Genomic DNA, 243,793 nt, shown 5'->3' on the forward strand with positions numbered 1-243,793 from the left:
GGAAAAATTACCTTAGTACGTGTTCGAAGGTAGTATCTGAAAGATTTATTACAGTTTTATGCACCGTGCCATAAAAAGTCACCCAAAGTAATGAAGTCTGTAGATAGGAGAAAAATTATTGCAATGTTATCTTTATGACTGTGTAGTGTTTGCACTGCAAGGCATTTTGTCATGCGCTTGTAGCCCTAATCAAATGTGTATTTGTGGATCCAAATAAAGGATAATGTGATTTTGAAACCACATTGGTACTGCTTAATGAGCTGCCATTTAATTCAGTTTACTACCACCAGCAGAAAGTCCTGGGCTGATTCTCAGGCTGTGTGTGCATGTCCCTCAGAATCAGTTGGCAGGTAGAGGATGCGCTGGTGAAGGGAAGTCGTTCTTCTTTTCCTGCTCTTGATAACATTTGTGGAAAATCATGCAAAAGAATAAGCCCTAGGAGGTTTTTTTTGTATGCCAAGACTTTCAAATTTGCATACCCATCCTCGGGATCTGAATCCAGATTTAGATGGTTTCTAAATAATTAATGACAGCAAAATGTAGTCAGAGTATCAGGTTTGACCAAATTATTTCTCATCTGAAACAGATAGAATAACTAACCTCTTTCTGACAGGTACTACGAGTTTATAGATCATGCCCAAATTCAAAATAGTATTATCTTTACCCAAGCTTCAGCTGTCAGACAGACTAGGCACCTACAATCTCCCCAGAAATGAGCTAGCAACAAAATATGCAGGTGTCTGGGTTTATCTGTGTAGACTGTATTCTACGTTTATGTCTTCTTCCACGTGATCTTATCAGAGCCTTGAGTCTTGCCTCCAGCTGCCCTAGCAAATGCTCCAAGTTTAGACACTGTTCTTTGTGTGTAGTTAAGCCTCAGTTTCTAGGCTTTGTTTGGTGGCTCCTGTTACTAGTTAGCATGATTTATGTTTTACTATCACTCCTGTGAGAGCTGGCATCATCATATGGAGTGTATTTACAATGGAAAGAGATTCCTGTGGCTTCACCGAGGTCGTGGTGGATTCTATTCCTTGTGTATCTTAGCTATTTTTATCAGACGATCTGGGGTGGGTTTCTGTCTCTGCAGCTATTGTGACATGATGCGTTTTAACAATGATTATGATCCATGAGCTTCTTTGAGCCTCCAGTGCCCCCAAAAAGAAACTCAGATCCCACCCCCATACAAATCTTCCTTGTATGCAAGGGCACCAATTTCCAAACCAATCTTTTCTCCCCGGACAAGTATGAATGGGAATTTTTCTCTGACGATAACTGCAGTCTAACAGAAATGGTGTCTCCACTGGATGCTGGAGGTAGGCAGGGGTAGGAACTGTTCCTGCTGGAAATCCTGCTGCACTGTGCCTTGTGTAAAGCTGCTGGCAGTTTCCCTCCTATCTCCATCTCCAATTTCTGTCTGTAGCTCTTGTGCCTGTCTGCACACAGCACAGTAGGCTGTGCTGCTTCTAATTAAGAAGATGATTTTGCAATATCTCTTGAACCCTTGACCTTCAGGATTCCCTCAGACAACATCCCTCTGATCTCAGGAGAGCTTGCTCATGAGTTGCCACTCTTCATGTGAAAATAGGTAGAGTGTAATTTGCAATTATTTATAAAGTTCTGTTCTGGGTAATTGAAACTGCTGTTAATTGCTCATGATTTCAATCCAGACAGCTGGCTTGTTTTTTCTGCACCGCTCCCACAGGAGAACTTGCGTTATTCCGTGCCTCAAACCCCCAGAGGCCTGCTGGTTTGCATAGCATATTGTCTATCTACCGCATTTTCAGTAACACTTGACTGAGTAATAAAGGTGACCGTGGCTTGTTCGAGGCATTGAGGTGGAAAATAGACAGTATGTAAAGACTTTTGGCTTTGAAAATTTGGAATGGTTGTAGTGGGAGCTGAGTGAGCACGAAAAGGAGAGGAAGCAAAGCTGTCTGCTGGGGCTCTGAGTAGCATGGCAGACCTCGTTAGGAGGGCAGATGTTGTAAAACCTTATAAACCGTAATCTGAGGTTAGTTAGATTTCAACTTTGACTCAGACTGACTCTCCAAAGGCCAGGATGCATATACTTCAGTGCTGAAGAGCACATTTCACCAGAAAACTGTGCATGGGTGGGTAAATCCCATCAGATAGTTAGCAAGCAGGAATGGCACAAGAAAGGGAATGACAGGAAAGCTGGTTAATTCTCTTCCTGAGAGACATCTATGAGAAGAGAGGATGATAAGAGCAACCAGGATGATACAAGCAGCTGCAACAGAAGAGGAGAGATCATACAGGGACCAATAAATCAATAAGGTAATCATAAGACATGTAATTACAAGAATGTCACAAACAACCTAAGCACAGCAAAGAACAAAAAGACAGACAAACGGAAAGGAATCTTCTGTACACACACACACATGTGTGTAGCTTCATATAAAATAAAAGAATAGAGGATCAATACAAGCACCAGTGCTGTTGAAGGGAAAAGATTGATGAGTTGGATGTTGCTGTGGAACTGAATGTCTCATTAAAGACGCTGAATGAAAAATGGACTCTGAAAATGGGGGAAAAAAATAGAAGGAGCTGAAGTGAAATCCAGGCAGCAGGAATTTCAAAGCGCTTGCATCTAAGTAAGGGCTCTACTCCAGCTGCGTCTATGGGACTGTCCCATACCCCAAAGAGATGTGTGCTGTTGCCTTCAGCTCATAGCACCAGGCAGTGGCTTCCTTCAGCTCCACGACTCTCCCTACAAGAGCAGCCTCATCCACACAGCTGACGCTTGGGCCCAGGAGGGACATCTGGATCAGTCTGCAGCACAGCCCAAACATGTGCCAAGGCATTCGACAGGCAGGGCCTAGAAACCTCAGAGCTGCTGACTCCATTGATTTCCAGGGGTTTCACTCCCAGACCCTTGTTGCCATCTTAAGATCAGGCAGAAGAGAGCTGGAGACAGAGCCTGATGGAGTCTTGTGGATGGTGCTCAGTCATGCCTGGTTGATGAGCCAGTCACCTTTGGGCTTCACAGCAGGGCTTTGTTTTCCAGGCAGGATGGGGCTCAGTCTGCCCCCTTCACACCAGAGCTTTACCAGCTCTGTCTGGCCAGCAAGCCTGGCAGCTCCCAGCCCTCTACCAGCTGGGCCTGGGAACTGGGGCATGAGGAATAATTAGCTCAGACCAAGCAAAACCTAAGTAGCCTACAACAGGAGCTAGCAGTGTGGTATCTCTCCATTGCTTCATGAGCGAAGGAATGAGTCCAGGGAAGAGCAACGGAGCTGGGGAAGGGGCTGGAGAACAAGTCTGAGGGCCCTGGGGGTGTTTAGCCTGGAGAAGAGGAGGCTGAGGGGAGACCTCATTGCTCTCTCCAACTCCCTGAGAGGAGGTTGTGGAGTGGAGGGAGCTGGGCTCTTCTCCCAAGTGACAGGGGACAGGACAAGAGGGAATGGCCTCAAGCTCCACTGGGGGGGGGCGGGTCAGGCTGGACATCAGGATGAAATCTTTCCCGGAAAGGGTGATTGGTCCCTGGCAGAGGCTGCCCAGGGAGGGAGTTGAGTCCCCTTCCCTGGAGGTGTTTAAGGGACGGGTGGACAAGGTGCTAAGGGACATGGGTTAGTGATTGATGGGAATGGTTGGACTCGATGATCCGGTGGGTCTCTTCCAACCTAGTTATTCTATGATTCTATGATTCTATGAGTATGGGTCAGACCCTAAGCTCCAATGGCAAGAGAAGATGCCCAGTGATTTGGGCTTTTGGCTATACTATGCAGTCCTTGTGGCTGCACAAACATCAACACATGTGCATGTGTCTTAAGCACATAAGAAACATGACATGTGTGATTTAAGCTACTTTTTGTTTCCCCTGGGACTACTAGTTTTAAGGTGCTTTTAGGAGAAACTCAGTAGATTAAACTGAGAAAAAGAATAGCCTATCTCAGAAGAAGGTCTATATCTGAAAGGAGCTGGGAGAATGAGACAGATCAACATAAATATTGATAAATTTTAATTGTACCACATAGAAGAACAGCGGAATAAAAATTCTTTAGATAGAAAAAGGGTTTATTTGGATCATTCGTATCAATATCCACCCTATGCCTGTTTGTATTTGATATATTATACAGGCTGAAATGTCCTCATTTCATTCTTTAAAAAATGGGTTCATGCACATGAATTGTACCATCCACTCTTTTTATTTATTAAAAGTAATACTCTTGTAGCTAGCAGTTGTATCAATTTGGGAAAGATCGGGGGAATCAGAGGAAGAGGTAAATATGTACATCTGCTCTGTATGAAAATCTTTGTATTGTCCATTCCTTAATTATTTGCATCTAACACTTTCTTTAATGGTAAATGCTAATGTCTGCACAGCTCCAGAAAATACTGAGGAGACAGAGTACACCCAGTAAAGACCCTTCAGCCAAACTGAAACTTTTCGTAAGATCTTCATTAATTAAGATCTCTACAGATGGGTTCCCTTAATTGTAGGAAACGGAATGCAATCCCTATAATTAACTACTCACTCAAAGGCTTTTTTTGCCCCCTCTCAGCATCTGGAAAGAGCAGCAGTGATTGTTTTGCACCTCATTGCTGGAGGCTGTGACTGACTCTCCAAAGCTACCTGCTCCCTAAGGCCCCACACCAAAGCCAGTCTCATCTCTTCACTCAGACTCCTCCAGCAACCCTACTGCACTACGCTGAGAGGGTTTTGCTTTCATGTGGGTCACAACGTCAGTATCTACTAGCACGATGCCCATTTTTTTTCACTGTGGAGGCAAGTGTTGGTTCTTCTCTAGGATCATCTCTGTTTTGGCTGGAGGGGGAGCATCTCTTTTTTGCTGGAGTGGACAGAGAGATGCCAAGCTGTGGAGCAAGTGGTATGAAGGAGCAAAGAAAGAAAACTTGGTGTCTCCTTTGGAGCAGTAGGTTGTCTTTGGGGCAGACCTTGCCTTATGACGAGTTTGTGAAACATTTAGCAGTGCAGCACCAGTAGTTCGTGAGTACTGCCAGCCACTCCTGCAGGAATTTTTGCCTCTGTTTCCAGAGCTTACTGTTTCTTTCAGCACAGCTCTGACATGTCACCTTTTCTCTCTGTTCCTATAACTAAAAGCCTCTGTCCAATCTCACAGCATTTTGTGTCCTGGTTATTGCCTTTCTCCTCTTCCACCCCACTATCCTCCTCGTTACCACCTTCCTTTGCACACTCCAAGTCCTGTAATTGTCTCAGCCTTTCTCTTGCAGAAAGTTGCTTTCCCTTCCTTAGCCATATCTGCTGTGCAGCACTGAATCCCATCTGCTGTCCTGCCTTTTCTTCTTCCACTTCTTCAAGTCAATGTGCCAGAGCAGGGCACAGAGGAGGAGAAAAAAACAGCCTCCTTCCTGTGGCTGCTTTAAAACCACAGATCTTTCTTTCCCTTTTTTCCCTTTCTGCTGCAGTGTGAGGCTCCAGTGCACAGCAGAGTAAATTTCCCCAAAAAATGTAAGGCAGTGCTGGGCAAACTGAAAATCATTTTCTCTTGTCCTAAGGCAGAGCAGCTGGGGAAAGGTGCTTGCTCTATGCTGCCCTGCTTCTCTCGTCTCCAGGGACAGCTTGTCTGTGCTGCTGATGGTGACACAAACCACCAAAGCATTGGGTATGGATAGGCTCTGATCCCTAAGGGTACAGTAACTATTACCAGGAACAAACAGCTGCTGCAGGGAGCGCTTACACACACTCCTTAGCTAGGGGTTACGTTGTCACCACTGGTGTTAAATACCCTTGGGCTCTGTCACAGGTGAAACACACAGATGGAAGAAGTGGTGGCACCATGTGCATGGCAAATTTCAGCACTGAAGCCTGAAGCAATGTGTTTCTGACTGCTTACTGACTCACCCAAGGAGCCTTGCTGCTTTTTGGGAAAGCCAGAGGACACCGCCTGGAGAGAAGCTGCATGGTAGGAGGGTTTGGGGGGAACCCATGGGCCTGGAAGTAAAGCTGGTACTGGGAGTCACTCTACAAATTGTGGTCCTTCCTAATATTGGTGTGGACCTTGGAGGAGCCACAGCTCTTGGAGTCTTCCAAACACGGGGCCGCTCTCCAGAAAGCATGTTCCTCTTACAACTCCTTCCCGTTTGCTAGGACCAACAAGGGTCCCAGTATCTTGTCTTGGAGGAGCTTCTGTGGAGATCCTTGTTCTCGGAACTCACAGGCATGTTGAAGTCATTCTCTGGGGAGCTGTGGGAGCATGGGAGCAGCTGCAAGGCTGACGCACACGTTGGCTGCAAAGGCTCCCCCAGAGAGTTGCAGGAGAGGAGTGTGGGATGCAGAGGACGGCCTTCTCCCTACCAAAACTACAAAGGTGAAGCTCTCTGATGAAAGTTCAGAGCACATCTAGCTCACAACTGCATGTATTGTAGAAAAACAGACTCAAAAGAAGACACACTCACACATGAACCTGGAGTAGGGGTGGCAAAGCCACATAGCATCTTGCTCATGGACTTGAGTAAGAAAATTTGCTTTGTGCAAGATGGGGTCTCTGAGCCAGCCCTGGGTAGGAACAGCATTGTCAAAATGATACAATAGGTATGGAGCGGGGGGTTAATAAAAAGAAAATCATCAGCTTTCCCTTTCTGCCACTCAGTTTTTATTTTATTGCAGTATGTGAGTACCCACTCAGTATAAATCTCTGCATACTTCTGCTGAAGGCATTTCCATGTTGTGCAGCACAGCACTGTACGAGGCAGATGTTTTACTACTGCTTCCCACGCTTATCGGGAAGGAAAGCCAGTCACTGAAATAATAATAATTTAATTGCTCACATGCTCTCACTTTGTTCTGCAACGGCATTGTCAGAGTTTTCCATCTATGGCAGGGTTTTTTTTTTCCCTGATCTTTAGGGTGAGTTAATTTTAGGAAAGCAAATCTGTTTTTAATCAGTGTTTAAAAAAAATAGTTTTCCCTAGAAATAACTCAAGCATTGGTATCAGTGGAGTCTCTTGCTTCCTGAGATGAACTCTCAGCTGCTATGAAATGCTAGGATCCACTAACTACTCCGCAAACAGTTTCAGACAGTAAAGAATTGCACATTCTGCTTCTTGTAGACAAGCCGGACACCCTTCAAACTGCGAATGTTCACCAGGGTAGGCAGCGCCTTTCTGAGTGCGGGGCGGGATCCCTGCGCTTGTGCCCATGTAGGACGTGTAACCTGCATCTCAGGGGAGCTATATCCAGTTTCCCACATTCACATTCTTGTAGCAAGTAATTTCACAAAAAAAATGTCAGAAATGATGAAGGAAGCCTCAGACTACACCCTCAAAAATTTCACAGCTACTGAAGAAGCCTTTCACTGCAAGTCAATTTTGAAAATGGAATATGCCTTAGAAAATAAGAAAAGGCAAGTATATTTGTGCCTTGCAAGACTATTGAATGCCACAGAGCAGTGTCACACAGGGCCCCAAGATACCCCTTTGTCACACTGCTTGAAGAAGGTGCCCCATCCCTCTTGCATATAGCATTTACTTTCTGCTACACTCTCAGCTGTTCTGAGATGACTCCTCCTCATCCTTCTCTCTGAGACCTCACAGGAGCAGCAGCCCAGTCTGAATCACTGCTTTTGAATCCAGTGCTTTTAACAGAAAGGGCTTCATTCACCTGGCAGAGGGACCTGTAGAGAAATGAAAAGCGGTAAGTAGGGTTCAGCAGCACACTCAAGCATAGGATTTACTAGAGAGAAATCTCAGCGTGTGCTAAAGTGTACTACTGAGTCCCTGCTGTAGCCTTTCAGTCACCAACAGACATGCAGCTAGACAGGCACCAGTCTTAGTTGTATAGAATATAGGATAAACAAGATGAAACCTCTCCATTTTCAGTCTTGCTAGTAATGGGCTGGCTGTAAGCTCAGAGTCCCGCACTGCTTCTTGCAGTTCACAACAGTTCAAGTGTGCCATAGCCTGCTGTCCTCCACATTGAGCCAGAGAGGGTGTGGATACTCAGTTTATCTCCCTCCAGAGGGTAAACTCTGGTGTAACTGGAAGCCTTGTTTTCTGAAGGGCTTGATCCACTCTAAGAGCAGGACTCGAGTCAAACTTGCTTCTCAGCAACCTAAACAGGGCTTCTGCCCATGCTTAAACTTGGGGCTGTGGCTAGGGAGGATTTTTCCTTGTTCACTGCTTGCAAGAAGACTGATTCATACTTCAGAAATGTTTCTCCTTCTAACAAGGCTATTTAATCTGCAGGGATACACCCAGCAAGTGATTTTTTTTCTTTATAAAGTTTTGCTAGGTAATTCAAGAGACTGCTCTGTTCAAATTGCTACCTCAATGAACGTACCTTGCAAACCTTTATGATGACCTAATTAATTTTTCTAAAGTCACTTCAGTAGAAGCATTTCCTACCTAAAGGCAAGGTAGTCCCTGTTACCCAATGAATTTTTAAATGTCTCTTTTTTTCTTTTTTTTCCCAATGGTCTTTGTTGTTGAACCATCAGATATGATCACCAAAAAAGAACCTTTTTCCCCAATGCGTTTATAAGAGTGTAAAATTGTAAGTGTAGATTCAATTGTACCTTCAGCTTGCAAGGGGCCACAGTATAGCCACAGTAGTAGCCACAGTGGAATCCTGCTTTTTACTGATTGCTGAGTGAAAAGCAATTCAGCTTAGCTCTTCCTAGCCAGAATGCATCCCTCTAGCTTTTCACACCACAGGCCTTTCCCCCATGCTTCCAGAGTCAATAGGAGTCTCAATACTGACTTTTTTTTTAAATCTTTATCTTGTAAGGTACATTATGGGCAGTAAGATGATTTAGAGTCTGATCCTGTCTGTAATAAAGTCAATACACAATGTTCATGGATAGTGGTGGCAGTGGATTAACTAATTTGTTGTGACCACATTTGCAGGGAGGTGAGGACTGTGAAACACACCTAGCTTATACTTGCCTTGGTATAGAGGTAGAGGTAGAATCTAGCTTGACATCCTTAGCCATAATCACATGGGAAATCATGAGATACTGACTTACCATGAAACCAAAGTACAGCTTGGCAGCTCTCATGATATTGGTCTTTCTAGGAGTGACCCGTGCACGCCCAGGCATCTCTGCCCACAATAATTTCTTAGGTGTAAAACTGCAGGCTAATCCCATCCAACATAGAAGAAAACATAGTGTGTCAAAACATGACAATATCTGGGCATCTAACTTATCAGTTACTGGGGTGGATACCTGCCCTTTCCACTGATCTCTCAAGGGAAAGGAAATTACTGGAGTTTTTTTCCCAGCGCTGGCTCATGCAGCGCTGTAGTCAAAGGTAAATGTAAGTTATATGGATGTATTCACTTTTCATTTGAGCGATGCCAACTTTAACTGTTTTTCATATACTGAACTCATTTTGTATATTTGAAACTTCCTGCTATTTTGCTTTCTCCCTGGGATGTGTTGTTGTAGCTATGAGCACGACATAGAAATGTTAAAAACAAAAGCCTCAAAGAGACTGGTGATTCTGGCTAGTTTGATTTGTTGTCATTCTTCATCTCGATGGTATTGACTTTCCCACTCCCTGGCAGTACCCAAGATCTGTCACATGCGACATATTCCTTTTTGTATTCCTGTTAGGAAGAATTGTGTGCAATGGCATTTCTTTAGGAGGGTACATTCATAAATGTTCATGTAGACTAAACCAGCCATTCTCAAACTTAGGTTATTTGGTCTGAAAGGGGAATTTGAGGTTAGGGAGTGGCCAAAGAACTGGAGAACAGCTATACTTGCCACTAGCTAAATGTAGCTGTGAAGGGAAAATGATCTCTCAGAAATAATTCCACTCTTCTTACCTTTTTTTCAAAACTTCTGAGGCCAAATTAGATCCAGTAATGTTTTTTAATTTTGTGAGCTTCCAATAGAAATATTGATGCACTGGGAAGGCATAGACTGACATTAAATGACTCATATCAGCCTTATTTTATGGCCTGCTTCTGCCTCTCAGCTCTTCTAATTAAATATTCGTTGCTTGGAAGCACCCTCCTAGTGCATTCTTGCTGGTTAATTATAATCTCCTCACCTTAAGTCTGAAACCTTTCCTGCAGATCAAATGCAGCAGACTGCTGCTCCTTACCCTGGCAAATCTCCCACCAGCTCCCTGATTTTGTAGAGGATGGTTTTGTGCCCCTGTGATGCCAGCCACCAGGTTGTGCTTAGGTCCACTGAGTCTGCTGTCAACTGCAGGGAAGCCGTGGCAGCTTCTACTCAGACAAGACCCTCTGTCTTCATCAGCATCCAGACTCACAACCTGCAAACTCAGTGAGAGCTGTTGGTATTAGACACCAGTGGGGAATTCACTTGTGGGAATTGTGCTCAGGTGGAGGAAATCCTCCACTTGGTGACAGAACTCAGGGAGGCGATGAGCAGAATGAGGACCATCAGGGTGTATAAGAGGGAGATTGACCACTGGAATAACATTGAGGTCCTGGAGCATGTCCAGAGAGGAGCAACGAAGAGGGTCAAGGGGCTGGAGAATAAGTCTTAGGAGGAGTGGCTGAGGGAACTGGAGTTGTTTAGCCTTGAGGATGAGGGGTGACCTGGAGGTGTTTAAAAAATGGGTAGGTGAAGTGCTTAGGGGTATGATATAGTAGTGGACAGGCATGGTTGTGCTTGATGATCTCAAAGGTCTTTTCCAACCTAGTGATTCTATGATTATATGAAACTGGAAGAGGACTATTCTTCTGGTGGTGCGAATTGGAGGAAGGGCATTTAACTAAAACCAAACCAAAACAAAAAAAACACAACCCACATGGCTTCTCCAGATCCACTGATACAGCATTTCATGTGGCCTTGCTCCAATGTAAGCAAAGTCCACGCAGATTAGATCTACCATTTTTCCTGATCAAGACAAGTAGATATCCAAATGAATTTAGTCTGATGCAGTCTCTCTTTCCTAAAATCATGAGCATTTTGCCTCCATTTGTTTCTACATCTTGATTATTATTTCTTTCAATATCTGTTTTAAAAAGTTGCACATGAGGTCAGACTAATGAAATGTACTTTCTAAATGACTTTTTCCCCCAGCTCAAGTTCTACTACTGAGTCCTTAAAACAATTCCAGTCATTTAAGTGCCTGCACAATCTCCACTGCTTCTCATATGCTAACAATATTGCAATACTTGGGTAATAAATGCATAACCTTGAACTGCCAGTATAGGCAAGTTCTCTGTTCAACATCAAATTAAGTTTTTAAGAAAATTGAACATGATGGAGTTTAAGAATTTCTCTGTTTCTGGCCTTAAATTTGTAAATATTGTGAAATAGCCTCCGCTCAGTATTGCTGTCATATCAATAGTTACCAAATGTAAGCAAAAATGTTCATCTGTTTCATTTACTGGAGTCTCCCAGATCAATAGAAAGAGCGTATCTTTTTTTTTTTTTACTTTCCTATGCAAAAAGGTCATCAATTATTAATCAAAGCAGACCACATTTCATTGAAGATCTGACTTCCTGCAGCAAGATACAGCATCCTTAAATGTTAAAGGTGCACTTTTCTTAAAATGCTGCATGCAATATGAAATTGCAATATTAAATGGATCCAATGGTAAAGCCTAATTGAGTAGAAGTGTGACGTGTGGGCTGCAATGCTGTCCCATGCGAAGAGTTTTAGTATGAGTACCGAAAGGGTGCAGAACAGCATGCTACAAAATTGGCCCTGCAGGACTTCATCGGAAAACCATCCACACTGGGTCATTTTCCCATCCCTAAGGATTGCTCTGGACCTCTGATGGACACAGTGGGGATGTTCACTCCTGTGCAAAGGGCAAATAAGACCCAAATCCAGATCATCTTTAGAAGAAGAAGTGGGGGATGCCAAAAACTGAATTTCAAAGCTGGGGGGTTTCTTTCCTATGGTGGTCTCTGATGATCCCCACCCTGGCTAACAAAGAGGTCTTGGGAATCCTCAGCCTGCCACGGCCAAGCCGTATACTGAGCTGCTGAGGGAAACAGGGATGTTTGCTGAATTGAGACTTAAGACCTCGAATCAACTTTCAGCAAGCAGCTTCCAGTACTTATTTTAAAGCTCTGTTGGCTCAGTTTAAGCCATGCCTGTCACGAGCATTATGTTCAATCTCAAGCTAAAATGACTCAAAGATACATTTAGAAGGAGCGTGAACCCTGTCAGAATTGATAACAAAGGCCTCAGTTTATATATTATTTTCACATGCTCGGTTTATTGAATATGTGCAGAGAATGATTTAAAAACAAAGTGCTGTATTTGTGTGACATATTTAAATTATGTATTGGTAGCCCAAGACACTGTGGTTAGCCATTAAATTAATCACGGCAAACAGACCAGTTCAGAATGATCTATTTCTATATTTACACTTGTGGCCTAAGAGAGGAAATAGAAGCTTTTCTCAGAAGAAAAATCCATCCATCATGGGGTCCTCCAAGTAAGGTATCCAATGATAGTAAAAATGGAACAGTTCATTGGCTGTGGTTTTTGTTGTTGTTTTTTGGGTTTTTTTAAAAAGAATATTAGGTTTTTGTTTATTAAATTGAAATTCATTCCTTTGAAACTCACCATCCGCGGAGCTCAGCAGGCAGGAAAAGGCAGTCCTGCTGGCCCTGGAAACAGTAGTGATGCTTCAATTAGTCACTGTTGGACCAGAAAAAATAGCACTTCTCACAATAGCCTCACAGATTCAATGTGTGCGTTCAGGTGATTCTGCTTTTCTTTGTAGGGCTGCGGCTCCTGGTGTCACAGAATTCCTGTCATATTTCAGTTGTCCTTTCCAGAAAAAGTTTCTACCTCTGATTGTGAATGAGATGGAAGAGAGGGGACAGTTAAGATTCACACAAGACAAAGTAAAAGCATGCCAGGTTGGCATAGTAAACTCATCTCCTGCGTGCTTTTTTTGAGTCCTTGCTTCATGACTTTGAGACACCAGAGGCTGGTTATGCTGCAGAAGGATCAGGCCCTGTTGTCAGAGCCAGAGGGTCAATTATGCAGGTGGCAGGTGAGTTAACTGCACACCTGAAATAGATCATCGCCAACACGTGGCTGAGGTGGGACCTGACTTCCTTGGGATATTCTACCCCAGGGTCTGTTTGAGCCAAACATGGAGTCTGCCAGGTTATCTCAATGTAAGTGAGACCTAGGTTAGCAAACCTGAGGCAATTTTGGGGATCCTGCTATGATTTAAGGTAATTGCATTTTGTGTTTAATTTACGTCTTGGTTGAGCTGAGAAAGGTCAGGCTCAAGATTTGCTTTATTCTGTAGCATTTCTGATTAATTTAAAGTTCCCATCTTCATGCTTTAATATCACACTGTAACAATTTGCAGCAGCAAGTACTCTGAGGGAGTCCTTGGCTTTGGGCTTTACTTTTTCAAGGGAATATATACACAGAAGAAACATTTGGGTCTCTTCCAACCTGGTTATTCTATGATTCTATGATTCTATTTTTATTACTGAAAGAACAGGATCTTAACCTGCTGACTTCCCTCCAGTTTTACGTGCTGACATTACTGTGTTTAATTTATACGAGTGCCTAATCTCAAGTAGTGAACCTCCTGGCTTTAAGGAGCCGAGCAGTCTCTTGGCGTTCTTGATAAACCCATTGATAACCGGGTATGCTATATAAAAAATGGGTATTCAGAGATACTATCTTTCTGTGACTGTGCACCTTAAACCAAAGAACAGGAAAAGCTTCCTGCATTTACATTTTGCTACCACAAAATAGCCCAACCACGAAGGCACAAAAATCAATGCTGAAAAAACACCACAAGCTTGCTTTTCCCTTTCTGTAAATGTGCTGACTTACACCAGCTGAGATCTGAACCCATATGGGAAACCTGAGAAGCTGTATCCGAGTGTCAGGAATAGGTTCTCCTATATTAGTACCTTGTAACAAGAGGAACAAACTCTTCTTTAGAAAAAATTGCACAGTTCTGTATGTGAATGATGAATCTGTTATGCTTGCACAATTTCCCTTGGCAAGAAAAATGCTCTGGGAAAGTATCCCTAAAAGATCCAATGCTGCCAGTAGTGTCAGCCACGCAAACACCACCTCTTTGTATGTCACTGCATGTAAACCTGGTGAGCTAAATATTTAACTGAGTGTTTCTGCCATTCCCGTCTCGCACTAAGAGCTGTTTGCATTAGCAAAGAAAGTCTAATGTTTATGTACACACACTCTGTCCCCCTTCATCATTTAGCTTTTATTCCAGAGAATTATTCTCTCCGGTGATGCGAGACTGGTGTAATCGTTTCACTGAGGAGCCCTGCCTCTCAAAAGGGAGCTGTACCAGCGGGGCCAGAAGATAAAAGCTGTGTCTGTGCACTTTAATTGACACTAAAAGTTCTTTTAATCAAAAGCAATGGCTCTGTCATAGTCTTTCCGTGACTGGAAGAGACATTGATGAGGATAGAAAGCAGGTCTCTCACTCCTTCTGAAGTTAACTAGGGTAGAACCAGAATTGTCTTTACAGGAGAGGAGGGAAAAAAAGTACTGCAATTAAGCACTTAGCATACACACAGTGCTGGTGACCGAAATCCACGGTGGCTCAAACAGGTGGGTAAATGTATTTGCTCCTGGGGGTAATGCCATGGCAAGTAGGTGAGAGATTTCATCAAGACTGGAGAGATTTTGGAGTAGAAACAAGAAGAGAAAGGACGTTTTGTGATGCCCCATTTGTGGCCTTGGCCTCTGGAGCCCCACACACAAGGGCTTCCCCAAGGAAGCTGTGAGAGACAGATTGAAGCTCCAAGAATTTTCTCTCTTCTCTGACTGGTAAATGAGTACTATTGTTAAAATAGACTCTTTCTAGTCATCCTCCTCATTGCTTCTGCAAACCGCAGTAGTAAAAGTGACAGGAAATGCCTTCCTCTGTCTTTGAGTTAGGAGAAAACTTTGTCTGTTCCCTTGAATTACTGTACAATCTTTTGTTGCCTCTAAATTATTTTCCCTAACTCCAAACAGGGCCATTTCACTGGGGCTGCAGCGTGTACCACATAACAGTCTCGTGCTTAAATGTTGTAGTAATGGGCCATATTTAAAGACTTCTGGTGGACAAAAGGAACAGGCTATGCATATAGGTAAGAACACCTGCAGAATATGTCTGCTGTTCACAGCTGAGTTAAAGCTGCTTGTGTGGGAGCACTTCCCTGCTGTGGGACGATGCACTTTGTGCTGAAGGACATGGGGCATGGCACAGGGAGGTCATTCATTAGATTTTGCTCGGAAACACTCACCTTGGTGTGGCTGGCCATGAATGGATGACAAACCTGCCACAGGGACATTCATGCAGCTATCAACAGGCAAGGCACCAAGGGGAAAAAGCAGTCATTTGAGGATGGGACCCAACGCAGGGGTTGATGTCCACACAGCCTTTGGTTCTGCCTCCCTCCTGTCTGGGTTTGGTGATGTTGCAGTCGCTGGGGACCTGCCTGACGGCAGCTCAGGCTGTAGCAAGAATAGTCTGGTCCCTAGATGAGAAATACAACAAGGCAAAGTCCCTGTAGGCACAAGTCCCTGTGGGCTTGTGGGGTGACAGGGTGCTGGGGGAGGCAGCAAGGCGACCGTGCGTGCCTGGCAGTAGAAAGCTAGCTCTGTTTTGGAGCTGGGGAGTTTTGCCACCCATTTCAGCAGAGCTGGGATTTTAGTGCTGCCAGTACTACACAAAGGAATATGCTCTCATCGTACACGAGCTCAGTTGCTTTCGGAGATGGGTGTCCTACCCCTGTCTGGAGTAAAAATTTGGAAACTGGAAATAGGAGACAAAGTACAGAGCTGTGGTGAAACAGAGCTCTGTTCTTCCATCTTGACACAAACAAAAGTCCCATTGAAAGCAGTAAGACATTGAGTCCTCTGATTGAAATATATATATAAATACATAAAAATATTAGATGTATTACAGTTTCAGCTCTACGCTTTCCCTTGATTTTAATTTTCTCTGTGGAGTTCAAATACAGAGTGTTCCTTCACAGCTTATTTTCAAAGCCTTTTTTTTGACTTTCATATTGAAACTTATTTAAGGCCCTTAGATTTTTCTCCCAGCTGTGAAAAGCAAAGAGAGAGACAGACAGAGAGAGATAGAAAAGTCAAAGTCTCTTTTACAATACTGGAACCTTTAAAGAATATCCTTGAAATATAGGGAAAAAAACTCCACGATAAATAATGCTTCAGGTTTTTAATGGGAGTTATCTGTTTTGAGTGAAGCATTTTCCTATTTTAAAGAGTATGAAATAATTAAACTGTGTGCATAGTTATGCTTTGTCTCTACACCTGCAAGGATTGTGGCTTTTTCTCCTCACTGTTGCTTCTATTTTATCTCCCTTACGTTACCAGTTAGATGCTTCTTCCTAAGCAGGTGCCCTTGGAAAGGAGAAATGCCTGAGCTTATGCCAGAGTCACTGTCCTGGTTCTTCGGCAAAACCAGGTTTCTGGTATGTACCATGTGCAGCACGTGCCCTGTCCAGGCAGGTGACTATCTCCGGGCTCTCATCCAGCAAGGGTGGATGTTGGTTTCTGGGGTTTTATTTCCATCCTTCCCTGTAGCTGATGTGCCTGCTTCTAATTTTGCTTGCTTGTTGTGGGGACAAAACAACCAAATTTGTACATTCAAGTAGATTTATGGAGAAACAAGTATTGTGCGTTCGAGTGCCTCTCAAATATCCAAGCACCCCTGGATGACTGATACTCTTGTTGGAGCTGTAGTCCTGGTCTCAGACCATCCCTTTGTGGGTCTGAGGAGCCTTGTGGTTCCTGAAGCTTTAGGGCATTGCCAGGAAAGCTGTGTTTGTAAAACACCCTGGTAACAGGGCCGAGGAGGGTGATGAGTTAATTTCTTCCTCACTTATTTTCTCTAGATGAAGCATTTATTGGTGCAGCATAATTAGTAGGGGTGTGTGCAGGTGTCTGCCATCTGGAGCACACCCAATTATGTCAGGAGACTAAAAAATTAGCTGGGAGGTCCACACAGAGCGTGAGAGGGAGGGATGCACTGGCTGGGAATGCTGCATCAAAAAAGGATTCTTGCTGCTGCCCTCTTCACAAGCAGCCATCCCTTTGAAGGGATGTAACTCTCAGCCTTGCCCAGAGTCTTCTGTGCCTCACAGCAACATGCCATTGCAGCAGCTTTTTAATCTACTCCATGGGGAGAGGTAGTGGAAAGGAACAAAAGGTCGTGGCCATCATGGAAGAATGGAGGATTTTGCCTTCGCTCATGGAATGAACACATTTTTCAGCCCCCGTGTTAGGGCAGTGGAACTTGGCTGCTTGTTACCACCATGAAGTTTTGATCCCACTGTCCATACCCAGCAGAATCTGAGAGAAACTTAAGAATTTCTAGGTTAATTATATATTCTCAGTGGATTTATGAAGAGGTGCATTAAATCAAGGAGGCGAGCCCAGACAGCGGTCCACCAAGGGAACCATGCCCATAGCTTAGTCAAGCTGATGTTGGTCCAGCATCTTGTCCAGGTGCATGTCACCAGTAGAAGAGGGTAGGAGCTAGTTATTGCTGGGATGCTGAGATCTGCTGGGGGATGCTGGGTAGAAACACAGGCTCCCTTAATTTCACTGCTTTGTAAACGAGGGTAGGGAACAAGGGGAAAGAGTAGTCATTACTAGGATGGTTGTGATTATTAGGACAAATCCACTAGAGCTATGAAATTAATATGCTTAAGTGTGCTAAGTCTCTGGATGTTCTTATTCAGAAGTCACTTTTTTTTTCTTCTCTATCAGATCTTTTGTTAGATTGTTTAAAAATAATTAGAAGGGCCCAGCTAGAGCTCAGAGTAGCCAACCATGTGAATTGGACTGTACGTGAGCAGGAGGTCATTAGGTAGAAGCTGAAGAAGCAGAAGAAGAACCTCAGACAGATCAAAAGAAAGCATTTCCAGAGTCCAGGGAGGAAGAGAAGCTGCATGTTTTGCCTGCATATGAAATACATCTCTCTAGCTAGATTTTTCAGAGGGATTACTCTGAAGGGGCTGTTGTGACTTTATTTCTTGAGCATGTCAGAGAGGCTCTTCTAAGATGGTACTTACATTTCCACTCCTTTTTGTGTGAGTTGCAGATTCTCAGCAATTCTTGATATGAAGTCTTGTTCTCAAGTGCATTAAAAAAAAAATGTAGAGCCACACTTAGCCATCTTTTCTATGAGGATTTGATAGATTTTCTGCATATGTTATACAACTCACGGCATCTCATGAGCAACTCAAGTACTTTCTATTTAAAAATTAGTCAAACCCTGTTCCTACATCAGAGTTTAAGGCGTGTCATTGAAGGGGTCATTAAAATGTTTGTTCTTTAAAGAAAGTTAATAAATATGTTCTGCTTCTGCAAATGCAGCCTGTTGAACTATGCCTAGACTGCGGTCTGCAGGGCAGGGAACCTGCTTGGCTCATTGAGATAGGTACTAAGGTGCCTGGTCACGAGAGAGTGATGGTCCCAGCAGGATGAATGAGTGGTTGCTGGGCTGTTACTGGCACTCCAGCTGGTTCATATACAGCTGTGAGCTGCAATGTGGACTATTAGACAAGCTGTAATTTTCCACCAGGGATGCAGATCTTTTCCCAAATCACTTTAGGTCGAGATCATTCGTAATAATTGGTGTAGCAGCACACAGGGGCTCTATTTGAAATTGGGCTCCCTTGAGTGCACTGTTGCACAGTCTCGCATTAAAGGTACTCACTGCCTTGAGAAACTTCTCCCTTAAATATACAACAAGACCAAGTGCAGAGTCCTGCACTTGGGACACAACAACCCTGTGCAACGTTACAGGCTTGGGGAAGAGTGGCTTGAAAGCTGCCTGGCAGAGGAGGACCTGGGAGTGTTGGTCAACAGCTGACTGAACATGAGCCAGCAGTGTGCTGGGGCAGCCGAGAAGGCCAACAGTACCTTGGCTTGTATCAGAAACAGTGTGGCCAGCAGGACCAGGGAAGTGGCTCTCCTTGCGTTTAGTTTCGAGTCCCTCACTATAAGAAAGATATTAAGGTCTTGGAGCGTGTCCAGAGAAGAGCAACAAAGCTGGTGAAGGGGCTGGAGAACTAGTCTTAGGTGGAGCAGCTGAGGGAACTGGGGTTGTTTAGCCTGGAAAAGAGGAGGCTGAGGGGAGACCTTATTGCTCTCTACAACTATCTAAAAGGAGGTTGCAGAGAGGTGGGTGTTGGTCTCTTCTCCCAAGTGACAGGGGACAGGACAAGAGGGAATGGCCTCAAGATGCATCAGGGGAGGTTTAGATTGGACATCAGGAAAAAATTCTTCACAGAAAAGGTTAACAAGCACTGGTACAGGGTGCCCAGGGAGATGGTTGAGTCACCATCCCCGGAGGTGTTTAAAAGACGGGTAGATGAAGTGCTTAGGGGTATGATTTAGTAGTGGATGAGCATGGTTGGAGTTGATGATCTCAAAGCTTTTTTCCAGCCTAATGATTCTATGGTTCAAAAATCAAAGGATGAGCGGGTGAAGGAAGGGCCCATCACATAGCTGGTGAGCTGGGCTACCAGAGGCAGGGATAGCAGCAGGGATCTTCTGAGTCCTAACCTGGTGTCTCCCATAGTGTTGCCCTCCTACAGAGCTCCCTGCCTCTCTATTGTTCAGCCAGCAACGGCAGAGGCAGGAGCACTTGCTGAACCCATTGCTTAGTGGAAAGTTGTTCTTTCTGCAGTACTTCAATGCTTATGCATAAGGGGCCCGCTTGCTAATTTGAGAGCTTCACTTTTGCTGATGAATGTGCCTCAGTAGCTGCTCAGCTGATGGCACTCACTTCCCTCTGTCAATCCAAAGCAACATAAAATACTGTGCCAAGCTCTGCCAAAACATTGCACGTTTGCCAGGCATAATTAGAAATAATAAGGCCCTGGAGGGGTTTTGCTGCCTGCAGCACAATGAGCTGCAGAAGAAAGCGGTATCCAGGTGAGACCCACATTCAGGACACTGCTACGAGGCCAGTACAGCTAAAATTAGCTCTGAAGTGTAATGTTGTCTGGACAATGCCACCGCTGCACAGGCTGGGCGAGCAGCTAGTGAATCCAGTCAGTTGTGTAGGTGCTGCACTGGATTTGATACCTTGCTGCAATGCCTGATGTGAGACTCTGCAGGCACATTTTGATGGGTGAAAGTAAAGTGTGTAGGAAGCACCACAGTTAATCCCAAAAGACTGAAAGCAGCAACCCATGTGAGGCAGAGCAAACCTGTCCTGTTAGGTAAAGCTGGTTTAGTGTAAGGGACCCTTTGGTGCTTCTGGATCCGTATGCAGCAAGCCTGCGGTTCCTCTGGTCTCTTATTTGCTGAATGAACATGTGCTGGCCTTGTTGCGTGGCACCATTGAGACTGCTGGCAGAGCTCCTGTTGACTTCGATAAACGTTGTGCTGAAACCTGACTGGCATTCTTCCATGCCCTTTCAAGGTAAAAATGTGTGATTTTTCCATTCTTAGGCATCTTTCTGTATCCACACAGGAAGAAAATAATCCGGGCGCTGATTGCCCACAACTCCTGCAACAAATCAGGAGTCTTCATCCTGTACAAGGTATAGGAAACATGCATGGTAAAAATGCTGTAAAATGGAATACAGTCAGGGTCCCTTGTGCCTTACTTGGTGAGTGGTGGGCTGTAGAAACCCCTCTGAGCCACCTGCTGTCTCTCAAAACCGGGGTGTGTGTGTGTAGGATTTAAACAGGGCTTACAAAAGTCTCCTTTGCACATTCAGTTCCAATCTGGTGCTCTTTGTAATGCCAGCTCCAACTCCTTACCTATTAGCTTCTTATTTCCTTCATAACCACATCTCTGAAACTGTTTGGGTAATAAACTATTTGTTGTCACCTTAGGTCCTTTTTCTTAAAACTGGAATGTTAGATACATTCAAGTACTCATGTATTGTTCCTTCTCATAATTTCCTTGCTTTGATGGCATTTCTTAGATTTGTCTCAGACCCATCTTCTTTGTTATACCAGAATACAGCTAATAATCATTATGATTTTTATCCAAACTATTGTAAGCCGTTGCCATTTATTTTTACCACTCCTACTATATTTTTTGAGCTAGTAGTCATGATGCTATAGTTATAATTGAGTTCTAGTTTGTACATAAGGCTGGGGTTCATAATCTATTTGTATGAAAAACACAATTTGTCCTCTACAAACTTTGCAATACTCAGTCACTGAGTAGAAACAGGACTGGTTTTGAGAATTGGCAAGTATGTCCTTCAGTTAGCTTGGAGTTAATATTAGTTACATGCTTACCCTTTTAAGAAAGTTAGTACCTGTGCCAAATCTTTCACTATGAGTACTCTTGATACCTCACAGATACCTCACAGCTTCTATATAATAAAAATGGTTTGCATTTGTGAGCCCATGCATGTTGTTGTCATGGCTGCCAAGTGAGGTACTGTTTGTATAAAACCATAATAATATTAACAACAGTAGCTGAAATATTATTTTAGATGATGAAGGGTGCATAACCTATGGATCCTTGTGTAGGTCATCATCTGCTCCAACCATAGATCTCACTGTGTAAATTAATCTATAAGTGTCAGAACTTCAGGTGCTGCATGCTAAGATTTATTCTTGACAAACATCCTAATCCTGTGGTGTGAGGTGCTGCCTGGCATGGGTGTGTGCAGAGGTGGCCTTGACTTGAGAGGAGAAGGGATGCTGACCTTGCTGTGGCCAGTACCTCTGCTGTAGGCAGCACTGGAAACAAAGCACAGTGAGTTCTCTTCCCTGTCTTGCTTTTTGGTGGCTATGTGGAGTCATTCAAATTGTTTTCCCAGTTAAACAGAAAACAAAGAATTAATATAAATAATAATAATGATAATAATATAGAAGCATCATTATAACTTCCCCTGCTCTTCCTGGAAGTTAGGAGTCTAGCCAGCAATGTTCACCTCAAAGCCTTCATTTTTATTTTTTGATCCCCAGTAAAAGTGCACAGACAACCATCTCTCTTGTCCTGTCCTGGTGTGACAATGCAATGAGAAAATTGTGTCTTTAAATACCAACCTAATCTAATCTGGGACAGAAACAATAAAAGGCTTTAATCGTAATTGCATGGTGCCTGTAGGCTGTCACCAGAGGGCAAAGACAAGGTTGTTCATTGCCACGTGTGGATAGTTTAGAAATTAAATCCCCCTCTCACAAAGGCAATAGATTCTGCTCTCTCTTGTGTCCTTTCCAAATATTTCAGCTCTGTAACCAGATAGCTCATTTCATCAGTGTCTGTCAGAGCCTTTCTCTTGCTTCTGTCAAGCTATATACAAAGGGGCAAGGAAAAATGTCTTTATAATACTACACAAGCATGACTTTGTAACACCAGAGCTTACATGAAAATACTATCTCTAAATACAAATAGGAAACTAACTTTTCCTTCACAGGAATTTCCCACTATTTTGTACTTGTAGCACGCACACTCTGGGATGCATCCCACCCTTGGTATGCACAGCAAGAATAGGTGGGGTCTAGTGGGAATGCATCTTTGATCAGGACATGCTCTCAGATGATACATGTGGAAAACTGCTGTGGTTTCAACTTAGAAAAATGAAGGTTTTAGAGACCAAAGCAGTAAGGTACAATTTGTATGATGCCTACCCTATATAGGGAAGGCAGATTCTGAGAACTCCTGTCTTTTCCATTTCCTAAGTTGGAAAGACAGTAAGGGTTTTGAGATCCTTAGTGGCAGCCTATGAATTCATTTTTGTTCTGGTGAATATCATGAGGTTTTTTGGCAGCAGGAAACCAGTTTGGTCTTAGACACTGAAGCAAGGCTCATCAACCTTGAGAAACCCCACCCTGGCAAAGCCTTGGCAGCAATGGGTAGTCATTGACTCAAAATAGCTCTGTCAGCATTTCCTTTGAGGACAAGGGCATGGAAAATCCTGCTACAAGGGGAATGGGCAGAAGTGCCGCAGGTTGATTGCTTTAAAGAGAAATGTCCTGACAATGAACAGGAACTCTCTGCAGCAAGAGGCAGAAGTTGGGGACCTGGAGTCCCTGAGATTCCTGCAAATACCAGAGACCTGTCGGCAGCAGAGGTACTTGCCGGGGGGAAAGATATGTTCAGCTCTCTGATTTTTCATGGCTGCATACCTCCTTGCTATAATCTATAAGTGGCTTGGGTTTGGTTAGGAAGAGGTTTTTAAAACCCTTTGCAATCCTCCCTGTTGTTTTTGTTTGTTTGTTTGTTTGTTTCCTGAATAGTTAAACTGCATACAAACATCTAAGGCCTTTGCACCTCTGGGAGGCTGAAAGTCCTGTATCAGATGATGCCAGGCAGGAAATGTGCACGAGAGAACAGGATTACGTACAGGATCTGAACGATGCTTATAGCCTTGGAAGGAATAAGGCAGGCTGACTTCTATGGACACCATGTGAGTAAAGAGAAATGCAGGAATCCTTGAGCAGCAATTAAGTAAATATAATTTATTGACTTTGTGTCTTAGCATATACTGAAACACTCAGCTCTATGTGTTTCCCTGTCTGAAGAGAGAAAAATTATTGTAGAAATCCATAAGTTGGGTAGGATTTGTTCTGTCTGAACTCCAGAGCACGGTGATGCAGAAAGATGCTGTTTGCAGCATAGTAGGCTTGCAGTATTCCCAGGTCTTAAATTCCACTGCTCTTCATAATGAAACAAAGAAGTTAAGCTGAAATTAGACAATGTCCTAAATGTGACACAGAGGCCTCACAGGAGGCTAAGCGTGTATGCAGCAAGCGGATTCAGCATCACTGATGTGAGTCATGCTGTTACAGATATGTGATCAGCATTTTTTTGCCGTTGAGTTTCTTCTTGCTCCCAGCTCCAGCACTTTGGCTAAAAGGCACTGCAGCAAAAAGAATCATAGAATCACCAGGTTGGAAAACACCCACCAGATCACTGAGTCCAACCATTCCTATCAATCACTAAACCATGCCCCTCAGCACCTCATCCTCCCGTTCCTTGAACACCTCCAGGGAAGGTGCTCAACCACCTCCCTGGGCAGCCTGTTCCAGTGCCCAATGACCGTTTGAATGAAAAAATCTTTCCTAATGTCCAGCCTAAACCTCCCCTGGCAGAGCTTGATGCCATTCCCTCTTGTGATCAAGGCGACTGTGGCTCTTTCAGCAGGTCTAGTTTTAAGGAGCTGAGGACTTAAGAAGAGTCAGCATCTCATGCACTCTTGTAGTTCAGGTACCGATGTTTCCCTTTCCTTCCTCTGCCCATGGCGCTAATGCTGTCACCAGGAAATGTGTTTTCCCATTGTCACCTCTTTATTATTAGCTTCCAGGCAACTCCATGGGGGGGAATTGCTCCTAAAGTAAGATGCAGAGTCTGGGTCTTGCTCTCTGCTTTCCACCTATCATGTTTAGGTAGCTCACGTGATGAGGGATAGGATGCTTATACAAAGTTTCTGATCTTAAATTTGTGATCAAGAATAGAATAAAAGATGCAGGGAAGCAGACTTGTTCTTCCACCCATCCTTTTTTGTTCCCTGAGGACTTAATCGGAATCCAGTCTTTCCCTGCCATACACCAGGGTACTTTATTCTTTAATCAGAAAAATATTTATACATTAGCTCAGGCAGTAGAAGAGGAGAAGGGGAGGAGGCTTTTCAAAGCTTGTTGCAGATATACGGTAAGGTTGTGTTATTTTGCCCCTACTGGCTAATGTTAGGACTCTGCTTTTATAATTTTTACACTTTAAACCTTAATGTTTAAGGTTAATTTTTAAGATAACAAGACTATAACACTCTGATTGTACTTACATGCTTGTGGTTTTAGTTTCATTTTGTGGTCATAATACTGAATCACCTTAAAGCAGAGGCAAGATATTTTGATTTCAGTAACTATTTATTTATTTCCACGCTTAACTGGGTTTGTGTTATTTCTCAGTTCATCTTTCATTCTGACTATCTAATGCTTAGGTTTTGGACTATTGCAATGTCTGTAGCATTTTACCTCAAAATGTTGGTTTGGACTGTCTCCTTTCAAAAATGTGTTGGCACAGCTTTTGTTTGGGAAAAGCTGTGTTACACGGAACAGAGCTGCCAGGCTGTGTAATGAACTGCAAGATGACTGAAAAAATGCTGCGTGTTCTTCTCTGGGGTTGACGCTTTGTTGCTTAATTTAGTAGAACAGAGCTCGGTTTTTCACCTCATGATTACGGAGGCTGAATCTCTGGCCCGAGTCACTGATCCCACACTTCTGGGATACCCTGTGCTTCCAGAAAGTCTTTCTTCATTTGTCTTCAAAGGTGAGTCCAGAGAGGTGCAGACAGCAGAATGCTGCTGCCAGTCAAGTTGGTTTGTGCTGTGTGCCCCTCAATGACCAGGTTTGGTATCTATATATGATTCACTGGGTCTGCTGTTCACTGCTCCAGTGTGATGGCTTAAGTGGAGAGGAGGGTTCAGCAAGTGAAGAAGAAACCACTTTTAATCAGAAGCAGAAATTGTTGGGCCAGCTTGCCAAATCAGATTAGGAGCAGCTTATGTGACCATTGTACGGATTTCTCATGAAATGCCTGGACAGGGAAGACATCAGCACATAAACAGGATATCCCCATAATTTTTAAGTTATTCTGGCCTGCAACAGTAAAAAGCATTTGAAAGGCCAGATCTTTTGTAGTGCTTAATATCCTCAACTCCAGTTGCACCCCTTGAAACCCACATAATCAACTCTTTCCCAGGAGGAGCATCTGGTAACAGCCCGTGCTGCCCTCCCTCCCACTGAGCAGCCACTACCACCCCAAGGATGGAAATTAAAAGAGCAACTTGACTCCATCAAAGCCACAAGATGTTCCTTGTATGTGAAATTACTTCATATTCAAGATTTCTACATAACTGTACTGCTGCTTACAGAAACATGTTTCTACAGCTTAAATGTATTAACCTCTAGTAGACCTCAGGTCTCTGTGTAGGATTTAATATGTCTTCAGGAGATCTTCAGGACCTGCCCAGGAATCTATGTGAATTAGGCATCGACAGGAAGAAAAAAACCACTCCTGGAAATTAAAAAATAACTGAATTTAGATCAAACACTTGGAAAATCTGGCTTCTGCCCTAAAAGGTTAATCATTATTTGGAATTGTTTTGCCATGGGAGATTCCTTGTGTAATATTGAAAGGCAAGATCAAAACCCAACATCTTCTTTTAAGTGCCAGTGTCACCACTGGATAAAACCAAGCTAGATCAGCCCTAATGATATTTGCTCCCAGACATGCTACTGAATCTCTGGCTATGTTTGGGATAGGAAGGAATTTCCTCATGTGGTGAATTGGCAAAGCCTTGGGATTTGTCTTGTTCTTGTGTCTTGCTCAATGACCATTTTTTAAGTCTTATTTCACATTCTTTGACTTTCTTTAGCTTTGTGGTCAGAGCTGAATATTTCCTTTTTCCCATCACTGGGCCCCGTTTTGTTTCTTAAGATTTCGTCTGCTTTAATGAACAGGTATGGTTGCATTTTATTTTTTTTAATTACAAATATACGCTAGCAATTGCAAAAATAATCCAGATTACCTGCCTGGAAATAAGATGCAGGGAAAGGAAGAGTGTTAAGGGAATAATTAGCTGCTCAGCCAGCTACAGCCTTCAACTACACTCTAGAAAACAAATGGATTGTAGGATGCTCCAGTGTGTAGAAGTATAGTCAAAGCACACGCTGTGTTGGGGCAGCACTATATGTAAGGAGTAACCTCTCTGCTTTCATGTGTGAATAGATCGTTGCCCACCCTAGCATGAACCAAAGAAAGTAATTGCTAAACTTCACAGTTAATGACAAAATTCTTTTATCGTTCCCTTGCTCTTACATTTAGGAAAATAGTCTGTAGGTTTGATAGATACTTACAGCATACTCAATTAGTTTTGTTACTTCAGGTGTGTTACTTCCAGGTCCTTATGAATAGCCCAATGCTTCCTTTTGGAGTTCTTTATCACCTATGTATACTTCAGCCTCACTTGAAACCAATGGGAGACTTTGCACTGGACTCACAGAGAGTGGGTTTCTATTTAGGTCAAGTATAGCCACCAACTAGATCCACCAACAACTAGATCCACTGTTTTTTTGGATGTTTTCTCTTTTCTGCAAAAGGTAAGCTTATTTTATATAATAGTCCCTAGCTTGGCATACCCCTTTCTCATGTTCAACACCCTTTTCATGCTCAACCCCCATAATTAGAAACCCACCAAGACTAGACAGCTACGTGAAGCATGTGAGCAAAATGAAAATTTGAGCTTGAAGAGAAAAGCAAATTGAATCATTCCTCCAAAAGGGATATTTAGTTCCGCACATTGTGACTGTAAGCAGTTTGGGCAGTTCAATTACATCAGTAATAACTAACCTGGTCCACTCAAGGGTGTCAGGGGAGTTTTCCCAGATAGGGAGGGCACCACTGTCATCCCTTCCCTTTAATGCCTTGACAAGTGTACATCTGGTTTAATAGCTTCCTTACTGTTCATGTGCCAACCTGTGGATCAGAAGCTGCCTAAGATGCCCCTGTGAGGCAATAGCCCCTGCGCACGTCCAGCAGGTGAGATCCCAACTATGTGACCGACAAAACTCATTGCTGCTGTCAGCTCCACCAGCACCTGACATGCAAGGCTTAAAGGGCTCTTTGACAGGCCTTCCTAGCTCATCATACTGAAATCCTTTTCTTTGAGTTCCCCTTTGCCCCTGTCCTGCTGCTGCTAAAATCAATAGTAAAACTTCTTTGCCTTTGGCCGTGCTGGAGTATGTGTCCTGCCTGGCCAAAAAAAAAAAAGGAGTTGGCTGTGATGGTGCACAAAGGCAGGTGGAGAGGCCTATTCCTTCCACTGTTGTTTTATTACTGTTCATCATTTATCGTAACTGTTGCTTCACTGTTTGTTGCTGCTCATCTGAGGATTGTGCATGAAGCATGCTTCCTATTTGGAACTGAGAGTGAGCATCTCAGAAAACCTCTGAGGATTTTTGAGCTCACAAGCCTCAGAAAGATAACAAAATTAGGACTCATCATTCCCCTTGATTTTCTTTATGCCTGCTGACAAGGTTAACAACAACCCTTATTTCTGAGAGCTTATTTTGTCTCCTTTACCAAAGAATACAGATTGGCAAGTGTCAGGTCAGATTTGTTATTCTCTATCTCGATTTTTCTTATGGAATGGGTGGTGAAATTAGAAATTAATTACATGAAAACACCATAAATTATAAAGGTGGGTGCTGAGGAAAATTAATACAACCCAACCTTTTTTTTTCTTCATCGTTAACATGAAGTGTAAAACGAAGTCTATCCCTAACTGACTCTGATTTTAAACATCCCGCCTCTAACTCAGATTGTGGGATGGTTTAAGCAGCTTCATTGCAAAGTGAACAATGAAGCTCAAGCCTGGTGAAACTGTGCTATGATTAGGCTGAGTGTGGTCTCTAATATGGCTGTTGGTGACTCTCTGACCTCAGACGAGTTCCTCTTGAGTTATGGTAACTCAAGAAATTCTGTCTCCTAGGTGCCAGCTCTCAGCTATTCCTGGAATTAAATTCTAGGCTAGAAGGATGCATTTTAATAGGAAAACACCTATGTGATCTCCATTATTTTTAATTTTCATAAAGAAATGTTAATTTCTCTAATTTCTGTTGATTTTTCCCATCCTCTGCTTCTCCCACGCATTCTGGCTTGCAACAGAGACACTTTTGTGATGAAAGAAAGTAGGACCTAGTCATGAGAAGAGGCAGGCACAGCCTGGATGTTTTAGAGGATCATCTTGTAAGCAGCTTGTCTTTATTGTCTCATGGTACGAACATGAGTCCCTGTCCTTGTTAATGTGGTTGATTCAGAAGTTAGGAATGGTGTGCAATGATATCAATGAACTATCCCTAGGGCTGAAGAATGGGAATACCCATTACCTGTATTTGAAAATCTCAGTTAGTTATGTTCTCAGCAAAAGCTCCTAATTTTCTCAGCTGTTTCTGTATGTTCAGCATTAAAGGATTGCATAATGGGCCCAGTCACTCCTGCAACTATTGTTTACAATCTGTCAGCTAATCCTTTCTGTGAGTCAGGCAGTGCCTACTGGGTTGGGCATTTGATTGGGATTAGAAACTCATTATTATGATGATGCATATTGCAGTGCTGCCCGGAGGCCTCAACAGGATTACGGCTACATTGTGCTAGATGCTGTACAAACCTATAGCTTGTAGCCTATTGTTAGAGCACCTTCGTTCCGATTCTGGATTTGACCCCATTTCTCCTTGTGGCCCTTGGGTAAAACACCTAATCCTGTTCTGTTTCCATATTTTTTCAGGGGAGATCATAATTTGTTTCCTACCATCAGCCAATGCCTGGAACGACCTGCTTTTGGAGGAGAATGCCAAGGTGATGTCACCCAAAGGCCACAGAGAAATACTGCAGCGCAAATGGGAAATAGCATTTCCTCTGCTTGAATGCCTCTGCTGTTCAGTGAGGTAGGTGTTGCACTGGGAATTTGTGCCTTTTCCAGCAGTACTGCTGCACCCAAAATATATGCAAGCTGAAAAACACAGCAAGTCCTCAGTTGTGCCAATGTCATTTGCAGCCATAGGGCTGTGTGCTGAGCCAGGGGCACTCTAAGTGGTTTTTGAGGCTTCCTTCTCCCTGCCTCTGTGCTACACATGGCTCGTCTCCTAGTGTGGGATCCATGTGGGGTAGCAGGCAGATTCCTGCTGCTGTTACTCTAGTGTCACGTGGAAAGAAAACTTACCGGGTCCAGGTGGGTCTCTTCCATCCTGGCCGTTCTATGATTCTATGATTCTCTTTGTACTCTATCTCTGTGCTGCTGTGGCCATGCATCTGTGTCTACAGTTAACCCTGAGCCTTGTCTATGCTTGCTGTTCACTCACTGGCAGCTACTGCTCTATGATCAATTGTGAACCTCGACAGGGATAAGCTGTCTTTCCGTATAGTTTCAAATTAGTGAGCTTGACTGGATTTTTTTTTCCCCATAGAAATGGTACCTCTTCTTGTCTATCTCTGTGCTGCTGTGACCACACCAGTACCTTGGAAAAATAGAGTTGATCCACATACATCTGAGCCCTTTGTGGATTGCCTGCTGTCCTGTTTCCCTTGTTGGGAAAAATGCTGCTCACAGGGGCCACAAAAAGATGTTTGAGATAAAAAGGTGACACATAGGAAAAAAACATGCTCATCATGGCCATAAGTCCATTGAGATGCCTGTGTGCTTGCTTTTATGCTGAAGGCAAATGGAGCAGAGCTTGAACTCAGCTTTAAATATCTAGTCATTCTGATACTGCATCCTGTATCCCTCAAAGACAGGAGCAAACGCGGTGCTTGCTGCAGACTTCCTGAACAGCTTCAGCTTGGTTTCTTTCATTTCTAAGTCCAGGTCCCTTCTCTATAAGTTAATAAAAATATGCTGATGTTGTTGCAGCCATCACAGGCTGGAGCTGGCACGTACCACGCTCTCCTGTTTTGTGAACTTTTTTGTCTCATGGGAGATTTGAGACTTAAACACTCCCTTCGACTGTACCTTGTTATTTAAGACTCACCAGTCTGAATCACTTTTGATAAACTATCAGTAGGAGTCTCAAATATAGTTAAGTTCCTATCAATTTAATTAAAGTAGATCACTGGATAGAGAAACCCTGTGAAATGCTTCCATAGAGGAGCAAGTTACACTGTGAGTGCTCCCCTGAGTAATCACCAGAGGCTGCTATCAGCAGTGTAATAGCCGATGGCTTGTATCACAGGACGCCAAAGAGCTTAACTTGAAACTCAGACCTCAACACATGCCAAAGAACAGCTGAGAGGAGTGACTAAGGAGTAATCATGTCCACTATATCATGAGAGTAACTGACAAGTAAATAGAGTAGTCACCACAAGATGATCTGAGACACAGATCTGTAGGAAACCGGGCTTCATTAATTTTCTTGTATGAGGGACAGCCTGTTTGATATAGCCACTTTTATACTATTATATAAGTATACTACTTTTATACTATTATAGACACAAGGTCAGTCAGTAAATACTTAGTTAACCAAACACAACAGTTTAGCCTCAGCCCAACTTGATTGGCAGCTAAATGTGAGCAGTTATAGTCCCAGTTCTCTCCCTCATACCCTCCAGGGAAAGGAGGAAGAGAAATGGAGGAAAAAGACTTGTGGGTTGGAAGCTGAAACTAAAACAGCTTTAATGAAACAATCATAATAAGGAAAATACTAAGAAAATAATAAAATATATACAAATATATGAAATTCCCTCCCTCCCTTCTTTGATGATTACCACAGATGCTGCAGAGCTGCCATGGGGAAAAGGTCCCTGGCTGGACTGGATCCAGGATCAGGGGCAAAAAGACAGGTGTCGGTGGATGTCAGCCATTGAAGAAGAGAGATTGACCCTTGTGATCCTTCAGTTTTATACTGAATATGATGCATACAGGATAGAATACTCTATTGGTCAGTTTGGAGTCACCTGTCCTGTCCACCTCTCCCTGCAGGTGCAACCCTTTTTCACCACTTTGACTTATAGCATTCCACCAGCTTGAGTATGACCTCAGTTTCTATAGGAAGAAGCATAAGCAGTGGATTTTCTGCATACTGGTGCCCCATGTTATCACTTCTAGAGAAAAACACTGTCTGAAAAACATGCAGTTAACTTTCAGAAAATGCAGTTACTTAGATGAGGCTTAGCTGAAAAGTTAGAAAAGTGGTTCTACTTCAGCTCAAACCAGACCACCAAAGCAAAGTTATATTTAAAGTCTTTCTATACCTATTCCATTCTAGTTCTGTCCTGCAGTAGCTTTCTGCGGTGCAGTACCATGTGAATGAGGCTGGATATGAGAAGATGGAAAGAGACAGTGCAGAGAAGAAAGCGTTTAGGGTCGGCATGTCATTTACTTCATGCTTCTCCCTTGCCCTGGTGAGTTACTGGTGCTGGCCACAGTGGTATAGACCACATTATAGACCACTCAAATGCATATGATACACACTTTCTATAGTTTTCATTGTTTTCACAAATCAGTGTTTGTAGAAACTAACCAGAGATTAGGTTAGTGCAGTGCTCCCATGGGATACAGACTTTAGGCTTTAGGCAATGATCTGTGGCTAACAAGAGCGAACAGGTTATACTTGAGTCATTCCCCTGGGTGAAACATGCCCTGCTCTTATGACGACAGGAGTGAGCTGAGAATCCTCCTAGGAGATGCCAAGTGTCGACACAAGAGCTGTTGTCTCCCAGGGTGACTGACCAAGCAGAACTTGCTGCAGAAGAGCCACTGAGGTGATCGATCTTACATTTATCCTAGCAGTGATACCAGGCTGCCAATGAGATTAGAAGGACAACACTTAATGTAGTCTTTTGGTATTGGGGGAAGATTTATATTCTTAGCATAAGCAGCTTAGGAAAAGCTTCTTTTACTTAGCATTTATCACTTCCTACTGATGTTTTATTACATTGATAGCCATCCCAAGAAAACGTTTTAAAGTCCCTACCTGTTTCATACGTAGGCATGTTTGCTTTGATACCGAACGTATTTTAAGAGCGCAGGACTGGAGACAGGCTGCGACAGACCTGCTTAGTTACACTGATGTAAACTTACTGTAGCCCCATTTTGACGCATGAAACAGGGCCTAATGTGTTTTTCGAGTTGTTGTGTTTCTTCCTGCTGGCACTGATGGAAGGTGGATCCAGCGTATGGTCACTGCAGATCGGTGGGCCTTACTCAAGACAAACTTACAGTGAGCTTAGCAGGATCTCAGGTTTGAGCAAGAAATACAAAATTTGATCCTGTAGGGTAAAACCTGCTGCATTTCCTCAAATGTGCCTTTGACCCACTTCCCCTCCTCCCTGCCTTCAATAAGCCAAGCTAGACACACTCCTTCTAGGTGAAAGAAGGGGTTTTTTTGTTGTTTTTTTTCTCAAGCTCCTTAGGTATACAGAAGGATAATGCAGCGTACAGCATCATCACCTAACGGTGCCTGTAATGTGCACTATGCTGAAGAGTCCCAGGGTGTTGTACAATGAAATTCTACAATAATCTTAGTAACGAAGAGCAATTAAGAGCAGCAGTTAACCTATATTTCTCTACCCTACTTTTAGTGTCAACATACACCCAGAATTGCAAATACTAGTTGGAACTGCATCACGCTGTCCAGAGGCATAATTACAGAAAGATGTAGTTGTCTTTATCACAAAGTTTTAATTAGCAGGACATATTAAATAACTAGCTGATACAGATCTTAATGAATCATTTATAGGCCTATATCCAAGATAATTATACATAGCTGGTCACACATAACTGCTCACATGCTCCTGGATTTATGAGAAATGGAATGTTCATCTTCCTCACGTGAAGTAAAGGAGGAAGATAGGGACAGGACAAAACTGGGACAACAGTCCACCTTATCCAAACAGCTTGTGTGTGGATCATTGCTGGCATGATTAGGGGGAAATAAGGATAGATGGCTTCAGAATAAATCCATGCTGAGGGAAGGCAGGAGCTCTGGGCTCCTACGTTGTTGGCTGGTTTGGGTTTTTTTGGTTTTTAAATCCAGGTGGTTGTCTCGAGTGGGTTCTTTGTGTGGTGCTGCTCTGGAATGAGGAGAGCGCAGCTGCTCACTAGGGACAAGGATGCAGCTTCTAGGGTGAGCTGAGACTCTGGTGTCTATAAGCCACATTGCACTCTCCTTGCTCTGGCTTCTTGGCAGCCTAGCATGCCGTAGATCTGTCCTCCTTTTCTCTAGCCACACTGCCTGTGCTGGAGCATGGAGAGACCACTCCAGAGCAACCTTGACAGCTGGATCTCTGCTCCACCAGGGCAGTTCCCAGCTTTCTGGTTTCACCAGCTTTCTTGTTGGTTAGTACGTCTGGGTGAAAAAGTGGGAAACGTGCCCAAACCTCTCATTGCTCCAGGGGTGATTTTCATTCTGCATACTGTTTCAGGATCAGATTTTCCTGTTTGCTCCTTGATAGTAAAAAAGATGTATACCTTGTCTGTTTGTCTGGCCAAGTGAAGGAAGCATGGGAGCAACTGGCTGTGAAAGCAGATTTATTGTCACTGCTGATTTCTGTAGAGATCTGTAAGCATATGTACACAGCATGGCTGAAACCACATAAACAAATAAGTCGCAGTGTAAGAGGCATAATGCATGCCTCTTCCTCCTCTTTCCCTAGAAGATGTGGCCAGCCATAGGCAGGCTACTATTATAAAGCAGCTGCAGTAGCAGGATGGTCTGACTGATGGATCTTCACCTATGAAACTGCTTCTTAGGGGATGTCTGCCAGGCTCTGGGACAGGTATGTTAGGTGCACTGCCAGTCCTGTTTCTTTCAGCAGGTTTATCCCTCCCACGCCACCGTGCTGACCTCCCTCACATACTCACATCCCCACTTTTGCTCCTCCCTGCCCTGTGGGCTACCTTGGTATCCATCTCAGGTCCCGTAGTTTAGTTTATATGTAAGTTTGAGCTGTTGGTTTCTTCTCCTGCTTTTTATCAAGTAATACTTCAATGCCTCTGGACATTATGTCCAAAAAAGAAAAAAAAAGACCAAAACCAACAAAAGAAGCTTCCTGCGTGAGATAGACGTATTTGTTTGGGATCTTTCTTGCAATGTCTGACTTGGCTTACCCTGCTTAGCTGGAGTCCAGGAGGAGCAAAGCCTGTGTTTGTCTGATTGCAAAGCAGAAACCTAGTGATAAACAAACCATTGCAAATGTATACTTGAAAAGATTAGGAGCGAAGTATTACCAACCCGTGCAGTATTTTAATCCAAGGTCCTTTAAAAGCAGAGTTGAATAATTTTCTCAATTATTCACAGTCTGCTGTTAACAGGTTTCCCTGGTTCCCTAGCATCAGACAAACTGCTGATCTCTGCAAAACCTCTTTCAGTTTAAGTATAGAGTTCTCCTTAAAATTAGTGGGCTTTTCAGAGTTAATATGTTAATCTCCTGATGCACCACAGCAGGAGTCTGGAATAGATCTTGCTAGACTGTTTACACTGTGTTTCCTTTTAGGGTGGTGGAGGCAAGGGAGCACTTGTGGCAAGAACTGATGTGGTGTAGGGTTTGACAGAATCTTTCCACACCTAGTTGTTGCTTTTGTGAAGGAGGGAGGAGCGGAGACTCGCAGTACGGCTGTGACTTCTCAGCTTCTTCCCATCAGAGGGCTCTTGCATAGCAGGGCACAGGGCCCTGCTCTGTTTCCCCCAGCGTACCCACAGCAACAGAAGTTTCCTTTGCCCCCTTCTCCTGGAGGAAAAAAAAGAAACCTGATGAAAGAGGTTTGCTTTCTCTCTCCAAGGCAGAAAATACTTTGTTCAACCCTCTGAGCCCAGAGACACCTGCACCATAGGAGCACACCACATGCTCTAACCAAAGCCGCTGGGAATGCTCCCAGCACTGTGTCTGACAGTAGCCTGTGTGCTAAAGCTGACAGTCTCTCTGGACGGATGGTTGTAATAACCCTGCACTTTGTGGCTGTTGCTGTTTTTATGTTCTCACCCCTCCTCAGGAGGTAAGGAAGTGCTGCTAGTCATTTTATGGGGAGAAACTGAGCGACAGCGTGATGGGGCCACACAGGGAGCCTGTGGCACAGCCACTTGGCTATCAGACCCTCCTGTCCTTCCTTATCAGCTCTGCCCAATACATGTGTGCATAAGTAGGATATGGAGAAATGGTTCCTTAGTGACTGTGGGAAGTGGGAAGGAGACAGGGAAATGGGAAGACACCAAAACCAGGCTGCCCGAAACCCTCAGTACGCTGAATGATGACAGATTTGCCTCAGCACCATGCTTTCATTGGAGCAGATTTTTCCCAGTTCTCTTGTTGGTTTTCCAGCTGCTGCCAACACTGTCTGGGCACGAGTCCACGTTACTCTAGCTCCACAGCCAGAAAAATGGTGATCTCTGGCTCATGCTAGTATGTGGTTGTGCTGAATGCATCAAAATGCGTCATCAAGAGTCACCAGCTACACAAAGCTCTGAGCCGTGGCAGGGAAATCAGAGAATACACAGCACAACTTTGAGGAGAGTGACAGTGCTGGGAACCAGAAACTGGCCCAGGAGATTCTGAGGTTTAAAATCACTTTATCAGAATGCCACTTCCTAAAGTAAAAAGTTTCTTTCAAAGTGCCGTGTTTTGATTTCTAAGCTGTATCGGGAGTACAGTTTATTTTACAAGGGCCAGTGGTACCAATTACAGCCCAAGACTTTCAGAGCAGCACAGGGGACTCAACCACACATCTTCCATTAATTGTGTCTTAGCCAAGTTAAGTATGCAATGATAGCACAAGCAGTATGTCACAAGTTTATTTTTATCATTAAAATCAGCAGCTATGACCCTGATATTTGCAGGGAGCACATCTTCTCAGTAAGAAGATGCTATTTTATTGTAGACACTTTTCTATGAGTGCCATTTTAATGCCAGGTTGTGCAGAAACAAGAGCCCAGCTCCCGTTTTCTTAGACCTCCTGAAGCAGGGAAGAACTAAGAGCCTGCACTAGTCCTCTTATCAGTGCAGAGCCTAGACAAAGCATGTTTTTGATCACTTTCTCCTCCTCTTAATGCAGCAAATAAATGATCTTTGTTTCAAAAAGCTGACAAGTAGGTACAGCTGGTAGGTTTTAGCTCTTCAACTGTTTATTGCCTGAATGCAAATAATTTGGCAGCTGTTGTTTTACTTGCTTGACTCCTTGGTGTATATATGTAAAAAGTCTCACGAGTAAGTGCCCTGAATTCCAAATCCAACATTTTGGGCCCCATAGTGAGGCAGCTTGGCCTTGGGAAGAGGGTGTCCTCTGCCTCTGCAGACAAGAGTATTGAACCAGGGGCTGCTGCTGTTGTCTGCCTTTGGAATTTGTTTCGACCTTTGATGCTCCCACTCCCTCTTCCTTCCTGCCATATAGCCTTTGGGGGCCAAAAAGCATCTATTTCTAGATAATGACCAGTGCCCACTTCTACACATTAAAACCCAGCAACGCACTCACCGCTAACACTGACAGCTTATGCAGCAACTTGCTCTGCCAGCTTAGTAATTTTGTATCAGAGAAGGAAAAAATCAAAAAATGTTCAGTTTGGAATAACCCCCTAACACGTGTAAGAAGGGCATTTTAAAAAGAAATGGTGGAAAAAACAGTCACTGTTATAGACCATATCCTTCTCTTACCCTTCACAAAAAGCCATGCTGATGAATAGATGTGTGTGTCCCTCAGTCCATCTGGCTGCCCAGTGCCTCTGGAGGTGGCAGCTGGGCTGAGAGGAGGAAGGAGGTAACCTGCTGAGTGAAGGTGTCCAGATAATAAATTACCCCCAAAACCTAAAAACAACACAAAAGAAATTGCAAAATCAGAAGTTGAAAGGGACAAGATGATACCATGTTAAGCAGCCTCTTCAGTTTGCAATTAGCGTTGGGCATCAGTAGCCACAAAGCAAGTTTTCTAGCAGCTCCTGGGAGGTGCTTGAGCAAGATGGACATGGAGACTGCACAGCAGTCAGGAGCAGCTGAGCCTCAGCATTTTAGAGGGGATTGTACCTTTGCTGGTTTGTCCTGGCAGACACCAGCTGGAGAAGGTGCCACATGGCTCAGGTGGACTCTGGGATCCTGTTAGGATGCTGTGCTAATTCACCAAGGTTTAACAGAAGGATTCAATTTGAATTTCTTTCTGTGGATACTAATGCAGTGTTGGGGGTGGGGAGAGGTTATTGTTAGTAAAGTTGTCACAGAGCATGTCTGCTCTTTCCTTAACAGCAGCTACTCTAAGACTGCCAGAAAGTTGACTCGGAAGACGCAGTCCTCCAGGTGTGCAGGCACTGATGAGGACCTTACCCGAGAGCTTCACACAGACAGAGCCCAGCTGAAGTTGGTTGAGTGGCTGTGTGAAAGCATGGAGTTTCTGCTTCTCCAGGTGTCAAAGTACGATCAGAGATGGGACTGTGTGCCAGTGCATGCAACCTGATTTCAATTGCAAGGTTATAAATGAGTCTGGCCCCTTTACATGTATCTGTGTGGCCTTGGGGCTCTGAAGCACCCTTCTGAATTGCTGTCACAGCTTGGAGGGCCTCTATCCCCACATTCATCCATAGGTACCAGAGCATCAAGCAGTCTCTCGAACTGACAAGACTGCAGAAGCTTTTATGAAACCTCCTGTCTGAAGGCTGCCAAGGGAAAACGTTGCACTTTCCTTTCTCAGTGTGCTACGGAGCATTTCCTAGAAGGGCTGTCTGACGTGCTGCAACAGGATCCTGGAGCCGATTTCCCACTGGATGTCACAGGTGTGAATGTGCGTGCAGGTGAGCAAAGGCTGGTACTTAACCAAACCAGCACGGATGAAGAAATAGCTATTTGGCAGGAACACCTTAAAGCAGAAACACACTATAGATTGTGATGAGATCAAATAACTGTAGCAGAGGGAACGGAGTAAGTTTGTCACAGGCTGTATCCAGTGAATGTTACAAGAAAGCCAAGGTTTCAGGAATGAGAGAAAACTGTTTTACAGCTGATTTCTAAAAAACAAGGCTTACACAGTCCTGTTACCTGTTTCTCTCTGCCTGACTGTACCTCCCACCTCACCTTGATAACTTTTGCCTCCGTTAGGGTCACTGTCCACTATCAATGAAAGTGGTGGTTCTACCCGGTCTGTAAATACCTCCAATGCGGCTGGGGAGAGTCCTGTGGAAACGCTGCCTGTGGACAATCAGCATTCACACAACTCCAGGCTCTGCTAGGGCCAGTGGCCAGTATCCCTCAGGCTGCCCTGGCTGATGTAAGCTTTCAGTGATGGTTTTCACCCTTTTCCCAGAGGAATAACCTCTGATTTTCTCAACTTCCCTGTGATGCAGAGACTAATCTTCAAAGTCTATGACATAGGTTGGTTTCACAGATGACTTCCAGGATTATTTTAGCATCTGTTTTAAGACAAGAGAAATAATGGTAGAATCTATGGCTGGTATGGTCTCGCCTGGCTCTCATGTTCTCTGGAAGTCAGTTATCAGAGAGAATTTTAATGGTTCTCACAGGCTATATGAAAGACTAGTGATATCAGAGGGAATTCTTAAACATACTTATTCTGAGATTTACACTTTTTTGTTGTTGTTATTTTGGGTTGGTTTTTTTCCCTGCTGCAGAAAGGTAAGCCCTAGTTGCATGCTGCAAACCATTATGACTGATGGGTGCTCTGGGGAGATGGTGCTTGGGAGAAGTGACCTCCGTTGCTGGTTCTGCACAAGGGATGGGTTTGCTTTTGCTGCCTGTGATGATAACTTGGCTTATGGGCTGCACTCCTTTCCTGTGAAAGGGCCACACACCACACTACCCCTAGTTCTCCTGGATGGAGCCATCTCTGGATTTGTGACTTAAAAGCTGAGTGCTGGCAAGGGGAGAAACAAAAATCAATAATCTTCAATAAGAGGATAAGTTAGACGGTGGCTTAAGGGAAAGCTCCAGAGAGCTCATAGTTATCATTAGGAGGGACAAGCAGTGATGTCTTATTGGCATACCTCATTAGAAATTGCTGGGAGCTACTGAACTGGACAGTCGCTTCAAATACCAACAGCCCCAGGGGAGCTGAATGTAAATGTTGTAATTGATACAAGGATGGAAACTGCTCCACTACAAAGTGACATTTCAAATATTGTGGGAACAGATGATGTGAAACATCCTCAGTGAGATCTATTTCCCTCAACTCTTTTGACTCCTGTCAGAGGTGGATGTTCAAGCTTTTCTCTGGGCAGATGGCTTCTGCAAATAGAACTGGCTTTGAAATACAAAGTTTTGCTGAATTCATTACATGCCTCCTGACTTCAAAGCTTTGCACTTTCCTCTTTAGTTTTAAATAGAGCCACTTGGCTCCTTTCAGTCCTGTTACATTTGAGATGGGTGCTGCAGTGGATGTCACTGGTGAAGCACAGCAGCAGCAGAAGAGTTATTTAAGGGGCACTGAGCAGCAGTGTGCCCGCTTAGTCCTGCATCTTGCTTCTTCCCACATCTGGCCAGGAGAAACATGGTCCCTGCAGTTAATGAGCACCTCAAGTGGCTCTTCCCATCAGGGAATTTTCCGATTTTTCCATTCCTCAGTGAGGGCCATGGCTGCACTAGCCTGTCCCTGCACTCCCAGCTCCCCCAGGGTGCAGGGCACTGTGCAAGGAGGACGGGGACAGGTTGGAGATAGTATTTGCAACAGAAGTTGTTCTGCCCAGCTTGGCAAAAGTCCTCTTCACTGAAAACTTCACGACAGGAAGCTTCTTACCTGAGAGGGAGGATCTGTATGAATTAATCTTTAAAGAGCTTTATATTGAATTTACCTTCTGGAGCATGGTGGGTTTCTACTTCAGCTTAGCAAGTGGATGCCAGTAGTCAGAAGTTACTACAAGCATAAAGCTGTCTTCATACTTTACTTTGGATAGATGTACTTCACTTTGATGGGTTTTGGGATTCACATGTCGTTTTTACTTTTGAGGATGTTTCGGAGCCACTCAAAGGGATGCACACTGGAGAGCTTTCTCTTAGTATCTGCTTGCTACAGAGAGAGGACATTTTGTTGGCCAAAAGTTTTCTTGGAGAGAAAATGTCACTTTGGAGACTAAAATATCAGTTTAGTCAAATTGTTCTTGTGCACTAGAGGAGGAAGAAACAAGTCCAAACTTCAAAGCAGTTGAACTATTCCTTTCAACATCTTCTGATTCGCCACAACTTCACTTCAAAATTCTTCACGTTCAGTTTGGAAGTTTTAAAAGCTCAAAGCCAAAATGCTCAGACTGAACAAAATGCTTGCTTCACCCAGAAACTATTTTTTCCTCTCTCTCTTCTTTTTTTATGGAACTCATATGAAACTGAAAATCTGTTATCACCCTGTTCTGGTTGCCTACTGCATCTGGGTAAGTTTGAGGCAGAACTTGCTACACTGGAAAGCATTTAGGCAGAAGTAGTTCTTTATTTGTACCTCATCTTTCAGCAGCTGGGTTCTTTATGGCTGCTCTAAAAACTCAGTGTGTTACAACTTCCAGCATTACCCCATATACTCTTGAACAAAGAAGCTTTTATGGGATTTTTGTCATATCGGTAGCATGTCACAAAAATGTCAACTCTTTCCAAGCCTTTATCATTTAATTGGAAGGACTACTCTTAATTTCAGCCTTAGACTTGGTTTATATGTGATTTAATAATTTGTTCCTCCTTTCATACAGACGCTATCAACATGGGCAGCAGAACAACCCTCTCACACATGATTAATGGACACAGTGTGGTGTCACTTGTGGAAGCAAAGTAAGTAAAGGTGGACAGCGATATTGTACCGTATGAATAAACACCAAAATCGGAATAATTTTTCTAAATTTTTCAGCATCCTAAGTACAAAGTAACAACTCTATTAGAAACAGTATTCACTGCTCTCTCCTCTGGCTGTCATGGAATTAACAGCAGCCTCCTGGGAAGAATGTACGTATGTCGCTGATTGAAACTCAGTGAGCAGCTGTGTTAAAGCAAAAAGCAAACAAATCCCTTGTGCTCAGTATGGGAGGATAAACCAAATACATCTTGGAAAATCAGCACTGCTTTGAATATGGCACTTATTTTAGTTTCCTCACGGGAAGGATAATGCAAAAATAGGAGACACACATATATGTGTGTGTGTGTATTTTTATATCAGCCAAAACATGTTCTGGAACTTGGTCAAAGATGAAAATAAGAGTCTGTGAAATCTAAAATTAAGGCAGGAAGATATCAAACAGTGGACAATGAGGAAATACTTACTGAGTACTTTCTGCCTTAATGCAAAACCAAAGAGGGGCAAAGACTTAGTGAAGGATGAGACTTAAAAATATTCTGGTTGACCTCACAAAAATGAAAATAATTCTGTGGCATTACCAGGGTAAGGGGAGGTTACTCAGCCATTTTTCAGATTCTTAAAACCATTTGCCTCTAGATTTCCACGCACGTTCATTTTTAGAGGTGCCAGCCAAAAGATGTTTGATGTTGAGAAAACCATAAAAAATCTAGCTCTGCCTAGCTACCCCAAGGTCATCGCAGAGAGCATTTACATGTCAGGTCAAAGCTCTCACATAGAAAAAGCAGGTGCACAATTACACTGCTTATCCTAGCTACTCACGAACATTTTGAGACCTAGTTGTATCTGAAATAAAATATTCCTCCACAACACAGTGCTGCCCAGCGGCATGTGTCACAGAACATACTTAAGATTTCTTCAGAAGAACCCAAGATCACCCACTGCCAGAAATCAGATATTCAATCAAATGCTCTCACGTTTCAAGCAAGTATGGCAAGGGTACCTCTTCATGAAAAACGCTGCTGCTGTGGGAACAGCTGGGATTTAAATGTTTACAGAGGAGGATTTTTTACATCAACAAGATGGTCCCTTGCATGTATGTAACTGTAGGATCTAAAGAAGATGGCCACGAAGCTCAGTGCGTCTCTGATATTGCCCATGAGTGTTTCTTTTCCAGTCTCCAGCTGTGATCTAGCCTGATCCTGGAAAATCTCAGGAGACCAAAAAGCGTCTGCACTGAGATGATGGCTTTGCAAGAAGCAGTTGCACTCCGGCTACGGCTTGGCAAGAAGTGGCTGTGCTGTGGCTATAGCTTGGAACATTTTTTCTGACTAAGTAGGTTTCTGTCTTTACTGCTTCTCTACCCTTCTCCTGGCTGTGTCCATGCATAGGGTTGTCCCAGCACTGAACTCTGTCACAGAGTGGAGCTCGCACCCTCCCCCTTTCTCTTTTGCTTTCTTCACATTATTTTCCCCAGCTCAGCTCCCTGGTGCCATTTGCGGTTCAACCAGTGCCCCAGCGTGGCTGGGGATTACCAGGCTGGGGCAAGGACTCTCTCAAGGGAACAGAAGATTTTCTGTGCCTGCGGGTGGATGTCTGAAACACAGGCTATTTTATTTGCCTTCGAATCTAACATTCTTGGGTTAGGTATTGTCAAACAACTGAAAGGACTGAAGTTAGCTGCCTGGTTTCCATTAGCAAAGCCACTTTAAAATCTTCTTGCATGACTTTGTTTTCTAACATGTAACTGAAGGCCTTTTTTTACCGCTCCTTTACATGACGGCTGCTTTCTACAGTCCGAGCAATGTAAACAGAAATCAGCCCTATGAATCTTGCTGATACAAGTATTTTAAAACACCTTCCAAATACTTTTGCCAGTGACTACAGAAAAGCTTCTATATCAGTAAGAATGTGTATATTTCTTCCAGAAGCTGTGAGAGGGGCACAATATGTGCTGCTGGATTATTTTACCAACTGAATAAATGTCATCTCCTTTTCAAATAAGAAACTCAGGCCATGGCAGTATTATTTCACTGTATAAATGAGTTCTACACATCCTGAGCAGGGACTCAGCATCTCCACTGGGCAGAGATGCTCAGATATATGCAGACAAAGCACCCCAATATTTTTGGCAGATTTTTAACTGTCCAATACTATATGTTTCCAGCCACCTGGCCCTGCCTTGGAAGAACTGGCTTTTAAAAGCAGCATCTGAGACCAAGGGGACTATGTGAGGCCTGAGGGGAAAATTAAATCTTTAACAAAATCTCAGCCTAAGCTTCTAATTTTGGGCTACATGATTGAAAAATGTGAATCCTGGACTTCTACCCACCCCCACACCCTGTTGTTCCAGAGATGATTGGGCTATATGCTGTTTTGTATAAGGCTTATTGCAGTCAAAAGTCTCGCTGAGATACATAATCTTTTTGTCTTCTGGTACATTGTTGGGGTATTTTTTCCTTCTCAGAATGAGAATTTATTAGAAAGCCACAGGTCTCCTAAAGACGTGCATCATGAGGTTTAAAATGCAATGTGCAACAAAGGAAGGCATCACTTTGAAATGAAGTCTTCTGTTTCTAATTAAGAGGATAGTTAGGTGCTGCGTTCTCCATCTCTGCAAAAATCATACACAGCAGCTTTAAAAGCCCTGGAAAGGACTGCAATAGCCACCTTGGTACTGAAGAACCAGGCAGTGGCAAACTGTATTATCTGAAGTGAAATATCTCATGGACTCTGTAAAGCTCGTCCTTGAAGACAGCTATCATGCTGACCTTGCTGTGCTTGGTGAAGCTACCAATTTACACAGTTTACAGATTTACTGTACAGATGGTGACCCTAGGGAACCCATCTCCTAAATGTTCATGTGGATGCCTGAGCCAGCAGTGCTGTGCTGTGAACACTGCATCCTGTGACCATACGGACTGTGGAGCCAGCGTCTCCACTGGTCTCTTGCTGGAAGAAAACATCCATATAAACCTATTTCTCTCCTTCCTTACTGTGGGACTTTGGAAAAGGCAGAGTAGCGCCTATTATCCTGCAACTCTGTGTCTGCTGGGGTTGGAGCAGGGCGGTGCGAGGCCACTGCAGATGCTGGTACCCACAGTAGATACTGGTACCCATCATCCAGAGCAAGCCTGCAGCACACAACTACTTTCTGCTCCCCAGCAGGTAAAGCACCTCTGTCATGCACCCTTCTTAAAAATGCATGGATTCTGTCAATGTAAGAAAAGAAATCAATGCATTTCCGTTTGGGTACAGTAAGTGTCTTTTACTTTTGTGGGTAGCTCTTCTAATGTTTAATTGGCATTGACTGGTGATGACTGGAGTGCAGAGAGAGACGGAAGCAGATGGTTTCTCAACCACAAAGTAGCAAGTGGTTTTGCACTGGCTTTTAGTGCAGCATAGAATTAGGCTGGTTTCTTCTGAAACTTTCCTAGAAAAACTTTGATATCATTCTCCAGTTTGCCTCTTTGCTAGATGGAGTACGGGAGATATTCGTTTGAGGTTGCGTGGAGGTTAGCTTGGAATTTTTCTTAGCAAATGGAACAGTGCTTTTGTTCCCAGACAGTTTTTCATTTTTAAAGGTGATGAGTGCCTCACTTTGACATAGTGCCTTCTTCGTATCAAACTCAGATGTTTCATCTGCAAAAATAACCCCCCAAAACAAACTCAAAAGAATTCTCCTCATATGCAGAAAACTCAGCCAAAAAAAGGCTTTCTTCCTCCTGTGATCAAAGAAAGAACTATGTATTTTGGTTTGTGCAATGAGGTTAGATTTTTCTTCCTCCCTGTAACATAGCTTCAGTCAGTTGTCAGCCAAGAGATATGTTTGGATTTTTCATCTCCATGTGGATTTATGGGAACACGCACTAGGAAACCAGATCAACATTGTAATAGCGCCTGCATTGATCTAACACAGTGTTTATGTGGACTCCAGCCATCATTCATTTCTTCTCCAGCATCCAGAGGCTATAATGGATTTTTTTTTTTTTTAATACAATAATCATGATAGTACTTAGCTGCTGTCTAGCATTTGCAAGGCATTTTATGAAGAAGGTCAATATAATTATCTCCATTTTACAGCTGGAAAATAAAGGCACAGAGACACGAAGTGATTTATCCAAGTCCATGAGTACCACAGCAGTGATGGGACAAGATCTGGGCCCCTGGAAGCCCACGGTGGGGTTCTGGCTGGTGTGTCCTGGCTGTGCAGCTAAAATGAGCCCTCTCTTTTCCACTCAGGTAAGACTGTGCAGATTCAGTCCCCTGCAGCTCCAGAATCAGTGCTCACACCAGAGATCCATGCCACGGAAGAGGGTATCTCCCCAAGAGCACATGGCTCCTGAAGCATACAGACCATATGGTTTTCCAAAAAAACAATTGCTCTGTCCTTCAGTCACTACAATGACTACACAGAGGTGGAAACCAAAGGGAAGCATCTGCACCTTCCTTCCCCAGGTTGTCTTTTCTCTTTGTGAAATCCTGTCATTGAAATTTGACTGGAGCCTTACTGGTGCCCGGGATACCTGCCCTGGCAGCTCCTTTCTCCACTGATTCCCTCCATCTTCACCTCTCCTGCAGCTTCCTCTGGCGGCCCAAGGAAATGAGCCCTGTCTTTCTTAACCCCCTCTCTTATCAAGTCCTTGAGGGGTTTAGGAGCACAGTCACTATTGACAACTCAACCCCCTCCCCAAGCCCTTCTGCAGCTCCCTCGTGAAGTGTAAGAATACAGCCATTTCCTATCATTAAGCTGAAATGAAGATCTGAGCCCAGATGAAGGCAGGGGGCTGTCACCATCATCACAGTGTTTCTGTGTTTGAGGGTAACAGGCTTTGCACTTTCAGTGTATGTGGAGAGCATATCTTACTGCCTTAAACTCACTTAAAACAAAATAAAAATCAGAAAACTGGCCTTTAATAGGGTCTAAACCACCTGTGCTTACAAACTGGGCCTCACCTAGCTAGTGCTGTGTTTGCAGCATATGCTTGACAGCTACTTATGGGCACAGGCTAAGCATATTATTAGGTTTTCCCTTCCACGGTTGTTGTAACTACAGGATAAAACTGTGTGTCTGCTTAACCCACACCTCCTCCCAAGCCTGGGGTGGACTCCTGTCATGTATTTAAAGTCTTCTTCAGCGTCTGGCAGCTGTCAAGTGTGAGCCTTTCCCAGCCCCTGCTTCAGGTACTGGAAACTTTATTTTCCCTTTGCAGCTGACATCAGAGTATGCCCGACATCAAGGTATTTCAAGATATCCAACAGGGGACTTTGAAAGGAGAAAAAGTTGTTTGTTTGGAAAGGTATTTTGGCAGATTTCGAAATGAGATACAGGTCATTTGAGAGCTTGTGATGTGAAGCAGAAATGGCTCCCAGCCCTTCGCCTGCTTCCATGGTGCCTGCTTCCTGAGCCTTTAGGCATCTGCAAATGCAAGAAATACTTGAAATTAGAAAAATTGGAAGAGGCAGTTTGGTGGCTCATATTTCTTAAAGTATATGAAACTCCAGTAGGTCGCTGGCTGGATAAAGTGGATAAAACATAATCCCTGTGCAGACCATAAATAGTTTTTCTACTCCTAGCAGTGGTAAGGAAAGAGGGAGAGAATAGAGAAAGCAGGCATTATGGCTCAATTAGGGAAAGAGATTTCCCACAAATACTTTATGATTTGCTCACACCTTCACCAAGTGTGAAATCAGGGGTCTATAATAGCTTCCCAATTCCTAAAAACACAGTTACTCTATTCAGAAGCTGCAGTGTGTTCGCAGAAGGTGTCTGCTCCCACGGGGAGCCTACAACCCTTCGGGATGAGTCTTGTATTTTATCAACTGATCACAACCTCATGCACCCACATTCCCTGAAGTGGATAGCTGGCCTTTCCCTTCCCGTCTCACTATACCCTCCATTTCTGAAACACCAGGGTACTTGTGCTGGATGCTGCTGCACCACGATGGGGCCCCACAGGATGACGAAACGGGTGATGAAATGCACCTTGTGATGGAGTTAGGAAATGTCAGTTCTCATTGCCAGGTGCTCTCTACTGTTAATCTTTAAAAAATTACTATTTATCTTCCTTAAAGAAGAGGTTTGTATTATATATTGCTATATTTAACTTTTTTTTTTTTAATGCAAACTTCTAGCAATACTGCTCCCTTGTCTCTCGTATGTGTCCAGATACAGTTTGTAGTTGAACCTGGTAGACTGCAGTGATGTAATATCTCTCTGCAAGGAAAAGCGCTGACGGGAATATGAGGTTTTCTGGAGTCGGTTCTTATTAAGTTTGAGTTGAGTTGGTGTTCTTTTGCTAATTTATTTATGGGCACTTCAGCAATAGTTTTGGTCAGTCAAGGAATGAACAGAATGCTGCAATGTTAAAAAAGAAATGGAGCTTTGATCAGTTTTTGAAGGGAACTGCAAGGAAAACATGCAAAAGAAGTTGTAAGTGCTGGGATAAAGGAAAAGCAATGGCACAATACTGCTCAGTTCCTTAAATGTTATCTTATGCCAGAATGCCTAGGTTTTATTTTATTATTTTTAAGGGAAGAAAAATAACTTCTCCATATTAAAATTACTTCTGTGTGCTTTTATTGGGATTTGCCTACAAATAGAAAGTTCTCACTATCAGGGAATTGTAGTAGTGTCCTATCTTAATTATACTTTGTAATTGTGTGGATCTGCATCTCACTAATGCCTGCCACGATTATTGAAGGGGAGAGGGGGGAAAAAAAGCTTTGACTACTTGAATAAGAAAAGAGTGAGGCTGGGAACCTTTATGCAAAGCACTTTTTCCTGGAGCTGGGCTGGAAGGTGGTGGTGGAAGAGCTGCTCACTGCTGAGACGCTGCCAGCTGACCCACAGCCTGGGGCTTCTCATTTCGCTGCCCACCCACCCGTGAGTCCACATGGGACCGAGTGAGCTCTACAAAGCGAGGGAGGCCATGAGCAATACAAGGAGCGGGATCTCAGCCATAGCAGCATGAGCATGCATGGTGGTGATGGAAGCTTGTGGTACAGATCTCCTAAATGGATGGCAAGGTTGTTTGTGTATCTGCAAATGACCCCTTAAAAATTAAACAAACCAGCATTAGATACAGATTGAGAAAGTCTTTACTGAGGACTTTCTGTCGTCAGATAGCACTGTCTGGGGTCAGGATTAACTGACATTATGCTTTTTTAATAGCAGAAATTTAGGTCAGTCCTAAGTACCAGAAAGAGGCAGAGGTGTGAAGGGATTTTAATATAACCTTCTGCAGTTTGTGTCCCCTTGCTCCTCTTTTAAAAGAAAACCCCATGAATAAGAAAAGTGGAGAGCGTGGCTCATGTCCTTCTCTCATCCTTCCCTTCATGTGTTCACCATAGGGAAAGGCCATATTGTAGAAACTACCTCCTAAAATTGAACTTAAGATTACGTGTTGACTACAGTGCCATGAAGAATTGTGTTTAAACCACAAGACTTCTTTTCTTTTTAAATCAGGACTGACTCTTGAATTGCAAACAAGGACTAACAAATACAACTCCCCAGGAGAGAACAGAGACACTGCATGGCACACTAGGGGGTGAGTGGGCACTAGACCCAGCTTGTCGACTTCTTGCACATCAGGATGCAGCAAGCATGGTTGACTAGCTGTGGGGCTGAGTCCTTGAGCACTCTGCCCCTTGAGGAGACAAAACTGTCACTCTTGAACTACCAAGCATGAAGAAGATTTTGGTGGTGACAGACAGGGAGTAACGGTAGAGTAGGTTAAACTATCTCTTTGTTAGATGTTCTCTAAAGCAAGGAGTAAGGGGCTGGCTAACTCGACAATCACTGTGAATCCTAAGCACGTTCGTCACTTCAGATTTCACGTTTAAATTGTTTTCGCATCTAGCCGTGCATATATCCCTTCCACAGGTTTGCCGTGCCTTGTGTGGGAATGGAACAGAGTCTCTCCTTGTCTCCATCCTCCAGGAAGCCTGCTATTCCTGTTTCTTCTAGTTCTGATCAAAACGTTGTATAATCTTATTGCACATAAATCATGCGAACACTGTTATGCTTTCTGGAGTGGCATAGTGAATTGTGAGGAGCACCTACATCTGCTGGCTGGGGGATAATGACACCTGTACTCTGCTCGGCTCCATAAGCTTTTAGTACTGCCTAAGGTAAAATGAGACAGAGACGCCAGTCCAGTCCATCAAAAGAAGTTTGGGAGCATCTTTTTATTCTTTACATATGTAGCAAAGAAAAGGATAGGTTACATGTTAGGAAGGCTGTTTCAAAATTATTTGGACTTGGAAACAGACCATCCAGGGAAGCTGCAGAGTCTTCATCGTGGATGGTTTAAGAAGAGAAGAGATGAGAAGCTGTTAGGATTCATGTAGAGGTTGCAGTCAATCCTACCTTAGAACAAAGAACAAGATCCAATATCTTGTAAAGACAGTAACTGCTGCTGCCTTGGCTGTGCAGAGCTCTGAACCAAGCTGCACTTGCGAAATGGTAATGCCCTTGGCTGCTGTGGGAGTAAGGGCTTAAAACCAAGGTCCTGTCTTTGCAGCACAGTCTTTCGTCTCTTACTGATGCCATGAGGAACCAAGTGATTATGAAGCGCTTCTTCCTCTGACACAACCTCCCCATTTCTGGCAAAGAACTGTTGAGAAATTTTCTGAGATGAAGATTGCGTGTGCATTGTTGCATTTAATAGTTATGTTTGACAGTGATCTTAGCCTCCAGGAATGACAGATCACTTTCTGAATTCATTTATGCTTTTATTTTCAAAGAAAATGTACCGTGTCTATGGGCTCCACAGCTTCATTATCGGCAGTGAGATTTGGGGTTGGCTGATGGTTTGTCTTCCTGTCCCCAGTTTGTGGCTTCTGAGAAATCCAGAGTAACTGCGCCTCTATGCCAGGCACGGGTCTACACCTCTCTAACTGACTTCCACTCTCAGCACATGGGGGCATGGGGACTGCCGGAAGAAAGACTGGAAGGGTTTTGAGCCCAGTGAGAAGTAGGAGCTGCTGCTTCTGTACAGTAGATGAGAACAACTGGGTGGATGCCCTGGCTAATCAATAGCCAGTGGAAATTCAGGGGCAGCTCTCTTTCTTGGTGCCTGCAAGAGGAGCAGCTGATCAGCTGAACCTTTCCTCTCCACGGGGCAACATGTCCTGCTGAGCCCTTGACAGGGGTCCTAATGCATCTAGTTGCTGAAATCAGCAGGATGGGACTGATGGGGAGAAAAGCGGGTAGTGTGACATCCAGCTGCCGCATCCTTCCCTCCCACTCACACTGGAGGCACCACCAGCGCCTCTCTTCCAGCCAGCAAGCTGGTGGCCTCATTGTGCCACTCATCCCCACTCCTTTGGTGTTGTAACCATTTGAGGAGCAACACCAGAGTCATGTCCCCGAGCCTGCTTGTCGAAGCAGTTGGCAGCGGTCACCCCATTGCCCTGGAGGGACGATGCTACCTGGTGCCAGCGCTCGGTGCCTTCTTTAATGGGCAGCATCTTTGCAGCAGACTGTACAATCTGCTGCGGCCCCAGAGGCTCCTCTGCCTGGGATGTGCTTTTCACACCTGCTTTACAGACGCAGGATAACAGCCTTGCTTTGTAAATTAACCCCCTGTGATTAGAAACATTAGTACTCCAACTTCCCCAGCTAAATAAGCAAGGCCCTCATAATCCTCATTGCTTTCTCCAAGCAGTCAGAGATAGCACTGGGAGATCCTGCGAGTGCCACTTTTGATGTGAGCTGTTACTGCAGTGCAGTATACTGGATTTTGAATACAGAAATTGCATGGAGCGCCCTGATCCTGGGAATATTCCTGCTCTGTCCGACAGCCTGTTTGCTGTCAGGTTTTTCCCTGCAGCTCTGAAGAAGTGGGTGGTTGACTAGGTGGGAAAAGAAAGAACTGTGTACTTACCACTCTCCCCATACAAACTCCATCTTGCCATTCACTTAAATTTGCCCCAAGCACTTTTTAAAATGTGGATCAATTTCCCCCTTTCAGAGGTTTTGCTGGCACTTATCATCCTGGAATGGTACTTAATCAGTCCCTGTCTGAATTCTCTGTAAGGATAATTGATGTCCATGCCTCCAACAAGCTGAAAATTGTTCCTCCCCCCCTGCCTTTGACATATAAAGAGACTTTGTTTTCCTCAGTGGATGTTTTTGTCTAATAGGCAAATGACCCTGGCTGTCAGGCTTGTGGAGTGGAGTACAGCTGCAGACACCTGCCTTTCTGCCCAGGGCAGAAGAGGTGTGGTGCCCTTTCTGGATTAAAGCTGAGGACTGTCGCCAGAGCTCACCCCATGCAGGCACTGGACTTATTTGCAGGGGCACTTTTCCCTCCAAACAGTTTGATCCCATTTTTTCCCAGGGCGATTTAAAGAATGAAGTCACCATGTCTGAGGAGCCCTTTCAGATGTCCTTCCAAATTACACTGAAGCTCATTCCGGGATGCAGCAGACGGGGCATCTGCACCTGGGCAGGCGAGATCCTTCAGGTGCTGAAGATCACCAGAGATCCAGGATGGCCACTCTTCATTGATCTGAACCTCCAGCCCTTTCAGTGAGAAGGTAATTAGTCTTACAAAGAAATGAGTCAGAAGCTCTGGCTGCTCCTTTGAAAGTTTAAACCAGGCTGGTGCTGCTGACATGCCTTTGCTGGGTCCAAGTGTCGCAACATTTCCTGAACTGGCAGTGTGGCTGGGAATCAAACCTCCATGTGTGAGGTGATGCACATCTCGCTACCACTACTAGCCATGAGTCAATAATAAGAATGCTGGAGTCTGCATGCAGCCTGAGACAACTGTCCTCATTTCTCCTGTTCATCTCAATATGTGTTTAATGTTGTAGCCTGAAAACAGTGCCATTTTTTTGAAAAGGCTGATGAACAATCCGCCCAGCTCCTTAGTTCCATAGTCCCTGAACATCCACCTAGTGTTTTGAGAAGCCGAATAAACTGTTTTCTATAAAACTTCCTCAACTTGGATTTCCCCTGACTTTGACCTGCTGTCACGTGTGCTCAGCACAAGCAGCTGTGGCATTTTGTGAAAGCGTTGGAACAGAGTCAAGTGGATGGAGTTTGTCAGAAAAACAAGTATCCTGAGGGATTCGGTCCTGGTGGTGCCTTCCTTCTCCTACCAAATGGAAATGTGAATTTTCAACAGCCACTGCACCGAAGTGCTGAAAACACCAGAGGGCTCTACTGTGAGGCATACAGCTGGATCGCCACAAAATCCACAGGATTTTGCTCTCAAAGCGTGCTCAGTTTTTATGATCGTCCCCCCCAAAGGGTAGCTGCTGCCGGCACTGTGGGCCTGAACTTCTTACCTGCAGCATGACCACAGCTTAAGCTCCGGTTGCTCCTCTCCTCAGCTCTGCTATTTTTTATCGGGATAGGGTGCCATTTAAGACTTCAGTGGAAAAATTCTGTGCACAGCGTGTCTTGCAGAAGGGCCGAGGCGATATTGAAAAACCAGTTTCTGACAGCACTTGACTTAATCTGGAAGTCACCGCTTTCTCAGTGTTTTCCGTGATGTCATGGTTTTCCCCAACCTGTTTAACAAATGAGCCAACCTCTAGTTGCGTTCGTGCCTTCCCTGTAGGAAGTTTATGTTGAAGGATCGCCAGGCTTCGCTCGCTTGGACGGGGAAATCTCTTACATGACTCGCCTTGCCTACTCAAGAATTTTGGCTGCCTTTGTTGGCATGATAGAGAAATGTGTTTGCTAGGCATTTATCCTTAAAGGGATAGAATTTCACTGGTATTTTACACTTAAAAGGATATAACATTTCTTCAAAACCAGAACTCACAAGCGTATACATTCTCAGTCTGTTGCCTGGGATATTAGCCAGCCGACTCCTAATAACGCTAAAGCCCAGCAATGTAAGATTAAAGTGCATCAGTTAGGGATAAACCGCCCATATCTCGCACAAGACAAACTGTGTGTAGGAAACGCGCCCCAAGCCCGATACAAATCTTACTTGCCCAACTCTTTGTGATATTGAGAGGGTTAATTACAGGAATGTCTAAGGGCTTTATTGTACCTGTTTTCCCCAAGTGACAGGGGACAGGACAAGAGGGAATGGCCTCAAGCTCCACCAGGGGAGGTTTAGGCTGAACATTAGGAAAAAAAAATTCACAGAAAGGGTCATTGGGCACTGGAACAGGCTGCCCAGGGAGGGGGTTGAGTCACCTTCCCCGGAGGTGTTTAAGGGACGGTGGACAAGACGCTGAGGGGCATGGTTTAGTGTTTGATAGGAATAGTTGGACTCGATGATCCGGTGGGTCTCTTCCACCCTGATTATTCTATGATTCTATGATTATTTGGAAATTGCTTTTCCAGGCAGGATGGGGACGCAGTGGGTGTCGGAGCAGCCCCGAGGGGCAGCGGGGACAGTGTCAGAGCATCCCCGGGGGGGACAGTGTGGGAGCATCCTTGGGGGGGGCAGCGGGGACGGTGTTGGAGCAGCCCCGGTGTGGCGGCGCCGGTTTTGGAGCTTCCCCGAGGGGGCCGGTGCGGGAGCATCCCCGGGGGCAGCGGGGACGGAGCATCCCTGGGGAGGCCGGTGCGGGAGCGGGGCTCTGCCGGCGGCTCGGGGCGGGCCGGGGCGGGTCTCGGGGCGCCCCCATTGGCCGCGGCTCGGCTGGGCCCGGCCCCGCCCCGCCCGGCCGGCGCGGCGCTGCGGTGAGGGGCCGGCGGCGCAGTGCAGGAGCCCGAGCGGGCAGCGCCGCCGCTTCGCTGGCGTCTGGCGGAGCGGGAGCCGAGGCCGGCGGGGCAGAACGGCAGCGGGGCTGAACGGCAGCGGGGCTCGTCGCGTCCCACCCCCCCCGCCTCTTCTCTCCCTCCCTCCCTCCCACGCTGCTTCCCCGCGAGCCGTCCCCCCCCCCCGCCCGGGTCCCGCGGGTGCAGCATGAAGTGCGGCGATGGCCCGGAGAGGTAAGACGGCGGTGAGGACGCTGGAAGACCTGACGCTGGACTCCGGGTATGGTGGCGCGGCGGACTCGGTGCGCTCCTCCAACTTGTCGCTGTGCTGCTCGGATTCGCACCCCGCGTACCCCTATGGAGGAAGCTGCTGGCCGCACCTAACTGACTCCATGCACAGTCGGCACGACAGCTTCGACACCGTCAACACCGTCCTAGCGGAAGACTCCGAGGTGCTGGACTGCGCGGGGCAGCAGTGCGCCCGGCTCCTGCCCGACCTCGAGGAGGTCCCCTGGAGCCTGGAGGAGGTGGAGGCGCTGCTGCTGCCGCCGCCGCCGCGCCGGGAGCCGCGGGCGCCGGGCGGCCCCGGGAGCCGGGATGCGGCGGCGCGGCTCTCGACGCTGGTGAGCCGGGCGCTGGTGCGCATCGCCCGGGAGGCGCAGCGGCTCAGCCTCCGCTTCGCCAAGTGCACCAAGCACGAGGTGCGCAGCGCCATGGAGATCGTCCTGGGCTGGACGCTGTCGGCTCGCTGCACGGCGGCCGCGCTCGGCGCCCTCTCCCTCTACAACATGAGCGGCAGCGGCGGCGACCGCTTCAGCCGCGGCAAGTCGGCCCGCTGCGGGCTCGCCTTCTCGGTGGGCAAGTTCTACCGCTGGATGGTGGACAGCCGCGTGGCCCTGCGCATCCACGAGCACGCCGCCATCTACCTCACGGCCGGCACCGAGAGCCTCTTCCGAGACATCCACGCCCGGGTGCTGGCCGGCCGCCCCCCGCCCGCCGCCGCCGCCGCCGCCCCCGGCGACAAGGACAAGGAGGGCGGCGAGGCGCCGCGCTTCACCCTGGAGGCGCTGGAGCAGACGGTCAACAACGACCCCGAGCTCTGGGGCTTGCTGCAGCCCTACCAGCACCTCATCTGCGGCAAGAACGCCAGCGGTGAGTGCCGCCGGACACCTGTTGCTTCCCCCCCCCGCCTCTGTCTGTCCGTCCGTCCGTCTGTCCGGCCCCCGGGGAGCGGGCGGCGCGGTGGGTTTGGCCCCGTCGGGGCAGCGCCCGGCACGGGGACCATCCCCGAGCGTCCCCCGGCGCGGCTCCCGGCGCTTGGCGTCCCGCGGGTGTCGCGGTTCGTGCTTGCGGGTGCGCGGAGGGGCGGGCGGTGATGAGACGCCGTCCCGAGCCTCGGATTTTCCCCGGGGAACGGCAGGAGCGCGGCTCCTGGAACAAACTTTGTTACATACGCGGTGGTTTGGGCAGAGATTGCGTGGTTGGCGCTGAAATGCAGTCTTTCTGGACAGATTTCATTCGTGTTGCTGCTTGTTTACCCGGAGCTTGACACACAGATGCAACACCGTGATGCATCAGCTTCCTGGGGATTTTTTTCTTTTTGGTTTTGGTTTTTTTTTTTGTTGTTGTTGCTTTTTAAACGAAGAGCCCGATATTTTAAATGTGTTATCGTTCAGGATCCCAAAGTTGACGTTTCGTATTTCAGCTCCCTCTGTTTGTCAGGAAAGGGAAAACTGAACAAGCTGCCTCCCAGGGAATCGGAGATAAAATTGGGTGGTTTTCTGCTGCCTTCTCCGAAGTGTGCACAGGCACATGCAAACACCTTTATTCAGCTCGTATACAAAATACCTCAAGCCAAGATGCAAATATTGGGGGGGAAAAAAGGAACTGGGAGAACAAGGATAACTGGAAGTGTAGATAAGGTTTACAGATAAGCCCTGTTAAGTTGTGATAGCCACAGACGATGCATTACAGATAATTGTCTCTTGTGTTAAGACACCTTCTCTCCCATAAGAGACCCAAAGGAGGATGCCAAGCAGAGGCAAAAGAAGGGGGCAAATCCTCCTCCCCGGTGTAAATACATGCAGCTCCGTTATATCCCCCTGCTGTGGTTTTACTCGAGCTGTGGATGCTCTCCCTAGAGGCTCCTCTGTACCTCCTCTCAAAACGCATCTGGTGTCAGGGCATGGGTTGCAGGACCCTTGTGCTTTATTCTAGCGCTGTTGCAGACAGGCGTATCTTCCCTAGGAGTGCCACTGTTGTTTTTTTTCCACGAGTCCTGGTGCTGTGCCTGTAGGTTTCTGACGGCACTGTGTTGCGTTTCTGACATTGCAGCACTGGCTGTGCAGGCTCCTACCGAGCCTTTCATTTTGTTTTGCAGATCTCTAACTCCCTCTGTATCTGCTTGGTGGATTTAAATGAACTTCATTCTGACCCTCATTTGTCTCCCTTCGCACAGACAGGGTTCAGAGTTTTCATCTCCATTTTGTTGTAGCTTTACCTGGCACAAATCTGCTAGCTCAGTCCTGACTCAAGAAAATGGCATTTTGTTAAGATGTTCGAATCAGACCCAAGCAAGTTGTCCATTTTGTTTTGCTTCCTCCCTGTGTCATTATGCTTTTTATGCCAGTGACTGGGATGTTTTGCTTTTTAGCATCTTATATGTAGTTTGACATCCTGTTTTATATATTTAGAGTTACAGGTGCAAACAAGGGTCAGGCCTTCTTGGGATGAAAGCTGGTTTTTATTGCTGTTTACATTTATCTAGATTTAATCCAAGGATTCATTGCGTGCTCTTAAGTACTTTCATGACAACTAAAACAGTCATTATAAACCATTAAACGCATCAATCTGTTTCTTCACTGGGTAGATATGCATCTGTTTATATATTCCTCACCATTTTGATGTCAGAGCACCATGGTTGGTTGCAAATGTTTTCTTCCCAGGGACTTAAAAGGTGGGGAAATGTGGTGGGAGAGATTGACTTGCTCGAAACTACTTTGGCAATCTGTGGTAGGAGACTAGGACTGCTGGAAGCTATATCTCTATACGGTGGCAAAACCACAAGTTCATCCTTCTGTACTCAGTACTTGAAGCACCATGCTAAAGCAACTTAATAGGTAGCAGACTTCTCGCGTCTCTCTCCACTGCCCCAGGAGAAGAGCCAGGTCTTATGCTCTGGAGGTTTGATAAATCAATGCCGTTGCCCAGCTGAGTGGCCTGTGGACATACAGGCATGGAAACCAATGGATTTGGTCCAAAGGATGTGGATGAGAAGTGGTAGCTGAGTCCCTTCTGGAGGTACCACAGCTGATACGATTTGAGTAAATAGAGAGGGAAAGGAAAACAGTGCAGAAGCAGAGCCCCCAGCAGTACCTCATCTGCAAGGCAGTTTTTTTGAGGGAGAGGTGATGTCTCTGACAGACAAATGTCGAACCTTTAACAATTTTCAAGGCTAAATTCAACACCTTAAATTCCAGCTGGAAAGCGAAACAGACAGCTCGTGAAGATCACAGGATGCAACTATGCGAGGAACATGAGTTTGTGCATGATGTAGCCTGAGATTGCCCTATGGTTCGTGAACACGTGTGTCGGAGAAGATGGTCTGAAGATCTGAAAGACACAAACCAGCCTTTCAGGGCTTCCCTGTCAGTTGTGCAGAGAGTTTAGCGGTTTCAGCTAAGGTTTTTTCACTTGATGTCATATCCAGTCATTTTGGAAAAGCTGCTAAGTAAAATCAGTATTGAAAGATAATACCCTTCCTATAAATGATGGCAATGCACCTGAGTGCAACTCAGACAAATAACATGTCTGAGTTGTTTGTTTTGGTGGTGCTTCAGACTGCTGGACTTGTCTTGAGTGTGTCTGGCCTGAGCTTGGAGAGCTGCCTCAACAGTAGCCCTGCTCTTCTACAGGTGCCTGCGCGTTCCTTGTGCGGAGTTGAAGGCACATGAATGAAGGTGGAGGTGCTCCTTTGTGTGTTCCAGACAGCAGGCCACATCTCCTTGACAAGCCTCTTGACAACCTCCTGTGTGGTGATAAGGGAGTAGGGATGACAAGGAGAAGCAAGGAATGGCATTGGGAGCGAGCCGCTGGAGTACACCAGCAGCTGCTGACATCTTGGCTCAGTTTATCCTAGTTACTATATCAGAAGGAATAGACCTTAAAAGTACTCTGAGGTAGTAATTCCCCCCACACACACATGCACAACCAGAATTTTAATATCATGGTTGAATGAAAATTAAAAACTTTACGTTTGGGATTTCATTGGCGCTCAAATGTTTCAATTATGAGCTGCGTCTGAACAGCACAGTACACATTTTACATCCTATAACAGTCGTGTGGAGTGTTATTTCCCTTGAAATAGTGAGAGCAAAATATTGTGTACTCAATGAAAGGCAGTAAAAGCTGGCACCTCTGTGGTTTAAGCTATATTATTTTTGTTTCTTTATTGCTCATCAAACCCCTACTTTTAGGCGACATCGGAGAGCTGCTTTGAGATGACTGAGAAGTTTCCCCAGGTCTTAGATCTAGTGCAAATCATTGGAGTAAGTCCATATATTTCTGTTTCACAGGAGATGCTTGAATGGCAGGTCCACATAGCTCAAAGTCACTTGCACTGTATTATAAAGGTCCTCTGCTACCAGGCGGAAAAATGATATTAGACAACAATTAGCTTAATATAGAGTTCATAAACCAGGTTGTTTTCATTTTAGTCTTGGGGGTCTACTTATCTTGTGTTGCAGGACTCGTCGTGGGAAGGGCAGAGGCACACGTGGGGGAGACAGCCGAGGAGCCAGGGATCGTGGGGAGGAGGTTTTTGTGGAGCAGCCAGTGTGCACAGCTCAGCCTTGTCTGTTTGTGTATAGGTACTAAAAATAGCTATTTGGAACCCAACTCTGTGCCTGTGGTTTCTTTCTGTTCTTAATATTATTTAGAGAGGAAGGCACAAGAACTAGGAAGAAACGCAGGATTAGGTCAGGCTTGGCTGACACATGTCAGCTAACCTCAGTTTAACCTCAACCTCTTCTCCTAATCCAAGCAAACTAGAGGGACTTCAATCAAATGAGTAATACCAATATATCAGCACAACTTAACCAAATCAGTTAACGTTTTTAAGTTCTGATACATATGTATAGGGGTGTGTGTGTATACAGAGACCGTTCACTTTCCCTTGCTGGTGAGCATTCTGTTATCTGTTTGTTATTTCTCTGCTTCCTGTTGTAATCAAACCATTCAAGATGCTATTACAGCTTTTGAGGCAACATAGAAATCAATCTGAAACTTATTTCGGCTAGGATGATAGAGGAATATTTGGGCACGGAATGGAGCTTCATGCCTTTTTCCTGGGCTTTTTTTAACTGCGATTTCAAGAACATCCTTTTTTTTTCCCATTGTATTTCAGTCTTATTTTTCACTAGTAAAAGAATCTGGAATACAGTTTGAAGTTCATTTATATGCACCTATATGTTATACTTTGGCATCTTTGTGATTATGTTTTCCCAACTGCTTCTGGAAGTCCCTTGCCCAGAGGCTGACATCAGTAGTGGTGCAACAAATTATGTGTGTTTCTGCTCAATTCTCTTACCTGACAACCTTCCAAGCAAACTTCCACAGCCTCCCTGAGCAAGTTGTGAATTTATCTGCTCTCTGGGTGGGAGGGAGAATCACCTGCCCAAAGGGCAGAAGGTTGTGCCCAGTTGTGGGTTGAGGCCACCAGTGCTTTTGGGAGCTGGGATGGCAGTGAGGAAACTGTACTCCTTCCCTGGAATAGGTGGGTTTCTTGAACACCTGGTGTTGACGGAAGTGGGATAGACAGACGTTCAGCATGTGTGCACTTGTTGCAGACCTCCATTGTTCTGTGAGGGGTGAGAAGGAGCAATGATGGGACTGGGAAGCAGTGACCCAGTGGGAGGTTGCTGTTTGACTGACTGGTTAGTGAAGATTTGTTTTTCCCCTCTTCATTTTTATCCATACAATTTGTTTCAGTTATGAGTATATAATGTAAAAAAAAACCCCAGAATAATCGTAAAAGATGATGTATACATAAGGTTATTCCCTTCATCACTTTGGAAAGTACCCTGATAGTAGTTATAGCCATGGCCACGCTGGGGAGTTTTAGGGCTGCAGCTATACCACTTAGTTTCTGATGTAAACGAGGCTTTCAGCTTATGATTGGGAAACATGGCTGTATATACAAGGAGCATGTGAGGGAAATAACAGTGTAATTTTAGCAGTATATTGGATTTCTGGCTTTTTTGCTGAATGCTAGCAGGCTTCATCTCATCTTTCAGTCCTCCTGTGAGCTGGTGACACAAGGTGCACGTGAGCAATAGGGACTGTTTTGCACCTTTCCCTTATCCCACTGTAAATGGTCTCTTCCACAGTTGCTCAAAGTTACTTTGAAAAACACACAATGGTTAACGTGCTGGCCTTTGTGCAGTGCATATTGAACCAAGCTGTCTGTTCTAAGTAGGAAATCTTGCATCTTGTCCAGAGTAGATACCCAGCTTTGCATCAGCTGGGGACTTGTAAAGCCTGAGCCTTTTCTCCCTTGTCAGGGACTGGGACCTGGTCCTCCTCTCTCGGAAGTTAGAGGAAAGCTTTATCATCTTCCCCCTACCTTACCTGCAACAAAAGGAGGAAGCTGCGCTCGATTAGGTGACACCAGAGGAGGAGGGAGCTGTATCCTGAAGCGTGTGGGCACCAGGAATTAATTCCACTACCTGGAGTAATTTCCTTGGGCCAATGTGCAGCGTAAAAAGAGCAGAGGTTCCTTTCAGACAGCTTGCTGAAACTAGCCCCTTTCACCTGGAATACCACTGTTGCTGGCCCAGTAGAGGCTGTACAGAAAGAGCAAGGAGGGGACAGATGAAGGAGTTCATCACCAGAGTGTCCTCTCTTGATGTGGATATCACAAGCTGCAGTGCTGCTACTGTTTGTGTCCCCAAGCAGTTTGGCTCTCTGGGCACTCACAGGGCCTGAGACGGCTGCTTGGAGCCTGGCAGATGGTGGACTGCTCTTGTTATCTCTTTTAGCACCAAGTGTTAGCATTAGCTGCTGGGCAGTGAAATGAGCAGCTGCTTGGTGTTGTGGGCTGATTTTTCCTGCGCTGTCACATCCCAAGTTTTCTGTATGATCTTCACGGCATGCATCAGTGCCTGCTTGCTTTTCTTCCTAGTGTCAAGACTTTGCTACTGCCTCTTTCAAATCTCCCAGGCTGGGCTGTGTGTCCAGCCGTGGCAGCGGTGCTGTCCTGCCATTCCCTCTGTCCCAGCACTCCCACTTTGGCTTTGTCTGCAGGGCGTTCTCCTTTGACATAGGAGGTTTTAGGACCGTCTAAGGAAAAAATAGGGATTTTTTTCTTCCTTCGCTTTTCTCCTTCTTTTCTTCCTCACCAGAAGCAACTTACTGCAGCATCTGCATATAGATCTGTAATTATAATTGTTATGCACCTGGTAAGTGTTTTAAAGTATTAAAGTATTATGCGCCTGATAAGTATTGTAAATATTTTAAAAGTTGTGCAGCTGAAGTCAAAATTACACCAGAGCTTGTGCAGTCAGTTTAACCTGCAGTTACTCTGCTAGAGGTGTTCAATGGGGACAGCTTGAAAAAACCCCACAGATGTTATAGAGGACTGTGCCAGCTGAAGCCTTAAATGTGGGTCTTGATCTTTCAGGGATTTCCTACAACAAAGAGACCCTGTCAGTGGGCTCAGCATGTCTGTCAGTGCATAAGCTTCCCATTTTCCTGGAAGGTAATACAGCGATCCTGTTGTTGTAGGCTGTGAGGAGATACAATCTGGTAGTCAGTCACTTCTTTTGCTTTCCATAAAGCTACATCTCTCTTCTGTAAAAACAGAATCATAGAATAGTTTCGGTTGGAAGGGACCTTAAAGATCATCTAGTTCCAACCCCGCTGTGACGGGCAAGGGCATGTCCCACTAGATCAGGCTGAAGAGAGGAGGCCACTGATCAGGTGAAATGCATCAGTAAGAAGGCAGCTGCATGCTCGTTTTGATAGCAGAAGTGAGGAGTATGTTTCTGGGAGCAGCTGAAGAACAAGGAGCCATTGTTGGTGTGGATCAGTTCAGCAGAATGCATGTGTTACAGGCACTTCTGCTGATACCTTGCTGAGGCTTGTCTTGGTTATTTTAATTAATTTAACCTGTTATACCGAGCTGATGCTTTTGAATCATCACACTCCCTTACCATGGCAGTTTGTGGGTGAGGAGGAATTTGCACAGCACGGCTTATGAGACGTGACCATTTTCTTGGTCGCTGTTCAAGCAGTGTGTGTAATCTTGATAGCATTTTATTCCCTTTCCTGATTTCTATGCTAGGTTCCTAGTAAACAGTAAGCTTTTTTTTTTTGGTGTGATTATTCCTGGAAACAACCCAGGAGGTTTTATACTATGGTGCTGTAAGAGGGCTGTTGGTGTCCTGCGGTAAATACGTTGGTCCACTTGGGGGCTGAGAAGGTGCTTGGGACAGTTTCCCAGAGGGATTCTCTTGGCTCGTTACTGATAAGGAAAAGGAATCAGCTTGGGTTTGATTTAGAGTTAAATGATAATGGATTTGTAGTAAGGAACAGGAAGAAAATTACACCACTTGTGCCAATGGGTGTAAGGACAGATGATTGTGACCCTGCTGAAGTGAGCTGGTAGAGGTAAGGGAGAAGAACTCGGTCACCCATGCTGTTCAAGGCCGCTTACAAGCACTGTGTTAAATGACGTCCTACTTGTTCAAAAGTTTTAGGCCAGATTCTGGTCCTGGTGGCTCACACACAGACCTGGTGTAGATCTGCATGGTGGCAGATGGCTGGCTGGCATTGGTGAGCATAACACCTGCTTGGTAGGAACTTCACTGGTGTGGCACTTGAGGACTGGGCTCTTCCAACTGTTGTGCTTAAGGCAGTAATGGGTGTCGATACTGGGATCTTTCAAAAGATCCCTATATGAAAGCACGGGAGACAGGTACTAGCTCTTTTTTCCCTGGTATTGCAAGGCAACTGAAAGCGAAAGTGCAGGGAGGGATCAGTGCTGCAGGATGTGTGGGAGGTGGGATGCTTGCCTGGAGATAGGAGTGCACAGAGGCGTTGTGGCCAAGCCGGGAGGGATGGGTAATACCTTTGGGTCAGCAGATTCCCATCCTGCTCCCAGAGCCCTTACGTGGATAGATCTTGCTCATGTGAGCAGCACATGGACTTCCTGTGGCCGTAAAACTCTCGGTACAGGCTTGCAACTAAGCAGGTGAGCAGGAACTCCTGAGAAGATTAGAGAAGAGGCCTGTCCAAGGGCTGAATTTCTGTCCTTGAGTGCTGTGGAGTAGCACCTGGGTTTGTGAGAGTCTGTGAGAGTCTTGAAAATTAATGAAACCACCCTGCTTTTAAATTGCAGTGTTACGAAATATTGCTCCCAGGTGGGAGAAGCAAACAGAGCTGGGGTTGCAGCAGAGGTATGGTGAATGCATTTGCATTTTCAAGGCTGTCAAATAATTGGAGGAAACTTTGCATCCGCAGTGTTCTGCTGTTTCTCTGGCCTCATGGTAGGCTTGGATAAACGTTGCTGGGCTGTAGTGCCTTTGCTAATATATTTTATTTGGCTGTGAACAAGGAGCTACGGTTGGCTTTTCTTTGCAGAGGGTTGAGCAAACCTTGCAAACCCCTCTCTGGGATGTTATTTGGCAGGGAGCTGGAAAAATAAGAGTCTGTGAGGCTGTGGGCTGTATCCAGTCTCCAGGCTGCAAGTCCTTCGCCCCAGGTGAAGCATATTTGCTTCTCTGTCACCTCAAAGCAGAGGATGTGGCAGGTAGCATGGCAAGCTGTCGTTGGTGAGGAGGGCAGATGCCCAGGGACTGATTCTGTACTCCCAGCCCTTTTGAGGGAAGTGCGACCAACAGAAAGGAGAGAGATTTCAGAGGCTGGAGTCATTTTGGGTACCCGCTGAGATGCTTTTCATTGAGATTGTGAAGATTTATAATCATTCACTCCAAGTCTGGGTAGGTGGGCTGTTTTGCTCTGGGTTGCAGTACAGTGAACAAAACTGCTAGGGGCTGAATGCAGGTACCCCTGATGCTGTTACTTCCCTTGATGCTTATAAAATAAGCATCAGAAAACTCTGTAGTTCGGAAAAATTATCCTTGAGCTGCCAGTGTTATTTCACTTCTCTAGTGTATGTTTTGTGTAATGTATCATACAAGATATTCCAGAAGTATTGCTAAATCCAGTCCTGTAGTCCTTGCCTGAATTCTGTGGTGAGGGCAGCCCCACAAACACTGGGATGGGCTCTCATATTTGATAGTAAATTAAAGAAGCTCCTGAGTTAAAGCTGTAGGCCTAGACATAATTTTACTAAAAATAAGCTTTTTTCAAAACTGAAGATGATATCAGTACCTCTCTGCAGATGTTTATTTACCCTTCAAAAGGAATTTTTGATTTTATTACTGATTCACTGTATTCAGCTTGAAGATAGCAAACCGAGCTCCACTCAGTGCAGCCTGTAAGCCCTCATGCTAGCTGGCTAGCCTATTTCCGCTGGCCCACATAAGAAAAATCCTAATAATAGTCCAGCAGTGTATGTTTTCAAAAGTAAATTAGATTTTAAAAATAAGAGCTTCAGTTTAATTATCAGACATCCTTTCAGTAAGGAGGACAATTTTCAAAATACGCAATTCCTTTACCATGGAAAAAACCCAACCCCAAACAAGCTGCACCTCAGTAGTTAGGACCTGCTGTTTTGTTGTTCTGCTTTACCCGTTAACTAGTTCTTTGTTGTGCCACTGTGTTCACAATAAAATTGCCTTGTGCATCAAATGGTTTTGGATAGTGAAAACCGTTTTGCAAGCTGAGTGAAGGCAGGGGCAGACACCAGCGATGTACAGACTATTTTTTAATGAAAAACTCCCACTTGTGTGAATGCATACGATGCCATGTCTTCCATCTTAAAGAGCATGTTTGGTATACCTGTTTTTCTACGCAGGTAAGACAAGCAGGAGTAATTTCAACTATTTTACAGGTTTAAATGTAGGAAGGAGATAAACACCTACTTAATGCAAAGGATGCTGAATTTATGTAGCAATGTTATTGCAGCTAAAAGCTGGGAGCCGAGGTAGATAAGTCAGTGATGCTGTCTGACATACATCAGCAGCTGAACTGTTGGTGGCTGAATGCTTCTAAAGCAAGATTAAACACAACAAGAGAAAAATACCCTAGCCAAAGCTTATTCCCTCCTAAGCATACAGATAGTCTAATTGATTTTCTAGAAGGATATGGGCTGTCACCTCTCTCGGCACACAGACACTGCGTATGCGTGGGATAATTGGCGGGTTTTATAAGGAGACCTGTGGTGATGAGAGCCATCAAACTGCCAGAGCAGATGGGGTTGCTGATGTCTGCCGGCTCTGCCTCCTTTCCACTGACCAGGGATGTCACGGGGAGAGAAGAGCTTGAGATAGAGCTTGAGGTTGTAGAGAGACTTGGCAGTTATCAGATCGGTGGGAAAACACCATCTTATCGGGGCTGGTAAGGTTCTATTCAGACACCTTTAATTACAGCCTGTGTCAGCGTGAGGCAGGAGCTGGTGAGTCACAAAGTGTTTTCTAAGGTTTTGGGCTGGCCCTGGACGCTTAGGTGTTGGCTGCTATTGCAGGTGACTTCTCTTTCATTTGGAGCGAGGAGGCGCAGCCGTGGCAGAGTGTTCCTTTGGAAGGGATACTGCCACTCTTACCCTGCCATTGTCCCCTTGAGGTTACACGGCTCTGGTTTGCCCAACCTAGGGCTATACCTTGAGACTCCTTGGGAATTCACCTGAATCGCTGCTGCCTACTTAATAGCTGCTTCTCATGCAAACAGTGCAAACACACCCAAACTGCAAAATTGGCTGCAAAGCTTGTTGCTGAGCAGAGTTAGACCTGTACTGTCGAAAGGAGCTGCTAGGCCTTCGGGCAGCTTGTGCAATCCATGTTGCATAGTCCCGACAGTGCTGCTGAGACATCCCTGGCTGGAGTGAGAAGGTGCTGTGGGCTCACTGGGGATCTTCAGGGATGGGGTTCACTCCTTTTTGTGGTCTGGTAGGGTCTGAGTTGGATGATCCCCTAGGAAGACTTCCATTTTGGTGATGAGGACAGCGTTTAAAGGAAGAGGGGTTGAGAAAATGAGGGCTTCTTCGTTTACTTTTCCCCTTGTCTGTGGCTTGACAGTCATCACAGGGATGAGTTCTGATCTTGTTCCCTGTGGAGGTTCACAGCGCTACTGGCGTTGCACAAATACACTGGAATGGTTGTCGATATTTAAACAAGCACATGGCTGGTGGTTGTGGCATAAGGAAAAATGAGAACAATTCAGCACCTCTGTAAAACATCCTCTGAGCCTGGAGTAATTAGTTTAGTTTCAGTAGCCTCATTTCCAGAAAGAAAAAGGATAGGGCAAACAGCAGAAAAGATAATGAAAGTGGAGGGGGGGCTTAAGGGGAATATTTTGCTACAGCAATAGTCAATTGGAGTGGCATTATTTGGTCCAGAAAGAAGGCACCCAAGAGAAGCTGTGATTGCACTGTGCAAGAGTGAGTGGCAAAGCAGGAACTGATCAGCTGCCTAATTTTTTTGCAGAGAGCCAGGATGCAAGAAGATTAAATGAAACTGACAAAGAATAAATTTAAAATAACTCTAAAGAGCCTTCTCTTTTACAACATACTGGGGGTTTGTGGAGCTGACTGCTACAGGGAGTGACTGGGAAGCAATTTGTTGGGCTTATGCGCGTGAAGAACATTTCTAAAGATTATATTAATACTCTGTCATACATCAATAATTGCAGAGGAAGTACTGTTTTATGTTCTAACTCAGGCTTTGCTTGGACAGACTTCCTAGGCATTGCACAAGACGTGGCGGGTGTTCCTAGCCTTTCTCTGTGCTGCAGAATCATTCGGTGCTGAGCTGCTGACTAGGTGCTCTGCAGAGGCTCCTTCCTGCAGTATTGTTCACAGAAATAAACTTTATTTGTTTCAATAGCCCTGCAAATGAGTAAGAGCTGCAGGACTGAGTATCTACTGTTCTGAGCACCTTGCATAATAACTGCTATAGGTTTTCTTCTGCAATTTTGACGTGGGCAAATCTTCTTTCTCTGGCTTTCAGATGTGCTCTCTGTGTTAGGAGTGGTGACCCTCTAGATATAGCTGGGTTTTGTTTTCACCCTTTACTTCAAAGAAGTTCAGTATTTATGTAATTGTCTTGATAATTTACTGCATTTTGGCTTAATCTCTCTTGAATGCCTTTCTGAAAATAGTCTGTCCAGATGAGGTAAAAGTATTCACTGTCAAAGCAGAGTATTTAGAAAGAGCTGTAATTTTGAGTTGTGTGAAATAGAAACCCAAGCAATTTACATTTGATTAAGGATAGGTGTTTAACCTTTTGCACAGCTGTTTTTTAGGTTGTTAACTGGAATTTTTGACCTACTGGAAAACACCCTTCGCTAAATCTGGTGCTGGTGCTATAGCACTGTGAACTTGATGTTTAGTACCAAGAAGGATGCAAAGCACTGCTTCATTACACTGGCCAGTTGCATCAATAATGTAGTAACATAAAATCTGAGGGAAAATAATGGTCTCTAATGGTGTAACCGGTGTGCTTACTGATGCCATAGCACAATTAATTGCAGCTTTCTTGGAATTAAGTGCTGTGAACAATTTATGTAGAAAGTGGATGGAGGGCATTTGAGCTTAACTTCTTCCCTATGTGAAGGCCAGTAGCATTACCCTATTCCCTTGGGATGATCTGCAGAAAAAATAAAATGAGGCTTGCTAATTGAAAGTGATGGGAGTGGGTTTCTCTGATCATCATCTAGTGATGTGCAAGAGACTGGTGCTCTGCTTTCTCAGGACTGTGTTTTGTGCCTCTCCAGTAACTGCGGGGACCAGCTGCATGGAGAAGTGTCATGGGGAGAGGCTGTGGACTTCAGGCTTTGCCCTCCTGTCTTTCCTCTTGAGAATGTGAATAACAGAACCAAAGTCTTGGTGGAGGTCTGTCATCATTCTAACAGCGCTGACTTTTTCTGAGAGGCTGGCGGTGCTTGCCAGGCTGCTGTAGCCTCTGGGAAGGGCTTCTCTCTGAGAAAGGGAGCTGGTGGTCCTTTGTGTGGTACCCAAGTCGGGAGGAGGCCCTGGGGAGGGCTGAGGGAGCCTTGAGGCAAGATGGGCTGCTGAGACAGGGAGTAGACTCCATGCTTTGTTCAGTTGTTGAGTTATTTGTTATTGTGGCCAAAACCCAGGGGTGGAGGGATGAGGAGACTTTGCGTTGAGGTTAGGTTGATGAAAGCTTTTGTCGTCTTTGTGTAAGCACACTCTTATGTCACTTCTCAATGCCTGACATAGGTTCAGCTTGCCACCAGCCTTCCTCTACTTGGAGGAAAATGGTATAATCTCTCCTAGATATTTTATTTTCAGAACACTTGCAGAAATGCATTTGTCGGTGGCCATCCCTTGTGCCATAGTCCTTGCCCAGAGTTAGTTGAAATCTGCCTGTAAGCTGAAAGGTTGCTTGGGGCAATGAAGGGACTGGCAGGCATTTTGTTGGAAACTAGGTAAGAAATGCAGCTTCCCATTTTGCAAGAATTTTGAGAAATAGTCTTAATGTGCTCATTCATATTTCTTGTAAATTCACTTAACAGTCATGCTCGTGTCACATACGGAAGATAGAGACTTACAGGAACTGCTGCTTGGGCTCCAAACATGGTCATTTGTAGGCACCTCCAAGGATCCTGATGTCTTTAGCAGGCAAAGCTTTCACTGGTTTCATATCAGTGGGCTCCAAGATGTCCTGTTTTCTTTGCTGTGTATTAACATGAGAGGGGATCCAGAATAGGCGGGAATTAATTTCTTATAACTCTTTATAGTGCACCTTTGTCCCCCATTTCGAAACTGAGCAGAATGCTTACAAAGGGATTTTAAGTGACAGTTGTCTTTTTGAACATTTCTTTCCTGTTATAAAATGAAAGAATTCTTCGGTGATATCTTTTAATTTTTTGTAAAACAGCCATAATGATACATTCAGTCATTTCATAACCACACACTTTCAAAACTGTACTTATCTGATCTTTTACCTTAGAGGATAATTGCTTTATACAAAACTAAGTATTTTCTGGTAGTGGGTTACTTGCCTTTTCACACGTATGTAGCAGCTTTGTTTTAAAAAGACTGTGACAGGGAGAGGTCATACTTCAGTTCACAGAAGTGACAGCATGATTTTCAAAAGTGGGGCACTTCATGTAGCATAGAGAAGCAGTCATAGGTATCTGTGTGGTGTGGACTTAGGACTGGGACTTACTGGGAAAAGGCACCATTTAATTGCCTGAGAAGAGGAGCTTGTCCTTTCATGGAAATTTGCTGGAATTTTGCTGGTAGCACTTTCTGTTAATAAACATTTACGTCATTAACTGAAGTTGCTATGTACAGACAGACATTTAGTGTACAATAGACTACCTGTAGCCATAAGCCCCCAAGGGCATAGCCAACTGATGGTGGTGGTGGAGCTTTCTCCTGTGGAACAAGAGGGGAGCTTATATGCTTGGGCCGTAGGTCAGGCTTATTTTTTCTTACATTTGTTACATGAATTTGGTGTCAGCTTTCTTCCAAAGAGTACAAAATTATATTTCATTTTATTTATAGAGCTGTGTGATCTATACCCCAAGATATGTCTCAGTGGTTTCAAATTACAGGGAAGCATGGAAATACTGGCTGATTTTTCCCTTACCCAGTCCATAGGCTCTGAGCTGCAGGTCCAAGCCTAAAACTCAGCAGCTCGTAATGAAAGCACAGTTTAGGCTCATGGCCTCAAGTCTTGCTGTAAACCTTTGCTAAATTTCTGCTTTCTAATATCTGATGAGGAAATGCTGCAGTGATCTTCCTTAGGCTTGTGATTGTTGCGAGAGAAAGAGACTTCAGTTCCATGTAGGTCAAATGTATTATCATGCAGATCTAGTTAGTGAAGAATGGAAAACTTCCATTGAAGTCAATATAGCTGTGGGTTTTTTTTCTTAAGAAAAAGCCAACCCACCAAATGAGTCTGTGACCTGGTATCTTCTGAAGTTATTGAGAGTTGACCTAGAAAAGATACAAACATCATTCTGTTTTACTGTGGTTACTGTTCCTGGAGTGTGCTTGTTGGAGAAAAGCATCTCTTATATTTGAAATTTTATATAGTGCCTCCCTCCTCAGACAATTTTCAGGGGTACCAGCCTTTTTATTTGATGAGCTGCTGTTGATGGAAGCTATTCGTGCAACACCCATGCTTGAAATACCTCAAAATGAGTGACTGATGGGGACATAAGCACGTAGTATGCGATGGCTTTGGTAGGCCACTGTTTGCTGGGGCAGCTTAAAGGTTCTTGTCCAGATCTAGCCACAGATATGCCACATCCTGTTGCCATCAGGTGAACTGAGCGGTTCTCTGACAGGGAGTCATTTCAGGCAGTCTTGCTGCCTTGGGGTGCTGGATAAGCTGTCAGCAGTCAACAATTTGCCTCTGTTTTACATGTGTAAATGTAGCTCTGGGAATCACCACCTCCCTTGAGCGTGCACAAATTGACCTTGTATTTGTGCACATATTTTAAGCTGGGGATGTTGAGCTTGCTGGCACCTCACTGTTTGTGCAGGAGAGCCCCAGTGGGTAGGTGCAGCTGTAGCTGCCTACCGGCAGTAGTCAGTTTGATGCCTCTCATTCTGGTGTAGCATCAGCTGCGTGACTCTGGGAGCTCTTTTCCCAGACTCTCAGGAAGCTGGAAGGGATGTAAAGCAGGGGTGGGTACTGCCTTCACATATGGAAATGGCATGTCTCCTGACATGCCCTGCCTGGCTAAGTGCCCTGCTCCAGCCCTGGGTTCTGCCAGGTAGAAGTCACGCAGTGTTTCTAAGTAGTTGCATTCTCTGTGCTTCCCCCTCTCCTCCCCCTTTTTTTTTGTAGTTGTGAGTCTGTCTGGGGAACCTGATGGGCCTGTAAGAAGATGCTCTGGTTGATGTCTAGCTTTCTGTCTCTGTTAGCAGGATACCTGGCTTTAATGTCTTCAAGGGCAGTGTCTTGGAAGCCTAGTAGAAAGCAAAAGCTTAAGTGCTTTGACTGCTTGATCTTCCTTGCAGTAAGAAACTGCTCCTTTCAGCCCCTTGCACTGTGCAGACAGTCAGTTCTGAAGCATAGTTGTTTCCAAAGACCCAGAGCCAAAGAGGGTAGGGTCTCTGGAAGCCTTTCTGCTCAGAGGTGATCTTCAGTGCCAGCTCCTGCCTTGGCTTGGCAGTGCTGGGAGGCTGGTGTGGTCCCATGGGAGGCTCAATCGGGAGACACGTGAACTCTGATTTTTTTTTTTCCCCCGAGACTGCAGCAGGGCCTTTGCACGGCAGCTGATCACATTCAGAAACCCTGCACCTTTTTGTGGCAGCAGAGGGAACCAGAAGGCTTGACGAGTCCTGTTGACTCCTCTAGAAAAAGAAGAAGGGATTTATGTTGTTCTGTAGGCCTTTAAATAAGAATAATAAAAAACCCAAATAAGTTTTCTGGCTTTTGCAAAGTGAATACCTAAACTCAATGGAAACTGAGGGGAGATCTGTGTGTCATCTGCTATCCTATATGTACCTGAGTAATTCCTTGAGAGAAAGTAAGGGTTAAGAGAAGTGACAAAGAAGGGCAGATTCCTGTAGGAGTAACAATTACTGTGCCGTAGGAGAATGGAATGAGGTCCCTTCTTACATACATGCACTGAACCTCTAAAGATACCTGGAATCAGTGTAGCATTTTAGGCCAAGACATCTGTCCAGAAAAAGAAGGCATGGACAAGGGGGAATAACTTTGCTCTCCTGAGAAGATGGGTGTCAGGATCAATACCAGTTCCTGAAGGAAAACAAACAGACTCTTCCCTTGCATTAAGTTGCTCAAAAGTGCATGTGCCTGTGAGAGGGTATGTACATTTGCATAAGATGGATCTGAATTTGCTTGCGATTTAACTGTCTGCATTTGTATTTGCTTGCTGTCCATTGTGAGGCCAAGTGGCTGGAATTGTGTGTGCATGTAGGAGGGAAAATGCATCTACCAGGGGGTGTTGTGGAAATTGCGAGGTCTGATTGACCAACTAAATTGAATTTCAGTTTTGATTGCTCAGGAGCACCACAGCAAGTAGCTTCCATATCTGCTCAGCTTAGGACCCCCTCAATTTGAGGGCAGCAGGTGTCTTAGATCATGTCTTCAGTGGGGCCGGCTGTTGATGTGCCTCAAATTAAAGCACACAGCTGTCACTTGAACGGGTTTGGCTAATGATATTGTGCTACCCACATTTGAAAACCTGGCTCAGCATTCACCTCCACGGTTTGCAAGGTGTTGATGGTACCTGAGGCTCTACCACCTTGTGAATTGTGTGCTGGTGAGGTTTCAATGGGAGAGTCAAGCCTGTAGCATATACAGTTATCAGCAAGCAGTGAGGGTGTATCATGAATCCAGAGTAATTCTGTCCTTGCGGTATTTCAGTGATGTGCCCATAATTGCTGCTTTAGTCATCATAGATGTCTGTTGGGTTTGTGATCTGTGTGAAAATAAAAGGGAAGCAGGAAGGAGTCAATAACGTTCGTGTGACAAAAGCACTTGCTGAGTTAATCTGTGGAGTGAGCTCTGGAGACTTCTTCCAGTCCTCCTCTTCTGTGCCTCTGCACTGACTGAACTACATGGGAATTAGTTTCCCTCTGTCTCACTCCTTCTCGAGTAGCGGCTGTATAGTGAGTCTGATAGTCCCATGCTTCTTGTTAGGATGGTCCTATTTCAACTGCAATTCTCTGCAGCTGCAGTTACAGCAGATGATAAGCTGTTAGGTGCTGCCCTCTGCCACATTCACTCCTCTGTCGTCCTCACCAGTAAATTCATGGTTGGGTTGATTTTGAGACTGAAACATAGAACTAGGGGAAGGGGATGGGGGTAAAACCCTTCTGCTCCTATTTAATGCAATATCCTTAGAACAGTGCAGTTAGAAACCACAGTGTATCCACTGCGCAACTCTCCTCTCACCCCCTTTCAGGGGTCTACAGAGGGAAAGATGGGCTTTGTGTGGTGCCCAGGAAGGCTGCAGCAAATCTGTTCAGAGTTGGAGAGCTTCATAAGCTATCGAGGCCAGTTGCCTATTTTTACCCATGCATATGCTGTAGGAAGATAGAGGTGAGTTCTTAACAGGCAGGCATTTCTGAGTGAATTGCCTTTCCAGCACCCCTCTCTTTCTTCAATGTGTAAGTGGTGGAGGTGAAAGCAGTGTCAAAGCTAGCAGCAAGTGAAGGTGACACACGTGTTCTCCACTACTTAATAGTAATGGGAGCTGTTGTGTATTTGACTGGAAACGTTAGCAGCATCTGTCTCCTAATGCACCCGTAGCAGTGTCCCTTCTGCTGTCGTTCCTCCAAGGCATGGTGTGCGTGGCCTTTTGCCTGCATTGATACTAGACACCTTCCTAACCATGTTCAAGGCAGCACTCCCAGGCTCTCTCAGGGAGTGGCTTCTTCACAAGTTTTCTGCTCTGCTTCTAAATTTGGATTGTGAGTTTTCATTTAAAATCCATAGGCTGTGGGAAGTAGTGAGGCTGATTTGGGTTTTTTCCTGGGACATAACACCCAGTGTGGAAGTTCCTTGATCATCACTGTGATGTGTCTTTTGAAGAAACTGTCGAAACTAAAGCCACTTGTTGGAGGAACTTTGTTCCTCTTTCGCTGAATAGGAGGTTGCTGGAGTGACAGTGTCACATACCATGTGTGGTGCAGCATGTTACTAATTATTGCACATAGGCGCAGGCAGCCCCATTCCGTACATTCTTGTTTCCGTTTGTTACTAATTAGGAGTCATTGTGCTGCTGGTGGTCTCTGGTGGCCCCCATGTATCATCTGTAGGGTAGACGTCTTCCAGAGGGTGTTCTTTCTTTTGAATTAGAACTAGGCACTTCTTTCTGCCCTGATCTTCGCCAAAGTTACAGACTTCTCTGGCTTTAAAAATGTAGAATGCCTAGAAGCATAGCTGTGGAGAACTACAGGTAGCCACTTCTGCTGTGAATCATAACATGATACAAAGGAAAACTGGGAATTCCAGGCTCTGCAGTATGATGCTATCAAGAATTAAAATATTGAAAACAAGCGTGGGTATACATGGTCAATTCTTGAAGGTGACCTGTAAAGTGCTTTAAAAATGGAGTTGTCCCTTTAACAATATGCAACAGCAACAGGAACGGGAGCATTTAGTCACATACTTCTCTTATTTATTTTCTTTAAAGCTCTGAACTTCTCCAAAATCACAGCAGCAGGCTGTCCCTGCTGTGATGTGGTGCCCCAGAATGCCCTGATATCCCTGGTACCCACTAGGTGGTACCCCATACAGGTTCTGCATGGTGGCAATTGCGTATTATGAGATGGCACAGCTTAGCATGGCCTATGATCCTACTATTTTATATAATTTTGAGAAAATATTTATGGAAATGCTTTTAGAGATTGCTTAAAAAGAGCAACATTTTTTTCACAATGTTTTTCCAAATCCATCCTTTTTCCAGTGAGTGGAGAGGTGAAATGAGTGGGGATAATTGCCTTGGCTGCATGGGCCATCAAACCAAATGGATGCACTCCATAGTCAGGTATTTTAATTTCCAAGTTCCTATCAGTGCTGCGGAAAATAGTTTGCTCTTCAGATGCTCTCAGTTCTGCTACTTCAGGATGACACGAGCTGTGTCCATAGCATTTTGCAGCTTTTAGCTCTTGCAGTTTGGCTTCTGATGGCTGTGTTGCCTCCACTTTCTCTCTTATCTCTTAGATCTCATCCTTCTGATGGGCTGAAACTATGTTCAGAGACAGTTGGAGGAACCACAAAATTTTCCTGAACTGGGGCTAAAAAACTTGTTCTGGTAAATTGGATCTGCTGAGCATGGTCGTATGAGTGAGGTGTAAATTTTTAATGTGTATAACATCAGGCTAGCTTGGGAGGTTAAGTGATAGAGCAAATAACCACTGTAGCATCAGTGGAAGAGGTGCAAATAGTCCAGGATCCCCCTTTTTTGTCTCCCCATCTACTTACTTCCGTGCTTCAGGGTCACCGAATGTATATCGTGCACCAAGTTATTTCAAACCAGCAGTGAACTGTGCACTGATTAAAGGGAAATGCACAGTAAAATCTTAGGTCTGTGTACTTAGTGCATATCACTGGAAGATACGTGCTGATACAGAAGCAAAGTTACTAAAACTGTATTTCCAAAGACTTTCCCTTCCACTCACTCAGTGCTCTGCTCTCCCAGCCCCGTGGCCTGCAAGAGATCCTGGTATTGACCAGAGCCCTGGAAAACTGCAAAGATTAAGGAAATCAAGGCTGGTGGAGAGGGGATGCCCTCCTCCTGCAGCTGATTTGGTTGTGCTGCTGGTAGGACAGCCAGTGCAGAGGCTGATTGCCACCAAAGGTTGAGGCTTTCAGCATGGCTTTTTTTTGGGATTTTTTAATAGCATGTTGCTGATGCGTTGCCTGGCATTGTCTTTAAGCTGGCTCTATTAGAAGGATGCTTCATGTTTGCTCTTGCAGAAGCAGGAGTCGTCCCAGGAACTTGATGGGGAGCAGAGAAAGAAGTCAGCTAAAAAGAGGCATGGGGAGTAGTCCTGCATTTGATAATCCCTGACTAAGCCACCCGGCACCAGGCTTATCCCCAGAGCTGCTGATACAACAGTTGGAAATACCCTCTCTGCAAGGCCTGGGACTTCCCGAGAAGTCGGTTTGAGGGTAGATACCCTGCAAAAACTCCCCCTCAGCCTTTGCTCTGGAAATGCCTGTCATCACCGAACAGCAAAGTGTGGGGGGAAAAAGGTATTTTCACAAGGGCCATGAACTCCATAAAGAATGAGTGAGCCTGAATAAACTTGTTTTCCCATTCCTGTCTCAACAAAGTAAGCCACCTATAAAAATACAGAGTGCACAACAGGCACTTGTAGTTTCTTCTCCAAGAAACAGAAGTGATTGCGTTGTGGGCCTTTTGACTGACTGCAGCAGCCCTGGCCTGGCTTTGAAATCCTTTGTAGCTTCCTGGAGCTATTGAGTGGGCTGCACAGAAGCCACGACAAATGTTAGGCATTGGACTTGCAGTCAGTGCATCCTTTCAAAGTGAAGGGAACAATGCTGTGGAGATCCAGTCTCCTCCTGTGTGCATTAGGTGCTAGTTGGGAGGCAGAGAAGTGACGAGTTGGGTGTGACAGGGAGCTCCCTAAATGGTACAACTCATAAATTTGTGGGGATTGCTTACTGGTGTGTTGTTTGGGATGGTTTATTTACAAAGTGTCCCCACAGGCAGGGCAGATAATGTCAAGTAAAAAGCAATTTTGTGGTTTATGACTTTTCATCTATTGTCTGTTATCCATCCCCTTGCTGCTATAAATTGCTGGTTTTCAATTATGCGTAAATTGTCTCCACTTCCTCTTCTCTACCTGAACTAAAAAAAAAAAAATTCCTCAAAGCTACTGTGCCTCCTCAACCTGCTTATCCTCTTGATGGTATCTGCACTTCTCCCCATGACGTGCTTGCAGCTTTGGCATGACCACCTTAACTGTGTATTTTGCCTGAATAAAGACTTCCTGAGCGCGTGTATCTGGCCTGGCCTGCTGGCCTGTTGCATGATTTAACTTGATCTTCCCCTGGGTTGATGGTTCTGCATTGCCTGGTGACATCCTCGGTGCTTTTCAAAGTGAAATGGGTTCTCTTACTAAGCTGTAAGAGGAAAGCTGGAGCAAATGCGCATCAGCCCTCTTCCTGTCATCAGGTGCCAGTCGGTACATTTCATATATGCGATTTGATCATGGAATTTGCTTGATATTTCTGGTCTTCAAGTAATTTTTTGTACAAAACGTTGATTGTTGTTCTTCACGTGGATGGCATTTGGAGATCTAGTGGTTCTGTGTAACGATTGTGGTGCTATAGGAATTTCTTCCTTTCCTATTAATAATGTAAATGAGTGAAATTTTGCATTAAAATATTGTGAAAAATGTGTATATGTACACTCACATTTGTTTTAAAGTGCTAACTGTCTAGTTCACCCACATTTTTGATACATCTAGGTTATTTAAGCTCATGGTAAGCACACTAATGGAAGATATGAATTTGTGATTTGCATAGATGACTGCAAATCTCCAGATATGCTCCCAGTTGTAGTGCTGGTCTCCAGTGGAGAGAGTCAGTGATCTGAATTTGGTTTTGAAGCTCATCGAAATCAGTCTTTATAGCCTGCTTCTCTGTCTATCAGCCTGAGGTCTGACCATTCCCATTTATTTATCATTCTGTTAGTGTCAGTGGCAGTGTGCAGGGGCATGCTGTGCAGCTTTGCTTTCCAAGACGAGCGGAGAACGTTGTTATCCCTGTGTGCTAAGTTAGCACCTTTCCTAATAGCATTAGTTCACACTGTGAAGGGATTGAGTCCAAGGCTGGTATAGCTGTGGCTTCCAGCTCCACTGAGCTAACTCTGTGGTAGCTGGTGAATGTTGTCTAGTTTTACACCAGTGTAGATGAGTGTAGACTATGACCTAGGACTTTCCCATTCTTTCTGGTTTTGTGGAGTTATTGTTAAAAGCATACTCTTTCATGTATGTTTGTAATCCCATAGGGAATAAGTAGTAAAGACTACTTGCTTAATTTGCGATTCATTCCCTCCAAGACACTTGCATCTTTGGAAGGCATTCAGGTTTCTCTGGGCAGAGTCTTTTTTTATTGAACCTTTCTTTTGCTCATCATGCTGTTTCATGTTGTTTATTTTATGTCTTCTAATAAAGCAGTTGATTGGAATTTCCTAACTCTGTATGTTACCCCATCCGCATGTTGTTCTTCTTTTCTAGAAACTGTTTATCTCCAGACTGCTTATATTTTGCTAGTTCCATATGAGCTTCAAAACTGCTCAATAGCAGTTTTATGGTCTCAGTGTATATTAAGGTTTATTTTAGATCTCTTCTGTGCATGTCATTTGGTCTTATTGAGTTATAAAATGTAGGCCAAATTTATCCCTTGTTTAACTTCATTGACTTCAGGAGATATTTTCTGTAATGAATATACTTTCACTTTTTTTTCTGATTAATTTCTTATCTAGATCATGAATTTTATCTCCTGCTTACTAGTTCGATGTCCTTTGTGCAGAACACATAGGGAAATAACTATTGAGTGCTTCATCCATCTGGATTCTTGTTATGTGTTTCCCCTGCCTTGTTCAACAATAGACCCATTCTCCCCTTTGTTTTCCTTGGTTATATTTATAAAAACATAGACTTGTTTCCTGTTACTCTTCCAAGCTAAAAGCAAAACAAAACCCTTACTGTTTGTCCCCTTAACTTTATGCCCTGTAATATTTTACCTCCAGTGTATATTCAGACTTCATAACTTCTTTTCTGTTTCCTCTCTTGTTTCTTTTCTCATTTAAAAAATGAGCTTTTTTTTTCATGCCAAGAGCCAGAAGAGCCATTTATTTTGATCCGCTTGTTTCTCTCTAGCAATGGAATCTCTTTCACACATTTCTCGCAGGGTTGCCTTTAGGATATCCCATTCTTTGCATTTCAAATTGCAGATCACTGCCTTTTTTAAAAAATTGAAGGTGTATTTGTTTTCCTCAAGAGAGATTTTAAGTTGCTTTCATAGTACTAGGTTCATGCAGAAGGGCCAGTAAGATTTTTCTTCCAGGCTCCTAGTAAACGCCTCCATGGTAGCACCAAATTTATTATTACCTCATGTCTCATTGCATTCCCCATTGAAATGTGTTATCGTTACCTTCACAGTTCACAAAGTCCTCTGACCTATATATTACAGAATGGCAGGTCTTTCCCAAGAACTAGCTCAGCAATTAAAATTTCCCACTGGCACAGATGGTTATGATAATAGGACATCATATATTTATATATAGAGAAAGTGAGAGAGAAGGAGAGAGAGTACTCCTACATTTTTCAAAGCAGTGTACAAACATTGGCTAATTAACCCTAATAACAGCTCTGCAAGGAAATTAAATGTGATTATTCCCATTTTATAGATGGAAAAGCTCAGGAAAGCAGACTATGTAACGTGCCAGAGGCCAGCACAAGATGTCATTACTGAGGGGTGGGATGAGATTTGAGGACCAAGAGCCATCCTGGCATGACCGCCAGTCCAGCAGGCTGCCGAATGCCATGTGACATCTTTTCAGAAGTCCAGCTGGTTTACACCTCTTGTATGGTTTTGAATTGTCCCTGATGTACTCATTTATATAAGACAGAGTTAAATTGTTATTTTCAAAGCTTGTCCTTCTTTGAATGGCTTGCATTTGTCACTACCCTGAAGCCAGAAGAGATGCTTGGTGCGGGAAGTTTATTTTCTATCCACATTTTTTGTGGTGAAGAAACCAAGCAGGTTTGTGTTGTAGCTGCACCAAGTACGTCCGCCTGGTTTCAGTGCAGGGAGCTCCAGCACCATCTTCTGCACATGGCTGTAGTTGGAGTCGAAATGTAGTCATTGAGGCTGTTATCAAGGTGCTGAGCTGATGGGAACAGTGTATAAGGAGTTGAAAAGTGAATTATTACTTAAAGTGACCCTTTTTTTGTCATCTTATCTGCTTCACCCACTGAGGGGGGGGGGGGTGGGCACATCCCAATCTGTGAATGGAAATTGTTCTTCAGTGAGCACAGTGATCACCCCATAGAAGCGTGGGGGGCTGTACCCTTTATACCTGCTCTCAGCACTGCATCGAAGCAATTTGACAGCAGCCTGCTTGCTGTTAGAGACAAAAATGAGGGTCTCAACTTATTTAACAGCTACTACTGTTACCATCCCTATCTGTGCCTTATTCTATCCACAGCTTAACAGGGCAGGAAATTAGTAGTCAAAGCTTTTGTGGAAGCTCCTTTTTATGCAGTGTCCATGTAAGATTCTAGTGGGCAATGCCCTGAGGCTGTGATGACAGTTCAGCACTTGGATGACTCCTTGCATATGAATGTAAGATTTAGGTTTGGTCTTGCTAATGAAAGAAAATGTGAAATCCAGTTGCACTTTCCTAATCTTTTCTCACCTTGCCTGCCACCTCTGGTTTTTGAGAACTGGGCAGAAGTATTGTATCATGTTATCAGCTGCTATTTTTAACTCCTGCAAGAAGTGTTGTAGATGACCTGTATGCTTTGCAGTCACTCCTGATATTAAGTCTTTCAAATAACCTTCATCTCAAAGAGCACGTGCAAAAGCAGATGCAGAGGTCGCAAGGATTTTGGAAAAAGTTATTGGAGTTTTGAATGTTGTTTGCTTTTTATTTTCAGGTAAACACCTGGCTGAACACCAGAAAGTGCGGTAGTATGGTGTTTACACTCATTATCAGTTGCTGGCAATAGCAAAATTTCTCCCTGGGGAGTTGTCCTGGTGAAGGCACAGGAGGAACATTTGAATTGAAAATGGTTGCGCTATCTGAATTTCTCTGTGCCTAATGGAAACTACAGCAGGGAGCCTGGAGGAAACAAAACCAATTTCTTTTTCTGCAGTGTCACTATTATAACTTGTAATGAAGCCCAGTTTATCTCTAGTTGGCCCTCCACATAGAAAACGGGGAAGCAGTGCAAAGTCTTGCTGGGTGACGAAGGGCTCTTGCCATCCCACCCTTCTGTGCAACAGAAAGACTTTCTCAGCAGCAGGCATCTTGTAGAACCTGGAATTCCTCCTAAAGCAAGTACTGGCCTAGTGCCTGGGAGCTGAACTTGTGTGTGGCTGCCTGTGCCTAGGACATGTCCATGTCCAGGAGCTTTCCCTGGCCTCTGCCTCTGGGGAGAACCTGACTTGCCTCCCTGCCATCATCCTATGGGTTGATGAAGCCCTGTTATTCTTGTGTTATGGAAGGAGGCAAATATTTCTGGGGGCCAGGGGAGGGGTGTAGGAAGGAGGTTGGATGCCCTGGGGGACCGTGCTCCTGTGAGCTTGGAAGAGGGCTGGGAATTGAAGCTGCTGTCTAGGAGAGTTGCCTTGAGCCCTACCCAGCCCCTCGGGCAGCTGCAGCAAGCAGGGAGGAGGCAGAAAGCTGGTAGCTGGTGGATTTTAAGGGTTTACGCCACAGACCAGGCTTCTGAAGCAAGAACAGATGGGGATGCAGCGCACTTTCTCCCCAGTAACCGTTGCCTTGTGCCTCTGTGGGTGCTGGTGGGGAGGTGGACCCCAGCAGGGAGGCTGCCATCCCACAGCAGTGATCTCTGCTTTTGAGGCTTAACACCTTCAAGAGGAAGCTCGGCATTGTGTTAATGATCCTTGGTTTGTGCTGGGCTTTCAATGGATCATTTGGCATGGATTGAGTTGGACTCGTTGAGGTCTAATATGGATTTGGTTTATGAAGGAATGGAAATCTAACAGTGCTGCTTTTGGATGAGCCTCATTTGGAAAGCAACTTCACTACATCAGGCCCAGTGTTTTAGTTTGTTTCCTTTATTCTTTCTCAAAGTCCAGCATCTGTGAAGTTGCTTCCGTGCCTTAGGAACTACACTAGCAATCGTCTGGTGGCAAGGTTCTAGAGTGATGTTACCCATCTAGGCGAGCCCCATCCAGTGAGCTGGGCTTGTGAGACAAGTACCTCACCTGAGCTGAGGTTTTTAGTTGTTTCCCAAGAGCAGTATCATGTGCTACTGCCCTAAATCCCTGCTTTACCTCTGGCTTTGGAATGTGCCCTAGAGCTTCCCTATGTGCTTGACCCTGGGGGAGCTGAATGCCTGGCTGGGACTGTTTTCAGAGTTTGCTGCAGCAAATGGATGAGCAGAGGCTGTGAAAGAGCATCATGCTATGAAGCAGCATCACAGGAGTACATGGGATTAGAAATGGTCTCTGGAGTTGCTGTTTATATTTGGAGTTAAATTAGGGTTTCTGAAACTTGGAGTCAAGGGGGAAAGGAGTTTACTGGGAGTTTTAGCTCACAAAAGCTCATTACAGAGGCCTGGGTAAAAAGGCCCTGAGGAATCTGATGGAGTGGTTATATGAAATATTGAGGAAAACCAGACTGCATTGCCCATTTTACCCTTAAATATACTTTCCTGTCTTCATTAAAGTCAGCAGCAACCTTGCATATACATCTGAGGTCAGAGTTTCACATATTAAAGGAGGCAGGCTTAGGGTGTTTATTGTTGGTGCACAGATTGACTCTGCAGGGGATAAATGCAGTTTATTTTCATGTGGTGTAGTGTAAGAATGCTTCAAGGAATTGCAGGCACCAGCAGGGGCTTAAAGCAAAATCTGGAAAAATACTCACACACTTAAAAAATTAAACTACGAATTGTAATTTTATTTCAAGCTTAGCATTATGGTATTTTTCATTCTGCAGAAAAAATAAGATTAAAAAATTTGTTTTCATATGGTACTAATGGATTGGTTACATGGTTTGAGCAGATCTATGCTCAAGCTGTGAAAAATCTTGAGACGTGGCTGTATAGTGTGAAAGAATATTGATGCTGTCTGTGAAGTTTTCTATGCATTAACAAGTGGCCTGGGTGATGTAAGGAGTGAGGTGTATAATATTCAGTTATCTGAAGATGGCAAATTGACCGTGGTTTTCGCATAGTGGCAGCAGCTGTGAGATGGAAAGTGGAGGAAGACCAGGAAAGTGAAGAAGAATGAGCAGCTGCTTGCAATGTTAGAGTTGGCATAGGTGTGTGGAAATACTAGTATGCTTGGGGTGCAAATACTATCAGCCAGAAATAAAAAAGAGATTATTAAAATGCGGAGGAGCAGAGAATGCCTGAGGATACCTCACATAACTAGCTAATCAAATGTGTGTATTCAGATTGATGTGTTGCAGAATGAAAATGTTATTTGCCTTCCAGGACTACAAGAGTATATGTCCAAGAGCAAATAATGCTTTCTTAAGTGGACCTGCTTAGCATTCCTGTGCACTGGGGTAAAATAAGCTGGTTCGTACTTGTGGCATCATGAGAAAGGACCTGGATTTCTTTCTTGATGTTGGTTATGCCAATGGAAACTAGCTCTGGCTTGAAGTCATACTTAAACTTATTGTACATTCTGTCACACAAGCAGCCTAAAGCTGAAATCACTTTGCAATGTTTTTTTTTATTCACTTTATGCCATTTTTCAAAGGTTCTCGGGAAGCAGAAAAGGAAATGATGTTAGATGTCTTGTTTCTTGGCTGAGAGGTCACCACGCTGATTCATTGCTTTGGTGCTTGGGTGTGCTCCCAGCCTTAACAGACCTTTCACAACCCATTCTTGCTACTGTCATTGGTCAGTTCTTACTGTCTGTGTTGTATGCATGGCCTGACAGGGGAAGCTTTGCTGCTTTTTTTCCCCTGCTATGCTCACATGGCAAAAACCCTAAAAGGTCCTCTATCTGCTCATCAATAGCATTGAGAGACAAGTACTAAGTACAGAAACTAGGGCTTTTGAGGGCTGTGGCGAGGTGCCAGCCAAAGACTTGCTATTCTTTTTTCAGTGAGTTTGCTGATAATGTGTGCCCTGTGGCCTCTTCAGTCATTCCTGTCTCCTTGCATCCTGTAAAGATCACATCCCTGTGTCTGGGAGTTTACAATGAGGAGTTCTTGGAAGGAGAGCTAGCCCAAGCTCAGTTAGTCATTTCCAGCAGGGTATCTCAAGATAAGCATGGTTTAGCAGAGTTTGTAGGGTGCCAGTTTGGACCTGGTAGCATCTGCCTTCTCACACATGCTGAACAGGTGTGTTTACCCTAGTTTTATTCACATTATACAGCAGCCAAGTCTTTGGGGTGCTGGTTCATGTCTTACACCGGGAACTAGAAGTCAACTGTACTTCTAAGAGGCTCTCATAAATACAGGCTGATTGTGTGAGGTTTTTTCTTCATTCTTCTATACTATTGCAAAATGTTTTATGTGGATGTCAGTGAAGGTATTAGTAAACACCTATAACACTGTAACACTTTGTTTTGCAGTTATCCTGGTGCTTTTGCAAGAACAAACTCACTAGCTGGAAGGAGGATCTTGACTCAAAAAGCAGTTTGATAAATGTACATACATGAGCAGTAAATGAGCAAGAAACAATCGACTGTTTGTCTTGTATTCTTCTCTGCAGTCAGCCTGTCTTGATAGCGTTGCCCTTCATGACCAGTGACCTGACCAGCCTGCGGACTGGGACACTGGGAAATTTGCATAGGGGTCTTGGGGACCATTGCTTTCTCCCCTATAGTACCACTGAGTACAGCCTCACCCTCAACTGCGTGAGGGAACTAGTGCTGGTTCCCTTTCCTTGAGCCTCCTAAAGTGAGTACCCCAGCCAGGATGTGCTTCAGTTTGTTGGTGGGATGGGTGATTGCTCGCCAGTGGAGGTGGATTGACACAGTGTGGTGATACAGAAGAGTCAGGGCAAAGCTGCTCTTGGTGGAGAATGGTCTGTGTATCTGTTCGTAGAAATAGATCATCTTCCCGGTGATAGGTAGTCTGCGCTGAAGGTAAAAAAAATCCAGACATAGAAATCTTAAGAAGGTGAAATTCCTCCTCCCTCTCCCTCCTCCCCCTTTTCTCTCTGTCAGCCAGCTACTCCAAGTATCATTTTGTTTAGTTTCCTTTAAACCAGCCCCCCAAACTCCACAAAGACACCACCTCACCCCCCCAAAAAATATCCAGAACAAAACAAACAAAAAACCCAAGCAACAACAGCAGAATTTATTTCTTGAAACCTTGTGTGGTGGGTTTTTTTTTTGTTCACTGCAAGATGGATTCTTTTGCTGTGCAGCTTTTTTTAGCATCTTCAAACTCTTTCATGTTAGCCTGATGCTGGAGTCTGTGCTCCTTCAGTCAGTCCCCATGTTACTTTGCTTCCCATGCATTTTCTGCAATTGTAATGAATATTTCTATCTGTTGCCATCTTTCTGAGCTCCTTGATGTTATCTTCAAGCCAAGCCCAGGATGTGGCATTCAAGCCAAACTGAAGATTTTTGTAGTACCCAAATAGGAGGATTTTTATATGATTCTAAGGTCTGATTCAGTTGCAGGGCTCCCTTGGTGACTTGAGCTGTAGAGACCACGTTTGTGGATGACATCTTGCAGTGATGAAGCAACCACCTTGAGTTTCTCAGGGCCTAAATTCTGTCCACTGGAAATAACATTTTATTTTACTCATGGTGGGATGCTCTCCTCTTTCCTCCCCCAGACCCAACTTTAGATCCTGCCCTTGGAGCCTGCTGCACTGGCAATAGCTAAGACATAGCTAAGACACTTACTCTTCCAGGAAGCCTTTAAGAAACATCAGAAAACAATTAGGGTGACTCTCTTCCTTTTCCATAATTTTGCATGAGTGTTTCCACATATATTGAGGAGTATTCTTTGCAAGAGATTGAAACCGCTGCTTACAGCTCTATCCTCTGTGTTCTGATGCAGTGTTCAGATAACTCCCTCCACTTGAACCAGATTGCATCCTAAGAGAAAAATATCTCTGGGAATAAAGTCAGGCAGCTTGACTGTATCATTTTGTATTGTCATTTGAAAGAATCATTTCTCTGCAGCTGGGACCATTCCTCTGAAATAAGTGAAGGTTATAATTTACTTAGCTCCAGCAGGGCAGGGGATGCTGCATAACCATACACACAGTCTGACTGTTTTCACAGAACTGAGCAGCACCATCTTCTCAGATTTGGAGCCTAGGGTTTAATACAGCTTATAAGAAATGGCAGCTTTTGAAAGGAAATAGAGTAAAAGTGTTAATCTGCATGCTTATATAATTCCCACATGAAGTGAAAATTAGCCTCCTTCCACTTTACAGGAAAAAATTACCAAGAGGGGATCTGAAGTAAAGATTGTTTTTTTTTTTTACTTAATATGCTATATTACACTTACCAGCTTATTATCGGTAGCTGAAACCAAACTGAAGTTGTCCAAAGTGGTGAAGCACATTTTATATATATATTGAAAGGCGTCTGTGTGTACCGAGTTAGTGCGTGGTCCTGGATGATCACGAGTGCCCACAACATGTTCACCTACTCCTCCAGCCTCTTGGGAGAATGTTAGTGGTCACTTGTGGTCGGAGCCAGCTCCTGGGTATGTCACTGGAAAATCTCTTGTCGACTTCATTTGGAACTGGCTTTGGGCTCTGTGCTTCGAGATGTTGCAGGGTTGTTTCCGTGCAGAGAGAGATAGGACTCCACGCTGAAATGGACTATTTTAGTTTGACATCCGAAGCAGTGCTGCAAGCTTCATTCTTGAGGGTGATGGGAAGTATTTTCTCACCGGCAGTGGACTGGGGCCAGGGAAACATTCCTGCCCTTCGTGCAACAACTGGCGGAGGAAAGCACCTGCCAGAGATCCCGTTGCCTGGTGTGCCATTACTTCTGCTTTAGTCTGTCAGCTGTTGTAACAGAAGTTACATTTACTGGCTGCTGATGCCGTGGGTGGGGATCAGATTGCTTCTTATGGGCTGGAAGACTTGAATGTCTTGGTAGATGCTCCCATATATGATGCCCTCTCTGCTCAATAAATAAGTGTCTCAGCAAGGTTACCAAAATAGCAGAGGAGTGGAAGGTACGCAACCAACTGCTCTCTTCATCCCCATGTGAAATGTAATGGCTCTGGAGACAAGTGCAGCCACGTCCCATTGAGGAAGTCAATTAGAGGTCAACAGAGAAGGACCCAGGTATGAGAAGTAGAGGGTGTATCCCTGCTGCAGCTCTGCAGGCAAGTCCGTTGGGCCAGTGATGTGTGTTCTGATGGGCTCACAGAGAGGACGTTGCTTGGCAGAAGTCAGGCAAGGAATCAGATGAATCACGGAGGTCTAATCTCCCAGGAGTGTACTCTGGCCTTTGGGAAAGCCTTCCTCCTCACAGAACCAAGTACAGCTGTTAGATTGAGAACTATTGATCTAGTAATAATTTTATTTCTGAAAAAAATAATTTTATGCAGGTTTACATTTCACAGGCCAGCATGCTTGAAAGTTGAATACAAAGAAAATTTGTTTGCACTGAAAGTTGACTCCTGTGTTTGTTTGGGTTTTTTTTTGTATTTGGCAGAAATTTGCTTTTGTATGAGATGACTGGGGGCATTGCAAGTGTTCTGAAAATGCAGGTTCGAGTAGGTGTAAGCATCCCTAATATTCTCACATAAAGATACAGTAAATAAATATGCACACATACAAATCTGTATAGCAACACATATATTCATATAAATATAGCAAACTATGACAGTTAATTCTACACACTATTAAAAAAATGGCATGTTGTTTCCAGTTCCAACTGTTCAAATGCAGGGTTAGTTTTTCTGGCTGGACTACTCTGGGAACTGTTTCTAATATTGCACATTGCTTGTGCTAGAAATGATATAATTCTGTTTCAGAGCACTTTAGTCATTGATACCAGTGTGGGTTCACAGGGGTTAGATGATGCAAACATAAATCAGCAGAAGCTGGGTTCCAGTGAGAGTTTAAGTTTTCAGAGCCCTGGAAGGCGCTGGCAGTGATCTCAGTGTGGAAAGCTAACACACAGACCATAAATATGTTGCTGAATGCAGTGCTTTTCATGGCCATGAGGAAAGCACAGGTTTTTTTTTCTTTTTTAAAAAGCAACGATCTGTGTATGTTTTATCTGTGTATGTTTATGCATCATTTTATGTTGTCACTACCAATCTAGCTTCCCTTTGTCCCCTTTCTCAGCCATAATAAGGAGATCTACCTCTCTGCTCCCCTGTCCTCTCTCTTGCTCTCTTTGTGAAACCCAAATATCATTGTATTTCTAAGTCACAGAGGTAAATGCCTATTGAAATACAGAGCAGCAGCTTAAGAGACATGTTGTTCTGCAGCTTGTACCACATAGCTGTATGCTCTTTTGAGTGTGCTTTTGCCCTGCCTGTCCAGCTGGCTCCCCCCTCCCTTAGTTTCACAGCCTTTGGCAACAGTGGGAAATAGTTACACATATCCCAAGTAACCACAAATGGTTTCTTCACTTTTATTTTTTCTTGTTCTTTCTAGTTGCAGTATATTTTCCTGTAGAGATTTTTGGGTTTCAGCCTTTTAGTCTTGTGCGGGAGGCTTGCTCCTGGTATCCTAAATTAAGTAAACTCAACCCATCAAATCAAACCCAAATCAAATCAAAGCTTGCAGTCTCTGTGTAAGCTGTCTTTTGGCCAAATCATGAAGTTTGCAGTGAGGATGAAAACAATAAGCATTTGCCTGAATAAAAACCTTAGGATAAGGTTTTTGCAGGGTAAGCTTGTTATGTATGTGAATTTACCCCTTCCTTTTAAGACAGTGGTCATGCTTTGAGTCAAATGATCTTTGTCTCCTTGTGCTTTCTTTTTTCTATCACAAATGCTTTTGGTTGGATCCAGACTGCTGCTCTCATATGCAACCATGAGGATGGGTCTTCGTGCCTCTTCTGGGTACATAATGTCGTGTTTGTCCACTAAGACACTGCATTTATCTGGTTTAGACCTTGGCTACTGAAGCAGCAGACCCTTCTCTTTAAAAATGGAAAGAGGATAGCCTCTGTATAAAAGTGTATAAAATGCTGTGAAGTAAATAATCACTTCAGTGCCATGATACTTCAAGGAAATCTGTGTAAGAGCACAGATACGTGTCAAGGCAGAAACTGGGCTCTGTGTTGTAGATCTCATTTTGGAGACAAGCTTGTTAGATAGTTGATTGTCCTTCTCTCTGCTGTTTTTTTATGTTCTTGAAAGCTGTTGAAGTAGCGTTGTGGTTGTAGGCCATTTAAAACACTGGTGCTTACCAGCCAAGAGAAAAAATGTGATGTGTTACAGTAACAAGTAGCTCTGACAGAAGGATGTAATTGTGCTGGGGGTTCTGGTGACCTCATGAACCACATGAGTAGGCTTCTCGCCACATGCCTGGATGGGAGGTGCTTGGATTGCGCAGTTGTACTTGAAAATTAAACCAGTTGCACTTTGATCGCTCCAGCTCATTTTTCACAGTTCTTGTAGTCATCTTAAGCCCTTGCCTTCTTCTATCCGAGAGTGACTTGAATGCATGCCGTGTTTTGGTATCAGGACCCAAACACATACATTGTGGATCTTCAGCTGCTGTCTCCTCTTGGTGTAGCATTTTCTGCCCCCTCTTGGCTACCTCACAGAGACCTCCATTCATCCTCCCTTGCATTCAGTTAAACACTTTCTCGTTGCTCACCACCTCCTGCCTGCACTTTTGCCTTCAGCCTCCTCATTTTCCCAAAATGCTGATTTTTGTTTTGACTGGGATTTAGTGAAAATATATTATCTATGCGCAAAATATGGTACTAGCTAGTGGTGGAAATTACCCAACCTGTGTTCAGTGGTGACATTGCAAAATCCGACATCTGGCACAGCAGTACTTGAGCGTATGCTCTTTTGTGTCACAGCATGCGAGTGATTAAGTGATGTGCCACACACAGAGGAGAGTGTGGGCAGTGACCTGTAGGCTGCCAGGTGCCAGGAATGTGATTTTATGCCTCTCTTGTATACTCAGCCTGAGCTGCGACCAGCAGGTCAGGTGGGTTGATGTAGCAGTAGCTCAGCTGGAAGCAACCCTGTATGTGAGACTTTCCCAGGGTCAGTGTTGGGCTGGTGGGCTTCTACATGGGATTTCCATCAGGGTCAGCGAGATTGCTAGGATGCAGGTGTGGGAAAGCTAGTCCTACCACAATTTACATCCGTGGCTTCAAACCAGTTAAATTTGCACGTACATGTTTCTGGGACAGCTGAGAGCTGCCCAGGCCAGGAGATTTGCATCAGGGAACTAGAGTGGTTCCTTTTACTGGTTTCCTTGAATTTGGATGCAAATTACTTGTAAACCTTGTGATGGCAATGCACGTGGGGCAGTTATGGTCCAGGGAGCTGATTTCCACTGCGCTTCCACATAGTTCAGTTCACTGAGCAGTAGGCTGGGTACTGCTTTCATGTGGTGCTTCAACAGTACTCATAATGTTGGTTGCCTTTCCTTTTTGGTAAAGAGTGCTGATTTAGAGGGAGACACGGTAACTATTAGCTGATACATATATCATATACAACCTGCACTTTGTTCCTTGGTTCAAAACTTCAATTTTTCTCCCTGAGGTCTTCTGATTTGTAGTGCTGAGTGTGAGACCCTTACTGAAGGGCTGCCTCCCTGTTAGGAAAAAAGCCCCTTGTTGGCAGGTGCCTGCCCTGCTCAGCTCCACCAGCTGTTGTGCAGGCCAACAGCTAAAGATACATGTTTTGCATGTTCCGTGGGGGGGTTTCATGCTAGTGAGTAATTAACATTAATAATTAATTATAATTAATAATTAATTAATAATTAATGCTGGATAAAGATAGTTGTACCTGTGTAATGCATTTATTTTGAGAATCTCAAAATGCATGTAGTTGTGGACTAGCAGCCTGGAATAAATCTTGATGCAGTTGGAGTTGCCTTTTTAACCCTTCTGTGCCTTAATGAAAAGCGTGGAAAAGCTGGAAATAAGAGCTTGGTGACTCTTCTGCTCATCACTTGTGCAGTGATTTCTGTATAGCACCCCTCCTACCCACATAGGGCTGCTTGTTGTGGATCTTATTTTATAACAGCTTTTGTGAGCATCAGCAGAGATCCATTTTGGTCCTCCCAGAGCTAAGCATAAGCAGGAGATGATAACAGCCTTAAGCAGGCAGAAGTCGGGTGCTGTTTGGTGGGGTGGCAGTGAAAGAGACGGAAGCAAACAGGATGCGATGGTGAGGGCACCTTGGGAAGCTGGTGGCAGAGGTGGCGATCAAGCCCGGTGCTGCCTATGTGACAGGGGCAAAGCTGATGTGCTCAGCCATGCACCTGCCACGGGCTGCAGGTTGTGAGCCTACAGGAGAGTACCCAGAGCAAAGCAGAGCTGTCACAGACTCATTTTGCTTAATGATCAGAGCCTTGTGAAGGCACAGATTCATTTATTGGATCTGTTCCCTGTGTTTTTTATTAGCACTTAGCTATGCTTTACATGTTACTTGGAAGTCTGAAAATCAGGATCATGTCTATTTATTAATATTTGCTTAATAAAGATGACTACCAGATACGTTCTTTGGCCTTAACAAAGAGATATAATTAGTGATGAGATTAAATGTGACCCCAGAGGAGGGGCTTTGCTTAGGCGAATATTCAGCAATGGCATATTACACAGTCTGTCTGAGGCACCGTATTCTCCCTGGAGGCCTCATCTCGAACTGAGCAGTGACCCTTCCCAGCACTTCAGTGCTGTAGGAAACCCAGGAAGAATATTAATGATAAAGGCATACACAAAGCAAGCTTTGCCTCAGTCAAACAACACACTACCAATCTACAATTATCCAGCAGAAGTTTAGTTGGCAAAGTTAATAATTTATGGTTCTGGTTGATAGCACCCCATGCAAGAGCGGTGTATTCAGCAGCCCCAGACCTGATTAAATATGTATGGGCTCATTGGATGCATTCTCAGTGTAGTTAGTATATGAAGGCAGAAGGACCTGTGTAATCTCTGGAGTTGTACTAAAAGGCTCTGGTAGTTCTTCCATTATAACATTTTGCAGGATAGTAATTGTTTCACATCAGCTGTATTTAAGTGCACTGTTTTAAGGAATGGTTGCCTGCCGTGTTATGTGCAATACGAGAATACAAGTACTGCGTGTCACCAGGCACAGAGACTGCTTGGAAATACTAAACTCATGCAGGGCTGGCAAAAACTCGTTGCAATAGATCTTTTAGCCTCACATGGGGTGGATATGTGTGAGCCAGCGGAGATGAACGCAGCCTGAGGGAAAGGTTAGACTGGAGAAAATCATTGATGTTGCTTAGTTTTTCTTTCTTTGTTGTAAAAACTTGTATATCGTGCTCATCACTGGGACTTTGGGAGCTTAAATATTTGTAGAATCTCTTTAAAGAAGAAAGGGGAGAAAATGGTTCTGGATGTTCCATAGTCAGCACTGTCAGCATCTGGGTGTGCGTCCTGGCAAAACACCAGTCACTCAAACAGCTTTCCTTTTCAGAGCCGCGTCACTGATAGTTGTGCTTCATCCATCCGCAGCACAGCCAGCTCTACAGATGGAGACGAGTCTGACCAGTTTGCACCAGCTGACAATCTGGCTTATTCTGTTTAGTGACCAAGCAAAATCCTCACTCTTTCCAGCCTCCTTCACTATCTTCTCTCTTTTTTGTCTCCTTGTTGTACCCCTTTATCTGCACTGTTTCCTTTTGCCTTCCTTCTAGCTGTATGCGCTTCAGTCTGCTGCCTGCTTGCGAGCCCATGTTGTCTGAAAGCACTCCAGCTCCCTAGGTTTGCGCTGCATCTGCTTTTGTTCTCCAAAATACATCATTTTACTAGCTTTTCTACCTGATGGTGGTTTGAAGTCACACCTCAGAAATACAAGATAGCTTTCACATGGGATTCTCTCAATGCAGAGTCATCTGAACAAGGAAATCCCTATAGGAGCTGTAAAGGGAACACAGGCTTGACAGCTCAAGACCAGAAAGGATTTGGAAGGGAGGAGTTGCATTGTCTGTAGTGTTGCACTAAGCCTTGCAAATCACTAGTTTCAGAAGTGCCCCAGTGCTGTGGTGGAGAGAGTGTCAGAGAAGAATTGCAGTTGGAGCAGGCTGCTGGAGAGTATCTAGTCCAACACCTGCCTGGAGTCAAGACTAACTTCAGATTTAGGTCACTTTGCTCAAGGGCTGTCCGATCGAGGGTGTTAAACAGAAAAAGCAAGAAAAAGAACCCGTGTTCCTGCTCTGCAAATAAATGCATAATGTACCTGTTTTGGCTGGTGTAGGCAAATTATTCAGGCCATGGGAAGAACTTTCATATTCTTGCTTTGGTTAAAATTCTGAAGATGTGCAACCTGTATTTACTTGTATGAGCTCATACAGGTGTCTGCTCACCTGGCTGTTTGATCTTGGTGCATTATTGTGTCTGTCTCATGGAGGCCTGGGTTCGTGTTATTTTTTGCAGGATGATGATGTGGAGAGGGAACAGCTGGATAGTCGTGAGCCAAGGCTGAGACTGGGGGCTCTCCTTCAGAAGTTTGGTCCTTGTATTTCTGTGAGGACACCGCCGGCGTGGGAGTTTTCAAAGGAGCCTAAGGGAAGGCCAAAAACAGAGTGGGAATTGGACATTGAGGACCATGTTGATACTTAATTTCACTAAAGTGCCTGCAGCTGCCCTGGCCTTCACTCTCCCTTTCTCAGCTGTCCGTGGAAATCTCTGGGGCTGTGGTGTCTACGTACAGGGACCTGGGAATTTAGGGCAGCATTCAGCTACGCTTGATACCTTGTGGTTCCTTTGAATAGTCAAGCCTCCAGCTCCTTCCCTTGGCTTCCCAGTCAGTAATTTGGGGATAACAGAAGTATCTGCTTCTCAGAAGTGCTGGCAGGATTAATGGGTGAGTGTTTGGGAAGCACATTGAAGAAGAACACATGAAAGTGGTGGTAGTGCTGCAAGGCAGCAGCTGAGATTTACTCTGCACGTGCAGAGGAGAGGATGGCTTGAGCCACCTCTGACCAAAACTTCTTAGTCCTGCCAGCATTTTTGGCATGTATAGAGTAGTCTGTGCCCCCTCAAAATAAGCATGTGGCCTGTTTTCCACACCTATTACCAGCTTTGCATGTGCAAACACAGCTCTGCTCACACGAGTTGCCTGTGATGGCCTTCTGCTGGGCTGCAGGCATCAGGAATGGGTTCAGAGGTACATGTGCCAAGCAGGTACTCTGTATCATTTGTGGAGCCCAGGAAAGGTATTGCCTGCTTGGTGGTGCTGGGGTTTCATACGTGATGTCTAAGTCAGCTGACGTGCCTGCAAAATCCCAAAAAGTCACAGTGTTGATGGTGCTTTGGAGGAAGGTCACACAAATAGCATTTCTCTATGGGCACGACGACATTGACCTTTATCAACTACTTAGTGCTTTCCATTATGGAAGGTATTATTCTCTGCTGCAAAAACAACCTTGTGAAGGAGGGAGCTGTTGTTAGGATGTGCTGTCCAAATGCAGCGCTTGGGCACTACACCATGGTGTCGCATGGGAAAACCTGCAGGTGGGCAGTGCTTGGAGCTGGTCCTGTGTGGGTGCCTCCTGAGCTAGTCTTCATTTGCCCTCAGGCTTCATTGAGAGGTGAAAACTGAGTGATACCTTGAGTATGTCCTCTTCGGTTATCAACCTTTCAAGGTATGATTGATGGAGTTAGAACAAGTGGCTGATGGTACAGCAAGGAGAGGTCAAAAATGTTTGGAACTCAGAGAAGAGGGACAAGAAGACAGGCCGAAGGAAGGCAAAAGAAAGAGGGAATGATGATGCTGGACTGAATGTCTTCTTGCTCATTTATGCTAAGAGCGACCAGTATAAATCTATGTGTAAGGACACTGTCTGCCTGTTACATATTAACTCTGTAAGATGTGTCTCAAGAAGGAAAACCATGTCCTGATAAGGAGAAAGGATAAGAGAATTTGTCAGAAAGCCAAATAATAGAGGCATCGAAAGTTTGGGCTAGAACATTTGTAGCTCATGGGAAATTTTAATTTATGCACTTAGCTTTTAAAAAAAAAATTATAGTAATTGACTTTTACTACCTTAAAAATGTAATTTGTATTCATTGTTTTCTACTGCGTGTATATTTTGTTCACATTCTGAAAAGAGAAAACCTGTATATTATGAAGACAGGCTAGATTCAACTTTACATCTGTCTGTCAATTCTTCGGGTTTTTTTACTTTCCTTTAAGAAAGGATTTCCTGTATTTTATTTTTCCATGCTTCTACTTCTAGAGGATCTGCCCTTTTCCAAAAATTAGCTGTTGCACATCTGGTTGTCAGTAGTACTTGTGTCAGTGTTGGGTTCTTCCTCAACACAAGAATTTCCTTGGGTTGTAACCTAATAAAATCAATGTAAGTTTTGCACATAAAGCTACTTTACTGATCTTGAATATTTTACTTGTTGTTTTTCCTCTAAAGAAGCATGTTAGGATGTTTTTACATTTTCAGAAATGCCCTTCCTTGAAGGAGAAATCATAAATAACAATGTTTTCATGGATATTGAATGGATGGAGACGCTTAAAGTAAGGAGAATCCTGTATAGAATTCCCTGGGTTTCCTCCAGTAGGAATAGTTTGCTTTGTTTAGCATGAAGGTTGTGGAGGTTACAGAAATACATTGCCCAAAGAGGCAGGCAAGGAGTTAGCTACTTCATTGCTTTTTAAAGCTTTAGTAGCAATTCAAAAAGCTGAACAGTGTTTCTCTTCGCTACATTTGTATGTGGCAAATGTAATGGCAATATTCTCTGGTTAAAAACATCCTGGGAGTTTTCCAGAACGTTTGATAAAAATTAATTATTACGATTATTAATTAAGGGAGGCATTCAGTAACAGAATGAAGTATATATGCAGGGAACAGATTATTGCCTTTAAGGCAGAGATATATTCATATTAAGTTTTGCATTAACATAAATTGATGTATAATCAAGTAGACCAGTTCTGTTGAGTTTCTGCGTATTCAGCAGCTCTGAAAGAGGTTGGTTTCTATCTTCCATCAGTCTTCAACAATGGAAGCATGTAAGTAATTTTCCCATGAAAATTTAAGTTAGAGTTGTGATGTTATTAATCTGATAACTCAAAACAACTTTTCTCAAAAGCAGGGATAAACCAAGGAGCTAATACTTAAAGGTTTTCCTTCAAAAACAAAATGAAAAAAGCAGAATTCTTCAGTGGAAATCAATGGTTAGTTGGGGCCATGGGAGCTGTTTGTTTAATGATGTAACTTTTAATGTGGTAGTGGTTTAAAAGAATTGGGTCAGAAGCCTTTAAATATTTTTTTTATTTCTAAATCATCAACTGGTAACTTGAATGTAAACAGGAAAATACAAGTTATTCATCCACACAAAGCAGGGTGATACCTTCGTGTAACTAAAGTGGGGCTATTGTGAATTGCAAGCAGGAATGCTAGATTCATAAAAAAAAAAAAATTACTGTTAGCATTTTTATCCCAAACCACGGGGTGGCTTTGATTAGCCAGTTATTTTTGGCCTCCTGAGGGAGAGTCTGGAAATACAGAGTAAGACGAAATAGCAAGACAAATGGAAGAGTTTGGCATTGTTCTGGTTCACATCAACTCAGATGGTGTTGGGGACAGCAGCAGTGTGATTGAAAACATGACCACAAAGTCCATCTTTGACTGTGGATTTTAAACCTGCATTCCTTTTTTTTGGCAGAGGAAGCAGCATTGAAAGTATACTGCTGTTGGTATATAACCTTATAATCTACAGGATTTTTTTCTCTTTTTCAGTGCTGTTCGGTGGTGATGGTTGTAGACCTTCAATTCACTGAGGTCTGGATGCTGGTGCTTTTGTGCATCTCGAATAGCAACACCATTGCCAGCTACTGTAGTTTTATTACTAGTATTTCAGGGGCTGTTCCTCACTCCTTGTAAAGCCCCAGGTACTACAGTAGGATTTCAGAAGAATTGCCGTGTTCATTTAATTTTCCTTCTTCCCTCAAAATCCACCCCCACCACACCAGTTTTTGCATTCTATGGCTGTGCAAAAGAGCTCAAAAATAGGAAGCATGTGTGCGCCAGAGGCTCGGAAACCTGACAGCAAATAAAAAGAATTATGATTTCAAAAATATATACATTCGGCTTTTTCATCCAGTCGCACTTTAAGGGGGAAGAGGGAGGCCAGCACATGAAGTTTAAAGCTTTGTGGTTGGATTATATGAGCCCCTGACCCCGAGTACTGGTTATGCTTGTCAAAGGGGCTTTGACCGGGCGAGTAGCACGTTGGGGAAGGTGTTGAAGAATGTATTAAACACAAACTTGCGTTTTGCTATAAATGCATTTCAAACAGTCTTTTATTTACATAATTGCCCTTAGCATCCCAATGATGTTGCCACAGTTGCCTCTAAAACATAAGGTTTGCCCAAGGATCAACTGATGGAAAATGTACTGGAGTATCATCTAGTTTATTCAGGTAGCCTAGGTCATAGAGAAAATATATGAAGGGATATGGCAGGGCTTTTTCTGCTCATGCTGTGACTGCTGAGTGGATTTTAGGTTGGTCTTGGCCTGGAGAAGCCATTGAGACCTGGATAACTTGGGCAGGCTCAGGACCAGACCTATACAGAAGCTTTCTTTCATCACATCTCCCAAAAATGCGGGCCGCCGTTGCCCCCCTCGTACAACAGCGATAAATTCATTCTTGGAGACAGCTGATAGAAGGATTCATGTACCATGTCAAGTCTTATTTGAAACATCTAAATACAGTTTGATATTCTCAGTGTATAAGCGTGCACTTGTCATAGGCTCCCTTTTGCTCCTAAATCCTTACAAAGAAGCAGCAGTACGTAGTAATCAAAGACATGAAATAAGTTTATAATCTGAAGATTAATAACCTGCTATTCAAACTGATGTCTCAAGCCTGCAAATGCAGGAATCTTACAAGATGCCTGGATGCCATACAGCACTATAATTAAGTGCTTTTACCTGGGGCTTGTCCTTACTTAAAACAAACGAGTGTTGGGAATAAAAATGACAGAGAGAAGTCTGTCAAAGGAGGTGAGCATTTTCTACTTGTCACTATTGCTAAAGATATACAAAATAAGTTGTAGGAAAAGTGCATTTCATGCCATAAGGGTTCTGTAGAAGACTGCTCTTTAGCTACAGTTCTCATTTAAGGGAGAGGCTCAGTGGTGGAAAATGTACCCTAGTAAGTCTTTCTGGACTGCAGTTCCTCTAGGCATCTTGTATGTTTAGAGCAAACTTTGACACTCTGAGTTTGCAAGTCGTAGGGTTACTCTGAGATAGCATTGGCATTGCCTGCTGTCTGGTTCAGACTGTTCTCCATCTTATGTCTGAGAGTTGCAATGCTGGCAGCCCCAAATGCCAGGGGTTTTGAGCTTGGCTGACTAGCTGGTAGGATTAGCCAGTAGAAGCACTGCTTCTTGGGATTTCACAGAATCACACACAATGGTCAGGATTGGAAGAGACCTCTGGAAATCATCTAGTCTACCCCCCTGCTAAAGCAGGTTCACCTACAGCAGATTGCCCAGGAACACATCCAGGCAGGTTTTGAGTATCTCCAGAGAAGGAGATGTTACAGCCTCCCTGAGCAGTATGTTCCAGTGCTCCATCAGCCTCACAGTAAAACAGTTTTTCCTCATGTTGAGGTGGAACTTCCTGTGTTCAAGTTTTACCTGTTGCCCCTTCTCCTGTCACTGGGCACTGTTGAGAAGAGTCTGGCCCCATCCTCTTGTCCATTACCCCTTACATATTTGTAAGCATTGATAAAGTCCCCTCTCAGTCTTCTGTTTTCCAGACTAAGCAGACTGAGCTCACTCAGCCTGTCCTCGTGAGAGATGCCTCATTCCCCTGATCATCCTCGTGGCCCTCCACTAGACTCTCTCCAGTAGTTCCGTATCTTTCTAGAACTGGAGAGCCCACAACTGGACAAAAAAATTCATGTGCAGCCTCACTAGGGCGAAGTAGCGCGGAGGATAACCTCCTTCAACCTGCTAGCCAAACTCTTCATGCAACCCAGGATACCATTGTCTGCCTTTGCCACAAGCATTTATCGATTGAAGTGGATATGGTGGCAGTGGGTTGGGGGAGGCACGTAAATGTGACTTTTTGGCTAAGACTGTGTGTGGGATCCATTGGTAGGGTCTCATTTGGGTGGACGAAGAGGTCCTACCTTTTGTTAGGACATGGAAGGGCTCCCTAGAACTTGTGGTTCAAGGTTTAGTGTAGTGTTGAGGTCCTCCAGAATCTCGCTGTGGTAGTGAGTCTATGCGGTATGCGTGTATTGCTAATTTACTCCAAGAGAACAAGGTCCTTAGCATTATGCTTTCTGATTTGGCAGTACATATTATTCATAGTCTGTGTTGTGATTTTGGAGATGCACTGGTACGTCGTAGTAGATTTGTTTCTTTGCCTTGTGGCTACAGACAAAAGGTGCTATTTTTGGCCTTTCTGTCTTTCTAGGAGGCTCTTTTCTGCCCATCCCACATTATTCTATCAACACTAGTGAGGAGTCACTTAAAATACAGATTTTCCCAGATGTGTCTCTTTTGTTTTTCTGGATTCATGCTGAATGTGAGAACTGTAAATTTGTTGTCATTACTCCTGGGCACATCCTGATGCTTGAAGTAGTCTCTTGTGCATGCTAAAACCATCTCTATTTCCCACACAGAGAAGATACAGTGGATACATGCAATATACGGTGCACGCATGTTGTACTGCGTGCCTATGGCCATTGGATATCCACAAAAGGTTATTTTTGCCTCAATTTTGGTTTGATTTTAGGATCTAGGAGCTCTGGTTATAAGTCAAAGAAAAAATAAAGGGATGGATTTTCTCCCCCAAGGTTATTTATTAGGCTGCATGTTGGCTTACAGACTTGTTTCCACTGAGCTCAGTGAGGGTAAGGGGGTCCTTGGACTTCAAACTGGTGAAAAACTTTATTGAATATGGATGGATTTACATGGCATGCAGAATCGTGTGTTATCTCTGTGTTACGTGGGCAGCCACGGAAGGGGCCTGTACACTGTCAAAAGTGTTTTATAAATTAAAAAGGTGCTCATTGATTTTGTTTAAAGGGAAGTCTGTTAAGGAGTGATTGGACAAATAGCTTAAAGCAGATGAAACAAAGAGTAAGCAAAGACACAGCACGATTCGGGCAGGAAGGAATGTTTAATTATATGGAGAATAAAGGCATGTAAGTACAGAGTTAGTGGCCCAGAGAAGAGTGAGGGGCTCAGGATGGGTTACGTGAATGTTCCAATAGTTCAGTCCTTGGAGAGGACTGAGCTTTGAACCTCCATCTCCAGCAGTGGAAGTCCACTTAAAATAACCAGCTGGGATGGGGGTTTCTTGTTTTTATTTCAGAAGTGATCCTTGGTAATGGATACTGCTTTGTGGGGGGGAAAAAACACCTCTGTACCTCAAAAAGGTGATGTGTTGTGCTTTTTGAAAGCTACACCTCTCCCAGTTCCCTCAGAGCTGGCATTCAAAGCTTCTGGTTCCTAGTGAGTGGCAGGCATGGCAGATGCAAAGCAAGGTGATTTTTTGCGCTCTGCTGCTGTTACTGATTCCTGTGCTGTATTTACTTCTCGGTACCCTTGTTAATCTAAATCTATACTAGAAAATGGTCCAAGGGGATGAAGAAAAAAATATTAAAAAAAAGTATTGGGAAGCAGAAGCCTTGTAATAGAAAAGGCTACGGATGAGCCTTAGCCTTAGGATTTGCAAAGACACGGTAACTATATGTACCTAAAGAACACTTTCAGAGGGGGCAGGGGTCAGTTATTTGCAGTCAGTTGGGACATAAGTAGTGATGAATGGAGCAGCAGGGGAAAAAATAGGTGAAATTAATGGGGAAGATGAAGATTGCTTTGGGAAGGGCTATGGGACCTCTGCTGTAGATGCTGCAGGCTTCTGGAGGCAGGGGCCACCTTTTTTGAGGTGATCATGTCTGGCTGGGCACAGCCGGTGGACGTGACCTGAGGAAATACTTGACTACCTGCTGGGTTTGAGGGTCATGCTGGAGTCCCAGTGGTAGCAGGAGGAGCTCAGTACCTGCTTTCCTAAGTGGTGGCCCACGTGCTATTCCTTTAAAAATTGTAGCTCTTTTGCAAGTTTAGATAATTTCAAAGCGAGTTTTTAAATTGTAAAGTGAACACAGAACACTGAAGAAGACATTTCCAGTAGCAGCTAAAGCTGGAGCTTGAGGTGTTAGTTCCCAGTCAGGAACTGTGTCTCAAGCTGGTGTGACCTGATAGTGGGGGAAAGCAAGTTGTTTGCAAGGGGCTGGAAGTTATTTCTGATGTCTCTGGAATGAATCCCTGGGTGCCGTGGTTGTAAATAGTTACTGAGACTTTGACTTGATCAGAGGTGAGGAAAATGCTAGAGACAGAAATTAATGGTTCCATTTATACTTTTTGAGCATTTCTTTTTCTTCTGTTAGTGTGGTTGCTATGGATGTGCCATCATCTGAAAGTGATAAAAAGGTCTTTATGGGCTTGGGACCAGAGGTAGGATCCATGCTCCACACAAACTCATGCACAGATTTTTTTGTGTGTGTGTTATTTTTTTGGAAGTGTTGTCTACTTATAGAAATGAGTGTTGCTCCCTCAGAAACCTGGCCACTCGCTCTTTCCACAGGGTTCTTGTTTCTTCTTCGAGGAAACACAAGCATCTTTCATAGAATCATAGAATCACCAGGTTGGAAAAGACCTTGGATCATGGAGTCCAACCTTTCCTATCTGCCACTAAACCATGTACCTGAGCACCTAGTCTACCCATCTTTTAAATACCTCCAGGGATGGTGACTCAACCACCTCCCTGGGCAGCCTGTACCCGTGCTTGATGACTGTTCCTGTGAAAATATTTTTCCTGATATCCATTCTGAACCTCCCCTGGCGCAACTTGAGGCCATTCCCTCTCGTCTTGTCCCCTGTCACTTGGGAGAAGAGGCCAGCACCCTCCTCTCTACAACCTCCTTTCAGGTAGTTGTAGAGAGCAATAGGGTCACCCCTCAGCCTCCTCTTCTCCAGGCTAAACAACCCCAGCTCTCTCAGCCGCTCCTTGTAAGACTTGTTCTCCAGCCCCCTCACCAGCTTCGTTGCTCTTCTCCAGACTTGCTCCAGAGCCTCAACATCCTTCTTGTGGTGAGGGGCCCAGAACTGAACACAGTATTCGAGGCAGCGCCGAGTGCAGGGGCAGAATAAATTCCTTGGGAGGTTTAATGTTGCTAAATTAAAGCTGTAATGCTGCTAAACTAAAGTTGCCAACAAGGCAGGCACTGCCTTCATTTGAGGCTAGATGCACTCATCAGTGGCAAGGTCAGGCCTATGATAAGAGTAGTTTTTGAGTAGACAGCTGACTGGAATAGGTGTTGGCTAATGCTAAACACAGTTTGCTTGTTGGGGTAGGCTTTTTGTTTTGTTTGTACCTATCATGCTAAAGGTGAGGTCTGCCTGGGGAAGAACTGTGAGCTTGCTCTGTGCCATGGGGTCCATTTGGAGCTTTCTAAGCATGAGGAGCATGTCTTCAGGTGCCCTGTCCCAAATGCAGCCACGTGTGTTTGAACAAACCAGCCCTGCTCAGATGAAGTTGCATAGTGAGGGGGCTGGAAAACAAGCCTTATGAGGAGTGGCTGAGAGAGCTGGGATTGTTTAGCCTGGAGAAGAGGAGGCTGAGGGGAGACCTCATTGCTCTCTACAACTACCTGAAAGGAGGTTGTGGAGAGGAGGGTGCTGTCCTCTTCTCTCAAGTGACAGGTGATAGGACAAGGGAGAATGGCCTCAAGCTCCAACAGGGGAGGTTTAGGCTAGACGTTAGGAAAAAATTCTTTACAGAAAGGGTCATTGGGCACTGGAACAGGCTGCCCAGGGAGGTGGTTGAGTCACCTTCCCTGGAGGTGTTTAAGGGACAGGTGGATGAAGCGCTGAGGGGCATGGTTTAGTGATTGATAGGAATGGAAAGGAATGGTTGGACTTGATGATCCGGTAGGGTCTTTTCCAGCCTGGTGTTTCTATGATTCTATGATTCTGGGGAGAGAATGAATGGGTGAGAGATGTTAGTAATTCAGCTTCAGCAAACGTGAAAGTAGAGCACCTTGTGTCAGAAACCCATATAGATTGGTGTGTTTATCAGTATTGACCCCATACATTCACAGTTACATCCAGACTTATTACCTGTGGTAATTGCCATCTATCTCGCCTTTCTCTTCGGTTTCATTGTAAGCTGCAGAGAACTGAGACTCAATTACTTGCATTACATGCGATGGAAACACTGCTATTGGTAATTTTCAACATTTCTCGTCCAAATGCAGTTATTCTGATTGCCACATTTCAAATCTTTCTGCAGATATTAACCCTCTCCTACCATCTTTTTATTCCTCCTATGCAGATCCTTTAATCCCCATCAGCTGCTGTGGCAGTATGGGAGATCTCATGTTCCTAGTACTGTCTTTGATTTCGGGGTTTTTTTTCTGCAAAGGGTGTCCTCGGCTGAGTTAAGGTCCTTCATGGTCTGACGTGTTCAAACTTACCATTTAAGCATTTGCCTTTGTCCCACTGACTTCAGTATGATTTGAAATCGCATGTATTGACACCTAGGAAGACAAGGGTCATTCTCTTTGTAAAGACATGGGAAGATGTAGCCATAGCCTAGTGGTGATGGAGTGCAGGGAAACTGAAATTTTAGCATCCTCTCTGCTTTCATTCCTCTGCTTCTATACCTATTGTCTTTGGCAGCAAAGATGCATAGGAAAACTTCATTGTATTAGAAACAAAACCAAAACAACATTTTCTTTATTCATGAACTGATGTCTGTTTTGAAATCTCATCAGGAGGATGGAGAGGAGGAAAAAAACCCCCCACACTTCTTTTTTTAAAATTTGCTTTGTTTGCATCCATCTCCACTGGATGCTGCTGGTACAAATCCCACAATAGGCACTGCAAGGCAAAGTGCATTTTGGGACACTTCCCAATTTAGCACCATGATTCAGCGGGGTCGTAGAGCAGAAACCTTGATGCTTGGGTGTGGAGTTAGGAGCTAAAACCAGGCAGAATGAGGAAAAACAGCAGAGCCTCAGATAGAAAGTAGTTATTTGTGATTAGCTGTTAAAAGGAGCTTTCTCAATGGATTTTTGTATGCCTGTGTCACTCAAGCATTGAAATCCCAAATCCGTCCTCACAAGTCCCCGCCCTGTGTGCCCTGTTTGTCCCTGTGTCCCCAGGCTCCTTCCAGCCCCCTCCCATCCTCTCTCACTGTGGGCAGATGAGAGGCAGTATGCCCGCCGGCTCCTTCTGACCCTGTGTCTCATTGTCAATTTTCATTCATTTTGGAGAGATGCAACATTTTGGAAACCTCATTTCCTCCCGCAAATGGAGTTGAGGGTGGCCATGGGTTCAAAACAGACCCCTGGGGGGCTGGGAGGCATGAGCATCCCTGCCCTAGGAGAGCAGGCTGCCATGGAGGGGCACAGCCTGAATAAAGAAAGGGAAGGGTATTTGGGATATTCCTGTTTGACTCAAGAGGCAATGAATAAGCTAACAGAGTCAGCTAACCATATAACATTTCTGAAAAGAAAATGGAAAGTGAAAAAAACCCTGAGCTTTTCTCTTCTATATTGTGAAATGTGGTACAGATTTATAGACAATAAAATTTCACATGTGAAAGAACATCTAAGAGTAGGAGATTTGGCTTATCAACACTGATTATTTTTTCATTTTCTATTCTCCTGAAATTGCATCTAATAGCATTTTTAATTACCTTTTCAGTATTGTTCTTTATCTTAATGGTTTTACTTTTTGAGGCCATTATGTCTTTTCCACTTAAAAATTAATCTTTTCCTTAACTTTCTTCTCTTCCATTGTATTTATTAGATGCTGTTGAGTCAGGTACCAAAATGATTCTCTTTTTTTTTCTACTTTTTTTTTTTTAGGAATTATATAATTTTATATCAAATACTCTGTTATGCATATGAAAATAGAGCTAAACAAATTTCATGCTTCAGGTTATAACTGCTTCTCCAGAGATGAGGAGAGATGTTTTGCTGCATTGCACAGTCTCCTGGGTGCCTTGGTCCCACAAAGTGGCTGAGGAAGCATTGAGCATCTTTGGGCACCCTATGAAGGCTGGGGGAGGCGGGGGTACCCAGCACCTTACATAACAGCACTGAAGCCTGAAGACCTTTCACCGTTTGCTGTACTGTCAGGTATTGCTCACTGCCGGGAGCAGTGATCTAGTGATCTGTAATGTTGAAGTGAAGCACATACTTCTCTGTAGCTGCTAGACAGTTCTTACGTGTTTTACATTGGGTTTCTGTCTCTGCTTCTGTAGTTTTAAAATGCCTGTGTATTATGCAATGCAGGTAACAATCTGCAAATCAGGTCCCTTGACTGACTTCTTGCACTTTGGGGCTTTATTGACTGTCTTTCATACTCCCAAATTGTAAATCCTTGTGTTGAAATTTCCCAAGAAGGTCGTCAAAACCAATGCTTTTGTGTATTTTATTTTAATTTTGGAGTGGGATGGAGTTGCAGCCGAAATAGCTCAGGTATTTCCAAGAATGAGATTGGGGGAAATATGTTGCGTGACCTAGGTGAGATATTTGGGGGAGCAAGGATTTGGGGTCTGGCAGAGAAACTGTCCAGTGGCAGGCACGCCTTCTCCCTGGCCTCGCGAGGGTCTGCGTGAACTAGGTGAAGTGCAAAGCCTTGGAAAAATGTCACGAAAATGTCTGGCAAAAGACCAGAATTAGCTGCTAGCTTCTCCCCCCATCAGCATCCTCCTTTCCTCCTCTCCACAGCACAGTGGCCATCTCCGGCCAGGGCAGCCCTTGCTGCTGGGCTCCTGGTCCCCTGGGCAAGCAGGTTGCCCTTGCCTTGCTCCCTTGGCTGCTGGTGTCACGGCTCTGCCTGTGTGATGTTTCAGCTATGGTGGGGCTGCCCCTGATGGGATTACCAGGCTGCTGCATTGTGCTCCCGTTATACCCGAACTCCAGCCTCTGGGCTCTCATGGATTTAACACATAGAATCACCAGGTCGGAAAAGACCCACAGGATCATCAAGTCCAACCATTCCTGTCAATCACTAAACCGTGCCCCTCGTCCACCTGTGCCTGAAACACCTCCGTGTGAAGTAACGGACAGCTGATTATGAATGCCTTTTTGAGACAAATTAGTCCTTACTTAGATAATCTGGGAAGTGATTTATATCCACAACCCCTTCATGCATTTTTTTTGCTTCAGAGCATTTCTCAGTTCAGAGTTTTCATTGGGCTCAGGTGCCTGGAGTTCCCCGTCGACTGCTGCAGGCATGGCTAGCAGGTCTGGGAGCTTCTCATCCCCTCTGTGAGCGGCTCACTTTGCCCTTGGTGAGACTTGGAATCAAACAGCAATTCTGCCTGCTAAGAAAAGATGTTTTCTGTTTGCAGCGTTCTTATGCAGCTTTTGCTCATACCTGCCCTATAGTCACCAAGCAGACTGAGCAGCAAATTGCTTAGTCCCCTGCAAGGGCCGTGCCCTTTCCAGCTGCCGCAGATCCCATCGTAGCAGTGGCTTTGCTGGATTAGTTTTCTTCCTTCAAGAGAGATTTTTGATAGGTGTCTGGTGCTATTTCATGGTCTTGTTCTCTTATGCTTCAGTTCAGAAGTGCAGAGTTTTTTTGCTTCTGCAGTTTTCCAATAACTGAGCAATAGTTTACGTTTGCTCTGCAGTAAATTTAATTTTCAGTGTACTGTCCTAGTTACATAAGTGATCCGAATCCCTCTGGATCTCTCTTGTGGTTGCTTTGTATTTACTACTCCTTTCAGTTTCATGTCATCAGCAATTTAGCAATTTTACAGCTGGTTTCTCCAAGTAATTTATAGACATTATCAACAGGGTAGAATAGATACTGAAAATTTGCTGCATAGATCCCACTGGCTTTAAATGAACTACTAGAGTAGTTGATGGGGTGTGGTGGCAAATACTCATATCTCAGGCAGGCAACATGTGCACACTGATGACTGGGAGGTAGTCTGGCCATAAATTTTAGTGCTGGTGTTGGGCAGTTTGGGATTGATGCTTCTGAATGTTTCCAGCTGGATACCCTTGCTGATATATATTTATATATATAAAAAAGCTATTGCAGCTGCATTAATGGGAGACACTATTGTCAGCATCACCTTGAAGGATGCTTGCAGTGAGATACTAGCTTAATTCCTTCCCCTGGGAGATTCAGGTATTTCTTCTACTGCTCCTTTGGAATGAGTGCTTAGGGCAACGATGCTAAATCTCTGTGCTTTCCACAAAATAAGAAAAGGAGAAGAGATTGTAAGAACCACCATGTAGCTGAAAAAGTCTTCAGCTTTGCAGAATAAGGAGTAAAAAAAGAGGTGGCGGGGCATCAGTGCAGAACTGCTTCAACGTTTCTCCTATAGCCACAGCTTCAGGGAGGAGAAAATACCCAGGGCTAGGCTTCTCTTCCACAGGTTGCCATAGCTGCTGGCCCTTTAGAGAATATATAGCAGGAGCAGGCTCTGTCCTTCAGGGAAGTCCAACCCCAAGGCGTTTTGCGTTGTTGTGCATGAAATCTGTGGCATTGCTGACCTCAAGGCTTTGAAGCTGGATGTGAAACTAGGGGGGAGGGGTGACTCACTCCATCTAATGATACAGACTGAACGCTGGTGTTCCCCAACCTTTCTTTGACATTTAAGAGGTGTCCTCCTTCCCCTTCTGAAGCAAAGTAAACTCAGAGAGCCCCGTCCAGTCTCACTATTGCTATGTTGTGTGGAGGATTTTCTTTATCACCACAGGCACTGAGGACTGAGGTAAAGCAGTAAAATTAAAACTGATGATGGAAAACAGTGGGAAGGGCAGGTCCCCACTCCATCTGGCTCGCTCTTCCTCTTTGGGGTGTGTGTGGGTGACCTGCGCTTCGAGAGATGTTACTGCAAACATTTGTTCTGAAGGGCAAAAAACCACATCTGCTCTCATGAGTAATATTAAATGTTGACCTTTAACAGTAATTTAACGGGTGTTAGAAATCTTTAGTGAATAATACATGGGCTTCCCCAAGAAGCCTCAGATTATCTAGGGAAAAAAAATCTCTCGCCTCTTCTCTGAGACAGAGAGAGATGCATCACGGGTGCTGAATGTGTTGGTAGGGACCCACTGTATATCTACTGATGGAAAGCAGTCTGCCCTCTGCTTCCAGTAGGAAAGTGTGATGAGCTTTACAAAAGCTTGTTTTGAATGCTGGCAAAATTTGTCTCAGCACTGTCGCCTTTCGAAAAACAAAAAGAAAGAATCAAACAAGGCAGCCCTTTGAAAGTAGTTTTGATATTAGATAGTTCTAATTGCTTTTCTCTGCAGTGTGAAAACAGTGCCCTCCCTGCAAAACACACCTGTTATGTCTGGTATTTTCTTTTTGCTTATCTGTGCAGAACTGTGCCATATTTTCATGGTGACATTTCATAACTGGTTTTGATATTCTTTGTTTTGCTGCTTTTGCTTTGCTTCTCAAAAGCCAAGATGAAAATTCAGCCTTCCAAGGTACAAACCAGCCTCTCATCACAGTATCAAGAGAGTGATGAAGGGAGAATTTCAAGTCCTTTTTTTCTGGTTGATTTTTGTGTCATTTTCCAGTTTCCAGTAATTCCTGGGTCCCAGAGTTGACTCTTGAGTTCTGAGTTGATTGGAGCACTGCTGAGGCAAAGGGAAGGACTGGCAAAATTGGTCTCCGGAAAAGCACTCCAGGGATTTAATAAATGGCATAGAGTAGATGCTGTTTAAAACCCACCGTGTGTTCAGTTCCTCATTGGCTTTGAACAGCTGTATTGGTGTTGGTTTCTGTAGTTTAGTCCAGGAAATTCAGGCACAGGCGCAGTTGGTGACAGTGGTGAGGGAAATGTCTATAAATGTATAAAAACACATTTTCATACTGTTGCCAATACTATAAAGGTCTAATTCCTGTGGTTTCTCTTTAAGTGCGGACTCAATAGCCTGCCAGTCGTGTGCTGACTTATTTGCCCTATATTCATTACTGCATCCTGCAAGTCATTAATGGGTCACATTGGAGGTGCTGGAATGTCCTGTCTGTAGACAATTATCAAGGTGCACACATGCCTCTTGGCCCCACGCACCTGCTTCTCCCCAGAACATGCCCTGTAGCAGTGCTGCCTGCACCCCGCTGCCCATCAGCCATCAAGTGCTAACTTAGTGTATGGCTTATTAGCATATAAACCCTGCACCTCTCATAGAGTTCTCTCCCTCTGGTTTTACATGACCCCGGGGGGAGGCTGAATGCAAATAGGACCAGACCTGCCACGGGTCAGAGGAACTGAGGCGATCAAGAAGGCAGAGCTTTCCCAAGGGGGAATGGGCTTGCTGGCTGACAGCCGGGATAATGAAACTGCTCAGGAGAAACGTCAGCTTAAATGAGTATGTGCAAAAAAACCAGTTATTGCAACAGGACTAGTGGGCCATGGCTGTTTGCGGGACAACACGCTGGTTTGGTCTCGCCAATGGTTAGTTTCTAATGGTTACAAGGGTGACTGCTTGCCAATGTAAATAGTTGAATAAACAAACGTACAGGAGAGCAACTGTGATGTGAATAAGCCACTCTGTTTAGAGGATGTGAGAAAATGTGTCGTTCTAATCAAATTTGCTGGGGAGGTGACTGGGGAGGCGATTCGGATGTGATGAGGAAATGGAAGTGTTTGCCCGGAGGAGGAGAACAGCTGAATGCTGCAGCAGAGACCTGGACAAGAGGGCAAGAGACCCTGCCAGAAAGTAGTGCTTTTATCCATGGGTTCTCCATCAGTGGTTGTCCCTGCACCACTTCCAGGGCTGAGGCTGTGGCGTCAGAGCAGTGGGTTTTGTGGCTGCAAGCAGCCCTGGAGAACTGGCTGGTGGACAAGGGGAAGGTTTTGGGGTTTTTTATTTCCTTCCCCTAGGGGCCTGGTATAACTCCATGCCAAGTTGTGGGGGTGTGTGGACCTCCTGTTGTTGCCCTCCCCACCACTCGCCTACATGGGTGACGATGGGTGAAACATTCTTCCTCTGTCGGGTTGGGACGCTTCTCTGCAAGGCTGGTTGGAAATCAAGGGCAGGCTGAAGCTTAGCAGAAAACTTTGCAGTTCTGTGCTAAATTTGTAGCCACTAGCACTTATGGTGCTTTAGTTTGTTGAATCACGCTTGTTCTTATTAAAGATTATAAGGACGGCTTTTCTGGTGCATGTGGCGGGGTTGAGGTACAAATAGGAGCTGCTGTGGTGTGTAGCCAAAGAACCTGTCTCAAAGGCATTATCCCAGCTAAAGGAGCTTGGAAAGGCATTTTCTTGCAATAGACAATTGATGGCCTGGGACCCGGTCAGGAATGATGGTGCTTGGCATAGGAGAGTCCTGCCTGCAGGCTGGTGAAGGGAACGGAGCCATCCTGGCTGAGCACTCCTTGGGGCAGGAACAGGGATGCCCCAGGTGTGGGACACGGAAACATCAGCAAGATGGATGTGCTGATAGTGCTGGGAGAGTTGAGTGGAGAAGCATGTTTTTCCCCTCCAATTTTGCTTGCTAAGACAGGAAAATACAGGACTTCAAATCAGAGCATGCTTTCCACTCATCTGTCCATCTGTCCTTATCATCCCCATGTTGTGTCATGTTCCACCCTGACCTCCCTCCTGGCAAGCAGAAGCTTGTAGTTTGCTTTCTAAAGGTGCAAAAGTGTGAGTAAATAGATGATGTCTGAAGGGAAGAGCTTTAGAGGACAGTGATCTTAGGTGCGCTTTTCAGGAAGCCAGCTACTGTTGAACTACCTAGCAATGTCTTATTGCAGCTAAAGGTTTTGATGATGAATAGTATTCTCCAGACTGCAGAAGTAAGATGTGCTACGGGTTGTCTTACCAGTCTCTTAGTGGTGGTGGTGGTTTAGTGTGTGGCTTTGCAAAGAAACCCTGTTGAAGCTGAGGTGCAGTTCCACAAGGTCAAGTGCAAATGTAATTCAAAACACAGACCTTCTCCCAGTAACTTGTGCTGTTAATTTAATAAATGACAGTTATGATTCTCTTTGGTCTGCAGCTACTTAATATAAAGCACATTGCACATTTATGATTTGGTGGGGTCTGAAATCTTGTTACGTGTGTTGGGTGGTATTCTTGTCTTTGAAAGGGTAGGGTAGCCAAGAAAATCACTGAGCAAAGCCCTTGCAAAATTGATGTGGTGATTCTAACCTGTGCTTTAGTTGACATACTTCATGTCTAGATGTTTGTTAGGAGTTATTTTCAAATGGATATTTAATGTGAATAGTTAGAAATAATTTTAATTTTGTTTTCATTCAGAATAATCAAAGTTATAATAGATAAGTGAAAAGCAAGGCGCAGTGCTATGCAAGGCACTCAAAAAGAGGCATTTATATAAACTTATATTTTTATCCAGTAACATTTCACATGAAAATTAATTATGTGTCAATACATAAAAAGTTAAACTGACGTTCCTCTAATCTTCAGTGCTAATTGGACTCCAAACAGCTGTATTACATTTGACAACAGATTGATTTACCTGAGCAAAGCTTGTGTACCTCTAGGATGGAGACGATTGAATTATCATTCAGAAAAATGCCAAGATTATTATATCCCATAGTTCATAGCTGCTTTCTTCAGTAGTATTGCCTTTACTTTTCAGTAGGTAGCAGCAGGCGCAGTATTAGTGTTTCCATGATCATAATACGACCTTGATGGATGCAGGAATAGGTACAGGAAACACTGCATCCTGTACTGTACATCAGACTTGGAAACTCGATTCCATCCATCAGAGTGGGTGGTGAAAACTTCAACTAAATTAGCTGTCAGTGTGTTTTGGGCTTTTTTATGGTTTGTTTTTTTTTTTTTTAAAATAAGTTGATGTCCAAACCCAGCACATATAACTGCTGCATCCTTAAGAAGATGAGGAATAATGAAGGAAAACACAAACATTTCTTGGATTCAGTATGTATTTGCAACTGAGAAAAAGTGTTAGGCCACAGGGCAGAAAGTGCCACATCTTTGTAGGTAGTCCAGAGCAGCAGCTTTCAGACAGGCTCTTGAGTGCTTTTTGTCATTCATTTTCCTTTAGAAAAATTTTAAGAACTCAGGTACATAGACTAAAGAGCCCTGGAAGTTCCTCAGCAAAGACAGCTGCAAGAGGATAATAGAACTGCATCTAATTGAAATATTTTTGGCACTTTTCCTCTAAATAATTAATGATGCTGTTTTGCTGAAGCTGAGCCATTTTGCTGAGATGTTTTGATTTCAGGAGGGTTTTACTAGATTTTGAGATTAAAAATGGACCCCCCTCATCATCTACCACCCCATCACTTGAGGAGGTGGAAGATAGCATTTTAAGGCAAGGAAGGGGAGGGAGGGAAAGGGGAGAGAAATGCAAATACCTGTTGAGTGTGTCATGGCCAATCTTGAGTTTCCCTGCTACTAGTCGTGCCTATAAAGCTTCCAACTCACTAGGCACAGAGACATCGCAAAAAAGTAAAATTAAATTTAAATTTCAGCTCAAAAATTTTCTTGTCCTTTGAAAAAATCGCCCTTGAGCAGCTGCTCCTTCTTAGGCAACTTGGAAACTTCAGGGTCTGCCTAGAAGGGATGGCACTGGTGTCTCCATATTCAGAAGATTGACAGGAAAATGTCTTTTATCATGTTGGCAGGAGCTATCCCTTAGATTGGAAGAGCTAACGTTAATATCTAAGGAAGACCCACGTTTTGTGGCTATATTGCACCAAATGCAACGTGTGGTTAAATTTTACTAGGTTGGAGGAGGTTTTAGAGAAAATTTGTTGTCAGATTAGTCCAGCAGCTAAAAAGTAAGGTAGGAAAACAAGAGCTCTGTGGGCAACCTAGTAATTAAAACATATTCCAGATGTCGTAGACAGCTAGTGTGAAGATGTAGGGTGCGTGCTTATAAGGTAAGACACAGAGACTAACCCTTTAGGGATAAAAAAGGGGCTGTGATCTGTCAGTGTTTGAGAGCCTGCTGCTAAAAAGTGATGCTGAGCAATGCTGGACCTGAAAGCTGGTTGCCTCTAAGGACGGTGGTCATGTTGTATGCAGGGTCCTGGATGGAGTGGCTGGATGAGTGTTTACTGATGTGTGGCAGGACTCTGAGGTAACACCCTCGTTATCCTATTTCTTGAGGTCATACCTAAACCTGTGTTTGAAACAGTGTAGGAAAGTGGTACCCAGTGTTTGCAAGTGATGTCTCCTAGGAAAAGCTTGGAGCCAAGTGTTTGCACAAGGCATGCTTTGCATGCTGCTAAGTCTTTGTCCCTTTAAAAAACCCAGTATGTTGGTCAGGTTTCTTCAGCACAGTATACATAAAAGTGTTGGTGCAAATCTCATGCCTTGGAGTCATCTGAAAAGTTCTCAGGATCAGGAAGCAGTGGTTGGCAGTAAGCGACCCCAGCTACTTAAGGTGACTTTAAAAACACTTTCTGGAGTGTTGCTAGTCTGCAATGAATGATTTTTAGTCCAGCATTTTTCACAAACATGGAAATGAGACTGAAGGAATAAATTTCCCTTTTGACCGCTGTCAAGAGAGTCTCAGTAGTTTGTTTATCGAATCTGTACCAGCTCTTTGGTGAGCCTGAGAAATGATGGTTAGGCGCGTTATCTCCTTTCGCAAGCCTCCGTTTGCACCACAGCAGTATTGTCTTTCTTGCTGGGGACAGCAAACGTGAGCAAGTGCTTGGAGCAGATGCTACTGCAAAGGTAACTGTGCTGTTATTCCTTTCAGTGGAAAGTGTGCTAGGATTAGCAACAGAGATTTGGGTAAAATGTTATTAGACTTATTTATAAATACATGCTTGCAGCAAATTCTTTTTTTTTTATTTTTATAGATATATAAATAAATGTCTTCTAAAACAAAACAGAGGGCAGACAGAAGTGGCTGAGAGATTGCTTATGTCCTGGGCTGCCATCTTCATCACTGTTAGTTTTATAGTCTTCTAAACACCCGTTTTTAGTGGAAAAAAACAAGACCTAGACATATGGATCTGGAAGCTAATGCAGTTCCAGAGCCTGCAGAACTCCTGGCAACCACTTTAAGTCTTTTGGCAGATGCCTTCAGGCCCTTTTTTGTCCCTAGTGAGTTTACTTCTCAGTCCTCTAGAGTCTCTGCTGTTCTTCAGTTTAGGGAAGATGCTCTGTTACCTGAGGTAGTCATCAAGAAGTTGGGGGATTTATATCAGCTGGAAAATCAAGGCAGTTAAAAGAGACAGGATGCTGGAAGGATGGGAAGGTCGAGAAGGCTTTGTCTGGAGTGTCTGAACCTCCTGTCACCACAGAAAACTGAGTTCTGTCTGCCTCACCCCTCTGTGTAAAGTGGGGATGTCAGTACCCACAGTGGGAGCCTAGTTGAAGTGATTTGAGGTCCTGAGACAGAAGGATCCACACTTCATTGTCTACGTATTTCTCAAAAAATACCAGAGTTTTGAAGGCAAATGGTGTCCCTTCTACCCTTCAGTCTGCATTGTGCTTCTTCCCGTCCTCACCCACAAACAGGAGGAACTCCTAATCTCTGCTCTTGATAGTGGCGTTTACCATCTCTCAGTCCAGGAATTATCATACCTTATAAGAATAGCTCTGGGAATTATTTCAGGAGTCCATTCCCTTGCTAGGATAGCGCTGCCATTTTTGGCAGCTTACCTGTTCATTTTGTAAGTCTTCAGCGTGGGAAATTCCACAGGCTCCTTCAGCAAACCTGCCCAGAGTTATCTTTACCATTGGAAAAGAGCCTTCACTAATGCCTAAATTAGATCTTCCTTGCTGCAGTTTGAGACCTTAAGTTCCTGTTCTGTGCAATGTCATTGCGAAGAACAAATCAGTTCACTTCTATTTGCAGCAACCTTTGATGTGTTTGCTCACCTCAGAGCAAATCTGATCACTTCACTCTTCTTTCGCAGGTCCAGACCTTTGATTATTCTTGTCCTTGTCAAAGTGTTTCTTTCAGTTATCCGAATATTTTGTTCCAAGTGAAGATGGCACAGATTTGGGTTGGGTATTTTTGGTAACAGTAGTTTGTTAGATAGATATATTTGAGTTCAACTAAGGATCGTGTTTATTTCACTGAAGTTGCTCACGAGTCTTCAAAACTTTCTTTTATAGACTTGGTACTATCAGTCAAGTTGCCATTCTATTAATTTTATGTCCTTATTTCACAGTCTTGCTGCCCTAAGAAATCAAGTTTTTGTTTTTGAAGGTTGAGGCTCCTAGGAGGATTGGTGATCATTTGTTTTATTTCCTTTTGAGATAAATGCTGTGTTTTCTTTCCAGTTTCTGATGACGGCAAGTGAACAGCAAGGACATAACAAAATGCCTGCCCAGAAATCGCAGGATGGGGGAAAGAGTGTAAATGTCAGGAACTCTGCATTTTCCTTTAATGTCCATGGTAGTCAGGCATTATCTGTCCACTGTGGGATTTGCTTGTATGGCTATTTTGCTTCCTAGCCCATTCACACAGTTATTTTCAACCTCTGTTTGGCAGTTTACAATGGTTTACCTGTGTGGTCTCTGCAAAAATAAGTCTAAAAAAGCAGCTCGTTGACATTCAGCTGAACTGTGCATCTACGATGCCACTAGAAAAGTTTTATGAACTGAAGTTTGACAAAGGGTTAAAATCACTCCTCCTGTTGTCCAGAATGTCCCTCCCTTTTCTAAAGCAAACAAATGTTGTTCCTATTATGTAGCTTGTCTCTAAGCCCCTTTCCTAGAGAAGTACTTATCTTCATCCTCAGAGTTTCAACAGAAAAAAACGGGTTTAAGATATTTTGATTGTGATCTGCCAATTGAGATGATTACTATTATTTAGATTCTTTGATGTTCAAAATGGACAAGATCTGGTGACTTTTTTTGTTGGCTGTTTAAGAAATGGGATAGTAAGACCAAGAATATTTTGTAGGATAAGATTGTTTTTGAGGGAAATATAGCCACGATGACGATAATCTTTCCCTCTATTTTTTTTTCTTTTCTGAAAGTGAAGGATATTTTAACAATAAGCATAGTTTTTGAAATAATACCAGGTAAAGAACACTAATATGTGTATGTGGAGTTGCACTTAAGTGATTTGCCAAGCTATGCAGGTTGTAAATGACTCCCTGTCACTTTGAAAAGCTGCTTTTCTACGTTCTACAATAAAATAATTCACAAGGTCACAGAACATTTGCAAATACTCACAGGGTACCATTCATATGGAATGGCAGGTGAAGAAGGAGTCGTAAATGAGTACAGTCTTTTCTTTGCCCTGCTGGCAAATGAAAACTGAGCTAAAAATAATTGCATAAACTATTTGTTTCATGGCCAGGGATGCTGAATACACTGGGAACCTTTATAGCCTCTTCAAGATCATTTGAAGCATATAAGGATAAATTGTTTAGGTAAATAATGTGCAGCTAGCAGTTTGACAAGATTTAGGGTTTGCTGCCCTAGAAGGCAAGTGCTAAAATATCTTTGATGTGCAGGTGAAATATCTTGACTTATTTATTGTATGAAGTTTGAAAGGGTGAGGTTTGCTGAGCCTCTGCGAAGTCTTGTAAATCTCCTGTAATAGGGGCCTTGCTATGACACTAATATAAAGACAGCAACATATCAAGGAGCATTTATAAGGATTGAGTTCTCAGTTGACAGAAACAAGAGCAAATTTACTTGGGCAGAGGAGACCTGGTGGTTTTCTTGTTCTCCCTGTCAAAACAGAACTGATGTTGGAGGAGACAGTTGAGTAAGCTTTGCAATGTTCAAAAAACAGTTGCATTCTTCTTATTTACTTGCCTAATTTAGCTACACCTGGTGGTATTCTGGTGCTGGCATGGGAGAGTTGGAGCCTCCCAGATGTGTGCAGGTTCCCACCCTCTGTGGCACAGCTGATTGTTAAGCATGAAAAAAGTGCCTTCCTGAGTGCCAGGGGTCTGTCAGTCCTGTCATATGGGGAGGTAACTTGGAAAAGAGCTCCTGTCGCAATGCTGAAAACCAGCAGCTGCTGTTTAGCAGTCAGCATTTATTTGCAAACCCTGAAAAACTCTGTTATTTATTCTGATTTTTCTTATTTTGAATCCTGCTCTTGGTAAACTGGTGGCTTCTAAGAGCAGTCAATAATAGTTAGACGTATTGATTAGAGGGGTAGTTTTTTAATGTTTTAGGAGTTATGGGAGTGAACAGATGGATATGAAGGAAGTTGTTTGTAGAGGCACTTCAAAGTTTTGCTTAGTCTGTAGGAAGCAAATCTGCAAATTGGAGCTGGAATTAATCAGTGATTATTTTATTTTTTTTTTTGTGCAGCCCTGATAAGCAAACTGTTGAGCACATGCAACAGCTGCTTTGGTATTCTTTTGGGATATTTTTTTGTTGTTGTTTGAGTATTAAAGCTGCTGTACCTGTAACTCACTTCTAAATACGTAATTTCAAAGAATACCATAAATTTCTTTGCCTGTTGGTATCACAGGCTTGAAAAGCGATTGAACGAGAAGTTTTATTAACTGTAGCCCTAGCAATTTCAAAGATACCAGTTGTGCTAGAAGCTTTTCTGACAGGTCTTATTCGTGATGGCCTGAATGTGTCCAAGACAGCATGATCTATAGCTTTTAATCAGCTAATGGATTGAACTTCACAGTGAAACTTGGCTATATTCAGGCAGGTTAGAACAGAAAGGATTTTGCCGTTTTACAATTTTCAGACTGGGGCAAGTTTCTAAGGGAAGCAGCATCATCTTTCCTGGCTGCTGGTGAATGACAAAGCAATATTAGAACACAGAATAAAAGGTTGCATTCAGCTCAGCTTCACCAAAACCTTTGTAATGGCCCTTGTCCTCTTCTAGTGTTTTAGATCTTTATGTGGCTGTGTTTTGGTCTGGCTACAGGTAAGAGCACAGTGAGATTACCACAATTCAAGGATGGATTTCCAGTGCAAAACTTTATGATCAGTCATTTTCCCCTGATTTGCAAATTCATGTAGAGAAATAGGCAGTGTATGGGGTCATCACAATCATCCTGGATGTTGCTGCACCACTGGGCTGGATGTGCTGTTGGGATGGTCCTGCGGCAGGAGAAGCAGGGAGGCATGGCCAGGGACAGCACCTTCACGTTCAAATCCAGGCACATGGGACATGTGCTCCCTGAAACTGTTCCAGGAGACAAACACGCGCATAGGATGTCTGAAACACTGTACTGGAGTCTGTACAAAGTTCCCTTGTCAGAATTTATTCACGTCTGAGAGCTCTTCATGTTGATTAATGAGGTCACACATTCCCATATTTAGTTCTTCTGTCAACTGTTTCCTTTTGTCTTTTAGTCCAAACTTCCAAGACTGGAGAAAAGAGAAAGAAAAAAAGAAAAGAAAAGAAAAAGAAAAATCAGACAGGTTGATTTAGGTCTTGGGGAGTAGGAGTCGCTAAGGGATAGAAAGGAGGAGACATTCTGCTTTGAGCAGAGCAAGAAGATGAAAATTGCCCTGTAAATATGAATTCATCGACTTTATTGTGTGTATGACGAAGGCCCCAAGATCTGTGGCTGTAGTCACAAGGTAAGATGAGCCTTTCTGGTTGTTTCTTCTTCTTTTTTTTTTTTTATTTCCTCTCTTTCAAAAATGAATAAGGTACTGACCTTAGGACAGGCCAGCATTAATGAAGGTGATACTGTTCATAGCCACGCTTACTCTGGTGTAGGTTGAAGCTGATTTGCCTGTTCTTCCAAATTCTTTGGCTGGTGGGTAAAATAGACTCTGTCCCTTTTAAACAATCTCAGATTTCTTAAATGCGATATTTATACCTGGAATTGCACGATGAATGCACTATATTTTTAGTAAAAATATAAAAAAAAGAGTGAGACAAAAAACTCTATACCTTGCTAATGTTTTGTTTTTGTTTTTTTTTTTTAAGAAAAGAGGTTTGTTGTTTTTTTTAGAAGAGATGTATCAGTCCCTGCAAAGTGGGATGCTGAGGTGACTGTTACAAACACCAGTGTGTGCGCAGAGCTCTCAGGCACCCAGGCATCCCATTTAAATCATGGGAAGTGGTGTGATGTTGCTGGTGGGACTGGAAGCATCTTGACCACTTCCTCTTTCTGCCAGGAGCAAGGCTCTGTGTGCAGCAGGTTTTCTGGAAGGTGTCCCCTTCCCACCCATCCACCCGCACAGAGCTGCTGCAAAGCTGGTGGGAGGGCTGCAGTGGAGGTGAAAGAAGAGAAGCAGGTTCCTGGGGTCTCCCCTCCACCCGTGGCAGTGCAGGGTGGCCCCCAGGGTGCTTTGGAGACAGGGCTGAGCCCCTGCCCATGCCCAGCCCTGCCCCTCACACCCTCCTTTTTCAGCAGGGCAATGCAAACAGTGACAGGGACGAGGTGCTGAGCTTCCCTCTCGCTGTCCTGCTGCTCTACTGGGGTACGTACCATGAGTGGGTGTTTGAAGGGAGTGTTTTACACACTGTTGCTACACAAACTGGAACGTGATTCACCCATTAATTAAAATGCTGTAGTTACGAGCTATCTGCCTACAAGCAGCACCATTTTCCCACATGCAAAAGGCTCATACTTTGCAGGGAGACCGCCCTGAAAGATAGATTTTAAACTATCGTGGAGAAACTTCCCTTTACCAGAGCATCATCTGTAAGCAAAGGTACTCCGGGGCTGGCTCTGCTGGCAGCAGAACTATGCTGAGCCTCAAGTCTTATACTGGGAGGTTTTTTTTTCAGTGATGGGTGGAGGAGGAAAAAGAGGAGAAATAAAGTCTCGTTCCAGACAGGACAGGGGTGATTCACAGCCCACTTTCGTTATTGCCATGACTTAGTGTTTCCCTTGCCCAGGAAGTATATCACGCTCAGTTTGCCACATGCAGACATGAAGGGAGGTCACTATATCAAAGTGCTTCAGATCAAATGGGAAGGGAACTGATGGGTGGCTGAGAGAAGGTGATGTTTCATGGGGTTGCTACTGTGAGATCCATGACCAGCGAGCGCACCGATGTTGCACCCAAAATCTGAGATGGATCTGACATGAACCCTCTCTGCCTTTTGTAAAACTTTAGAAGAGAAGCAATGTTTGATGGAGTGTCTCTCTGATTTTAAACGAGAGTGAGAGTTTATTTTATGAGGAAATTAAAAAAGATATCAAAGCCTCCTGAGCAGAATTGGTTGTATTGCTCATATTGATGAGCTTTCATGAGAATAAGCCTTTGGTCCACTGCTGTTGGTGTAGTTGGTGGTCATTACAGATCTCAAATGTGATATGGCACAGGGTTGGGTGACTTGTTCGTGTCCTTTCTACTGGAAGAACTAGTGTTCCAGAGCTGGCTAGCCACTCTTTTGCTGGTAAGCCGTATGAAGAAAAAGGTTTGAATATATTTTGATTTTGGCTTATTGTTGCTTGTATCAGAAAAACTGTACACCAGAAGCTCTGCAGAGTTTGGTGGTGATTGACGTTGGGTGGCCATGAGCCCAGGGGACATCTGGTGATGGGGAAGTGGTTGAGGAGCTGCTCACACCTTGGGTCCAAGGAAGCCTTGGTGCCTCTGCAGTGGCAGGGTACCTGTGCTGGGGCCATGCGCTGCTGAGCCCAACCCGCACATCAGTCTGTGCGTTAGAGCGCAGCATGTTTGGATAGGAGTGAGCTTACTAAAACCCTGCATCATGCAGTTGTAGCATGAATGCTTGGCTGGGCATGCAGCTGCTCCCAGCATCCAGGCTTATCTCCTTGTTTATAGTTAGGAGGCTTCCCTTGACAGATCTTTTCCAGCTCTATTTTTGCTTCCCAGTGAGGAATTAAATCTCTTGGTGAACTATGGAGCAACCAAATGGGATGGAGGGCTGCCAGAAAGCTGCATAGGTGCTGGCTGAGCCTATCGCATGTGCTCCTGGCCCTTTGACTCTGTGGAAAAGAAGCAAGCCTACTTATCAGAAGGACCAGTTGAGCAAACATCATCTGTGGCTGCTGTGTGTTGCGTATGAGACGCGGGGAGGGGGTGTGGAATCTGGGAAGTCCAGTGTTGTGTTTCAGGACCTGATGAATCAAAAAAAAGACCTTCATCAGTAGCCCTCCTGGGGTGTTCTTTGAATTTCTCTCTCAAACACTCTTACACACACCAGAAGAGTAGCTCTTAGCACTAGAAAAAGTGGATACCAGTCCCGTGTACAATAAAACCTTTCCCAAACACAAGATGAAAAAATAAATAAGCAGAGCACCTACCAGAGCCACTGTGTGTGGGCACCACAGGGAGGTGTAATACAGCCCTACCTGTGCAGCCTGTCTGTCTTCCTTCTCTGTGTCACGGGCACATGGACAACGAACCTCCACCCCTGAAGTGTAGCAGTTCTGTCATCATTCATGCCATCTGTGAGAGACTGCACTGGCAGTCAGATAAGTCTTGAATATTTACACTTTGTGGGAGGTGGTGGTTTGGTTAATTTTCCCCCTAATGTGTCTATCAAAGGGATTGCTTTTTTGTATGATGTTTCCATAAGTGGAGAATTCAGCAGACCCTTTTCTAGACACTGTTGGCTCCATCTGTCTCCTGGTAGTTTTCTTCAAGAGATGACACCTTGGGGAGGTGATGGGAAATCAATTGCCGTGGGAAATTAGCAGGGGTGGGATTTGTGCTGGGGCCACAGGAGGATTGAACTCTCACTTGCCACTCCTGAAACTCATTTAACACCAGGTGCTTTCCCTCATCAAGATAAATGAGACAGAAAGATAGTTTTCCGAGGTCTGTTTTGTGCAAGTAAGGACCCCAATATTATCCTTGAGTGTCTTTGGGTCTGTATCTGTGCATGTGTGGTTTGCAGACCATCTGGCAGCATGGCTGGTTTTGTGGCTACTAGGACCGTTGTTTCAGCAGGCTTTCCTGATCTGAGGTTCAGGTCCCAAACTAATGTAGGTGTGTAATCCTCCAGTGTCTATAATGGGACCCTGGTGCCTGAAATATCTGTGTGGAAACTGAGCTGCAGGTCGAGGGGTGCTGGGGAAGCCTCTAGGGCATCGCAGGGAAGCGTCATGGATGAGCAGAGTCGGATGGCAGGTCCCTTTAGATAAGGGATAGGGTTGGCCTTGAGTAGATGGTTGTGGGCTCATCCAAGACTGCCTGCATGATTTCAAGATTAATCCCATTTAAGTTTGGGCACCTGGCCAAAAGTGGAAAGGAAGGAGAAAGGAAATTTCCCACCACTGGCTCTGCAAGAAGAAGTGAGGATTCCAGGATTTCCATGCGGAAAACAAGCATGCTCTTCCGGATATTGTCCTGCTTGAGACTCAGCTGAAGATGTCAGAAGACATTCTCTAGGAGAGCTGAGGCTGTAGTAGAGCTGGCACCTTGGGACTTTGCCTGCAGGTAGGATAGAAGCCTGTGGTGGATGTGTTAGCCTGCCCTTCCTGGCTGCTTGGGAGGAAGACAGAAACCTGACCCTGACAGAGGGGTGAGGAACAATTATTGGAGATAGTTAATCTTTCTTTATTTAGAAGACATGCTAAATTAAAAGGCCCAGGAGTGATCCTACAAATGTCAGCTTAATGAGAGCTAATAATTGGTGGGAGAATCTAATGTTTCGCTCAGCTTAGTATCTGCATGGAAACATTGTTATGCCTTTATATATTTTGTTTAAACAGAGAGTAACTTGACCCAAATAGAGAGATCAAGCTTTGTGATCTGTCTTCTTCAAGACTGTTATTGCACTGATTTTCTTTACTTTGCAATAATCGTAATGATAATAATAATAATCTATGTTCTGTTATCGCCGAGAAAATAGCAACTAGGTTTAGAAACCTTTGCAGAACAAAACTCCTTCTAATGGGAACTATGGACTTGGACTTTTCATGGCAGCACCTGTTGGTAAATTTCCAGGAGAATGAATTTGAGCCTTAGGAAGCAAGATATTGTTTGCACAGAGCAGCCAGCCCCTTGCTTTAGGCTTCACGCAGCAGAGATGCCCTGGCTCTGCTCAACAGCAGGCAGGAAAATCTGCTGTGTCTTCTCTGAAGTATGACAAGAAGTTTTTCTCATTTTATTCCAGAGCATTAAAAATAAATTCCTCTCCTACTTTGAGGTGGGGGCTCTCTGTAGAACCCAGACTTCATCAAATCCGCCATCAGTTCTGTGGGGTCCCTGTCCAAGTGCCACTTCATGTCGCTCGCTGCTGGATGCTGGCATGGCTCTGAGCTTTTCCAAGAGCAGCATGGGGCATGTGTGTGCACAGCAAAAGGCAAGCATCAGATCCTGGCATGGAGTCCTGCCTTTCATATATAAAATTTAAGCCACCATTTTTTTTTTCTTTTTTGAGTGTGGCAAAAGATCTGTACTTCCCTTACACAGAATCACAGAATAACCAGGTTGGAAGAGACCCACCGGATCACCGAGTCCAACCGTTCCTACCAAACACTAAACCATATCCCTCAGCACCTCGTCCACCCGTGCCTTAAACGCCTCCAGGGAAGGTGACTCAACCACCTCCCTGGGCAGCCTGTTCCAGTGCCCAATGACCCTTTCTGTAAAGAATTTTTTCCTAACGTCTAGCCTAAACCTCCCCTGGCGGAGCTTGAAGCCATTCCCTCTTGTCCTGTCCCCTGTCACTTGGGAGAAGAGGCCAGCACCCTCCTCTCTACAACGTCCTTTCAGGTAGTTGTAGAGAGCAATGAGGTCTCCCCTCAGCCTCCTCTTCTCCAGGCTAAACAACCCCAGCTCTCTCAGCCGCTCCTCATAAGGCCTGTTCTCCAGCCCCTTCACCAGCTTTGTTGCTCTTCTCTGGACTCTCTCCAGAGCCTCAACATCCTTCTTGTGGTGAGGGGCCCAGAACTGAACACAGTATTCGAGGAGCGGTCTCACCAGTGCCGAGTACAGAGGGAGGATAACCTCCCTGGACCTGCTGGTCACGCCGTTTCTGATACAAGCCAAGATGCCATTGGCCTTCTTGGCCACCTGGGCACACTGCTGGCTCATATTCAGTCGGTTGTCAACCGACACCCCCAGGTCCCTCTCCTCCAGGCAGCTTTCTAGACAGACTTCTCCCAGTCTGTAGCACTGCATAGGGTTGTTGTGCCCCAAGTGCAGGACCCGGCATTTGGCCTTGTTAAACCTCATGCCGTTGGACTCAGCCCAGCGGTCCAGCCTGTTCAGATCCCTTTGCAGAGCCTCCCTGCCCTCCAGCAGATCGACACTTCCACCCAGCTTAGTGTCATCCGCAAACTTGCTCAGGGTGCACTCGATGCCTTCATCCAGATCATTGATGAAGACATTGAACAGGGCTGGACCCAGCACTGAGCCCTGGGGAACCCCACTTGTCACTGGCCTCCAGCTGGATTTCACACCATTTACCACCACTCTCTGGGCCCGGCCATCCAACCAGTTTTCCACCCAGGAGAGTGTGCGCCTGTCCAGCCCAGAGGCTGACAGTTTCTCAAGCAGAATGCTGTGAGAAACTGTGTCAAAGGCTTTGCTGAAGTCCAGGAAGACCACATCCACAGCCTTTCCCTCATCCAGCAGCCGGGTCACTTTGTCATAGAAGGCGATCAGGTTAGTCTGGCAAGACCTGCCTTTTGTGAACCCATGTTGACTGGGCCTGATCACCCGGTTCTCTTGCATGTGCTTCATGATAGCACTCAAGATCACCTGCTCCATGACTTTCCCTGGCACTGAGGTCAGACTGACAGGCCTGTAGTTTCCTGGGTCCTCCCTGCGGCCCTTTTTGTAGATGGGCACAACATCAGCCAGCCTCCAGTCCAGTGGGACTTCCCCAGTCTTCCAGGACTGTTGGAAGATGATGGAAAGGGGTTTGGCCAGCACATCCGCCAGCTCCTTCAGTACCCTAGGGTGAATCCCGTCCGGCCCCATAGACTTGTGACTGTCCAGTCGGGCTAGCAAGGCTCTGACCACCTCCTCTTGGATCACGGGAGCCTCATTATGCTCCTCTAGCTCCTGGGTTTGTACACAGACGGAACGACCCTCCTTACGACTAAAGACTGAGGCAAAGAAGGCATTAAGTACCTCAGCCTTTTCCTCATCCCCTGTTACTGTTGTCCCTTCTGTGTCCAATAGGGACTGTATGGTCTCCCTAGTCCGCCTTTTATTATTTATATATTTGTAGAAAGATTTTTTGTTATCTTTCACTGACTTGGCCAATCCAATTTCTAGCTGAGCCTTAGCCCTTCTGATTTTTTCCCTACACAATCTCACTTCCCTCCTGTAGTCCACCCAAGAGGCCTGTCCCTTCTTCCAGAGGCCATAAACATTTCTTTTCTTCTTGATATCCCTCAAGATCTCTCTATTCAACCAAGCTGGCTTTCTCCCCTGCCGGCTTTTTTTCCGGACCACAGGGATGGCTTTCTCCTGAGCTGTTAGGACCACCCCTTTGAAGAGCTCCCAGCCCTCCTGGGCTCCCTTGCCCTTGAGTACTGTCTCCCATGAGACTTCACCAACCAGCCTGCTGAAGAGATCAAAGTCTGCCCTCTGGAAATTTAATGTTACCGTCTTGCTAACCACCCTCTTCACTTCACCTAGAACAGAAAATTTTATAATCTCATGGTCGCTTAGTCCTAGGCGTCCACCTACCGCCACATCCCCTACAAGGCCTTCTCTGTTCACCAACAGGAGGTCCAGGAGGGCACCTTCCCTGGTTGGTTCATTCACCAACTGTGCAAGGAAGTTATCTCCCACGCACTCCAGGAACCTCCTAGACTGCTTCCTTTCTGCTGTGTTGTACACCCAGCAGATATCAGGCAGATTGAAGTCTCCCACCAGAACGAGAGGCATCGATCTAGAGATCGACCGCAGCTGTTTATAGAAGAGCTCATCAGCTGCTTCTCCTTGGTTGGGTGGTCTGTAACAGACTCCCATCACAAAATCTCCCTTCTGGTGGGCTCCTCTGATTTTGACCCACAGGCACTCAACCTCCTCATCTCCACAATCCATCTCAGTGATGTCCAAGTCCTCCCTTACAAAGAGGGCTACCCCACCTCCTCTCCTACCCTTCCTGTCCCGTCTGAAAAGCTTATACCCCACCGTAGCCGTACTCCAGTTATATGAGTCGTCCCACCACGTTTCCGTGATGGCAACGACATCATAGGCCCCTTGCCCTACGACAGCTTCCAGCTCTTCCTTCTTATTTCCCATGCTGCGTGCATTGGTGTAAATGCACTTCAGCTGAGCTGCCGAGCCTTCAGCCCTCCTAGAGGGAACAGGGTTTGTTCCCAACTGCCTGGTAACTGGAGTAGTTGACACCAGAGTGCCTGCATCTCCCTTAACACCCCGAGGTGTGTTCTCCCCCACTTTTTGTGCGGTGAGGTACTGGTGGTCCTCGCCCGCGCACCCTCTCCCAATCACCAATTCCCCACATCCAGGCTCGTTCCTGTCTAGCCTGGGCTCAACCCCCTCCCCCTTCACATCTAGTTTAAAGCTCGATTTATGAGCTTGGCTAGGTTTCTGGCAAGGGCTTTAGCCCCCCCAGGAGACCCATGTGTCCCGCCCTTAGCGAGAAAGCCTGGGGGTGCGTGAGCCCCCCCATGATCAAAAAAGCCAAAGCCCCTCTCCTCGCACCAGGCTCGGAGCCAGGTATTAATCGAATTCTTCATCCTGGCTTCCCCCTCCTCTCTATTTAGCATTGGGATGGAGCAGAATACTACTTGTGCCCCAGAGCCCTCCATCACTTTCCCAATTGCCCTGAAGCCATTCTTGATGGCTTTGGCCTTTTTGTTTGTTAGGTCATCATTACCAGTTTGGACCACTATCAAAGGATAGTAGTCTGTCTCGTGAACCAGGGAAGGAAGTTTTCTAGCCACCTCCTTCCCTGATGCACCCGGTAAGCAGCAGACCTCTCTGTGGAGCGGGTCCGGTCTGCAAATGGGTCCCTCCGTTCCTTTTAGGAGGGAGTCCCCTACAACAATCACCCTCCTCTTCTTCTTGATGGAGGATGTTTTTATCTTTCTCTGAGAATGGTGCAGCCTAGGGAAGGATTCTAGGCTGTGGGAGCCACCATCCTCATCCTCAGGGCTGGATTCCACCTGCAGCACCTGGTACTTGTTCGCCAGGGGGATCTGGGGCTTTGCTGTATGAGTGAGGGGAGTAGGTTTCCTTCCTCTGGCAGGAACTTGCTGCCATTCCCCATCTCTTGTTCCCCCAACCCTGCAGTTTGCAGGTGGATGATGTTCGGACACTCCAGCCCCAGCAGGCTGCTGAGTTTGTGAGAGGGCCCTGCTCCACTGGTCAATCTCCCTCTCACACTCCCTGATGGTCCTCAGTCTCTTCACCTCCTCTCTTAGCTCCTTCACCATGTGAAGGAGTTCCCGCACTCGAGCACAGCTTTCACAAGTGGGGCCAGGACCAGAGGCACGAGCCAGTGTGGGAGGGGGGCACTGCCTGCAGCCCAGGGTCTGGGTAGCTGCATGCACCCACTGTGGCTCCGTCTGGGTGGCAGCAGTTAGTAGGAAACAATCAAGTCTTGCTTTATGAGATGTCAGGGTTGGTGAGGCTGTGCCTTAGGCAAAAAGAAATTCTCTTTCATGCATAGAAGGAGAGTGTCTCTCACTATCCTTACAGAAAACAGGAGAAGCACTTCCACTTCTGTTGAGGGAGGAGCACAAGAGTAGGAAAGATGATTATGTTTGTACCTGAGGATCACTCAGGGTGCTGGATACGTTACAGGTGGTGATGCCTTCATCCTGGATATTCTGCAGAAATAAAGCTTGTGGCACTTGAGAAGAAAGCTGGTGGATTTTCAGGGACCTGTGGATTTTGACTTGAAAACACTTTCTATTACAGTCTGAACCTGAGCAATAGCATTGGAACAAATAAAGATAATCATGGCAATTTTATTGATTTAGACATAGCTACAAGGAAATAACGACTGTTCTTTTGAAACTGGCTTTCCGCTACAGTAATGTAGTCAACCTAGTGCTTTTCTGACTTAAACCAATTTTATACTAATGTTTACATCAACTGTGATGGAATTATTCCCAGTTTACATTGGTAAGTGAGAGGAAAATCAATTGCAGTGTATCGACCTTGAAGTGCACTAATTACTTGTTGTGTGGAGCTGGGTGCAGCAAAGAGCTGCTCTCCATGTCCCACAGGACTTGCACGGCTCTCCTTCCCCCTTGCTTCCCATGGCAGCCTGGGATGCCTGTGGTTTAACTGCTTAAACAGTCAGCAGTTTTCCTGCCCCTTCAGATAAGATTTTTTTTTTTTTTTCACGATTCTGACTCTGGAGCCCTTCTTTCAGCAGTTGGCACCGTGGTGAAGGAAGGGCAGGCTCTGCTTGCACAGCCACTTCCTACATCCCAGGGAAAAGGAAAGTCTGGGTGATGCTGTAGGCACCTTCCATTTATTGTGCAGAACCACTGGCTCAGAAACAGAGGGGGATGCTGGAAGGCACAGCCCCCAAGATGAGAGTCCCAGGGGAGCCTAGCGCTGGAGGCTGGAGGCCAGCGCGTGGTGTTCGGCTGGCCCTGTGGAGCCTACAAAGTGACTCTGGAAAACTAGGAAATTCCCAAGTCCTCATCCCAACCTCGGAAACACGCCCCATTATGCATCTCTGGTCAGTGTATACTTGTAATTCACTGTCCTGTCCCTCTTCCACACCCTTTTCTTCTTTAATTTTTCCCAGAGAGAGTTGGAATATCTAACAGGTTTTTGGGATTTTTAGAGTTGCTCTCAATCTTGCTCAAGAGTGAAGTGAAACCTGAGCTTGTATCCCATGTTACCTAATTAACCCTTCTTTCATGTACCTGTGCTTGAGTATGGTGTATCTTCTGGTCACAGAAAGGTGCATTTTCTCTCCATGCTCAGGGGCTTGTGGTCTGGCTCAGACACAGGATTAGACACAAGTAAAAAGAGATCGGGACATCAATTCAGCAAAGCGCTTGCATTTAATTCTGAGCCTTCCCTTAACAGCAATACTTGTAGTGTGGTTATAATCAGTATTTACCCTCTGAAATGTATGACTGTGCCTTTGTGCTTGACTGAATCAGTGCCTTATCTTATATATATGTAGGGGAAGGTTAGAGGAGTGCTGCCTAAAGAGAAAATGTTGCAGATGCTCTCTTATCTCATTGAGACCTTTTCATCCATGTGCTCGCACCAGCTTGGGTACACGGCCTTTTATAGCCAAGCAGCCAGGTGGCATGAACAGCAGCATGTCACCCTGCTGAGGGTCAGAGGGTGGTTTTGGGATCCTCTGCTGGGTAGTGGGAATCATACATCTTGCTGAGTTGTTCATCCATTCCACCTTCTGTGCTTGCAGAAACGGTTTGCTTTTGCATCAGGACACACTGTGGTGACAGATCTGAGGCATGGAACAAAAGTCTTCCAGTAAATGAATGGCAGTATATTTTTTTTAAAGCCCTCAAGAAACACTTATCGGTAACCGTACAGCCTCTAGAACAAAAGCTGCATTCATCTTGTATTTATAGCAAAGGCTGTTCCTTTATCTGGAAGGTATACGTCCTTTTTTTTGCGTGGCAGTTGAGAAAGAAAACCACAGAAGTTTCCTCTTCTTGTAGTTCGCTCTGCCCAAAACATGCTTTCAGGAAATACATGTTCCTGCCTGAGAAAGCAGAGTGCTGGAGGTTCTGCAGTTCATAGCCATGGCACAAAAAACATAATGCTACATAATTTTGCAGGCTCTCCTAATGCAACAGTGAGTAGTTCTAAAATGATGAACATAAGAAGGCTGAATAATGTCTTATAGCTGGTAATAGTAATTTAAAGATAAAATGCCAATAAGCAAGTTTTTCTCTAAAATATCTCATGAAAATATTGTTTGTCCCACTAGTTTTAGTAATGCCAACCTCTAACTTCTGCCTCCTTGTGTCATCCATACAGCCTTGTATCAATTTAAAACATTCATTACCTAATTAAAAATGTTCACGTTTGTAACTTTTTTTCTCATGGTCTTCCTTGGGAGAAGAGTGCAGGTTTTCTGCTGAGTTTTCAGGTTTTCACATGTTTAGGGAGGCAGCTGCTGGCCTGGATTTCACCAGCAGTGCTAAAGAAATGAATTAATGGGGTAAATTCATCTGTTTTCTCTATTGAGCAAAGGCTGTTTATCTGACTTCTAACTAGAGCGCTGACTGTCAATTTTATTTTAAAGTCTTGCAGCATTTCGCATTCAATGAAAAGTCCATTGTTAAATGGTATAAACTCGACATCTCCTTTTCCAGTCAGCCATGCAATTCGATTGATTGTTTGTATAAGTTTTGTGCAAGTGTCAACATTACGAATTGATGGCGTTTTGCTTGTCTATGACTGATGATGATTGATGTGTTTCGGCATGCTGTATTTGTTCATAATTCATGAACTTGCCTTTCTGCCTAGGCTCATATGTGGCCAGAGTTTACAGCTGTGTAAATGAAGGCAGCACTTGAGCAGTCGCCATCCCTGCTGACCTGAGACTCGTCCTATTAAAGACGTATTAATATTGTCTCCTCTTGGTTTCAGATGTGATGCAAGCATCACCGTAGGGCAAGGAAAAGGTGCTCATGGAGAAGACGTGGTTTGCGATTGCTAACCTCCCTGCATCTGAATCTGCACCCAGCCCAGCTGGCAGTGCAGTTGAAGCTGGGGTCGGACACGGATGTGAACAGACAGCATGCTGCTGACCTCTGCTTTCCGACAGACGGCTAACTCTGCAGCATGTTTTATACATAGGCTATATACAAGGAATCTCAGCAGTGAAAGAAATAAATGTTTCGACATTGCAGAGCCTGCTTCTGCTCTCATTCTCATTGCAAAATCTGTGCTGGTGGTAACCTCTGGCTTGAGCAGGGCTTTCTTGTTTTTGACCCAACTAGTGACCTTCAAAGTGCTGTAATCCACATGGTAAGGTCTCTGGACAATATTCTAGCCAAACTACTCATCACAGCAGTACAGTCCCCGAAAGGCTTTAAATGATGCATTAAGCAATGCAGTAGCATCTGCCACATGTGGTTCCTCCTCTCGGGGATGTTTGCACGTGGGCGGCTCTTTTGTTTTGCTTTGTGCTTTGGAAGTACAGGGATGCACATGCACACGTGAGCTAGAGAGAAGTGCAAGTTGGTTGTGTTTTCATGGATGGTGGTAAATAGGTGTACCTGGTGTCAGAGTTGCAATGTTGACCCGGCAAAGCCTTTAAGCTTGTGAGGTGCAAACAGTGTCAAAGAGTTCAAGGAGGTGCCTAAAGAGTCTTCCTGGATGAGAGCCCAATTACTCAGCACCTTTCAGGTCTGAACCCAGGAAGCGGAGGTGAGGAGATCTGTGGGTGCTGAAAGCAGTGTAGGTGAAGCAGGATTTCTTGTGCAGCCCCTAGCAAGCAGCAAACACGGTGAAGGGTCAGTGGACATCTGTGTCTCACTAGCAAGCATTCCATTTAATGGCCTCAAGCTCTGCCAGGGGAGGTTTAGGCTTGACATCAGGAAAAAATTTTTCACAGAAAGGGTCATTGAGCAATGGAACAGGCTGCCCGGGAAGGTGGTTGAGTGACCTTCCCTGGAGGTGTTTAAGGCACGGGTGGACGAGGTGCTAAGGGACATGGTTTAGTGTTTGATAGGAATGGTTGGACTTGATGATCCGGTGGGTCTCTTCCAACCTGGTGATTCTATGATTCTGCTGGCAGCCCTGCTGGAGCCTGTCGGGGTGCTTGTTGGATGGGACTAGGGCAGGAAGGGGCCTGCACTGGAGGTGAAGTGCAATCCCCATGATCCTGATGCCTCCCTGCTTGCTTGTGCACCCCATTGTGCAGCACAGTCGCACGTCTGGTATGTGGCAGAGCTGGGAAAGGGAGGGTAAAGCTGCTGAAACCATCTCATCCAGGGCAAGCTTTTGCTCTGGTGACACATAGGAGCGTCGCTGTGACAAGGTTGGTGTGAATTAGCCTCCAGGTTCACTGTCGAGACACTGGAGTGACCTCCTTGTCACATTGTGAAAGCTGAACTAATACTTCTGAGGACTATGTGGAGGCCCATGCTGTGCCCAAGGGGATGCGAGCGCTCGTGCTGCACAGTGCAATGGCTACACGTGTTTGCAGACAACTTGGTATAAATACATAGTCCTGCGTGTGAACGCTTCATTAAGCACTGTTACCCTCAGTTGGCAAGGAGGTTAATAGCACTGAAGATGTTTGGCCTGAAAGAAAAGCAAGATACAGTCTTCTGTACATTAGTAAATACATGCAAAGATTAGTGCAGAATTTAAATGTGACCTTAGTGACAGAGATGAGAAAAGGAATGTTTGCCTTAGCAAATTCACACCTGGAGCACAGGTGCATTTTATTTGAACTGTCAGTGTTTGAGATGCTGGGGTAAACTGCTGCTGCTTAGTTTTGGGGTTTTTTTTGCCTTGAGAAGGACTATCTCCTTTCCCTGCCAGCCCACTATCTTGTGGGCAGATGAGGGCCAGGAGAACACTGGAGGTTGGTTGCCTTTTCCAGTTCATAAAAGTGGACCCCAGGCTTCTCCATTTCAGTCTAATGCCTGAATATCAAGATGGACTTTGTTAATGACAAGGCAAAACATAATGACTCAGAAAAAAAGCATAATGCCTCTAGCATGGCGGATGCAGAGTAGTGGTTGTCAGATCCAGGACTTGCTATTTCCTTGAGTAAATGAACCTGAGTGGGTTCCTTGCTGAGAACCTCTAGATCAACATGGTGTACAGCAGGAAAAAATACACTGATTGTCAATTATTTCAGAAGAGAGACAATATTTCAAATCCCATTTGGATTTGGAACAGTATCTAAATAATTAGTGGAGTGTTTCTTCATCTCTGCATCCGTCCCGGAGCATAAGGAATAGTGAAACAACCCTCTGTCAAAGTACAAGGTAGTACAAACCTCTGCCATCAGTGGATTTGGCTGGCAGAAATTTTGGTTCAGCCCATCGTCTCTCCAGTAGCTGTAATTCCAGCTGTGGTGGATGTGAGAGACTTGTGGGAGATGCTGTGATGCAGAAATGTCTGGCAGGGAGAGGTAGCTAAGAGCTGTATTTCTTTATTTTTCCTAAGGAAGAGGGAAATACTTTTACCCACTTTCCCCAGTATTTGAGTTTCAAAAATTGTTACTTTCTTGGAAGAAAACTCAAGGTGGCTCTATTGAGAGCTGGGAAATTAGGACACCAAAAGAAAATTTTAACTCTATATCTAGAAGTATAATTCTTCATGCAAGGATTGTGAGGATGACCAGTTTCCCTCCTTTATCTTGGTGGAGCAGCTTCCTTCTTGAGTGCGGGTGACATTATTGGTAAACTGCCTTCTCAGTATATGTCCTTTGTATTATCCTCATCTTGGAAAAAAAAAATAAAAAAAAATAAAAGAAGGAGGAAGACAAGGCAAAATATGCCAGCCAACAAGGCCACGGTTAATGCACCACCATGGATTTGTGTCAACAGAGTGATTCTGAGATTATGTTGTAGCTCATTGTGGAGATATTTAAAACCTCATTGGTGGCATTGCTAGGAGAAATAAAGGGTTTAGAGAACAGAATGTAGCTTCATTTGGCTTGGAGTAGGTGTGAGTCATATGGAAGCCAGATGTTCTTGGTGCCCTCTGAAAAGGTAACAAATCCAGAGTCAGTGAAGGAGGAATTTCAGACTAAACAAATGAGAAAAATATGTGGCTGAACACAGCAGAGCTTTTCAGCACAGCAATCTCTTCTGCCTCTCTCACCTTCTCATCGTTGGCCCGCTTTGGTACCTTCTGTGGGAATTTTTTAATTTGAAGTAGCAAAAAGCATGTCTTGATAAGGAGAATAGTGTCTCAGCATCTATATGCAGCCTGAAGTTGGCAAACAAGGCAAAGTTCTCCATTTTGAAGGATAATAGATAGAAAATTGTCTAATCGGTGGAAATAAATAGAATGAATAGAAAATGTAAAGCGTTTTTTAAAACTCTGTAATTTTCCCACTCCTTCCGTTCAGTATAGGCCTCGGTATTTTCACTTTAAATCCTCTGTGCTGAATTGTAACTTTTTATCAATAACACACAATTTGCATTTGCAGCACATTACCTCATTTGCATTTTACTTGTCAAGCATCTTGAATACAAAGAGGTAGAGGCCCCAGCTCTGCAAACATCTATAAGTATGAGTAACAGTTCAATTAAGCAAAGATATACATATGCATATGTTTGCAGTGCAGAAGCCTGTGTGTTCCTCCTGAGGTAATTTTGGAAGTTTAGGGTTTATTCAAACTGAGAATAGAATCTATGCATCTTGATAGGCAGAATACTCCAAAAAACATTCTTCATTGAGTGAATGATTCTTCCTTGAGTTTGCATGGAAGACAGGTTTCCCGATAATTTAAGTTGCTTTTCTGTACATGAAGAAGAAACAAGGGATGATGGAAATAAGTGTGACAGGTAGCCCTTAAACATTCAGGACCATATTCCTCAAAACCCTCCACCACTGTTGCCTGGTCTTTTGCCATCTGCATTTTTATGCTAATGTTACCAGATTCTTGAAACTTCATCTTACCCCTGACTGGGACATCTGTGCCAGCAGAAGCCCCATGCATAAGTGCAGACGTAAATGTCTGTTGTCAGGGTGATTTTTTTGGACAAAGGGAGAAAAAAGAGGTTGAATTGTAAAGTTGCTCTTTAATTGATTGAGATTGTCTAAGTGTTAGGAAAAGCCTGGTTGTGTAAGCTGCTTGTCTAGCTGTGTACTAGGAAGATGCTCCCATTGTGCACCTGTTCTAGGAGCGTGTCTGGTGTGGGATTGTGCCTTGCAGCATTCCGTGACCTTCATTTGAGGATGGATAAAACTAATCTGCAGGAAAAAGAGTGTGGACTCCTTTTAAAGAGGAGTCCTGAGTTTGAAGCCAGCAGCCTCCATCTGCCCTGAGTTTGTATGATAGAGCAATATAACTGCACTGTCTTCTGATCAGGTTCACCTTGTCCAAATAAAGTGAGGAAATGGGTTTTCTTGAGGCATGTTCCCAGCATTTACCCTCATTAGGACTTCCTGCTAACGTGAGTGCTCAGCAGTATTTTGCCTTTGCAGATTACAAAGCTCATGGGTGAGAGCTGCAGCTAACCAATGGCCTCCTCAGTCTTCTGTGAGCTGAGAAAAACATTACTCAACTTGGAGAACGTGGCCTGGCTTGCAACTTTTTGCACTTCTTATCTTGCTCTTGCTTTGAATGTAATGCCATGTCCAGTCAGGAGGAAATGGCCTCAGACCCATGAATGTACTTGGTTACAGCCAGCGTGGTGGCCACTTACCAAGAGGTCAAGGCATCAGCAGAAGGTCCTTTTCCCTGCATCAGCTACCTTGGTGCTTTGACAGCACCTTGTGAAAAATGACAACCCCCTGCAGAACTATCAATCACCCGGCTTGTCTGCCTGCTTCCAGGCCCTCTCCAGTTGCAGAGCTTGGCCATTTGCACGGCTGGGTGACTCTGTTGGGTTCAGCTGGCAGCTCGTGGGGAGTCCCCATCTCCAGCCAGGAAGCTGCAAGGAGCAGATGGAGACAGGCTGGCACGGTCGGGTTGTCGGGGACACTGCTGGATCCAGAAGAGGATGCGTGTCTTGCTAGTCTCAGCTGGAGGAGGGGATGGAAAACAACTGGGGTATTCACTCTTGCACACTGTCAAAGGCACGATACGACCCATGGTGTGGGTAGTTCTCTTCTAAGTCTGAGACACTCATATTCCTCTTTGTTCACTGTGAATAAGTTAGAGAACAGCAAAAGTAAGTAAGGTGGCATACAAAATGCGGGTCCAAGTGCATTTTCTTGAAAACAAAGTCAGAGTTTTCAAAGAAGCACTTTCTATAGTTTAAAACATTTTGTTTTTTCATGTATGTGTTCTGCTTTATTAAGTTGCTTTGAATCTCAAGCTGAAATTTAGGTTATGCTTCCTTGTCTACTGAAGCAAGGTGGTGTTTTGTTCTTACTTTCAAAGCTGTAGGTGTCAGGTTTGGCTTTTTTTGATGTCCTGATCCAAGTGTGCCAGTATTGCTGCAGCATCCGGCTGACATTCTGCTGGGAAGCTGCATGGTCTTTTTACTTCGGACCTTAAATCAACAGTTTTTCTGACATTTAAGCTATTTGCTTACTAGAGACGTGCTCCAGAAACATCTATAAGGGTCTGTTGTGTTATAAGCAGTTTGAATCTACCCAGCTTTGGTCTGGAAGCATTTATTATGTTAAGCCTTAAGCTTTCACTTGGTCTGGTTTTGGTATTAGCTGTGAGTGCCTGATCTTGTGACTGCACACAAAAATAAGTGGAAGATTATTAAAAGGGTGGTTTAGTATCCGTTGCCTTTGGGACTACAAATGGCACTCTGTTTTCTGTGTTAGTGATGCTTAAGAAAAGAAATGCCATTAGGACATTTTGTTTCTTGTCTTGCACCTTCTCAGGTTTTCTCAGTTTGTGCATCTGTTGTTTCACCTGGAGAAATTTACATCATTGATCCTGCAGGAAGATCAGAGAGGACCATTAAAAGGCCAAAGAATTGCTGTTGAGGACACAAGTCCTGGTTTAGATTCAGTCATCCCTGTTTCTGACTTCAAATAAACATGAGATCTGTGATGCATGGACCTGCAGGGAGTTCTGTAGTTGATAAAAAAATGACCGCAGCAGTGCCATAATGCTCATCACTCTATGCTGTTAGTGAATCTTGTCCTTGAAATGTGTACTCTTTGTGCTTTTTTAAGGTCCTTTAAAATAATCTGTAATGAAGCAAACATTTTTACCTGGGATTAGAAGTCAGCAAGCTCCTCCAGAGGATTTTAGCAGTAGACCTGGGATGGGTGATTCAAGGAGTTCACTGAATTTATAGTCGCCAGGAAGTGCTAATGATGGTGATAATAAAAGACTGCAGTTTCCCTTGGAGATTTAATGATGGAGAGAACAAACTGAAGGCTCCCAACTTCCTTGTTGTCAGGGTCCTTAGAGACACCAGGCAAATCTTTGCCTAGTGCAGGAAAAAAAACGCTCTCGGACATCAACTGTTCCCGAGTTCTCTGGGGTTTTGTGCAGCCTGTTAGAGCAGAGAACCTGCACAATGACCCAGATGGGCTATTTAATGAGATGTTCCTCTAATGAGGGGTTATCATTTTAAAGCAGAGAGAATAAAGGGTGAGATAGAGTTTTGGTTGCTTCCTTTTTGGGGGGTTTTGCTGGATGTTCAACTGTCCTACTTAAGGTGAACAAAACTCTAGCATTACAGAGCAGTATTTCACAAAAGCAGATTTATCCTGTGTTTCCATATTCCCTGGAATATCACTTGTTACAGATGAGAAAATATATATATTTTTTCTCCCAGGAGAAGGTATTGCTCTGTAGATGTTCAACTGGAGGTGGCTAACTGCATTGGAAACATGCTGGTGTGAAGCCATCCATCTCAGTGACATGAGGACAAGGAAACACAGCAGGTGTTTGGGTTTCTTTATCTTTCATTATTGTTTTTCTCTAGAATAAGGGACTAATCGCTGTAATCTTCTGTTATTTCTACTTTCCTTCCAGCCTTCCAGTAGTTTTTGCAGTTCTCTTGATATCATTGTGAAAAAAACCCAGTATGCAGTTGTGGAATAAAACCACATGTGGTAGTGTGTATGCGCAAGAGAATAAAATGACAATTGCTGTAGTAAACTTAATCTGGCAGTCCCTAATTTTAGAATACTTGACTTTGTGGCCCTATCTTTCTTTTAGCGTGATTTGGGTTTACTAAGTTGTTAAAAAAATTACATTTTCTGACTGCATATTCCTGTGTCCTGCATTGTAATGTAAGTGAATTATCAATCCAAAAGTGTTAATTTATCTCTATATTTTTTTCCCTATATGCTGATGAGTACAATAATCTTCCTGCATGTGTAATTTTTTTTTTTAGTTTTTAGGATTCCCTGGGATTCTCTGGTTTTTATTTAGCGTGTATGTTAAAATATGTGCAGTTTTTGTCAGCCATGTAATACTGGGTGGGAAGTTTAATTTTAGTCCAGGCCATGCTCACACTGGTCACTTAAACGCTACTGGATTGCTGGTATATGCAGTATATTATAAGGTATAGACTGCCTTTGCCATTTAGGGGGATTTATATTACTTTAAACATTCTCTCTTAAGAAGTTAACCTTCATAGTTTATAGCCTTACAATAAAGACAGTATGTGTATGTAAAACATTTATGGAAACGTTAAAATTATAAGAATAGAAAGAAGGAATGCCTTTACGTCACATCTTATTTCTAGTCTGTAAGCTCCTCCTCTCCTAAGCAATGTTTTTTAAATATCCCTTAGTTTTGCAGTGCAGCTCTATAAAACCTTTAGTTGAGAGAAGATCAAGGAGACAGATTTAGTGCTGTTCCCTTGTGTGCTTGCTTGTGGCCAGTTTTGCTGTGAATGTTGTTTCCAAGGGTGCAAGACTGCACTGTGTTTTTGCATGTGTGAGAGCACAGGGACAGCCCTTGATTGCTGGGGACAAGGTGTAGGTGCAGGTTGAAGCTGTGTTGGTGCTGTTGAGTCCTGCCAGCGTGGGTGAAATCAAAGGCCAATCCAGCAGGTCCAGGGAGGTTATTCTCCCTCTGTACTCGGCACTGGTGAGACCGCTTCTCGAATCCTGTGTTCAGTTCTGGGCCCCTCACTACAAGAAGGATGTTGAGGCTCTGGAGCGAGTCCAGAGAAGAGCAACAAAGCTGGTGAAGGGGCTGGAGAATAAGTCTTATGAGGAGCGGCTGAGAGAGGTGGGGTTGTTTAGCCTGGAGAAGAGGAGGCTGAGGGGAGACCTCATTGCTCTGTACAACTACCTGAAAGGAGGTTGTAGAGAGGAGGGTGCTGGCCTCTTCTCCCAAGTGACAGGGGACAGGACAAGAGGGAATGGCCTCAAGCTCTGCCAGGGGAGATTTAGGCTGGACATTAGGAAAAAATTTTTCACAGAAAGGGTCATTGGGCACTGGCACAGGCTGCCCAGGGAGGTGGTTGAGTCACCTTCCCTGGAGGTGTTTAAGGCACGGGTGGACAAGGTGCTAAGGGACATGGTTTAGTGTTAGATAGGAACGGTTGGACTCGATGAACTGGTGGGTCTCTTCCAACCTGGTTATTCTATGATTCTATGAAAAAGCCCAGACTCTAGATGCCCTTACATGAGCAAAATTAACTACTTTTTAGTGTCTGTATTGCTGCAGCCAGAATCTAATTGAGTAGCTTTTTATCTGCCTGTGTAGCTGAAGACAAGGAGGAACTACTCCAAAAGGTCACCTGTGCCTGCGAAACTTCCAGTGTCATTTCCTCTTCTTTTCCAGGTTATTTTTCTCCCTACCTTCTTCTCAAGTTGTGTCCCTACCATGCTTGCTAAATGTTTCCACTCCCTTTTCTGGGTAACCCTGCAGATAAAAGACAGCCTTGGAGTAAATCCTCGCATCTCTTATAAATTCATTTTATGCTTTCCCAGGATTTTCGGATATGTTTGCTTCTAACAGCGTCTGTACCTTTCATGGATTTACAGCTTTCTTGTCTGTATAGCCAGGCAGGGCTAACATTGTGAGTTGAAGACTTGTAGTCTTCAAGAGTCTGAACTGTAGATAATTCTTTTAATGGTTGAATTCCTGTTTAAAATGCTAAGCATAAATATGCACAAAATGCTAAGCACAATTTCAGTTGGTGAAATTATCCCAGTTGACTGTGAATTACAGCCAATTACTACATAAACTACATCGCTTCTTCTAAGATCGAAATTGTGTTTTAATTGCATCTTTTCCTATGTAGCAGACTGCTAACCCCATCTTCCTCCAGTGCTGGATCCAACTGTTGGCCTTTATCAGTCTTGTGTTTTGGGTAAGATATACTTGGAAAACTTGGAGAGGACATCAGCAATGGCTGAATTTTTAAGGGGACTTCTTTTAAACTATATACTGTCGCATTTATGTTTGTTTTCCCAGTGAAGTGGATTGCAGTGCCCAGCTACAGAAATGAGCAAATTCTTGCTGATCTGACACCAGCCTTCTATGTTGAACCCTGTACTTAAATCTGCATTTGCTTTAAGTATTCAAGCTGCAGCTTGGTATAAAGGCTTGATGATGTAATTATTTCTGTTGGCAAGCCTAACACTTCAAGATGTTCCAGAGTGAATAGTGATGGAGTCTGTCAAGGGCTTTCTTGAAATCTCTGAAGTTTATGATGAGTGAATTTTGCCATTTGGTGCTTTTTTCAGTGATTAGTCTTACAGTGAAAATCTGGTCAACACATGAGCTTTCAGGTCAAATTTTTTACTCACTTCCTCTTTCAGATTTTCATGGGTATTTTCCTTTCATGTTTTTTACCTAAATGAGTTCCTTGAGTCCACTAAACAAAAGTTTCATGAACTTGACGTAAAGTTTACATAAAATGACAGAGAAAAACATCTCTGAAAAAATTACCGGCAAACTGTGTGAAATCTTTCTATGGAAAATGCTGGCAGCCTCTGTTTCGTGTTATCAGGGAGTGCCTGTCACTGGGGTTGCTGAGGCTGGATATAGCTGCCAAATGCTGTTTCTGGTAAAGACTAACAAATCCCACGACAAATTTTAGGTTAAATTACTTGTAAATGCTTGTCATCCACATATGTTTTCAGCTGGAATGGTTAAACAAAGGCTTTGCAGAGATAAGTGTGTTTTGCCGTAGAGCAAGAGGTCTTGTTTGGATGGGCTGCGTGCCTTCCGGACGACTCCCTTGGCATCTGCTGCTTCCCACTGGGATTTTGGAAGTGAGCAATTAGCAAGCTGCTGATGAGATCTAATTATACCCCAAAAAGAAGTAGAGAAGGGACTGGGTTTTTGCAAGTGTTTTGCTCAGTTGTAGTCTCAGTGGTATCGTTTCTCAGTTTTCACTGTAGTGAAGGATCTGATACATTATTTTTATGGTAGGATTTAAAAAAACCCCAAAAGCAGATGACAGGATAAATAAAGAAGTCCCACCAACTTCTATCTTTTTGTACTGATGATAAAATCTGTGTGAATTTTGTCTTGTCTGAAACCTGTTTCCTATGGGCTTCATCTGGTTAAGAATATTCTACTAAATCAGTGGTTGGGTTCAAGTCATTTATTATCACTGTCCCTTTGTGTTTTCATTAAAATTTCTCTCAAGAATGAGAGTGTGGTGCATTTCTCTCTTTAGAAAAAGCTGAAACTAAGGGAGTTCTGTGACATCCAGGCCCAAACTTTCGAATCAATATGCTTTATATCAAATTTAAAATCACTGTGTTTATCACAATCATTAATTTCTATGAAGTTCCTTGTGGCATGTTTGCATTCAAAGCATGACTTTGACAGGGGTTACTTCATTCTGCAAAGTACTTGGGCTTGCCAGTCCCACCAGCCAGCTCCAGTGGCGAGGGGTCATGGGACCATGCTCCAGTCCTTGGCCCGCAGCTCCGGTGGCTTTGCTTCTTGCCCCAGGGCAGGGCTTTCTCTGTGTTAATACCAGCAAAGCTCAAAAGTGTTGGAGTGATTTAAAAAATAATAATAAGGTCACAAAGACAGCACACAGAACAGTGATCTCTTGTCCTGGGACTGTTGCATGAATTATTGACAGAGTTTATAAAAGTATGAAACAATACCAATACAGATTCTTTTTCCTAGCACTGAATTATTTTTCACTGTCTTCCCTTTCCCTGCCAAATGCCACAAGCTTTTCTTTGCCATTCTTCTTCATAAGCAGAAGGCTTTGATAGATTATTTGCCTGTGAATCTGTGAAAGGTGTTACTAAAAATCTCAAATGAATGGCTGAGATGCTGGCGAGGATGCAGTTAATGTAGCTGATGTAGCTGGTAAAGTTCTCTGCCGGTTTGATGGTTCTCCTAAAGCCCCAGCTCTCAGAATGCTGGGTTTTCTTGAGAACTTTGACACATAGGAAAATGTAATTTCTGTTTTTCTTGTTTAAAAAGATAAGTTTGACAACATGACTAGAGCAGAGTGTGTTCTGAAAGCTATGGAAATAAAGCAGCAAATGAAAGAACTCCAGTTTTACTCACAAAAATGTATTTATTTTTAAGCCAGTTTCAGGATTTTTTTTTGACATTTGGATTTCCTGATAATGAAATGTTTAGAAGTAACTTTGAGACTGTTAAACAGTTTTACTAAGCTATTTCATAACATTTCGCTGCCCTTGACTCTTTGCTCTGTATGATTTGAAATGTCTGTACACTGTTTTTTTTTTAATATTTCTTCTTCCTTTCCCTTGACCCTCCCAGGTAGGCTGTGCAGTTTAGTGAGTTCTTTAATGTAAAGCATGTTTTCCTCCTTGCATTTTTCTTTTGACCTTCTTTTTTTTTCACACAACATGGTTTTAAGAATTGAAATATTATACATCTGGATTTATTAAAATCCACAGTGCTGGGTGAGGGGAGTACTTTTTTTAAATAGCACTTCATTTTCATCTCTGCATAGTGGAGTTGTCTTTGAAATGCATCTGAGGAGCAGAGCATGTGCCCTTCTGCTTCTAAGGTCAGGCTGTTCACCTGTGTTTAAACAAGCCACCATGAAGTTTCCATTTTCCATTTTCACTGTTTCTTTTGAAGACTGGTTTATTGATAAACCTATTGGAGGTCTGTTTAGGTAGTATAGGACTTTTCAGGGTGCTTTCCAAATGCGCTTGGAACAAGCTATTATCATGGCATCACCAGTTCTACAGAGGGACAAACTGGGGCATGTGAGGGTTGGTGGAGGCCAGGCAGGTATACATAGCAGATTATGACTGGAGGCAGGAGTCCTGGCTCCCAGTTCCTTTTGGAGGTGTTCTATGGAGGGCTCCTGAGACCTGGGCAAGTCATACGTTCCCCTTGGGAGCAAAGCTTCTCTTCTTACCCCACTACACCTGTGCAGCGTGCCACTCTGAGTATCTGTCACTGGTTCTTCATCATCATGAGTGGTTTGGGTTATGTGGGACCTCAGTAGTGTAAATAAGAGGCAGTGCAGTTCGTGTATGTACACTGCAGCGAAGCAACTCTACATGGCATTGAAGTGGAGCATTGCTTCTTTAACAAACCTTCATTGAATCTACATGTAAAAATACTCACTGCATGCATCGTTGATGCTTGCGTGCTCTTGGTGGTGAGCCTTGTGCTGCTGGAGGTGCCTCGCACCCTGCTTTACCCTGCTGCCAACTCTTCCATCTCTTACAGAAAAGGAGCTTTGGGCTGGTGGATTAAGACCTTTGAGCTCTGATTTTGTCACAGGTACTGGTTACCTCTGCTCCCAATTCAAAGCAGCGGATTTGAAGCATTACACTACGAGAGGCCTTAACTGTATCAGCCTGCATCACGGATGTCTGAGGAAAATGAATGCCCTAATATTAGTTAATTGCTTTGAATATTGATATTGAAAATAAAGTTCTAAGTAACTTGCTAAATATTGTTTCCTTTATTACAGCAATGTATCTCATTTTATGGTACTGCTCTGCAGTAGCGTTCGGTCTGTGGTGATAAAGCAAACCCAGCAGTGTGCTTTACAAACCCCACCAGCACAGAGCTGGTTTGCACTGGTGGCTCTTGAAAGCCAGAGGATGCTTACCAGTATGCACGGCTACATGAGCAGAAAAACGAGCCCATTTCCGTGCCTGCTGGCCTGCCTGCGACCACAGCCTGCAAACCACAGCACCTACAGTTGTCACGTACATCCCTCAGTGGGATGAAGGAGGTTGCTTAGTTCTCACAGGCTGCAGGTACTGCAGAGCCCTCCTGAAGGAATGAGGAGCCACCACAGCTTGGCCATGGCACTATTTTTCCTGCTCTTAGACCAGCAGCTGTGCAGCTGTGTCATCAACCCTTGTGCTCTTTCCCCACTGTCTTGCAGGTTCCTAGCTGTAGGCTACGGCTTGTGGAGAGTTGAACAGCAGCGAAAATAAACTGGCGCAAGGAATTGGATAAGGAGTAGGTGTTGGCACATGCACAGACGTATCAGCCAGGAGCTGTCACTGGACAGGATTTCCATGGGCGTTCAGCTCGTTGGCATTTGCCAATGCCCCAGCACAGCAGGCATTTTGCGTGCCTACAGGAGTCATCCATATCCGAACATCAGCACTCCACTCAGCTTAGTGGTAGCTTTTACAGCATGTCCCATGGGCCTCTGGATTTGATATCCAAGCAGATATTAGCCAAATAAGTAGTTATTATTAGTCAGGTACCTTGCACCTGGACTGCAGGGTGGTAGGACACCATGGGGCTGTTAGTTCTGGGAGAAATGTGGTGGTGCAGGCACTTGAAGGATCCTGCATGGCTGAGAAGAAGTGTTGCATGTGTTGCTGGGGTTTGCCAGGGCCTGAAGGCTTCACAATCGGTAGATGAACTGCCCTTATCCAGCTGAGAGGTGACAAAAATGTGTTTGTTTCCACCTAGTCTGGGTTCCACCTAGTCTAGGTTCATACATTTCTTGTCTTTGGACAAAATGTTGTCTTGGTTGTTGTCCTGGATGTTGTCGTCTTTGGATGGTGACTTGCATGTTCTAGCTGTCACCCAAGATATATAATCTTTCTCAGTATTTGTATTACATATTTTGAATGTCTCTCCTTGCTTTGCTTCAGAGTAATTTCTTGATTAATCTGCTTTTGAAACATCTAAATTAAGGTTTACGGTACAGTTATTCAGTGCAAACTGGTGTTTACTTTAACAGAGCTGTCCTCATATGCTGCTACCATGCACACATCAGTCAGATGCTGTTAACTAGTAAAAAGTAAGACAGTGGTAGATCACATGAATGTTACTACACACTCAGATGTCTGTTCATTCCCCAAAAGAATGGCTTAGTGTGATGATTATTTTCCATCATTTATGATTTTATTGGTTTTCTTCTCTATAGCTGCTTGCATTAATCTTGTATGCCCTATTGATAAACCACAGTTCATGAGCTCCTTATCTCTCTTGTCTACATCATACTTCTCTGTACTGACTCTAGAGTTATGTGCCTAAGGACATTTTAATCATACTTCTATTTGTACGTGAAAGACGTTGATTCATCCTGCATATTTCCCATGATTTTGAAGTAATTCTGAAAATATTTTATTGGTTTTCTCCTTAGAATTGCAAGCACTGTCTCTAGCAGCCATATTTTCTCCCTCCCCACCATGATGTGCAGACCCCAGAATGTATTTTTTTTCCTCTATGAACAATTTAGATTGGAAAGATTGAAAAGTATGTGAAGAAGGTCAAGGCTATGGATCCTGAGAAACCAGGGCAATCTGATTGCATCCACATCTGTTTCCCCATTGCAGAGCATGCTGGGGAAAGCCCTGCTGCTGGACTTGCCCCTTCTAAATCAGATTGCTTCTGAAAGGATTTTTTATATAAAAAATCTGGTGGATAGACTTTGCAAGTGACAATCTTTTTTATCAGTCCATAACCAAAACTGAAGTACAGTTTCCAGTTCCTCTTTCCAGCTCTATCTGAAGAAGAAAATCTTGTGTCTGAATTTCCAGTTGACCCCTTCATTTAGCAGTTAGTGCAAAGTCAAGGTTACATGGGGATCCTTAAATGTGAACTAGTAGAATTTTTAATGTTTACGGGGTTGAATATAGGGTAAAACCTGAGTTCACAGTGTTCATAATTTTGAGAACTAGTCTCAAAGGCTTTCAGATTGTCACGTCATCATTGCTTTTGCTATGATGGTTATACTTGTCCCTCTAAATCATTTGAGTTGAAGACTTTTTTCCTTTTTTTTGACAGTTGTGGCTTTTTAAGCAGGGATGAGGAAGGAGCCCATGATCATATGATAAATCAGTTCTGATGGCGTGTGCATGCATAGTTGGTTTGGAAACTAAATTAAAATCTGTCAAATTCCCTAGCTATGTTTAGTGGACAAAGAATGCTACCTGAATGCTGAACAAAGATGAAATTGTCTGATGAAGGAACTTAGACTAAATGAAAAAGTTTTAGTGCTTTGCTGTGCTCTGGAAATACAAAGAATAACAATTTCCACATGCAAGAAAAGAAACAAGGCAGCTCACATCTTTTGTCAAAATTCCTCTTCAGTTCCTCTACTGAACGATTTGCCTGCTGCAGATGTGTTCATGGTGACCAATGTATTTTGGAATATTGCTGTTATGTTACCATACCCTTCCACTGCAGGAGATGGGGAGAAGCAAGGTTCCTTCTGCTTTGGTCATAGTAAGAAGCAACTTTCTTACTCAACAAACCATTTTGAGCATTCACTGAATCCATTGTTCATCACCTAAAGACGTGATCAGCACGAGGAGTGTGGGCCAGAAGCTCTGTCTTACTTCATTACACAAACATCATATCATTAAAGATGACCCCCACATGCAACGTGTGTTTCAAGTGATATGTCTATGTATCTTTTCTCTTGCATTGTTATATATACGATATTGTTTCCAATTTAAATGAACAGGTTAGCTTTGCCTATGAGTAATCTGTAATCAGATAGACAGTATTTTTTTGTCCCTGAGTGCACTAAAACTTAGTTTAAGAGACCACAGCAATGAAACAAATTGCACCAATTTACTTAATACAGTCTTTTCTTCCTGATGGGTGGATGCTCTGTGCGCTGCATTCAGGAGCTGTCAGATGCCTGTATGGTACTGTCCTCAGTACTGTGCCATGACTTAGCCCTCACACGAAAATGGATGTGTTTAGGAGAAGAGTCATATCCTATTACCTGTAAACTCTTGAGGTGAAATGAATGCATTAATAAACAGGGGATAGGCATCATAACTCATTTTTTCCAGTGGTTCCACCAAACATCCCCCCAACAGGGGTATATGTGGAGGTGGCCCTGCAGGCATCTCTCTCTGCAGATACATCTAACAGGTATTCAAACTCTTAGCAGCAGGTTTAGAATTCCATTCTAGAGCACATATTTCTGGGCAAATGACCTTAAAGTAGGTGACAGTTCTCCAGCAGAGAGTACTCTCTGGGAAGTCTGGTGCATTCAAATGCCTGCTTTAACTTCACATTGTGTGTGCATGTGTATGTACATATATATGTATGAAGTCTATTTAAATTTCTTAATGATGCTCATAGATCATTCTTGGCCTGCTGTAGCAGTCCCTGTGGCTAGGGTCCACGTAATGTGTTGTCCGCTCATGGCCGGAGGCCATGAATCTATAAATGATTTAAACTGCAGAGTTCTGCCTTTTCACTAGAACAGAATTAAAATAATTAATTGCAAATTTATTTTCTTTTTGAACTAGAAATTTATTCTGGTTATATTCATTTTCTTCATGACATGCTGCTGAGATGATGAAAACTTGACTGTAATTCCTATAGGTCTTGCAGTGTTGTGCATTGCAATTAGCATTTCACGGTGTGCTTTTATGCTACAAAATAGTAGTTCTTGTTGAATCCGTGTCTTTTCCAAATATTATGAACTTCATAATTCACTTATGATTCCCTGTGGCTCATATAATTGTGAATATTATGAAATTTAAAACAGGGAGTATATTGTTGTGCTTACCCACAGAGAACGTGATTGGAATAAGTACAGCTTTACTTAGTTTAGGAGCTGTAACTACCTCCAGTGTGGACTTCTAGATGGAACCACGGGTTAGTTTGTTGTAGATATAAGATGACGTTCACAGAAAAAGGACTGGGTGTCTCTCTGTTGTAGCCCTGGAGAAAATGCTGAGGAGTGGGTCCCAGGGACACAGAGCAGCTAACTGTCATGAGCAAAGCTGATAAAAAGTCAAGTAGAGGTCTGTATGCAAGCAAGATGATGGAAAGCATGATGCCATGAGCAGGCAGCTGTTCAAGGACTGTACTTAAGTGATGGAAATGGAGTTTATTTAACTGTTGGAAAACCGGAGTGCAATGAAGAGTTTACTTTGTATCAGTATTTGGGAGTTCTTCTCTATCTGGAGATTTGACTTTAATCAATTACCAGTATTTAAATTCGATTTCTGTGTCCTTCAGGCATATATTTCTGTTAGTCACCTTATCGGTTATGTAACACTGAACCACTGAAGCAATGTCTGGAAGTTTCCAAATACCGTTTGTTTTTCTCAGTCTACTTAAGAGAAAAGGCTAAATAAAATCAGCAAATAAGATGTAGTTGGCGAAGTAGTTAGCGTGGCCTGTTGTTACAGCTACCTCCTGATGATCATTGTACATCCCCAATTTCATCTGCTTCTGATGTTCCAGCTGCATTTAGCTTTTTCTAGGGCAGTCACTTCCCCAAAAAATGATTTAAAAATACTTTCTTTTTTAAAAATAAATATTCAGCCAAGTTGGCCCAGCCACTTCCAAGAGCAAGGCTCTGAGAGGTAAACTGCTCTGCAGTTTGTTCCCAACCCTAGTTTTGGTGCTTGAGGTTGGGGAAGGGCTAGTGAAGCTGTGCTTGGAGGTGAAGCAGCTCCATGGAGCAGACGAGGCACCACCAAGGGTATAGCTCTGTCCCCATGAGTGCACCCGTGGGAAGAGGTGAGCTCACAGGCATCATGATTTACTCGAAGAGGAGGATGGATAAGATGCAGTCATGTCAAAGTCATGCCAAAGACCACACTGAACCAGAAAGATGAAATAGCAAGCATCAGCATTAACTACTATCTGTTCAGTGCTCCGGAGAAGGGTCTGACATAGAAATAATCATATTCCTATGCAGGGATTTTGGTGTTTGTTGATCTCTGTGAATGTCTAGGTGAAGCAGTGGAGATTAATAATGCAAAGGTTCAAATCTGAAGATTATACATAAATGAAAACTGAGTTTGACCTATAACTGCTCTGAGAATAAACATGCAGCCACTTCTGTCTGGAAAAAGTAACAGAGGGCATAATTTTCAAAAAATGAATGAGATATTTTAGGAATAAAATTGTATATATTGGTATCATAAAACTGAGAATGTACAAATGGATACTCTGAAGGGATAAAACAAAAAAACCCCTAAACCTCCCTAAAGTCACTTTTTGAAGTCTTTTTCAGTTAAGCTGATAGCCTTGTAATGAACTCATGCAACTGAACAGCTGTATTATTGCTAAGTGGGGAAGAGGGTGTCCATCAACTCTGTAAAACCTGAATTATTTGAAATGGGTTCAGCCAGCCAATCTGTTGGGCAAGTGATCATAAAAGCATGTTAGTGACATAGTCTAATGTCTCTTCTTGTAAATTTTTTTCATTGTCTGTAATGATTTTACCATACGTATATGTATATAGGTTGACCTTTACTGGTCAGAGCAGATTTATTGTTTTAGGTCTCTGTATCAAAGGTCTGGATGGTGAAATACGTGCTATTAACAAGCCATTTCTCTTTAGTAAGCCAAATGAAATTTTTTAAGAAAGTAAAGGTTACTTTTATAAAGGACTGCTATCTGGCCAGCATCCAGGGCTTGCAGTCAGTTAAATTTTTAGGTGAAAATTAGGCTTTAAATATATGGCAAACCCCCACTGAAGCATAGGTTAACCTCTGTACCGAGGCTGGGGGCTGGGTGCCTTGGTGTTACCTTAGCTTGGGTGTTTGCAGGTGAGAACATCTTGTCTGCTAGGGATACCCCAAATGATGCAGCAAATGTGGCTGAGGGAGGGACACAGGGAACTGTAAGGCACGTCTTGCTCTAGGGTTGCTGACAGTTCAAGAGATTGTGGTAGTCCTGTACCATATACCTTCAAAGGCAGATTTTTTTTTTTTATCCTGCTGTGATAATGCCTTTGCTCAGCACCATCCTTAGCAGAGTGGGAGGGAGTGTAGTAAATGCTCCAGTGATGGGATGCTGCCCTAAAGCCAGTAAATAGCAGCACGTGTTTCTAAAACGTCTTAGCATTCTTTGTTTTCATTGAGTGTGGGCTGTCATGGTGAGGGGGTGGAGTGGATAATCTGATACTTATCTGTGCAAGCAGTTGAGAGGAAGTTATAATTACTTAACCTTTACTGTGGGCTCCGCATGCTCCAGTTTACCCAAAACTTATTGCTCAGGGGTAAAATCCTAACCCTTACAAAGTCAGTAACAGCTCTGCCAGAGCTGCCTGCATTTCCCTACTAAAGCTGGGCAATATGTGGCAGCAGTGCAATTTTGTTTATGTGTGCCCTATAGGCTGAGGCACTTTGCCACAGCCCCTACGTGTCCTGGGCTTTCAGCTTTTTGCCTTACTGGCTAATTTGACTGCTTTTATTTATTTATTACTCATGTTATTCAATCAGATACCCTAGTGCCCTCCAAGAAGCCTTTGGGGCTGGTGATCTAGTTATTCAAAGTTGAAGGACAGTGACGGTTTTAGCTGCTTTTTGATATTACAGTAGTATTGCATAGGACAGAGCAAGGTGGTGATTGCTCTGTAGACCACAGGTACCTTGTCCCACTCTCCTCAATCTGAATTCCAGCTGCTGCCACCATGCCTGCCTGTGAAATGGAAAGGGTACAGTTGGTAACTGTGATGGGAATGCCCCATGCTTAGTCTGAACACCAAGTGTCTGTTCCACTATGTATTATTCATGGTGTTTTGTACAAGCTGACGATGTTCCAAATCAGGAGGAGGAATTTTGGCAAACAATTTCTCTGCTGTAAAAAGCATGCTAATCTTTGCAAATATTGAAGCAAATGGAGGAGGTGTTTTTTAAGGTATTCAAAATATTCTTGCCAAGTGAGTTGCATAGTATTCAGTACAACTGCTCAGAAATGTAAGCACATTGGTGTTTTTGAAATGGTGAGTCCAACCCTTGAAGGCATCTGATGCATGGTGCCTATGCCAAAGGAATAGTGGCACATAGAGAAAGCAATGGCAAAAATGATATTTTTTGATCAAGCATTTTGTAATGCTTTACTATAGCTGCAGTAGCTGGAATAGGAGCCTTTTTGGATAGTGGGTCTTGAAAAATGGGGGATTATATGCTTGCATGGCATTATTAATTTGCTATTGAAATACTCAGTCTCTCTTTTCAAGAAGCCCAAACCAGTATTATTAGAAAAAAACTCACAGCATACAGAAAAGATTTTTCAGCGTTTACCTATCTTAATTGGCTGCTGGTGTTTTGTTTATCAAATACTGGAGGAGATTTGACTGGGTTTAGGAGAGATGCTGTGTCAGCGCCGTTGGGCTTTCAGGCCATGTCCACATCACGATTGCTGAAGGGAAAGTCATCTGTCACAGCTGGGCATTTTGGGGGGCTGACAGTAATGAATGAAGGAAATTATAGGCTCTGGTAAAGCATATTAAGCTATGAATCACTAAATCCTCTTGTTCTGCTGCTATCAACTAACAGGCCCTTTTCTGTAAAATAAAAACTGTTAATGTGTTCTTTATCATTTTGAGTCACTCAAAGGCTTAGACCTTCTGTGAACTTTTGGTCTTAATATAGGATTGTGCCTTTTTATTTAGCCAGTCTCATATTTGCATGAGTTAGTACTCCTTTGCATGTCCACAGTCCACGTTTATACCAGTGCACGTCCTTTCTCCTCTGAGTATGTGTCTGCTGTCTTGAGTACCTGCCAGGCATCTGCAAGAGGCATCTTAGACTGGATACGGTCAAATGCAAATTTCTCCACGCTTTCTCAGTAGCCAGCACTACCAACACATTCATCACGTTCTGATCCCTCCAGTTCCTTATAACCTCTCAACTTCTTGCTTATATTGAAACACTGAGGGCTGCATGCGTTATGTTTATTTGCACGTAGCAGAGAAGGAAGATGATACTGGCATTTTTAAATTTTATTTTCTGTATCTGGATGCCTCCTATCAAAGAGTGTGATAGAAAACCTTTCTCCTCTGCATCTGTAGTTCCACGGCAGCATAGCTTACATCAGGGTAATCTTGAACTGATGGGTATTCTGTATGAAATAAATGTGCTTTGTCAGCTCTAACATCTCTCTGCCAAAAAAATCTGAACTTGCACTGAAACTTTTGTGGTCACTGTGACAGTGGAATAGTGTGGCTGAGCACAGTGTGCTGTTGAGCAATTTTCCTGTTGTGAAGTCAACAAAATGCCCCTTCTTGGTCAACAGGGAGAGAGGTGGTGAAAGTCACAGGTAGGTAAAGGTGTGAGGCGAACACCACTCTCCTCACTAGGGAAAGGGAGCTGGATAACAGCATCAGCTGCAGCTCAGTGTGCTGTCAGCACACGTGTTGTCTGTCCAGCTCATCGATGCACATCAGTAAGCAGCATGTGCCGCTGCTTGCCTGGCAGCAATACCACAAAGTCCACTACGGGGAAATGAGAGAGACTTTGGAATAAGCATGAGAAGATGGATCTCCTTTTCATCTCTTGCTTGTAGACTGACTTACTTCATATTCCCTAGTTTGGAGTTTCGGTGGTAGTATTTTTGGGGGTGGTTTTGAGGATTTTGAAGTTTTGCAATTATTGATTTTGGCAGGACCAAGATTTTATTTTCTCTATATAGAATCATCGAATCACCAGGTTGAAGAGACCCACCGGATCATCAATTCCAGCCATTCCTATCAAACACAAAACCATGCTCCTCAGCGCCTCGTCCACCCGTGCCTTAAACACCTCCAGGGATGGTGACTCAACCACCTCCCTGGGCAGCTTCTGCCAGTGCCCAGTGACCCTTTCTGTGAAAAATTTTTTCCTAATGTTCACCTTGAGGCCATTTCCTCTTGTCCTGTCCCCTGACACTTGGGAGAAGAGGCCAGCAGCCTCCTCTCCACAACTTCCTTTTAGGTAGTTGTTGAGAGCAGTGAGGTCTCCCCTCAGCCTCCTTTTCTCCAGGCTAAACAACCCTAGCTCCCCATCCTAATAAAAATAAATGTAAAGCTGTAGCTGGTGGTTTGGGAGCTTAGTTTTTATATTTAATGGGATCTAATCTTCTGATTCTTCTTTGGTTTGTAATACATAGCCTAAACATTAAAATCCATCCTGTGTTCCACTTGATTGTGCACCACTTAACTGCTTGGTAGTAGCAGGATATATTCTAATTTAGTTGAGTTGTTGTCATTTCTATGCCATTTTAAGCAGCTGCGATTGCCACTCATTATTGTTAGGCTAAGATGATTGCTTTAGAATGATCCTAATAAGAAGGACGTTCCAATTAAGTAGAATGTGTTGTGCTAAGAAACTCCTTACTAGAAGAGAAGTCGCAACTGTGTGTTGTAATATCTCATCTTCCTATAACATCTGCTCTAATATCTCACAGAGGTACTCTCTGTTTTGGATGGTGATCATCCATTATGGCGTCTGATGAAATCAGATCCAACTCAGCTGAGATACTTCCCTGAAAATAGTTGCACGTCTTTGGAAAAAACTGCTCTGCAGACACATAGTTACTAAAATTTCCAGTTGCAAGGGCCAGAGTCAAAACTGTACCAACAAAACTTCCAAACTTGGCCAGATGAAATAAAAAAGTTGCCCTTGTGTAGCTCAGAGGATTGTTCTTCATAGTGGTTCTGGAAGTGAAGTTCTTGCTGGTGAGAACCCCAACTTTGCAGAGTTTGAAAAACTTCTGTGTGTCATTTATCAGTGGTTGCTGCTGTTGATAATATTTTGGCAAATTTTATGAGACTCTCTGTTCTTTAATTTTGAAGATTTATTCTTTTACTTTTTTGCTGATTTTTTTCAGGAGAGAAAGGGTGATCTCTTGTGGTTAAAATGCATAACCAGAGGCCTTACACTCTTTTCCTGGTTTTCTGTGACATTTCTTATTTTGCCTTGAACTAGTTACTAAGCTCTCTAGTGCTTTACTTTCACTTTGTCTATAAGCTGGACATGAATATTGCTGTACCTGCTTAACGCCAGTGTCTTGAGGCTAAGTGGAAAGCTTATGTCTTTGCATAGTATTAATTTAGTTGCATAGTAGGTGTTAAAACCACACAAAGTAGCTTTGCCTTTAGTCTTGAATCTGATTTCTGTGCTTGTTTTACCCCTCCTCATTTGAGCTGCTCTGCCTACTCTTAAGACTCAGATTCTGGAAACTTTTTCTCACCACCTGGCTTTCCCAAGTTCTTTGCACTTTCTCCATGCAAAGCCACTCCTTGTTATTTAACTGGCCTGGAATGTGTGGAAAGAAGACACTTTGCGCTCCTAGCCTTGAATATCTTCCAGGTCTTCTGTTAACTGAAAGCACTGGCTGATACGATTAGCATTAATGTTTTCCCCATAGTCTCATTTCTTGAAGAAGTCACGATGTTTTCCATCTGCCGTGCCAGTCAGGTTGAGAGGCTGAGCTAACGAGTCACGGTGCAGGTTGCTTCAAACAACAGAGACCATAGTGTTTATTTCCAAGTTTGAGATTCTATGTGGTGGTTTATGTCACTTCATATTCACCAGCTCCAGCATGTTTGTATTGGAATGCTGGGCTCATGGTGCTGGTGTTCCCACACTGTGCTTAAAAATGAGTTGTGTTCCTGGACAGTGTGTCACCCTCACACACACGATTGCCACGATTGCTAAATATGTGGTCAAGGTAGTTTTTACTGCATGTTGGAATACCAGGCGTGCAGAGTTTGCAACCAATGAAGTGTGTAGGTATTGCAAAGGCAACTGGAAAAAAATTTGTCCCTTTTATTTCTTTAGACCTTTATGTTGTAGAACCTAAGAATGCTTTGCAGTGCTGGGAAATGGTTTAGTATGTGAGCTTGTGGAAGTAAAGGAACTTTTTCTGATTGGATGTCTTGTGAGCTCTTGAACTTCACATGACTCTTTATGAGAGCATATGACTGGACTCAAAAGACCTTCTAGTCCTATGTTCCTGTATGAAAAAAAAAATTGTGATGACTGAGTGATTTTCCTACTCCTAAATATAGTCCTCCTAGGTAAAGTCAGCATTTACTTGAGTGACGTAATGTGCAACACCTTTTTTGGGGGACTGTTCAGGATTAACTCCCACTTTCAGTCTCATTTTGTACAGCAGTTTGCCTGATATATATTCTACGTGCTTAATTTCTGTAATTCTTAGTAGGATCCAGCTATTCCTTGCCGGGGATATATAAGCTATTTTCCAGATATGTATTTGGTTAAGATTCAATAGGTAGATAAAGAGGGAGGTGAAAGGAACTTTGAATTATTTTCTCTTGAAAGTAGGAGCACTTAAAAAAAATAACAAGAGAGCAGCAAAACCTTTATGAGTCTATCCAGACTCTAAATTAATACAAAGAGAGAAATCTGGCACTCTTTCCAAAGGAAGGAATGGTGAAACGTGAAAAAAAAAAAAAAAAATTTGATAGGCTTTACAGTGCTTACAGTTTTAATCAAAACAAAGACATCTGTGTTGGGTTTCTGCTAGATGCCTCAGCATGGATCGTTTGAATCACATTGTCCAGTGGGCATTTTTATTAATTTAATGTAACTGTAAACTTGTTGTGGTTTAGACCATGGGATTTGAATACTAGAGGAGAGGGAGGAGGCAAAGAATTTGAAATATGGATGACATTAGGTATCCAAACTCATGAATGTAGACAGTGCAGGATTCTCTTAGCTCGCCTTCATCTGTCACTTTGTGTACAGATATATATAAAAAAACTGCATTTCGTGATAGGTGAGTTAATCATTTGTCCTTGGTGAATTTGCTGTATGCTGAAGCAAAAGCTTGATTGAGTGTCTTCAAAATGCTTGAAATACAAATAAAAGCTTCAAATATATACTGAAACATGTTTACAATATGTGAGAAGAGGAAGGCTGGAGCAGTAACTTGAGACCTATAGTAACTGGAACTGCAAGTTTAAGTTCCATATCTCTCTCATTCTCTTTTTTTTTTTTTGAGGTGAAAATGCTGCTTTAGGTGGCAAAGGTGGTTTGAGACCAAACTATGGGATATTTGAGGATGCAACGCAGCCTTGTCTAGAACTATACTGCCCATTCCAATAAAAAGACTTGGCATTTTATTGCTTTCCATATTGTGTAGCCATTCATGGTGCTATGCAAAAGACTGCTTGCCTTATTTTTTGCTGTTTTCCCCTTTGATCTGTCTTTGCATGGTACAAACAGCTGTGTGGTGTGAGTATCAATGCATGGTTCATGGAAAGCCAGCAGCCTCCTATGCCTGAGAGAAAGCAAAGTCCAACTGCCGTAGGTACTGGCTCTTTAGGAATCAAATGTTTTGCAACAGCTGGTATATAAATAGTGCAGATATCTATTTAAATAGAGGAACAGTGGCTGGGCCTTAGTTTTTTTTTAACGCTTCCTCTGTATTTAGGTGAGCTTTGAGCTACAAATTCCCTATTTCTCTTGCCTTGAAAGCCTAGGAGATCACACAACTGCTGCACCTGGTGCTGGATTTGCTCTTGGCGGACAGGTCCTTCAAGAGGCTGTTTTGCTGGAGAGACACTGATTAGCAGGAACAAGTTGTGCAGGGGCTGCTGTCGGGCCCTGAGTTTGGAATGTTTGTGTGAGGCGCACACACTTCTGTCAAGCTAAAAAGGACAGTGTCAGCAGCTCCATGCAAGCTCTGAAATAAGAATGCTGGAACAAATGTATATTCCTGCCTTGCAATGGAGGGTTGTACATCAGCAAAGCACAAGAGGTGGGAATGTGCATGGGGGAACTTAAACAGAGTTACCAGGTACTTCTGACTTTGGATGAGTTTGCATGAAAGATTAAAGTAACTGCTTCTTTTGTAAGTTTGAGCATCTTCAGTCTTTACTTTGTCATTTTATGCAGTACTTCTTTGGTTTGGGATTTTTAAGTCCTTAGGGATTGAGCTCTGGCTTGTGTATAAGCAGAGCCCAGAGGGCAGGAAAAACTGGAGTGTATTAATTGCACATCGGATTTTCTCTGTGATGTTTTTTCTCTAGAGATTTGGGAGGGGGAGCATTAGGAGCTTCTCAATGTGAATTTTTTTTTTTGCATCCTGCTCAGTTTAAAATTTATTCTCTGTGTTTCTCTTCAGTCTTCCACCTACAGACTGCAGGGTACCCAAGGCCAAGGGCAAAGTGAATAAAGCAATTTCGGGTATAGTCCGTTCCGGGTTTCTGTCCTTGCAGACAAGTCCTAGACAGATCTGTGCCCCAAGGAGGGTACGGACAAGGGGAAGCACCAAAAGAAGCGACAAAATCCAAATACACTTGAGTGCTTTCGTTGCCTCGCCTTGCTCCAGTGGTTCACAGCAGTGATAGATGCAACATATGACTGCTGTACATTGCTGGATGGCACAGAGCAGCCAGGGGCATATTGAGTGAGTCTGGCCCCGTATTCATCAAGCAACGGCTGACTGCCTAATTTCCACTCTGGTGAATCAGAGGGAAGAAGAGGGATAAAATGATGGGCAAAGAAGCACAAAGGGTTGAGTAACCGTGCAGAAAGGAAGGACATTGAACAGTGCCAATCGAGAGAAAAGTCAGATACTGCCGTTCATTTTTGGAGATACTGCACAGAATTTTTTGGTGTGGAATGACAGATAGTATTGGCAGTGACAGCCAGAAAAGCAAGGGGAAGAAGTCACTTTTTTCAGGCCATTGGAAACTTGAAATCCTCACTTTTTTGTCACGTTCAACACGATATGGCTGAAGACACAGCTGGAAATGCAAGTGGATAATACCAGTTGGCAGAGAATTAAAATAAGGAAGTTGAACTGTAGCCAAACCAGTGAAAGCTGGTGGTGGCTATTTAAGTGTTTCTATTTATGCATAAACATATTAGTAATCACAAAGTTTTTACCTTTCCCCCCCTCCCTCAATTTGGCATGCTCTCTTCTTGCTAGGGAGCAATTCCCTACCGTAGTCTTTGATCAGTGAATTCGAGCTTTACATCAAACACTGATAAAAGGCGAATGAGTCCTCCTTCTAAAAAGCATTTTATTCCCTGTTCTATAATAATTTTTGAGGAAAACAGTTGAAGCTATAAAATTGGCAGAGTTGCATGTCTAAGCTATAGAATTCCCTTTCTCCACGCTGGCCAAAACCAGTTCTGGTCCAGCAAAATTATGAGAAAACTTTCTATCACCCACTGGTCACCCGCTGTGGTCAATTATAGTTTTGAAGCTGGCATATAAGCATCAGATGTTTGGCTACTGCCTGCCTTTGCTAATCTGCAACACAACTAAAACCCTTGGCGTGATATATCCTATAATTTCCTAAGTTTTTGAACAATGGTGCATTTTCCATTTCATTTGCACTTTTCATGCAAGACCCTAAGAATATGCTGCCTTCGCTAAAGAACAGAGTAATTAATCATCAGAGCTGTTTGTAAGGAAAAGGCCTGGCTCAGGGAGCAGAGTCATAGACAGAGTATAAGATATCTATATCGCACCGCTTTAATGACTCAGAAAAATATCTCCTGTACATATTATGATTTAAAACAATTTGAATCTTATTGGTAAAGGTATCTTAAAACAGTAGTATTTTCCACATTTAAGGTGTGTTTTCACTGAAAAAAATTTCCTTGTTGGATATTCATTCTTATAAAGATGCCATAAAGCTCTTTGTGCTGCATTTCTTGTTTTTAGAAATCTCTTTGAGTATTAGATCAGTTCCACATCTGTTTTCTGCAGGGAAGATTCTTCCAATTTCGCCTTAATTTCTATCTATTAAAATTATAGAGAATAATCTAAATAAATGAGAACCATTTCCAAGAGAGAATACTTATTAAAATATGCAGGCAGGTCTGCATTTTAAACCCAGGTGTTGTATTTCTCAAGCTCTGTACATCCACAGAATCTAAATGTTGATCAGTGCATCGTTTATGCAAGTCAGCCACTGAGCAGTGGCAGGAGAATTTGGAGAACTTGTTTGATAAGTTGTTGTCACTTCTTATCCCTTACCTCTCCCTGCTTTTAATTCTTTCCTCCCTGTTCTTTTATCAGATGTCTTGCTTTTTCTCTCCAGGGTGCTTCCTTGTGAGTCATGTTCCTCTCTCATGACCTTCCACACGTGCGTATGGTTTTAGTGTGGTTGTTACTAACCTAGGACCAGAGCCAGAGCTGGGATTACAGCTGCTTCTGCTCCTCTGTCTCCAGCATTCAAACAGGCTGTTAGGGAATTTGTTCTGGTGTTGCTGTTGCGTGCAGGTGGTGATCCTGATTTAGGTTGCTGTCTTGCAGCCATGGTGGACAAGACCTTTGGTCCTGTTATTCCCAATGTATACCCCTACTTTTTGTTTTGAACATATTCACTGTCACCTCTCTTCACTCAGGGTGGGTTGTTTTTAGGTCCGTGCTGCAAATAGAACTTTTAGACTAATCTGTTTGCAGGGAGGAGGTGGATGTGAGGAGAGAATTCAGAGCAGTCTGTTGGAGTTAGCAAGGTGGCTGAGAAATGTCCCCTCTTTAGGCAGATTACCTGGTCTTGCAGTGCTCCAAAGCAGTGACACCTGTGGGGCTGCTTCATAACTGAAGCAAACGGGGATTAAGGTAGGTGTTCTGTCCAGAACTTCTAATGTTATACCTATTGGCAGAATTACTGATCAGAAAAGTTAGATGCCTTGTATTTACTGAGCTGGAAACTAAGTAAATTCTTCCCCTGAAGAAAAACACTAAATATGTACCTCTTCCTTAATGCATTTTGTGAAGTCTGCTTGGCCTATAGAGGCAGAACCATGTGCCTAAAAGTAAGTAAAAAAATTAGAAGTAGGAAGACTTAAAAATAGTAAAAGCTAATGGAAAAATAAATTTCCTACTCTGGCTTCTTTGCAAAGGTAATTGTTGCATGTCACACAATCTGAGATAAGGTGAAATTTAATCATCATAAAGAGGTACGAGTCTGCGTATTCCAGTGGGTCTTCACCTGTGTGTGTCCCAGCAGGACTGGGAAGGTGATGCTGTGGAGAGCACAGCCAGAGCTAGCTGTTTATAGGCCACAGGAAGGGAGGAGATCTTGCTCTCCAAGCTGAACTTGTATCCATTTGTTACCCAAGAATGGTAATACAGTGTTTGTGCTTGTAAATAAGTTTTGTATTTTTAGTGTGACAGTGATTGTGGTTAATGTGTACCTTCTTGTCTACTCTTGAGGGTTTAAGTGTCATGGCAGAAAGTGACTTTTGTGCCTGAATGAATGTGTATGTAAATTATTTTATGTCAGTAGCTTTACTTATGTCCTGCCCCCAAAAAATTCACAGCTGTAAGGGCTTCTGAATAATGGGCTTTTGAAGCTGAAACAGTTCAATTGCCAGGAATTGGATTTACAAAAGAAATTCAATAAGCCCATCAATGACTGATTATTTTGGCAATTGTTGGTGGAATTCCTCTTAAAGGAAAATACTGTAAATGTATTGTCTCTTTCATATATAATTTTAAAGCCAACCTTGAATTCTGTCGCTGAGATACTAATTTCTAATAAATCTAAATGCGTTTGGAAGAGTTTCTAGGAGGTTTCTTTGGAACACTCTTGACCTCCTCCTTGGACAATTCTCTGGGATTTTCTGTAAGAATTATCCATAAGTGATATCCTAACTGACTCAAGGATATTCAGAGGAGTTAACAGGAGCCACTTCTGAGAGTGAGAGTCATTTGTGACATTGAGTTACAAACATTGATTATCTTTGAGCTCTTCACACACAGACTGCATTTTGAAATGTCCCCAAAACAATGTAGTGGTGGCAGCGAAGTCGTCCGTACTGACTGAAATAACATTAGACTTCTTTCTTTTTATCCACTATAGGTGTTCTCTGCCTGCCAGACAGCTTGAACCTTCACAAAGACCAACAAAGGTCAAACAAACCTGGGGAAGTGCAGATGTTCAGCCAGTCAGAGCTAAGGACCATAGAGCAGTCCTTACTTGCTACACGTGTGGGGAGCATTTCTGAACTCAGTAAGTACAAGGTTGTTGATAATGTTTCAGTTTCTATTCTTGGAATAAATCAAAGCCACTTGCATTGCCTGGTCAGGCAGAGGAGAGATGAGGGGGCACATGTAAAGTTGAAGGAAACATTGGGTCTTGTCTAACCGTAGTGTTACTCTCCATGGGCATTTTGAAAGCTGAAATAAGCCATTGGAGGAAAGAAGTCTCAAAGCAGTGCCTATGACTTGTTTGCATACACTGCTCTCATTTTTAAAGATGATAGATGCTTTATTTCCTCTTTGCTATGTTGTGTTTGAGAGCACCTCACAGCTTGGCCAGACTTGCAAATACCTGTCATATTGGTGCCCTTCTAATTTCACTGGGATGCCTGTTTTGAGATGAGCGGGCAGAAAGGTGAAGGCTGCAGTAGGTGAAAGAAATACTGTCGCAAATTTAAAGCAGAGCTAGTTCCACCCAGTGTTAGGGAGGATCCTTCACCTTGCCTTTCCTTCTCCAGTTCCAGAGAAGAAAGAACCACAACTCGAATTTGCACCTAGAAGATAAACTATTTGGTATTAATCAAAATGCTTTTTGAGAAATGTGTGCATCTGTGATACCCGAATGCTTTAATTTCAGCACAAGTAAATTGTAGGAATCAAATACCACATGAATCCTTACGTGATGTGGAGATAAAATGACCAGAAGTGCCTTTTTAAAAACTGGTTTTTTGTTGAGTGAGATGCCTTCCACTCATATGTTTATGGTATAGTTAGAGATATGAAGCTATGTGTTGGAAAACAGAAACATTCAGACAAAAAAAAATGTAGGTTTTTCTGAGCTCTGTTATGAAATTTTGGGGATAAATTGATAAGACTCAAATCTGTGAAGATACAGGCTGCTCAGTTTACTGTTGTTCTTATTACTGAATTCTGTTACCAGCATCGTAAAGAACATGCGTAGGGATCTCATGTTCATTTTCCTGGCACTTTCTGTAGCAATGGGATTCTCCTCTGTACCTCTCATCATACCATCAGGGCTCTGTTTACGTGCTGTTCATGAGCTGTGTGGAGGTACTGTGGATGTTTGTCTGCAAGCCACAGAATTTCTGTTTTCAGCTTGCTAGTTTCTCTCTGCTCTGGTGAAACATCAACAAGCTAAGAGCACTTACATGCCTTAGCATGAAGTGTTACTCCTCTGGAATCAGGTGTTTGGTGTTATTCAAATGAAGTAATTTATGCTTATTTATTTCACGTGCATGAAACCCACAATAGTACTGTCTGTATGCCAACTAAATTATGCATGGAACAGCTGTCTTTCTTAAAGTACACAAGTTAAGTTTTAATAAATAAGTAACCTGTGGATGTTTCAGTGTTTTTTGCCATTCTGGATTGTTTTGAACCTCTGTAGACACCCCCAAAAACCAGACACCTTAATTTCATCTCCCCCTATTTTTAATTTCATTTCCAGAAATCTATCGTCTCTAAGTAGTCCTATCCTACCTCAGATTTAAATGCTTTGTTGATAGGGTTTGTTCTCTATATGTATGTTGACTGCAAACACAGGCAAAACATGTTTCAGGGTGGCCAACTTGAAGAAAGAAGCACATCAGTGGGAGTTAGATGCTAGAGGTTGGCACCTCTAGCATGCTGATTGCCCTCCAGAAAGCCCTCTGGACAACCATCAAGGGTACCTCCTCAGCTGCTGCAGGCAGATGCATGTCAGGGAAGAAGCAGTAGGAGGAGTGGTAATTGGTAAAGCTGGCAAGCCTTGTTGCTCTGTTGGGTTGAAGACTTGCTGTGGAGCAGCACCGGTGCAGAGTTCAGAGCCGAGTTGTGAAGCATGGAGGGGCAGCATGTCAGTGGGCAGAACCCTGTGGATTTGGGGAAAATCCTAAAATTGAAGGAAAAGGAAGAGATTGAAGTGCAAGAGGGTTCGCTCTTTGTTCACTGCTTGTGTATCTCTCTCTGGCACCAGCAGAGGCTGTGACCCAGAGGTTAGAACAAAGCCTCTGCTGTGGAGGGAGGCTGGGGAGCCACAGCGTGGAGGCAAAAATGCTGAGCAGAATTAGAAGCAGCGGGGAACACCTGGCGATCAGAGCGCGAGAGAGTAGGTGAAGGAGTATTTATCATTGCCTTAGTGGTGCAAGGGGATGGAGTGCTTTAGAAGTGGCATTGTGGAGAGGAAAGAGGATATAGCAAGCTCCAGCATGGAGAGAGTGCGATATGGGGGCTTAGATACTTAAAACCTCCTGCTCTTGTGGGGATGAATAAAGGTAATGAGGGAGACTGTCTGGATAGGAGGGAATTAAGAGGATAGAACTTGTGAAGATGAGAAGGGGGAGAGGGCAACCAGGAGTGCTTGGCAAGGACAGAAACTTGTCCAGCTGGACCAACAGAGAAAGCAGTCCCTGGGCGTGTGTCCGAAATGGCCCACTGGCTTGCAATATCCCAACAGCCAGGACTTCATTTCTGTTTTCTTAAAAAGAGCACGAGAAACAAGGGCAAAGAGTTATCTTGCAATAAAGCAATTTAATTTTATCTCAGGGGGGAAAAAAAGCAATTCTAATTGAATGAGATTTCCTATAGTTTATTTACATTAATATTTAAAGTATTGCAAGTGCACAGAATAATTAACAAACACCCGCATGCGGAGGAAAGGCTTCCCCTGCTCTGCCCAGCATCATCACACGCAGTGGCATGGCTGGCTGCCGAGCTACTGGAGGCCTTGAGACCATGAAATTAAATCTGTCCCCTGGAAAACAACAGCTGGCAAACGAGGCCTGTTTATTGCCCAGCACATGTGTTTCAGCTCAAATCTTCTTGGTTTCTTCACAATCTGTTCCAGGTGGAAAATGGATCCACTAGGTGAAAAGCCTTGTGTTTTGTGGTATTTTCACCTTGCCTTATGCATGATGTGCCTTATTTGTCTGCTTCTTTTATTTCCTCATATATGCTGTGGGTGTATTAGAAAAGACTGTTTAGGTGAACTGCATCTTCCTGAGGAGTAATAGAGGTGAGAGAAGATCGGGGAAAGTTGGGGTGGTGGACAGCAATAAAGGGAGGGCAGCACCCTCTGTGAATGCTGCAGAGGAGGAGGTTGACCCAGCCATTGAAGGGTCCTCATGGCCAGGCAGGTGCAAACAGACTCGCAGATGCTGCTCTGATGCCCTCCCCAAACCCTGCTTGGCTGATGCCCAGAGGAGAAGGACCTGGGGGCGTTGGTTGACAGCCGACTGAACATGAGCCAGCAGTGTGCCCAGGTGGCCAAGAAGGCCAATGGCATCTTGGCTTGTATCAGAAATGGCGTGACCAGCAGGTCAAAGGATGTTATTCTCCCTCTGTACTTGGCACTGGTGAGACCGCTCCTCGAATACTGCGTTAAATTCTGGGCCCCTCACCACAAGAAGGATGTTGAGGCTCTGGAGTGAGTCCAGAGAAGAGCAACGAAACTGGTGAGGAGGCTGGAGAACAAGTCTTGTGAGGAACGGCTGAGAGAGCTGGGATTGTTTAACCTGGAGAAGAGGAGGCTGAGGGGAGACCTCATTGCTCTCTATAACTACCTGAAAGGAGGTTGTAGAGAGGAGGGTGCTGGCCTCTTCTCCCAAGGGTCAGGTGACAGGACAAGGGGGAATGGCCTCAGGCTGCGCCAGGGGAGGTTCAGGCTGGACATCAGAAAGAAATTTTTCATGGAAAGGGTCACTGGGCACTGGAACAGGCTGCCCAGGAAGGTGGTCGAGTCATCATTCCCCTGGAGGTATTTAAAAGATGGAGATGCTGAGGGGCATGGTTTAGTGTTTGATAGGAATGCTTGGATTCGATGATCCTGTGGGTCTTTTCCAACCTAGTGATTCTGTGGTTCTGCTTGTCATCTCCTGGGTTTAGCAGGCAGCGGGCACTGGTCTTTGCTGGGATGACTTGGCCCTGGCTGGTGGTGGCCAGATGAGGTAGCACCTCTGGCCCTGGGGTGCTCTCCCAAAAATAGGAGGAAGAGATGATGTTGCTGACTTATGGGAAAAATCAAAGGAAGGTTTAGTTTCCAGGACTTAGGAGGAGAATGTAAATAGAGACCTAATTTTGTAACGCAATTACAGTGGTAATGCAGGATTCCAAGGAAGAGGCTTGAAAAATTAATGTGAACCCTTATTCATTAAAATATAATGAACATGGCACAAAGTTAAGGCACAACAGTGAATCTGGCCTATGTTATATTGGCATTTAGTATTCAGGAATTGTAATTGCCTACTACAGTTTGTTTTAAAATAATGTAATTTCATTTGAAATGGTTGTTATATAGAGAACATTGGAAAGAACTGAAGCACAGCAAAAATAATGGGATATTACATAGTAGTCTGACAGTATTTTACTGTTTAATCTTACAGAAAGTATTTCACTAGACTTTTTTTTTCTTTTTTTTTTTTTTCCAGTTTTTCCTGAAGTTTCCTGTAGTTCCAGGCTAAACCTAGAAAAGAAGGGGAATAGATCTGTTTGGGTTTTTTTTCAGAATGCTTTGAGGATTCTTCTAGGTTTCTAGTTTTTCTTTTTTATTTCTCCCCATTTCAGACAGGGATAAATAAGTAAACTGAATAGAAAAGGCGAGGAATAATAGAGAGAAGTTTGGCTGTTGAGAGATCCCGTGGTACTGCATTTTGGCCTTTGAATGCTTTTCCTAACTTATTTATATGCATGTTTGCAGTCCACAAACATTTATGTTATATTTAACTGCATAACGCTCCAACAGGTCTATTCATCACCCATCTAAAAATACCACTGCTGTCTTGGTGACCAGATGCAGATGGGATGAGGCTCGCAGATGGCTGGTGTTTGGCTGAATGATGCAAGACCCTCTTTCTTTTGTGTGTGCATGTAGGCGGTGACAAGGAAGAGCAGAGCTTTAGAGTGTGCTGGACACCAATCCTGGCACCAAGAAATGTTCCTCCCTGGTTGCCTTGTCGTGAAGACTTTAAAGTGTTAGTATATGGCCTAGCTGGGACAACCACCCCATGTTGAGGTGCATGCATTGAGCTGCAGAAGGGTTGTGTCTTTTGGGCTGCACAGAGGGGTAAACTGTGGCTTAGGATGTTATCCAAACCGTGTCTTCGTACTTGTCTTCTGGTTAGAGCAGAAAATGGTTTGGAGTTTGCTTTGAGTCCAGAGATGGCCAGTCTGCTATGGCTTTCCTGGGTGAGAAGTTTGCTACCCAGTCTTGTGTAAACCACGTTGACGGGTGGTGGTGGTATAACCACAACAAGTAGGCATTTTTATTTAAAACCAGGATATTCTGCCAATGCGGATGCAACTTAATGCTGCTGTTCTTAGAGCTTTTAGCTTTTGACTGGTATTTAACTTAGAGTGGCTCCCAGATGCGATTTTCAGGCTGGTATTCCCTCCACGTTGCCAGTCAAGTCTCGTCAAGGTTTTCCTTCTTGCCACTGGAAAAAATGCCACCCTGTCTCATCATTCTCTTTGCCTCTGCAGTGCTGAATTTATATTAAAAAAATGTATATTCCAAAACAACAGCCTCCCAGTAGATCTTGGCACACTTTTAGGGGTGAAAGGAAGGGTTACTGCTCAAGTGTAAGTAGGAATGTGATTGCACATACCAATACTGTTTTTCATTTATTCTCACGGCCCCAGCTGAGGAGATGATGAAAGTCAGCATCCTCTCCCTTGTCTTTTCATCTAGTCTCAGTCCTCTGCAACCCACAGGAAGGAGCACTGCAGGACCCATACAAATTGATTCATGTCCTCTAAATAAGAGATTAAACTGGGTTTGGAAGCAAATGCAAGCATAAAGATGCTCGCTGGAAGGGTGGCATCTGAAGGAGGGTTGTTGTAAATGCTCTGATTATTTACTGCCAGAACAAAAGTGAGATATTTTGTTTTGTTCGTGAGATATTTTTCTGAGACTCCGCAGCACTGTAGAGACAGGCCAAAGCTTATTCACTGTGAATGGTTTAGTTCATGCAGCACAGGGCTGAGCTAAGTGGATGTACTAGCTGAAACCTGCAGTTCAGATGGCAGTGCTCCCTTCAGCGTGGAGTTTGGCCTTAGACTGGCAGGCTGTGAGTGCTCTCCAAACGTGGTCCTGCCTTTCCTAGTTTTTCAGGGCCATCCACTGGCTTGTTGCACAAGATCTCTATGTCCTTGCTTTCCTGCTGTTTTTTGGGCCTCTTGCAGTTCTTCCTAACCGCGATCCACACGTCACCTACTCTGTGTAAAAGCTGAAGAGAGAAGTTGAAGTGCTCCTTTGCCCCCCCACCCCCGCAGAGAATACAAGACAGATCAATGCAGTGCTGAAATGCTAGGTAGTTTTTTGCCTCCACTAAGTGCTAGGTGGTTGCAGGCTCCCCTAGCTGCTACTCACTTCCCCTTGCAGCCCCCTCTGAGTGATGGACCTGAGCTTCCATTTGCTGTCTGTGACTGTGCACGAGAAGAATTGTGGGTTACTTAATAGCCCCAAACAATCCACTGCTTTTCTTCCTTTCCTCGTGAGATACCTGCTATCATCAAGCATAAAGCAATGCATTTATTTATCAGTGGTAATTAAGCAGAAGGGAGGGATAATTTGAAAATACCAGTCTACAGCCTGCTTTACCTTCCCTTTCGCTACCTTGCTGACCAAGGGAGTGGGCTTCTGTCTTGCATTACAGGGGCTGAACAGAGGCAGCTGTTGCTTGCTTGGGTCCCAGTCATCTGTCAGTGCTACTTAGAGGGCTTCCCCAATGGAGTGAGGGACCGGCCCTCTTCTCCTTCCTGGGAGCCAAGCTGGGGTCTGTCCCCATGCAGGTGGTTTAGTTTCCCTGGGACTTATACCTCATGCATTGAAGTCCACTCAGGTTTAATATTAGAAACAAAAGGCATCACCTTGGTGGGTGGGGATGCTGAAGCTCCAACCCTCCACCGCACTTCCCCAATACACCAGTGTATTGGCTCTGGACTCCCCCATCTACTTCACCATAGTGCACTTTCCTATTCACCCCTGAACTCCTGTGCATCACAGCATGCTTGGGGTCAAACCAGCATTTTCTTTTCATCAGGTTTGCAGTCCTCCCCATCCCTGCTGTGCAGAGCGCAAGCAATTGGATGGACCAGGGTGAGTGCTCCTTAGCTGGCCTATTCAGCCTTGGGGGCTCCTGAATTCAGTCTGAGGACATGGGTCCACATCATGCCAATGAAAAGCCGAGGTGGTGGTCCATAAGGCAGTGGTGGTTTGCATAGAGAAGGTTCTGCGTTAGGCTGGCAGATGAATAGCTCATCCAAGTAAAAGCCTGTTTTGTTTGGAGTTCATTTAGTTTAAGGGGAATCAAACACAGACATTGTGCTTGCGATGCTGGGTAGGAGATTTTGAGGGTAATAGTGTTATTATAATAGGTATGTGAACTTGAGATGGTTTAATTATTTTTGTGGTTCTTTAATGGGATATATCCACTGTCTATTTTCTCAGTCTTCAAAGGCTTTGCAAACACTAAATTACACACAAACATGTACTCTGTAATATGAATAGAAGCTTATAGTGATGTCTGGATAAGTGGAGATAAAAGGTTAAATGACCTGTGGGAGGCCACAGGGAAGCGATTGTGAGGAAATGGGCTTCTCGTATCCCAGTCATGTCTTTTGGCACCAAATTGAGAGTTTGGGACCACAGCTTCTTCGCTTGCCCTTCTGTGTGAGAGGTGAATGGCTGTTAGGAGAAAAAAATGTTTCCTTATATAGCAAATTCACATAGGGGCATGACATGGGCAAGCAGACATGACAGAGGTGGGAAGGTTTCTGTGAGGTAAGCTGAATCATGAATCTGTCACACATGAGATGCTCCGCTGACTGCAGGTTATGGCACCCCAACCACACCCACAACCCGAGGCAGCTGGCTCTTGCATCTGGAATATACTGTGTGCCAAGAATAGCGCATCTTTATGTTTGAAGATACTTTATGCTGAGAATACGTGCACAATCAGATAAACACCTTCTAGTATGCACCCACTGTGCTTTCTGCAAACTCCTTTCCAGGTATAGATGGGTCACCTTGAGTTACTGATAGAAGGACCTCCAGTAAATAATTTTAGGAGAGGTTTTTCTCAAGCAGTTTTTGTTCAGCTGGCTGTTGAAATGGCAAGATTGATGCAACACCGGAGGCAGAGCAAACATGGAGGAACAGTGCAGCTGAAACCAAGAGTTTAGGGACGGCTCAGGTGTCTGACTGAGCAGATGGCTGGAGGCAGTCTGCCATGGTACAGGAGACAGAGTTCAAATACTTATATTCACCTGCATTCATGCGCTTACAGGCATACCGTGGGGGTGAACTGTAGCAGTCCATCACTTTGGTGCAGGAACCAGAAGCAATGGGGAGGGAGAAAAGGAGAGAGGTTTAGCTACTGTATGGGAAGGATGCAGCATGACCATGGCTAGCAGGTAGCAGTCAATTGACTAGATCTTGGTTTCTCTAATCCATGTTTTCAATACAATCTCCCAAAAGCTGGTCCTGAGGCAAAGCTGTAGATCCAGAAGTTTCATACTGAGCTGTGACATGAATCCAGGTTAAGAAAGTTAAGTTTTGCACATAGCTTATCACAGAATCACTAGGCTGGAAAAGACCCACAGGATCATCGAGTCCAACCAGTCCTATCAATCACTAAGCCGTAGCCCTCAGCACCTTATCCACAGGTCTCTTAAATACTTCCAGGGATGGTGACTCAGCCACCTCCCTGGGCAGCCTCTACCAGTGCACAATGACCCTTTCCATGAAAATATTTTTTTGTGATGTCCAGCCTGAACCTCCCCTCGCGCAGCTTGAGGCTATTCCCTCTCATCCTGTCACCTGTCACTTGGGAGAAGAGGCCAGCTCCCTCCTCTCCACAACCTCCTTTCAGGTAGTTGTAGAGAGCAATGAGGTCTCCCCTCAGCCTCCTCTTCTCCAGGCTAAACAACCCCAGTTCCCTGAACCTCTCCTTGTAAGACTTGTTCTCTGGCCCCTTCACCAGCTTTGTTGCTCTTCTCTGGACTCGCTCCAGTGCCTCAACATCCTTCTTGTGGTGAGGGGCCCAGAACTGAACACAGTACTCAAGGAGTGGTCTCCCCAGTGCCGAGTACAGAGGAAGAATAACATCCTTTGACCTGCTGGTCATGTTGCTTCTGATACAAGCCAAGATGCCATTGGCCTTCTTGGCCACCTGGGCACACTGCTGGCTCATGTTCAGTCAGCTGTCAACCAACACCCCCAGGTCTTTCTCCTTCAGGCAGCTCTCCAACCAGACTTCTAGTCTGTAGCTCTGCATAGGGTTATTGTGCCCCATGTGCAGGACCCGGCATTTGGCCTTGTTAAACCTCATGCCATTGGACTCAGCCCAGTGGTTCAGATCCCTTTGCAGAGCCTCCCTACCCTCCAGCCAATTGACACTTCCTCCCAGTTTAGTGTCATCCACAAACTTGCTAAGGGTGCACTCAATGCCTTTATCCAGGTCATTGATAAAGACATTGAACAGGGCTGGACTCAGCACTAAGCCCTGGGGAACTCCACTTGTCACTGGCCTCCAGCTGGATTTCGCACCATTTCCCACCACTCTCTGGGCCCGGCCAGCCAACCAGTTTTCCACCCAGGAGAGTGTGCGCCTGTCCAGGCCAGAAGCTGACAGTTTCCGAAGCAGAATGCTGTGAGAAACTGTATCAAAGGCTTTACTGAAGTCCAGGAAGACCACATCCACAGCCTTTCCCTTGTCCGGTAGTAGAGTCATTTTATCATAGAAGGCGATCAGGTTAGTTTGGCAAGACCTGCCTTTTGTGAACCCGTGTTGACTGGGCCTGATCACCCGGTTCTCTTGCATGTGCTTCATGATAGCACTCAAGATCACCTGTTCCATGACTTTCCCTGGCACTGAGGTCAGACTGACAGGCCTGTAGTTTCCTGGGTCCTCCCTGCGACCCTTCTTGTAGATGGGTCAGCCAGCCTCCTGTCCAGTGGAACTTCCCCAGTCTTCCAGGGCTGTTGGAAGATGATGGAAAGGGGTTTGGCCAGCACATCCGCCAGCTACTTCAATACCCTTGGGTGGATCCCATCCGGCCCCATAGACTTGGAAGTGTCTAGCTGGGCAAGAAAATCTCTAACCGCCTCCTCATGGATCATGGGAGCTTTGTTCTGCTCCTCTAACTCCTGTGTTTGTACACAGAGGGAACAACTTTCCTTACTATTAAAGACTGAGGCAAAGAAGGCATTAAGTACCTCAGCCTTGTCCTCTGCCTTTGTCACAGTTGTTCCCTTTGCATCCAATAGGGACTGAATATTCTCCTTGTTCCTTCTTTTATTGTTAATGTTAATTTTTTGTTATCTTTCACAGACTGGGCCAATCTGAGCTTTAGTTGGGCCTTAGCCCTCCTGATTTTTCCTCTGCACAATCTCACTGCCTCCTTGTAGTCCACCCAAGACACCTGCCCCTTCTTCCAAAGCCTTCCTTTTCTTTTTGATATCCCTCAAGATTTCTCTGCTTAACCAAGCTGTTCTTTTTCCCCACTGGCTCCTTTTCTGGAACATGGGGATGGCTTGCTTCTGAGCTGCTAGGATTTCCTTTTTGAAGAGCACTCATCTCTCCTGGGCTTCCTTGCCCTTAAGGACTGTCTTCCATGGGACTGTGTCAACCAGCCTTCTGAACAGTCCACAGTCTGCCTTCTGGAAGTTTAATGTGACTATGCTGCTAATCCCCCTCCTCACCTCACCTAGAACTGAAAATTCTACCAACTCATGATTGCTTTGTCCCAGGTGTTCTCCAACCATGTCATCCCCCACAAGGCCTTCCCTGTCAACAAACAGCAGGTCCAGGAGGGCGCCTTCCCTTGTCGGTTCACTCATCAGCTGTGTGAGGAAGTTGTCTTCCATGCCCTCCAGGAACCTCCTAGGCTGCTTCCTTTCTGCTGTATTGTACTTCCAGCAGACATTCGGAAGACTGAAGTCTCTCACAAGGACAAGAGGTAGCGATCTTGAGGCTACTCCCAGTTGTTTATAGAACAGCTCATCATCTTATTATTCTTCGCTGGGTGGTCTATAACAGACTCCCATCACAATATCTGCCTTCTTGTGGGCTCCTCTGATTTTAACCCACAGGCACTCAATCCTGTCATCACCATAATCGAGCTTGAGGGTATCAAAGCTTATGTGCTTGTAAGGGGGCAAACTGTGGAAAGTACTAGTCATGCCATGGGAGTTGGCACCTGGAGTGCAGTTCCCGGGCAAACACTTCTATTCATGGTCTAGACAGTCCACAGAAGAACATTAAGGGCTCTGAAGGACAGAAATTACTCCGATCTGTGGTTCTGGCCCTCTTGTGCAGGAGAAAATGTTCATCCGGGTAGCAAAGTGAAGTAGCAACACTGCTGATGTCAACAAGGCCCACTGCAGGGTATAATACTCAAGAGCAGACTATGCATATTCGAGTCATGGACAGCTGGAGGGATGATCAGACTGGCATTATTGAACTGATAGGTGCTACCTTCAGGATATTATTGTGCTAGAAACATGGCCTGCTCCTGCTTCACATGATGCCCTAATCATATTGGAACTGATCTGCGGTGACAACAGATTCTCCTCCTTCCCTTGGGCTTTGAAAGAAAGGAAAGATACAGGCCGAAGAACTGTGTGGCTTGTTGACAGTGTGCAAAAATACTGTCATTAAGTTGTTCTTGTGGTTTTAGGACATGTTTTTGGAACAAGAAAAACTTGAGGTAGATGTTACAGAGAGTGGCCATGTAAGGATCAGTCCAGTGTCATTCACCTCAGGATTGCAATTGTGCAAACAGACCTAGCTGAAGGTTTTAGGCTGTGGAAGTTTATCCCTTTGAAAGCAGTGAGCCTGCTCCTAGGTGGGTGTGACTGCAAGATCAGTCTGCCACAACAGCCCATAAAATCCCAAAGGAAACTTATGAGAAGTGGGCATTGGGCATCTATCATTTCCTCTTTCTTCCTGCTCTTTTCTTGTTTTTCTCTCCTCAACATAAGAAGGATATGGAACTTTTGGAATGGGTCCGGAGGTGGGCTGTGAAGGTGATGAGAAGAATGAAGCACCTCCGCTATGAGGACAGGTTGAGAGAAATGGGGTTGCTCAGCCTGGAAAAGAGAAGGTTCCAAGAAGACCTGATAGCAACCTTCCAGTACCTGAAGGGACTACAGGAAAGCTGGGGAGGGACATTTTACAAGGTCAGGTAGTGACAGGACGAGGGGGAATGGCTTTAAATTGGAGGGAGGAAGATTTAGACTAGACATTAGGGAGATGTTTGTCATAGTGAGGGTGCTGAGGCACTGGCACAGGTTGCCCGGGGAAGTTGTGGATGCCCCCTCCTTGGAAGTGTTCAAGGCTGGGTGGGGACTTGAGCAACCCGGTCTAGTAGGAGGTGTCCCTGCCCATGGCAGGGATGATCTTTAAGGTCCCTTCCAACCCAAACCATTCTATGATTCTGATTCTATGGTTCTTTTTCTCTCCTCTTTTGTTACAAAATTGGAAATGGATGTGTCATTTTTTAAACATTGAGCTCTAAGATAATAAAAGTAGTGATAATACCTTCTACTGAAGCCAAACAGTAAAATGCTTCACTGGGCGCTGGTGTAGAGGGCTCAAGCTGTCCAGTTGAGTGCTGTATGTTGTTGATATACCGCCCCCATACAGACTGGAACAGCTTAACTTTCTCTGTCACATCACATCTTTGGCTTGAGGTCAGTGAAGCTGTTCCTTGAATATTCAGTATTGCCTTAAACCAGCCCTGTTTCACGACACGTGCATTACATAACATTTTCAGTCTTTAAATCAAGTGTATGTGGACCTTGCGTTCATAAACTGTGCTGAACTGACAGCTGCAGCAGTGGGCAAGTCCTGCTTTAGTTGTGGAAAGGTCGAACTGCTGGTAGTGGCAGCTCTCCGTATGCTATGGTGCGGTGACAGCTTCATGAGTCCTTTGTTAACCATTGTGCAAGGTGTGGTGTTTCTCCGCTTGGCTGACAAGCTGCTTCCAGCTTGGAGCTTTGTGGAGCTCATCCCTGTTCTGACTCAGGGCTGGGGCTTGCCACCAAATTTTGCTGCCCTCTAGGAGCCTGCCTTCTGCTCGTGGCTTCTTACCTTCAGCAACAAAATATCCTCAAACATTCCCCCACCTTGCTGTTCTTTTTTTTTTTTTGGTGTCTGCCCTGCACAATGTGATGTCTTACTCTCCCCAACTCTGCCAGCAGAGCAGTTTGTGCAGCGGCTGGCTTGTCTTATGTTGTATAAATTGTGGAAGTGTTTATTTGATTTAAATTAAAAACAAAATAAAATTGGCAAGGTCTTTTGTCAGGCAGATTGGCTCCCCAGTCTCTTCCTCAGTAGGGTTGCAGGCAGTGGGAAAGGGGTGAGAATAAGCTCAGTGGGCAGTGAGTAAGGATCCCAGCCAAGCCCCTTGTGTTGTGATGCCACAGCCCATGGGAGCCACATCTCTGGAGTTGCAAGATCAACCCAACTCCTGGGATTTATATTTGTTACAGTGCTTTTAGAAATTAGGCGCTCGGGAATTTATTTGCCTTCCAGATAAACTTACTTGATATGCCTGAGACACGTTTTCAGGGCCAAAAAAGGTGCAGAAGAGCTGCAAGCAGGTAGCCTTCCCTTGTGAGTGTTGGTGTAGCTGGATATGGCTCTAAAGACCAGAGATGGCTCACACAAAGTGATGAAGGGGTGTTCCCTCTCTACACTTGGCCACAAATTCAAGGTTGCCCTTAGTGTTCAGATGTACTGTAGCTTTTACAGCTGTCAAGGAGTGCAAATATAGGTTGTGTTTCCCAGATGCAACTTGAGTTGGCTGACTGCTGAAGACCAGACCAATGAGTCCCGTCATGGAACTGGTTTCATGTCTGTGGGATGCCCTGGCAAGGGTCAAAGAGCTTCAGCTCTTGGTATGTTCTTCGGAAGAAAATGGAGAAGCAAAAGCATATTAGGAAGGGCAGAAGCAGCAGAAGTGGTAGAGATTGCAATGACACAAGTGCATCTTGAGCCAGAAGTTACACTACTTTACATTTTACAGAGTATGTTTAAGTACTGCCATACAGTGTGTGCGTGTACCTGACAGCTCTCTCCTCCCTTTTCGGCACTGATCCTAGTGCACAGATATGCTAAGACGCAGTCTCTGCCCTAAAGAATTTGCACTGTAACTGGATGCAGCTGGAGGAGGAAAAGGGTACCAGGGCATGCAGTGGCTTGTCCAAGGTTACACAGTGAGATAAAATAGAGAGCAGCAATTCCTGTCCTGCCTCCAGTGCTCTGCCTGTTGGATACCAAGATCCAGCAGCTTTTTATGCTTACTTACTGTCTTCTGTGAAGCTGGTTGCTTTAAAGTTATTGATTATTTAACCTTTGAGTTGTCTCTCATAGAGGAAAGTTGTAGTAACTGTTAATATAGCAATTAATTGAAATGTAACCAGAGATAACATAGCGAAGGCAAAAGCAAGATCTAAGCCAATCAGTTCTTGGCATAATGTAATTAAATGAGGCTTAAACATAAAAAGCATTAGTTCAGCTTTCATGGCATGAATTGGTTTGGTTTTCTTAAGAGCAGTTGAGGAAATACAGAATAAAAGAGTGAACTCCTGATCATTTTTAAATGGATGGGAGCTTTGCCATTGATTTCAGCAAGACTTACGTTCCTCCAGCCTTGCATCAGCAGAGATGCTGAGCTGCCTACCCTGCCTACGTCATTCTTGCTTGCTGCTTTCCCTCCTTACTCACTGTGCAGCTTCCTCTGGTGCTGGATGTGTCATCGAAGTCACATAACCCCAGCACTCAGGGAGGAATGGGGATGAAGTAATGCTGCTGCCGAAATCCAGACCTGCATTGCATCCTGATTTTAATTCATCATTGGGTATAGAAGTCAGATGCAGTCTCTAGTGCTTGCTGTTTCAATCCATCAAAATAAGACTGCTTGTGTGCTTAACTTTAACCACGTGCTGTAGTACCATAGTAACTTGGGTCTGCAAAGGCTGAATTGAGTGCAATACCCTTTTTCTCTGGTTTTACTATTACTGTTAAATGTGTATGTTGCAACCAGCACTTCTATGCAGTTTTTTTGCCTTTTGGAGAAAAAGAGAGGAAGGTTGCTAGCAGTTCAGTTGGCCCTCACAAGTCTTAGAAGTGCATGTCTGCTGTGACAGAGTGGGCTGAGTGAATGATGTCCCAGACTTTCCTGCTGCTGTGGTTGCCTGCAGATAATTTTCTGCAGGACTAGGGAATCATCTCAGAGCCACATCTGTTTCTGCCAAGGACCTGATCCTGCAAGCTTCCCGCATGCACAGCTTCTCTCGTAAATTATGAGCATGCAGAGCTTCAAGATTGATCCTGTCATGACAATTTCCTGGCAGAGGGAAGAGACAAACTATTTTTAAATGAAAGCTTTGAATTGGATGAATATTGCAGAGTGCGGCAAAAAATTGTGTCAAAACCCTGAAATCATGGACTCGGCAGTTTTCTCATGCCAGTGGTTTTCTTCTCTTCATGGTTTTAAGGCTGTGTTTTTTGGAGGACTGGGCTAAGCATTTTTCAACAAGACATTTCTGTTCTCCCTGGTGCACATTATCGCAGCAGAATTTTCTGTGTGAGGTGATGTGCTGTGATGTGTTCTCAGGGGTGGGACTTTGCAACAAAACCTGTCTTACACACAGTCAAAATGGTTCTCCCTTAAGTTTGCCCAGGAGTTCATTATTCAGCCTCCTTCACACCCCAGATTTGGTTTTATTTTCCTACCTTGGTGTACATTTCCAAATCCTCCTTCCAAGTTTCAGTGCTCAGTAGCCACTTGGGAAAAGCAAATAAGAGAAAGCATGTGATTTCTTCTTAACGCTGGAAAATTATGTCCTCTTTTCCCCATCACTCGCTTTTGTATAGCTTAAGAATGACCCAAAGGGCTCTTGCTCAGATTTTCACTTAAAATAAACCATCTGATTTGATCTGGGGTCATTATTTCCCCCCAGAGCACTCTCAAGAGTGATTTGAACATGTGAAAACAGGCAGTTTATAACCACAATTGTTTCCCTTCCTTTGATAGAGTGGTCACTAGTCAACAAACGTAAAATTCACTGCCTGGAAGGGAGAGGCTTTAGTTAATTAGTTATAATCAGTACTGTGCTAAGATACTCACTGCTGCTTGCATGTATATTTACCCGCTAATCTCACTTGCTTGCTTTGTTCATCCCAATCCATATATTGTGGCTGATTCCTCATACTTGTCCTGCCCAGAACCCACATCAGTGCAGGGGAGATGATGAGCATCTTTCTCTTGGGCTATTTTCTGTACTCTGGAAACGTGAGGGCCTGAGTAAGCCTACTTCATCAGAGGTTTTGCTTTTCTAGCATGAAAATTCCAGGCCCTGCCTGGGCTTACACATTGTCATTTTGCTTGCATGTTTATGATATTGTCTTTTAGCAGTTCCCCCTCCCCCTCCGCCTTATTTCTTCATCTGTGTGTCCTTTTCATAGAATCATAGAATAACCAGGTTGGAAGAGACCCACTGGATCATCGAGTCCAACCACGCTTTTCCACGCTCCCATGCTGTTCTGTGCATTATCTGACTGCCTTCTTCCTTGTTGCAAGGAGCTGTGTATCCCTGCTGCTCTCTACCCAAGAGCACGTGGCCTTTGGTGCTACTCTTCATTGTCCCCACTGGCCATTTTGGGGACTAAGGGGTTTTGGCAGCCTCCAGGAGCTGCCTGTAGGTTGTTGTGACCCCAGCCCTGGCGTACTGCCTCTTTTGATGCTGCCTGTATACCGTATTTGCAGAGACCTGTCTCTGAGGATTAGAGGATTTGTGTGCCACATGAGTATTTCACGCCATGCTATGTACACCAGGCAAAGTCCGACCTGGCCGTGAGCAAAGCATAGGATGTTGTCCTACCCTTTACTGTTTGCATATGTGAGGTTAAATGAAAGGGAAAACCAACCTGGCATGCTTTTTGGTGTGAAAACTTCGGGGAGAGGCAGCTGGAAAGCCTGACATTCACCCAACTTTTGGGTTTTTTTCTAGGTGACCTCGTGTCTCGGGCAATGCATCACCTCCAGCCCCTCAACGCCAAGCAGCACGGGAATGGGACACCAATGCATCAGAAGCAGGGATCACTGTACTGGGAGCCAGAGGCACTTTACACTCTCTGCTACTTTATGCACTGTCCACAGATGGAGTGGGAAAACCCCAATGTGGAGCCATCAAAAGTCACTCTCCAGACCGAGAGGTAAGAGCTACTTGCATGGTGTTTAATGTCGTGGCGAAGAGGTTTCATTAATAAATCAGCCTAGCTGGCTAATTGGTAATTACAGTTTGCACAGAGAGGCTGTGGAGCAGACTGGTTTGGTTTAGGATCACCTCTTTGAAATCCATTTCTCTCACCGAAGCACTGCATGGCTGACCCAATATATATCAAAAGTGACACCCAGTGGCTACATATAGCAAATTGGTTCCAGATGTGCACTCGGGAGAGATTTCCTTTTCCTTTCGTTGTTGCTCAGCTATTCTGTGTTTTGAAAAAGAAAATGAGAACTTCTATTTCTGGCCTAGCAGGTTTGGGTTTAAATGTGTTTTTTCTCTGCATTAATAGTGCTCAACAGCTGCAATTGTGGAAGTGGAAAATGAATAGAGTAGTGTGTGGAAAGGAGAGGTTGTTAAAGATCCTGGGTTCCAGCCATGCTAAGTACCAGGGCACAGGAGTAAACTCGGGGCTGTCCCAGCCCAGGACGTGGCAGGGTTCAGCTCTGCTGCCGTTGTCCCCTCTCCAGGGATGGCCAAGGCAGGGGAGGCACATCTGAAGTGACTCAGGATTTGTCGTGAGAAGGATTTGCCGCTGAAATCAGTGATGGGTTTACCAGATGCTGGTAGGCAGGCAAGGTGCCCAGTGCAGGGCAGGTCTGCACCCAGGCACTGCAGGGAGCAACCAGGACAACTTGCTGGCCAACAAAACAAAGCCATCTCCTGTCAAAAACCTCCAGTAACACAAATTTTTTACTTGTGTGCTGAGGCACACTGTGCTGTTTCCTTGCTGCACTTTTCTCCAGCCATAAACCAGGCTTCCCCAGTACAGTGGTAAGAGGAGTGGCTGGTGCTTGGAAAGTGCTGGATACTCAATTTTAGAGTGGGTATCATGGTGGTGCAAATGCCAACTGCTTTTTCAAGTTGAGCTCCACGTTTACGTCCCAATGTATATATCATGTGTGAGCCAAACTCTAATTTGCACATGTGCCCTGAGAGCTGTGCACACTGGGCTTGGTTATTGTTTCAGTATGAGAACTGCATCTCAAAAGCAGCATTTTGGAGTCTCATCATATGTATAATCATAAATGGTGTATATAATTTGATATCTTAATTGAAATACTTTTATATCAATTCAAAGAAAAGTGTACAAGATGAAATTCTGGCATTAATGATGTTACTGGGAATTTTGCCATTTGCCTTTGGATGGCATTTTGTTTCTTTTCAAGTTTGGGTCGTTCCGTGAGCATGTTTGTCACTTTTTGTTCTATTGTTTCCAAAGTATGAAAAAAACCCAGAAGGGAAATGACAAGAATACAGAATTTTCTGATTTTTCTAAATTATTTTTAATTTAATGATTTGCCATCCAGCCTTGTTATTGCAGAAGACCTAACTCATATCCAAGAGTGGTTAGTATGCACAAAATATAACCAAAATTAGAAAAAAAAAAACCCCGCCTGATCTGTAGTTCCCATCTGTGGGAGTAATGTCACTGGAACCAGTGGGAATATAAAGGTGAATAACACCGAGGCTCTGGTGTTGTAAGATTTCTGCAGACTTGCCTGTGGAAAGTGAAAAGGGCAGGAATATTTGAAAAATCACTTCTAGCATTTGCTTTAATAGGTTTTCCTTTCTCTGAGGTCACCTTAATACGTGTTCCCTTCGTTAGAGCTTGAAAGGCCGATTATTTAAAGCAATTGTTCTTTGCTTTATTTTGAATCCTCCATCTGGCAAGTTGTCTTCCTTTGGCAGGGCAATTTAACAACTGTGGTGTGCGGTTAGGGCCAGAGCAAGTACTTGGTGTTATTGCCAAGAACTTGTGGTCACTTTGGAAAGAGCAGATATTCATTCTGTTGCCTAATCAAACATGCGTTAGTACTTAGTGCTGGTGTGAGGGCGATGTAGGGTTAAGCCTGAGCCTGGATATTTCCATGGGGTTCTGCTCTGGAGCTTCACCAGCTGGATGTAACAATCCTGTGCTGCTCAGAAAGGAGACCTGTGAAGTCAACTTCTTTTTAGTGCTCTGAGAAGCCTTCCTACCTATTTCCTATCTCTTGTTTTTTTAATGTGCAACCATGCTTTGTGGTCCATGACTTCTTTCTGGTGGTTTCTGTGATGGGGTTTTGCATGTTGTAAGGGAGCGGTTTTGTTAAACACGACGTTTTTATATACAGACTGTTTGCCAGCTTTGTGCCTTACTACGTGCCACATCCCCTCTCTTCATTTCCAGCTGCAACAAACGCTTCTGTATTGGAAAAAGGCCAGAAGGAAGCAGGGAGGTCGAGGTGACTTCCTTCATTCTTGGCTTTTCTGTATCCCCACTGCTGTAGAGAAGCCAGGTCTGTGTGGATCTGGCAGTATTTTCATGAAATGGGGGTTGCCCTTGGCTCATGTGAAATCAGCTTGGCTAACATCTTGGCCCCCTTTTCACCTGACAGTGCATGCCCAGGGTGGAGAGGGTTGCAGGATGAGGCCAGATAGCTCCCCCAGCACTTGCAGGGCTCAATGGCCCCTTCAGAGCTGCTCCCATGCTTCGCATACATTTCTAGCTCAACTGGATTTTGGCTCTGAGCTGGGTTGAGCTAGGGAGCTGCAAAGGCTTTATGTGTCCTTCTGTGGAGGTGGGTACGGGAGGGAAGCCGGTAAGGTGGCATTCCTGCCTGGCTTAGCACTTTCCAGCACACAGAAGAATATCTCCCTCGGAGTCTTGCGGGACGCATAAAATGGGATGTTTGCCTTTGAATAAATCCAGTGCTTTGTTTCTAAGGAGTGCTTTCTAGGGAGTGTTTCTCTACGTTCACTCTTCATGAAGGGAAAAAAAAAAGAGAATATGTTGTGGTTTTAATAATGTTTATCTTTAAGTAAAAATAAAAGGGAAGAATGGTTATATAGCAAAGCTCTTGTGTGTGTTGGGGTGCCTGCTTTCATGAGAAGAGGAAGTGGTAGGAAGTGGCTAGGATTGCTCAAAAAACCTGGAAGAAATGCCCTACTTCCTAAATGCCAAGAAACCCAACCATAAGATGGATGTGTGACTCCCTCCCACCTCAAATTCATATTCTTTTGTGAATCTGGTCACTTTGGAAGACTTTTTTTGTCTGATTTTTTTTGTCTCTGTTTTTGGCACCAGCACAAGCCGGTGCTGTTGGGGCGGATTGTCTAATGACCCCAGCTACATCTAGATGTCTATTTTGGCAGACATGGAGGTACAAAAAGGTGTTTGGACTTGTTTATGGGCATTTTGGCAGCTGTTTTGGCATGCATGGAAGTACATGGAGGGTCGTGGGGTGGACCTGTTTGTGGGGTATCACTTCCCTAATGCACCCAGCCACGACATGATGGAGACAGTTGTCTTGTTCTGGGTGTTGCCTGTGAAAGCAGTGCTCCTATGGTGCTTCCACCTATGGGTGGCGGTGGATTATTAAGGTTTGTTCATTCCTTTGCTTTCCCAGGAATTAAAAAAAAAAAGAAGAAGAAATTATAGATGAGCCTACTGTTACCAAGATTTTTTTTCTTGCTTGCTGCTTCTGGTTTAATAAAAGCATCTGTCCTGCAGTCCTGTTTTGCTTCTCAGCCTCTATAAGCCTTCCAAAATTATTGCAAGTAATTTCTTAAGCACCGGAAAGCACAGAATCTGTAGTTGCAGATTTGTGTGGTGTTTTTTTCCTTAAGTGGTTCCTTACCCACTTCTATCCACAGCTGTATTGACAAAGTCCTCATTACTTCCTAACTCTCCATGTTCCCCATTAACAACTCATTGAGAAGCAGCGGCTCAGCAGCTCAGCCGGTCCAGATCCACCCATTAATTCTGCTCAGATGGCAGCAAAGTTCCTTCTGCAGCATTTCGTCTGCCACTCCACCTCGGAGGAGCATTAACTCCCTGTACCACCCGAAAGCCTTTAGCTTTTCCCCTTGGGTCTTAATTGAGTTGGTGGATACGTGCTTGGTTTTAACCTTCTTCTCACTTTTCCTTCACTACTTTTCCTTGTATGTAAAGCAATCCCTTAGGCAGCTCCCATGGGCTAGTGCTTGCTTTTTATTTTTCTACTTGCCTTGCACGCTTGCACACACAGATACACAAATATACACATCCCCTGCACGCATTTACACATGCGAATTGTGGCATGTAGTCATTTGTGATTAATGGGAACGGTTTGGGTTAGCAACTGAATTTAGTTTCATGCTTTGGATAGTTATTAGTGTACCTGGCTAAGAAATAGAATGCAACCCTCTTACTGAGAGGAATATTCCATTGCTATAAAATAACCTGAAATCATCTAAAGCACCTTCGTAACTGGCACAGCCATGTCCATTGTACAGTTTATAACTATAGAACAATTTCAGTAAGAAGATAAATAGGGAAATGTGTTCTTAATTTAGATTCTCACATGGTACAAACTCCATGGTTAAGACAATCTCCAGCAAGGGCCAGCAGAGAGTAGAGGGAGTGCTAGGGAATGCTGATGAAGAAAGGTAAAGCGCTAGCACTGGGAATGAAGAAGTCGTGCTATGAAACTTGCATGAACCTTCCAATATATATCTGAAGAAGGGATTACACGTGCTTGATGTGCCAGTATGACATAAACCTATGTAACTCTATATAGTTTTATCCATTACTTAATTGAAAACTTTAGACGGTAAAACTGTGGCCACACTGAACTCAAAATTAACACCACGGTTGATTTGACTGGGAGCCACTGAAAAGAAATCCCAAATCCATCCTTAGTGCAAATCCTCTCGCTTTGCATACTAAATACAGACTTCCCACTTGTGAAAAATCCCTTCAGAAATGGTATTGGCAGCTGCCTGCACATGTTACAAGAAACAGTTCAGGCAGTCTTTGTAGCTCTGCTGTCAAGACAGTAGATCCTTGCTGGACTGGGATTGTGTTTTACACTTGATTTATCAAGCTAAACTTACGCTGTCTGTGGGATGGCTATAGGTTTTTTTAAATAGAGAAAATTCCGTGCAGCACTGCGAGAACAGTGCCTTACTCGGGTTGTTGTGCACCACGCTTCCAATGCTGGAATTTCTTCAGGGGTTTATGCCACAGACAGTCATGTCAAATCTGATGTCAAAACTGCCTAGGAAGTATTTTCCCGCTGTGGTTGCTGGCCACGTCATCATTTTGACTCAGTAACATTTCAAGTCTTGGCAGTTAATGTTTTTAATGCAGGAGAGGCCACAGAGGCGGCACATTCATATGCTAGATGTGAGTTCAGAAACTGTGACTTGCAGATAACCTTGTGCGGAATCTGGTGCACTGATGTCTTGGTGCATGAAAGCATAAGGGTAAACCCTCCCTGCATCTAGGTGGGTCTCACTAAAACTTGCCTGAGAGCCAGGAGAATTGATTTTTCACCCTGAACAAAATGCAGAATTAGCTATTTCAGAGACTGATTACTTGAGTCACCCTTAGCTGGGCTTCTGGGGTGGCAGAGGAGCTGCCTAGCATGGGACAGCTGTGTGGGTTCACAGGGTGCATTGGGTCCCTGAGCAGGAGGAGGTAATAGCAGCCTTCTAAAGGCAGCAGAAAGCATTTCCTTGCTCTGAGGACAAGTAGATTATGGTGTAAATATAAAACAAGAGTATAAAACCTAGGTGAGGAGCGTTCAGAGGTGAGGAGCATGCCATCAGGAAGATGGTTCAAGTCTGCATGCCAGAGAAGGTGACAGGCAGTAGTCCCACCTTTGGGACTCTTGTCACCTACTAAAAACTGTCACCTGCCAGAGCGAAGCTCGGAAGAATTCACTCCCATAATGGGAACTGGGAGTAGAAAGTGAGGCGGGACACCGCTTTCCTGGCAACGGTTGTCTGTCCAAAAAGGTGGATTACTCTGCAAGGGAGAAGGAGCAACTGGAGAGAGGAAGAACTGCTTAACCTGCTGGGAAATCAAGAAAAAGAGGGTAGGTGTGCATGGCGGCCCTGGTCTTGAAGGACTAGGTAGCAAGGTGGATCATGAAGTCAAAGTCAGTGGGCAGCAGATAGTCTGTACCCTGCAAATGTGTTAGGGACAGAGTAAACACAGAACCAGGGTTTATTTGGAGCTGGGATTTGTAGGAGTGCTAGCCCTAGTGCTTTGCAACTGAGGTGTTATACCAGGCAGGGTCTAAAACATCAGTCTCCTCTCAGACTATACAAAAATAATGCAGTGTCCTATTGCATTTTAAATTGCACATTTCTCATGCTCTTCCATCTGACAATTCCTTCTGTTTATATACAGGTATGCTACCACTGATAACAATAATAATAATAATAATAGTTAAGCCTGAGCTATTGCATATGAATGATGGAACTTTCAGTACCTCTGTGTGCCAGCCTGCCGTGGAGGGAAATGATGAGCAGCACAGAACTAACACACATGTCTCAGGAGGAGTGTAGGTTTGGGACAAAAGGTGGCATGAGTGGAGCAGGTTGTGCCTTACATTTAGCCCCCTCTAATAACATCTGCTTTCCTAACGAGCCATTCTGTAATTCTAAGAGTCCCAGAGACATCAGCCCTGCAAAAAATGAGAGAGGTTTGAAATCTTCTCAGACACAGGGGTTGCTGGCATCTGGAGTGGTCCTCAGCCTGCTCCAGAGAGGAGGGTGGGTGCAAGTGGGGAGCTGCCGTGTCCAAGGGCAAGCATGTGTGGTATCTGGGACAGGAGAGGAAGGTAAGGAAGGCAAGCAGCCAACCCTCACTGGGGAGTGCTGGCTGGGTATTGCCAGCAGATGTCTGCAAGGCACAGGAGCTTGTGGGTTCTTGAGCCATCCTGAAATAGCTGTGAGAGAAGGGCATGGGGCAGCAAGAAGGAATGGGGAGGGATGCTGTGTGGAGGGAGGATCTGACAATGTAAGGGTTTGGGGGTCTCTTATAATTCCCCTTTCTGTTTTAGTAGGGATCCAGAGAGGGAGGGCAGACTCCAAAAGGAGCCAGGTGTCCCCTAGCCAAGGACAGGGAAGACAGTGCCCTTTGGGATCTGCTTTTTGTTGGCCTTCCTCATCCCTCTCCCAGCTCTTTTGCGTGGAATGGAGATTGTTTTGTGCAGAGACCTCTCCCTGCATCTCCATCTGGCATGTTTTTCTTCTTCAATAACAGCTCAGAAAATTATACTAAGCCTGTACTGTAATCCTTCCTTTATTTTGGATGTTACTTAAATTCATGTTTAACTTTGAACTGCAGTGAATTAAAGAGGATGGGAGCTTGCTTTTAAAGTTAAGCATGGGCACAAAGATGTGCTGGGGGGAGATCAGAGTGCTTGCTGACCTGCAGCCCTGTAAGGTGCTTCTGCAGCGTTTGAGTTGCTCCTGACTTTCTGCATCATTCAGGCAGAGTCAAGTCCATCATGTTCCTGCCATGGTTAGATTAATTAAGACATGTGCTTCCAAAACATATAAGTAGGTGACTTATCTGCTACGTATCTGCTCTGGAGCACAAAGGTACCCAAGTCTCCTGGTTGTTACTTGCTTTTGTCGAGCAGGGGTAAACCAATGTATACGACAACGATATGATGCATTTGTGTAACCTGTTTTTGCATGGTGTCATTTGAAAAGTGAAATATCTCATACTGATGTCTCACATTGTCTTGTAGGTTCTCACCTCCCTGTAGCTTTGTGTTCCTCTTTCTCCTTTGGCACACAAATAGCAATTAAAAAAAAAATCCCCTTCACGTGATGCATAGACTCTTGAAGGGTATTTTTAACCTATTGCACTCAACCATATTTGGTTCTCTTCTCAAAATACAAATTCCCTGACATGCTCAGATATGCAATGACTAGGGGGAGGGAGAGGGCCTCAGGAAAAGAAATATGATTTTTTTCTGAGTGAACGGCATGTCCTCATGTATGGGGTGAAATTGGCTTCTAGGGAAAATCCCCTCGCTTCCTCTGAACACCAATTCTCTGCCCTTTTGGGATTTATTGCACCAAATAGCCACATTCGTTTCTCTGTTGAAGTTTGCAAGACGAGGAATGAAAACTACAGTTTTATAATTCAGTTCTCACAGTTCCTGTAAACGATTTTATTTGCTATGCTCCTTACTGTGGTGGGGCAGATCTGCAGCTGAGTGAGTTTCTGACCTGCGTGAGAGCTGAGAAGAAAGCATAAACCCCCGAACCCGCTGTTAAGGCATGGCCCTCTGCTCCTCTGTTTACCCAGCAGATGTTATAGGAAAGCTCCATAAAACCCTGTCTTCATTTCTGTGATCCAGACCGTGTTCACTCATGCAAGCCATAACCTAGAATTGAATTTCCGTTTAATTGTTTTCCTGGCACCAAGTTTCATGGGTAACTATATGCATTTTCACACTTCCAGTGTGATTTTCAGCTCCCTGGCTGTAGATCAGCAAGTGATGAAAAGGACTCCCACTGATCACTTGTCCCCAGCTGCTTAACACCACGATAGAGAGTCCTTTCTGCTCCAAACACACATAAAGCAAGTGACTTGCTTCCCAGGTCATCTACCAGGAGCAGATGCACCCCAGCTTCTCCCCTGTCCCTCAGACCGCCACCACCATCATGACAAATGAGCTGTGTTGTGGAAATCAAAGCTGTGGCAGATGATGTTCTGTCTTTATCTGCCTCCTTGCATGACTGCAGCAGGTCTGGGGAAAGCAAAAAGCCTTGGAAGTAAATGCAACCTGGTCTTGAAGTGATGATGTGTTTGAATAGAGTAATGGTGAAAGTGACAAGTCGGCCAAAGATGTCATATTTCAAAAGGAGGTTGTTAATTTAAGCCATGAGATTTGGGAACACTTTGTCCCAGGGAAAGTTAGTGGCCTCAGGGCTTCTCTGTCCTTCGGTGCTTTAGAAATACATTATTCTTCCTTAAGGATGTTAATATCAGAGCTATATAAAGTCAGATCTTCAAAAGAGAAGTAAATGGCATAAAGAGCTAAAAATAAGAAAAGGATATTCCAGAATCAACATTCTCTCAGGGTAGATCCTTTTGGGGTAAAGCTATATGTTGAAAATGTAAAGTATTTGCCTACTGGGCACCTCATCCAGAAGTCACTGGTTTTTGTTTGTTTGTTTTTCCCCACCAAGTAAAGGGACCATGTACGGAAGGCAATATCAAAGGAGCAGGAGAAGTGAAGAGAGCAAAGGCAGGGGATGATGCTGCACTAAGAGGAACATTTCCAGTATTAGGATGATATACTGAGCTAATAAACAGAGGGAATATGGGAATATACAGTTAAAGAGGAGGGGAAAGAGAGCCACATAGGAAATGAGATTAAAGAAGAAGGTTCAGGAGAAGAAGGTAAGAGTAGGTTAATTACAGACATTCCTTGAGGACAGTAGTAATTTGTAAGTTTCATCTCTTTTTTTAAAAAAAAAATGTAGTACTCTGTTAACATCCCTTAGCCATGGTATCTATTTTACAGTGTGGATGCTAACAGTTTCACTGTGTCTAAATAATTTTCAGCAGTCCTGACTAAACACAGGACTTCCAGTATAGCTTTCAAGTCGCTCCTGGAGAAATTTATTATTTTTTTAATGATTTTACAATTTTTAGAATTTTATAGTGTGTTTTTAGAAAGAGAGATTTCTTCTACCCTTCGTCATCCCTTCCCCACACAGGCTTTGTTTCCCGTGTACAAGCCACAGCGGAAACACTTATTTTGGACACCCCAGCTAGGAGGTGAAGCAGACACAAAACCTTATTGGGGATGAGAGAGAAGTTGCTGCAGCCTGTATTGCTCTGGGAATTTTGTCTACTTTGACGTAACAGACAGTGACCTTCCAAGATGTTCTACTGTTCAGCAGTTTTATCTCCAAACTAGGACTTGAAGCTATGGTTCTCATTTAAGGTTTGGTATCTTTCTCTTGGTCCCCAAATAATTTTTAGCTTAGATGGGGCAAACTGTGTGCTGTGTGTTACACCTAAGGCTTGTGCAGTTCTTGCTAGGACAGGTCTTGGAAAGTTAAGGACCATGTCTCTGATAGTGTCCATGCTTTGCTCAAGTCAGGGCTGTGGCCCGGAGACCCACCATCCACTTTAGGGGGTGAGTTTGTGTATTTTTGCTCAAGTGGCAGGAGAGCTGGTAGCCCAAGGCATAGTGGTTTGATACTGCTAAAAGTGAAATGAAACGGTCTGATTTCTGGTGCTGCTCACAGATAACCTCAATAATACAGTGGGACCCCACAGCAGAAGTCCCCACTTTCAGCACTGAGCACAAGGTGCACATTGCATTGGTAGGGGGTACTGGAGGCTTCACTTACACCTCACCTCTCCACCCATAGCATCCTGTGGTTGGGGCATCCCCACTCTCTGCCCTGGTTCATTTTTCCCATCCCTATTGCAAAGTGGGAGTGTACCCAGCCCGGTGCATCAGCCAGAGCGGAACATGGTCCTATGCCAGGTTCCAGCTCTCTTTTCGGGATACACCATGCGAAGGATCGGCAGGGAGGGCAGGCTTGCCAGGTGGGTGCACTGACCTCGCAGGAGCCCTATAAAAGAGTGTGGCTCACAAATCTCACTCTTCAAACAGTTCTGCTTTGGAGACAGGGTGAGACATCTTGATATAGGTCTGCTTGAAATTTGCTGAGCCAGTTTGTTCTCCCATGCTTTAGTTTTGCTTGTTTCCTTCCCTCTCTCTATATATATGCTCTCACATATATATACCCCCATTCACACACACACACCCCCGCCCTCTCTCTCTCTCTTTATACCTGTTATTTTGATGCTGTTGTACTGTAGCATTCATGTCTGTGTGCTTTCCCAGGCCGTTCATTGTGCTGCCTCCCCTGATGGAGTGGATACGGGTTGCTGTGGCTCACGCGGGGCACCGTCGCAGCTTCTCCGTGGACAGTGATGACGTACGGCAGGCAGCGAGGCTTTTGCTGCCGGGAGTTGACTGCGAACCTCGACAGTTAAAGTAAGTCCACAAAAATAATCAGCTGCTTTCTGCAAATTGTGCGTCTCTTTCCTAGTGCCAGTGAGTGAGCTGGCAGGCAGAGGGCTCTGTTATTGCCTCGAGAGGTGCGTGGATACTCTAGCATATTGCTGTGTGCGTTGCAAAATCGGCTCCTGGTATTTGCTCACATCCGTGGATAAGCCGGCTGCATGGTAATGGGTGCCTGAATATCTCACAGCTGGATCGAGCCCATAATCTGCTCATCAGATATCATCTGGTTGTGGTTTTTTTCTTTTACTATTAGGTTCTTCTTGCTAATGAGGGGCTGAAACATTCTGCTAATTGTCTGCTTCACGTTATTTTGCTATAAAATACTGAGATGTAATTGGCAGGGCTGCAGATATTTTTCAGTGCTTTGTTTTCAACATTAATGCTTAAAGGGCACATTTAAACTTATAGGTAAGACTACCTCTTGCAGTAAAACTGTATTTTTTATGCTAATATCTTTTCAAATTACTTGTAAATGTCAGCCTAGATAATTTGGCTTTTTCGTGTATAAAATGTGACCTTTTGGTTTTCTAATGAAGTCTTAAAGTATTTATTGCCAGGATATGTTTTTAGTGTCTGTTTTGCCTTATTATTATGTACATGTATAAAAGCATGATCTAGGGCTGCTCCAGAGTCAAGAATATATTCGGTTTTTATTTTCATATGAGAAGGCATTCTGAATCTGCGATTTGCTCACTGGTGTTGCTTCACAAATTTGTGCATAAACACCAGTTTTGAGCAGTTTGCCTTTTTGTACAACAGTAGATGCATTCTTTCCTGCAACACAGAAAGCAGAGGGTTGATCTACATCATTATCTGTGACAACTTGCATCGAAGCAGCTGCCTTATGTTGACTTCGGCCTTGACATGCTCTTTTACCATAGAGTAGGATACTTTCCTTCAAGATCTGCACAGGTTTTTTATTGTTGCAGCTATTCAATATTTAATTGAAGAAATCTGTTTAATTTTGAAAGTGAAATCTTGAACGTTTCAGATTTCAAATCTTGGCTGTAATTGCTTCCCTTTGGTGTGACCATCTTGGCTCTCAATTCCAGTAGGTCAGCAATCTGTGTCACTACTGAAATGTCAGGACTTACAGTTACTATGCACTTTCTGAAGACCTAGCACTTGCTTTTAAAAGGCACAAGTAATTTAATACCAGTTTCAGTATTTAGGTAGGATTTCAAATAAAACAATAATGTTTCTTCTCAACATCATATGTCTTAATAATGAAGTTAGATACAGTTAAATATTTGTGGATTTTAAAAAACACTATGTCATTCTTAAAGTTATGTTTTGTCAGTGTGTATATGTCATCAACTCTCAGACAATTTTCCAGGTTTTTCAAAATCATTTGAAGTTGGGGTGAGTAGTATTGTGTTGCATAAAAATTTGTTAATTATGAGGAACAAATTAGCATTTAGTTTAAAGTTGCCATCAAGAATTCATTTCATAAAGAATGTATGTGGTGGCTGTTGTCCTACTACTCTTGCAAGGGAGAGAAAGCCTGAAGAGTGCAGCCTGGGATTGATTTTTCAGGTGGGAAGAATGAAAAGAGAAAACATTCCTGTGACAAATTCTGGATTTTAGAGAGACCAGACTTTGTGATGTAGTCTAGTATTAGACTACAGGGTCCCAATTCACCCTCTGATGTCCCAAAATTAAGATCTCGCTCTACTATGCTGACAGAGGTCTGCAAATGAGTGTTCACGTATGTCGTGTTTTATTTTAAGGTCTGTGCCTTCTGCCAGCATAATACAGCAGGTTCTTTGCGTAGCTGTGAATCGGTCCCTGGCTGCCTGTAATCCTGAGATCAAAGGAAGGACCAAGCTTTTCAGAAGAATAATGTGAAGCGTCAGAATGTTAATTTGAAACCTTGCAGCTTGTAATTTTTTATTTGTATTTGACCCTCAGCACTTGTAATTTCCCAGCTTTCATGCCTCCCCATTAGGGAAGAGGAGTGGGTTTCCAACTATCAGCTCCTCAGCAAGCATCAGTTCCATAAATGCAAACACTGGAAGGGGGGCAAAAATGCAACAACTTTGCAGGAGATGGCTTTTAAAATAATCAGTGTGACGAATGACAGCTGGAGGATTTTAAATGCAGTTAGCTTGATATGTTTTGTGGCTTTTATAGAAATGGCTTAGTAAGTAGACCTTGAAACTGGTTCAATTTCTAGGCTTTTCTTAGCAGTCTTCTCGCTAAAATATAGAAACCTGATCCCAAAAGTACCCACGGTCCCATGGAATATTGCATCATTCCATGGTGTTGATTCACAACTTTTCATTGCAAATGCATCAGCTTCCACACTGGAATAGCATGCATATGGGGAAGAGGGAGAGAAAGAGATTGGCATGATCTCAAAGGCTATGAAGTTCAGGATCAGTTCAGATAAAACCCAAATGTTCAGTTTCTTATCTGAAGTACGGCATGGAGGTCTCAGCAGATTGGTGTGACACTTCCCAGCACAATCACATACTCCAGCAGTGAGGTTCCTGATATGTGGCTTTGTAAATCATCTCTGCTTTCTTCCTGCCTTTCATTCCAATACTTCCTCTCTTTCTCTGATCCTTTTTTAAAAATCCATCCCCTTAATTTCATAACTTTTTCATCTCCTGAAAGAGGACCTGCTCTTGCTCTGGTTAGAGGAGGTAGGGAAGCTGGAATCAGGCAGGAGCTGCCTGTCTCCTTTCTGATCTCTTTTCACTTTACAGCAGCAGATATGCCAAAAAATTTCTTCCTTTTCCCCAGCTTTGGAAGATGAGCCAGGAATATAAATTTTCACCTTCCCCCAGAAGCGGAAGCTTTAGGTAAAGCAGTTGTCTCCACCTTTTGCAAAGAGGCAGGTTTCACAAATGGACTGATTGCTCAATGCACAACAGCTACCTGAGATGAAAGCCCGAGCTGTGTCCAAAATATTCTTTGTCACAGTGGGAGACTAGACTTAAATAAAGCCTTGCTGTACACAGACGTTGTTGGGCCACCTGAGGCAGCTGGATGTGGTCAGTAGAGAACCTTGTGCAAAGTAGCTCTCTGCATAAATCTGGCGAAGGTAGGTGCTCTGCTCCCTGCTCTAGACTTTTTATTAGTGAAGGCATCAGGGATGAAGCTAATCTGTTGCAAAAAAGAGCCCTGGTGGTAAAAGCTGGGTTGACCTTGTGTTGCCTTTCTGCTGCAATAAGGTATCATCACTTCTCAGTCTGCACTGGATCTGGGGTACCTTTCCTCTTGCTCCACCTAAATACAAGAAGCCCTTTGCATGTCTGTCTTTCCCCCATTCTGTGGGACATTTATTTAAAGAAAAATCAAACCAATGTGTTAGACGTGCTGGGAAGTATTGCTAACAGATGACTACATCTGGGGACTGGAAGCTGATGGCGGAGAAACAGAGCAAGGGAGGCGTGTCCTGTATTGCTCAGCACAAAAACTGCTGTGATTTTTGCCAGAGTCAGTGGCTTCATTTCTAGTTGCAAGGTATTATGGCAATGTTGGAGGATTTAAAGATACTGGAACAAACTGACTAGAGGGAGGCGGTAATGTCTTGCTACGGACAGTTACTTGGTCACTTCCACACCTGGCTGGATAAAAATCTATTTTCTGGTCAGTCAGAGATTTAAAAAAGAATATAGTCTGGAGTGCAAGTGTGCCTGCAGACACACGTGCTCATTCTAATACCAGAAACAACAAAAAATGGAGGAAAAATCCACAATCTTGGAGACCTGAGTACAGTTCCCCTCCACAAAGAGCAGTCCCCATGTGTTGTTTGAAATATTTTCTTTTACTGTCAGCATTGCCTCGGATCTCTTTGCTTCCAAGTCATCCCCTTTCTGTCTTCTCTGGGGAGAACTGCTTTTATGCTCAGATGTTTATGGGCCTGGCAAGCATCCCCCATGTCCCAGAGAAGGGCTTTGTGCTCTGCTGAAAGGAGTCAGGTGGGCAGTGTCTTCGCTCCCGGTACTCACACTGGAGCAGAGGCAGGCGTTTCAAGAGATCCTAGCTCGAACTGTCTGAGGGTGGGGTTCTGGCTCTTGAACCTCAAACATCCCAGCTGGACATCTGACCTCCAGTTTGACTGTAGAAGGAACGGCCAGTTCAGCCATCTCCCCTAGCCCATGTCACATCCGTGGGATCCTTCTTGGCTTCTGAATGAAGAGGATTGTTGAATGTAGCCCCATGGTACCGATAGCCTCCAGGTTACGTGTGAGGCTGTGTGTTTCTCTGCAGCCAAAGGGTTGTCTGGAAGACCTCTCATGATTGTTAGTCCCCTTGCCCAGCAAGCGAATATCCTCACTGAGGTTTGGAGGAGAAGCAAAGTTTAGTCATCTTGAGGAATGTTTTCTTGTCCATAAATGAAGAGTCTCATGTCTCTCTCTTGAATGCTGAAGATGCAACGTTGATCCTTGTGTCATTCATTACAATCCACCGGTGGCCACAGCTGTTTCACTGGAGGCAGGTGTTGGCAGGAGGAGACCAAGACAATTCTGTAAGGAGGTTTAGTGTCTTTTTTGGGAGTTGTACCCAAAGAGCAGCAAAGGGAAATAACATTTCACCATTAGATGCCTCACAGGTGGAGTCCCACAGGGGTCTGTTTTCTTCTTGCTCCATCCCATATTGATGTGCAGCATGAGGAGAACTCTCAGGCTTTGGTACCAGGGTGCCAACAAGAAGCATCATGGTCCCTTGTTTCCAGGTTGTGGTTGTTGGGGTTGGACTCAAGAGGATAGAGCTAGATGGTGAGATTTGCATGCTGACCCCACTGGTGTGGTCAGAGCCCCCCGTCACATTCCAGTCAAATTTAGTTGGAGGTGGCAACATTGCTGCCAGTCGAGGCAGAGCTGGAGAGCGCAGGAGCTGGGGTGACACGACTTGTGTACAGACAGGGGGCCGTGATAACTTGATCCCCTTTAACTGCTCACTTGTACACTGCAGCAGCATTTCTGAGGCATGGCTGAGTTCCCTGAGGATGTTGGGTTCACATGTAGCAAACACAGCAAATATTCCATTTCTTCTTTGACTGGCTGTGAGTCTGGGTCCTATCTTTGCTCCTGACCATAGACATGACACATTTTTCTCCTCTTTTCCAGGGGTACATAGGTGAAATTTGTATCTATAAGTGCTGGCCTTCAAAAAGCACCTGAGGGGTGTGCATTAGTGCCAATGGAGGCCATCATCCAAGAACTTAAGTGAATACATTGCCTCTGTTTTCCGGAAGAAAATCCTTGGGGGGAAAGGAAAAATAAATTAAACCAACAAGGTTATGAAAATGGAATAAATTGTAGTCAAAAGGAGGGCAAAATATGCAGCATAATGCACTCAAATTGGAGAGACCAGATAACTTCTGTGCCAGCGATGAGAAATTGCTGCCTCGCAAAATCAGAGGGTCAGAGGAAAATATTTTTAACAAAGCCCAGCATGGTGCTGTAACTCTAAGGATTAATAATAGTAATGGCCAGTGTTTGAAAAAGATGAAAAACATCCGAGGAAAATTCCAGGCTGTTAGTGCAAGGCCTTAGAATGTTTTTTCAAGCAATGACTGATTAAAGACATGTTGTTGAGGGAAAAATGAGATAAAATGTGACACAGATTTTCTAAAGATAGATCTTGCCAGACTAATCTAATAACTTTTTGATAAGATAACTGATTTTCTACCCCAAGGAAATTCAGTAGATTTCATCTATTTGGACTTGAGTGAATGATTTGATGCAGTCTATGCAGGGAGCTATTAGTTAAGATGGAAAAGATGGGAATAAGTAAAGGAATTGGAAAATGAGCAGGGGCTGGCTTCCAGAGAAGTGGCAAGGGCTAGCTTGGCTGCAGTGGTGTTACAAGCAGAGATCTTCTGCTTTCATCTTAAAAACTTTTTAATTTTCAGAAAGGGCTTTGGCACGAATCTGAGCAACGTGCTCGTGAAGTTAAAATTCACTGATGCCACGATGCTGAGAGGCATTGTCCTGACAGAGAAGATTTGGGAAATTATCCAGGAAAAAGCGGATGACCTTGAAAAGCAGGACAAAAGAAGAGGGATGAAATGCAGTTTTCCACAAGTGGAAACATGTGGAGGTTGATTACTAAAACACATACTGCTGTGCATATCTGACATATTTGATGTATGTACAGAATAATATATACTGTATTGGGAGCCGAGTATTAGAAAAGTGGTGGTAAAGACTGTAGTGCAATATTTATTCTTAGAATGATTGTGAACCACAAAGGAGGCTTTTTCCTTAGCTATGAAAAGAGCAAATGCGTTTTGAGTATACATCAGGAGAAGTATTTCCAGTAGAAGCAGGAAAATATTGGTGCCTCTGTAGTGGAAGTAGCAGGCAGTGATGTGGAATCACAAATCCTGTGTCCAGGTCAAGAAAATATTCACATTGGACCTGGTAAAGAGAAACAGTCTGGGGTGATTGGAGTTTTAACAAAATATTCTCATGGAGGAAGACTAGAAGAAAGGGGCTATTCAGCTGAGTGAGGTGAATGCTGAAGGAGTGTGTGACTCTTCTCCAGAAATACAGCAAGAGTATAAACTCCATGGAAGGAAAAATACACTTTGTTTAAAAGGCAGTATGGACACAGGAATATCTGGATATTAACAGGTCACAAGTAAGTTCAGGCTGAAGTATAGATGGGTGAAGGCCTTGCTGCAGTATAGAATTGGGGTTTAACCCTCCGCTGCCCTGTGACAGCATCACATGGGCCTCCAAGTTACATTTACAGCTCTGATGCAGAAAGGTCTCTGGGCATTAATTGCAGTGTCTGAGTGCCTTTGAAACCTGTATTTAATTGAAACTCAGCCCTTATTTCCATTTAGACTTGGTCTGAGAATATCTAAGTCTGCTTTTCTGTCTGGGACCATCCCTCTTAATGAAGGCTTTCTAGGAAAATAGGATTATTGACCACTAAAGTGAGGTTTATTTAACATGGGAGCATCCTTGGGTCATTCTAGAGAGTTTTCTTAAGACTGTGGAAAGGGAAAAATACAGCAGCATAAAGGGAAGATGTGCTATTTCATTCTTTCAGAGCAGTCTGTACCATTTGCTGTGTCATCTTAATACTATACACACATATGCAATTCTAACTTGAAAGTGAAAGAAGAAGAGTTGCATTTAATGTTTTATTTATGGAAATCCTGTGCTTGTACTAGAGCATGAAAATATAAATAGCTTGAATAAATAGAGATTTGAAGGCAGAAAAATATTTCCACTGCTCTTTGCTCTCTCTTAAAATGTGCTGGGTAAGGGGCTGAGTTTCTGTAGAGGAAGAGAGTAGAAAATTGCTAAGATATTCTGCTATTTAATTAGATACAGGCACTTTTAAGTAAGGTTGGTTGGTGTTTGCCCAGCTCCTTGAAAGTCCTTGTTCTGCCCACAAATTTTCACTAATCTTTTAACACCAGCCATGGCTATTGCTGTAATTAGACACAAAAATGCCAAACCAGCAAGCAGTAGCAAACAAGCTACTTGACGAATTCCAGCAGTCCCTTAGGGCAGATGGTGCCAGTGGATGAAGGAGATTTTATTATTTAAAAGGTGGAGCATGGGTTTTCTGAGGTGAATCTCAACGTCTCCTGCCAACTGTCTGCTTGAAGACAATAATAATAAATGACTTATTGAAAGGGATGACCTTATCCTCATGCTCTCCTTCACTTTCAGGGCAGAACACACTTGTACTTTTATGGGCTTTAGGATCCATCCTTCTTGGGGTGTTTTTCCCATTGCAAGCAATTCATCAGTATTTCATATGCTGTGTCTATACATTCCTGAATACAGTAATGAAAATACAGATGACATATTGTCTTCAACTTATTAGTGAAGACTTGTGCTATCTATTATGAAAGATGAATCTATACCTAGATTTTCCTATTACATGTCGACCTTGTTCAAAATCATAAGTCAGATTCAGTTTTGAACATGGTTCCTGGCTTATGTACATGGGACTGTAATATTAAGAGTATTTTGAATTATAGATTTGGGTCTTGATTTGATAGCCACGTCACTTTTTTAATTTATTTTCCAGTATCTGTAACTAATGTATTCTCAGGCCTTTGATGAGAGTAAGAGACTGGCTAATAAATATCTGAAGGGTTTTTATTTTCTTCTCTTCATTTGGCTCCTGATTAAGTAAATGAAGATATTTTATGTCTGCGTTAAAAAGTAGTGCTCTTCTTCACTTTCATCAGCATGTTTGTGTTTAAGTTTCCCTTTCTCTAAAACTGAAACTGCAAATAATTGCCTCAATATATTATTTATATTGCAGTCCTTTTAATATCAGCATTATAGTCCCTTTTAAAGCACCACACTGGAAAAAAGAGTTCTCACAAACTTAAATTAAATCATCTACAGCTCCTGCTATTGCTGTTTGTATCTGTTGTCTCACTGAAGAGCCCCAGGCAGGGAAAAGGACCCTTTTGTGTTATGAACTGTGTATGCCCAGATCAAAACTGTGATCCCTGACCCCAAGAAATTCAGAATTGCTAATTCATGTATATTGCTGGCTAAAATATGACTCCTTCCAGATTTCTAACCAGCTGAACTATAATTTATGACTTGAGACCTTGTTCCTTTTTAGGACAGAGACAGACTGAATAAAATCCACAGAGCTAAAGAGATGGGCTTAAATTAATAGATTCTCATTCTTTTACTTGAAAGGGCTGGTGATTGAGTCCCAGGTGGACAAACAAGGTCTTGGTGCTTGGCTATCAGGATGATGATCTGTTCGTTTCAGCAGAGGGGGGTGCTTGTCCTGCTGCTCATCCTAGTCTGCTCTTTGTTTCTTTTAAATCGGCTATTAACATGCTATGTTGGTACACAGAGCTTAGAAGATGGTTAGGATGTTGTTACTTTTTTTTTTTGGTAACTAATACAAAGCATTGTTGCTTTTTTTTTTTTATTTTCAGTTGTCCACTACTGACTATAGCAATAATCTCCTCCCAAAGAACAAATAATTAAATAGCTACGTAGTAAGAGAGCTGCTGTGTCTGCCAGTTATGATGGAAAACCTTTGCCTTTGAATCATCCATTTTCCCAAATGTATTCAATCCATGAGTAACTTTGTTAAAGATCCTCACAGACCTTATATTAGTCAGTCCACGTGAAAATGAAATAAAGCCCCTTATGTTTAAACTGTTGCTGTGGAAGTGCTGCATTGTGTTTTCATAATGTGAGTCTGAGAAAAGATAAACATAATTTGCTGTATTGCTAGGACCCGTTATAAATGAAGAAGATTATCTTTGACTCTTTTCAGATGCTTGAGTATTTCTGAATATGATAATGTGTCATGGTCACCATGCAGCGTTTGACAGTGACCATTTGCAAATAATTAATGTTACCATGGCAGTTCCCATATAAAGCCCCAGTGAAGTTAATTATGTGCAGCGGCAACTCTATAATGATCTTGAAGATAACTGCTGTAGAAGCAATATCTGTGAAGAATTAAAAGAGGACTTTGAGAAAATTGTATTGCGTCTTAAGTTAAAAAATATGATCATGGCTTTGCTTCAAATATAGAATAAAGATTTCTCCTGTTTCTAATTTTTATTTTGCACACAAATGCAATTGATTGCTTGATTCAAGGTAGGGAGGGATCAGTTGGGGAGTTTACAGGCTGTGTGACTGAACCCCTGAATCAGAGGGCTGGATTTGCTGTTGAGTATGAGGACTGCGATCACTGTATGTTATTAATTCAGGCATATTACTTCTGAATTCTGGAAGTGGGAGCATGTGTACGGTGGCAGTGATGGTACCAAGGAGCCTGCCCAGCCCTACAAACTGTTTTATAAGGGCATCCAGAATGGGCTTCATCTATTGAAAGAGGATATTACCCTTGAGGGATGCTTTCCAGTCCTACATTTGTCACTGTGCCACATCTTGGGGACATCAAAGTTCACCTGACCCAGCTAGCACCTGGGATGGTGATGTCATGCCATCCTGAGACTATCCCCAGGAAGAGGAGGGGAGAAGAGCATTGGTCCTCTGTGGTCTTCAATTATTCCCGTCAGCCTTCCATGACCCTTCAATGAAAAAGCACCTTTTCTGCAGGGTGAGATCTTGGGGAAAGGATGACCCATGTGGGCTCTGGTAGCCCACAGAATATGGCAGCAAACCAAGGTGACCTTAGAGGGGATGTCCTGCTGTTGGGCTGGTGTCAGCATCCTGTCCAGCTGGAAAGATCACAAAGACTTTTTGGCAAGAGGGCTGTGAACTGACTGTGCAGCTGGGAGGTTTCCAACTCTGTTTGCTGTTACACTCTCTTTCCTGGCTTTGGAGGCACAGTGTCACAACTCTAAAAAGTGACCCTATATATTAAGCTGACTTAACTGTTCCTCGTCAACCTTACTTTTCAAGCGTCTTATCCTTTTCCCACTTTCTCATAGTTGTCGGTGTATGTATTGCAGTACAATGTTAAGAAGTCTTGTGAGTCAAGCCTGGTGCCTATTCCCTTCCTCCTTTTTTATATCACATCCTTTAATGTTTGTGATTCTGGATGGTGTCTGTGTTGAAGCAGAATCCTCTTATATAGTGTAATATGGAGCAGAGACCCTCTTTCCTTCTATTGTGCAGTTATTGATATGAATGAGAATTTGGGAGTAAATGCAGTGCTATGTTGGCTTAGTGTTGATTTTTGATGGATTTGGAGTTTTTCTTATTTTTCAGTTTTCATTTTGAAATGCGACTGCTAAGTTTTTCTGCTATGCCATCTTCCCAGTTGGCTTTCTCCAGTTTTAAAAATGATGCTGTGTTCTCCTGGTCTGTATTTGTAGCTCCTGATAATTTTTGATCTGTCTCTCCACTGCTTTTTATCTGTACTTGCTAAATCTCCTTTGCCTTAACTCATTCATCTCTCTGGCTTTTTGAGACAATGCTACGCTTTCTCTTCTGAAGCATCCTCCGTTCCTTTCCCTTGTGTCATGCTCCTGTTTTATTAAACTCCCTGGCTTGATCATTATCCATTTTATTAGTCAACGTGCGACAATGGTGGCACCGGCAGTGATCTATGTCAAATTTTGCCATATAGTTTCCTTTGCTATGTCCCATATGTCCCATGTTGGTGTGAAATCCAGCTGGAGGCCAGTGACAAGTGGGGTTCCCCAGGGCTCAGTGCTGGGTCCAGCCCTGTTCAATGTCTTCATCAATGACCTGGATGAAGGCATCGAATGCACCCTTAGCAAGTTTGCGGACGACACTAAGCTGGGTGGAAGTGTCGATCTGCTGGAGGGTCGGGAGGCTCTGCAAAGGGATCTGAACAGGCTGGACCGCTGGGCAGAGTCCAATGGCATGAGGTTTAACAAGGCCAAATGCCGGGTCCTTCACTTGGGGCACAACAACCCTATGCAGTGCTACAGACTAGGAGAAGTCTGTCTAGAAAGCTGCCTGGAGGAGAGGGACCTGGGGGTGTTGGTTGACAGCCGACTGAACATGAGCCAGCAGTGTGCCCAGGTGGCCAAGAAGGCCAATGGCATCTTGGCTTGTATCAGAAACGGCGTGACCAGCAGGTCCAGGGAGGTTATCCTCCCTCTGTACTCGGCACTGGTGAGACCGCTCCTCGAATACTGTGTTCAGTTCTGGGCCCCTCACCATAAGAAGGATGTTGAGGCTCTGGAGAGAGTACAGAGAAGAGCAACAAAGCTGGTGAAAGGGCTGGAGAACAGGCCTTATGAGGAGCGGCTGAGAGAGCTGGGGTTGTTTAGCCTGGAGAAGAGGAGGCTGAGGGGTGACCTCATTGCTCTCTACAACTACCTGAAAGGACGTTGTAGAGAGGAGGGTGCTGGCCTCTTCTCCCAAGTGACAGGGGACAGGACAAGAGGGAATGGCCTCAAGCTCCGACAGGGGAGGTTTAGGCTAGACGTTAGGAAAAAATTCTTTACAGAAAGGGTCATTGGGCACTGGAACAGGCTGCCCAGGGAGGTGGTTGAGTCACCTTCCCTGGAGTTGTTTAAGGCACGGGTGGACGAGGTGCTGAGGGATATGGTTTAGTGTTTGGTAGGAACGGTTGGACTCGGTGATCCGGTGGGTCTCTTCCAACCTGGTTATTCTGTGATTCTGTGATTCTGTGATAAATCAAGGCTGTAACTCAGTGCAGTGGGTACTTTTGGGGGTATAAAAAGTGGGCCACTGGCAATAGCACTAAGTTGTGGTTTCTCGTTTTGTGGTTCTTGGTCTACATCACATTTTGGCTGCCCAGCAGCTGTGCAACTCATACAATCCTCTGCATCCGTGTTATTGTTGCAGTGTTTGTACTGCTACAGCATCCTGAAGCCCGTGGATCAAGACCCTTATCCCCTTAGTTGATTGAGGAGTAGTAATTTGTTCACAGCAAGTATCAGCAGTAATTAATGAGTCCCCTTCCTTGGCTATAAGCAGATGAACTGAGGTGCTTTTTGGGCCCTAGAGCTGGCTCACAGGGGAGTTACTTATGGAGAAGTAATTTCTGAATTAATGCTAGAGATCTGGGCAGCCCATACAGAATTGGAAACATAGGCCCTTGTTCCTCCTTCCTCCCATGTGTGGGTGTGCAACCCAGTTTAAAACCTGGCTTTTTCTAAAGAGGAGATCGTCGACTAGCGTTTTGCTTTCACCAAGCTGGGCTGACGTCAGTGAAGCTCTGCCTGTTTCTACTTGCACTGAATTTGACCTGGTTTATTCAGTGTATGTTATATACCTCAGTACAGATGATGAAGCAGTGGCTTAACACAGTCAGTGATTCATACTAGCTGATATCTCTGCAGTCCTCAGAGGATGTCTAGATCTTTCCATAGCTGCACTTGGCTGAGGAACCACCTTGTTTTCAGCTCAGAGTCATCTGGAAATGACCAGCTGCAGTTGGGAGGTCCAGACTCTTTATCTGTGCACCAAACACCCAGCACCTAACTTCTGAGCTTGCTTTATCTTTGCCATACGTTAAAGGAGGGCACAGATGATCACTAGCATCTCTTGCTATGAGGGTAACAGGTACCAAATGTTGCTGTAGCTCTTGTGTCACAAGTGTGCCATACGGTGTGAACGTGTTAAAGCCACAGTCACTGCTGTGGATCTTCGCATCATTGAGCTCAGCCCTGCATATTTGTGCTGGTTTTGCTTTTTCCTTGAACTTACTCGCAGTAACTACTGCAGAAAACCCAGCCTTGCTGTGTGTTGCTTTCTTCCTCTGTTGGAGACATATTACTTGTGCAGGATGTTATTGCTGTTAGGGTGTATTTATTGTGATCGAGTGTTATGCATTAATCTTGCAATATAGTGCTGTGATGAAGCATCATCCTTGTTCCTCTGAATAATGGTACTCAAGCATACTTTGTTTACGTTCATAGAACATCAACTTTTTAGCAGTCAAAACCTAACCTGACCATATGGAGTGAATATCACGAAAATATCTGTTATTTTTCAGGCTAGTTTGGCCCAGCTTGGCAGGGAGCAAGCTTGAGCTCAGGTGCAAGGTTTCTGTGCTAAGTCCTGCAGAAGCTTTGATGAAAATACTTTGTATTTTCTGCCTTGCTTTCTTTCCTCTGTTGAAAGAGGAAGAGCGGTAGCTATTACTACATGTCACTGCTTCTATCTGAACAGTGTATTCATTGCATATTGTTGTTAAATATTAAGCAGTGTTATATATTTTATAAAGCTCTGATAAAGCACTTTGAAGAATAAATTTAAATGATAATGATATGCTGTTTCTATTTTTCTTTTGGTTTGCTGCATTTTTTTACATATGAAATAGAAAACAAATATTTGATGTATGTTTGACTTTTTCACTTTTGATCTTTGTTTTATTTTTTCCCTTATAAGTAGCCCCTCGTTCTCTGACCTAGCATTCTTGGAGAATGAAAGTGATGTTTTTCCAAACAGTCCTTTATCTAAGTTCACACCAAAAGCACTGGAGATTTGGACTCCACCCTCTGCCCCAGACACTCCTCAGCATGAAAAAAAAGCAAAGCTGTATTTTAATAAGATGAATCCAAGTTGGATAAACATCAGATTGGAATTGCCTGGCTCTTTCTGGAGCTCTAGATTCGCGTCTTGGCTGAATAACTCCTAGCTTTTCTTCCATTTGAAATGGATATCTTGAGCGGTTTGCGGTTTGGGGATCTTTGGAATAAGACTGCAAAAGAATGACAACCCATCTGTTATGCACAGCCAGCAAGAATTTGTGGTGTTTACCTGGCAAGGTTCTCCTGACTGCATATTGCCCTGCTTGTCTGCAGGTGGCCCTGCTTGAGCAGGGGTGGTTGGACCAGGTGACCTCCAGAGGTCCCTTCCAACCTCAGCCAGTCTGGGGTTCTATGACTTGCGCTTTATGCTCCAAAAAGGCTTCCCTCTTACTAGGGCTGAGCTGATAAGATCCTTTAAGGCATTTCAATGATAGGAATGATAAGGTATTTCATTTGATAGGCATGGTTGGACTCGATGATCTGGTGGGTCTCTTCCAACTTGGTTATTCTATGATTCTGTGATTCAAGTGACGTTATTTTCACTTTGTTGTATTGTCAATGATCATACATCCGCTTGATGTAAGTTCAAAGCTTACTAAAGCCACTGAAACTTCTCAGAGATCAGGGGGACCAGATAACCTAGCCATGCAGAGAGACAGCTTACAGTGAGAAAGTGTTATGCATTTTTTAAATGGGGGAACAAAATCAAGTGAAAGCTGTGCCTTTTTTCCCATTTTTTTATAAAATGCATAACTTGTCCCATTCAAGATAGACCAATGGATGTGTGCATGACCTACATACTTCAAAGATAGGGCAAAGTATTATTTTCCTAGGGACAACAGAGTCTGTCCTCCAATTGTCCTCTGAGAGAGTTTATTTCTCCTGTCCACAGAATCGACGACTGTTTTTGTGCATCTCGGAAACTGGATGCAGTTGCCACTGAAGCAAAGTTCAAGCAGGACCTGGGTTTCCGGATGCTCAACTGTGGCCGAACTGATCTGGTTAAACAAGCCATATCCTTGCTGGGGCCAGATGGGATTAACAGCATGAGTGAACAGGTAACGAGACAGAAATGTAAAGAAGCAACTGTGAAATGTGAGAGTTTTGTCTGCTTATTACAAAAAATGAGCCCTGGCTTTCAGTTAAACTTAGAGCCTTAATGTTTTCCCTGCATTGAGTTAAAGCACCGTCAGGTGAACATCTACTTTAAGTTTGGTCTCTTTGAGTCATATTGATTCATTGGTACTAAGGTAAATCATGAGGGTGAATGCATCCCCTAAAATCTTAACAGTGAACTGAGTCTTGTGAAGCCAAAATGAGATTCCAGGAGAGTTTTAGCGTTGATCTGAGTACTTAATACTGTTTCAAAGCCATGAACAGTGGTGTGGAGCAGGGTGATGTGAGGTGAACATGCTTCCACTGAACACTGCCCTGGCGTCTGCAATGCATTTCATGTGCACCACCAAACCCCTGGTATGAAACAGTTTATGACTGGCACTATTTAATTGAGTTCATCCCAGTTTGAATTGCCCTTCCAGATGTGAAAGTATCTCTGCAGTATTACCCAGTGTTGGCTGTTATGGCCAACATCCACCAATTGAGTAGCCTAAATTTTCCTGGATTTACACTTCCATGGGGTTGTGTCCAGAGGTAAACCTGCCTCTGCAGCTAGCTACTGGCAACAGTCTGTTGAACTCTGATGCTCACCAAGGTGGTTTCCCTTCCCAGAGGGAAGCAGTGGCCATGAACACTACTGTTCCCTTTTGAAATGAGTCCCCTGGATTTTTTGATGCCCCTGATGAATGTGCCACTGCATGTTCCCTGAGCTGTGGCATCCTTTTTGGAAGGAGGCAGGTGGCTGCCACCCCTGAGGTGGTCACTTGTGACAGGAACTGCACTGTTAGTGGATTTGGGTCTTCTGAGATGAAAGCTGCTCCAGGAATTTGAGTTACATTGCTGTTTAGTAGCTTCAGTCTGAGTCAATATTGTGGATTTGTTTGAGAAAAGATTTAGAAGAGGTTAGTACTCCCAGAACAAAAATAGTATCAGACTGCTTGTCCCAAGATTGATATATTATACTTTTCAAAATTATTATTATTTTGAGTTAGTCTGAACCTGGAAATTTTTCACAGCATATTTTCTGTGTTCTCTAGGCTGAAACTTGGGAACACTTTAGCTTTATTCATCTAAGTACCTAATCATATGCTTAACTCTGAACATATGCTTACATCCTATCTGAGTAAAAGTTATGCCTATACTTAAATGCTACACTGGATCCAACATCCCACATCTTGTAGGATCCCACATTTTGCAGGACAGAGCCCTAAGTGATGCAAGGCTGAGTGAAAAAGTAATTTTTTATTTTGCCAAGAGCTAAATGCCCTTTGCATTGATTCTACACGTTGCTACTGTATTCCTGTGTGTGTGTTGAACACTAATGATGGGCTTATTAAAAATCCATTCTTCCCATGTGCAAAGAGATGGGGCCAAGTGATGCTGCAGCACAAAGCTGAGCTGCAGAGCAAGCCAGGAGGGCCAGCAGAGGCAAAAGCAGCAGGGACAGCAGTGCAAAAAGAGAGGAGGTTAGAAACCTCATTAACTCTTTTGAGCCCTGATACTGCACCATGACATTCTGGGCCACTTTTTAGTCAGTGCTAAGTCCTTCTTCAGCTTCAGCAGGTACAAAATATCCTGTGTGGTCCCCAGGTAGGCCCTTTGCTCCAGGCTTTGCTGCGAAGTTCTTTGCCACAGCTGCCCCCATGCTGCCTCTTACAAGGGGGAGCCTGGCATGAGGTTTTCAAGTTCTTTTCTTCAGATCTGATTAGACCCCCCATGGTAAACACTTGATTTAATTATCAAATGACAGCACTTACAGAAATTGAAATAACAGTTTGCAGGAACACGCATTTAATTCTAAGCTGCTATCCTATCCCCGTGTTTCAAGGTTCAAACCCAGTTTTTTTGTCATCCTTATGCTCCTGTTTGTTCCTGTAGTGTTTATTGACTGACAAAGGAAATATTTTGCCACTGACTGTAGCTGAAGTAGTTTCAAATTCCCTTTGCAAGTAACTCCAAGTCAACCAAGAACTCTCCTTAGCCTGTGTGAACCTTTTTCTTACTAATGGCATGAGGCCCCCAAATACCTTTCCCCTTTCTCCTTGTGCACTGTGGACTTGATCCCATGAAATGCTCAAAATGTTTCTGGTGGGCTCCAAGTAACTTGCAGGGGCAAACCTTAATTTATATTTTCTCTACAAGGGCAGCCCTTCTGTACGTAAGCACTGACTTTCTTAAGCCCTGCATGCAAACAGGAAAAATGGGGCAGTTAAGCAAAAATATTAGTGCTGGGTTCTTTCTAGGAAGAGCAGTGTCACAGCTAGGTGTCTGGCCATGCTGGGCAGCTCCAGTTTCTCTGAAAATAATTTCACTTTGCAGCAGCACTCAGGTTAAACAGTAAACGGGCTATTGTCTGACAGCAAATTTACCAGGGGATGTCGACAGTAGGCTATAAACATGCATCAGAGGTAGCTGCAGTAGATTTACTGCAAAACAACTGGTGGTTGTTGATCAACACCCCCTACTGTATTTAATAAGCAGCTTTTCTGTTATAATTTACGGTACATTTAATGATTTTTTTTACATGTTTTTTTCTGGACTCATTACCACCGCCGCAGTAACACTTATCTTAAGGGAAATAGTGATCAGCCGCAGGAGGTATTTCAGATTAATACAAATTGCATTGTGGTGATTTTGTAGTGAGGGGTCACTTAATCTACTTTTCCTCCAAACAAGGCCACGTTTTCCTAGAGCCAGCAATTTGCACAACGTCTGGCATTTCATTTAAAATTAAGTCCTTGTTTGCTAGGCAGCGCTATACAAAGACTTTGCATTTCCAGCCCCTTACGATAGCTGTGTTGAAAAAGCTGTGCCTGAATCTAACCTATCTTAAGAAGAGTCTGGGATGTTTTTAAAGGCTCTTTCAGTGGTTAGAAAGTTAGATATTATGGAAGTGTGATCACAGAAAACTGAATAGAGTTACTATCTTTTTAAAATACCAGTGGAATTATGATTGCTTTGATAAAGATGTTTCTCTAGTGGGGCCCCAAAGACAAAGATGCTCAGTTTAGTATATGAAGATGGAGATGAGGCTGACAAGCCTGGTTTCACTCACCATGCTGAGGATGCTGAGAATAACTTGAAAAAAAAAAGGTCAACACATGTTGCAACAAAAATAGATATTTGACAGAAATGGTTGGTTTTTGGTAATCCAAGGGTCATGTCTGTTACAGAGGTAATGGCTTTCATTAAATACATACTGTTAGTCTTGATGATATATACTTAAATAATTGTTGAAAAACATCAAAGAGAGTTATGTGTTAAATTTGTGAATTCCTTTGTTTTTTAACTCCAAAAAATGACTAGGGCATGACTCCACTGATGTATGCTTGTGTCAGGGGTGATGAGGCTATGGTGCAGATGCTGCTAGATGCTGGAGCAGATCTGAATGCTGAGGTGAGGACTTTTTGTTGGTTATATCTTTGTTCTGTTATTTGTTTACATCATAAACTACTCCCCGAAACTGTAGCCAAGACAAAATGCCAAGAATTAAAAGAAAATAAATTTGCCTTGGCCTGGATGACCCTGCTTGAAATGAATAGTGACGTCAAACTGCATTAGGTTAACATTGGGATTCACTGCACAGAGAGTCAAGTCATCGGACTTACCCAAAGGTAATATTGATTTAGTTGTGTTTGCACACTGCAAATGAATACAGGCATTGGCACTAGCATGGAGAAAAGCTCTAACGATATTGGAAGGATTCCTTGAATCTCACCTGAGTTAAAATGAAGAGGGTAAAAGAAATACCCATCTGATAACCTGTCAAAGCTCAAGCATTTCTATGCACTGGTATGTTTCAACTAAGCATCCCTGCCTCGCAAGTGCAGCGTAGGTTCCACTGTTTTGTTTTACAAAGTGCCTTGGGCTAAAAACTGTTGGATGAAGAGCTTGAAGCTTCTAGAATATATACGTCTCTTTGATGAATGCACATCATATCTTACACAATCTATCCACCAAACAGATTGTGATCCAAATCTGTGCAATGCAGGTATGTACGTTTTTAAAGGGCCATTTGAAAATCTGAGAACGAATTGTTTGTTAATGATTCCAGCTTCAATTTGTTGAGGTCATGAGTAAATTAAGCTGTCTGCTTCACTTATCTGTGTTCCATCTGTTCTGTTTGGACTTGAGTGAGCTGATAAATTGTAGTCACTGCTTTCAGCCAGACATTTTGCACTTCTAAAAAATCTAATTTAAAAGTAGAAATGGATGTCACCTGTAAGAGACTGATAGTCATTACTATCTGATTGCTGTTTGGTGGCTCATGTGAAATCAGCTGATGATTTCAGTTCCTCAAATTCATGCACATCACCCTCAAGAGCCAGCAATAATTGAATACTTGAACCCTTCTTAGCACTCTCGACAGGCGCACCAAAGACTGGAGGGGCATGGAGACTCATCTCTCCTTTAAAACCCTGCCTGTGGCTCAGAGGTGAGATGGCTTTATTTAGTTCCTAGGACAAGTTTTTTTGAGGAGCAGTACTCCCAGTTGCTCCAGTAATCTTCCAGATTTGAACCACATGCAAATTTAAACAGTTTTGTCTTTCTGCAACTGCTGACATTTAAGACAACAGCTCCAGTGAGGAGTGTGAACCTTCCTGATTCATTTCTGTAGAGTGTTTGCTCTGAAATCAAATGAAAACACTTTGGGACAAGGACTGTGAATAATTATGGTGTGCAATTATAAGATGATTTGTGCACACCACAACCAACTGTGCAATTACATGAAAAAAAAGGCAAATCAACCATGAGCAAAAATAAATACACTGTCAGGTGCCTGCATCATTTTCCTCCTTTCACTTTGCAAATCAGTTATATATATATATATATATGTTTCCAAAAGTAGCTTCAAATGCTGCCCATCTTTAGTGAAAATAGACTAATTTCCAGATGTGCTGAGAAGCTGCAATTCACCCTACAGTCAGTAGGACCTGAAGCTGCTCAGCTAATCTCAACTGAGGCCTTAAAAGTCCAGTGAACCACAGGTCTTTTGCAAATACCAAATAAAAAACGAAACAAAAAAAAAAAAGGAGCAAAGGAGTTAAAATTACTTCGTTTTCTTTGCCGCTTGCCGTGGGCTGCTCTGAACAGCAGTGGGAATCTGTTTTTGAGGAGGAGCTGGATGTGTTCACTGAACTGTGACCCTGCCCATCCTCTCCCTCTGCTGCTCTTGCTCCCCAGGCTGAACTTCAAGGCTCGAGCTGTTCAATCCCCTTCCTTCTAAGCAAACCTAGACCCAAAGAAGCCCCATGCTTGTGCTCAGACACCAGCACAATTCTTTTGCACTTCAGGCTCTCTCTTTGGCAAATCTGGGTGATAAAAGCCAAGTGCAGATCTGCCCCTCTCGCAAGCTGTGGGATCTGCATGGGCTCTTCAGATTTTGTCCTCATCCCTGTCCTTGGGACTGAGGACTTTGTCCTGTGCTTCTAGCAAAATGCTGCATGTGGCACTTGGAAATGCGAGCTGCTAATGCAACCGACAATTTAATAACTGACCCTGCTCCCCTACGTGGGTAAAAGTACTTCAGACAAGATAGTGAAAGCATACCTGGCTGATGATATGGAGAGGTGGTGCATCTTTTACTCTGATTTTAGTCATCCTCTGAAGTTCAATAATAAGATTTTGAATTTTAGTGTCACACTCCATCTGAGTGTGCAGTCTCGGATTGCAACTGTTCATTAGATTTTACCATCTTTGTGAACCTCATCAATATTAATAACCTCATCTTTAAGACAAGGAAACTGAAGCAAAGAGTGGTTATTCATCTTCTACAGTGTCTACATTAGAGGCGTCAAGCACTAAAACGTAGAAAATGGAAGGAGCAATGTGAAAAATACCATTTTGTTTTCTGAGGATACAGTTTGCTTCTCTTTTTTTAACTGTCACCACCCTGCTCTTTTAACTCAACTCAGATAGGAGAAAGCAGTAAAAAGGAGATTTATTAAAATATTTCAGAAGTGCCACTCTGCCTCATCTCTTCTCGCCTGTATTTTTAACTCCAGTGGGAGAGGAGGACCCTGGAAGCATGCTTGTGAACTCTAGCATAGGGCTTGTGATATGTCTTTCATGATGGCAGTGACAAAAGTCATACTGATTTATGTGGAAAGAATTTCTTTGGACCTGGAGCAATCCCAAGACCTGGGGCTGTTGATAGATGGTCTGGAAAAGTCAGTGGGAGAAGTCCTTAGCTGTGAGCATCCTGATCCGTCCCTGCCTCCCCAGTGTGTGCTGCTGTAACCGGCTGTGGATGTTTTGACCATGTGCAAAAGTATCTCGTGGCCAGTGGTTTAGATGGAGCTACAGAAGTTGGTAAAAAGACTTCATTTGGTATGATCTCTATTCAAGCTGTCAAATCAGCATGAACATGTTTAATATTGAGAAAATTTTTACAGGAAAAAAAATGAAGCCAAACATTTTATAAAGCACATTTCCCAGGTTTTCTCTTTCACTTACTCCCTCACATGCCTGGCTTTCAGGCAGGTTGAATTTTATTACTTATAGCTCTTTAAAAAAATAACTTTAATTTGTTTGTAGGTTGTCAGTACTGCTCATAAATACCCATCCGTCCACCCTGAGACCCGCCATTGGACAGCTCTGACATTTGCTGTGTTGCATGGACATATTCCTGTAGTTCAGGTATTATTGTATTTCCCTACCTGCATCTCATTCTTTTGTTTCTCCTCTTCAGTTCTGCTTACATCCATCTCAAACCAGTATCCTTTTGTCATACTCATATTGGTTACTTGTGCTTCTTCTAGAGTGTACTGATATATAATAGACCTATTATGTAATGAATACAATGTTCAAACCTTAACCAATATGAGGTTTAAATAGGACAATTTTTGAAGCAAAGTTGCACCAAAGAAAGTCTGACAACTCCTTGTGCTCCTTCCTGACCACTTGTTTTATGTGTTTGTTTGTTCATTCATTACATTTTCATAGGCTATAATATTCTAGCAGACACAAAACTGTGGCCTTGGTGTGGGTGAGGTGGACAGCAGCCCTTGCTGCTCGCTCACCTTACCCCAGTGAGGCATCGTGTGGGATATGCTGGTTCTGTGCTTTGGCATCTCAAAAGTCGAGGTTTATTCTTCAAAACAGCTGTATCTATGGCATACTTAATGAAACGCCAGAACTATGAAGGCCTCGAGACAGAAATGGCCAAGGGGGGGCTGGAGCACAGGCTCCATCCTGCTCTCCTTGGCTGCTTTTGTTTTCAGCATTGTTGTTATTTACGTGGAAGTGTCCCCAGTGGAGATCACGGCTTTTGGACTCTTTGCTGCAATTGGTTCTTAATGTTGCCTTTCTTTTTGCCATGACTTTATATGAAAGATAGAGGCAATTGAAATCTGATCCATTTTAGGATGGTGCTGGGCTTGTAGAAGATCGTGAAGGAAGGATGCTTGTCGCGCTAATTTTCAGTACACCATCTTCAGCACATTATTTCTTAACACTGACCTTACCCCATTTCCCATTCAGAAACACAGAGTTACACTTTTTTGGCTCTGAAGTCGGACACTAGTGCTCCTAGTGTTTGACAGTGTAAGATGAGCGAAAAAAGGGATCAATTTGCCTCTTTGAAAAAATGGACAGAATTTGCATGTCACTTGTCTCCATCGTATCTGGTTTGCAGATAACAGGAAACATTAGACTCTCATTGGTCACTGTTCATGAACTCTGAAAACTGTGATACCCCCAGTTGCTCTAAATGGTGAATTTTCTTTCTAGCTGTTGCTGGATGCTGGAGCAAAGGTAGAAGGTTCCTTGGAGCATGGAGAGGAAAATTACTCTGAAACTCCTCTACAGTTGGCAGCAGCTGCTGGTAAGGACTTTCTCCTCCCACTGTAATAAAATTTTCAATAAGGGACTGTGGTTTAGGTGAGCAAATACTGGATTTTAGAAGAAGTAAAAATGCATCTCTTGACTTGCAGGAAATTTTGAACTGGTCAGTTTGCTGTTGGAGCGAGGAGCTGACCCCATGATAGGAACAATGTACAGGAATGGCATTTCCATGACTCCACAAGGTGACATGAACTCTTTCAGTCAGGCTGCTGCGCATGGACACAGGTAGAGTGGGAACAAGTCTAGTGGCATCCTTCAAGTGCTTATTTTTTGACTGGTCACCCAGTTTGAGCAGGTGGTGAAAGTTCTGCACGAGCAATCGAACATGCTGCTAACTGAGCAGGCATGTAAGACTTTTTGCTAGCATGTGAATTTAACCAATTGGTGATACAAGCTGCTTTTTGATAGTTGATGATAAAAATTAAAGAAGGGGACTCCTCGTGGTGTTGAAATGCAGTGGTTGTTAAATAGTAGCTGATGTGACAGCAGAAAGGAATGCCAAAGACATTCCTTCTGAATTTCTTATTGACATATTTCTCAGGTTTGAGGCGGATTGCATATGTATTGCTGCACCCTTAATTGTCGTTGAACAGAGTTTCTGCGTCTGTGTTTACTGTACAGTCCTGTGTGTCTTAGTGTTGTACGTATGCTGCAAATGTGGGGGAAAACAAAAAGTAATGTAATGAGCACCGGGCATGCATGATCTTGCAATGCTGAGGAGCTGACTGCAGTGTAATGGATTAGTAGTATTATGATCTTCACATTCCTACTTTTCTGATTGTAGCCATCCAGAGGAACATAGATACAGGTTAGAGACAGTACCTACCATCTGTTTGCTTAGAGACGAGCTGCCAGTCTAACAACACGCTAATGGCACGTCAGGGCAGGTTCGCACAGTGCTGCCCATCTGGAGTCTGTGAGGGATCCCTGGGACAGAGAAGGCAGTTTGGTTATTGGAGTCCAGTGTTCACTGCTCCAGCCTTGCCGACAGCTGGTGTGAGTGGGAGCCACGTGCCCAAGCAGAACGTGGGGCTCTCCTTGGCTTGGCTGCTGGCTGTGCATGTCACAGGCCCTGGCTCTTACAGTTCTACCCATACACCACACGTACACATACCCTCCTCCTTCCCTTTCTTCCCCAGATTTGTTTGGGGGACACCAAGGGGACACCAAGCCCCACTGCGACCCCATGCTGGGGTCTGAGCAGGGGTGGGCAGGATGTCAGAGTGCAAGAGAGGTGTGATGAGGGCCAGCCTGGTTCCTCTTATCACAGCTGCAGAAACCAAGAGCAACTTTGTTGAGATACACAAGGTAACGCTGGTACAAATCTGAGGGCACCAAGTCTCAACTTCGCTATTTGATAGCCCAGCCAGATCAGTGGCTTTGCAGAGTAGTCCCAGATGTGCTTGAACCTGCCCTGACTGGCCTTGTTGAATGTCTAGCTGCTCCAGCTTTCCCAGACTGCTTTGAGTGTTAAGTGAGTGATGGTGCTTTTGGTAACTCCAGGCAGCTCCCTTCTCAAGTGGCCTCCATGGTGAAAATCCTGAGAGCTCGTTCAGAGGCACCTTAGTCTTCCCTGATTTTGGGAAGAAGCCTTAAGTAATATTAAGCTCATGGGTCTCTGTTCCCATGAGATGCTGCCACTTGTGTGACATCTGTGTATGGTTCCTGTGAGGGCAGCAGCATCTTGCAGGCATGGCCCAGGCAATACAGGCGGGCTCGCAGGAGTGCTGCTTGTGTCAGGTCTACCTTCAACTGGTCCTGCCATTGACTGGAGTGATTTCCTGGACAGATGTCCTAACTTGCCACATTGCAGCAAGTATCCTGGGCACAATGAAAGCCTAGACACTGACTCTGCTCTCCCACCCTCTTTTTCCCTCTCTCCCTCTCTCTGTCATGATGTCATTGACAGGAATGTTTTTCGTAAGCTGCTTGCTCAGCCAGAGAAGGACAAGAGCGATATTCTCTCACTGGAGGAGATCCTGGCTGAGGGGACGGACTTGCCTGACTCGGCGGCAGCTCCGCTCTGTGCCAGCCGCAACAGCAAGGCCAAGATGAAAGCCCTGAAGGAGGCCATGTACCACAGCGCCGAGCACGGCTATGTGGATGTGACCATTGACATACGGAGCATAGGTCAGTCCCAGCACCCTCTCTCTCCTTTCCCTCCACAGAGAGACTGCTATAAGAAACTCTTCTCTCTCGACAGGCTGTTGCTTAAACTGACCACAGCTGCATCTTCCTCAATTCTTGTGGAAGCAGAAGGTGATGGGGGATCCAGCAGGTTTCTGACCCTTTTTGGCACCACAGTGTACCTGGCTCGGAGGCCACTGGTGCTTTTCTGTAGGATAGGGTGGTTTCCACCAGCAGCATTCTTCACTGCTGCTTGTCAGAGCATTAGCTAAGGCTCTGGGGTGCAGTGTTGGCCTGCCATGGGGCTCGTCCAGCAGCTTTTCTTTTGCACTTCTCCATAAAGCAGCTCACCATTAAAGACATTTATTTTCTGAGGTTTGTGAGCCTCTGAGGGCTGGCTTCTTGGTGTGCTAGCTGTGCAAGCACAAGGCCTGAACATCATACGAGACTGCTGGGAAGTCGCTTCTGCCCGTGTGGAGGTTGGTTGGGTATCATGAAGGGAAATTGTTATGGACTGTGCATTTACCATCCCTGCTAATGCGCATTCAGAGGGGAATCAGGTGCTTTGCGTGCCTCTGCCTGGTGCACCTCTCCAGCCCTGGAGACATCTGACATGGGTTGGGGCATGTGGTGGTCTAGGTGGTGGCTCACCGGGTGGGCTGAGCAGGCAAAGCATCAGGCGATGAGGGAGAGGACAGCAACAGGGCTGCTCTCAAGGCACTGGACGTTTGCTGAAGTGGAAGGAAAAATGATTTGTAGCCAAACGTCGGGCTTGTGGTTCCTCCCACTCCATTCTGCAAAAGCAGAAACTAGGTCACCTCCAGCCTAGTGCCTGCAGAGGTACATTAGCTCTGTGTGCTTTTTCACTCAGTGCATGTGAGCAGTTCCCTTTAAGTTCCTGGAGAGTGGTTCTCCCACAACAAAGTACTTGAAAAGGCTGATCTGCTTAACTTGCCCAGTACTGTTTAGGGAAAATGGTAGTGATCAGGAGAGGACATGGAGTAATGCTTAAAGAAAGTTTTAATCTGAAGACCACCAGTTTGTATCCAGATGGGTAGTGACCAAAATCTTTTTTTTTTTTTTACTCTTTAATGGCTCTCCAGGGCTGCATTCAAACAAATGAGCTAGTGTAAATCTAGTTTCCAAAAGGCTTTTGCATCACAGAGCACCACAGCAATTATCACAAATTGGCAGTCTCAGCAGAGAAGCTGAGGGCTAGATGAGCAGAGAGACCACAGTCATCTTTTAGCGCTCCGAGCTTTTAGTGCTTGGAGGAGAGCCTTGTGTATTAGGTTTGGGATGTCCTGATAACCACCAACCTTCTCAATCAGGGATAAATAAGAATTTGATTTCTTGGGGGTTATTTGGCAGCTTTTCCTTAAAATCCTAAGATTAAACATAACTAAAGGTAAAACAGCAGAAGGGCATATCATCTTCTGAAGCTGGGAATATACTTTTCCATCTGTAGGTGTTCCCTGGACGCTGCACACGTGGCTGGAATCTTTGCGCACATCTTTCCAGCAGCACCGACGACCTCTCATCCAGTGCTTGCTGAAGGAATTCAAGTCTATTCAGGAAGAAGAGTACACAGAGGAGCTCATCACACAAGGGTTGCCTCTGATGTTTGAGATACTGAAAGCCAGTAAGGTAGGATAAATCACGCATTCTAAAGGAATCAGACTCATTCCAACCCCATAAGACGCAAAGCTTGCAGTATTGTTTTTGCACAAATGTCCCAAATCTAGTTTAGACTGTGCAGGGTTATTATATTTGTGTTATGTATCTCAGTTTTTTTCAGTGTGAGAGCATGGGTTAAAAACACAGAAGCTAATTGCATCTCCCACTAGAACAGCTTAATACTGATGCTAACAATAAGCTGGAGAGATAACAGAAGCTGATGCAGAGTTCTGAAATTAAAGTCAAAAGAGTCACTGCAGTATGGCAAAAGATGTTGATAACCAAACCAACCCAAGGCTAATTTTACCCAACTTGTTTTACAGGACTGTACAACAAAGCTAATATTCGTGTTTACTTTGGATTTCTTTAACTTCTCACATGACTTTCTTTTCCCTTCATGTGGGATTTGGACTATGAAACTTGTGGGTGAACTGGTTTCTACAAGCAGACAACAGGATAATTTTTTTTTAATCTTCTGTGTGAGTGTTGGTACCTGCAGCCTTGCCAGATTTATTCTTTTAGCTGACATTTTCTTAGCCAGACAAATGACACTAACAAAACCTTTTGAGGGAGGTACCATTGGTTATGCAAGTAAGATAGCAAAGGTGATGTTCATGAGGCAGGCAAGGAAAGGAAAATGTCTTACCTAGCAAAGGCTATTTCTTTTTAAAACTTGTTATAACCAACAGCCTCTTCTCCACTAGTCTCTCTGACAGTCATTCCCAAGGAGTGCCCAATCAACTTCACCATTACTAGAAAATGATTTTAATGATGAAAAGCATCAAAAGGATTTGATTGCTGTTCTTTTTCTCATGTGCCACAATATATGTTGTTATGGTCTCCTAATTGTTTAACTGGGAAGTAAGTAAAGTTTCTCACCTGACTCTACATGTAATGGCAAGGAGCAAATAATTCTTAGCACCTGCAGCAATAACCTAAATAATGTGAAAAGGGAAGGCATTCTGATGCTCAATACTAAAGGGTTCTGGACTTAGTACAGCTAGGGAAAGCCTATTTGGATATTTTTTTTGTATCCTGCTGCAAAGGAGGGCTTGGACTGTAGTCCCAAGGAAATCTTGAATATTTGTTCCAGCAATTGTTCTGATTTTTGCTTCCACCAGTCTTCCCTTTGGGATTAGTTTTTATTGGATGGATATTTATGGAGAATATTTAACATAGCTTTTAGGAAATCATTACAGATCCTGGGATTTGTAGATTCCTTGTTCTGAACTCATTTGGGTTAACGTGTGTTCATCCAGAAACTACCAGCAAGGTGCTGTTTGGTTTGAAATCTGATATAAAACTAATTGTATTGAAAACTTAACGGAGATTAAGTTTAGGCCTTGTAATCTAGGATGAGGTATGGCTTTAATTACTCTTCTCCTGGGTGGCTGAAGACAAAGCCGGTGATCATTATTTGAATAAGTGGTTTACATGTATTTACCTTTGGGACATGGTAGACTGGATCTTACAGAGTCCCTTGTAGTAGTCACAGAAACAAATAAAACTGCTGCCTTCTACTTTGGGTACATTTAAAACCTAAAATGTGGAGCTGCAAAACAACTGAAATGCCACAACTAAACCTTAAATGGCAAAAAAGAAATCTGTGCTGATCATTATTCCTGCCTCTGGGCCTGGGGGAGCTGCCTGTCTTCACTCTTCATGAGCATGCATATTCACACACACACACACGCGCACACACACACACTGCTTCATATTCTTAGAAAAATAATGAATCATTCTGGGACACTGTAACGGTTTACAAATTGTCTGCAAATGGCATGAATTATTGCAGCAGTCTTGTCCAAACGGCCTCTCACAAAGCTCTCCCAGACAGAAATGAGGATAGACTCTATGCAACCCTTTGGAAGAAATCAAAATAAATTCATTTGTAGGAGACTGAGCCAATAAAAGTTCTCCCTGGTCACTCTGCAGAAGGCAGCTGAGGAAAATTGAGATTCAAAGGATCTTCTGTTCTCTTTTGCTGAAGGGCTGAGAGCAGGAACTGTTCTTTAAATATACCCACAGAATGGAAATCTCCTTTAAGAGGTGCAGAAGGGCCATAACTGCGGTTCACATCCCTCTCTTTCGACAGCAAATTGTAAAGCTGCATTTTGTAGAGCTGTTGGGAGAGGAGTTTGATTTGCCCACATGGACATCCTTTTCCCTGTGGGCTGGGAATTTTGAGGGAGATTACAACTCTTGCTAAACATCACAGTCTGGCCCAGTACATTTCCTTAATGAGTTTTTCAGGGCAAAAAGAATAAAATAAGCAACTAGGATGCACAGAGCTACTTAGCATTTCTTGGCTGATGTGAAACAAGATGTCCCATTTGCTACGTATTGTGATGCTTAGTATATTTTAATTGCATGGCAACTTGCACCTAATGGAAATGGCATCTTGCATTCCTATAAATAGTTCCAGCTATCCCGTAATCTCAGAACAATTTACAAATATTAATGAGTTGAAACATAGAAGAAGATCTTATCCTCCCTGTACAAACAGGGAAACTGAGGTAATTAAACAGGCAGATTTTCAGCACCTCGTAGAGTGGCAGTCTTGGCTTCAGAAGCTGTAACAACCTGGATAATCTAGACAGCAATTTGTAATTTGAGTAATTTGTCCAGAGAGACTCTCCAGAAATTGCACAGAAACATAGGGCAGGTCTTAGAGTAGGAAGCATGCCTTCTGCCCTCACTTTGCACTGCTGGACAAAATGTTCTTGCAGGTTCCCAGGCTGTGCAAAAAGGCCAATTACTACAAAAATGAAAATGTTAAAGAAAATATAGCCAGTACCTACCAGAACACCATCAGATGTATGGAATCTCTTTTGTCTTATAGATGTTTTTTAAAATGTCTCTTCCTAGAGTGTCCAGATGTGAGGGTTTATGTGTGAGCTCTGCCACCAACTAGCACTGATGCTGGTGTCCTGCAGGGTGGCACTCCACTCCCAGTTGTGTGCCAGGATGCTGAAAATAGAAATTAAAATAAAATTTGCAGAAGTGCTGATGCTGGAACACAGAATGGCAAAAGAAACCCAAAAACAAACTGGCAAATCAGGCAAAACTGGTTGAGCTGAAGTCCCTAGTTTTATCGCCTCTCTTCAAGCTGTGAAATAAGTGGGGAAGAACAGTGAATAGATTGCACATTGGTTGTTCGCTGCTGCACTAAAGCCCTGGAGGAGGACTTCCAAATGCACAAATAAGGGTTCAGTACCCAGCTCCTGGTGGCTTCAGTGGGACGGAGCACTTTCATTTCCTTTCATGTCTTTAAAAGTCTTTATCAGCTGCACCATTGAGAATTGGATGGAAAGCTGAGAAGTGGCAGTATTTCCACGCCAGCAACACAGAGCTGCAAGAACAGGCAGAGAATTGCTTTGCACATGCTCCCCCTGTGGTTCCTGCTGTCGTGCAGTGAACCTAGGTCGTTACCAAACCAAAGACTAGAGGCAAGATACTCCAGAGAAAGCAGCATCAGTAAAAAGGACATGGAGAGCTCAGTTTAAGGCATTTTCCAAAGAGCAAGCTGAACTCCAACTGGGAAGGTTCTGGCACTAAAGATTTCAATGATGATGGACTTGGGCCACCAGATAAGGAGGAAAGGCACTCCCATTTCAGGATGGGTTGAGTCTTTGTGGCAGACAAGAACACAAATATAACCTGCTAGAAATGTTTTGGACAGGGCTGCATGAGACCAAAGCTGGAGTGTCACTTCTGGGAGCAAGTAGCCCGGAGCTAAGCTTTAGCTGCTGCTTAGAAGAGAGCTGAGTCCCTCAAAGCCAAGATGACACTGGAGATCTTGTTACAGAAGAAGGATAGGAAGATGTAGCTGAATTTCTGCCTATCAAAATCTTTGTTGTGCTCTTTTTGGCCTGGGGAAACCCCTGAATTTCTCATGGGAAGCTCTCCTTTGCCGCCAGACAAGGTTGACGTTTGATTTTCTTGAACTTGGCTCTGAGCTGGATTGCCCTCCTGCTCCACACTGGGAGATGGTATTTCCCTGAGAAGTAGATATATTTTTGAGGACTGCCCACAATTTAGAGACTGAGCACCCCCAAATAAAGACTTTTAAAAGAGCTGCATGAAGGCTGCACCCAGATCTGTGGGCTTGTAGTGCCTGATATGGGACTCGTATTTCAGCTTTTCTGGTTTTGCGGGAAGGTTCTCGTGAGGATAATGTAATGAATGTACAGGATGCTTCTGTGTCCTCTTGTCTATGGAAATCCTGGAGCTGTTTCAGGTTGATCTTGACATTTCCACAACGTGAAAAGAGAGACTCAAGACCAAAATCTTGGAAGGTAAACACATCTGGCCTTTGGAAGAGATTGGTTTTAGATTTCCACTCCAGAACTCAGCGTGAGCTTGAATTGTCATTAAAATCACCCAGCTCCATTCATGCAGATGAGCCAGCACCATTGCTGGTTATACGAGCCAGTTTCATCTGCCGCATTTTCTGTGCACAGCAGTTTAGATCAGATTGTCCTTGGCCTGGATCTTTTGAGAACAAATACAGTCTTTTAATTCCAAATTATCTCTTCCAACCTTCTCCTTTCCTCCCTGTAGTATGGGCAAGGAGCTGCTGTTTACCATTATTTGGATCCTTTGTGGTCATGCATTGCTGCAGTGTGTGTGTTAGTCCACATGTGCATGGAGCACACATGCTGAGGCATTGTCTGAAGCTCTGCCTGGCACTGGAGGTGCTTCACACCAGGAAAACTTGGCTTAGGACTATGAATATTCCAGACAGCATATTGTCCAAGACAAAATCAGCTTGAAAAGTCCAGGGAGGGATCCTTCATTGCCCTTCCTCAGTTGGGTTCTGCAGCTTTCTCTTCATGCTTTCCAATAGTAACAAGGTGGTTTATTTTAAAATTTAGCCCATTAACGAGGTATTGATCACACAGTGCAGCCAGGCGTGTTGAAAGATACAGGAAATATATTTGCAAAGATATTTCCTTGGAATTGAAAAGTCTTGTAGAATTTCACAAATTCTATAAATGGCAGTGCTGCCTATAAACAGCTGAAGAAAGCTGCAGGGTGCAAAAGCTCTCGTGGAAGGCTGAGCTGTTTGAATAACACTCATCAGTCTGGAGTTGACAGTCATTGAGCACAAGTAACAATTCAAAACAATAACTAGATTTTAAAACTCCAAGAGGATTCAGACATCTGGCTGTCTTAAGAAACCTGGCCTATAAAATTCAAAAGCTAAAGCACTTACTGAATTGCGACTCAGCCTCTTACAATCCAGAATCTCTTAGAAAGTAAAGTTTGGGGTTTGGTTTTTTTAATATATCTTTTCAGAAATAGCAGCATGTAGCCTCTGTCACATGTGTAGTAGCTACTGAAAGAAAAATCTTTACATCTCCAACAAACAGAAAGCAGGAGGAAAGGCTGAAACACCTGCCTGCTCTGTTGCAGCGAAATATTCAGAGGAGGATGAAGCTTGGGATGAGCATCCTATTTCTTTATTGCTATGGAATTTCTGGATTTAATTCCTCTAATACAAATGTTGGTAGACGTTCCTCAGAGATGTCAACTGACTCACCTGGTGCATCTGCTATACGAAGTCCAGGCACAGTGGTCAGCAAACATCAGCTTTCTGCCTAGGTCCGCATGTGACCTAGAAAATGATGCTGGAGTTAGAGTTACGAGTTAGAAATCTCATCCTTTTTCCTTTTGATTCATGAAGGGCTGAAATGAATATTTAAGATGGGCTTGAGTGAAGCTCTGTTTTGCTGTATGAAGCCAGAGCACCCTGTTCTGCACGAAGGGCTTAGGGTAGAGGGGAGAGGTGAACTTGTATGGTGCACAGGCAGGCGCTGGGTCATGCTCAACTCCTAGGAGAAAGCCCTCCCCTGGGAGAGTGCCGTGCATATTTCTTTTGTCTGGAGATGGATTAGGAAAGACCCCTGTATTCTGGGTGACATTTTACTTCCTTGTTAAACTGCTTTTGAACAGAAAATTGAGTTTGCTGTAATGACAGGTTTCAGTAAACTATTTGTTCTCCACATTATACTTAACCTTTTTTGAAAAAATTAACACTTGAAAACAGAGTATTTTGGCTGATGACTGAAATACTTTAACTGAAGAAAAATGTGGGCTTTCTGCAGAGGAGACAGGCACACCAGAACCTGCACTAGAAGTAACCCTGAAGACATTCCAGGATGCTAAAGTGCCTGCTTGTGGGTTTCATGGAGTGGCTAATGCCCTTCTGTGTGTCAGCTAGTGCCCAGCCTGCCCTCGGTGACTGATCTTTTGGCTGGGACTTTGAGTGATTTCTTAAGGCAGATTTCACTGTTTTCAAGTAATTGCAGTCATCTGTAACGTTGCCTGTTGTCATTTGTAGTACTTCTGTGTCTAAACAGTTCAGAGTAACCAGGAGGCAAGTTATCCACACATGTACGTCGTGCATTCTCCATGTGAGATGTGAACGCCAGGTACTGAGTGGCATGTTAATAACAGACTTAACCCTGTCTCGTGTTTTCATAACACAGATTCAGCCTTGTACTAACATAGGTTTGATGGTTTTTTTCTACCTCTTGTCTGCCTTCTAAAGTGTTTCCCTGCCAGAGACAGGAGCCGATTCTTCATTTGCAATAAATAAATGCCATGAATGTGACACCTGCCCTTTTCTGGGCTCTCACCCAGGGATTAGACTGTGCCCAGGCATCTGAGCTTTTTACATACAATGCACAGCTGTGATATAAAGAGCCTTTTGAAAGGGAGGCTTGGCAGCTTTCCCAGAAGCTAACTGAAGGGTCCATTTGTGCCTTACCTGTGATTAATTCTTTTCCGTTTGTATTTGGAGTGGAAGGACTTGAGCCCGGCACTAACAAAACCCATTTTGTTACTCAGTTCAGTGCCTCTAACTGTATCTCCAGCCTCTGGGGCTTCCCTACCTTTGCAACTGTTGACTAATATTAATTATGGGTGTGCTGCTTAATCGTTTAGGAGTGACCCTCTAAAGTGGCATTTAATCAGTTGAGGCAGCTGACAAAAGTGAGTTATGCTAGAGGACTCTAGTGGAAACACCAAGGCAAGGATGGAAAAGGTTCAGAGAGATGGTGAAGAAAGTCTCATAAAGTTTGAGAGCTCAGGGCTAGGGGTCAGCAAAAAGCCCTCTTTGTTGCTTCACTCTTTATTGGCCCTTTCTGAGAAGGAGGGAGCATAAACAGAGCAATAATTCAAGGGCATCTCAGCATGTCATGGAAGGAAGTTCATGGATGAGCCCTCATGGGCTGAGGGTATCCTGAAGCTCTACCACTGCTGGAACAGCTGCCAGGAACTGCATGTGAAATGGGTGACTGGAAGCAGCAATTCCACCGCTCTGCATTTAGCAGAGAGCTGGGTCCCAGCAGCATCCTCAGGACCAGGAAGAGAAAAGATACCTTTGCCAGTGCCTCTGTTCCCTGAGCAGCATGGTTGCGCTGTTTACTGGGCAGATGTGTATTAACAGGCAGACACCAACCCCAGAACAATAAGCGTGTTACTTTTCTGCCTAATATGGTAAGCTTTGGGGATCGGGGCTTTGTGTTAGAGGAATTTGATGCCTTGGCACACATTAAATGGCTTTAATGGGGCTGAGCTGGTGAGGGGCACATTAATAGTAGGAAAACCCCAAAGGACTGCTTGGGATTTTAAAGGCAAAGAGAAGCAGCCTAGCTTGTTACCATTGTAGAGGGCAGCCACACGAATGTGCTGGGCTATCTGTAGTCCAGTAAGGAGAAATAAGCAGTAGGTTTTGAGCAGTTCAGAGAGATGTGGTGTAGGAATTCGAGGGAAGGGGTGGTCTATGAAGAAGAGGCAGCTTAAGCAAAGAGTGGTCAGAGAAGAACAAAACCTTAGCTGAACTCCTGAATACGACCTGAGTTTCCCCCAGTATAGGCACCAAGATGACATATATCTTCCTCAGGTAGTGGAGAAAACTGGCTATGTATTTCCCAGCTGTGTCCAGTACCTTGTAGGACCACATTCCAGAATGACTAGGCTGGGTTGAACAGAGTAAGCTGGAATGGAGCAAGCTCTTCTCCCAGGGTATGTGCCAAAGGCTGGAGGAGCCTTTCCTGAGTCTGGCCCCAGACCCCAATCAGATGGATGTGCAGGAAAAAGTATCCCTACACTCCCCACCTAGGTCTTCACCTCTTTTCAGATCGGTCAACTAGTCACCTCTGCTCCAGCATCTTGAAAACCTTCAGCTTTGCTTCAAAAGAATTTATGAATTCCCCTCACAGTTCAAGTCCATTCAGCAGGAGTGGGAAATTCCTTTAGATCTCTTCTGAAGAATGCTTTTAAGTCAGGAGAGCACTTGCATCTACAAAGCAAAGTTGCTTGCTCACCGACCAAGTCTCTGCTGGAAGCACCATCTCCCTCAGAAGATTCACTGTTGTTCCCTGTTCCCTCTTGCCTATCTGTAAACTACCCCATGGCTAGGTAAATATTTTTGTTATATTCTATGCCAAGCTTTCCTCTCCCTCCCACAGTAGAAGATGCACATCAGCTGCCTTTGACTGCGAATGAACACCCAAGTCTGAAAGGAAGCTGGCCTTACTCCAGATCTCAGCCTCGCACATCCTGGCACAGTGTTTTCCAACATGAAAGTGTAGCAAGAAAACAAACTTTGGTTTGCTTCTCCAGTGTTAATATTGCTGCCCACAACTGCTTCACTGAGCTCTTACAGCTGTTCTTTCACTATCAGCTGGTAGGGTGGTAGGATAAACAAGGAAGAATCATCCAGCTTGGTGCTTTAGATGGAATGCATGTGGTAACCAGGGTGGCTTCTGAGCTTCCTGGCACAGGCACTGTATGAGGGGGAAGGCTGAATAGTCTGGGCCTGTCCTCCTCTCTGCTGGAGCAATGCTGATGCTCCAGGTTGTGGACTCTTGCAGTTCTTAGTTACTTCATAGGCAACCCAGCTCAGTGGGCTGCAAGAGCAGGACTTGACTTTAAAAAGCCTATTTTTTCCCTAGCCATCTAGTCACAGACTGTACCTTTGACAAGACCTCCCTTTTCTCTCTCTTTGCTGCCTCTTTCTGCCTGGTTTATCACTAAAAGCTGGCAGAGGCTTTGCAGGGAACAGACCCAGGGCCACAGCCCTGTGTGGAGGGTGGTGCAGGCTTGCTCTGCTGCAATAGCTCACCGCTACCCTCCCTGTATTTTGGGGAGAAAACTTGCTGCTGTCTGCTAGCAATGACTCTAAATGAGCACATGCTTCAGCTTTCTAGCTGAGCACATATTTTGGCATTTCAGTGGCATGTATTGTAAGTATTTAATGTTACTGACAGAAGCCAAAGATCTCCAACCTCCTGTCTGCCAAATGAGATCAGTGTCCTGCATTGGAGGTCTGAAACTCCACGATGCATTGAGCTACTGTCTGTCTGATGGCCCTTCTTTCTTTGATGAGCTGATCCTGAGGTCTCTTTTCTCTTTGTGCCATCTTTGTTCTGTGTCTCAGAATCTTTAAGCATCTTGAGCTAATTACAGCTTAGTTTACACGAGGTTTTTCACAGGCTGTGGGCAGTCAGCAGCAACGTGGCTTTATAATGGGCTTGTATCTGCACACCACGGGGTTCGTGCTCTCTTGGTGACCCAGAGAGGTGGCAGCACCTCACCTGTGTGGGCAGGCTCCCATGGGGGTATCCATCATACTGGTGGGAATTATAAGCAGGGATCCCTTTCTTGCACCTGTGTGACTGGGATTGGCCCATTCTTCCTGGGTCTTGGTGCACCTGGACATCTCAGTACATGGTGCAATGGCTTGGACTGGTGAGTGAGACCTCCAGCTCCTAATGAGATGTTTAGGGGTCAATACCCAGAATTTCCATTGGCACATTCCCATGGGCACCTCTGGAAGGAGTAGATGCGTTGTCTTTGTTTACGTATATGTGTGCTTTTATGAAGCTATTCCCCGGACACAGCTGTGGCTGGAACTGTTGAGTTCATGGACTCACTAAAGACACAGCAGCATAGACAGAACCTGTGCATCTTGGCAGGTTTGAGAGGAAACTGCCAGTAGTTATCTGCTTTAGTGCAGTTACTCGTCTTTTATTCAGTGCAGGTAAAGGTAAGCATTGCTGTTCTCATTATGCTTCTCCTCTCCAGAATCTTGCGTCTGCTCTGAACCATCCCCATCCTCCATTGTATTTACTGACTTCTTAGCATCTGCCAGATCCAACTGGAAGCTGCCCTGCTGGTAATCAGCATCCCTCCGGATGCACTCCTCCCTGGCTGAGTCAGTTGGCTGCAGTGCTTCAGCACAGCCCGTCCGAGCAGAGAAGCAATTGCTCTTTTTGCCCTGTCTGTCTACAACTCTCCTGCAAGCCCTCCCGGTGGCTGAGTCACTTCCTTCTTTAAATCTGGCCTTAAATCTTCCTTTTCTCTTCACCCTGTGATTCACTCCCTTTATGAAGCATTTTGCAAAGCTGGGTCCGGAAGATGCTGAACAGAGATGCTCCTGGTGCAGGATGTTCTCCTTGTGTCAGAGCCCCAGCAGTGAGCCCCTCTCCAAGGGCTGGTCCTTGCACATGCTAAATGGTTGCTCTTAGTATCAGTATTTCTCTTACCTTAGCATTTCTTTTAGTGCTACATCTGATGTGGTAATAGGAGCCAACTCCTGCCTGCAGACGAGTGTGTGTAATTTCCTTTGACATCAGTGTGTGCCTCTGAGGGCTCAGCTCTATCCATTCCCACCCCGTTTGATTAGATGCGGTAAGGGAGTCATTACAGGATCTCTACCACTCCTTCTCATCCCTCGTGGGATTTAAGGAGCACTGCTGTCAGAACTGAGCTGAAATGCGCTCACAGAAAGCTTCGGTTTCTGCTCTGTAAGCCTAGAGATATTTTTAGTATAACATCTGCAATCTTAAAATTTTTATATTGAGATTATTTTTCTCCCCTATATACTTACTTCCTCAGCCTTGGACCCTCTCATATCCAACTGCCTCACCTTTTAACAACTTCCTAGTGTGGAAGGGATCACTAGCCAACAGGACAGTTAAAAGGCATTGTCATGAATTAGCTGTGTGACAGCTAACAAGTGAACTTGCTAGACCTGCTGTGGTTACCAGCAAAGAGTGGGATAAAATTTGAAAAGCTTCTAAGTCCCGCTTTCAGCTGAGTCTTAGGTAGTTAAGCACTAAATTCATTTCACTATCCTTGCAGATAAGGTGTATGAATACACAAGTTGCTTAGGTGCTTGTGAAAGTGCCCTGAGGCTGAGCATTAGGAAAAAATTTTTCACAGAAAGGGTTATTGGGCACTGGAACAGGCTGCCCAGGGAGGTGGTTGAGTCAACTTCCCTGGAGGTGTTTAAGGCACAGGTGGACGAAGTGGTGAGGGGCATGGTTTAGTGTTTGATAGGAATGGTTGGACTCGATGATCTGGTGAGTCTCTTCCAACCTGGTGATTCTATGATTCTGTGGGTGTCTTGCCCCCAGAGACTGGGCTGAAATGGGTAAAGTCAGGGTCTGAATCTGGTTCTATGAAGGTCAGTGGTGCCCAGGCCATTGCTAGCAGTGTAGGAGAACATTAATGAAACATTTGGGATCGAATGAGGAGTTTTGGTGACAGTTGTGATCCTTCTGTCACTCTGCAAAGGAGTGGGTTTGGGAGACTGGTATGCTTAGAAATGTACGCAGGCTATGCAGCTGTATCTGTTTGGTAGCTCTGGGTTTCTGAAAAATGATCAATGACCATTTTCTAAAGAGCAACAAAAAGTCATTTTCCAGTACAGTAAGTTTGCAAATGAAATGAAATGACTATTGTAAAGGAGCTTTGCTTCTCTGGAGGGGACAGGTGCTATGGAGTTTGTTAGGAGAAGAGGTCCTCTGGTCCAAGGAAACATAGCAATCAAGGAAGTGAGATCTGCAGTTTCCAACAAATACTGATGATCTTCAGCTCTGATTTGTAATGAAGCTTCAGCAGTCACATTTTTCTGCTTCAAAACAGGCAACTCTTGAGAACAATGTAGCATCTCCTTGGCATACTGATCTTATGTTGCATACTAAGCTTACATTGCATATATTTGTTTTCTTTTGCTTAGAATGAAGTGATCAGCCAGCAGCTGTCTGTCATTTTCACTCATTGCTATGGACCCTACCCTATTCCAAAGCTTGTTGAAATTAAGCGCAAGCAGACCTCTCGCCTAGGTAAGCATGACTTAAGGATACTCAAGAGTTCTCCAAGGAGAGCTGTGGGAAGTCTGCATGACAGGCTGGGTGCTTGGGGGCACAAGTCGGAGAAAAATCTGAATTGGAAAGTCAGAACTAGAAAGGGGAAGGGCCCCGAGCTTAGCCTGACCTGAAACTCCAACTGAAATCAAGAGGGTCACCAGGTGCATTCGAGTGGGACCATAAATCTGCAAAGATTTGTCTGTGTTGCTAATTAGACTGGGATCTGAGCCCTGGGCCCAGAGCCAAACGTCTGTCCGCATCTCAAACTGCCGTGGCTGGCTGCGGGTGATGCTGCGGCGAAACAGCCCTCCCAGCCCTGCTGACAGAGCTTGGACTGTTTTAATGTCACTGAGAGAAGACCTGAGCAATTTTCCAGGACCCTCTTCCCCTTGGCACAAAGCCTTTGCCTGCACAAGGAGAGGGGCATAATAAAGTACAAATGAACATAGGGCTCTCCAGCATCTTTTCAGCTGCAGTTTGCTTTGGGTAGCGGAGCTGGGAGGCTGTGCCAGCTCCACGTGGCAGGGATGACTGGCTGTCATCTCAGCAAATGTCCTCACGGGCTTCAAAGCTTTGAATTCCCTTCATCTGAACTGCACGTGGCTCTCTGGGGGGAGTCTGTCTCAAGCTCTCCAAAATAGCTTTATGGGCTTTGCTCATTAAAAACAATATCCTTTTACATTATTGTCTTGTTTTGTCAAAACAGGAAAATATTCTCTTTGTTCATAACTCCTCCAAACTAAAGTTATTGACTTTTTTTATTTAACTCCTTTTTGTCATTCTAGATCCCCACTTTCTTAACAATAAAGAGATGTCAGATGTTACATTTCTGGTGGAAGGAAGACCCTTTTATGCACACAGAGTATTGCTATTTACTGCATCACCAAGGTCAGATATAGAGACATTTCTGTCTTTTAACAAAAATAGAATTTGATTTTGCATTTTTGCTTTTGTTGCTGCTAAGATTCTTTGAGGACTAATGGCTCACTCCAAATTTTTCCTGAGGAGAAAATCTCAACATATTTTTTCTAGTCAATCTACAGAATATTTAACAAGTGCTTCCATCACTGTATTCCCATCCAGTAAGTGATCCGTGCTTTTGGCCATGCACCTAACTTCATTCCACTGAGGCATATTTGCATGGAGCTTTGCGTTGCATCCAGCTCTTAATCGTAGAGGAGTCTTAATATTTTTTAAATAAAATTAAATAAGTACAAAACACATCATACGGTATCTAAAGGCAGTATTTATGGTCTGTTCCTTGTGCTCAGAAGGCTGGATGTAGGTTACCCAGCTCAATCCTGCTGTACAGTTGCTCACAAACCTTATTTGTACGCAGCTTTATAATTAAAGATGTGCTTTTAAACAAATTTAGATGGTGCCCTATAAGGGCTTATTTCAAGATATGGCAAGGACAACCCACTGTGTTTGGGTAGTTTGAGCAATGTGGGAATTATTGCTAAAGATGCTACCAACCCACAACACAAGAGTAAAGAAATCTGAAAAAGCAACTGCAGTATCTGACCCTGCCCTCAATTAAGAAATGAGTATTTCTGTTTACAGAGTATTGGTAGAGGTACAAACACATTCCAAACTCCAGTGTTAAACCTACTAAATTGTGTTCATAGTAGAGTTTGACAGTAGTAAAAGCAAATCAATCATTCTCTGTATTTTATTTAACAAGATGCAGTTATGATATGGCAAAGGTTACCATCCAGCAAATGCTGGTCTTGACAGATAAGCTAAGCTTTGCACTACTGCTAGAAGGTCAGATGAATTATCAAAAAGTAGTATAAGAGCAGCTGTTTCTGACACTGCATTTCCCATCTTCTCTGTCTAATCAAATAGGAATATCTAGTTTTGAGAAATAGATTGCTACATATGTATGTCTCTCAGAAATCTGCAATTATTAACTTAAAATGATATTCTTTTCCTGAAACTTTTGTCTGAATTTGAGGTTTTGATAACCAGAGAATAGGAACCCTATCCAGCTTTCTCTCCTGCCTCTTCATACACAACTGTACAGAGCCTACATTAAAAGTCTTCGTGTACTTGGTTTTAATATTTTGTTCCAAAATGTTTTCTTAAAGCAGCATAATGGACATAGGCCAGAATTTATCTCCTTCAAAAAAGGAGGTGCGCAGTTTTTAAATCTGCAAGTCTTCCTAAAATATCATGTCATCTTCAAGGAAAAAAAAAAAGGAAAAAATGTTTTGGTTTTACAATATTTGTCATTACATTATCTGAATTTCCCATATACATTTTATTCTATTGTGATATTAGATGCATTTTTCAGAAATTTCAAATTGAAATCTCCTGAAAGAGAGGCTTCTTCCTTTAGATTTGAACTTTATTTTATGTCAGTGTCTTTATCTTGATGGCTTTCAGTGACAAATTCCTTCATTTCAGTGTACTGTTTTGCAAGGGGTGATGATGTTCTTCCACTTCAGTGTACTTTTTCACAGAGATAATTGGGCTGATATTTTAATCTTACTCCTTTTTATTTAGGTTTAAAGCATTGCTGTCTAGCAAGCCCTCATCTGATAGCACTTGCATTGAGATCAACTATGTGAAGTACCCCATCTTTCAGGTAAAGTCAGTTCTCACATTGAACTTGAATGGAACGTGTAACAGGAACATTGTAAATGCCCTGTCCAAATTAGTACGTATGTATTTGATAAACACACAGCTCTGAGTAGCAGTTTCATGAGTGCAGGCTTCCTATCTGTTCATACATTAAGCTGCAGAGAGCTATTGATTGGAACTATAATCTCAACCAGATACAACAGCATGCATTTCACTTATGGACTGTGCAGATAGAGCGGTGCATGTCAAGGTAAAGCACTAGATTCTTTTTTTTCTTATTGGTTCTTTCTGTATTTAATGGACAGGCTTGGAAGAGACACAGTTAATCCCTTTCCTTAGCAGTATTGTTCAATCAAATTTTTGCCATGAAAATACAGAGCTTGCTTTCTCTATCTGTAGTGTATACAAGTATATACTTCTCTTTATTTGAGTCAGAGCTCCATGTATCTGTTGATACTGCTGCAGATAATTCCCAGCAGCCTACAATGACTTTAGGTTTGCTGGAAGCTCAATGCAGAGGGATCTTAGCTGGCTTGTATTACAATGCAAAGCCTCCCCCACTCTTTCTCATCATCTGCGCACGCCCCACACCGCTGGGTGAAGGTGGGTGCCTTTGCCAGGGAAGGAGTAAGGGAATAACCATTATATATGCTGTATTTTCCTGAATTGATGATGTACTTAACATACTGGGAAATACACTGAAAATTCAGAATTAATTAGTTGGGCTCCTGTGAGCTGTTTGGAGCTCACCTGAAAGTCCGGACAATGTGGTTGGTGAGGGTTGAGAAGTTACACTGCGCGTAAGAAAGAAGCGTTAAACTGTGCAGAGAAATAGAGTAACTACATGTGTCTTGAAATCAGGAGATTTGGGCCAATTTTATCTGAAAATCCTTGGTGGAGTTAAAGAGTCTTGGGCAATGCCTGCAGTCTTTAAATCACCCGCTGTTCCCTTATGTTTTGGATTGCTTTTTATAAACACTCACTTTGTTTTATTACAGCTGGTTATGCAGTATCTTTATTATGGAGGTGCGGAATCACTCCTGATTAAAAATAATGAAATTATGGAGGTAAGAGACATTTATCTTAATTGCAGTGGGAGCAATGCTAAGCAATCTGTGTGTCGTTCACCCAAGGGCATATGGCCATTGGGCAAGACCTGAGCACTCCTGTAAGAGCCAGCACTGCCTTACCTAGAGTGCCCTGGCTGTCTGCAGTCCTGTGGGAGATACTTAGTCTCCTTCTCTGCCAGTCATCCATTATGGTAACTTTTGCCAGTACGAAGTTGACTGTCAGAGAAGACAGAGTAGAAAAATCATGATCATCAAGCAAAAAAAAAAGTATCTGAAATGAAAATATCTATTTAGATGCTTTGAGAGGCTCTTTCAAGGAGGTGCAAAGGTGATGTTAACAAAGTCTGGAAGCAACTCCCAGCAGTATAATATGCCATCCTCTTTCTCTCTGGGTCATTCAGCTTCTCTGTGCCATGCTCTTACTTTTGGTTTGTTAGTTCAGGCTTACATGTCTAGACCTAACTCAGCACAATAGAAGCATCACATTTGCTTCCTAGGCTTTAACCATGGGAAAAATCCCACTGGAGTCATAGTTGAGTTCACATTCAAGCATGCAACTGTCAAATTTTCTGAATAAAACCTTAAGCTGCTCCTTGAGATACAGAGAATTCTTTGCCTCTTCCTCACTGGATGTTTTACTGTGCCCATTTGTGAAAGCCAAACCACACCAACGGGAACTGACGGAGCCTTCGGTGTAGCCACACATCCATAACCTGTATGGATGTTAAGTCATCCTCTTCCCAATACGGAGTGCTGTCGTTGTCATTTTAGTGACTCCTGCTAAGCAGAACTAAGAGATATTTGAGCTTATTCTTGATAGTTATTCAGGGAGCTTTCCTGTTGAGAATGACCAAATCATGGCAGCCAAAAACAACACAGGACAGTAAATACTAAAGTCAGAGCTACTTAAGCAGCTGGTAATCGTCAATGTGCACATTATAGTTTGCCACTATGATGTTTTATTGTTGCTTACATTAGTTAAGTCTGTCCCTATGACAACTAATGCCTGGGGTATCCATGTGAGGCTTGGCTTTTACTGAAGTACTGCTAACCAGAAACTGGGAGTGACACGTATCTGGGGTCTGAGTGTCCAGAGTGAATCAATTCTCATGGGTATAGGAACAAGTGTACCAATCCTGCTGGCAGCCAGAAGGTGGAACTAGTTAGGACTGAAATTATTCCTCTCCAGCGCAGGCAGTGGATTTTTAACTAAGCATACCCATGCTGACTTTCTGAGCTGTATAGGAAAAGGTCACCGATTCTTTATTTCACTTGTAGTTTTGAAAGAAACCCCTGAATTTCTAACCCTTTCAGAAATAAGGAGTCTCAGACTAGGCAGTGTAACAGTTTTATAGACATGCATGTGTCATTACGTTGGCTGCTAAAAAGCTTGTGCTGCAGTTCAGCTGGCTGCTTGCTCTACTTTTGTGACATCTCAAAAACTTCTGTGACTCAAGAATGTACGACTCATTGATTGATCTGTTGATAACAGATCTGGCCACGGTTCCTCACAGTTTAAAGTAATTACAAACCAGCACGTGACCGCTTGAGCCACAGCGGCAGCTGGAATAGGATTTGGCTTTATCTTTCAAAACTGCATTTAGCAACTTGCCTTATTACAAATATGATAACAAGAAGCACCAGAAATATTCCACAGAAATCTTTGCTGCAATTCATAATTGGGGCCAGCTGGCTGCTATCAAATCAGCACTGCAGATTTCCAGCACTTGGATTTATTTATGGGATTAAAGCAGAGCTTGAGCAGACTGCACAGAAGAAGTCAGAATAATGTCATGGAAGTTTAAAGCTTTTTTGTTCCCCAGCACTCCTGCCTTGCAGCATGAGAGGCCTTTTGGGACTCACAGGATAGTTTTTTGTCACGCAGTTCTAAATGATAAGGGTTGTATAGATGCCTAAACACCTCAACAGCTTGGCCTAAGAGACCTGGCTGGGTTAGAGGAAGGTGTCAAGCAGTGAAGAACCCCAACCTGCTTCCTAAGACAGAGCAGTGAGCCAGAGTCAATGAACTACCATGGAAAGACAGAAACTGAAATTCCTTTTCACAGGTGTAAATGGAGAGGAAGGGGGCAATAGAGGAAATCCTGCCACTACTAAAATCAGTTGGAGAACTCAAATTTTAAGCCACTCTCACCTTACAGGCTTCAGGTCATGCCCACAGCATACAGTGGCATTCAGAGAACCCAAGGCAGTGCCAGTCCAGGTAGTGTATCCATAGGATGGATGCAGAGCCAAAGAGGGAGATCAGCTTGAGTCCTGATGAGAGCTGTGGTGGAGCAGTGATACAGACACATGACACTGACATGAGTGTTACTGGGCAGTGACTCGCACCAAGCTGGTTCCCACCTTTGTGTCGTATCCTGCTGTACACCTGCTCCTTGGAGTAACATGGAGCCAGACAATATTTCAATGCCTGTGGCCTAGAAATGACCTCACTGGTGCTCACGAGCTAGAGTAAGGAGTGTGTGACATCTGACACCATTCCCTTGAGCCTGCTGAGGTGGCAAATTGGAGGTTTATTGCCTCTCTAGGTTTTTTAGAATGCCCAGGGTGGTTATCATCATCTGGTTTAAATTCCTCTATACTCTTGGTCCTGGCCCTTCTGACATCCCCACATCCAGCCCAGGTGCTCTGTTTTAGCCAGAGCTTGGGGAACAGTTGAACCAGAAATGTTTTCTGCTGGAATGTAATTGCAGATCCCTCCTTGCAGAGTCATGTTTGCAAAGTGACCAGAGACTCTCCAAGCTGCCATTTCGTTTTTCTCTCTCACCCTCCCCACTTCCCACCCCATCCCAAAGTCAGCACATAGACCTGAGCAGCCTATGGTGGTCTCTCCGTGCATAGCTTCCCACAGCGTGATCTAGAGGGGGCTGCAAAGGTTTGAAGCAACCGAGCAACCTTCTCATTGTGACTGTTTGTCAGTACTTTCATGCTAACTGAAGCAGAGGCAGAGATAAAAATATGTTGAAACAGTAAAGAAGGAAGCTTTGATTCTGTATCACTCAGCAGTTTTGACTTTTTTTTTGTTGCCTTTTTTTTTAGCTTCTCTCTGCTGCTAAATTTTTCCAGCTTGAAGCTTTACAACGACACTGTGAGATCATTTGCGCAAAAAGCATTAATACAGAAAACTGCGTGGATATTTATAATCATGCCAAGGTAAAAATAACTGCATATGCTTGCATGTTATCTGTCTGTCATCCTACTTGTAGGTCAGTTTTATGATAAGTAGTGAAAGTTTGTTCTTTATTTAAGATTTGTTATGTGAGTGGCTACTAGGCACCTCGTATAGTGACAGTCCTAAGTTATATAATGTAAGAGCCTCTGTGGCAACTGCCACCCTCTTCTCTTAACTGCTTCAAACTCAATTTGAGTGTACCACCATGGGGGCAGACCAATCCCTTATCATAGCAAGCCAAACTGCTGAGTTATTCAAAAGGAATCACCTAACCGAATAAGACACCTCTCTTGCACCTTCCAAGCTGCGTTTTCCCTTTATAATTTCATGTTTCTTCCTGCCTGAAGTCCACTGGGGTGATACACTTAGAGCTGGTGACAGCTTGTCAATATACAAAAATGCCAGGTTGTCACAGCGCAACATCTCTGTGCCGTGCAAGGATGGTAATTAGAATTGTATGTCTTGGAGAGGAGAGATTTGCAGCTTCTTATTGGAATCAGATTATTTACTTAGCTTGTGAGGGGGCCTAAGTCATTAGGCATAAAAGCATGGCATTTTTTGACCTAGAAAACCTGTTTTCACTCATTGATGAAGGTGGTTGCCACATTGATGAGTTTCATGATTTTTCTCCTCCTCTTGTGTGTTTAGTTGTTATATTGTCACAAGGAAATGATACACAAATAGTTGCAATGAAATATTTTTAAAGCATTGCTTAGGTGATTTTTTTCAGTATCTTACATGGTCTATACAAAAGATAAAATGATGCAGTGTGACATGGAGGTTTGATTGAACAGAGTAATCTTGCAGATTGCACCAAACCCCTGCAGGTCTGACCTCTATTCCCATCATCAGTTATTTCCTACAGAGAGTAGTAATCTTTGGTCTTGATGTACGGATAATGTGCAATCAGTGTTTGAAATAGCATAAAGTTCTACCTATAAAATGAATAAGAAATGAGGTCTATGTATTGTAATAGGAAATAAAATCAGCAGTGCAGGAATCTTTTGAAAAATATCTGATTTATCTTGCAGTTCTTGTGGAAACTTCTCAATTTGTATTAAGTTACTAAAAGTAAAATGAATAGTTTTGTTTTTACAACACATGTTTTCTTTGAATCATGAAGTGTGGCTGTTCTCGACATACTGATTGAAGAACATTCTTACAGCGAGCTTTAGACCTTTGTTAGAAACTTGTACACTGCCGATGCTGGGACTGAACAAATCCAGTGTCTAAATCCAGCTTCTTGTTTGCCTGCAAGGGCCACAGCCTCCAAATGTTCTGTGCCTGCATCTCCTAGTGGAGTCAGTGGAAACGGTGTACTCGAGAGGCTTTTACAGCCAGGATGATGTTTGCATTGATGTGGGTAGTGCATTGCAGAGACAACCAAGCTAGCTTGACTTCTGGAATTAGTTAAGCCACGTCACACCAAAGCTCTGCATGCGCTAATTTGCCCTGCTTCCAGTAAATTATCAGGGCTGTTTCACACTGTTACAGCTAGGTTTCCGGGACCTGAACTAGTGAGTTTAAAGCTAGTCCAGATACCTGTCTGTGACGCTGACTGCAGAGCAGAGAAGACACTCCCATCTTTTTGCTCCCAGTCTGTGTGATGTGCAGGTGATTAATCTGAGCACAGATCGTTCTGCCCAGAGTGCTTCCGTCACACAGTAGCTTCATTTGTTTATTATGTTAATACAAGATAATGGTATATGGTGGAAGAGGCCAGATGGTCCTGATGAACCAGGGGAGCTCACAGGCAGTTCGAGGACAGCTTCCCAGCCAACCATCTGCCCTTCCATGTTGCACTCTCAAGTGTAGAAGAAGCTCATGTTAGACCACAGCAAGGATGGGGGAAATAAGGTGAACAGGCACTGAAGCCAGGAACCTCCATGTCAACCAGGAGTAGGTTCTGAGTAGCTTGTTCCTGCTGTAGGTACCGTTTCTAGTCCTTGCTACTTTGCAAGCTCAGCTGCACCTGCAGGAATTCAGGTGTTGCTGATACCTGCTTTTCCAGATGGGGATGTGCAAGCAGGTTGGCCCAGAAACACATGGATCACAGTCTTTGTCATCATGACTGAGAGAAAGATGGTTTGGTGGAAGCATAGCATCAAGTGAGCACAGATTTGGAATGTTTTCTCTAATGGAGACCTAGGTTCTAGAGCAGTGTTTAGCAGGATGGGGAACTGTGTAAAAGGAGCTGTAGAAACAAGAGGCTGAGGCTCTGTGTTAAAAAGGTGAAATACTGGTAGGAAGGTGAGAGAACGTGAATTTGGTAAGGTTTACAATTTTGAAGCTGAGTTGAAAGTCATCATCTGTACCATCCCTATGGGCTTTCCATACTTGAAATTGCAGCATCTGCAAAAGGAGTCATGAGAGTAATGTCACTTTAAGGGTTTCATGATTCAAAACCTTTGTCGCTGTTCTTTACTTCCAGAAGGAAATTAAGTGACTGAGCAAATGGGATTTGTAATGGTGATTGATTATTTACTGCTAGATACCAGTTGTGTTTTGCATGAATGCATCTAGACTCCCAACAAAATCATACATGCCTAAAACACTCAGCAGTTGCAGAGATTGCAGTCTGGGCCTCAGAGCAAATTTGAAAAAGAAAAGTGAAGTACATGATTTCTTTAATGTCATGAATGAATATATAGAAATAACGAATAGGGATGAATGGTGTTTCAGAGAAGAGTACAGATTCACACATAGGCTTTCACATCCTGGTGCAAAATTATGCACTCATAATTTGATGAAAACTTACATGGTTTGAAATCAAGTTAACATCATTAATTTTCCTTGGGAAGACAGATCTAATCCTAATATGTTTTGGGTTTTGCCTATTCATTTATTTAGTAATTTCCATTCCTGGTTCCAAACATGAACTTAAAGTAGTGGTGAGCAATAGTCATGGAATTCTTCCAGTCTGGACCCAAAGCTATGCAGTGCCCCAGCAGTTCTGGCCCTTTGGGGTGCACCTCATGGCCAAAGGTTCCTGCTTTACTAAGAGCTTGGACCTAGCAGGAGCTTGCCTGAGCAGGACTGAGTACTGCATGGCTCACACCTGCATGGCTTATAACGACAACTGTAGTGGGATATCATGGTTATACTCCTTTCCTTGTATGACCACAGGATCTAGCCAGTGGGTGATGATCAGTATGGCTCACCCATTAAATGATCAGTATGGGTTCTTTCAGGTTTGCTCTCACAGCTAAGATTTTCTTGCACATTACAGTATCCCTGCAAACATGGCTCAGCATAAGGGGATACCGATAACCCCAAACCACATGCTTTACAAACCTCCATCTCTCCTCCAAAGATTCCTTGAAGCATGAAACTTCATGTGACAGGTCATGTTACTCATCCTTGCTAAGAATGGCATTCATTAATCTTAGTCTGTAGTAAGTTTTCACAAATCTATATATAATTTTAGAGTGTAACTTCTAGCAGGAAGTCATGGGTCCTTTGAACTCTGTGGTATAACTTACACTAATTTCCAAGGGAGCAAAGCTTCAGCCCTGCAGTTCATTTCCTTAAATGCCATGGCCTTATAACATGGAATTGTGATCAGAATCATCAGTTTAGAACACTGCTTGACTGTTTCCCCTCTATGTATATATCTGTAGCTGTTACTGTGCCTGTCTGAAAGGTTTGGTTTGTGTAGTTGTTTCTGTGTAGCTCTTACACACTGTATTTGTTGAGCGGGTTTTATTAGAATGGTTATCTTTCTTTAATTTCACTTCTTGTAGTTTCTCGGAGTCACAGAACTAGCTTCCTATTGTGAAGGCTACTTTCTAAAAAATATGATGGTCCTCATTGAAAATGAAGCTTTCAAACAGCTGTTGTATGACAAGAATGGAGAAGCATCTGGTCAAAATGTACTACAGGACTTACAGAGGACGTTGGCCACAAGGATTCAGTCAATTCATTTGTCTTCTTCAAAGGGCTCCATTGTATAAAGCTGTGGAAGACGGTAACCTGCTAATAAAGACCCTGCAAGTTGAGTCTGCTGTTGCAGTTGCTTAAACCTGTTCCAGTTGCTTAAACAACTACAAAAAAAGATAATTAAAAAATTCTACTTTGCATCCAAATACTTCTGTATTGGCCAGAAGTCCTGCACTGGGGCTGCGGCCCCATTTGGATGAGGGAATACAGAAAACAAAGCTCCTCCGTGTTTTTGAGCAGACGTGGTGCAAGAGTATCCGGTGAATCATTGTTGTACTCATATTCTGAACATACGTACACACACACGTGGTCGTGGACCTTGATTGCCAACAAAAGCCAGAACTCACGTCAGTGAACAGCAGAAGCCCCTGCCTGAGCGGTGGTGCCGGGGAACACCTGAATTGAACCATTAATCACTCAAAGCGGTTGTGTTCCAGTGTTACACATATAAGAACTATATCTATCGCAGAGTCCATTATCCTCATGCATTTAGGATATGTAAGAACTGTTATTGCTGTCAAGCAAAGATCGGCTGTGTTAGAGAGTGGGTAAGGCTGTTACAACTGAGGAAACATACTGGCAGATTTTTAGGGGTGGGAACTTTTTAAATTGTTCGTAAAAAAATAATGGGGTGGCCTTGTAGTGTAAAAAATATTTCTTAAGCTTAAAAGTCCATTTTTGACAGAGCTGTGTTTGAGAATCTATGTAACATGTTTTGGTTTTATAAATGGTAAAATGTACATTGTGCAAACATGCATATGATAAAGTTTTGCTCATATTCTTTCCTAGGATGGTATAATCTTGCCTAACAGGCTATGGTTACACCAAAGAAGTACATTACCCAGACCATCTCTAATACAGTAGTTGGGGCGGGGGAGGCAGGAGAACTGCATGCTACTCGTGATTTGGGGTTAAAAACAATGACAAACTCAACATGCATTTGCATGGTAACTGTACCTGTGAAATGTTACATTTGTGCTTCATTTTGCCAAGACAAATGCAATGTTACTTCTTGTCAAACTTTATTTGTGAAATTAGCATATTTTTTTTATTTGGTGCGATTGGATGTGGTATGATACCCCTGGAGACCCTTCTCGAGATGCTGATTTCTGTTTGTTACAGTGAAAGGTTAATAACAAATCTTTACTTCAGTCATGTGTCGATATTTTGCTACTGGCCAGAGATTGTGTCCAAGTTAGACTTTTTAAAATTATAATTAAAAATGTACTGTATAATGATTCTCACTGTATCCTGAAAATGTATAGGTTATATACAATGCAGGGCTTGGGTGGGGTGGGATGGGGGCTGTGTTTTAATGTCAAAGCTTTGTTTATTTTGCAGCACATTGTTAGCAAGACAAATCTGCTACATACCTCAACATTCTTGATGCTCTGTCTCTGAAAACCATAGTAAGAAGTGTTGCAAAGCTATTGCCTTCTCCATGGCAAAGTGACATTAATATATTTATTTTCTAGCTTGCCATTCAGAAACTGTGCCCAGTTCATAGACTTTAGAAGGTTTATTTTGACAGTGCATGATAACCTCTTGTTCTTTTGTTGAAGTATCAACATGGGGTGCACTTCCATGTTGATAGCTTTTGGCATACTTAGAGAATACAGTTTTGGCTCTAGTTACCAACACAGTGGGAAACTCTGAGGTGTAAATCCTCGTGTGTGCTTGTTTTTTTAAAGCCTTTACAGTTTCTGCCGCAAATTATAAAAATGTCGGAACTGCTACTAGTGTCATGGAGACACAGCAGGTCAGTCAATCAGACTTTTGTTTTTCTGCGTAGTAGATGTTCACACAAGATGTTGTCTGGAACATTTAGGTAATGGCAACTTCTGTGTGAATGTTGTGATCTTAAAGGAGCGAGACCATGGTTGATGCAACAGCAACACACAGGGGTGCTTATTGTTGTGCCTCATCATCCATGGAAACCCATCCTTCCATGCCAACAAAAACTAGATAGGAGCAGACTTCATCCTGCAGCCTCATGGTTTAAAAGAGTGAAGTTTTTCAGACAATAATCATGATACTAAAACTCTTCCTTTGGGTACATGCGTAGTGCCCAATGAAGTCGTGAGCTGCATATGGATATATCCATAGGCAAAATAGCATTTTCTGGGAAACATGCCCATCTGTGGATCGGCAGTCTGGTGTTTAATGCTCTAATGATAACCGCAAGTGTTGTGCTCCTATTTCTAGCGTAAATACTAATTGTGTTTTGGTAAGGGGAGGTAGAGTCCTGCGCACAGGCTGCCCCTGCAGAGTGATGCTTTTTGAGCATTTGTAGGAACCTGCCTGGGACTCATTAGGAAAGAAATACTGCTAACTGTGCTAGTAGTTCTTCTGATGAGTTGAGAGTATCTTTGGTAACGTTTACTGGGTTTCTTTCAGAGATAAAGGGCTTAATATGTCATTTGGTGGCTGTACGTGAACTGAGTGCTTACTGTGTTTGGGCATTCAAGGGCAAATGCAAGCCAAAGGCTCTAGCAACAGAGGGCAGATGCCTCCAAACACACTTTGTGCGGGTCTGCCAGCAGAGCTGCATTGGCCCATGCATTTGTGTGTCCTGTTGCTCCTTTGAGGGCTTATGCATCTGGATGGCTGAGCACAACAGAAAGTGTGGCACCCACTTCTGCTGTGAGATCTGCTTTGCTGGTAGCAAATGGTAGGGGAGAACAAGCCACAAGAAGCTATTGTTCAAAGCTGTTACAGGCAAGGATTGTGACTTATAAAGGAATAACTGTTGGCCTTCAAAAGACTGGTAATCCCAAATTCCGATGTATAGCTGCAACAAACCATTAAAACAAACAAACAAAAAAAAGACCTGTGACCCCTATCACTTCTGCCTGCAGAAGAGCCAGCCCCTGTTTAACCCTGGTATTCATTTCTTCTGGAAGTAGTCAGTATAGTCAGTAGACCTTCGTGGCCCACAGACCCGATTTTAAAAACAGCAGTTTTAGTCCATCTGTCTGGCTGTGAGGCTGGGTGAGATCTAGCTGAACGACACCAGAAAATGTGCAGCTTGCAGGCTTGTGAAACATCCAGCAACAGGGGTCCATGATCTTCACTATCATCATTTATTGGAAGGTTTTTGTAAGAGACTTTGGAATTTCTTTACTGCAGGTTGAGATGCTTTTCCTTTAAGCATTGATTGACAGGAAGAATAGATGATCTTACAAGATCTTCTTAGAAGATTATTCCATGTATAAGAGGAACTATCCTACTTTCCTCACTAGTATAAATCTTTCCTAGTTCCTTTGCATATGTTTTGTAGGTGCCTGATTTTTTCTGCCATTCCCCTTATGAGTCCCCAGTTTCCCCAGATTGCTGTACTCCAGCAGGGGTTTTATACAGTGACAAGCAAAGCAGAGTAACTGTCTCCTGAGGTTTACGTACAGCATATCAGAAAGTATATGCTGGAATATTTTCTACAAGAACATCCCATGGCTGACTTTGATCTAGTCTGTCTTCTGTTACAATTCCCGGGTGATTCACTGCTGCTTTGCCAGGAGTTCCTATTTTCATTTGTGCACTTCTTTACTATGCCTTCCAAAGCATAACATTTTCAACTTGCTTTTATTAAACTTGAACTGCTTTAATTGGGACAATTTCCCCACTTCATCAAGATCAATTGCTATTCTGATCCTGCCTTCTAGCCTGCTTCATAATCTCCAGGCTTTATTATATGTGGCTTCATGCATGGATTCTTCATTCCATTAATCTGGGGCTGAGTGGGGAGGGCTCTGTTGTCAATTTAATCTAAAAAGCAGTGTGAGGTTCAGTGGGTGCCCGTGAATACCATCCCTATCAGATAAGGCTCTTTCCAGCAGAGCATTTTATTAGCACTTTTTTGAGAGATGGCATTATCAGTTTAGAAAATAAAAAGCCTTCTGCTTCTTTAGTCTTTGTATGAGTTGCAATGACTTGCAAACTTTGAGGGAAAACACTGCCTCCAGTCTTCTCCAGCCACTCCAGGTGAAATGGGGAAAAAAATACAAGATCCTTAGAAAAACTTGCTGGTTTTTCTTTTGTTTTATTAAAGCATAACTTTGCAGCCTGTAATGAGTGAAGGGCTCTTTTGGTTCCTTTCCATTTGTCTTTTAAACTAATTTACTTCTTCGGTATTTGAGGACTTACAGGCATCCTTCCCCAACATCCCCCTGCATCTTTCCTTCTGCCTCTGTACAAGGTCCTCCCTCGGTTTCCAGAATTTGCTTGCATTTCCACTTTGCCTCATATGCTGCCAGTTTCCACACTTCCCAGGTTTTTTTACTCCAGAGCCCTGCTGGATCCTTTCCCAAGCCCAGAAAGGGTATCTGTGTTCTCCTGAATGGGTGATTTTCCAATAACGGGCTTGAGAGCTGGGAAGAGAAAAGGATGGGGAATGTAGGAGGGCAAAGGTTTTGGACATCACAGAGGAAGGCTGGCATTCTTTTCACAACAAATTTCAGCACTGTCTACTTGTTTCTCAGATGTTCCCCTGATCTATTCCTTACGCTTGCTGTCTTCTAAACACAGCTGGTGGCCAGATGCTCTCCACTCTGGAAAAGGGCCAGCTTTGTAATGGCTAATTTTTTTTTTCCCCCAGCTAAAACTTTTGTCTGTTTGGTCTCGGCTTCAGAGTAGATTTGTGCAGATGTCTGTTAAAGACTGAGGAAACATCCTTAAAGAGGTGTGAGGGCTTAGTAGCCAGGCTTCTGTTGGCATTAATGAAGGCTGCTTGCTGCATCCTCCACATGCTGCTTTTGACCCTGAGCCTTTTTGTGTGGAATATCCACTGGCTTCATACCAACCATTGCACGAGTCCTGGATGGGCTGCAGTGTGTGGTGTGCTGGGGGCTTTCAGAAATTCTAGTGTTGTTTCAGAGTGATGTGCTGCTCTTTGAAGATTAAAAGAAAAAGGGTAATCCCCAGTTTGTACTGAAAGAAACTGTTCTGAGGTAGCACAGTGAGAAAAAAAAGAAAGGGCATCTCTTCTTCCCCCCTGTACCTTTTAAAATCGGATAAGGGATCTGTTACAGCATGCAGTGCTACTAGGTCTGTGGGGACTCAGTCATGCAGGGTCTGTTTAAGAGTGTTTTAATATGTTCAAGAAAAATACAAGTAGTGTTAAGTTTCACACATCCACACATTCAAGGCAAGGCTCAGATCATCTAGAGAAAAAGCCTTCCTAGTACTCTTGTACTCTTGTCAAAGGGTTGTATCCTAGGACGAGCTGAGAACCTGCAGAACTTGTTGAAGTCAGTTGCAGGTATTCAGTGTCCCTCAGGAGCTGAGTCTGTTAAAATTATTGCTGAAAGATGACATCCTGAACCCTGCATTCACTAAAGCTACCTCTGAAGTCAGTGGATGCTTTTTTTTTTTATGAACAAGAGTTACCCTAAGTCAAATACTTCAGGTTAGTTTGTTTGACAAAATGTCTTTCATGTGAAGGGCCTGATGTTGCTTTCATCTTCTGGCCCAGAGATGTTGAAATATATAAGCATTAAAAAAGCTGCTTATGATTTGTCCTAATATTTAATAAAGTAGCTTGCAGAAAGTTAGCCTTGAAACAGCACTCAAATGATATTTGAAACCCCATAGATGAAAACTTCAATAATTTTAGATGTGTGCCTATAAGCACGACATTTATAATTCTCAAATTGCAGCACTTCCAAACACATCTTCCTACATTTATAACAAAATTAATGTTTTGTTATTTTTAACTTGTTATTTATTTCAAGGTAAGGCCTGTTATCTTCTTTGAGTGAAAACTGAGGCTGCTCACTCTGACCAGATTATCACATTTCAGCAGAATTGCACCTGATCTACCATTTGTGACTGGCCTCCAAGGGTAAAAAATAGTGAGGCTGAGTCTTCTGCTGTGAGTCAATGATCCGTGAGTTCAATGAGACTGTTGCTGAAAACGTTACAAATGTGGTGTCCAAAGCAGAAGGAAAATCTGGAAACACAGAAGCTAATGGGCATTTGTCATCTGCCTTCAGTGAGCCTGAGAACTAGGGAAGCAAGCTCAGTGTGGGTAGGAGGGGGATATTAAATTTCTTTTTGTTGCCATGAAACTGTCATTCTTTCAGCTTGGTTCAAGGCTTCTTGCATGGAAGAGCCATGGGTGGCATTATCTTAGGTACATGCAGAGGGTTCAAAATGTGGTATCTCAGTCTTCTCAAGCTGGTAATCTTGGTAGACAAATGCTTTTTGTGCTTTGCTTGGACCGCTCGTCACTAAAACAGTCAGGATACATGTCAGCAACTTATAAGAGAGGTTGCTTTGGCTGGGTAGGTTAATTCTACAAGCACCTCGTGCTTTGCAAGCTATGCTGTTTAGATGGCTAGATCTGTCCACCTGATTGTACGTGATGTACCAGAACAGCAATTTTG

General features: G+C 43.9%; 1 protein-coding gene across 2 annotated transcripts; it reads left to right on the top strand.

The window, feature by feature from the left end:
- The first annotated feature begins 53,982 nt into the window (after positions 1-53,982).
- ABTB3 (ankyrin repeat and BTB domain containing 3) lies at positions 53,983-238,631 on the top strand. 2 transcript variants are annotated; one of them, XM_069859645.1, is made up of 17 exons: positions 53,984-54,969; positions 159,538-159,687; positions 176,674-176,878; positions 187,593-187,745; positions 202,583-202,748; positions 206,113-206,202; positions 209,344-209,445; positions 210,538-210,631; positions 210,741-210,876; positions 212,561-212,781; positions 214,247-214,425; positions 226,493-226,598; positions 227,408-227,510; positions 229,131-229,212; positions 230,207-230,275; positions 233,339-233,452; positions 237,215-238,631. In XM_069859645.1, the coding sequence occupies exons 1-17, from the start codon at positions 54,039-54,041 to the stop codon at positions 237,422-237,424; spliced, it is 3,111 nt and encodes a 1,036-aa protein (XP_069715746.1). In that variant the 5' UTR covers positions 53,984-54,038; the 3' UTR covers positions 237,425-238,631. The 2 variants fall into 2 exon arrangements, with proteins under 2 accessions (XP_069715755.1, XP_069715746.1); XM_069859654.1 differs by lacking the exon at positions 209,344-209,445 and having other exon boundaries at positions 53,983-54,969.
- The last annotated feature ends 5,162 nt before the right edge of the window (positions 238,632-243,793 follow it).

The sequence above is a fragment of the Phaenicophaeus curvirostris genome, chromosome 1 (assembly GCF_032191515.1).
Source record: "Phaenicophaeus curvirostris isolate KB17595 chromosome 1, BPBGC_Pcur_1.0, whole genome shotgun sequence".
In the NCBI taxonomy this organism is placed as follows: Eukaryota; Metazoa; Chordata; class Aves; order Cuculiformes; family Cuculidae; genus Phaenicophaeus; species Phaenicophaeus curvirostris.

Coding starts and splice junctions, on each gene's coding strand:
- ABTB3 (XM_069859645.1), top strand. CDS start 54,039: ATGGCCCGGAGAGGTAAGACGGCGGTGAGGACGCTGGAAGACCTGACG. Junction 54,970..159,537: donor CTGCGGCAAGAACGCCAGCG/GTGAGTGCCGCC, acceptor TATCCACTATAG/GTGTTCTCTGCCTGCCAGAC. Junction 159,688..176,673: donor GGGGAGCATTTCTGAACTCA/GTAAGTACAAGG, acceptor GTTTTTTTCTAG/GTGACCTCGTGTCTCGGGCA.